General features: G+C 39.9%; 1 protein-coding gene across 2 annotated transcripts; it reads left to right on the plus strand.

Annotated features, from left to right (window-relative positions):
- Nucleotides 1–8,819: 8,819 nt before the first annotated feature.
- BRINP1 (BMP/retinoic acid inducible neural specific 1) lies at nt 8,820–207,635 on the plus strand. Of its 2 annotated transcripts, none has more exons than XM_065530148.2 (8): nt 8,820–9,225; nt 67,750–68,017; nt 132,580–132,793; nt 139,242–139,411; nt 142,701–142,806; nt 167,572–167,808; nt 172,780–173,002; nt 206,047–207,635. In XM_065530148.2, the coding sequence occupies exons 3-8, from the start codon at nt 132,676–132,678 to the stop codon at nt 207,185–207,187; spliced, it is 1,995 nt and encodes a 664-aa protein (XP_065386220.1). In that variant the 5' UTR covers nt 8,820–9,225; nt 67,750–68,017; nt 132,580–132,675; the 3' UTR covers nt 207,188–207,635. The 2 variants fall into 2 exon arrangements, with proteins under 2 accessions (XP_065386220.1, XP_005580994.1); XM_005580937.4 differs by having other exon boundaries at nt 132,603–132,793.
- The last annotated feature ends 80,723 nt before the right edge of the window (nt 207,636–288,358 follow it).

Consider the following 288,358-nt stretch of genomic DNA (forward strand, 5'->3'; position numbering starts at 1 on the left):
ACCTCTTGGGATGTTTTGTGGTGATTATATGAATTAATACACAGAAAAGAAGTTTGAGAAATGCCTGACCTGATGTAAGTACTCAATAAATACTGTTATTAATAATCATATAGCTCCTTTTGGGAGGTATAACCCCTCCAAGCATGGCTCCCACTGAATGAGGCTGTCAGGCTCCACGCTAAATGCTTATCTCATTTAATCATTACAACAACCTTTTTAGTGTAAGTATTACTTCCTAATGAGATTATACGCTCCAAAAGAGAGTAACCTATTCATTGCCATTAGACTAGATATTTGGTTCAGAGAAGATGCTCAAAACATAAGTTCTGGGTAAATTGTTGGTTCCTCATTTGCCAAATAAGGACACTGAGACTGGGACACTGAGAATGGTGCATGTGAGGTTCCTAGTAAGGCTTACTGTGTATCTTTCCAAAATGTGTGATGACAGGTTTGGGCTCAAACTTATTTGACTCCAAAGTCTATTTTTCACATTCACTAAGCTCACTGACTTGAAAATAATTAGTGTATATTCACACCTCAAAAAATGATGTCACTGGATCAGAAGACCATTTTACTGGGAGCAAGCTGTGGGGGCAAAGGAAACTCATTTTCACATGCCCACCCCCAATGATTATGTTTATCCAGATGGAATGTACTGCATCAACAGGATAAGGCTTTATATAGAAAATAAGTCACTGGATGGAAGAGCTTTGCAAGTCGGGTGGGAGGGTGTTTTTTCCCTCTCTAGTTTGGAAAGTGTTTATGAATAGACATGAGACGGATTATCAGGGATTGGGATGTATTATGGGAATCCCCAGATAGTTTAGCACCAGCAGTTATTGCCACCGGAGAAAGTGATATTGGAATTGAAAGGGAAGACTATAGAGACATTTTGATAAAACTACTTTATTTATAGAGTATATTAGTTTTCTATTGCTATGCAACAAATTCCCACACATTTAATAGCTTAAAATATACATATTTATTGTCTCACTGCTTCTGTAGATGTCCAGAAGTGGAGTGACTGGATACTTCACTCAGGATCTCATCAGACTGAAATTAAGGGGTCCTCTAGGGCTGTGGTTGTCATTTGGGGCTTGGTGTTCTCTTCTAAGTTCATTGGCTGTTGGCAGAATTTCTTTTCTTGTGGTCATTCCTGCTAGTTGTCAGCAGGGACACCTGTCACCATCTAGAAGCCACTCATGGATCCTTGCTACATGCCTTCCACAGGCAGTTTATGAGCTGAGTGTTTGCTTCCTTTCCTGGAGCACATCTCTCAGACTTCCTTCTTTATAGCCAGTGAAAACATGCTTTTCAAAGCTAACATGGTTTAGTTGCCCATCCAAGATAATAATTCCCCTTTTTTCATATAATATAATGTAATCATAAGAGTGATACCTCATTATATACACAGATTCTACCCACGCTCAAAGTAGAAGGAATTCTACATGGCGAGGGGGCATTAGGTATCATCTTAGAATTCTGCCTATCACATAGGTTAAGAATACATGGTCCGGAGGGACAAATGTCCGGAGGGACAAAGAGACTTGACTTGTGTAGGGCACAGGGCTTACCAGGGGTAGAATTGAATTAATAGCAATTCACTTGGCTCCAATTTCATTTCTCTACTTTTGGTCTCTCTAAATCAAATGTTTCAAAGTTCTGTATCTAAAACTCCATCACTCTGATTTATAATGCTCTAAGATACATTTGGTGGCAAGTGACAGAAACCCAAACCAAATTGGTTAAAGTAGAAAGGAAAGCAATCAGTTTATAGGGTTAAGTATGTGTTTAAAGACTTCAGAAACCTCTGGATCCATTCCACGTTTCCTTCCTTCCCAGTCGTACTTCTTCATTGTGGTGGCCAAGGTCATTTTCAGAACTCCAGGTTTGAATCCTACCAGCTAAATATGCCCATTATCGCTATTTTGTTTTCAGGAGTACTTTTTTACAATGGGTCCAGCAAACGTTCTGGAGCTGACTCTCCTGGACCAGTGTGGATCAATCTCCATGCCTATACCAATCATGGTGACCACTGGGATAGAACACTCTGACTAGCCAATCTTGGTCATGTGCCCTAGAGCCAGGGGACAGGATCAGCACCTCTAGAACAAAATGAAGTGAGAAACTTAGAAAAGTGGTTTCCAAAAGGAAAACAAAGGTGCTGATAGCAGAAGAGGGAAATGGACGTGAGATAGGCACATGCTAAAAATTACCTACGTAGGGCTCCCCCTCGTGGAGTGTGGCAGAGCTTGAGAGAAGGGGTAGGAGCTGCCTGTTAGAGGAAGGAGTTAGGAGGGAATGAGTTGAAGTGGAATAGATTGATCATTAAGCCACCTAAAGCAGTGTTTAACACAGAAATAAAGAGAGAAGCAGTACACAAGCCTTGATGAGTTTGAATACCTGGTTCAAGCTGTGGATCCATCATTACAAAGGGTTATCCTTCTATGAGTCATTCTATGTCCCCAAGTCTCTATTTCATTTCTATAAAGTTGGGCTACCTGGTGTGCCTACCTCAGCTTTCCATCATCACAAAAAGTGAGATTGTTAAAACAAAATAAAACAAAACAAAAACAACACACACACACAAAACAGAGCAAAACAAGGAAGACACTATCTGAAATTTCAAGAGAACTTGCATATACTGAATTATTAATTCAAGTAGAATATTGAAGGAATTTGCAATAGGGATGTTCCTTGAGCTTCAGCAAACAGGATAATATTTTTTCAACACCTTTCCTAAAACCTTTTTTTGGAAGTTGTATGTCACCAGGGCAAAGGCCTGGGAAAGTGCAGGTTTAATGAAGCTAGAACTTTAGCAACATGGAAAGGAGAGGGAGGAGAGAGAGAGAAAGCTGGGTATGTCTAATAAAATCATTTTGCGTGCTCTCGTGTCCAAACACACCCATTTTCACAGCTGGGAGAGCCTGATGGGAGACTATGAAGGGTCCAAATCCTGGTCAAGGAGTGAGTAGGTAGAAGCATGCCTCCAGATATTTGATATGTTTGCTGAAGAACCATAGCTGATAGCTGGGAATACCAAGAGCAAGGTTCCAATATGCAAATAGTCATCATGAAAGAAAGTGAAGAATGCCACAGAGTCAGAGGAGAATGGATAAGTTAAAGACTGAAGGCTTGAGAAAGAACTTCTGTTTATTGAATACATTTGTATTGGGCTTTTCCCATGTAAAGGGCTAGGTAGCTTAGCGGCCACATTTGGCTTCTATAGCAGGGTGGCCTCAGTTTGAATTTTGGTTCTGATATATGATAGTGGGCAAATTGTTCAGCCTCTCTGTGCCTCAGCTTTCTTCATCTGAATATGGAGGTAATAATCATAATGACAATATGGACATCACAGGGGTATTAAAAGGATTCGATGAATTAACATTTGTGAAGCACATAGAGCAGTTCCTGGGACATAGGGTATAGTTAACACAAATACACTGTGTCTTCATGTACTAAGCTCTCACCAGGAAAATATCTTTTATGTCTTTGAGTTTTAGTTCTAGCTGGGGTAACATATATAAAACAAATAATGTCACTGATAATTGTTGAATTACAATGATGATACATGTTGTGACAGAGAAATTCAGGATTGTAAGAGAAATGAGAGCCTTGTTCTGGGGGTCAGGGGAGTGACATTTACACAGATACTCAAAGGGTAAGTAGGACTTGGCTAGGAGTGGAAAGCAAGCACAAAAGCCTAGAGGCAGAAAGGAACTTGGTAAACTCTAGTGATTGGAAGAGAGCCAGTGTGACTGGAGTGGAGAGAAGGGACATGATATTAGAAGGAAAGTTAAGGTCAGATCATGAACAGCTTTGTACACTTCATGTAAAAATGTGTTTTATCCTAACTGAAGTGGTCAAGGATAAAGCATATGAACTAAATGTTTAAGGAAGGGTAAGATTTGGTCATGCAGAAATGATGGGCTGCTAGGGAGAAAAAGACCTGGGAATAAAGGGACCAGCATGCACAGAGAAAAGGAAGCTGGGAGTGAAGAACAAGTGAGCAGTCCATTTTTGCTAGCATAGAAGGTACAGGGTGATAACTAGGTATAAATAAGTTTGGGGGAAAAAAAAAACCAGGACCAGATGATGGAGGGCATTAAATTCTGGGTAAAATGGTTCTGACTTCAGCATACAGTTAAAAGTCTACCAGATTTTAGATAAGTAGAATGACGGATGACAACTGTGTTCTAAGCACATTGCCCAAACAGAGTTGGTATGGGTTGGGAAGGAGAAAAGAAAGATAGAGAGAGAAGGAGAAAAGGATGGAGAGAGATAGGGAGAGAGAGAGACAGAGTGAGAGAGAGAGAGAGAGACATTGAGAGAGAGAGAGAGAGAGAGAGAGAGAGACTAAGAGGCATAGCATTTTTTAGTTTGAAACATGATCTGGCTCTGTAGCCCAGCCTGGAGTGCAGTGGTGTGATCTCAGCTCACTGCAACCTCTGCCTCCCAAGCTCAAGCCATCTTCCCACCTCAGCCTCCCAAGGACACATCACCATGCCCGGGTAATTTTTATAGTTTTTTGTTTGTTTTGTTTTGTTTTGTTTTGGTTGTTGTTGTTGTAGAAAGTGTTTCTTCATGGTGCACAGGCTGGTCTTGAATTCCTGAGCTTAAGCAATCCACCTGCTTTGTCCTTCCAAAGTGCTGGGATTACAGGCATAAGCCGCCATGCCAGGCCAGCATAACACTTTTATTCAATGAAAAGAGACTCATAACAGCCTAGATGAGAGACACGGAAGGCTTAAATGTTGCTCACACATATTAATCACTCAATAAATATCAGTTATTATGAATTCATCTGTTTTTAAAATTAAAGAAAAATAGCTGATTATAGGTGTAAAATGTTATACCTAACATGGAGGCAAAATTTTCCTCCTTTTAGCTTTTCAATATTTCCTATAGACCCTGAGCATGCCTGCTACTTTCTATGGTGTATTCTGATTATTTAGGCATGGGTATGGCTCTGCAATGGATTTCAGACTCCTAGAAGACAGAGACCAGGCAAGATATTTATCTCAGAATCTTTCATACTACCTCACAGTCAGTAGGCACTTAAGAAATACAGGCTTCTTTCAGCAGTTGTTCAGTATATTCTGAACCTAAAGCACCCTAGATTAAGGGATTTTAACTCCTTTGAGATTTGACAGGAGTAGTGAACTTAAGCTTTTGAGACAGCAGCAGGTGGCTGAGAGTCCTGCACAAACAGGACAAAAATCTTATCTTTATTTAAGGAAGGGTAAGTGAAACCTCCATTTCATCACTGGACATTTATCTATATTTCTTGTCGATTTCTAGGAAAAAAATGATGCTTACCTGTTTATTAATTTATTCACTGGATATCCCTTTGCAATTTCTTAAGCTTAAATCTAAATACAACAACCTATAAAATCTAAGGTCAGATTACAGACCAGAAAAGCCACCTACTCTAGAGTCCTAAAGCTGGGGTCCAGGGATAGATATTAACAAATGAGACTGGCAAAGACAAATACAGTGAAACTCCATGTGAAATTGTGTGGGATATTTTATAAGTACAGTTTCTACAACAGAGAGGGTCTATAGCAAAAAGGAGGTTCTTTAAACAGTCTGTGATATTAAAAATATTGTCCATTGATTTTCAAATCTATCATACTATGAATGAAATGCTGTGAAACATTCCATTTACTTATTAAATGCCATTGTACAAAAGGTGCTATTTTATTGTCACCCCAAAATCTACAGACAGGAAGTTCTTTCTTAAGTCTACCCTAATCTGTTGGCAACTCCTCCCTATGGAAGCCCTTAGTAAATTCGGTGGAAATAGCAAACAGCTGCTCACCAACACCCACCCCAAAGAAAGAACAAGACATTTCTCACATATCTCAAGCTGCCTTAAATGTTCTTTCTTTGGCAAAGAAGAAAAAAAGAAATATATTTTTGGCCTCTAAACCTTTTCCCACCCGTGTGTATTTCTGCAAAAATGTTATCCATATGGTTTTGACTGCATTCTCCGTAAGTCATTAGACATGCTTTGCACTGAGAACTTTTCTGATGACCAAGGAGTCTTTGGAGACATTTTAAAATGGCCCTCTTAGCCTTTCTTCATAGAAACAGGGAAGCTAAACTGAGCCAAATGCAAATGAACTAAGACCTGGAAAGCTTGGAGTTTTATTCAAAACTCAGAAACCATAAGGCTCGAGTGAGCCTTAAATCTGTCCATGCAAAGTCTTCACCTCCTTCTCCAGGGACAAGATACATTAAATCATCCATTGGGATGGGGCACAGATAATGCAATGCCTCCAGACATCTAAGTTGATATTTAGGGTTGGGTGCAGTGACTCCATAAAATTCTAAGAACTTCTAATCACCCCAGGGCTTCCCCATTATTCCCAGAGGATAAAGATTTTGGACTTGGACTTGGGTGTTGAATTCCTAACTCCGTCACCTACTAGCTATATTTTGGCATGCTACTTAAGTTTTTCAAGACTCAATTTCCTATTCCGTAAAGATGGGATAGTATTTTCTATCTCATACTGCAAAGTATTTTCAGAATTGTAAGCAATAATATTCAAAACATTGCAAATAAAATGCTTGGTGCACGGTAAAAGTTCAAAATTATCTCTCCTCTTTCTCTCTGTGTAACAGTAGTTGGAACCAGGAAGAGCTCTTTGTTTCTTTAGGGAAATATTGACTGTGTGGGGTGAGGAAGAGGAAGACTGGACAGTGTTCCAAAGCATTAAGTCCCATCTTTCTAAGGTATGTAGACCACAACCCATCTTGGGAGACTGATTATAAGGAAAGGGTTAAGAAGAATCAGTCAGAACTTTGGTCTTCATCTGAAGTTGCCTGACTACGTTGTCTCAGATTGATTTCAGAACTGCATTATCAGCAGGGTTGCTGTTGCCTACTAACCGTCATGGAAGTAGATCTCAGCTGGGGGATGATGGGGAGACAAAGAAAAATATAGCGACGAAAAAAAGAAGGAATGGGGTACAGACAGAAAGAGAAGGAGAGAAAATAAAGAAAGGAGGAGAGGCAAGAGATAGCGACCTGGGGTTTCATACTGCGTTGGGTGGAAGAAGCAGTGTGTGTGGTGGGAGTATTTTTTCATGGTCAGAATCAAAGTCAGAACTGCCATGGGGAACCTGTGTTCAAGACCTGGACGTGGGCCAGAAGCCAAGGGAAAGAGAAAGTTGCCCAAGAAAAAAGGGAGAATTTTCCACCAGGCGGAAAGAGAAATCGCTGGGTGAGTTAGTGGTTGGAGAGCTGTCCGTGGTGCTGACTCCTCCTCATTGGGATTCCAGTGGAGGCTGAAAAGCATGCACTGGCTGCTGCTCCTCTCCCTTTCCTCTCCCCTCAGTCCTGACCTCCTGAGAGCCAGGATCATTCTGGCTAGCTCTATGTCTTCTCCTCTCTTTTCCCCTTTCTCTTTATTGATTAAATAATTTTTTCCCAAGTTCCCAGTTCATCACTCAAACATTTCTCTTCCATTTTGTTTCAAGACTCCTCTTCCTCCAATTAGTTCACTGGCTCTTAGATTGTTCTAGGCCTCCCTGGTGGTCACATCTCTCTCTTATCATCCTTTGAATTAAAAAACAAACAAACCAAAAACATACAATGGAAATCATAAAAGCAGACAGCGTGCACTGAGCACTCACTAGGTGTCAGGGAGCAGTCTAAGTGCCTTTGCATACGTTAACTCATGAGCAGTCTAAGTGCCTTTGCATATATTAACTCATTACAATTCCACATCAGTCCTATTAGATGGGTAGATATATTATTATTCTATTAAATAGACAAGGAATTGAGGCTTAATGGGTAAGTAATTTGACCAAGACTACACAGCTACAGGACTCCAACCTCTCTCGAGCCTGCACTTCTATTGAATCTGGCTCTTTTATATTTTCCATCACCTTTTCCTGTGACTTCCTGCCCCTCCGTCTGGTAGCCTTAATGCTTTCTATTCTTGCCTAATCTTCAAGGGACTAGGAATCTGCATTGCTGATTTAGTTTAAATCAGAAGGGAAGCAAAGTAAACAAATATACAAAATGTGCGCTGTGTGGGAATTGAGATCATAGGAGGGCTTTATTTTCTGCTTCAGGGAGAGGCCCCATGTTAGCAGCCCCAGCCTGCATCTCAGGCTGATTGTGGAGTCTTTTGCTTTTCATTTTCATGTCTTACTCCCTGTACCCTCGCCCCTTCCCCGCCTTTGGTGGTCTCCAGAGAACTTCGTGTCCCCTCAGCTTCTCACTCCTACATCCTGCCTACGTAAAGAAGCTCTTGCTTCATTCTGGGAGGTTACGTGGGCTCTCGCCTACACACCGAGAGAAACAGTGTCAAACACTCACAGAGAGACGGGCAGACACAAACGGACCCACACGGGCACCTCCCGAGACAAAACCCATACTCGATGGGTCCACGCAGCCATGGAAACACCTGCGGCCCCAGAAACACTCAGGTACTCGCGACACACACAGTACAGTCACGCTTAAGGGCACCAGGATTCCGGGTTTGCGCATACGCACGGTCCCCTTGGATGCTCGTGCTCATAGACACAACACCGTACACCCCCCAGACCCACGAAACTCCCCACAGCTCAGCCCCAGCCCACCCGGGCCGCCCTTCCCTCGAGGCGGCCTCCCGTCTCTCATCCTCTGGCTTCTCCTCCTCCTTCGCCTAAAGATGTACAAAACACTCCTCGGAAGCAACCCCGGCGCTCGGCTCCTCCCTCCCCGCCCCCAGGCCGCCGCTCCCCCATTCATTTTCGGCCGTCGATGGCTAAGTCCCTCCCCCCGCGTAGCCCGGCCTCCGCCGCTCCCCGCCCGGAGACCGCGGCGCACTTGGACTTCCCTCTCCATTCGCCAGCCGCCTTGCTCCCGGTCCCCACGGCTGCAAACTGATCTGGCGCGGGGGGAGGAGGAGAGCGCAGGCGAGCGAACCCGCGAGAGAGGGAGAGAGCGAGAGAGCGAGCGAGCGAGCAAGAGCGAGAGCGAGACAGCCGGGAGGCAGAGGGAGTAGTGACCGCCTTCCGGAGCCGGGATTCATGCCTGTCCTCGGGACCAGCGAAGGGGACTTTACGGCTGAGTATGAGCCAGGCTGCTAGGAGCCAGGTACCCCCACGCCTGCAGTCCCCGCGCCGTGCCCGGAATGCGAGCTGGACGCAGGGCTTTCCCAAGTTCCCACCGAGCCGAATAAAAAGCGTCCGCCCGCAGCTCTCCGCCAAAGACGGACATTGACTCCAGGTAAGGCGGCGCCGGGTGCAGCGCCCAGCAGCCCCGCTGTCCTTGGACCCGGCCCCGGACCGCATTAGGGGCGCCCCCGCGCTGCCCTGCCCCTCCCCCTCCGGGCACCCTTGTCCGCTCTTCACCTGGCCGCCCCGCCGCCTCCAAGTCTTCTCCGGTTCTAGGGAGGGGGTTCCTGTGCCTGGGCTCAAAGGGTTAATTGCGGGTTTGAGTGAGTGGCGTGTGTGTCCCCGCGCGCTCCCGACGTGTGCACCATGGTGGGAACTTGATGTGGTGCTAGTGTGTGTTTGCGTGTGCGGCGTCGTTTGCGTTTGATGCGTGTGTGTGGTGTGTGTGTGTGTCCGTGTGTGTAAGGGAGGGGTGAAGAGAGAGAGGTCCTATAACCTACTTACGGCGCGATGTGTGTGTGCATGTTTGTACGTATGTGTTTGTGTGTGTGCGCTCGTGTGTCTTTTTAATTAGGTCTCTCCAGCTTACACGGAATGGGACCCTTACTATAGGATCACGTAGTCATCGGGAAACCCGCTGTGGACTTCCTCTTGGGGCTCTGGGCTTGGGGTTTGGGGAGGATTATGGGGCTGTAGATGGCACCTTCTTTAGCCCAATGTTGGTACGTTTGAAGGAAAATTCCTCCAAACGGTGGAATCCTGCTACCCTGGGACCCACCGCTTAATATGAAAGAGACATGGCCAACCCCCGAGGCAAATGAGACGCTGTCACTTTAAATTCCACACTGGACAGACTCCAGGATTCTGATGGGAATTTGGAGACACTGGATAGTGGGTGACAGAGAAAGGGGGAAGTCAGCCGTGGCCTCCTTATCTGGGGCTTGGCAAGTCTGGGATAGGGATTTACCCTGCATCCGCGTTTGCAATCAACACAGCCCGTCTGGCTTCTGGTGCTTTTGGGGAGGATCTGGGCAAGTTTGCATGGATCCCCCCTCAAGGGAAAGGAGAAAGCGTCCTCGGGGACTTGCTCATCCATCACAGTTGCAAAGGGTCTCAGAGGAAATTTCATTTAGGGGCAGCTCTGGATGATATGGAAGGAGATGGATGGGGCACTTTCTAAGACAGATTCGTCTTTCTTTCCCCCTTTCAGGCGGGGAAGCCCCCAGAGAGTCTCTTCCTAAATATGCCTCTCCATGGCTCCACTGGAGTTAGGAGGATATTGGGAGAAGGCAGAGAAGTGGGAGAGAGAGAGAGAGAGAGAGAGAGAGAGAGAGAGAGAGAGAGAGTGTTTCATTACTGAGGGAGATCTACAATTTGAAAAGGGGCTCTGAGTGGGGAACCTATAACAGAATGTGGCAGTAATTGACTTAAACTGCTGTCGGTTTGCACCTCGCATCTCTCACTTGGCTCTGAAATACTGCCAAGGGCAGGGGGGCCATGGAAGAATCTCAGCCAGGAAGGCAGTTTGGGTCAAGGCCCTCTTTCTTCTTTCCTCCACCTCCTGGAAGGCTCTTTAGGTAGGTCTCTTGGCCACCCTGGCTTGGTACTGTTGGGCTTGGGCTCTGGGGCCAGCCATTGATTTGATTCCCAGCTGCCTCTTAAAGGCTTGCCCTACTCAGCAAAAATGCTGAGTTTTACTGCTGTTAGCATGGCTTCCAGACTCGGCAGCTGTTACTTTCTCAAGGTAAGCGGCAGCCGTTCTACTCTCAGCCAGGGAGGCTAGGAGAAGACAAGGGCTGTGACGCTGGGACACAGCCTCTTGTCTAGCTCAGCTCGGAGGGGCCGCTGACAAGGCCTCTTAGGGAAAAAAAGTAGAAATATACTTGGCCTAAAAAATGTACACATGTATATTCTAGGAAGAAATATATATGTATATATAATACACACGCGCGTGCGTGCGTGCACACACACACATATATGTATATATTCATATTCTGGGGAGAGATAAAAGCAAACATGTATTTGTAGGAACCTGCCCTGACGGGTGGGTTCTACCTGCAGGCACTTGCAGACATACCATTCTCTGTCCAGAGACTGATACCTCAGGCTGAAGCCTTCACACAGCCACAGAGAATCTCCTTCAGGATGTCAGAGCAGACCTCCCTGGATTGTCTTGGGTAGGGGGTACTAGAGCCAAGGAGGAGACTCCTTTTTGGGAACTGCCTCATTTTCTCTCTTTCCTAATTCATAGATGATTGAAGTTGGAAGGAATATTAAAGAGCAGAAAGGCAGTGTGGCCTAAAGAGGGGATGAGAATTCTCCAATATTCAGTAGTGAGTGAGTGGCATGCCTAGGACTAGAATCTAGGCTTATCAGCTAGAGCAATACCTTTCCACTCCTCCCACACTGCCTGGGACTGTATATTGCTCCCACCCCCATCTTGCCACCCTGCCACCACGACCCCTACCAAGACAATCGCTTGTCTTCCCTCATGAAACTTCACATTTTCAGAGATGCATTTCAAGGTTTTTCTATCTGGAAACATGACCCTGAAAAGAAAAGGTCCAATGCCTCAATCACTGTTCCCAAAACACACAAACACACACACACACACACACACACACACACACACACACACACGGGGTGGGGTGGGGAGGATTGAGAGAGACAGAGAGACAGAGAGAAAACATAGATTCCTTCTCCAGTGTCTTTAGAGAATTACCCACAAGCAAGGACCCAGTACTGAGTATGACTGGTAGGCAGAACCCAGCAAAGTGTCTGGTCTGTATCTGAGATTTTTATTAAGGAATGCACTGGTTTCCAGAGAGCAAAATGTACACCCATCCACCAGTGCAAATACTTCAGGCAAATTAATTTCTTTATATTAATTAGAATCTAACCCCTAGACATTTATACATGTTACAGGCACAGGAACATCTGCAAGCATACATGAATAGGTGTGCTTATACACACATGTGCACACAAAGATCCAGAAACCTTTCCTACTTGCTACATTTCCAAAAAAGAGAACCTCCACACGAAATTGTGTTCTCCCATATAAAGCATCTCCCATGTGACAACTAGGACTCATAAACTCCAGGAGGAGAAATGTAAAGCCCTGTGAAAGAGAGACCTGGAGAAGTCAGAATCGAGTTCACTCAAAAGTGTGCTCTTAGACTTCTAGATGCCTGTTTCCGGGTGCAGGCAAGTACTGAAAAACATGGGGGTTTTAGGCCCATCTGCAATAGAGCCTTTTCCATGCAGGATTTTCCGGGGCTAGATGGCACTTTAGCTCCCAGAAGGGGGAGCTGTGACTCCATTTCAACCAAGGAGAAACAGCTCAGAGATTCCAAATCAGCTCTTGGGCCCCCGTTGAGTTTAGACGACCCAGCTCAGGCTGCAATGAGTATCTTTGCCGCTGGTACAGGCAAGGACTGTAAAAACACCCTCCCCTGATCAGGTCAAATTCAACATCTCTTTCTTAGTGCTGGCAAGAGTTTATGTTCTGGATCATAAAGTCCTCCATTTTTCTGAAAAGGTCTTTGCCCAGAGGCCCTTCAGTTGTGCAAGGAGACATTTTTTGATTAGCAGCCTCTCTGTTTTTCCTTCCCAATTCCTTGCAGGAAATCACCAGTACATTATCACTTGAACAGGCCATTAAGGTTAGACATACCCTACCCTTCTTTTCCTGCTTTTCCCTTGCTGAAATACAAAGCTTAACAAATTGGCTGCTGAACTACTGGTAACCATGTTAAAGACAAGATGGAGGTCATGTGAAGAAGACAGGTCCTTAAATGTCATTCTTAAATAATTTTTCCAGTTGTGCTCCCTTCTGCAAAGATTATCTTTATTATTCTTTCCACTAGCTCCCACATTCAGCCACGACTTTTATCAAAATTCCACCCATATTTCAACATGTAGCTCAAATGACCCTTCCAAGAAGTCTTCTCAAGATCTTATTTTGGAATTAATCTCTTTATCACCTGATTTTTCTGTGCCATTTTATCTGAAACTCTATTTTAGTTTGTGTCGCTGTTTGCCCTGCTCTATAGTGCCCTGGGTATAGGTCTGTCTTACCCTCTTCAGTATGGTCTCAGGAGCAGGGACTGACACAGAGTAGTTGCTTTATAAATGTTTGCCCTTGCATTTCATGTTGCATCTCAATGGCAACTGTCATCTCTCTGTCTGTCTGTCACACTTTCTAGCTAACAATTGCTTCATATTCATTTAAAGCAATGACGTTATGGCATTTTTGCCTATACCAAGAATATAGGGATTCCAATGATAATACAGACAGATGAAAATTAGACCCTACTTGGAAGTGAACATTGACTTCCTGTGTTCCAGGGTCTTTAGTTTTGCTCTCTCATGTAGTCTTTCTTTCCACCCAGTGGGACAGATACAGCCCCTTTTACAGAAGAGGAAAGTGAAGCCCAGGCTGGTTAGACTCCTTGACCAAGATCACATAACCATCACAGCCAGAATTTGAATCTGTCTTCCTTCTTACGTCATCTCTGCTCTTTTCACGGTACCACTGAGTTAATGGTAACTGTTATGAATGGCTGGCAACATCGGGTTGTTCAATAGATGCTAGAAATAGCTGGGACTTATTATGAACTCTTTGAAATTGATGGTATGAAGGTGTCTTGAGTCACTGGATCAAAGAAAACCTCTGAAGGTTTCTCAGTAACCAAACTTTTCTCCATTTTCAGGAATGATGAGTTCTTTTTGTAATGCCAATAATACATGACCAAAACGTCAGTTTTATTACTTTTAGTGACAGCAAGTTCATTACCACACAAACCAGCCTATGCCATATTTGAAGAGCTTTGTTGGAATATTTTCTTACTTTGCCCCTAAATCATCCTTCTATCCATATGTCTCTGAAATCGCACAAGTGTAATTCTCTTCCAGTTATCAGTTCTTTGAATATTATGAAAGCAAAATTATTTCACATCAATTTTCTTTCTGAATGGAGGGGGTTGTCTTCACAGCCCTGTCTTCTGTAGCATCTGCTTGAAGGCCTTTTGGCACCCTGAATACTGTCCTAGGGAAATTGTCTAGTTTACCTCACTTTTAGGGCTTAGATACCACCAAAAAACGGGGAAGGATGAGCTGAAATTGAGTGAGGATTTATTCAACAAATATTTGTTGGGTGCCTACTGTTTGCCAAACATTGCTGTAGACGAGAACTGTCAAATGGAACTATCTGTGATGATGGACATGTTTTTTGTGCTGTCCAATATGGTAGCCACTAACCATGTATGATTGCTGAACACTTGAAATGTGGCCAGTGTTGCTGATGAACTGAATATTTAATTTTATTTAACTTACATTAATTTTTATTTTAATTTATATAGCTGTATGTGGCTCGTGGCTACTGTATTTGAATAGCATAGGTCTGGGCTTTAGAAATGTAGCATGAACATGGCCATGGCCTTGTTTTCATTAAGCTCACAATCTAGAGGAGAGAGATGAATAATCAATGAGTAAACAAATAGATAAGCAAAATAATTTTATATAATATTAAATGTCACACCACTAGTTGTGGTAATGTGCTAGAAAGGAATGTGGATGGTATAATTTTAGATTGAGTAGCTAGGAGAAGCCTTCTCTGAGAAAGTGATATTGGAACTGAGGCATAAATGAGAAGGAATCAGCCATGTAATTTTGTGGGGAAAGAGCATTAGAGGCAGAGAGAAGAATAAAATGGAGTTGGCCGGGCTTGGTGGCTCATGCCTGTAATCCCAGCACTTTAGTAGGCTGAGGTGGGAGGATCGCTTGAACCCAGGTGTTTTAGACCAGCCTGGGAAACAGCAAGACCCCATTTCTACAATCATCATCATCATCATAATCATTGTGGTGCCTGTAGTCCCAGCTGTTCAGTAGGCTGAGGTTGAAGAATCACTTGAGCCTGAGAGGTTGAGGCTGCAGTGATCTGTGATTGCACTACTATACTACAGCTGGGCAGCAGAGTAAGACCCTGTTTCAAAAAACCAAACCAAACCAAACAAACCATGGAGTCACTTCACTGGGACAAGCTTAGGAAGTCTAAGAGATGGACTACCTGCCAGTGTGGCTGAAGCTTTCAAATTGGGAAAATGACATAAAAGGGAATTAGGAAGGTAGGCAGGGGCCGATCACAATGGCCTGTACAGGAGAGTGAGAAGTTTTGACATCTTTTCCTTGACATCTCTCGTTGGAAGTTTGAGGACTAAGGAGAGTTTGAGAATTGACAGGTCATTGTCAAGTACTCTTGATGGGTTTTTATTAAGTCCATGTTTAATCAGTAATTTCAACAAGTTTTCTTATTTTAATTTCTAGTCCTACTCTGAATGCCATACACTGGAGATACAATAGTCTAAAGGGAGGAGAAACAAGAGTAGGGGAAATGGATAGAAAAGGAAGAAGAGAATGAATACGTGGGGATAAAGTAATTTAAATGAAGTCTTGTGAAAAAGAATGAAAACTGGAAGTTTTCAGTTTGGATCAGCAAATATTTATTGCATATCTTGTCTTGGAAAGGCTTTGGATAAAGTGACTTGGGTATGGTGATGAATCTTGCTAGGTGCTGGCAATCTAATAGTACCGATCTGCAAATCTATAAATAATTGTCATTCATGATAGATTGATAATTGTCACTTCAGAAGTTCTGTGGGAATTTTGGGTAAGGGGAAGTCTAAAGGAAGACACATCAGTAGTGATACTGGTGAGGAGGACGTCGACAGTGAACTGTAAGGTCTCAGAGATCACAGGCTGTATCTTTTTCTTTTATGTCTCCATTAATTCAGAATGTTATACAAAAAGAGCACAGGGACTCAGGGTACCTAATTCCAGCCCTGGCTTCTATCACTATATATGTAGACCTCCTTAAGAACCTATCTTTATCTCTCCAGGCTTGCCTTCTCTAAATTGAGAAGGGCCCAGCTGTGGCTTGCTTCACTGAAGGTATATTGCCTGGCTCTAGGAAAATGTTGCAGTCAGGCGCGGTGGCTCATGCATGTAATCCCAGCACTTTGTGAGGGCGAGGCAGGCGGATCATGAGGTCAGGAGTTCCATACCAGCCTGACCAACATAGTGAAACCCTGTCTGTACTAAAAATACAAAAATAGCTGGGCATGGTGGCGTGCGCTTGTAATCCCAGCTACTCAGGAAGCTGAGGCAGGAGAATCGCTTGAACCTGGGAGGTAGAGGTTGCAGTGAGCTGAGATCGCACCACTGCATTCCAGCCTGGGCGACAAAGAGAGACTCCATTTCAAAAAAAAAAAAAAAAAAAAAAAAAAAAGCAAACAAAAACTGTAACTGGGCATAATAGTGCACACCTGTAGTTCCAGCTACCTGGGAGGCTGAGGTGGGAGGGTCACTTGAGCCTGGGAGATAGAAGCTGCCATAAGCCAAGATCGCACCACTGCACTCCAGCCTGGGTGACAGAGTGAGTCTCTGTCTGAAAAAACAAAGAAGAAGAATATGTTGCATGACAAAGTTCTTGTAAAAGAGAGGGACACTCACGGTAGCTGTGCTTCCTCATAAGATTTAGATGTCTTCTAAAAAATAAGCAGATTTAAAAGAGGTCGTACCTTACAGCACAGACGTGTTTTGAGACAGTGTGGCTGAGTGGTGGTGAGATAGTGATTCTGTGCTGTGGCAACTCCTGATACCAAAGTGATTAAGTGTTAACATGAAACCCACTGTCCTCATGGAACACAGCAGCCCAGAAAGACTGCCTAGAGATCCATAGACAGTCTTTGCTACTGAGGGGGCAAAGAAGACAATTAAGGAGATAATGAGGCTGAGAAAAAGTGAAATTAATTTTTTTTTCATATGAGGGTGAAGGGGATCTTTGTCTCCTGAGGGAACTATCTTTTGGAGAATGCAAGTGGCCTTAAGGAGAATAGACTGAATAAGACTGGGTATGAGAAAGTTAAGAGTCATAAATTACCCGGGCTTCCTGCTATCCCCACAAAGGAATGGAGAGCCTGGCAAGGACACAAAATATATCATTCTGAACAAATTTTGTTCTCCGTTTGCAGGGGTTTTCTCACAGGGTGCAGAGCTGTATACAAGGAAGTTGGGGCCATCTTGGGATAGCTAGAAGACTGTATTCCCCCAAGGGTGGGAGGTAGATTGATAAGGCAATTAACAAAAGCAACATGCAACCATTTTTGTGTAAACTGCAAAGGTCAGAGCAGCAGGGCTCTGAGTAAATGGCCTATGTGAACAGCTAGAACCCTATGTAAGGGTTAACCCAGTACTGGCCCTGGGAGATTTCTAAGATATAATTTATCTAGCCTTGCAAAGGTCCTGCAAATGAGTCAGTGGGAACCTCTGTGAGAAATAATGGATCTTGGGGATAATGGAGAACAGCCGCGTTACAGATTACAAGCTGATTCAGATGGAGGAAAGGCAGACATCCAGGATATGATTGCTTTTTGGGGAAAAAGTGGTGAATTCTCAAGTCTCCATTCTAAGATTTAGCAATCCTCAAAAGTAGATGAAACTCTAGTAGGCTGTGGAATTCCTAGAGTCCCCAGGAACTCCAAGATAAACCTAGAAGAGCAAACAGAGAACTGTGAAAGAGACAACTGCCTTCCGTGAGTACGTTTCCCTTCACATGGTAGTAGATAAGCCAGATTTCTTATGGAATTTGTTGGGTTCTCAGTTTACAGGCACATGATAAAGGAAGGACCTACAGGAAGTGTTGGCTGGGATGATAAAAACATCTGCACAAGCATAGGGGCCATTAAAAAAGAAAATCAGCACTTTGGTATGTTTAGGAAAGATTGAAAATTAGATTACCTGGCAAGGGTTGGTAATATGGTTTTGCTGCTGGGACACATTTTGGAGATATAGTTCTTTTAGGTGAAGTGGTCCACATCAAATGCCATTGCCAGAGTTAGCGAAGGCTGGGGAGGACTGAGAGGGGTTATAAAGAATTTTATTCTGAATGTATATTGATAGGACAACAACATTGAAAGCCCAGTGAAGGCTTGCAAATGATTCCTGAAAATATTACCAAGTCAGCTCCAGTTTTTGCTTACCTCTCTCTCTTCCCTGACAGTGGGAATGATACATGTAGGCAGAGCATGGACTGGAATTTGAGGGGGCTCTGGAAGGATCTTCATCCCTAACATTTAGAGATGGCTGAAGTGTCACTGCCCTAAAGCCGTTCTTGGAGTGAAAAAGTGGATGTGCCAAGCACATGACATATTCTTTGTGCTGCAATGGATACTTGATATAGATAGCCGACTAAATATTCTCAACAAGCTCATGCATGGGGAGTATTGTGCCCCATTCTAGAGATGATGAAACTGAGCTCAGAGCAGTAATGCCACTTGCCCAAGGCCATATGCTGAGTCAATTGTGTTTTCTCGTGGATTTGAATCTACTTCTTTCTGACTTGAAAGTACAGAGGTTGAAAGCCTGGGTCTGCTGGAGTTTGAATACCTGCTCTGCCACTTTCTAGCTATTTGATGTGGGGCAGATGACCTGATGTTTCTGTGCCAGTTTTCTCATCTGTAAAATGAGTACTATAATGATAGTAACTCCAGGTTGGGCATGCTGGCTCACACCTGTAATCCCAGCACTTTGGGAGGCTGAGGCAGGAAGATCACTTGAGGCCAGCTGTTTGAGACCAGCCTGAGCAATATTTAGCAAGACCCTGTCTCTACAAAAAAATTTAAAAAATAATTAGCCAGATGTGGTGGCATGTGCCTGTAGTCCTAGCTACTTCGGGGGTGCTGAGGCAGGAGGATTACTTGGACCAAGGAGTTCAAAGTTTCAGTGAGCTGTGATCATGCCACTGCAATTCAGGGTGGGTGACAAAGTGAGATTCTATCTCAAAAACAGCAGCAATAATAATAGTAACTTCGTAGAGGTGTGTGTGGATTTAGTTAGTTTATATGATAGGTGCCTTAGACAGTGCCTGGAAGATCATCAACACTATATAAACATTAACTGTTACTGCTTTTTATGATTTCCACACCATCTTATATTAGATTAGCCATTGCTCATACTCTCAGGTATGTGCTCAAACTGGAAATAACATATAGGAATAAAAGCATTATTAGGTTCAAGGCACTGCCTTGCAAATGAGCGCATTCAATTATTTCTACTAACCTCCCCACCATGTGGCAGTGGGATAACAGTGATTAGGCGAGAGAGAGAGAAAGTAGGATAAGGCATGGGAGAACGCAAAATGACAGAGGCAGATTTCCAATTTCTCTGTGTTATAACAGGCCAGAAATGAGATATAGATGTAAAGACCAGATATAGACATAGGATCATCTACCATAAAGGCAGAAAGTCATCTTCAACACAGTCCAGCTCAAATTCCAACCTCTCTCTCTCCTTTTTTTTTTCTTCTTGGAGATGGAGTCTCACTGTGTCACCCACGCTGGAGTGCAGTGACGCGATCTCAGCTCAGTGCAATCTCTGCCTCCCAGGTTCAAGTGATTCTTCTGCCTCAGCCTCCTGAGTAGCTGGGATTACAAGTGTATGCCACCACGCCTGACTAATTTTTTATATTTTAGTAGAGACAGGGTTGCACTGTGTTGCCCACGCTGGTCTAGAACTCCTGACCTCGTGATCTGTCTGCCTCAGCCTCCCAAAGTGCTAGGATTACAGGCGTGAGCCAACATGCCCAACCTCTCCTTTTTTTTTTTAATACATATAAACTCTTTTTAAGATCAATCCATACCTGAGTTGGTTTTAGAACCCTCGCCTTGTACAGCCCATCTTACTTTTGATTTGGTTTTCTAATATGTGAGACAGGGTATTCATCAGGTGCATAAGGGAAAGTAGATGATTGACAGCGTGATGGATGCTCTTGTGTGAACTGTATTTATCATCCTTCTTATGATTCCCCTCTTCGTCCTTATTCTCATTTATTTTATCAAGTGTTTGCATGTGGTCACATGTTATATCTCATTTAACCTTTACAGTAACACTCTGAAATTGTAATATACTCACCACTTTCCAGATGAGAACATTGTGGTCCGAGGTAAAAGGATTTGCCCCAAGATATACAATAGGTGAGAGCATCAGGTTCCAAGCCCAGTGTATGTTATCAGCGAGTGTATGTAATATTCTGTCTTTGAACTGCCATTCCTTTATCCACCAGCGGAAGGCATTGTCCAGCTTTTAGCAGCTTGGTGGTGTCCCAAAGACAAGGTTGAATATTGCTGCCTAATCTCTATTGTCTTGGACTAGGTTAGTCATTGCAAATCTTCTTCCACTCTGTCATGCAGACTCTGTCTTCAATCCTGATCCTGTACATGCCTAAATCAGAAAGGCATCCATCTTTCATGTTCCAGGAGATGTTATAAATGGTGCCACTGGAAGGAGCTTTCTTAAATCTCCTTAACAATCTACATTTTACTTTCTCTCCTTTATCTGTCAGCATCAAGAATATCTTCCACTCTTCCAGTGCTTTCTGGCTGCCAACTTCATAGCCTCTTAAAATAGTAATTTAACTTCACAATGTCTCGGCAGGAAACCTTAGCTTAGCATGTTTATCTGCACCCTTAGTTCAAATGTTGCTGACACCAGGACCAGTAGTTATAGAATGAGCTACTTTCTAACTCTGGCCAAGAGCCAGGATCTTACTTTTCCTGGGAGTAGAACCACCAAAACCACCAGTGATAACAGTAACACTTTTTCAAGTCAGAAAATAGCAGGGTAGAGTTAGCCCAAATTGTGACAGCCAGATGTTGCAATCTCTCTGTCTCTCTCTGTTTCTTTCTCTCTGCTTCACTTACACACACACACACACACACACACACACACACACGTGCACGTGCATGCATGTATAAAGAAAGGAATATTGAACATGGTTGAGAACAGGTAGAAAGAAGAGCAGTTGATATACCAGAAAATGTCCAAAGCAGATTTCTCCTTCTCTAGTAGTAGAACATGAGCCCAGATATGCTATTAAGATTACCTACTATCAGAAGATAATCTTGGGGTCGGACTTCTGTCTAAAAATGGAATGAGGAACACATGTGACCAATAAATGTATAAAATACAGGATATTTTGTTCTCTGGTAATCAAATAAATGAAAATAGCAATGCGATGCTATCATCAAAATGGCTTTTTAATTTAGTGGCAGCATCCAGTTTTGGCAACAATGTAAGGAAAAGAACACTGTCACACAGTATTGGTGGAAATCTATTATTAAGTATACCCTTTTATGAAATATGATTTTCCATTCTTTCATAAACAAATAAACTTTTTTTATTGTTGTTTGTTTTTTTGAGACAGAGCCTTGCTCTGTTGCCCAGGCTGGAGTTCAATGGTGTGATCTCAGTTTACTGCAGTCTCCGCCTCCTGGGTTCAAGTGATTCTCCTGCCTCAGCCTCCCGAGTAGCTGGGATTACAGGCATGCACCACCATGCCCAGCTAATTTTTGTATTTTTAGTAGAGATGAGGTTTCACCATGCTGCCCAGGCTGGGTCTTGAACTCGTGACCTCAGGCAATCCACCCATCCCGGCCTCCCAAAGTGCTAGGATTACAGGCATGAGCCACCGTGTCCAGCTAAACAAACATTGTTTATTGAGCACTTATCCTTTGCCAGATGCTTTTTTATGAGCTATGAATACAGCAGGGAATCAAACTGACCAAGTTCTTACCATCATACAGCTGACATTTAATTGAGAAAGGAGATAATTTATAAATAAAGAAGTAAACATATAGTGTATCAGAGAGCGAAGTGTGATAGCGAAAAAGGAGGTAATGCATGTGGACCAGATGGCCTGGTGAGAGAGGACTTTCTGTTTTGTGATACCTATTTTTTAAAAAGGAAAGAAGGTACAAATGCTTCTGAGGGGAAAAAAAGTGTCCCCTTCTAAGAAGTCAGTTAATTAGATGTGTACAAGTCTGTGAGGAAGAAATGTTATCAGGATGTTTGGAGGAAAAAGGAAAACAAAACAAACAAAGCATAGAATGGAATCCTCTGTGGTCCTTAAGAATGATATTAGGAAAGCGCATTTGTACCTTAGAAGGTGGGATGAAGATAGGGTGTATCATTTTTAAACAGGGCTGATAACAACAGTACCTTCCTTCTAGTTATGCTGTTGAGAATGAATGTCGCATGTGCAAAGCACTTAGCAACATGCCTCACATTCAGTAAGTACTCAATAAATGGCACTTATGACATTTATCAACATCAAGTTTTTTTTGTGAGTTACCAATTTAGAAAAGCATAAGATTCAAAATATCATATAGAGCATGATTATTTTATATGATGTATCCTAGTATTTGAATAGTCATCTTTGGGTGATGGGTTACAGTGAATTTCATTCTTTGATTCTTACCTGTATTTTCTAGTATTTCTTTAATGAATGTGTATTGCTTGTGTAATCAGCATTTTAATTAGTGGGATGTGGGGGATCAGTGAGCAATTTGTGGTAGGAACAGGAGCCAAAGCAGAGGAGAAAGCTTTAATTCTGTTTTCTCAATTTCTAAGTCATTCATCCACCCTAAATCAAATTTAAATAGACTAAGTTTTTTTCTCTGTTTTGCTCAACCTTGGCCTGAGCAATAATGCCAATAAAAACTAGAGATTTGTCAAGTGATTTATACTTACTTTTTTTCTCTGAGACAGGGTCTCACTCTGTTGCCCATGCTGGAGTGCAGTGACATGATCATAGTTCACTGTAGCCTTGGATTCCTGGGCTCAAGCAATCCTCCTGCTTCAGCCTCTTATGTAGCTGTGACTACAGGCACATGCCACCACACCTGGCAAGTTTTTATTTTTATATTTTTTAGAGATGGGGGTCTTGCTATGTTGCCCAGGCTGATCTTGAACAGCTGGCCTCAAGCGATCCTCCTGCCTTGATCTCCCAAAGTGCTGGGATTGCAGGTGTGAGCCACCATGCTTGGCCTGATGTATACATTCTCTAGACCCTCACATCTCCTAAGTTTTCTCACTTGCAAAATAAAGCCTGAGATTTGACAGCAGTTCTAAGAAAACCACTGAAGCCCACCACAAAAGCAGAGAGAGGTTGAGCAGGTGAGCCTGGATCTGAGATCATCCCCACTTTGCCGCCCACATCAGAGCAGCTCCACGTTTTCCACTTAGCTTCATTCCATTTTTGTGTAAGCTTTGAATAAGGGGTTCCCAGGCTTTAAAACATGACTTGAAATCATTGGTTTACACTTTAAACCATCTCTAAAAGTGGATTTATGAGTGACAGATTTTGTCTTATATTTTTCATTTAATTTTTACTAATATTCTGTATAGCATACTTTAGGAAACTCTACACTAGACAAAATGGTTTTTTCCATAAAAGCAGAATATTAGGCACGTCAAAAAATGTATACAAGCAATTCCGATGATTCATATTGTTTCAGAAATGATGATGATATTTTTTAAAAATTACCAAAGAATAATAAGAAAGAAACTTTCCCAATGGTAAGAAGGGGTGTTTAATGTAAGTTTCACCTCATTCTCTCCCTAGTGGGTCAAGGGAGAGGGAGGTTAAAGATGACTTCATCCAAAATTGTTCCAGATCTGTTGAGGCCTGCTCTCTCTAAATAGTGCTTCCAGAAACAGCAGGGTCTCAATTATCTCACCGTGGGCTGTGAAATTCTAAAAAAAATAAAAAAGTTCTCAAAACAAAATTAAGTTTAATTTGCTTTAATTGAAAAATAAACACATGCCATGTACAGCACTCTCAATAGGAGGAGAAAGGGCTAGAAAATGAAATGAACAGTTGGGTGTAGAAGACCCTCAATTATTGGATACTCTGAAATGGGAACTGGTGTTGATTGAGAAAATAAATTCAGAGTTAAATTCAGGGACAGAAAGTGTGGGCCTCCTTTCTAAGCAACAGTTTTCTTAATTTCTCATGATGATATTTTTATTATTATTAAGAAAACTATAGAGCAGATGTGGGATAAAGGAAGGAGCTCTAACATGAAACCACAGAGTTGGAGTTTTACTCTTTTTCTAACACTGGCGTTATGTGATCTTTGTTAAGTGTCATTTCTTTTTTTTTTTTTTTTTTTGAGACGGAGTCTAGCTCTGTCGCCCAGGCTGGAGTACAGTGACCGGATCTCGGCTCACTGCAAGCTCCGCCTCCCGGGTTTATGCCATTCTCCTGCCTCAGCCTCCCGAGTAGCTAGGACTACAGGCGCCCGCCACCTCGCCCGGCTAGGTTTTTTTTGTATTTTTTAGTAGAGACGGGGTTTCACCGTGTTAACCAGGATGGTCTCGATCTCCTGACCTTGTGATCCGCCCGTCTCGGCCTCCCAAAGTGCTGGGATTACAGGCTTGAGCCACCGCGCCCGGCCTAAGTGTCATTTCTTAGCCTCAGGCTCCACATCTGTAAAATGGGGATAATAATGCATATATCACTGGATTCCTATGACAATTGGATAGTTAATATACATGAAAGCTCTAAAGTACTGTTAAGAGATGATGGAAAAGGATAAAGAGGAAAAGGAGGGAAAGGTGGAGGAAGGTTAGAGGGAGGCAATGAAAAATAAGAGGAAGAGGAAGAGCACCACAATGACTCAACCAACTCATTCAAGCTCAATATTTATTGAGAGTCGTCTATGTTCCAGGCCTTGTGCTAGATGCTGGGAATAAAAGGACAAGAAATAGCTGAGGCTTGCCTCAGTGGCGCCGAAATTCTACCAATAGATATTCTGAATCTTTAGGCCATAAAATGAAGTCATGGAGGAGATTGGAGCTACTGGAAGTTTTGAAATGCTTTGAGGCATGCTTTAAGACTCTTCTTTTCAGTGGCCATTCTTTCTTTGCATGCTGACTCTACCTTCCACATTCAAATACAGACACTTTGGCCCTTGACTTAGGCTCCTACTTTCTCGAAGAAAAGGGTCTGAAAACCTCATTTGTATGAAGTTGATAGTGATTTAGAATTGTAAGTTACAGTGTCAGAGTCTTATACTATTAGCATCTTTGAATCATAAGTTGTAGGATTTCATAATTTATCAAATGTTGGAATCAGAGAATGTTAGAACAATAAAAATTCAGAGTCAGAATAGACTCATGGAGTATAATATTTATGGAATATAAAAATTGAATCTGACCAGGCATGGTGGCTCACACCTGTGATCCCAGCACTTGGGGAAGCCAAGGCGGATGGATCACCTGAGGTCAGGAGTTCGAGACCAGCCTGGCCAACACAGTAAAACCCCATCTTTACTAAAAATACAAAAATTAGCTGGGTGTGGTGGTGCACATCTGTAATCCCAGCTACTCAGGAGGCTGAGGCAGGAAGTTGCAGTGAGCTGAGATCGCGCCACTGCACTCCAGCTTAGAAATCATAGAATCATGAAATGAAATGAGAGCTTTTTAAAAGATAACAGCATTTTGTGGTTATCTGGCCCACCATCTTTCCCAATTCAAAAAAAAAATACATATATAGCACTAAAATATAAATATTCTTGATTATAATTATGTAGGAAAAATGTCTATGAAGGAAACATCATGCTTAATAAAAACTGTGTTAATCATACTGACCGAATGTACTGATAGAAAAGACGGATGGAGCTTCTGCACGTTATAAATGTTCTTGTTGGGATTTTTGTTGACTTTACTGTTACCTAAGATAAGCATTTATCTTGAGTAATAGAAAACTTGAAGCAGGCCGGGCATGGTGGCTCACACCTGTAATCCCAGAACTTTGGGACACTGAGGCAGAAGGATCACCTGAGGTCGGGAGTTCGACACCAGCCTGGCCAACATGGTGAAACCCCATCTTTACTAAAAATTAGCCAGGCATGGTGGTGGATGCCTGTAATCCCAGCTACTCAGGAGACTGAGGTTTGAACCCAGGAGGCGGAGGTTTCAGTGAGCCGAGATTGCGCCACTGCACTCCAGCCTAATTGATGAAGTGAGACTCCATCTCAAAAAAAAAAACAAAAAAAAAACAAAAAAAAACAACAACAGAGAGAGAGAGAAAAAAGCAAAGAAAATTTGAAGCAAAAGCAAAATAAGAATAATGACTTTTCTCATTGACCCTTATACTATAATTATTCATGTTGGCCCAACGTATTCATGCTGTCATGTCAGAAAATAAGCCCCTAAACATTGGTCTTTCCTAGGACTGTAAGCTTCAAGAGGGTACAAGTGATACGTGACTATCTGGTTTCTATGGGCTCTGTAGAAAAGTGCTTTGCATCATTAGGTGCCTCAGGAGTTCAGTCCTATCTTTCCCTCAGTGCTTCCTCTTGTATGCAGATAACGAACTATTGTTGATCTCCATCCTTGTGCTTCCTTTGAAGCATTGGCTTGTATTGTCAAGACTTTTGTTTTTTTTAAACCCGGCATCCATTTCATGTGTGGTAGTTGTTTGCTTCGCCTTCCGTGTTCTTCTACAGGACCTCAGATCCAATGGCATAACTTGATAGATACGGGAAGAACCTGGCTTAAAGAAGTGTTTAGAGTGAGTAGAGCTCTTTGTTTCGTGTCAGGCAACTCTGTGTGTGAATGTGTATGCAAGTGTGTGTGCTGCTCACATAAAATGTGAGCTTGGAAGTTTTTCACTTGCAAATGAGTTTGAATGTGTTACATGGATTTCTAAGTGCATTAATAAGTGGATAAACTTGTGTGGAAATAATATGTTTATGAATAGATGAGAACACATGGACACAGGGAGGGGAACATCACATACCTGGGCCTGTCGGGGGTTGCGGGCAAGAGAAGGGAGACAAATACATTAGGACAAATACCTAATACATGCGGAGCTTAAAACATAGATGACGGGTTGATAGGTACACCAAACCACCATGGCATACGTATACCTATGTAATAAACCTGCACGTTCTGCACATGTATCCCAGAGCTTAAAGTAAAAAAAAAAAAAAAGACATATAAATACATTTGTGGTTTTTGACATACATTTGTTGAACATCTCCTGTGTTTCTGATAATGAAGCAGGTGCATTTTTATATATATTTGATTTCACAACCATGAAGTGGGTATTACAGTTTTTATTTTGCAGATATGTCAACTAACACTGTTAGAATTGAGCTGGCCAGGGCTGGTACTTGAAATGGAGTTTCTGTGTTTTGAATGTGCTGGTATGTGAGAGTAGGGATGTGTGTGTGCACATGTTCACGGACGTGCGAGTGTATGCGCAATCTTTTTTATGTGTATTTCTTAATACATGTGGAGAGATAGATATATTTTTATATTATATGAATGTGCATGTCATAAATATGTATGCACCAGCTGATCCCTGAGTCATCCAGCAAAGCAAACCCATGTGGCTGATCTTAGGGACCAGGGGAATGTGAGCTGTATGAGCTGTAGGAGAAAGCATCCAGGAGATAGAGGGCGGCAGCTTAGTATAAATTCATCCGTGTTACTGACGTGACTCTGTGTTTTCCAGGAATTATATACCATAAGTTATTAATCCTCCAGAGCTTGTTTTCCAAGTAAGTGCATCTAGACCCTTTCCAGACCCAATGAGTCAGATTTTCTTGGGTAGGGCTCTGACTTGAGTGTTTTGTTAAAGTTTCCCTGTTCTAAAAAGCATCTCAGACTAAGATCATCTGCTCTGGCTGCCTTCATCCAGAGCAGTTGTTCCCAAATGCTGTTGCGTGTCCCCACCACACGTTGGATGTTGATTGACAGGCAGGATTCCAGCCTTCAAAGTCCTGGAACCTTACTCACTAAGTCCATGGTCAGGATCCAAAATCATCTAAAAAGCACCCAACCATGTCCGTTTTGAGCGATCCTGAAACTGCAGTTTGTGAACTATGCATCTAGATCTTAAAGCAGACTTCAAAGATGGAAGAAGAGGGAGAAAAAGGAAGCAAATGCCGGAGGGTGTTCATGATACAGAAGCTTAAGGAAGAGAAAGAAGTGAGGAACTGGGAGTAGAGTAATGCAAAGGAAGAGGAAAATAATTTTCTCAGTGTCACACAGGAACCGAGCTGGGATCTGAATCCAGGTTTTCCTGCCTACGTGTTTTCCCCTCTGCATTTCCCCTCCACAGATCCCTCTGCTGGGGGCTTTTCACTGACTACAACCCAAACTCACATAAATCTCAAGCAGTCTGACACCCAGCCAAGCACAAAAACATTCCACATTCACTGCACTGATGCTTGGAGGGGCTGAAATAGAACTTTGAAATTCTCCTTCACTTTTAATTAAAAAAAGATTTAGGCCAACCCTGGGTTCCCAGTTCTATTTAACTGAGACTGCTTTTAACCATTGCTGTATTTTTATTGTTACAAGTGTGCCGCACCGATCCATCTTCCTTGTAATGCTTCTCGGTTTCTGCTCCATCTGCTGAAGAGAAAACATTTGCAGAAATCTCTCGGCTTCTCTCCAAGAGCTGAAACTTAAGTTGTAGCAAGGAATGCAGTGCAGGGAATGGGGCTGGCCATCGGTGAAGTCAGGAGACTGGTAAAATCTGTTTCCAGTATGTTTTTGATAATTGTTTCTTCACACTAACAGTTGTCTCATATAAGCAGCCAGTGCAATTGTGTTCCTCTGTGTGATCTAGGAGGACTCCAGGCACCACACATTTTGGTTTTTACACTCTCCCTTACAATGGAGCCAAGAATTTTGTTCTTATCATTGCCTGTCACCTATCCTTAGCAAGTTCTTACGTGGGGGTTTTTCTAATAAACTGTCCTTAGTTTCAATTCATAAGGACTATATTTTTGTGTGGGAGGGCCCTTGGAAGACTTGAGTTCAAGTCTTTTCTTTGCCATGTTTCAACCTGGCAAATAGCTCAAACTCTCTGAGCCTGGATTTCCTGCAAAAGCCCCAGGAGGTTGTGAGGATCAAATGGTTTAATTGAAGCACAAATGCTTTGCAAATTGTGAAATGCTACACTTACACCACACTTACCCTGCCAGAGCATTCACTTGTCAGTGATTTGATTTGTTTGCTTATCTATTTATTAATGGGTCATTTGCTAGATGAATGCTATGCACCAGGCCCGGCTTCACTGTGCGTGGTATCGAGATGAATGAGGCAAACTCCAAATCCTCCAAAAGTCCACACATATGACAGCATAGTAAGTGTTGAATTAGAGTCATAAATAGGCTGTTGTTTCCTCTTCCTGTGGGATCAGGAGATTCTTCAAAGAATGACCTTGAACTGAATATTAAAGAATAAAAGGTTCCCAAATCCAGAACAGAGACAAAGTCAAATGCTGACAAAAATAAGAAGCAACAGTAATTCTCACTGATTGCTAGTGGGGATGCAAAATGGTACAGCCACAGCTACAAAACTAAACATACTCTTACCATAGAATCCAGCAATCAGGGTCCTTGACATTTACCAAAGATGTTGAAAACTGATGTCCACGCAAATACCTGCACAGAGATGTTTATAGCAGCTTTATTCATAATTGCCAAAACTGGGAAGCAGCCAAAATGTCCTTCAGTAGGTGAACTGAAAATCTGTGATATCTAGACAAGGGGATATTATTCAGAGCTAAGAAGAAATGAGCTATCAAGCTGTGAGAAGACATGGAGGAAACTTAAATGCATATTACTAAGTGAAAGAAGTAAATATGTAAAGGATATGTACTGTACAATTCTAACATGCTAGAAAAGGCAAAACTATGGAGATACTGATAAGATCAGTGGTTATCAAGGGAGTATGGGGCAGGGGAGAAAAATAAATGGAATACAGAGGATTTTTAGGGTGGTGTATCTATTCTGTATAATACTATAATGGTGAATACATGTCATTATCCATTTGTCCAAACCCATAAAATGGACAACACCAGGGGTGACCCCTAATGTAAACTGTGGACTTTGGGTGATAATGATACATCAGTGTAGGTTCATGGATTGTAGTAAATGTACAGTTCTAATAGGGCATGTTGATAATGGGGGATGCTATGCATATGACTGGATAAATGTATATAGGATAGCTCTGTGTCTTATTTTGCTGTAAACCTAAAATTGTCCTTAAAAAATGTCTTAAAGAAAAAAATAAAAGGTTTATTAGGTCTGGGAATAGTGATAGGGTCGGGAGAGCATTATAGGCAGAAGGAACAGCTTGGGAAAAAGTGTCCATGGGGTTAAACAGATTGGGGCTTGCAGAATGTATCTGCAGGGAATCTAGGAAGCAGAGGCAGAAATGTTGGGAAGGGGCTGGCCAGTGAGATGTGGGGAATAATGGGGTGAAGTAACAACAGATAATTGTTTACATTTAGAGGTGGGAGGAAGCCATTGATCAAGGTGAAATCAAAGAAGTAGCCCAACAACAATAATGATAGCTGCCTTTTACCAAACAGTACGTGCAGGACACGGTGTTCATGGTTTATATTCATCATTTCATTGAAAGCACAAAGAATGTAAGATCCTTTGAAAGAGGTATGATTTAACTGGTGTGGGAACTGAGGTTAAAAGGGTTTCTGTGACTTCCCCACGTAGATAGTGGGCCCTATAGCTTGAGCCAAAGACAAGCCTGTCTGCCTAAAGTCTCTGCTCTCAATCTCCTCATTGCCCACCAATTGGCATTTCAGGAATAACTGGATAGCTTGGGGAAGGAGCTAATAAAGGGAGAGGCTGTGCAAGTAGCAGATTGCTGTTATTCTTGAGGGTAAGAAAATCCCTTGGAACTGTAAAAACGAAGTCACTCTGCTGGTAGGTTTGCAGGCATAATTCCAAGCCTTTTCTTGAAAAGGCTTGATTGATATTTTGGGGCAAGAGGGAGAGCTTCCAAGAAGTAAGTCTATGTGGGCAACTTTCTGCTGTACCTGAGGAAGAGGTGGGAATCTGTGAAGGAGCTGGGCCTTCTGGCTTTTGCTAGTTAACAACCTCCACGTTGGGTCTAGTGAGCTCTGTAGAGATACCTAACATGTCCGGTTAATGTCATGGAAGCTGCCTTTCTTGACAATCCGCCAGAGGCAGAACCCCAACATGAAAAGGCCATAAAACAACCCAAAACCTTTATTTTATTCCTTTTAGAAGTATATTTTGGTAGCATTTTAAGTTCCTTGAAGGAGGAGCCATAGAATCACAAGCTCTGTGGTCTGAAATGTCTTTGAGATTTTCATTCTCTTTCTTAATTTGTGAATATCCCTGTCAGAACCCCTCAATTCTATCTTGTGATTTTATCATTGCAATCTCTGCCTGTTGGGATTTTTTTTTTTTTTCATGTCTGTACCTTTCTGTGTCATCCATCTTTGGCCAATTCTGGCAGGCTGATGGCTCTTAAGTGCTGGTCTAAAATTTGGTGTCAAAATTTGAAGAGTAACATTTTATTTTGATATTATGACCTGCATGTTTCATGTTGGTGGTTAAAATGTCCTTTCCCTTGCAAAATTCTGGTAACAGTGATTGCAATGTCTGTTTTGTTAAATAACCTTCCCTAGAACCAGAAAATGTTGATAATTTCACATTGGTCCAAAAAATTGGTTTTACAAATTTGATTTGGCCATGGGGTCAAAAAGGCTGATGTTGATATTCTAGATCAAAGAGAGTAAGTCTATTTCAAGTACAGACTACTATTATATCTTTGTAATTTATTATCTTCTATAATATGTTGGTAATGTCTTGCCCGTAGTAGGTCATCATTAAATATGTATGTAAATGAGTCTCCAGGTAATCAAAAACATAGAGTACCTTTTTAAAAATATTCTGGCCTGTTTGATGCACGGTTTGATGCATGTACTTAATAAGTACATTTCAATCTGATATAAAGCCTACCATCAAGGCATCAGAGTTGAGTATGCTTTGTGGTTAAGAGCTCAGGTTCTAGAACTAGACTGCCTGGGCGTGAGCTCAGGCTTCCCCTCTAAATAGCTGTGCAATCTCAAACAGGTCACTTAGCAATATAGTGTCTCACTTACCCTGTCTGTAAAGTAGGTGTGATTAAAAAAAAAAACAAACAAAACCCTCGTAGAGTTGCTATGAATTTAAAGATCTTAGAGCAGTGCTTGACACATGGTATGTGCTCAGTAGTTGTTAACTCTCATCATCAAAGCTTACACATCAGAAATGGTGCAGAAGGGAGTCCACGCTGATTTGGGTCAGAAGACTTGGGTGCAAGTTTCTGCTGTGCTACTTACTAGTTAAGTAAACTTGGAAGAGTCACTTAACCTCCTAGTATAAACCTGAATTTAGAACTAATAGTACAACTTTAGAGATGGCTAATGTGCATGGGATGGAGAAGTTGAAAAGGCTGCCATGAATTGGAACCTTAAAGGAGGAGTAGGCATTGCTATGAAACAGATAGTAAAATGGGGGAGCAAAGAGGTGAAATCACCTGTGGAAAATATTTGGAGCCACTTACTTTCCTCTTTCTGAAATGTTCTTTGAGGAATTAGTGAGATCAGTCCTTTCTTTTGGGATGGAAGAGCTTGAAACTATTACAGCTAATAGAGCATTCTTTTCCATAGAGACATCCAGAAATAGATTTTTTTTCTCCAAGAAATTTGCTACCATGATGAAGACCTTCTTATCATAAGAGAGTTGATGAAAAGATGAAACTAAAGTTTAACATGGAGTTAAGAGAACAAAAATTGTTAGAATGATGTTGTTCAGGGTTTGGAATTGTTATCAAATATACTTAAGACAGGATCATTCTGGAAAGGGTTTCTACACGACGTGGGTGGAATCAGATGTGTGTGTGAATATTCAATGAGACGGGTTTTGGGTGCTTCCGGCTCTCTGGATTTCACTTGTTCCCAGAGATTAGGCTGCCATCTGGATGCTACCTGCATTCAAGATGTTACATGCATTCTTTCTGATTTTCAGAAGTTTGTCAACAATGTCTTTTATTTGTCTTCGTGCAGAGAAGAAATAAGTACCGGAGCATTAAAGCTATGGGAGAGAACTGATCATATTGGGAAGAGGGCAAGAAGTCTGGGGCTCTGTTTTTTAATGTGCTTATGGGGTTTTTGTAAGCTACTGCAGGGTTATGTTAAAAAAGATATCAGGCATGAGCAGAGGAGGTCAGTGGATAGTCTGAGTACTTCTTTCAGTGGAACAAAGCTATTTGCATATTTAGCTGGTGGCTGTGGCATCTGAGATTGAATGTGTGGTGTCAGAAACTGGGAAGTGGAGGTAGGTTCATAACCTCAGCACTGGGTATCAGGTAAGCATTTTAACTAGAGCATCTTGGAAATCCATCTATCCACCCACACATTCATCTGTTTATGCAATGAGCTTGTGTGGAAGGGCTCTTCCTTGTACTAGAGGCTGTGGTTAAAACGAGCAAGTGGATCTGTTCCTGCTCTAGAGGAGTTTAATCAGTTGATAAATGTGTTGTCCACCTATTGTGTTGTAAATGCTGGTAACATAAAAGTGAGCAAGACAGTATGACCTTTACTTTTAAGGAGCTAACAGTTCAGGAGAAAGAGTAATATTAGCCAAATTGAATATAGCATGAGAATGCTGCACTATGTGTGTGTGTTTATACATATATATATTTATGTGTATTTTCCCAAATAATAATCATGTGTGTTTATTGAGCATTTACCACTGCAATAAAACATTTTATGTGCACTGTCCCAAATAATTCTCCCTGCTGGCTTCTGAAGTAGGTAGCATGCAGTTATTATCCAGATTTTACCAATCAAGAAACAGATTAAGAGATGTTAAACCAATTACTTAGGGAAACAAAAAGAATCACAGCAGAGTGGGAAACAAACTGAGCTCCTCTGACTCCAACATCCTCCCCTGAGCTTCTCTCCATCTGTACCATCTCCCCAACATGCAATAGGGGCTCTGGAGGAATGAGCAACTAAAAGCATTGCGATTGAGGATGGGGAAGCAATTGAGACAGAGGAGGGAAAGGTGTAAATTGGGTACATTAGGTCTAGTAAGAGATCACTAGGAAGACATGTTGGGGAAGAGCATTTCAGGCCTTGAGAACAACATATGTAAACACATGGAGGTCTGAACAATCATATATTGTTGAGTGGCTCAATGAACTCAGAGTAGGTGGGTTGGGGTCAGCCAGGGAGTCGAGGTGGGAGAGGGACATTATACTTCCTCTGTATAGCACAGCCTCAGACAGACAGTGCATCTCAAATTTCAGTATCTGTCAAGGATCACTTACTTCTTGGGGATTGAGTGAGGGAGGAATGATTCACTGACCTGATTAGGAAACACCCTACAGAGATGGAGATAAAGAATGAGGAAGCAGGTATTAAATGTAGAAAGATGGGCTTCTAGGTATAAGAACTCCTTTGGGAGGCAGGAATGGCTTTCAAACAGGGTACTGGTGCCGTGCAGGAGGAGCAAACATGTTGAAGAAGCCAGATTCATAAAGTGAAATGTAAATGTAGTGTAAGTAGTAAATTCGAGAGGTGAGTGGGGGAGAAATGTTGCATGGTGCCAGGCAGGGAATGGAGCAGTTGTTAAGTTCAAGGTTTATGACTTGAAGAATGTGACCCATATAGCCCGCTTTCTCTTACTGATGTGTTTTTAATCGGTTGTTCTTCTAAAATTCACCCTTCGCTGACTCCATATCTCATTCCCCGTAGGCAGTGTGGAGCAATCTGTTTGCATCTGCACTTTATACAGCTGTGGGTCCTTCTCCCGTCACACCTGGTGGGTTACATCTTGGACACAGCACAGCAGCCAAAGTACCATTCTGCTGAATGACCTGGAGGAAGCTCAGCTTAACACTATGTTATAATAATGGAAGCATTTAGTGCATGCTTCCTACGTTGCAGGCACTCTGCTAACGGCTTTACATGTGTGACTTGATTTGACCCAGGCATCCAACTAATGTATTATACTCATCTCTATTTTATAAATCTATAAACTGAGGCAAAGAGAAATAAAGCAACTTGCCAAGGTTGAACTGTTCTTTAGTATTATAATAGAACACCTAGGATTTGAACTGGAGGATGCCTCAGTTCCAGAGCCTGTGCTTAACTTTTGTAGCATATTGCTTGCTTGATGCCATGCATGGATTTTCCAGCACAAGTGTAAGGACAGTTTGGGGCAGTGTTAAAATAGTAATTATGTCTTAAGAACAGGGATGAAAGTAATATCTGGCCATCACAAATGACACTGAGTTGATTTGGCTCACAAATCGCCTCTCATTCACAGAGGTGGTTCTTACAGGTCTTATATATCCAAGACCAGGCATACCGTGTGTAGAGGTCTGCCAGGTGATGGATATATAAACCTTGGGTCCAGCTCCAGGCCATGATGCAAATGCACATAGGCTCCCATTTTGTGGAGACATAAATGGAGGCTTAGGCAGATGAGGTAATAGTCAGAAGGTAATTGTTGTGATTGGCAGGTTTGGGATTAAAACTGAGGCTAATCTGGCTCAAAATTTCTTGTTCTTATATGACACTTTGTGCAGGCCATTTCCCTTCTTTGTGTCTCTGTTTCTTTGTCCGTGAAACAAAGGAATTGGATTAGATCAATGTTTCGGAAATGCTAGTCTTTCGGGCACCACTTTCACAGTTTCTATTGTCTTTTCAATCCATCTGCACTACTTAATATTTCTCTTTAAATCAATCCACTTCTTACTTAAATTCAAATATTTCCATAGGAAGTTTCATATCATTACAACTGAAAAAGGTATTATTTACACTACATAGATGGTAACTGTATGAATAAATACAGTGAAAACCAAAAATCAATACAATCATATTTTTGTTTATATTCTAGCATGCATATTTGGCTATATTCTTGCCTATCCAAGTGTCTGATCTTTATAACTGACTTCTTTGTGTTAAAAGATAATACAGGCCGGGTGTGGTGGCTCATGCCTGTAATCCCACACTTTGGGAGACTGAGCGGGGCAGATCACCTGAGGTGAGGAGTTTGAGAGTAGCCTGGCCAACATGGGAAAACCCCGTCTCTACTAAAAATACAAAAAAAATTAGCTGGTTGTGGTGGCATGTGCCTGTAGTCCCAGCTACTCGGGAGGCTGAGGCAGGAGAATTGCTTGAACACGGGAGGCAGAGGTTGCAGTGAGCTGAGGTCACGCCACTGCACTCCAACATGTGTGATAGAGTAAGACTCCATCTCAGTAAAATAATAATAATAGTAGTAATAATGCAGATGCTCTTGGACGTATAATGGTGTTACCTGCCATTAAACCTATCATAAGCCAAAAATGCATTCAATACACCTAATCTACCAGACATCATAGTTTAGCCTAGCCTACCATCAACATGCTTAGAACACTTACCTTTGCCTACAATTGGGCAAAATCATCTGGCATCACCACACACTGTAGAGTGTCAGTTGTTTATTCTCATAAAATTGTGGCTGATTGGGAGCTGTGGCTCACTGCTGCTGTTACTGGGCATTGCAGGAGAGTGTCCTGTTTTCTACTGAATGCGTATCCTTTACACACCATCCTAAAGTCTCGAAGTCAAACCACTGTAAGTTGGGTATCGTCTGTATTTGTAAATGTTAGAGGAAAGCTCAAGACATCATGACACCCAAATGAACATTTTTCCTGGATATAATCAGGATTAAGAGAGAACTGGAAAGGGATTTTTCTTTCTCATTATGTGGGTTAAAGTTAAGAAAAATCGAGTCTCCATTTAAAGCTATGCCTACTCTGGCCAGTATAGGCCGCTGTCATTTTTCTGAAATGCTGGATGTGGGAATCTGTGGTGTCTTCCCAACTTTTGCATTCCTTAACTTTAATAATCCTTTAGGGGCCTCCACGTACTTAGAGATCCAGTTTGACAGTAGTAGACTTGTTGAGAGATGAAGTGACAGGCATGAGTCTAGACTGCAATATGGAAGAAGAAAGTCCAAAGAGAGCCATTGCTGTGCTCAGCTATCTTAACACTTAGAAGAGAGGCAGGGATTGGAGCTGATAAAATACCCAGTGCTGGACATTTGTGTCCAGAGCCACATCTCCCTGTTTGAGCCTTTTCATTCTTATCCTTTTGCTGTTAATGCTCACTAGCTCCCTAGTCTGCGGACCTTCATATGATTCTTACCTACGTGCCCCTCCTTTGTTCTCCAAGGACTGATAAATTTAAAAAGCTGTGTCTAAGGAGGATATGCCTTGTCACAGTTCTTTAGGAGGAATGAATATGGATCACAAGTTTACTCTCCTCATCATAGGTTGGGCATTTGGCATTTTTTATTTCTCTTCTCCCAACACCTCAATGACGAAAAAATGGGTTAGGGTCTTTACTTTACCCATCAGAAAATGAGGTTTGGTGAGTATCAGTGACTCAGTTGAGACCTATGACTTCTGAGCCCTCTATAGAATGGGATTGTCTCCTCTTTCAGTAGTTATGATACACTGAAGATTAGCTGGACTGGGGAAGAGGAGGTTCTTGGATGGGGCAGCCTCTGGATCTGTGCCTGCCTCCTGGGGTTGGGGCTCACTGTCACACCTCTTGGCTCAGCCTTTTTTTTTTTCCTCAGAGGTTGGAATATGATGCTAATAAGACTCTACTCATGGATTTTAGCCCTTTGGGGGCCAATTAACTTTACTTTACTTCAGCTGCTGGGAACCTTAGAACTAAATCCAGATCAATTAGCTCATCCCAGGTGCCTGGTAATATCTGTTCCTTCACTCGTTTTAACTATTCTTTGTTCCATTTTTATTTTTAATTGTCCTGATTTATACCTTATTTAACTTTGTAATATCACTTTAACTGTTCTTGGGGGTAGGTGGGGTGTGAATTCTAAATAAATAAGTAAAATCATTTTAGGTGTCATCTCTGGAGAGGAAGAACAGCTTGTGGATCCTTCTCTGGATGGAAGCTGAGGTTATTCCTGAGATAGTGGCTTGGGAAGGTGAATTCTTACTGAAACACAGGGGGAACTTGGGGAGGGGCAGGGAGAGGGAATGAGTGTGGAAGCAGCTGGGCAAACAAACCCTGTTCATGTGGCTGAGTGAGTATAGCCTAATAGTGGAACAAGACTGTTCATAAGAACTCACTGGGGAGCCAGACCCATCCAGGATTCCGGGGCCGTGTAGAATGGCCTACATTCTAAAGGAAGAGGTTGCAAAGAAAGTTACATTTGCTGTAGTGGGAAAGCCTTGGATTTGAATCCTTTCTTTCAAAATAATGAGTGAGTTGTGTGACTGTGGGTGAATCACTTAACCTCTCTGAGCTTGTTTCCTCATCTGTAAAATAGAAGAAATAATTCCTGTAGAAAATTAAAAAGACAGCAAAGTGCAGTGCCTGGCACTTACTAGGGGATAAGTGATGGAATCCATTTATTCCAAAGATATGTATTCATTCATATCCAAAGATATGCATTCATATGCATGCATTCATTCCAAAGATATGTATTGAGCTTACACTTTGTGTTAGGCATTGTTCTAGGAATTGATGAATACACAGTTGACCCAAACAGATAAAAGTTTCTACCTGACCTCTTGATGCTGATATTCCAGTTGAGAAGACTAATAATAAATAATCAAATGAAACATAAAACATAACACAAAGTAGTTGTAAGTTCTGTAGGGAGGAAAGAAAGCATATTAATGTCTAGCTCAGAAGTTGGCAAACTACGATCTGTGGGCCAAATCTGGCCCGCTCCCAGTTTTTGCAAATGAAGTTTCATTGGAACACAGCCATGTTCATTTGTTTATTGATTATCCATGGCTACTTTCTGGCTACAGTGATAGAGCTGAGTAATTGAGATAGAGACACTGTGGCCCATAAAGCCTAAAATATTTACTACCTGGATTTTTATAGAAAACATATTCTACTCTTGGTCTAGAGGAAAAGAGGATTAGTAGAAGCCGCATAGAAACTCAGTTTCTCTTTATCTTCCCCTATCATTTAGTGCCTCATTTTTCCCCTCTCTTATTTCATCTTCTATTCACTCTCCTCCTCTCTTTCTCCCTCTCTTCTTTTCTTCCTTCCTTCTTTCTCCCCATCCCCCTGTTTTTTTTTGAGACAGTGTCTTGCTCTGTCGCCCAGGCTGGAGTGCAGTGGTGCGAACTTGGCTCACTGCAAGCTCCACCTCCTGGGTTCACACCATTCTCCTGTCTCAGCCTCCCAAGTAGCTGGGACTACAGGTGCCTGCCACCACTCCCAGCTAATTTGTGTGTGTGTGTGTGTGTGTGTTTAGTAGAGACGGGGTTTCACTGTGTTAGCCAGGATGGTCTCGATCTCCTGACTTCGTGATCTGCCCGCCTTGGCCTCCCAAAGTGCTGGAATTACAGTCATGAGCCACTGTGCCCACCCCCCGCCCCCGCCTGTTTTTTAATCTGAAATATTCCTTCTATTTCAATCTTCTCCACTTATGGAGAGAGTACTGAATTCCAGAAACTGGAAGTGACTGCCAAAGTAAGGTGGCCCAGGAGTGGCTGTGAGGGGAAAAACACCTTATCGTTGGTGTTCTTCTCCCTGCATTGTTCACCAAGTACCCAGCACATTGTTAGGGGATGAGAGTAGACAAGAGATATAAAAAACAGGAACAGCACCTAGTACAGTGCCTGGCACGTAATAAATGGTCAATGAAGTTTAGTTGGTTTAAAGAAAAAAAAAAGCCCCAATCTAATTGCGGAGGCAAGCAAACAAACAAACAAACAAAAAACTCATAATCTGAATACCAGAAACTAATCAGAGCCTTAGAGATTGGAGATTGGTGTTTTTCAAGGAAGCAGCAGCATTGGCCTAGGTATCCTCTCCTGCAACTCAACACTCCTCCCTGCATCATATCTACCTCTGAGCCCACTTTAAAAACTGCTGACTTAAGCCAGTATCTTATTTCAAACGGGGTGGAAATTGAGTCTCAGAGAAGAGGGTAACTTGCCCAAGGCTGCCTGCCCAGCAAGGTCGGGGGAAGATGTGGGGGAGCCAGGATTAGAACCCAGGCATCCTAGGTTCCCAGTGAAACACTCTTCTCACTGTAGTACTCTGCTAAGTAACCATGGAAATGTGGTATATCTTTTGAAGGACAAAAAACACTTATATTCCCTCCAAGCTATAGGATTTAAGAAAGGGCTCATGTCATCAGGAAAAGCTTCCTAGAAGAGGCAGGGCTTAGGTGGGACTTGAACTAAGTCCAAGAGGCAGAAACAGGCAGAGGAACAGCTGAATCCCAGTTGAGAAGACTAATAATAAATAATCAGATGAAACAAAGCTGTAAAGACAGCAGTAAGTTTCCCAACTTGTCGAAATTGGACTGACTGTGGTCACAGGTTCAATTCTGGATATAAAGCAAAAGCAAGACTAGGGAATTAGGTTAGATCTAGTTAAGGGAGAATCTTGGGCTTTTAATTAAGATGTTTGGACTTGATCCTGTAAGTCTATAGTCATAAACAGGTGCACTTGTCAACACATGGATATGTTCTTATATTTGACCCTCACAGGGCTAGAGTGGAAGAGAGAACATTGGTCAATACTTTAAATAGGAGATATTTCATATATCTGTATTTCCTCCTGGCTTATCCTGAGAAAACAAGTGACCCAGCATCCCAAAGATCTCATTCCTACATGGAAGCTCTCTGCTGTCCTTCCAGACTGGGACCTGTGCCTACGATTTGTCATCGTATTCCCTTTTTAGACTCTACCCCTGGCCACGTCATTCCTTTGTGGTTACTGCCTGGACTGTGGGTTTTTAAGTTTGCATTCTCCGCAGAAGTGGTGATGTGCTAAACATTCGTCATCATTGACAAGATGAAATCAATGTTAGGGGCTGTTTATTTGCTCATCAAACATATATTGAGCATCTCTTTCCTGCAAAGGTTTAGAAAGGGGAGGATTGAGTTCAGAAGCTGAATTAGGAGGCTGGTCCAGTCAAATGAGGCAGGATGAAATCTGCTTAGAAATGGAACCATCAAGATGGAGAAGAGGTTGGTCCCTTCTCTCTCTCTCCCATTAATCCTTTTCTTACAGAAAAGGCTTCCCCATCCCATTTCTGTAGAATCAGATGTTTATCCCTTTAGACCCATTCACCTGGTTGCTTTTATATTGTATTCATCTAAAAGGGATCTGTCTTCTTTCATTCGCATGTTTTTCTTTTTTTTTTCTCTTCTCTCTCCCATTCTGTCAAGCAAACACATCCCATCTGGTCCCCATTCCCCACAATTCACCCCCTGCATACAGAGTAGATGGTTCTGAACCTCGGAGGGTGGGTGTGTGCCTTCACAGACCTGCTGAGAGCAGACCAGGAAGAGCCAGGCTGGCAGCGTCAGCTCAGTGAACTGCCTTTTCAAATCAATACGACTGCTTTGTTTCCATCTCTGCGTTTGACTGCAGCATTCTTGCTCCTTCTGCTCCCCAGCACATACTCTCTCTCCTGCATTTCACTCCCACCCTCACAGCCCACCCTCTCTATCACCTCTCCAGTGTGTTCCCCAAAGGCCCAAATGTCTCTCCATCCTTCACACACATTACAGCGTGATTGCTCTCAGAGTAATGAGAAGCCGAATTTGGGAAGTTGACTTCCTGGGAAACGGTTCCTATGTTAAAAACAAAGGAAAACAAAACCCATCAAAAAGAAATCAATGTATGTAGGAACAGGAGAGGGTGTTTGCAGTAGTAAAAACCGTATGCAGGAGGAGGCATGAAGATGTGGTCTATATTTTTGGTTTCCTGCCATTAACTAGCTGTGGGACCTTGGGCAAGCCTTGATTTCCTTTTTCATAACATAAAGCAACTGCATTTCATTCTCTTTAAGGACCATTTAATTTAAGATATTCCACAGCACTTGAAGAAACATCACCCTGACATTTCCAATGGGTTTTCTTTTCAATCTATACCTGACATGTAAATGGTGATGCCAATGACACATAATAAATGTGCACACCAAGAGACTTTTACCCATACATATCAGCCTTAGCAAGAACAACCTCCCTGGAGATCAAGCAAGCCTCAGGTGAGATTCAAAAGAAGAACATCCTGACTGCATGAAATCTTAGTAGTTCTTAAGGAAAACCCTTTCTCTTCTCTATGGGTCATCAGGAATAAGATGCACATCAAACCATGTTGTGAGGCTGCACCTCCTGAAGATAGAAGGCTGGATTGTATGATACCTTTAGGCCAGTGTCCACCTGAGGAAAGTATTGATAATCTCACAGAAAGCAGATTTTAGGTTTAGAGAAGTCCGAGCACCCTGCATGGCACTTGAAAGGTGTTCATTAAGTACCTGTTGAACGAATCACTGATATTAGATAGGTGTCCTTTAGGTACCTGTTGATCCAATCACTGATATTGGATAGGTGTCCATTAAGTACCTGTTGAATGAATCACTAATATTGGGTAGGTGTCCATTAAGTACCTGTTGAATGAATCACTAATATTGGATAGGTGTCCATTAGGTACCTGTTGATCAAATCACTGATGTTGGATAGGTGTCCAATAAGTACCTGTTGAACAAATCACTGATATTGGAAAGGTATCCAGTAAGTACCTGTTGAGTGAAAGTCACCGATAGAGTGTGTCATACAATGCCTGAGTTAGAAGGGCCCTTAGAAATCATTTAAAACTTCCAACTTTGTGCGCAGACTTACTGAGGTCTGTGGATGGGACGAACCTTGACTCAGATCACATAATGAATTAGAAACCTAGCTGGGCCCTGAGCTCAGGCCTCCTGACTCCCAAATCAGTGCTTGCTGCACTCACCAGCTCTCTTGGCATCTAACCACATAACTTGGCTCCAGCAGCCTTACGTTAACAGTTTCCAAAGGCCAAAGGCCCTTCTGGGTTTTCTATAAATTATCTTAGCCTTTGAGGGGACATTCAGCTGGTGCCTTCTCTCCCCCTCCTGAGCTGGCTGTTTCTGTTGGTCTCAGTCAGGAGAATATTATAATCTTTCTCCCTGCTCTCCAGCAGTGCACGGCCACCCCATCACTCACTCTAACAGACCCTGCTGAGCTCCCACAGTATATCTGGAAGCCATTTTCTGTTTGGAAGTCAGTGGCAGTCAGCCAACATTTCAGTAATACTTGCTTTCCTAAGGCTTAGACAAATCAAATCCATTCACTTCCTCAGACTCGCTCTCTCTTGTCTGGCACAATGTCCCCTCATCCAAGGCGAGCCAAGATTGAGCACGATTCTTTCTCTCTATTCCCCTACCCCAACCCCTCCATAAAGTGCAAGTTTCTTCCTTATTTCACTAGTAGAGAATTATAGTCCAAGACAAATACTGTGATTCTTGGAAGAAACGTAAGAAAACACTTAAGTCTACCTTCCTGGTTGCACAGGTGCAGAGACCAAGTTCTGGAGATTTAGGGATATCAGTTGCCCCAAGTCTTGCCTCTATAGTGGTAGTGGAGGCAAGAATTGGGGTATTTTCACTTAGCCTAGTTCAGTGTCAGCTAAACCTCATGGCATGCTCTAGTTTATCCTCCACAAATAACCTTGCTTACGACTTTATCTTGCCCTTGTTGAATTCCTAGGGCTGGGGTCTGATTAGGAAGGAGCATGAGAGTGTGTCTGGGTAATCTTAGGCACACTACTTCAATTCTCAGTTTCCTTGCCTGTGGAGTGATGACTTAGTTTCCCCATTGTGCTGACAACATGGTGTTGTGAAAACCGAATGAGGTAATATCCCCCTCAATTCGAAGGTGCTAGAAATATGCCTGCTCCTGCTGGTTGGCACGATTGGCCTTCTTCCTTGAACAGGAATTTTCATTAGTTCAAAGTTGTGTTTATTCTATAATGAGCATTCGGGGCATCCTGGCAAGGAAGCAGGTATGATATTTTGAGGCAAAGGATCTCTTTCAGGAAACCTTCCATTCATCTAACTACCTACTGTGTGCTGGGCCCCTCCCAGCAGGGAAGCAGCCTTCTTCTCAGGCTGCATTTAGAGCTGCCTCTGTCAGGGAGTGTATGGGCTAGAAATAGACCAGGCATTTCCTTTGGAGTTTCACAAAAATGGATCCTTTGGGTCAAAGGCGTCTTAATCTGCAAAACACAAGCTGTTTGCCTGACTTGAGGCCTCAGCAGACTTCCTAGACTTGAAGGGGCTTTGGTATGGAAAATGGTTTGTGTTTTGAAGATTAAGCGTCCTTTCATCCAAAAGATGCAATATATATTTTTTTTCTTAGGCTCCCAATGAAACACCTTGTTCCTTTCTGACTTAAAACCTGCAAGCTTCCTTTCTTATGCATAGATGGATTAAGTTAGATTGCACATTCACAGCCTATGAGATGGAAAGAAGTTCGGTGAATACTCAGTGCCCCCTCGTTTAGGACAAGCCCTTCTCTCCTACTCCAAATATAGGCCATTCATCCCCACAAATGCATTAAAATAATACATATGGGAGTGTTTTAAGACTACAGACTTTCGGACCTCACCTCCAGAAAATTTATTTTATTTTCTTTTAAGATTAAAAATATTACAAGAACTTTTTTTTTTTTTTTTTTTTTAAACAGGGTCTCACTCTGTTTTAAACAGGGTCTCACTCAGGTTGGAGTGCAGTGGTGTGATCTCGGCTCACTGCAACCTCTGCCTCCCAGGTTCAAGCGATCCTCTCACCCCAGCCTCCCGAGTAGCTGGGACCACAGGCGTGTGCCACCATGCCTGGCTAATTTTTTTGCACTTTTGGTAGAGACAGGGTTTTGCCATGTTGCCCAGGCTGGTCTCAAATTCCTGAGCTCAGACAGTCCACCTTCCTCAACCTTCTAAAGTCCTGGGATTACAGGCATGAGCTACCACACCCTGCCAGAAATTCACCTTAAAGTCACAGACTGCTTGAGACTCACAAGCCATGCTAGATTAAAGGCACATAGCTTGGGGACCAGAGTCCTCAACCCAGTAGCTGACAGTTTAATGTGAATTAAGAGCCTATGCTTTGAATAGATCTAGCATCAATCCCAGCTTTACCTCTTACTATTAATGATGTGACTTTCAACAAGTTACTTTGCTTCACTGACCCTCAGTTTTCTTATCTATAAAATGGGAATATTAATATTACCTAGTGTATCTGTTAGCTATTACCATAAACTTGTTATATAACAACCTCTCTCTTCCCACCATCCCACCCAATTCACTGGCTTTAAACAGCTGACACTTGAAGCTCATGCATCAGTAGGGCAGCTAGGGCCAGCTGATCTAACCCAGGCTCACTGATCTAGGCTGGGCTGCTCTTGCCTGCAGTTCAGTGGTGGGGCTCTACTCTAAACTTGGCTTGACTAAGGCGTGTTAGCTGGAGAGCCTGCTCTGCATGTCTTTCATCCTCCCTCTGAAACATCAGGCATGTCCTTGTGACAGTAGCAGGAGCACAGAGGTTAAGTACAGACTCACAAGGTCTCTTGTGTACAGGCTCAGAACTGACATGCCATCACTTCTGCTTCATCTTACTGAACGAAGGGAGTTATGAAGATGAGCCCAAATTCAAGGAAAGGGGAATAGACTCTACCTCATTAGTAGAAGGGCTAAAAAGTACATGACAGAGTGCCTAATGATAGGGAGGGGTGACGTGTTGGCGCCATTAAAGTAATCCACCACAACTATCCCAGGTAATGTCTACAAAGTTCTTGACACAGCTCCTGTCATACAGTGAGTGTTTGCAATTTATTTTTGTCATTAGTAAATTATTATTAATATCGTAAGGACTAAAAATAGTGGCTAGAATGGTTATATCTAGAGTGCCTGAATCTAGCAACACAGATAGGAAAATAGATCCTCGGAGTGGTGATGTAGCCTTCTGAAAATCACACAGATGGGGCTGATTGGGCCCTTAGAAATCAGACAGTGCATGGCTTTTTATTCAGAGTTTGAAGATAACAGGAAGGACCCTGGTTCTAGCTCATCAGGAGCTTGTCCCTGCAACAATAGTAAGGCATTTCTTAGAGTTCAGCGATGGCCTCAGCTGACCCTGCCCATCTTCCTCCCCAGCTTGGATAGTGGCTCTTATCCATTAGTATATAACATTCACCTGGAGAATTTACTAAAAATGCATATCCCTGTACACTTCTTACTAGAGAGATTATGATTCAGTAGGTCTGGTGAAGGGTCCAAGAGGTTGAATATTTGTTAAGCATCCCTGGTGATTTTGACCAAAGTGGTCTGTAGAATACTTTTCGTGAAACCTCAGATAGTGTCAAGGGGATGGAAATAGTGAATTTCTTGTATCTTTGTATCTTTGGTTGATTCTCACATTAGGAAAGCTGGAGATCCTGGGCAGAATGGCAGCTATGCAATCAATGGAGGCCTAGAAAAAGCTAGGAAGAGAGACTGGTAAAGGATTAAGACAGACTTCATCATCTACCATATTTACAAACAAACACTCATGACTGCAGGAACACCCCCAAACCAGTACCATAGAAGAAGCCGATTAGATTATACTGGAACCCCCATGTTATATATGGATGCAGATGTTGTTGACAAATTGCTATTATTTCTTTGGGCTCTGTGTGTTGCTAGCAACAGCGAATCAAGCTGAAATTTTCTTAAGGCAAGAAAAATCCAAAACCCAAAACAACAAAATCATGTGATTATCTTATGTAACTAAAGCTTGTAAACAGAACTGGGCAGCAGGTTGCTCCAGAGTTTCTCTAGTCTCATCTTAGAACAAGTCTTGGTCCTGCCTTTCCAAGCCTCCTCCTCATAGTGATAAAATGGCTGCCAACACTCCAGCTTCTCATCCCTTTAGGTTCACGTCTGGTAGCAAAGCCTTGCTTTCTTGGTCCTTGGGGTCTTTTACATTTTACTTCTTTAAGTCAAATCGTGGACTGATCCTGAAGCTATCCATCACAGTATAAGAACTGAATGTGGGAAAACAATAGAACTCCAAGTAAAAATTGATGACTGGTTTTTTGTTTGTTTGTTTGCTTGTTTGTTTTGAGATGGAGTCTCACTCTGTCACCCAGACTAGAGTGCAATGGCACCATCTTGGCTCGCTGCAACCTCCGCCTGCTGGGTTCAAGCAATTCTCCTGCCTCAGCCTCCTGAGTACCTGGGACTACAGGTACATACCACCATGCCTGGCTGATTTTTTGTATTTTTAGTGGAGACAGGATTTCACCATGCTGGTCAGGCTGGTCTCGAACTCCTGACCTCGTGATCCCCCCACCTCAACCTCCCAAAGTGTTGAGATTACAGGTGTGGGCCACCACATCCAGCCTTGATGACTGTTAAGAAGGGAAAACAGGCCCCTGAGAGGGAAATAGGAAAGGTCAATCCCCTTTATTGCATGCCAGTTTTTATGTTAAACGTAAGGATATAGTACTGTGTTAGAACCTGGGCCTTACCTCTAGGATGCTCATCATTCAGTCTCAGAAACATAAGTGTCAACCATGGAATGAGATGGAAACACAAAGAAGAATGGACAATGTCAGCAAAGTCCCAAATATGGGAGGGTTCACTCCTACCAATGTTCAAATAAAGGCTTCCAGAGAAGATACTGGAGATGAATTGTCAAGGAACAGTAAATATTTGCTCTTTAGTACCTAGAGACATAGAGGCATTTCAGAGAATTTGCAAAACCTTAAGGCAACTGTAAGATTTTGGTATGCTGGAGGGAAGAGCATAGGGGAGTGGATGGTGGTGAGGTGAGTTTGGAAAGTAGGCAGGGTAGAAATAAAATGCTTTGTTAAAGAATTTGGATTGTATCCTGAAGGTGATGAGGAGGTAAAGATCAGTCTTAACAGGGAAATTAAAGAGCTCTGGTTTAGCAAAAGGCAGAGAAAGAAAATGGTGAGCACTCCTAGTGTCTTTTCCAATTCTGAGACATGTGGAAAAGGTTAAAAAATATTGTCACCCTCTGTAATATGTTCACATCCCTCACTGGTGGACCAAGGATGTGCTTCTGTGTGGGAAATAAATTGTTCTCTATCAAAGTGAAGAATTATAAGAAAGTATAAGACTGGAAGCCCAGCTTGGGGCCTGTGGCAGGAGTTTAGAGGCAAGTCTACTTCTCATCCAAGTAGAACAGTAAATAGGTATAACTGGCTGGTGGATTCAGAAACCAGATTACATAGATTTGGATCCTGCTGCTGCTTCACACTAGCTTTGAGACCGTGGGTAAATTTCTAAAATGTTCTGTTTTTTTTTCTTACCTATGAAATAGGAATGATAATCACATCTTCTTCAGATGCTTGTTTTGAGGGCTCAGTGAATTATGCATGTTTTATTAAAATAATTTACTGGTGTTACCTTCCTGACTGTTCATTTTCTCATCACTGGAGTGAAGAATATAAATCTTTGTCCTGTGTATGTTAAAAGTGGCCGAGAGATCAAATGGGAGCTTAGTTCCTTGGCAGCATGAAGTTTTACTGGAATGCAAGGATGGTGTGAGGAGAGCCTTGAGAGAGTGGGAAGAGGCAGAATGCTCGATCTCCAAACTGAATCTGTGATTGCCAGCCCAGGCACATCCAGGACCTGCTTAAACACTCGTGTGTCCCCTGCCTTCTTTCTTGGATTCTATGATTGTCACAGACAAGTGACAGCTGTTGCTGTACTTTTAGTTCATCATTTAAAAGGTACTCTGTGAAAGGATGACAACATTGCAGGAGAATTAGCTGGACCCGGGTAGTTTCTATACAAATGAATCCACCAAGAACTTTTCAGCTGATTTCAGTAGGGACCTGCTGGAAACATCAGGCCAAGGGTCAGAACTTTTGATGAGTAAATATTATAATTTGGATTCAAACACAAAACTTAAGTGTGTTATCTATTTGCTCCACTGAATATTAAGAAAAATTAACCCCAAGGAAGAACTCAGAGCCACTAACTCACCAGAACAATCTGTTTCATTATTGAACCACTATATCTTGAGCACTTGTGTAGTGCCAGGTTCTATCTTTGACATCTATTTCTGCCTCCAAGTCTGCCTCCAAGCTCTTCAATATGCCTCCATGGGGAGAGCAAACTTTTCTTACTCTACATTTCTTACTCTTTTTTTCTTATTCATTTTAGTGGTGGGTTTTTATGATTCCATGCTTTTGCTCACACTGGTCTCATGACCTGGAAAACTTTCTCTTCTGGTTTTTTTGTTTGTTTGTTTTTGTTTTGTCCTTTCATCTGGCACATCTTTATTTGAACCGTTAGAGCCCAAGTCAAATCTCAGCTCCCCTGAGGAGCTGAGATTCTAGGATAGACCTATCCTAGAATTAAATATACTAAAGTTTTTCCGTCAAGAAAAATAAAATCTTCCATTGACTGTTGGCTTCCCTCTCTGGTAGGGAGAAAGGAGAGCCATTGGCTCTTCTGCTCTTCTGCTCTTTCCATCTTAGCCAAGTACTTTATACTCTATATCTCCATTGACTCACATCCCGTTCATGCCTTAATCTCTTTCAATGAATCTTCTGTTTCCATCATGCTGTTGACAACTGTTGGCTACGTCTGTATTCTTTATTATTATTATAATTATACTTTAAGTTCTAGGGTACATGTGCACAACGTGCAGGTTTGTTACATATGTATACATATGCCATGTTGGTGTGCTGCACCCATTAACTGGTCATTTACATTAGGTATATCTCCTAATGCTATCCCTCCTCCCTCCCCCTACCCCACAACAGGCCCTGGTGTGTGATGTTCCCCATCCTGTGTCCGAGTGATCTCATTGTTCAATTCCCACCTATGGGTGAGAACATGTGGTGTTTGGTTTTCTGTCCTTGTGATAGTTTGCTCAGAGTGATGGTTTCCAGCTTCATCCTTTTTTTTATGTCTGCATAGTATTCAATAGTGTATATGTGCTACATTTTCTTAATCCAGTCTGTCACTGATGGACATTGGGTTGGTTCCAATTCTTTCCTATTGTGAATAGTGCCACAATAAACATACGTGTGTATGTGTCTGTATAGCAGCATGATTTATAATCCGTTGGGTGTATACCCAGTAATGGGATGGTTGGGTCAAATGGTATTTCTAGTTCTAGATCCTTGAGGAAGTGCCACACTGTCTTCCACAATGGTTGAACTAGTTTACAGTCCCACCAACAGTGTAAAAGTGTTCCTATTTCTCCACATCCTCTCCAGCACCTGTTGTTTCCTGACTTTTTAATGATCGCCATTCTAACTGGTGTGAGATGGTATCTCATTGTGGTTTTGATTTGCATTTCTCTAATGGCTAGTGATGATGAGCATTTTTTCATGTGTCTGTTGCTGCATAAATATCTTCTTTTGAGAAGTGTTTGTTCATATCCTTTGTCCACTTTTTGATGGGGTTGTTTGATTTTTTCTTGTAAATTTGTTTAAATTCTTTGTAGATTCTGTATATTAGCCCTTTGTCAGATGGGCAAAAATTATCTCCCATTGTCAGATTGCAAAAATTATCTCCCATTCTGTAGGTTGCCTGTTCACTCTGATGGTAGTTTCTTTTGCTGTGCAGAAGCTCTTCAGCTTAATTAGATCCCATTTGTCAATTTTGGCTTTTGTTGCCATTGCTTTTGGTGTTTTAGTCATGAAGTCCTTGCCCATGCTTATGTCCTGAATGATATTGCCTAGGTTTTCTCCTAGGGTTTTTATGGTTTTAGGTCTAACATTTAAGTCTTTAATCCACCTTGAATTAATTTTTGTATAGGGTGTAAGGAAGGGATCCAGTTTCAGCTTTCTATATATGGCTAGCCAGTTTTCCCAGCACCATTTATTAAATAGGGAATCTTTTTCCCATTTCTTATTTTTGTCATATTTGTCAAAGATCAGATGGTTGTAGATGTGGTATTATTTCTGAGGGCTCTGTTCTGTTCCATTGGTCTTTATCTCTGTGTTGGTACCAGTACAATGCTGTTTTAGTTACTGTAGATTTGTAGTATAGTTTGAAGTCAGGTAGTGTGTGATGCCTCCCACTTTCTTCTTTTGGCTTAGGATTGTCTTGGCAGTGCAGGCTCATTTTGGTTCCATATAAACATTAAAGTAGTTTTTTCCAATTCTGTGAAGAAAGTCATTGGTAGCTTGATGGGGATGGCATTGAATCTATAAATTACCTTGGGAAGTATGGCCATTTTCACGATATTGATTCTTTCTATCCATGAGCATGGAATGTTCTTCCATTTGTTTGTGTCCTCTTTTATTTCCCTGAGCAGTGGTTTGTAGTTCTCCTTGAAGAGGTCCTTCACATCCTTTGTAAGTTGGATTTCTAGGGATTTTATTTCCTTTGAAGCAATTGTGAATGGAAGTTCATTCATGATTTGGCTCTCTGTTTGTCTGTTATTGGTGTATAGGAATGCTTCTGGTTTTTGCACATTGATTTTGTATCCTGAGACTTTGCTGAAGTTGCTTATCAGCTTAAGGAGATTTTGGGCTGAGATGATGGGGTTTTCTAAATATACAATCATGTCATCTGCAAACAGGGACAATTTGATTTCCTCTTTTCCTAATTACCTCTTTTCCTGAATACCCTTTATTTCTCCTGCCTGATTGCCCTGGCCAGAACTTCCAACACTATGTTGAATAGGAGTGGTGAGAGGGCATCCCTGTCTTTTGCCAGTTTTCAAAGTGAATGCTTCCAGTTTTTGCCCATTCAGTATGATATTGGCTGTGGGTGTGTCATAAATAGCTCTTATTATTTTGAGATACGTCCCATTAATACCTAATTTATCGAGAGTTTTTAGCATGAAGGGCTGTTGAATTTTGTTGAAGGCCTTTTCTGCATCTATTGAGATAATCATGTGGTTTTTGTGTTTGCTTCTGTTTATATGATGAATTACATTTATTGATTTGTATATGTTGAACCAGCCTTGCTTCCCAGGAATGAAGCCCACTTGATGCTGGTGGATAAGCTTTTTGATGTGCTGCTGGATTTGGTTTGTTAGTATTTTATGGAGGATTTTTGTATCGATGTTCATCAGGTATATTGGTCTAAAATTCTCTTTTTTTGTTGTGTCTCTGCCAGGCTTTGGTATCAGGATGATGCTGGCCTCATAAAAATGAGTTAGGCAGGATTTCCTCTTTTTCTATTGATTGGAATAGTTTCAGAAGGAATGGTACCAGCTCCTCTTTGTACCTCTGGTAGAATTTGGCTGTGAATCCATCTGGTCCTGGACTTTTTTTGGTTGGTAGGCTATTAATTATTGCCTCAATTTCAGAGCCTGTTATTGGTCTATTCAGGGATTCAACTTCTTCCTGGTTTAGTCTCGGTAGGGTGTATGTGTCCAGGAATTCATCCATTTCTTCTAGATTTTCTAGTTTATTTGCATACAGGTGTTTATAGTATTCTCTGATGGTAGTTTGTATTTCTGTGGGATTGGTGGTGATATACCTTTATCATTTTTTATTGCATCTATTTGATTCTTCTCTCTTTTCTTCTTTATTAGCCTTGCTAGCGGTCTATCAATTTTGTTGATCCTTTCGAAAAAACAGCTCCTGGATTCATTGATTTTTTTTGAAGGGTTTTTTGTGTCTCTATCTCCTTCAGTTCTGCTCTGATCTTAGTTATTTCTTGCCTTCTGCTAGCTTTCGAATGTGTTTGCTCTTGCTTCTTCAGTTCTTTTAACTGTGATGTTAGGGTGTCAATTTTAGATCTTTCCTGCTTTATCTTGTGGACATTTGGTGCTATAAATTTCCCACTACACACTGCTTTATATGTGTCCCAGAGATTCTGATATGTTGTGTCTTTGTTCTTATTGGTTTCAAAGAACATCTTGCAGGGCGCGGTGGCTCATGCCTGTAGTCCCAGAACTTTGGGAGGCCGAGACAGGCGGATCACGAGGTCGGGAGATCAAGACCATCCTGGCTAACATGGTGAAACCCCGTCTCTACTAAAAATACAAAAAACTAGCCGGGTGAAGTGGCGGGCGCCTGTAGTCCCAGCTACTCAGGAGGCTGAGGCAGGAGAATGGCATAAACCCAGGAGGCAGAGCTTGCAGTGAGCTGAGATCCGGCCACTGCACTCCAGCCTGGGCGACAGAGTGAGACTCTATCTCAAAAAACAAACAAACAAACAAACAAACAAACAAAACAAGGAACATCTTTATTTCTGTCTTCATTTCATTATGTACCCGGTAGTTATTCAGAAGCAGGTTTGTTCAGTTTCCATGTAGTTGAGCGGTTTTGAGTGAGTTTCTCAGTTTTGAGTTCTAGTTTGATTGCGCTGTAGATATTTTACATCTTTATCTTGTTCTAGCACTCTGTAGCCTTTGAAACTTGAGACCCTTTTCCTCTTACACACCCCTGCTCCCCTGGCTTTGTTGCCATTATTCTCTCATAATTCCCCTTTACCCATCGTACTATCTCTTTTCAGTCTACTTTATGGCATCTCTTCCTCTTCATGCTGACTAAAAATGAGCGTTGCTTACCATTTATTTGCATTACTCTTGACTCATGTGTTTACTGAGTGGTCTCATACACTTCTGTAGTTCTAACCACCACTGGTTCATAGTAATTTACAAATATTTACCTCTAGCCCTGGCCCTTCTCCCTTCTCCCTTCTCCCTTCTCCCTTCTCCCTTCTCCCTTCTCCCTTCTCCCTTCTCCCTTCTCCCTTCTCCCTTCTCCCTTCTCCCTTCTCCCTTCTCCCTTCTCCCTTCTCCCTTCTCCCTTCTCCCTTCTCCCTTCTCCCTTCTCCTTCTCCTTCTCCTTCTCCTTCTCCTTCTCCTTCTTCTTCTTCTTCTTCTTCTTCTTCTTCTTCTTCTTCTTCTTCTTCTTTCTATAGTCTACTAGAAATCCTAACTTGAATGTCAATAGACACCTCAAACGCAACAGATCCAAGAGGGAACTTGTCATCATTTACTTAAAACCCATTCCTTTTCCGTTATTGTTTATTGTCATGAATAACACCACCATTAACCTGGTTACCAAAACAGACTAGGAGTCATTGTACACATCTTCTTTTTCTCACTTCACCCACCCAGTCACCAAATCTTGCTAATTTTGCTTCTCATTTTTTTCTTTCCATCTAATATAAGATGTCTCGTTCAGACCATATATAATCTATAGTGTCCTCAATTGCTTCCTTATCCTACTTTAAATCTATTCACTAACCACTGCAGTTGGAGTAATTCATCTGAAATGAAACTCTGACATAAAGCTACTGTGTTTAGAAGCCTCCCATGGTTCCTTGTGATCCCATGGAGTAAATCCTAGCTCTCAATTTGTACAGTTCATCCATTCAATAAATACTAATTTAGTACCTACCCAATAATTAGTTCCAGATGCTGGACATACATGGAAGGGGAAACAGGAATCTTGGTCCTCCACAGGGAGGGGAACAACACACACTGGGGCCTGCCTGGGGAAGGCAGGGTGGGAGAGAGCACCAGGAAAAATAGCTAATGCATGTCGGGCTTAATACCTAGGTGATGAGTTGATAGGTACGGCCAACCACCATGGCATATGTTTACCTATGTAACAAACCTGAACATCCTGCACATGTACCCCAGCACTAAAATAAAATAAAAAAGAATCTTGGTCCTCAGGAAACTACCAGTTGTTGGTAATGATAGGGTTATGTAATAAGTGATCCCACTGAGGTTTTGCTTCATCTTCCGCCACTCTCTGCCTCAAAATTCCCACTGCAGCAACTGGGAAATGTTTGTAGATTCCATACTCACAACACACTCCTTCATGCCATTTCATATGCTTCTCTTGGCCTGAAATGCAGGCCAAATTTTTCATTACCTCACAAATGTCTCTCTGTCTTCTAAGGCCTCATCTAGATGTCGTCTCCAGGAAGCATTTCCAGAGACCCTAGTTTAGGGGCCCATGTTCCACAGAACCCTGGATATATCCTGTCTTTGCTCTGTTATTACTTTATACTGAAATTGCCTATTTCTATGTCCATCTTGCATTCTGGACTGTGAGAGCCCATTAAAATAGAGGCTTAATAAATATCTATTGAATTTTAGCAAACTGGCCTAGAATAAACACTCCAAAATGTTTATTTCACTTCCCCTTTTGAAAGATCTCTTGCATAGACTGTTGATAATTTGGGGAGAAAACTCCAAAGGCAGTTTCCCTGAATTTAGACCCTCACATTTCTAAATGTGGGTCCAAATGAAATATTTAAAAAGTAAACGATACTATACATAACTTAGGTTTATATTGTTAATAAAATATAATGCTCGGGATCACAGAAAAAAGTTACAAAAATAATTATTCTACATATTTTATTTTTTATTGCGCTTTCCATGAACTTTTCTAGATTCACTATTTCCAGGAGTTTCATGCTTTAAGATGATTTATCAGAAATTCTCTTTATTAACATTTTTACAGTTGATTTGTGGTAGTTCACACTGGTCAAAATGAGAAAACTACAATTAGGGATGATGTGGTTTCTCAGCTTACTGTTTTAAAACCCTGAGTCATAGCACTTGGAATTGGTTTAGGTTTAATTTCAATTCTGCCATTTTTAGGTACTATGACACTGGAAAAATAATCAGTTACTTTAAAAGGGCCTCAGCTTTATCATCTGTAAAAATTGAAAATGCAATTTAATATCTTATGGGATTGTTTTGTGGATTTAATGCTATTGGGCATGAGAGTCTGACATAGTATCTAGCAAGGAATACATGCTCAGTAATCTTTCATTCACTCTTACTAATAAATTTAGCCATGAATTGCCTATTACAAAGTTGGGAAACAGGGATGGGCATTGCAAGAAGAGGGAACAGTCTAAACAAAGGCACTGAGGCATGGAGATTTACAGTATGTTCAGTTGGTGCAACTGGGGAGAGAATCTGGAGAACAAGATGAGTTGAGGATGGGGTGTGGAAGCATGGAAGTAGGAAAAGGACTCAGCTTATTGTTGAATGCAAGACTAAGGTGTAAAACAATCAATAGGGAATGGCTGGATCTGTTAAATTAGGTGAGTGTCATGATTGCATCCGTATTTTGATAGATCACTCTGGCAACAAGTGCTTAGGATGGAGGTGGTAGAGAGACATGAAGCAAGATGACCAGTAGGAAGATGGTTGTGATAATCCAAGTGAGAGTTAGTCATGTTCCAAAGGTGTCAAGCAAGGATAGGCTTAGAAAAAGAAGTGTGTAAGGGAAAGGGAAGAGTGTAAGATTGCTCTGAGGTTTACAGAGATGGGAGACAGATACGACTGGCAAAGGAAGTAGATGGATGTGAAAGCAAAGTAAATTGACAGGATGTGGAGATGGTGGTGGCTGCAGTGGCAATGGCCAAATAGGGTGAAGGAAAAAGGAAAAGTCCCAAGCTTCTCACAGGCATGATTTGGGAGATTGTGTGGTTTACTTGGATGGGGAGTACTGGGAGACAGGAAAGTTTGAGAGGGTGATAATGAGTTTAGTTGGGGATATTTTAAGTTTGAGAAGCCTGTGGGATTTTCTAGAGATGTTGATTATGTAGTTAAAAATAATAATGTAAAATATACAAATTATAACGAACACTCATTCCAGAGATTTCTTTTTTCCTTCCTTCCTTCCTTCCTTCCTTCCTTCCTTCCTTCCTTCCTTCCTTCCTTCCTTCTTTCCTTCCTTCCTTCCTTCCTTCCTTCCTTCCTTCCTTCCTCTCTTCCTCTCTTTCTCTCTTTCTTTCCTTCTTCTGTCTTCTTTGAGACAGAGTTTGTTGCCCGGGCTGGAGTGCAGTGGCTCACTACAACTTTCGCCTTCCTGGTTCAAGCAATTTTCTTGCCTCAGGCTCCCCAGTAGCTGGGATTACAGACATGCGCCACCACACCCAGCTAATTTTTATATTTTTAGTAGAGACGGGGTTTCTCCATGTTGGTCAGGCTGGTCTCGAACTCCCAGCCTCAAGTGATCTGCCCACCTTGGCCTCCCAAAGTGTTGGGATTACAGACATGAGCCACTGCACCCAGCCATTCCAGGATTTTCTAGAATGTTTTTGTAAGATATGCATGTAGCGATCAGTAGAAATTTTTGGCAATATTCATTCCTATGAATGTGTTTATGTAAATTATTTACACATATTAATTTTACTAGCTAATATCTCAATTCCCCAGTGTTCAAGATCCACTTAGAGCAAGGGTCAGCATTAATGATAGCAGATGTAAATCCATACTTTAGTCTTCATGATTATCTTGAATCTTCTAATTTTTGATAAACCTGATTAAATCTCACTTTTGATTGAGCGTTGTAGGGTGGCTGGCCCTTCACCATTTTCTTGTTTGTGCTGCCTTGAATTATTTTCATTTTTGCCAATTAAAAGTTTCTTCCCAGTAGTATTTTGAAGTCACTTGCTCATTTTGGTTAAAGTCAGATGATATAATCCTAAACTCTATATCACTAGGCGCCGATAAAAACACCAAGTTATCACAATACCCGGGAAGTAAAGGGAAGACAGAACCCACAGTGCAGTGGGGCTTCTGCTCTTCACTTCACGACCACTGGTGACTTGTGACTGGTATTTGGGATGAGTCTTGAAGATAAGTAATAAATAAGTACACTAGAAATTCTAAGATTTTTTTTTTTTTTTTTTTTTTTTTTGCCTTATGTACCCTGATTAGTAAATTCTCATTGGAATTAATTGGACTTTTGTACTGAGTTGGGCACGAAGGTGTTTTAATCCATGAAATCTTACCTTTGGCTAAACAGGATTCATAGGACAAGATCAGAAAGAAACAAAAGCAAAAACCACTTGCTTCTTTTCACCCACTTTTAAACTTAACTCTTGGATCAGGTTTCCTCTGACATTTGGATGAAATGTTAAGGCCAGACCACAATTTTTTCAGGTGACTTTTAAAATTTGGGGGGTTCACCTCTATTCTCCATACACAGTCTCTGCTCAGTAATCAATGTGTCCAGTTCAGTATATTACAACGAATATTTTATTTAAAGTGGAAACTTCACTCTTCCTCCAGATTTTCCTCTTTCCCCAAGTTACAATTTTACCATGCCTCCTCCGTCTTGCTAACCTTGACCTCTGACTTCTTCAAGGCATAAGGTTTGGCCACAATGGAGAAGTGAGGAGGTAGAAGGATTCTTCCTTGACGAGTATTTTCTGATGATCTAGCATCAGTACTTTGCAGCCTTGGCAGATGTTTAATGCTAACCTTTTCTTACTGGCAACATTTATTTGGGGTATTTTTGGAGTTTTCCTTTTTCTCTGGGATTTCTTACTTGTGATTCCTTTGATGGAGGATAATGCCTCTTCAGCTGCTTGCCTGTCACTCATCCTTTGGACCCTTGGTACATGGCAGGGAGATTATTCCAGTTTCTTGTCTCTGGCATTGCCTCTCCTTCTGGGTCAGGATTGAAGGCAACCTCACCCAGTTTTCCCTTGCAGGTGGCCCACCTCTGATCTATGTGGAGGGGGCACATTCCTTTTACCCATGAACTAGGCAGTTACTTCCCAAATTGTAGCCCCTGCTCTGCTTCTGGGTTTTAGCCTGCCTCTCTTTAGATTTCTCTCTTTGGAATTTTTCTTTGAGATTTCTCTGATGTGATTAGACACCAATTCTCCATGTTCCCCCAAGCTCCAGGAAACATTTGCCATGCTCTTTGAGTTGTCCTGTGGAAGCTTGAGGTGAGGGGCCTCTATACCCCATTCTGCCCATGGGAAGTTTAGAGGGTAGGAAGGAGGGCTCAGCACTGTCAGAGGCCACTCAAACTCCACTCCTAGTCCTGGCATCTTACTTTTCATGCTGTGATGTGCGTAAGAAGTTAAGAATCCCCAAAAAGTGCATTTTGGCTGCCTGTTTTTATAAGTACTATATGATGGTCATGCACCTGTGTTTGGAATATGGTAGCTATAGTTTTGGGGTTCAGTTGAAACTAAAATAGTTATATTTTAAAATTATGTTTAATTTGGATCTGATCCCCAAGAGATGTGCATCCCCCTGTTACTGCCCACATTTTACAGATGAGGAAACTGAGGCACAGAGGGGGTTAATAACATACCCAAGGTCACTCAGCTTTGAAGGTCTGCATTATTGGTGAGAAGTCTTATCTGGAGAAGCAGATTTGAGAGTTAAGCCTAGATGAGATTATCCAGTTGACTCAGGTTTAAGAGGCAAATATTGTGGGTTAACTTCCCAGATCCGATCATCAGCCCAGTTTCTCAGGGACCTGGGTGGAGGGAGGGAGGAGGCATTCCCTTCTACCTCTGGCCCAGAATATGGGTCATGGCCCAGCAATCCATGCAGAAAGCTCCAGAGGATGAGCTTGGTAGCAGCGCTGCTGGAAGGTCATTCTCTCTCATCTCCTCCTCCTGAGTGTGTGCCTCGGATGTAAATAATTTACAATAGCAACAATTAGAGAATGCACTCTGTGTGGGATGAACCCAATTCCCTTAATAACACTGCAGGCTTATATATAGCACAGTTCAGCCAAGGGCCCCACGTGCTCACCACGCCACAGCCAGTGTCGGCGGTTCTGGGTAGACCAGAGCCCTATGCAGCAAGGGGCCTGTGACTCATCGAAGGTCGCAGGAGGTCAAGGGCAGTGCTCAGAATAGAACCAGCCTCCCTTTCACAAGCTCTAAACTCCAGTGGCAGGAAATTCCCTTTGTGAATCTTTTGGAAAAACAACAGTTCTGAAATGCATAGTGATAGATATTTAACACTGTTGCTAGGGCATGGGGATTGGGAGATGTGGCCCTTGAGCATGGAAATTTGTATTTCCAGTGTATTTATTGTTAATTTGTTGATTTTAGAGGCAAGAGGCAAGAGGAGACTGGCTCAACCCAATGACTCTAAGGGAGAATAAGTTGGGTTCTACACTGTTGGTAAAAATGTGGAGATGGATGAATGACCTTCTGGAGCAGTGTCATAGAGTATGAGGGTTCATCCTGGCCCCCGCTGCCCAATAGAAGTAGAATACCAGCCACATATGTAATTTTAAAGTTTCTAGCAGCCACCTTAATTTTTTAATTTAATCCAGTATTTCCCAGATCATAATATTTCAACATGTAATCAGTATAAAACATTAGTGAGCTATTTAAAATTCTATTGGCCAGGCATGGTTGCTCACACCTTTAATCCCAGAACTTTGGGAGGCCAAGGTGGGAGGATGGCTTGAGCTTCCCCAAAATAATAAAATTAGTCTCTACAAAAAATAATAAAATTAGCCAGGCATGGTGGCTTGTGCTTGTAGTCCCAGCTGCAGGAGGATTGCTTGAGCTGGGGAGGTCAATGCTGCAGTGAGCTGTATTTGTGCCACTGCACTCTGGGAAATAGAGTGACACCTTGTCTCAAAACACTAAAAATAAATTAATTGATTAAAAATAAATAAGTAAATTCCATTATTCTTGCTAAGTCTTTGAAATGCTGGTGTGTATTTTTATGAATAGCACACTTCCATTTGGACTAGCCATATTGAAAGCTCTTGATAGACACATGTGGTCAGGGGCTCCAAAATTAGGCAGCACAGCCTCCAGTTCTAAATCTGCTGTTTGCCAACTTTGTGGTATGAGGCCAGTCACTTTGCCTTTCTGAACCTTAGTTTCCCCTCCTCACCATGTGTAAAATGGGTACCATAACCCCTCCTTCTCACATGTGTAAAGCAATAAGTGCAGTTTCTGACACATAGTAAATGTCCACTTAATGTGTGATTTCTTCCTCAAAATGACTTTCACAGCAACTAAAGTATAAGCTCCCTGCGGGAGATGGAAATGCAACTTGACTTCTGATTATAGTCAAGCGTTGAACCCACCCTGTCCCTGTCTCTTTTCCTTTCTTCCACTAAAATTGCTTTTCCCTGCGGCATCTGCACCAGTCATCTCTTTACTTTCTTTAGGTCTCTGCCTGGAAGCCCCTTTATCAGAGATGCTTTTCCTGAGCAGCCTTGCATAGAAAGCAGCACCTCCAGTCTCAGACCTCTGACCTGCTTTGGTTTTGTTCAGAGCACTCTGCACCCACCACATGTAGAGTCAGTGCCCATTTGTTTCCTCCCCTCTCCCCACTAACCAAAAATAAGCTCTTTGAGGGCCCTGGCTGTTCTGTCCACTGTTGAATTTCTATCTTCTAGAAGAGTATCTGACACATAATAGTTGTTCAGTATGGTAATGAATGAATAGATAAATTTATTGAACATCCACAATGCCTTTTGACCTTAGCAGATAGTACAGAAATGAAATCCACAGTTCATTTGATGAGAGGGAGACAGAGTGAGAGATGGGTGATCAGCTGCCTCAGGGCTCTGGTTCTCCCTAAGCTCTCTGCCACCTGGTGTGCTATCCCCAGCACACACCTCATTACTCTCCTGCCTTCTCCCACCCACCCAAGGCTTTTGTAGGCCGTCTGTTCTGCTGAAATTTCCTTTTCCCCATGTGTGCTTAATAAAACTGTACATGCTATTTGAAACCCTTCTCAAGTACTATGTCCCTCTTCTATGGGGTTCTCTCAGTGCCCTTGCTGAAAACAGTTTCTCTGGCCTCCATTCCTCCACTGGACTTCTTTTCTTTATTATAGTATTTATGGCAGCATATTTCATATTAGAATTGTTCACACTTGGGTGTGACTCCCCCATTATATTTTGAATCTCCGGAGAGCAGGATCTAATTTCAGCTGGAATGAGATGGGGCTGGGGAATGCTGGAGATTGTACAGAGTGTGTAATGAGATATTCACAAGTTAGAATCCCAAGTCTGACACTTGGGAGTTGTGAGCTTGAGAAAGTTATTCAATGTCTCCGAGTCCTAAGGTGCTCATTTGTTAAATTGGATAACTGTACCCATTTTGTGGAATACATCTTTATTTGTAACTGCTCTGGACTGTATGCTTTGGCAACTACCAAGAAAACAAACCATTTTAAAGCCAGTATATAGTAGATGCTCAATAAATACCGATAATGTGACTCTCATATTATCTCGAGTCTCCAGCACAGTTGGTGCTAATATGGTCTTATTTACACAATGGGAGTCACTCCCTGCCATCATAACAAATATATATATATGGGTAACATATGTACTCCTCCTTGTTCCAGCCCAACAAAATATCCATTTCCATTAATAGAGTCAAGGACTCTATAGAAACTTTCATTTTCATTTCTGGTGCTCTGTGGATTACTATGATGTTCTAAATCAACAGAGATATATTTTGACTTCTTCCAGGAAACATTCATCTCTACTTGAGGAAATGTAGATTATATTACAGACCCTAAGAACAAAGCAAGTTGAAACACAGCATACATGCCCAGTGCCTGGCCAAGGTAATGTGGCAGAATGAGAAGAACTCTTAACTGAGAACTAGAAGATAGGAGTCTAGCCCAATTTGCCACTCAGGTTATGATCTGTAAAAAGGAGTTGGATTAGAGCAGGGTTTCTCAACATTTGCATCATTGACATGTGGGGTCCCGTATTCTTTGTTGTGGGGGCTGTCTTGTGCAGTGTAAGATGTTTAGCAGCATCCCTGGCCTCCACCCACCAGATGCCAGCAGCATCCCCTCAGTTGTGACGATCAAAGATGTTCCCTGGGGAGCAAAAGGTCCACCCATGGGAAGTACTGAGTTAAATCTTTCAAATTTCAGCAAATTCTGGGACTATAGGCTGAGATTTCACTCTCCTACACACACACACACACACACACACACACACACACACACACACACACACATATTTCTCTTCCATGTATGACCTTGTTCCACTTTTGAGAGCTGCAGTGTTCTGAGTCTTGTTTCTTTGCGAACAGTCTAACAGCTAAGCATTCTCTCACAGGCTCCCACCTTGCACCAGTTTACAATAGAAGGCATGTAGAAGGGCTGTGTGGGTGACACGCTGTGACTTCAGTGTGTTGTATCACTACCAGGATCTCCCAACAATCGCCTTCATCCCCTGCTTGCCACTTGGGGGCTCTGGCAGACAGTTTGGCAGTTGTAGTTGTTACTGTTCTGCACTCAACATGTACGGCTTTGTTTTAGGCTCTGAACAAGACCTCAGGCCACAGCTTTTGCCAGCTCACTCTGCTCACATACCTTTCTCCTTTGCCCCTGACAGCTGAGACTTGCAGTGACAAGCAAATTTTTATAGCAACTCATGATAAAACAGTGCAATGGGCAACAGAGAGAAATAACCAACTGGGCAAGAAATCACATCTCTCTTTAAAAATTTTTTTTTCTCTTTCTTAGCTTTGCTTTATCTTTCATATTCAACTGGAAAAGTAGACAAATGAGGTGTCATATTTAATCATGTGTATAGATGGGTTTACAGTTGACAAATTGTTTGTGTCCTTACCACATTTTCACATGGAAGACATAAAAATCTGAGGTCTAGAGAGGAGACATGACTGTCTAGAGTCATGCAGCTGAGCGAGAGTAGCCATAGTTTTCTAAAGATTATTTCCAGTTAAAGGCTTACAGCCCAAGGAACAAGACAGACATAGAAACAATTACAGGCATATCTCAGAGATATTGTAGGTTGTGTTCCAGATGACCACAATAAAGTAAATATTGCAATAAATGGAATCACCCCAATTTTTTGGCCTCCCAGTGCATATTAAACTTATGTTTGCAGTATCCTGTAGCCTATTAAGTGTAGGATAGCAGTGTGTCTCAGAAAACAATGTATATGCCTTTATTAAAAACACTTTATTACTGAAATAAAAGGCTAATGATCATCTGAAATTTCAGTGAATTAAAATCTTTTTGCTGGCATAAGGTCTTGCCTCAATGTTGTTGGCTTCTGAGTGATCAGGGTGGTCAGATTGCTGAAGGTTGGGAGGCTGTGGCAATTTCTTAAAATAAGACAACAATGAGATTTTCCACATCAATTGACTCTTTCTTTCATGAAATAATTTTGTAGAATGTGATGCTGTTTGATAGTATTTTACATAAGGTAGAACTGCTTTCACAACCAGAGTCAGTACTCTCAAATCCTGCCACTGTTTTATCAACGAAGTTTATGTAGTATTCTAAATCCTTTGTTGTCATTTCAACAGTGTTCATAGCATCTTCATCAAGAGTAGACTCCATCTCGAGATACTGCTTTCTTTGCTCATCCGTAAAGAGCAACTTGTCATCCGTTCAAGTTTCATCGTGAAATTGCAGCAATTCAGTCATATCCTCAGGCTCTACTTCTAATTCTAGTTCTCTTGCTATTTCTGTCACATCTACAGTGATTTACTCCACTGAAGTCTTGAACCCCTCATGATCATTCATGAGGTTTGAAATCAACTTCTTCCAAATTCCTGTTACTGTTGATATTTTGACTTCTTCCCATGAATCACAAATGTTCTTAATGGCATCTAGAATGGTGACTCTTTTCCAGAAGGTTTCCAATTTACAATGCCCAGATCCATCAGAGGAATCCCTCTTTATGGCAGCTATAGCAATATAAAATGTATTTCTTTTTCCTTTTTTTTTTTTTTTTTTTGAGACGGAGTGTCACTCTGTTGCCAGACTGGAGTGTAGTGGCATGATCTTGGTTCACTGCAACCTCTGCCTCCTGGGTTCAAGCGATTCTCCTGGCTCAGCCTCCCAAGTAGCTGTAACTGCAGGTGTGTGCCACCATGACCAGCTAATTTTTGTATTTTTAGTAGAGACGGGGTTTCACCATGTTGGCCAGGATAGTCTCGATCTCTTGACCTCATGAAATGTATTTCTCAATAAAACTTGAAAGTCAAAATCATGCCTTGATCTATGGGCTGCAGAATGGATGTTGTTTCAGCAGGCATGAAAACACCATTGATCTCCTTGTATATCTCTATCAGAGCCCTTATGTGACTAGATGCATTGTCAATGGGCAATAATATTGAAAGGAATCTTTTTTTTGCACAGTAGTTCTGGATAATGGCCTTAAAATACTCAGTAAACTATGTTGTAAACAAATGTGCTGTCATCCAGGCTTTAGATCACAAGCAGAGTAGATTTAGCCTACTCTTAAGGATCCTAGGATTTTTGGAATGGTAGGTGAGCACTGGCGTCAACTTAAAGTCACCTGCTGCATTAGCCCCTAATGAGAGACAGTCTATCCTTTGAAGTTTTGAAGTCAGGCACTGACTTCTCTCTAACTATGAAAATCATCGACATCTTCCAATGTAGAGCTATTTTGTATACACTGAAAATAGGTTGTTGGCCGGGTGCAGTGGCTTACGCCTGTAATCCCAGCACTTTGGGAGGCTGAGGCGGGCAGATCACTTGAGGCCAGGAGTTCAAGACCAGCCTGGCCAACATGGCGAAACCCTATTTCTACTAAATGTACAAAAAATTAGCTGGGCATGATGGCGTGCCCCTGTAATCTCAGCTACTGGGGAAGCTGAGGCGTGAGAATCGCTTGAACCCGGGAGGTGGAGGTTGCAGTGAGCCAAGATCGCACCACTGAGCTCCAGCCTAGGCGACAGAGCAAGACCCTGTCTCCAAAATAAGAAAGAAAATAGGTTGCTTACAGTAGCCATCTTCATCAATAATCGAAGCTAAATCTTCTGGATAACTTGCTGCACCTTCTCCATCAGCATTAGCTTCTTCACCTTGTACTTTCATGTTACAGAGATGGCTTCTTTCTTTAAACCTCGGGAAGCAACCTCTGCTAGCTTCAGACTTTTCTTCTGCAGCATTTCACGTCTCTCATCCTTCATGGAATTGAAGAGAGTTAGAACCTTACTCTGGATTAGACTTTGGCTTAAGGGAATGTTGTGGCTGATTTGACCTGCTACCCAGACCACTAAAATTCTCTTCATTCAACACGAGGCTGTTTTGCTTTCTTATCATTCATGTGTTCACTGGAACAGCACATTTAATTTCCTTGAAGGACTTTTCCTTTGCATTCACAACGTGGCTAACTGGTGCAAGAGCCCTAGCTTCCACCCTGTCTTGCCTTTTGCCATGCCTTCTAGCTTTTGATTTAAAGTGAGAGACATAGGACTCTTCCTTTCACTTAAACAATTAGAAGTCATTGTAGGTTTACTCATTGGCCTAATTTTGGTATTATTGTTTCTCAGGGAGTAGGGAGGCCTGAGGAAAGGGAGAGAAAAGGAATACCTAGTCAGTGGAGCAGTCAGAACACACACATTTATCGATAAAGTTTGCCATCTTATATGGGTCCAGTTCATGGTGCCCCCAAATAACTACAATAATAACATCAAAGTTTGCTGACCACAGACCACCACAACAGATACAACAATAATAAAAAAGTGTGAAATATTTTGATAATTATCAAAATGTGACACCAAGACATGATGTGAGCACATATTGTTGGAAAATTGGTGCTAACAGACTAGGTAGGCTGAGGGCTGCCACAAACCTTCGATTTGTAAAAACTTTAATATTTGCAAATCTCAATAAAGTGAAGTACAGTAAAATGAAGTATGCCTGTAAGCATTATACAAGGTGATAAGGGCTAAAATGCAGTTACAGAAAATGAGCAACTATAGCTCAGAGGAGTAAACAAATAACACTTTTTTAAATGAATAAAAAAGGAAATTGACCTTTGAGGACATGACCTCGGCTGGCTACTGAAGGATATAAACAGGGTTTGGCCAGGCGGTGGGGATCAGGTAAACAAAAACACTGTCTCACAGGGAATAAGTTGACATCAGTATTGACATTCATCATCATTATCCTCATCATCATACATGCTATTTATTGAGCACTTACTGTATGCCAGGCACAAGAGGGAGCAATTGTGTCATTTAATTGTCACCTTGGTTCTGAGTGTAGGTGCTATTGTTAACCACATTTTGCAGATGAGGAAACTGAAAGTCAGAAAAGTTAAATACATGACCTGAAATACTACTGTTTCTAACATATACAAACTAGATTTAAAACTGCCTTTCAATATGGAGTAAAAGAAGCTCTGTTAGAATAAGTAGGATGGGGTCACATACATTTAAGCGAGTAAGTAGTCTGACAAGGAGGGCAGATCATGAGGTCAGGAGTTCGAGACCAGCCTGCCGACATAGTGAAACCCCATCTCTATGAAAAATACAAAAATTAGCTGGGTGTGGTGGCACATGACTGTAGTCCCAGCTACTCAAGGCAAGATAATCACTTGAACCCTGGAGGTGGAGGTTGCAGTGAGCTGAGATTGTGCCATTGCCCTCTAGCCTAGGTGACAGAGTGAGACTCCGTCTCAAACAAAACAAAAAGTGTATATTTTTTTTACAAAATTGGCATGACCCTGTGATTTCTGGTCTATTCTCTCCACAAGGAACCTCTCTACCAAAGCTAGCCCTTAGTCTTAAGCATTTCACCCTCGCAGCACCACTAGGCCATAATACCCCCTAATAAAAGAGCATGTAAGACCTATGACAAAATGACCGCCTTCAATTTTCCTTTGAACCCTGGGCAACCTTTGCGGCTGAGTCACCAAAAGACAAATTCTCTGGCCATATTTCTTTGGGTTTGGGAGACATTCCACTGAACGTTGCAGAAGTGAACTGTAAGCAAGCTCCATGAACTCTTCATCTCTAAAGTATTCAACCTAGATAGTCATGATAATAAGCCATCACAAGACTTTGTGCATTCATCTGTTCATGCAAAAGCAAAATGTGTACTCAGTGGATACATGCCTGGTGAGAGAAGGAAAAGGAACTCTTGTTTATTGATACCTCTTTATGAGAGGCAGGTTGTTAGTGAAGACATTAACTGGTACAGTCACTTGAATTACGTCTCCATGTCTCATACTGGGTGTATGAGACTCTGTTTCTGCGTTAATTCATTTTATTCATTTTTTCAACACATCTTCCTTGAGCATCTATGATGTGCCAAGTGCCAAGCTATGGGCTCGTAAGCTCACCCTGTTTTACTTACGAGAAAACTGCATCCATAATAGACCAAACAGTTTGTATATGTTTAGACAATATGTGAACAGCAAAACGGGAACATGGGCCCAGATTTCCATAGATTCTATGTTTTTAACCAGAACTATACTGGGTTTTGTAAACTTTAAAGCACTCTACTGACATAAGGTATTATTATGAAGATGTGTTAATCACATTTTTTCTTTTCCTGTGTCTTTCTATTTCTTTTACTCCTCTCCCCCCCTCCTCTCTCTCTTTTGGTTTCTCTTTTTTTTCCTCTCTTTTTTATTCTTTCTTCTATAGGACTCCACAGAATGGAGCAAGAATGAGAGGAAAAAGGCCGGCAGAAAAGCATGAACTGGAGGTTTGTTGAGCTCCTCTACTTCCTGTTTATATGGGGCCGTATCTCAGTGCAGCCCTCCCACCAGGAACCAGCTGGGACAGACCAACATGTCTCCAAGGAATTTGATTGGCTCATTTCAGACAGGGGGCCTTTCCACCACTCCAGGAGCTACCTATCCTTTGTGGAAAGACACCGTCAAGGATTTACAACCAGATATAAAATATACAGGTAAGACCTGGGCTAAATAGCCCTTATCTTACATTCATATTGTGCTTTGTGAAGTCAGGCATTGATTGGTGCAACCCTTGCTGTGTGCAGAAGTGTCTGGGTCAAGGGTCTGTGCGCCTTCCACAAGCTGTTTTTGATTAAAAATTTTTTTTTCTTTGCAGAATATGTTAGCAATGACAAGGAGACGATCAAGTAATTAATATTTATTGAGTACTTATTTATATGCTGGGCAGGGATCTTAATACTTATTATACCTTATCTCATTTAAACCTTCTAATAACCATCAGATATAGGTTTTGATTGTTTTTCCCACTTTACAAATCAGGTCATCAAGCCTCAACTAGGTTGAGTTACATGTCTAATGTCATACAGTTAGAAGTGGTTGGACTGGGATTTAGAATCTGGTTTATATGCATCCATATCATAATTTTAGTCAGCCACATCAAGTATAAGTAACGTTGTTTTGAAAATGCTGCTGATGTACCTAAGATCCTACCCAAATACATTCAAACATTTGGAAAAAAAAGAAACCTTTTCTTGAGCAGGTCTGTACTAGTTCTTGGACCATTGACATTCTACTCATCCAAAAAAAGACTTAGCCCGAATTTTTCCTCTTTGAAACTATTTTAGAGTTTTCACATTCCACTTAACCGCCACATCTTTGATATATCCACAGCTCTCTACACTGACACCTCTTTAATATAAAATCATTTGGAATTAGAGTGCATTCTTGTGTATTTTTCTCACCTAACTGGAAACTCTTTGAGGGAATGACTTGTACAGAATTCATTTCTAGATCCCCAGAGTGATTTTTGCTCTGCCTTGTTACCATAAACACACAGTGAATGTTGTGGACTTAAATGAGTAAGAGAGTGCAAAGAACTCTCTCAGGTGTAGTTAGGTGTGGTCTTTGGAGGTTAACTAGTTATAATATCACATGGCGGTAGCTACAATGCAGTTTTATAAAGGGAACTCTGGTCCATGTTAGATAATCCATATGTGTTGGTTATTGCTGTTGAAATAAGAGGTACCCTGAATGGAACCACAGATTCAGAATATTCAACAGTAGCATCCTTTTAGTGAGCACTTATCATGTGCCATGAAGGGAGGTTGTTCAACCCTCATAACCTCCTCTATGAGATGGGCAATGGCTTCTACAGATGGGAAAATCAGGACTTTGGAGGTTGAGTGTGTTGCTATAAGTCATCCATCCAGTAAGGAGTGGAACTAGGGTCTACACACTGATTTACCTGACGCCAGTGCTTTCTTCCAACCACTCTGTTGGCTGCCTCCCTGGTATAGCTTCCAAATGCGGAGTGTTGCAGAGCTCTAAGAAACTTTTTCTAAAAATTTTTCTTTGCAATCATTTGTATACATGTGGGGGGTTGTTTTAGACATCTTGAGAAGTAAAAGGTTGCTATGAGAATGGGGGATTAAGACCTCTGGATACTGATTTCAGTTCTTCATGCACTTGTCTTATGACACTAGGTAAGCTCCCTCATCTTTTGCATTCTACTGTCCTCATTTATCAAATGATAGGGCTGATGTAGATCAGCAGTTTTCAACCTATGTTATTCAAAAATCTGAGGATTGATTAAAGTAGCCATAGAAACCATTGCAATGTGGGGAGCAAAGAGATGATCAGGCAGGATTCTGAGCCCTACACCTCCCTTATGCTAGAGAAGGTTTATATCTGCTTTTGTGTTAAGATTTCATGTATGGTTTACTTTGGATTCTACTCCTAAAACAGAGTTTGCAACCATCCAATAAGTTGTTTTCTAAGGTCCTATCTAGCTCCAAAATTACATTTAATATTTAACCAAAGTCAAATGGCTAGTTAAATGACGGAGTTCAACCCAAAAGTTAGGCCCCTGGTCGTCTAGTTATTCATTCCTTCTTTTATTTAACCCTCAAATAATTATTAAGCACCAGCTACAGATTCAACACTATGTTTAGGGCAGATGATACAATGATGAGTAAAATAAATATAATAGTTGCTGTCATAGGAGAGGCTGACATTAATTAAACACATGCATATTTCTATGTATAATAAGTGCTATAAAGAAAAATGTGCAGGATAGGTATAACTGGGAAATCATAAATACCACAAACATTGATTTGGTACCTACAATGTCCAAGGATTAGGCAGAACTCTTGTCATAATGTGCATGTGAACCCATATGCAAATATGCACCCAGAGACATGTGCTCATCCAGATGCTGATCAGAGCAAAAGCCAACTAGGACATGATCATTGGGGCAATTGTGAATTGATACTTTTTCCTTCCTGTATGCCACTTTGTTGAAATACTGATGTTTCCACAAAGCATGTCCATAGGCAATTTCCATTGTGCCTGTCTTCCTGTATGCTAGCATGGACACAGCACATTACAAACTTGACATTTTCATCATAAAAAAAAAAGAAAGGCCTGACTACCATAGTGCTACATTTTTTGATGCTAGAGAGCCAGCCTTACTGATCTGCCCAGACTTCAAACTTCCACCAGTTCCCTCCTCCCCAGAATCCTGGCTGGAACGCAGGGTGATTGGGACGCTTCAGAAAGAAACTGGGAAGAAGCTTTCTCTATTTATTTAACTAGGTTAAGGCCATCTTCTTTCTCCTGCCTTTGCACACAGAGGCTGGCTTCTGCTCATAGAATCATGGTCAAGTCACTGCTAGTGACAACAATGAGAACCTGTTTAATTAAAACCCAGCAGAAACATCTTCTTGTGTTGCTTTACAAGCCAAGCAACAGTATGCACACGTGCATTCGTTTGAGTGCATGATGTAAATGCTCTGTCACTCACAAACTTGAGTTGCCACCTGAAGGCTTGGGGGAGTTTTCTGCTCTTGAATCTGCCAGGGTGCAGTGGGAGCACTTTTGACCTCAGAGTCAGGGAAGTCGGGTGCTGATCCAGCTCTCCGATCTCCTGGTTGTGTAGTTTTGGTCAACTAATGGAACTCCTTTGAACCTTTGGTTCTTCTTCTGTAAAATGGGAGTGCTAGCCGAAGTGGTCTCCAAGGTCCTTCTTACCTCTGAAATTTCATGATTCTGTGAAATACTGTCATTTGAAAACACAGCATGTGGTAGTGGAAAGGATTTTGGGTCTGGAGTCTAGAGATTCAGGTTTTGTTCATTCTGGAAACTCTTTCCAGCTTTCTCATCCTGGGCAAATTCATGTATGCAGCATTCACTCACACATACATTTATTGTTTTGGAGTTTAACACCCATCATTATCCATAAATTGTACTATTATTTGCTAATATAGAGATGACCAAAAAAAACCCCAATAGATTACACACATATATCCTCCTACCCCCACATAACCCACACCCCCTCCTCCATCCAGCTCAGAGTTAGGAGTGAAGGATAGAGGGCATAAAAAGTGAATAATCAAAGAGTGATCTTTCCATGGATAGAAATGACCACTCAGATATTCAATTTCCTCCTCTGTAGAAAGGGATAATGATGTCTGCCGTACCTACTAGGTCAACGAGATACAGTTTGTGTGAGAGTGCCTTGTAAAATTTAAGTTATCTTATGCTTGAATTTTTTTCATTAGAGTTCTAAATCATCATTCGAACAAAGTAATTTATTTTCACTTTCTGTTAAGCCTATACATATATTAGTCGTTAACTCCTCATAGCCACATTCTGAAGGGAAATACTATTATTGTTGCATGTCACAAATGAGAAAGGCAATAAAGAGTACATTGTTCACATTACACAACTGGAAAGTGGCACAGCTGGGATTCAAAAGCTGGTTTCTGGGACTTCCCAACATGGGTCCTTAACTCTATGCTGTCACGACTCTCCCTGGTTCTTAGTTACCTGATTTATGACCAAATGCCAACAGGCTTCTTTTGACCATGGGCAAGTTTAAACCTCTCTGAGACTCAGTTTTCCCATCTATGAAACTGAGATGATGTTAAATGCCTCATGCAATTGGGGTGAGAAATAACTTATATTTCAAATATATAGAGCTTAGAAGTTTCCAAGAGCTTCACAAAGACATGTCAGAATGGTGGTTCCCTCTTCCACTTCAGATGTTGGTTGTTTACTAGGAATTATTTTTTTATTCTCATGGTAATTTCAAAGTCAGTTAGTCCAAAGATTTTTCCTGTGTTTCCAATGCCTTTTTGTGTTTTATTTTCTGTTTTGTTTTTTTTTTCCTAACTGTGAGATCATCAGTAGGTGCTGTAAATTTAGCAATTATTTCTAAGATGGTTTTAGTAGGATAGTTATGGTACTCTTTGGATCTGAAGAGTCAGGGAAAAGGGGATGTTCTGGTAATGGTGGTCACTATGTCACAAGTGGTGGTTCCATATTGAGTGGCTGTCCCTGCTGGTTGCAGAACAAGTGGTTTGTGGCTTACGTTGCATCTCCCTTTGAGCTCTAAATATATACCTGAAAGTTGAGTATAAATCAAATCTTGGTAAGCCAAGTCTAATTGCCTGGCTGTGTTGCATATTTATTTCAGAGTTGTATAGATCTCAGCCCTCCTCCGCTGTCCTGATAATTCCTTCTTGTGTTTCACAAAAATAACAGGTTTTGTGGTAAAGCTACTTGGCTAAATGGATGCTGCTAGGGATGGATGAATGGTTCTACTAAGATGAATGAGATGTGGTCTTTATACAGCAGTCATTCAAGAGTATAGATTAGGCATCTAGATGTGCCAGATACTGTATATGGGGAGTTTATCTTGTGAGGAACAGGATTCCTGCCCTCAAGGAGCTTCCAGACAAGTGGAGTTTAGAGAGAAGCCCACCCTTGCCCCACTCCAGGGGCTTGTGTTTCAACTTGAAAGAAGCCTTCAGCCTTTTGATTCCAGGTATAATCTTGAAATCATGCAGTACAAGAACTAGATTTCTATTAGTATGGCATAAAGTAGTGGAAACCAGCATTTCTTAATGTATGTTACAGAGAACTATAGTTCAATGTAATATTAAAAGATGTTTTCTGGAAAAAAAGAACACCCATTTGTTTTTCCATGATGACTCCCATAGTCAAAGAAGCAATAATCATCACAACAGTGACAAGTTAATTGTTAACACTGAAATCTTAAGAGGTTAGCATTGCACTTTATCTGGCATAAAAATTATTCCAACTGATCCTTACAATCATCCTGTGCAGTAGGTATTGCTATTATCTCTCTATTTATACAGCTTGTACGTGGTAAAAGAGTTAATTTGTGATAGAGTAGGACCTGTCACAGGCAAGTGTGATTCTAGAGGCTGCATCCTTGACCCTGCCCAGCTGCCTCCCAAATGATATAGACCTGTATATGGAAAACCCAAAGTTACACAGGCCCCCTTATCACAGACCTTTATTAAAATTAGACTATTTAACAGTATTTAGCCATAACTTTTTAACCATACAACCTCTTTTTCTCAACGGAATTGATGAGCAGGCTCAGGGAACTGTGGGCTCTGCCTAAATTTGACAGCTTGGGTGTTGTGTCTTTGGATTCCAACCTACGTCAGAGCACACTAAAAGGGATACCTCTTTGTTTTGAATAACTGGTTAACTGGATGAGGAAGCCAATCTTCCTGTTAAGCTTTTGCTTTGAGTTATTTGGTCTAAATCTACCTCCTGGTTTATGATGGAAAAAAATGAGCAATTTCAGTTTTCTCATGACAAACCTTTTGTTCTTCCTTCCCCTTTTCATTTCAAATTCCCAAGTTTGGCATTCCCCCTGTGGTATAGATATACAAACCTCAACAGAGGGCAGAACCACAGTTGAGTTAGGTACAATTTTGATTCAATATACAAATAAGTGGCTAGATATTAGAGTTACCTGCACAGTTAAAAATAACCAATGCTTGGATCTTTCTCCAGGTGTTTAGATTTAACTGGTCTAGGAGAGACAGGAGCTAAAAAAAAATTATCGTCAGTCAGGGATAATTTTGCTTCCTATGGGGACACTTAGCAATTGTATTTGGGGAGATTTTTGGTGCCCAACTGGTGGTGGTGTTTGTTGGGGGTGCTTCTGGCATCTAGCGGGTAGTAAGCAGGGATCTGGAATGCTGCTAAATACCTTACAATGCATAGGATAGCCTTCTCCAGCAAACAATTATCCAACATACTTTCAGTTGTATAGAGGTTGAGAAATCCTGCGCTAGTATTTCTGGGGAAGAAGAAAAAATAGAGTGGTGGTAAGAATACTTGAATAAATGGTCTGAGATTTTGGTCTTCATGAGGTTGAATTAGGATGGCTTAAATATAGGTGCCACTGTAATGACTGGATTCCCAGAGTGTATGTCCATAGGATAAAGTGGGGAAACAGTCATCCTTTTTTTAAGACATGGCCATAGACCAGGATGGCAGTTCAATGCGTGAAGAGAGGTGGATCCATTTTTGCTTTCTCCTGCATAGAGGGAGTGGTTAAGAGCAAACTAGTTCTCCAGTCAAAAAATATTCTTCCTTCTTCTGGAGATTCTAGTGCCTTTTGACTCTGACTACAGTATTCCCTAGGAAGTAAGATATTCAGTCTTCATTGTTAGGTCCAGATATACATGGATTGTGTCACTAAAAACCAGCTTAGACCAAGTGTGTTAAAAGACACTTTTTCTTCCCTTCAGAGCATTCCTGGTTGACTCAAAAGATGAGAATGGGATGATGCCCCATATTCATGTTTGTCAATTTCAGCCATTTAAAGGCTGACAGCATTGGAGGGAAGCATGAACCTGCATCTCTCCTTACCCTCCAGCCCACATACATCCCTCGCCTAATCCAAATTTTTTATCAGGGTCTCCCTGAATAGATAGAAGTGGAGAAGGATATCCAGCAAACATTTTTCTGGGCCATTTGGTGCCAATTCAAAGATAATCTTTAGTGTTGATTATTTAAAATTGATCTTCCAATTCTAAAAATGATAGCTTTATTGCTACCAAATTGGTATGTTTACAGTATTTTACCTCTTTGCTCCCATGCCATTACTGAACTGACTTCTGTGAGTTACAAACCATAGTTAGCTACAATTTCTACAGAGTAATTGTCCAGCTTTTGTCACAAGCAGTGTCTGAAAATGGGCCTACTTGCCCACCCACTCCTATGGACAGACTGACACAGAGTCTTTAAACTGATCTAAAGATAGCGATTGTTATGATTCGGTAGATTAGGAGGAGAAATGGAGAAAAGCCCTAGGGCTTCAAATACTGTGCTCCAAATCTTGGCCAAAGAAAAAAGGGAGACTGGATCTGTGATCTGGGGCACCTGCAGCTTACTCATTCATTTGAAAAAAAATGTTTACTGATCTCTAAACTCCTACTAGTCAGGCCCTGCACTGTTTCCTGGGGATAGAGGGAGGAAAGCATTGATCCTATCCCTCAAGGAATTCATGGTCTCTTTGGGGGAAACTGACTGAAAAACAAATAACCACAGTGCCGTGTGCCTTGAGAGATGCCACTGATGCTCCATGGCTGTAGGGAAAGGGAAATTATGAAAGGACACAAAGATAGATGTGTACCCGCCCCCCGCGCTACACCCTTTGTTCTGCTCAGTGGAGGAGCTCTCCTGCCCGTCTCGTTTCGCGAGCGAGTGAGAGTTCCAGGTTCGAACCTGTAATAAAGATCCTTGCTGCTTAGCTTTGACTCTGGACTCTGGTGGTCTTCTTCGGGGAATAAACGGTCTGGGCATAACAATTACATTCCACTGAGGTGGCAAAGTTGGGGAAGGAGAGGAGGAAGAGGCATGTTTGGAAAGGCATGCTGCAGGAAGACCTCTTGAACATAGGCTTCAAGGAGGATTAGGATTCATGAGAAGGCAGTGAGGAGAGAAGCACCTTAGGCAAATGGAATAGCACCCGTGAAGTCAGAAGACAGGAGAAAGCCTGGAACTATACGTCTTCATGTGTTTTGGGTGTATTTTGAGTAGTACTGATAGTAGAGCATAAGGTTGGAGAGCAGCTTCAAGCCAACAACAAAAGAAATTTGAGATAGCACATGGATTTCAACCAATCTTTAAAGTCTAGTGAATTGGCAGAATATTACTAGATAGCCGTTTATAACAGTGTTTTTTCTTTGTTGATGTTTTCGTACATTTTTGACCTTAATACATGTGAACAAATACATTTGAGTTTGACACTCACTCAATAAAACCTAGCCAGAAATATAGATAAAAATATATGATTGAAATAAAAAAACTGAAAAAAAAAAACTTAACCTACATGTGATGCTTCTTAAATATCAAGATATCTTCTATTCTATTCCATTCAAATATAATGTGTTCCTTTACGATTCATTTAGTTTTTAAAATACTGATGCACTAATGTGGTCGTGTTTTGGCTCAGAGGAAAGTTGTACCATGTGTGATTAGCAGAGTTTGCAATGGGTTTGTGTTAAGCAGGTTAGAACCTGTGTCTTGCCTGATGGGGGCAAAAAGAAAACAGTGAAGGCTTTGAAACTTGAGGCTGACATGCACGGATATACAGTTAGAATTGCTCTGGCAGCAGCCTGAGGAATGGGAGAAAGGGAGAAAGAGAGCTGGGTTAGAAAACTGTGGCAGTAATTTAAGGGAGAGAAAGGGAGTGCTGGAACTAAGACAAAGGCAGTGAAGAAGGGTTACATTAACCCTCAAATACCAGTCAGTGCCACCAACAGCTGCTGTGGACCTACTGGTCAGGCAGCCTTTTCTTGTGCAGCATCCAGGCTTACGGACTCCAGTTCCATTCTCAGCACCCTGCGGCAGGATGCATTCTTTTATGCAGAGTTCTACAGCTACTGGATACCTTTGTATCTCTAATAAAAGGAACCAGAATGCTCAGGCTTCTGCCTCTGGGCAATTTCTTTATCTCTCAAGGCCTTCCTCCTGGGCACAAGAATTACTGGGTCTCATTAGCTATGGATTCCCAGACTGGCTTGGAGGAAGACTTTGCATTCCACCCTTTATCTGTACCTGACTCTTCCCTGCTCACCTTGATGGAAACTTCCGGCCTCAAGTTAGTGTCTAAGCTTATGTGAACCCTACAATGGTCGCTATAGCTTAGCAAGTCTTTAGACTCAGGCAGACCTTAATTTGAATCCTGGCTCTGCCACTTCCCACATTACTTAAATCATGTGAGCCTCAATTTCTCCGTCTGCAAAATGAAGATAAATTCCAAGATTGTTGTGAAGATTTAAGAAGAGAATATATGATAGACTTTAGCGGCCGGGCACAGTGGCTCACGCCTGTAATCCCAGCACTTTGGGAGGCTGAGGCGGGCGGATAACGAGGTCAGGAGTTTGAGACCAGACTGGCCAACATGGTGAAACCTCATCTCTACTAAAATTACGAAAATCAGCCGGGCGCGGTAGTGGGCACCTGTAATCCCAGCTACTTGGGAGGCTGAGACAGGAGAATCCCTTGAACCCAGGAGGCAGATGTTGCAGTGAGCCGAGATCATGCCACTGCACTCCAGCCTGGGTGATAGAGTGAGACTGTCTCAAAATTTAAAAAAAAAGATAGTCTTTAGCACAGAGCAAATGCTCGAGGACTAGTAGTTAAAAGAAATACCTGAAGTATCCACCCCTGCAAATCCAGCAACAGGGACTCTGAGATGTCTTGCTGGAACTTCCAACATCTGCAGTGGGGATGATTGGCTAGTGGGCTTTGTAGCATAGGTGCCCTATAAAGGTAGCATTTGCTCCATTCTTAGACTCGGAAGACACTTTTTAGGAGGAAGCTAAAGAAAGAGGACCAGAGACAGAAAGATTTTTGATGCCCTGAGGAACACGTGACACCATACCGGCAAGGTCTTTTTAAGCTATCAGCATACATTGATTCATGTACACAGTGCACGTCCCACGATTCGCAAGAGTCTAATTTATTAATCAGCCCAGGTGATGGGAGCAGTCTGTAACATCTCGTCTTCTAGTTCCTGCTGCACCGTGCTCGCCAGGTTGTCTTTGATGTGTAATGCTCAGGGGACATTTGTCCCTCAGGGATTGCTTCTCACCCAAGCACATCCATGGCAATCGGCAGCCTTTCAAGGCAGGCTCTGTGTGTGGGGGTGTGTGTGTGTGTGTGTGTGTGTCTGTGTGTCTGTGTGTGTGTCTGTGTATGTGTGGTGGGGGTGGGGAGTTCAGGTAACTTTGCTTTTCCTCAAATTGCAGGTTTATTGTTCAGAGAAAGTCAGCAAGGTGCAGCCTCCATCCTCACTTGTGACAGTCTCTCTGCGACTCTAGCATGACACCCAGCTCACCTAGTTCTACATCATATTCATGGGGGAGTGTGGTTTGTATGAGAAAGAAGGAGGTAAATGCAAATGATATGAAAGAAACAAGTCTCCATGCTGGTAAACAGTTTGAGATAAAAGTGCTCACCTGTGCATTAATCCAACAAATATTTATTGAGTCCCTACTAATGTGCATGCACTGTGTTAGCCTCTGATGACACCGACGGATTATTCATCTTTGCCCTTCAGGAGCACTTGTAGGGTAGTTGGGGAGAGAGAGACTAAAAGCAGCCAAATTGACAGCTAGTATGAGGAGTGTTGAAAAAAAAGTATAAAATGGAGTAATAGTGCAAAGAAAGGGCATTGAGCTGGTCTGGCAAGATTAAGGAAAGATTCCAAGAAAATATTTTAAGTAGGTTTGTGTGTGTGTTTTGAAGTAGGGTTTAGAGGAGGGCATACTTGTTCTTGAGCTTGCAATGGGCAGAGAAGATGTTAGTATGCAGGCCAGAAAATTCAACAGAGAGGTCAAGTCATGAAGCTCTGTACATGTTATATAAAAGACTTCAGACTTTATTCTAAGGCGATGGATCCTATACTTTCTCATTTTAAGGTGTTCTTAAGGTTTCAATGATTGTTTTTTATGATTCCCACAGGCCAAAAAAAAAAAAAAAAAAAAACCAATAACACTGTTTATTAAATAGTTAGATCCAAACAACTTAATAATGAAGTATTTTTGTTGTGACAAATTTAGTGACCATTTGAAAAAAACAATACATGAAAATCTAAACAAAAGGCAATATTTTCATTTTATTCTTGAATAATCAGTTACTACTTCTTAAACTTTGCAATTAGATAAAATCAACACTCATTTTCTGTTCCTCATTAATTTTTCACAGTACTTTGAAATTGTACCAACTGCCAGAAACCCAGCTTCACAAAGATATACTAACATTGAAAGGAATGCATTGTGTTCTAATGTTGAAACTGTGAACGACCTTGAGTTAGAAGTTCTTGTGATGCCCAATAAATGTCAAGTATCCTTCATTTCCCTTGAACACTTAAAATATCCTGCTGTGCTCCTATGACTTTGCTGTGGCACTCCGTGGCTTCTCAGCCTACAATTTGTGAACTATATCCTAACAACAATAGGGAGCTCTAGGAGTTTTGCCCAGAGATGGAGCATGATCAGGTTGTCATCTTAGAAAGATCACTTCTGTTATAATTGAAAGAATAGATTAATGGGGGAAAGATGGGAGAGGGTGCAAAGTATGTCATCCAGGTGAGAGAGGAAACTGTCTTGGAATAAAATAGCATCAGTTGACGTTTGAGATGTGTATTTATTTGTTATAATTTTGAAAAAGTAACTTCCCAAGAAGTTGCTACGATAGTACAGAAAGGTCTTATGTACCCTTTACCTAGTTCTCGTCAATGGTTACATCTTATGTGACTGTAGTACAATATCAAATCCAAGAGATTGACATGGGTATAATGTGTGTTTATAGTCCTATGCCATTTTACCATATGTGTGGATTCATGTAACCACCACTGCGATCAAGAGACAGAACAACTCCCTCACCACAAAGATGTTTCTTGTGCTAGCCCTTTACAGTCAAACCTCTCTCTCATCCTCTACCATCCATAATCCCTAACCCTTGGCAACCACTAATTTGTTTGTTCTTCATCTCTGTGATTTTATTCTTTCAAAATATTATATAAATGGTCATAACCTGAGATCCTTTAAGGAAACATAAAAGACTCAGTATTTGGTGAGTGTTTGAATATGAAAGTTGACAGGGAAGAAATAGTCAAGAAGCAAGTAGACTGGCAAAACCATACCTTAAGTAATAAATTGACTGGGTCTAGGTTAAGTAAGGAAAAGACAGGGGGAACATTTTTAACTTGGTCAACTGGGTGAGTGATGGTGCTTTTCATTAATGTAGGGAGCCCTGCGAGACAAGGAGACTTTTTGAGGTTATCCATGTTTGAAGATGATAAGCCAGCTTTGAAAATGTTGAATTTAAACTCCCTGGAACATTCAAATAGAGACTTAGTAGGAGGTTGTATAAATGGTTCTGACCCTTAAAAGAGAAAGCTGGGGAAAAAAGTTACAGTATTTATAGTTACCAGGTTACCAGTGATAACCCTTAGAGCTATGCTCACTCACAAAGAAACCTGTTTAGTAGGTGCCGAGTAAAGCATTGAGAAATTGAGGAATGGTTGGTGGTACAGGAGGAAAATCAGGGATGGCTGGTACCTTGGAAGCAAAAATAAATGAATCTTTTAAGAAGGAAGGTTTAGGTAATCAATAGCTGTAGTTTCTAATATAGCACATAAGGCAAGAACTGAAAACAGTCTTTTATAAAATCTTGACCTTGGCAAGAGCTGCTTAAGCAAAGGGTTAGGGATATAAGCCAGAGTGTAGTGAGTTAAGAAGTGAGAAAAGGGGAGTAGAGATTTTATTATTTTTCTTTTTTAAAAAAGAAACATCACTATGAAAAGAAGCAAAGGTGTGAAATGAAGTTTTATTTATGTTCATTGGTTTTAAGAGGGAGCGGACCATTAAGAGAGGGAAGAGACTGACACTGTGGGACACAGTGGGGTTATTATCTTTTATTTTTTAATTTTTTGTTCTTAATTTTTCTGTGTACATAGTAGTGTATATAACTATGGGTTACGTGAGATATTTTGATACTGGCATGCAATGCATAGTAATCACATCAGGGTAAATGGGGTATCCATCACCTCTAGCATTTATCCTTTGTGTTTCAAAGAGTTTAGTTATACTGTTTTTATTATTTTTACATATAAAATTAAATTATTTTTTCCTGTAGTCACTTTGTGTTAGCAAATACTAAATCTTTTTCAACTTTTTTCTATGTTTTGTACCCATTAGCCATCAGAACGGGGTTATTTTTGATGAAGCGATTTCTGAAGTAGCAGGAAGGGAAAAAGAAAGAGCACAGGTAGGGGTAAAAGGAGAGATACCTTTTGTTGAAATAGGAGGAAAGAAGGGAAGGAGAGGTGTGGGTGCAGATAAATCTATTGATTTCACTTGTGACGATTTGAAGGGACTTCTGATGGCTTCTGTTCTCTTTGTGAAGTGGGGTGTGAAACCAATCACTGAGGAAGGAGGTACTGTGGAGTGTCAAAAGTTTTTATAGTGTTTGGGGAAACTTGGAAATCGTTAATCTGAAGAATTTTAGAAGGATATGATTAAGGAAATACAGAAGGGTCATTAAGAAACAGTGCTTGGATAAGGTTGGTGATCACCGATTTATAATGACTGTAATGCAGTTGGGATATCTGCATTTCCATATTCATGGAAATATTTTTCACAGTAGCCAAGATATGGAATCAACTTGAGTCCATCAGTGGATACATGGATAAATAAAATATGGTATACATACATGATGGAATACTATTCAGTCTTCAAAAAGAAGGAAATCTTGTCATTTGCAACAACATAGATGAACCCGGAGGCCATTATGTTAAATGATATAAGCCAGGCACAGAAATACATATAACCACATGTACTCACTTATATGTGGAATCTAAATAAGTCAAATCATAGAAGCAAAGAGTAGAATTGTGGTTACCAGGATCTGGGGTGAGGAGTGGTGGAACTGGAAAGATGTTTGTCAAAGGATACAAAATTCAATTAGATAGGAGGAACATCAATTTGAGATCTACTGTTCAACATGGTGACTATACTTAATAACTGTAATTAATAATAATAATGGATTGTACATTTGAACATCACTGTGATAGTATATTTTAAGTGTTCTTACCACCAAAAATATGTGAGGTAATACGTATATTAATTAATTTTATTGAGCCATTCCTCAATGTATACATACATCAAAACATCAGATTGTATTCCAAAAATATATGCAATTTTTACTTCTCAGCTAAAACAAATACTTTAAAAAAGAGTATTGGCTCAAAGTAAATGCATAGGTGGATCACTGGATCTAAGTTGGATACAAAAGAAAGCAGGTAGTAGATAGTACATAAAGGGAAAGGAGAGGGTTATGGTCCTAGAGGTCCTGAAAAGGTGAAAAAGCTAGTGTTGTGATAGACTAGTTAAAAACTGGAATGTTTTAATACAATATGTCAAAGTTAGAAGGGTGTTGGGAGATGGCAAGTTCTGGAGTAATCATGGCAGGAAACAGGGGCCTGGAAGAATAGGGTGAAGGTCATTGAGATGGAATAGGTCAAGGGACTGAGAGCCTGCGAGTATTTGATGGTAGGTACATGGAATAAAGATAGGACTTGGAGTTAACGCACAGTCTGAGTCATGTGCTGACATATTCAAATAACCTGAGAGAATACTCTGAAAGTTGGTCATTAAACACAAGGAAGAAGGGGAGGGGTGGGAGAAATCTCAATCTGTAAAAGAATTTAAGCATTCAAATCCTGTTTCATTCTATGTTAGATCTTTGAGTAGTGATCTGAGCCTCAAATTCCTTCTCCTTAAAGAGGAATTTATCTTTACCTGCCCCCCGGCCCCCAACAGAGCTGTAGAATGTAATACTCAAAAGAGGAACTGAAAGTAAATGTGCTTGGTAAACCATGCACTGTCATGTAAATATAGGCCCTATTGTTCCTGTTTACAGGCATGAGGGACGGACTTTGGATTCCTTTCACTTCTTTGATGGAAGATAGTGCTTTGGTACCTAATAATTGCATTCAAATGGCCTGATTTCAGATTATCATTTTAGGATAACAAAATGAACAGCAGTTGTAACATTGGAGACGGACTGTTAGATGTCCTATCTTTTAGATGTCCAGAACAAATGTGCGAGAATAGTTGACCCAGACAAATTGACCGATGAAAGGATAACTTGTGCTTCAATATAATGAGTTCAATATTCTTTTGATTTACGAAAAGGCACTGGGGCACCCAAGCCCGGATGCTTGTCAGCAAAGAAAAATGGAGATTGCATTGCAGTTCCTGCAGCCAGAACAAAGTTCTTTCTCTGTTTCAGCTCAACCTGCATTTATTATTATTATTATTATTATTATTATTATTAATTATTAGAAAGGCAAGGGAAAAGAATACTAAAGACCAGGGGTTTCAGGAGGCAGAAGTGTCTTACCATATAATTAACCCACCCCTGATGCTGACAGTTGAACCTAAATGAGCAGGATAATGGGAGAAAGTCCAAAATAGAATCCAGTTAGGGTTCATTTCAGAACCAAAAAGGAAGTTGAAATATAAAACAAAAAGAATGGAACGAATAAACTTATCTGATATGATACAGAATATGGTATTAATAGCTAAAGCTTATATAGCTCTATTAAGTCATTTATACTTGAGTGCAACCCTTGTGACAGCTATAGCCTTTAACCCATTTTACAGATGGGGAAATTGAGGCTCAGAAAAGTAATATGGCCAGGGTCACACAGCTGGGAAGTCATGACTCTGATTTGAACCCAGGCAATCTGGTTCCACAGTCTGTGCTTGTTACCACTGGCTATACAAGGCGCTGAGAAGGTGAAGGGAGAGCTGCCCTGGGAACCAAGGAGCCTGTGTCCTCCTCTGTCCTCAACACTGTATCATCCACCATGTGACCTGAGCACATTATAAACCTGAGCCTCAATTCCCTCTATAGTATTCATGTTTTGTACAGAATAATTGCTAAAATACTATCCATTTCTCTCTTTTTTAAAAAAGTTTTATTGAAGTGTAATTGATGAATAGGAATTGTATACCCTTAAGCTATGCAACTAGATGTTTTGACATGTGTAAACATTGTGAAATTACCACCACAATCAAGCTAATTAAGGTATCCATCACCCACACAGTAACTATTTTCTGTCTCTTTTTTTGTGATGAGAACACTTAAGATTATTCTCTTAGCAAATTTCGAGAATACAATATAGCATTTTTAACTATAGTCACCATGCTGTATATTAACTCTCCAGAACTTACTTATTTACTTAACAGAAACTTTGTACCCTTTGACCAAATTCTCCCCATTTCTCCCCTCCCCGCATTTCTGGCAACCATCCTTCTACTCTCTGCTTCTGTAAGTTTGATCCTTTTAGATTCCACATACAAGTGAGATCATGCACTATCTGTCTTTCTGTGTCTGGCATATTTCATTTAGCATAATGTCCTCCAGCCGCATACATGTTACAAATGGCAGGATTTCTTTCTTTTTAAAGGCTGAATAATATTTCCCTTTGCGTGTGGGTGAGTGTGTGTGTCCATGCATCTGTTGTTGGACATTTATGTGGATTCCATATTTTGGTTATTGTGAATAGCTCTGCAATGGACATGAGAATGCAGATAGCTCTTCAACATACTGATCTCATTTCCTTTGGATAAATACCTATAAGTGGGATTACTGGATCATATATTAGTTCTGGTTGTAATTTTTTGAAGAACTTCCATACTGTTTTCCAAAATGGCTGTATAAATTTGCATTCCCACCTACAGTGTACAAAGGTTTTCTTTTTTCCACATTCTTGCTAACACTTGTTATTTTTCATATTTTTGTAATACCTATCCTAACAGGTGCAAGGTAATAGCTCATTGTGGTTTTGATTTATGTTTTCCTGTTGGTTAGTGATATTGAGTATGTTTTTGTGTACCCGTTGGCCATTTGTATGTCTTCCTGAGAAAAATGGCTATTCAGGCCGGGCGCGGTGGCTCAAGCCTGTAATCCCAGCACTTTGGGAGGCCGAGACGGGCGGATCACGAGGTCAGGAGATCGAGACCATCCTGGCTGACACAGTGAAACCCCGTCTCTACTAAAAAATACAAAAAACTAGCCGGGCGAGGTGGCGGGCGCCTGTAGTCCCAGCTACTCAGGAGGCTGAGGCAGGAGAATGGCGTAAATCCGGGAGGCGGAGCTTGCAGTGAGCTGAGATCCGGCCACTGCACTCCGGCCTGGGCGACAGAGCGAGACTCCGCCTCAAAAAAAAAAAAAAAAAAAAAAAAAAAAAGAAAAGAAAAATGGCTATTCAGGTCCTTAGCCCATTTTTAAATTGAGTTATTTCTTTCTTTTGCTGTTCATTTATTTGAATGCTTTATATATTTTGAAAATTAACCACTCATTAGATACATGGTTTTCAGATACTTTCTCCCATTCCATAGGTTGCTTTTTCTCCCTGTTGATTTTTCTTTTGATATACAGATACTGTTTAGTTAGACGGAATCCCACTTGTCTGTTTTTGCTTTGGTTTCCTGTGCTTTTAGGGTCATGTCCAAAAGAATCATTGCCCAGACCAATGTTAAGAAGGTTTATCCCTGTTTTCTTCCGGTGTTTTTATGGTTCCTGGTTTTACCTTTAAGTTCTTAATTCATTTTGAGTTGATTTTTGTATATGGTGTGAGATAAAGGTGCAGTTTCCTCCTTTTGCATGTGGGTCTCTTGTTTTTCTAACATTTATTGAAGAGAGAACCTTTTCCTCATTGTGTGTGGTTGGAACCCTTGTTGAAGATTAGTTGACAATATATGCCTAGGTTTATTTCTGGTCTCTCTATTCTGTTCAATTTTGTCTGTATGTTCATTTTTATGCCAGTACCATACTGTTTTGAATACTGTAGCTTTGTAATGCAGTGACACACTGCGTGATGATGTTTCAGTCAACAACACACTGTGTATATGACAGTAGTCCTCTATGATTATAATACCATAGTCTTGCTGTGCCTTTTCTATGTTCAGCTATATTTGATACACGAATATTTACCATTGTATTGTAATTGCTTACAGTAGTCGGTAAAGTAACATCTTGTACAGATGTGTAGTCTAAGAGTAATAGGCTATGCTATAGAGCCCAGGTGTGTAGTGGGATATATCATCTAGGTTGATGCAAGCACACTCTATGATGTTTGCACAATGACAAAATCATCTACTGATGTATTTCTCAGAATATATTCCTGTCCACTTTCAGAGTCCGAGGTGGGTGGATTGCTTAAGGCCAGCAGTTTGAGACCAGCCTAGGCAACATAAATGAAACCCCGTCTCTACCAAAAATGCAAAAATTAGCTAGTCTCATAACCCAGTCTCAAAAAGTAAATACTTAAAAAATAAAAAATAAAATTAAAAATACTAAAAAAGAATGCATTCCTATCATTAAGTGATACATGCCAGTGTATTTTAAAATCAGGAAGTGGGATGCATTCATCTTTGTTCCTGTACAAGATTTCTTTGGCTATTTAGGGTCTTTTGTAGTTCCATACATATTTTAAGTTTTATTTCTGTTTCTATAAATAATGTAAAATTTTGATAGAGATTGCATTGGATATGTAGATTAGTTGGGTATTATGGACATTTTAACATTATTAATCCAATTCATGAACATGTGCTACCTTTCCATTTATGTATGTCCTTTTTTTTTTTTTTTTTGACGTAGTCTTGCTCTGTTGCTCAGGCTAGAGTGCAGTGGTGTGATCTCGGCTCACTGCAACCTCCACCTCCTGGGTTGAAGTGATTCTCCTACCTCAGACTCCTGAGTAGCCGAGATTACAGACACACCTGGCTAATTTTTATATTTTTAGTAGAGGTGGGGTTTCACTATGTTGGCCAGGCTGGTCTCAAACTGCTGACCCCAGGTGATCTGCCCATCTCGCCTTCCAAAGTGCTGGGATTACAGGTGTAAGGCACCGCACCCAGCCTTTCTGTGTCTTTTTAAATTTCCTTCATCAATGTGTGTGTGTGTGTGTGTGTGTGTGTGTGTGTGTGTGTGTGTGTGTGTGTTTTAAAAACGAAGTTTCATCTCTGTTGCCAAGACTGGAGTGCGGTGGTGTGATCTCGGCTCACTGCAACCTCCACCTCCCAGCTTCAAGTGATTCTCCTGCCTCAGCCTCCTAGGGAGCCAGGATTACAGGCATATGCCACCATGCCCGGCTAATTTTTGTATTTTTAGTAGAGACAGGGTTTCACTATGTTGGCCAGGCTGGTCTCGAACTCCTGACCTCAGATGATTCATCCGCCTTGGCCTCCGAAAGTGCTGGGATTACAGGCGTGAGCCACTGTGCCCGGCTTCATTAATGTTTTATAATTTTCAGCATATATGTCTTTTACTTCTTAACTTTATTCCTAAGTGTTTTATACTTTTTCTTCCTATTGTAAATGGGCTTGTTTTTTATAATTTTTAAGATATTTCATTGTTAGCATTATTTTTGGATAGTTCACATATTTCTGTATGTTTATTTGGTATCTTCAACTTCAACTTCATTAAATTTATAAGTTTTACCATTTTTGTTGCTGCTGAATCTTTAGGATTTTCTATATGTATCATCATGTCATCTGCAGAGATAATTTTACTTCTTTCTTTATTTGAATTACTTTGTTTAATTTTTCTCATCTAATTGCTCGGCTAAGACTTCCAATACTATGCTGAATAGAAGTGGTGAGTGGGCATCGTAGCCTTGTACTGAATTTTAGAGGAAAAGCTTTTAGTTTCATTTACAGTACTCTACAGTTCTTATTTTTTCATCTTCTTCATTTTCTTTTTTTTTTCTTTTCTCTTTTCACTCTCTACCTCCTATTCAAACATACTATCTATATGCCTTAAAATTCACAACACGATGTGTCATATGAGGTAGCTAATAGTATCTAATTTTACAGATGATGTAGCAAAGGCTCTGAGAGAATAAATTATTTGTCCAGTGTGATATACCTGGTAAGTGATGAAGCATTGGCATCTATCTAAGTCTTCTGATGTGACTTTCATTACTCATTTTAACTTTCTACAACTGCCTTTTTGTTTCTTGGGTCCCTTCTTATCACTGATTCTCAGTTTAGGTACATCGCTGGTGCTTTTTGTAACACTTTTCAAGGGAGAATGGAGAAGAGTCTTGCTAATATGCAAATATGTCTCACCTTATTCATGCATAAGGATAATCCTTATCCAACATAAGGATTCTAGAGGTGACATTTACAAGAAGAACGAATGAGGAATATTTAGCTTGCAGAAAAAAAAAAAAAAAAGGAAAAAGAAGCCTAGATTTTTCCATTTACTAATTCTTGGAGCAGAACATAATCTTAATACATATATTTTATCACCTTTTCCCCCCGAGCATTCTTATAACATGTCATATTCCTGGGAAGAATTTACTTTCTCAATTTACTGATCATTTATACCACACAGTGTGGGCTTTCATAAGAAACCATATCACCTTTTAGGAAACTTTAGTCCAGAATATACATTCCATTGAGGCACGGATTTTTGTTCATTTTGATCACTGTTATGTACTCAGACAGAAAAAGTGCCTGATATATAGTAGCCATTCAACAGGTCTTTGTGGAATCTATGACTAAATCAATAAATACACTGTAATCTTCTCAGGGAAAACTCTTGCTTGTAACCTTGGTTCTAAACTCCCATTCCTGTGGTTCTTGACCTCATCTAAACATCTGATCTTTCATCTAGTCACCACTGTAAAATACAAACATACAAGCAGCAACAATAACAGCAACAAAAAACCCTCATCATTCAGCGTACGTCTTGCAGACCTTTGAGGGTAAGACTTTCGCCCATCACCTCTGGTATCGGTTCATATGATAAGTGCTGTTTGCCTGGGACTTCACTTATTGTATGAAAGACACTAATTCACATACTTTTCATACCGGAAGTTGGACTTTTCTGCATTGGCAGACTCTATGAAAGGCTGAACCTAATTAAGCAATAGATGAAGGACACTGTCTTATCCCTATTTATTTTCATTCATTCATTTATTCCTTTATTATGTAGATATTCAACCTCTATTTTGTACCAACCACTCTACTACTTAATATGAGTATGAATAGTAACATAATGTCCTGGCTGAAGGTGCTAACTGTATGGTGTTAATGACAGACAGACAAGTGAACAGCGATAAGATAAGGCTCTAAAGCTATAATAAAAGTACATATAGCTTATGTCATTATTTCTGTTTTGTGTCTATCCTATGTCCGTTATATTTTTCTACTCCGTTTAAGCAGTCAACTTGAGCAGAGGTTAGTGTAAGAACACTGGGTAGAAAAACATGGAAGGGATCTTATGATACCTCAGCTCTAGTTCTAGCTTTATATCTAATTTGTTAAGTGGTCTTGGTCAAGTGCAGTGACCCATCTCTAAAAATAGATATTAGGGCTGAATATTTTCTGAGCTTCTTTCCAGCTCTTACATGCTATGGTTCTGTGAATCCTTTGCCTTCTCAAAGATTTCAGAAAATTAACTCTCATTGAGTGTCATTTTCTGACTCTGAGAATAAAGTATTTTTTTCTAAGATTGTTTTCTTAAAATTAGAAGACTGATGTTGTATTATTAAAAACAACCAACTCACCATGCTTCAGGGTAGAGATTCTTTTGTCTGTTGCTAATGGAGGATGTTAGAGAGAAGGTCATGGCTGTACCTATTATGCTGTTCTATTTCAGCCTACTCTATAATTCTCTGCTTTTTTTGAATCCTATTCTTTTGCTGAGTACCACCCACCTACTTCTGGGAGACAAGGCTGTGTGAAAGACATCCTCAGACGCCTCATCTGCTTCCTCATCCATCTGCCACTGGATGCTGGATTTTCAGCAGTAACTTGGGAGCCTATTTCTCAAAGGGAACTAGAAAAAGTAGCCACTGACACTGGACCAGTATCTATTATGTGCAGGAAGCTTGTAAACATATATTCATAGCCTGTACTGGGGAACAAAGTTTCTATTTTTTTTTATTTTTTGAGACGGAGTCTTGCTCTGTCACCCAGGCTGGAGTGCAGTGGCCGGATCTCGGCTCACTGCAAGCTCCGCCTCCTGGGTTTACGCCATTCTCCTGCCTCAGCCTCCTGAGTAGCTGGGACTACAGGCACCGCCACCTCGCCCGGCTAGTTTTTTGTATTTTTAGTAGAGACGGGGTTTCACCGTGTTAGCCAGGATGGTCTCGATCTTCTGACCTTGTGATCCGCCCGCCTCGGCCTCCCAAAGCGCTAGGATTACAGGCTTGAGCCACCGCGCCCGGCCCGAACAAAGTTTCTAATGAGCTAGCTCCAGAGAGAAAGTTTTTGGTGGTTACTGTAAGACAATCTTCAAAGTGAGAAAAGGTATTTAATAGTCAGATTTGTCAGAAGATAGAGGGAACACCTGAATAGAACTGAGTGGGCAGTCACTGTCCTGTCACCAAAGGGATTCTAATTAGCATAGTCTGACCAAGAAAGAATGTAAGCACAAGTGTGAAATTGGCTTCAGTGACCTTGTCAGATACACTTCACAACCTAAAGTTAGTTTTCTGAGTAGCCAAATATAGTTGCACAGTTTGTCTACTGCATGAGGGAACTTTGATAGAGAAGAACAATGGAGGCTCCATCCTGGCATGAGGATACATAATTATACCTGAAAGGAGCACTGTTTCTGCAATTTGTCTGCCTAGAGGGAGCAACTTTTTCTAAATTTTGTTTGTTTGTTTGTTTTGTTTTGTTTTTGAGACGGAGTTCATTCTTGTCACCCTGGCTGGAGTGCAGTGGCATGATCTCGGCTCACTGCAACCTCTGCCTCCCAGGTTCAAGCGCTTCTCCTGCCTCAGCCTCCTGAGTAGCTGGGATTACAGGTGCCCGTCACCATGCCCAGCTAATTTTTATATTTTTGGTAGAGACAGGGTTTCACCATGTTGGCCAGGATGGTCTCAAACTCCTGACCTCAGGTGATTTGCCTTCCTCAGCCTCCCAAAGTGCTGGTATTACAGGTGTAAGCCACTGCACCTGGTGCTTTTTCTAATTTTTATATGGCATCTGTTCTATCAATGGAGGCCCTATAGTCTGATTAATAATGCAGGGTATACTGTGACTGTTTCTAGATGTTTTATTGAAGTCTTTCATATGGGATTCTCTTCCAGATGTCAATCAAATGCTGCTGCCCTTCTCTCCATTTTCCCTGGGTTATCACACTTGCTTTCTCCTCTTCCATTATCACCTACATTCCAACAACTCCCAAATATCCGTATTCAGTTTTCATCTCTCCTTCAAACTCTAGAATTTTTGTACCTAACTGTCAAATGCATTTCCATTAGACTTCTTAATGAAACCTCAGAATCCTCATTCTCCTTCCCTACCAGTTTGTTTCTCTTTCTGAGTTCTCTGTCCACAATAATGGCACAATCATTGGTCAGATATTTTTATCTGAACCAGAAGATTAGCCACTATTCTTCGTGATTTTTCTTGCACACTCAAGAATAATAATAATAATTTTATAGTAACCACTAATATTTGTTGAGTGTTTACCATGTTTTGGACTCTGTGTCTGTCTGTTCCTGACCCCTGTTCTCCACTGCTCTGAGCCTGTGAAAGGTTGCATAATTCACCAATATTTATTGCCTTAGGGTTGGGGAGCACGCTTAGGCCAGGAAGCCATACACATGCAATTATAAACCTTTTTCAATTGCAGTTTTTCAAGAATAAACTCTTCTATGGCTTCTGTCTGCTTTACGTTCTTTCCATAGTTTTTAAATTATTGTTGTTGTTCTTTTAAATGTATTCAGTATTTATCATTACTTACCATGGAAAGTTTTGCTTGACCATTTCATCCTGCAGACTTGACCAGTTCCTGATTTAATTATTGAAGGATCACTGCAGGTGAATTAGCCAGTACTGGGAGCATGAGTGTAAGCTCGGACCAATCAGTAAGTTTTCAGAATTGCCCAGTCAAGAGATAATAATGCCTTGGACTAGGGGCTGTCATGGATCTTCTGAGAAATTATCATGTTCAAGAGGTTTAAGATGACAGGATTGTATCAATCCATGTGATCAGTTCAAAATCAAAACACTATAGCCTTTTGACTTAAGTCAATGAGTTATTAACCAATGCATGAGTTCTTCCAGATTTCTGAGTTGAGGAGAACTTAGAATGAGTAACTGGTAGGACAGGCAGCATGCTTAAAATGCTATCTGTGGTAGCTGGGGTTCTGGGTAAGGTTATATCCTTTGGGATATTTCTCAGACAGATTAATAGAAGAATCTTAGACATGCGTTTTCTCACTTTCTGCATATCAAATGAGTCATCAACTCTATTGCTTCCAATTTACCTTTCCTACCTTCTTTTCATTTTCTACCTCTAACTCATGCCATCAGCTTCTTTCAGTCCCATAATTACAATCTTTTCCTAATCAGGCCTCCTCTTTTCACAGAACAGCCAGAGTTAACTGATCTCCTAAAATAAAAATGAGACCATGCTTTGCCTCTTCTCCGTCATCTTCACTGATAGAGAATACCAATTCTTCATCATCTTATAGGTAGAGAATACCAGTCCTCTAGCTTAGTATTCCAGTCATTTTCTAACTATTGCATTTCTTTATGTTGGCAAGGCCACACCCAATTACTTCTCAATTCCAAAATTTCATTCACATTGCCTTGCCTCTGTGATTTTTCTCATTCTGTTCTTTTGCTTTAGAATGCTCTTTCTCCTTGATCTCCGTGCTCTGCCTTTTAAAACGATATTCTCAGGCTTCAAGAATTGGTTTAAATGGGCCGGGCATGGTGGCTCACTCCTGTGACCCCAGCACTTTGGGAGGCTGAGGCGGGTGGATCACCTGAGGTCAGGAGTCTGAGACCAGCCTGACCAACATGGTGAAACCCCATCTCTACTAAATACAATAAATTAGCCAGGTGTGGTGGCACATGCCTGTAATCCCAGCTACTTGGGAGGCGAATAGCTTGAACCCAGGAGGTAGAGGTTGCAGTAAGCCAAGATTGTGCCATTGCACTCCAGCCTGGGCAACAAGAGTGAAACTCCATCTAAAACAAAACAAAACAAAACAAAACAAAAACCTCTTCTTTGGTGTATTCACCTATTTTCATTTAATTCAGATATTTTTATTGAGCACCTACTATGTGCCATTCACTCTGCTATATCCTAAGGCTATGAGGTTGAGTAAGAAGCCTTTTCCCACCTCTTGCTAAAAATGTCACCCCTAAATTGTGTGGCCCTTTTTTAAGATTTAGCAAAGCCCATTGCTTCCAGCTTTTGTTTTAAACATAGTAGACACTCAGTGGTTGTTTATTAATTCATTGACTGATGAAAGACCTCATTTGCTTTCTGTATTGTATTTTTGCTACTCTTTCTCATTACCACAATGAATCTGTTGGCTACTGAGGTCAAGGCCCAGGTCTCGTCATCCATTGTCTCCCCAAATCACCTAGCATTGTATTTTGCATACATTACATCATAAATCTATGTTTAGGATACCGTAAAAAAAATTTTTTTTAAAGAAAAAGTAAGTACCGAGTTGTGACTATTGCCATTTACATATTTGGCTTTCAAGAGTCACATACTGACAACATCATTCACAGTGAATTATTTACAGAAAGCTACTGGAGGTTGAAGTTATATGTCCTCCTTAAATGAATATTTTCAGGTGAAGGGAGAAAAAAGGACAATGGGAAGGAATCCTTTTGCGTGCAAATAAACCAGACATTTAACACCCTTGCACCTATCTGTTTCCATCCTATAATATCTCACCCTTCCTCCAAAGGCATATTTTTGCTTGACCCACAAAAAATTTTTAGAAGTAACTGTGGGTCTCTGAGTTTTTTTTTTTTTAAACTTCTAACTTCAGTGGACATGTGCAGGTTTGTTACATAGATAAACGTGTTACATGGGGGTTTGTTGTATAGATTATTTCATCATCCAGGTATTAAGTCTAGTACCTGTTAGACATTTTTCCTGATCCTCTACCTCTTCCCACCCAGGTATTTAATTTTTCAGAAAAGGATATTTCAAGAAAAAAATCCAGATATCTCATGTTTTTTATTGGAAAAATTATGTCTGATAAACCTTTGCCATCGTTTGTGCAGATCAACAATGGGGTGGCTCTGTGTCAGGGCTGCTACTTCCAGATGTGAATACTGTCAGGCTTCACCACTCAGATGGCGTTGTAGCTACATTTGCACTTGACTGTCACTTCCAGGAACCTGAAAGCCTTTGAAATCTTTATTCCATAGGTCCTTTATATTCTCTTATTCCTGTGTTTGTTTCCTTGTTCATCGGGGAACAAGTCCAGTGTAGTAGGCTGTGTATTCTGATATATCTCACTAATTGAGTTATCATAAGTACTCTAGTGTAGAGATGTGACTATACTGTTCCTACTCATGAGGTGTTTGTGGTTCAGAGAAGTTATAAACTTGTCCCAGATAACACAGGCAATATGAGAAGAGCTGAGATTCAAACTTAAAACTGTCTACTCCCAGGAGAGTATGTGGAATAAACGTTAAAAACGTGAACCATCTCAGAGCAGAGATATGAGAAAATTTCATCTTGCAATGATATATTTAAGAAGTTATTCAGGAACTGTTCCTTGGAACCAGGCCTCTCTTGTGATAAGAAAATAGGGCTTAAAGCACCATGTGAATTATTTAAAATGAAAGTGCTGCATATCCTGTAAACTAAGTGTTTGGGATAATCCAAGATGGGATACCCTTAGAGAAGAAATAAATCAGATGAGTTCTCTAAGGTCTGTTTTTTTTTTTTTTGTTTGTTTTTTTGTCTTTCCTCCTATCTCAAATTTCTCTCCACCTTTGATTCCTCGAGGTGAAATTAACCAGACTATTTGGTGATGTGGAAAATACAAATGCAGCCAACCACATGTTGTGTAATTCAAGTGTTCCAAGGATCTTTAGGTCTGGAAAAGCATTTAAAGTCCATCTAGCAGTTGCTTATCTTTTTTTATTGAATAACTGAAATCAGAGTGGATTGGCAACTTGACCAAAATCCTGGATGAATTAATGACAGGCACAAGGGTAGAACACTCTGTCTGGTGAGTTTCCCCATCCTCTTGTGCATGGCCTTGTATAGCAGGCATGACTGTCTCTGAACTTTCAAAATACCAAGTGGCATTCTTTTGACATTTAAAATTAGAGACTTACATTGTCTATTATCTCGTCTACACAGCCACATCAAAATTTCATATATGACAATGCTGAGTCTTTTTTCTACATTTTTCTAGTACATAGTAGACACATATTAAATTTGTTACTCTATTAAAAATGATGATGGTGATAACACTCTTAATGCCCTCAGCTATGCAGAGCATATATTGTTCATGGTGGAAAAAGTTGCTGGTAATATTCATGTTGGCAATGACAAAGATTGGTGGGGATGATTTTTGTGGTGATAATAATAATATCTACAGCTGGTATTAATGCTGATGTTCATATTAATGATGATAAAGTTGACGGCAAGGATGATTTTGAAGATGCTGATAATTGGGGGAGAATGATGAGTATGAATTGATTTCCAAGTTGCACAGCTGTTTGTTCAGGGATGTTTGTGGTTTTGTTTGAGCCTGTTTAGTTTTCCTTCCTGGTATAAGTTGGATCTCAGTTTCCTAAGAAAAGAATGAGTTAGTAGGATATGACAACTGAATACCAGGAAAAGAGCCCACTGGAGTCACTGGTAAAGTTGTGTTTCTTCCTGAATGATACCAGATACACACCACTACCAATGCACCAGAAATCCTCTGGGGATACAAGAAAACCTAAGGAATAGTTAGATGAGGATGAAAAAGAAGAAAATGGGTAAATAGAAAGAATAAGGAGGTACAAAGTATCTTGGAGCCAAAGGGGCTGAACTTGAAGTTCCCTCTATGCTGTTAATCCCCAAGTACAAGACTTTGACAATTAGATAAGTAATTAGATTAAGGGTTATGATGATGGGCTTTGGAGTCAGAAATGCTTAAACTGAAACCACACCTCTAACTCTTATTAGCTATATGGACCTTGAGTAAGTCAGTTAACTGCTCTCAGCTTCAGTGCTCGCTCATCTATAAAATGGGAACACCTGTATGTAATTGTTTTGATGGTAAGAGTTAAATGGCTATAAATGCTTGAATCAGATTACTCAATGCTGACACATGTATGTGATTCCCTCATTTTCTTGGTTCCCCTCTGCCATCCCTTTTGAATCTGCAGATCCATTCTGCACCAGCCCTCTGAGACCACGATGGTCTTTCTCACTGGCTTGTTCCATGTCCCGATTTCAGTGATTCTCTACAACCTATTTTTTTTTTTTTTGATGCCTGCAAGAACTTGATTAGTATGCGAAGGAGTGGCCAGTCCACTCCACACTGCAGCAGGAGCCCAGAGCTGAGCAGAAGGCCTTGGGAACCGTGCGATGCATTTCTCAGTGGCAGGCAAAATGAACCCAGGACAAGCTAAGCTTTGCTTGTTTCAAAAGCTCCATCATAAATTAACGTAAAGATGCTCTTTTTCCTCACCAGCCAGAGGACTGGCGTGTTTCAGTAGGCAATTAATCTTGGCTGATCTATATTAAATATTTATCTGCTGAAATGAGCCCAGTATTGTAGTGGTATTTTTCATTATAGGACTTTATCATTTCCAAAGAGATTTCCAAGAGCCGGCTCCCTTGTATATATTAAACCCAAATTTCCTGTGGAATGACACATCTTTCTTGGCAGCGACCTTTCCTCTCTGTAACAAGTTACTGATATGTTGGAATTTACAGGGCGATAAACACATTTATTGAGAAAGAGGGAGTGGAGCAATATTTTATTCACTTCCCTAATAAAAACCCTGGGGACAGGCTTGAAAAAATGGAAATTGGTCCCCATTTTCAGCAGCACAGGGTGAGGGGACAAGTGGTTGAGATCAGATCTTGGAAAAGCCCTGAGAAAAGAGAGGGAAAGAGTTACTTTGTAAGAGTCATTATAATTCCTTGTATTTGAATTGGGGCTTTTACAGCCATTTCCATTATCTCATTTGAGCCTTACAACCACCCCCCAAAATGTGAGACTATCTCCATTTTTAAAATGAGGCTCCTAAAGCTTCCACATCTTTGCCAAACACAGAGCTAGGGCACAGCTGGTGTTAGAACTCAGAGGATGGCTGAGTTAGGGCCTCTTGCCTGTACCACATTGCCTCCCACAGGGGGAAGAGAAAACTGCAGCTTCATCGGATTCTGGCTCTAAGGTTGAAATTGGATATTCAAGTCTCTGGATAGTATGGAATTTGTAAAATCTGAGCATCAACCTTGGTCTGAGCCATGCTCCTAGAAAGCATGGGCTTTCCCAGAGAGAACTAAAGTAAAAAGAAAGCGATGCAGAAAGGAGCAAAAAGGGAAACCCAGATGGGAGGGGAGTGGAGAAAAATAAGAGGACTGGCAGCAGGCCCCTTCAAAGTTAATGTGTATTTGAATCAGCTGAGGATCTTATTAAAACGATAGATTCGGATTCATTCGGTCTCAGATGGGACCTGGGAATTCTGCAATTCCCCAGAGGATTCTGAAACTCACCAGAGGCGGCTGGTGGTGGTCCAAGGGCTGCAATTTAAAAACCAAGGTGATGTGAAATAGGCCTAAGGAGAAAAAGGAGGAATGATAGCATCAGGCTACAGTGTGGTACTTGTGTTGAAAAATCTGAGATGAGGCCAGGCGCGGTGGCTCACGCCTGTAATCCCAACATGTTAGTTAGGAGGCCGAGGTGGGTGGATCGCCTGAGGTCAGGAGTTCGACATCAGCCTGGCCAACATGGTGAAACCCCATCTCTACTAAAAATACAAAAAGTAGCTGGGTGTGGTGGCCCATGCCTGTAATCCCAGCTACTCAGGAGGCTGAGGCAAGATAATCAATTGCTTGAACCCGGGAGACGGAGGTTGCCATGAGCCGAGATCGTGCCATTGCACTCCAGCCTGGGCAACAGAGCGAGACTCCGTGTCAAAAATATCTGAGAGTAGGAAAGGTTGTTTAATGTTGTTTAATTTCACCCTCCCCCTCCCACCACTTAAAAAAATTCCTTAGGGCAAAACTGTGTCCTGTGAAAGTGGCAAGTATTTTAGTGATCTTTTGAGTCAGTGATTCTCAAACTTTAACCTGCATCATAATCATCTAGAGGGCTTGCTAAAGCAGACTGTGGGGCTCCACCCACATTTTCTGAGTCACTGGGTCTGTCTGGGGCAGGGCTGGAGATTTTGCATTTCTAACAAGCTTCCAGGTGATGCTGAGGCAGCTGAGGCTGCAATTCCAGGGAGGACGAGGACCACTGTTTGTTTCCACCCCTTTATTCTAAAGAAACACCCAAGGAGGCCCAGAAATAACAAATGATCTCATTTACAACCACAGAGCTGGTGAGAATGCAGATTCAGGCTCCAAGCTCTGGGAACTGCTACTCTGGTCCTCTTTCTACCTCTCCGTAGCTCTGTATCCTTGGTCAAGTCCTGTCATCAATTTCTGCTCTGAAAAGGTTTAAAAGGAATCTAAGAAGTGGTGGTCAGAGAGGGCGGTAACTTTGGCAGCTGTGATTAATATAACGTTAAAGAGAGAAAGAACCTACCTTCCTCCCAGGGACAGAGAGCTTTTGTGTTTGCGGTACACACGGAAAAGCGCAACCGTGAGAGGTAATCTATCACCGCTCTCTCTCCACTGTGACCAGCTATTACTCTCCCCTTGGTTTCACTCAACATGAAAAACATTATTTCTGGGCAAAATTAAATTTGGGGTTTTTGAAAATAAAAGAACAACATTCTTCTTCCCCAGTCCCCTTCCAGAATCCCTTTCTCTTTCTTTCAAAGGTTACAGCTCCTGGCATTGTTGCATATTGAATTTTTTAAGAGCTCTTCTGTAACAATAACAGCGGAGATGGGCTTATTTTTCATTGCTACTCTTCTTTAATTTCTTTCCTTTTCTTTTATCATTCATATTTGCTTTTCCTCTTTATTACTCTTCTCTTTTACATTCTTCTCCTCCTGCCTCTATCCTTCTTCTCCTTCAGTTCTCCTTTCATCATTGGATGTCAGAGCCAAAAGACACCTTCAATGATCAGACACAACTTCCTTGTTTTCCAGATGGGAATCCAAGTTTCAGAAAGCCTTACCCATTTTGCTGGATCTTATGGAAGGGACTTTGTGCTACTCGGTTGCAGGGCCATGGCTACAACCCAAGTATCCCAGCTCTTTCCTCCTGCGGATTTCATCTACTTTCTGTCTAAGCACCATTCTCAAGTTCAGCACTCTCACCAACACTGACATCTCATCTACACATAGTAATTCACAGGGAAGGGATGGAGGTGGGTGTGAGACAAGAACCACGTAGGTAGGGTGAAGGGCCTTTTCAAAACTATTCAAACCCTCAGAGGGTATGGAGAAGTCAACATTTTCAGACTTTGTTGATGGAAGTATGAGTTTGTATTTTTGAAAATTCAAGATACCTATGAGCTATGACTCCGTAATTCCACTTTGGGAATCATTTCCAAGAAATACTCACAATATGTACAGATGTGCACTTAACAATATTTACTGCAACACTGTTTGTAACTAGCCAAGAGGAACAAAACATGGAAACAACCTGAATACCTATCAATAAGGGATTGCTCAAAGAAATCATGGTGCATTCTTGTAATACCGCAAAGCCACTAAAAAGAATGAAAACAATCTATGTGTACTGATCTGGAAAAAAAAAAACACAACATGATATATTGTTGAAATGAAAAATAAAGCAAGTTGCATACACATACACACACATCATGACCTTATTTTTGCTTAAAAATACTTATATGTCTATATGCATAAATGATAGATTTATATAAGCACAAATATATATATAAGGATGTGTTATGAACTAGCAGAATAATGAGTAATTTTGAATATTTGTCCAAAGAAAACACACCCTTCATATTCCCTGACAATGCTGACTTGTTCTCACTCACCCATAGAGAATCCCATACTACCCTATGATTCCTGTTTCTCCATTCTCTGCTTCTCACTCCTCCCTGCTCCCTGCTTTACTTTTACTCTCTCTGCCTCTCCCTCCCTTCTTTCTCATACACACTGCCTAAGTGATTTTTGAATGCTTACATCAATGCTAAAAGACCCACAGAGGAAGAGAACTGGTTTCCTGGTAGTTCTTCCGCAAAAGCAGGCTGATTGATTGCAGATTGCAACCAGGTCCAACTTTCTGTCCCAAATGACAAATGAAGAGCTCTTAAAAACAGAATAGAATATCCCATATTCAGAGAAGTATCTCTGCCAGACCAGGCATGAAAGGCGGTGAGCAATGAGAACTGTGTGTAATTCCTGACCCACCCATAGCCTGTCACATTTCTACACTCTCAGAACCAGTGTCAGTAGGGTTGGCTGGACTCCCTGGCTTTGTCCTCCAGGTTCTTCCACCATCCAGCCTAAAACCCTGATTATCTCCAGCACCTGCCTTTCCTGCACCTCTGGGTGGTGCTAAGAATGTTTCCATTTCCTGGGTACATTGGGCACAGTCAAACCTCTGTGGCTTTACCCACATTTCCTCCATCTGTCAAAGTCCTAAGCAGTCTTCAAGGCATGGCTGAATGATTCCTCCTCGCAGAAGTCTTCTTTCATACACCCCTGCTCTTTCAGAATTAAATAAATCTCACTTGCTGTATTACTAGAGCAATTATTTAATGTTGCTTTGTACTGAACTGACTTGGGGCCAGTTCTTCACGCCAGATTGTTATTGAAGACAGGGAACATGTCTTTTCCTTTGTATACTGAGTGTCTCATACACAGTGATGTTCAACGAACAAAATAAAGGATGAATGAGAGGGGGACATTATTAGGTGACAAACTGAGTAGTGAGATTCCTGGTTCAGTTAGACCTACTAAGTAATTATTGTTGCATCTCAATTGGGTTTGATTCAACAGCATTTAAAAATACTAGATATTTTGACTGAGCACAGTAGCTCACACCTGTAATCCCAGCACTTTGGGAGGCCAAGGTGGGCAGATCACAAGGAGATCGAGACCATCCTGGCTAACATGGTGAAACCCTGTCTCTACTAAAAATACAAAAAAAAAAAAAAAAAAAAAAAAAAAAGCTGGGCGTGGTTGTGGGTGCCTGTAGTCCCAGCTATTCAGGAGGCTGAGGAGGCAGAAGAATGGTGTGAACCCGGGAGGCGGAGCTTGCAGTGAGCGGAGATCATGCCACTGCACTCCATCCTGGGTGACAGAGCGAGACTCCGTCTCAAAAAACAACCAAAACAACAACAACAACAACAACAACAACAACAACAAAGTGTTCTCACTGTCTGAAACCAACTGCATCTTTTCTTTATATATTATCATATATCCATATATCTAACATGAATTTCCTACATTTCTTGTGAAGGCTAAGTCTGTAAACATGTATCTCTGTCCCAGAAAGTTTCTCCCAAGATCATCTACTGCTTTCTTTATGCTGGACATTTTATTTTATTGCCATTTTTTCCAAATTATAAAAAACGATGTTATGATCCTTTTGTGCATATAGCATTTTTCTTCTTTTGAGGTATATCCTTAGGATAGATTCCCAGGAGAAGGTTATAAGGTCAAAGCATATGATCATTATTATAAGCCTCATTAATTTTGACCCCAGTAATTCAGAATGTACACTAATTTGGGCAGGTAGTGAGCTTTCTTTTGCTCTCTCTTTGAAAGGAAAATTGTTAAATAATAAATGGGCATGAACGCAGTTTCCAGCATTCCTTTGACAATATTTCATGCAAACATTTTAAGCATGTTTTGTAGGCATCTTTTTCTTGCATACAGAATTGATATGCTAATTATGATTTATTTTCATCAGTTCATTAGTGCAGGCCTTCAGTGATCAACACTTGTTCAACCAATTTCCACCTTTTTCTACACAATTAATGTGAATGAGGCTTTGGCTACCTCTGAAGGGTTTTTCACGGGTTTCATTTGAGACACGTGTTTGAAGCACCTATTATTTGCTGGGTATTACTTTAAGTGCTGAGAATACAGAGGTAAATAAGATAGAACCCTTTCTCTCAAGGAGCTCAACTCTCTTAAGGGAGACTGGGCTGTGAACAGGTGCATCAGGGAGATGGTGGATGAATGGACAGGATGATCTGGAGGCCCCTCACAGGGGAGCCCTGTGTAGGCAGGTGCCCTGGCAAAATCCCCATGGTTAATAACATAGCTGAGTTGAGTTCTAAAGGAGTGGAAGTTTACCAAACTAAGAGTTTAGATAGGCACACTGTTTTCAGTTAATACATCCATTAGGTGATGTTTGTTTTCAAATATTAAATTACTCCTCCTTTTAATTTATTCAGACGGAACTTTCCCCAAATAGCCTGAGTTCATGTTATTTTATTTCTCTCTTGTGCACTGAGCATTGGGAAGTACCTGAGGAGATCAGAGTTCTGAACTTGGCTCTGTACTTGTGTTACTCTGAGCCCTGGTAAATCAATGTATATGTCATCTCTGTACCTCAGTTTTCTTACCAATAAAATGTAAGTGAAGTATTATATCTTTCTTTTTGGGGATATTTTGGGTATAAAAATCAATTGACAGAAAAATGCTTTAAGTTGTTTTTTGTTTGTTTGTTTGTTTTGTTTTGTTTTTGAGATGGAGTCTCGCTCTGTCACCATGCTGGAGTACAGTGGTGCAATCTTGGCTCATTGCAACCTCCGCCTCTCAGATTCAAGCAATTCTCCTGCCTCAGCCTCCTGAGTAGCTGGGACTACAGGCACGCGCCACCACGCCCAGCTAATTTTTGTATTTTTAGTAGAGATGGGTTTTCACCATGTTGGCCAGAATGGTCTTGATCTCTTGACCTCGTGATCCACTTGCCTCGGCCTCCCGAAGTGCTGGGATCACAAGCCTGAGCCACCATGCCCAGCCACTTTAAGTTGTTTTTAAAAAAGATGCAAGGTAAATGAATTTGTCTTATTTACTCACTTCTTACAGGGCATCCCTTAGTTCCTAAGGCCCCTTTATCCATCTCTTTGTTTGAAGACCCCATTGGAGCAGAGTCACAAATAGAATCTATGGAACATGAAAATGGTTCTCTAATAAGCTCTATGTGAGGCCAGAAAAACAGTGCCAAATAAAATCAGCCAACAATCAGTCAGCGAGGCAGCCCTGCCTCTGACTGTGTAGGGAATGGTTCACTGCTCAGAAAGATTAAGGCTCCAAGTGCAGCCAGTGCCCTCAGGGCAGTAGGCCTGTGGGAGAGAGGCAGGGAGGTGAAGAGGGGATCCATGGGAGGGCTGGAGTGAGGACTCCAGGAAGTCAGAGGTTCTGAAAGGGACCTGAGAGATCATCCAGTGAAAATGTTGAGTTGTAAACACAGAAGAGTCCCAGAGAAGGGGAAAAACAGGAAACAAGATTTGTCTACCTCCTCCAAGTGCTGGGAAGAAAAACAGTAGGGAAAAGACATAGGGTGGAGCCTGATTCAGTGTAGATAAGGAATACCTATATAATATTCGATATATGGGATAATCCATATAAAGAATATGATTCAGTATAGATAAAGAAAAATTCCAATGCCATAGAGAGTTGCCAGCTACTGGAAAGTTTTATAAGCAGAGGTGGGGGGGAACCTCTTTTTTAATATATCAAACAAGCGGTTTGAGGAATAAGAAAAGAGTGGAAGATAGGATGGACTTCCCAATATTCTTCAATTCCTTCTTCATAGATGCCATACTTACTGCCTGGAGTGATTACTCGATATGCTTACATCTCAAGGAGTCCTTTCTTTTTCTAAAATGTTATGACATATTTTGTGCTAGTTCAAGAAATTAGGCACTAACTCTGATCACCAGGCACCTTTTCCCTCAGCGTTCACCTGTATTAATCTGCACTACTTAATCGGGCCTTATAAATGGCTTTGGCGTTTATTTCTAGTTCTGACAAAGTGGGCTCCTCTCTTGTAATCAGTAATGTGCTGGTATATGCTTAGCAACTGTTTCCAATATTTAATAATCATTAATGATGTTCACCCTCCCTCCCCCAAATAAAGCTCTGATCGTTAGTGTTTGCCGATTTCCACGGTGTAAACATCCCCACCATCAAGCTACCAACTTGGTGTTCCTAAATGTGGAATAGGAAGGAAGCGAGGAATACATTCAACTTCTATGAGCCCCTAAAAGCCGACTTTGACCACCCAATGCCTGGAGTTGTGTTCTCTGCTTCCTTCATGGAGATTTCAAAGCTATTGCATTGGACAAAAGAGGGAAGGAGAAGTGGATAAAACGATGTGGGCAGAAGGGAAAAATAAAGACAGAAAACTTCAAATATCCTTCAACAGGTCAATGGGTAAAACAGCTGTGATGCATCTACACATAGGCTACTATAAAATGAATGAACTATTGATAAATTCAACAGCTTGAGCGAATCTCAAAGGCATTATGGTAGGTGAAAGAAGCCAGACTCAAAAGGCTACAAACTCTTTGATTTCATTTACATGACTTTCTGAAGAAGGCAAAACTGTAAGGATGGAGAGCAGACAGAACAGTGGTTTCCAAGGCTGAGGAGGAGGGCTTGATTACAAAAGTAGATTTGGGGATGATGGAACTGTGCTTTACTCTGATGGTGGTTAATAACACTATGCATTTGTCAAAACTCATGGAACTGTACACTAAAAATTTAAGTCAGTTTTATTGTATGTGAATAATAATAATAATCATCTACTACTACTACTACTAGAAGTAAAGGAGAGTAGAAAGGGAAAAGAAAGGAAATTAAGACAAATCATTTAAATCTGCTTTGGAAGGAAATCATGCAGTATCTACATCATTAAAAATGGACGAATCTTTTGACTGAGCTATGCCATCTCTCAGTATCTACCCTGGAGAAAACATGCACCAGTATAGTGGGAAGCATGGATGAGGGTACTCATTGACAGATGATTTGTAAAACAGGAGTGAAAATATTAGAAGCAGGTTACATATCCACTGATGCGTTAATGCATAAGTAAGTTGTGGTTTACTGATAGTGTAGAACCTTCTGCAGTAATCACAAATAATAAAACAACTAATTGTATTGATGTTAAAGATTCTATAAGGGGATTTTGTTAAAAGATACAAAATGATCCATAGAGTAGCATTTCACATATATATTAAATATACCCACAAAATAGTTTATATTTTCTAAGAGTATATTTATGCACATATACATGTGAAAAGACAAATCAGGAAGGTGTTCTCATGATAATGGCAATTATCTATGATTTAAACTTAAAAAAAAAACAGGGGACCGTATTCAAGTATTGCTTCTATAGTTAAACATAAATTAACTGTCGTTAGGAAATATGATATACACTTACAGACTTTGTTTTGGATGTATTAAATACTTAAGAAGGTATCCAATTCAGATAACTGTTATAGATATTTCAGGAAAATGAGTCCTCGAGTAAGGATGTTTTGTCTGGCTGCCATGAGGGACAAAAGCATGAAAGAGAAGAAAAGGGGAAGAGAATGAAGAAGAAAAGATAACAGATAAGGAAATGAAGGAGACAAGGAAAAAAGGGAATATGAAAAGAACAGAGAAACTGGAGGAGAGAGGAAAGGATGGGAGAGGAGAGAAACAAAGAGCAGAAGTGAGTGGGTGATCAGATGGTGAGGACGGAGGGAGGATTTCGCTCTTTACTGCTATTTGGGGGTTCTCTTTTAAGGAATCCAGGGTTACCTGACACCCTTTCCCAGTTAATAGGTGTGATTTTGACATGCCTGTATCATATAACATATGAACCATTAGTAGAGCATGCTTTGTGAAGATAATAGCTACCAGAGACACACAGCTTATGCTTTGGAATTAATGTATCCAACAGAAACCAGTGAAAACAGCACTATAGGTATTACTGGAGACTTTCTCCTTTTGAGGTTGTAGGAGAGCTTATAGTATGGATGGACTTGGTCCCAAGCATCCTATATGTGGAACTGGAGTTATCCAACAGTGTATCCATTTCAGGATTAATCTTGAGAGTCCATTACGTTAAGACTGTACATGAAACCTCCCCAGCTGTCTTCTTAGAACCTTGAAATCACTGAAGGTAATCAGTTGGGACAGAGTACCTATATAGTCCTGTTGGACTCAGCACACATTTTATGAGCATCTACTGTGTGCTGGTCACTGTGATGGACAGTGTCAAAAGGGACAGAGATAAACAGAATAAAGTTATACCCTTAAAGGTGCAAGCTCATAGTCTTATGGGAACTGGGAATATATATGGACAAGGCAGGGCAAAATAGCAAGGACTTTAGAGATGATTTCGTGTTAACAGACTACAGTATTTCCTGGTTGATTATAAGGATTCCTATTCATTTGAAGATGGACTTTTATAAGCCTACATATATATTAAAAGAAAAATAGATACATTTTTTCTTTTAGATATGCATTATGAACTCCAGACATCGGGAATCAAGTAACTCAATGGTTCATGTACCCAAAATCTAGAGTCAGACAGAATTGGGTTCAAATCCAAGCTCTGGTTTTGCTTATGGTTGACCTGTGGCAAGCCACATTCCTATCTATGCCTCAGTTTCTTAATTTATAAATGGAGATGTGATTTAGTCTACAGGTTTATTGTAAGCATTAAATAATGTTAACACTATACATTAAATAATGTATACACTACATATATAGTATATATATTGGCTATATCTATGGTATATATCATCTATGTGTATATTTGTATATACACATATATCTATAGCTATATCTATAACTTAATTACAAGATCCTCCAAGCTAAGTGCTGCATTTACTCTCTGTGACTTGAAGCCATCCCTCGATGCTTTAGGATTCTGATAATGTCACTGACCTCTCTGAGCTTCAGTTTTCTAATTTTTAGAATGGGTATGAAACTGATTCTGTGCATATTTTCTTATTTTGTCTCTGAGGCTGACCTGTGAAGTAGACAGAGCTGTTAGAATCATTTCCATTCTACAAATAAGGACACTGGTGCACAGCAAGTTAGAGAGACTTTCCCAGGGTTGCCCAGCAAAAGAATGTGTGTTCCTCCAGCTCTTCTAATGGCCTCTTCCAAATCAGGGCCAGCTGGGGCTTAGTCCAATGAAATGAATTCAGATTCATTGGCAAAGCATACAGGCTCTCAAAGGTTCTCTGTAATCTCAACCAAATCCATTTGTTAGTTACCCTGGAGGAATCATTTAACTCTGTTCACTCTTCATTTTTTTTTTTCTACTACAGTTTGCTTCTCCCTCATAGGTCCTCACACACCAGGGTCCTGTTTTCCAGGGCTGGATCACTTAAGGCCAGCAAAGGGACGCTGAGTTCTCCTTCTACTCTCCTTTCCTGTGATGAATTCTGTATTTCTCTGAGCTAGGAAACAACTGCCATTTAGAGAGCATAGCCAGTGGGTGGGAGGAGAGGAGGACAACAAAGGTTTCCTTGGCTGGACAACCTGGAGAATGATTCAGGATAAACAAAATAGGATTGACTCAGTGGAGTAAGGCTGCCAATTGCATTCACTCTCCACGTGTAGATTCCTAGCCTGCTACAATCTGTATCTTTGTCTAGACATCCAGTATCATCTCATTTGAGTTTGCATGTTTATAATCAGCTTCAATTCTATGCCAGGTTCTGAAAATACAGAGGTAGAGGTGACCTGTCCTTGAGAAGCTCAACATCTAGTAGGAAAATCAGCCAAGGATAAACAGAATGAAGTGGTTGTTAAGAGATTTGATCTAGCTGGGTGAACGTGGACAAGGAACATAACCTCTCTGAACCTGATACTTTTGCGTCTTGGCTTTACTAATACCTATCCCAACCCTTGTGGTTGAAATGGTTGAGTGAGATAATAATGAAAACCCATGGCTCAGGGTAGGTACTCAACAGTTGGTATCTACCAATGAGTACGAATGAGATCATCATAAAGGATAATTCAGGCTAAAGAGGCAGTGTGAATACTGGAAATCTGGAGGGCTTCTGGAGGGAAGTAGCATTGTGCTGGGCTTTGCAGTTTGAATTAGACTAAGTGAGCTGATCCTTGCATGCTTTCTTCATCCGTCCCTACCCCCACTCCATGCAGTTTTGAGCCAGCCTCCCTGACTTGCTCACGTTGCTCCCACCCAAAGAATTTTTTTAATCCTTTTTCTTAACTGACTCAAATCCTCACAACCCCTAAAACCCAGGGGAGATTCTGCCCATCTGAGTGCCTCTGGCCTCATTTTGGATTCAGACTGAGAATCACCCAGGGTTCACAGTTACTTGCTCTCCAGTTCTTCCAAAAATTATAGTATGTTTTGTAAAGGACCTCAGGGATGTTATTCAAACTTTTGATTGTATAGATGGAGAATCCAGGGCCCAGGGAGGTGAAACTGCTTGCCCAAATTTAAAAAACATTTTGGTGACAGAGCCAGGAATAGGATTCTGGGTTCATTCTGTTTCCCGCTGTTTTTGAGTTTTGTCTCCTGATGCAGATAATACCTTTCTAGAATTCAATGCTATTGGTTTCTTATTCCTGTGCTGTGGATTATGACAGCACCCAGAACTGTGTGCAGGAAACATCAGGGCCCCGAAGCCCTGGCTGCTGGCCTGATTTCAGCACTTGCTTGTTGGAGGGGCCCAGGAGAGGGGCTTTTAGCTCTGCAGGAATTCTGTGTGTACTTTCTCCCAGCCCCACATTCTCTGGTCTAAGAACTACCTCTAAGCACAAGGAACCTACACAAGACTTAGCTCAAATTACTTTCAATCAATATAGCACACAAATTCAGGCTACTCGGAGTTATCAAATGGATAACAGAGAGAGCTAGTACAGGAAAAACTTCCGTGGAAAAGTATCAGTCTCTGCGATGTGGCTGCTGGGGCCAGTTTGGCCAGCAGAGAAGTGAGTCTTTCATGGTTGCTGCTGCAGCAGGAAATGGTGTGGAAATAAAATGCCTGGAAGTAGCAAGCTCGCCACACACAGAGTCCATGTTCCCCTTCTCCTGCCCTCACTGTCCAGGCTATACCTGGGTAGCTGGCTTTCCTTCTCTTTGGAGCTAGCTTGTCAGGACCTTCAGTTGGTGCCCCTGAGGCATTCTTCCCAGCGTAGTAGGGGATAGCAATTTTGTTGTCGGCTTTCATGAATTCAGCTTTGGTCTCTCTTACTTTCATTTCAATATAGATGTGCAGGTCACCCACCTCAACCAGACATTTTGAAGTTCATCATCTTTAAAAAATAATTTCCTGCCGGGCGCAGTGGCTCACGCCTGCAATCCCAGCACTTTGGGAGGCCAAGGCGGGCGGATCATCTGAGGTCAGTAGTTTGAGACCAGCCTGACAAAAATGGTGAAACCCCGTCTCTACTAAAAATACAAAAATTAGCCGGGTCTTGGTGACGGGCACCTGCTACTACATCCTAGCTATTCAGGAGGCTGAGGCACGAGAATTGCTTGAACCCAGGAGGTGGAGGTTGCAGTGAGCCAAGATCACGCCACTGCACTCCAGCCTGAGTGACAGAGTGAAACCTTGCCTCAAAAAAAAAAAAAAAAAAAGTAAGTAAATAATAATGTTTCCCACTTTTTTGTGAAAAGCGTTTCAAAATATTTTTTTTAAAAATTTAAAAAGGGAAGCAAGATTATGCCTATAGTCCTACCACTTTGGGAGGCTTGGCAGGAAGATTACTTGAGGCTAGGAGCTTGGGACCAGCCTGGGCAACATGGCAAGACCCCTGTCTCTATGTATTAAAAAGAAAAAAAAAATGGTAGTTTCAGACACCTCTCAAACTCTCTCCAGAAATAAATTTGCACGTGTTGGTGTGTTTAAAAAAAAATGTAAAAAGACAAAGAAGTGAAGTGGCAGATCAACAGTTATGTACTCTTTACCCAGATTTGCCAATCATGAATGTTTTACTACATCTACTTTCTCCCTTTCTCTCTTTTTCTCTAGCTCTCCTTATTTTTTCTCTCTTTTTTTCTGAAAAAAATGAAAAACATGTTGTAGACATATGTCACTTCCCCTGTAATATTTTGACATGTTTCTTCTAAGAATGAGGACATGTATAAACAATAAATAAATGAATTTATTATATAAATAATACATTCTCCTATACATAATAAATACATTTCACAATAAATACATAATCAGGCCATATAAAATCTCTAAGAAAATTAATAAATAATAGTTGCATAATATAATCTAATACCCAGTATCCTCAATATTCTCTAAAACTCTTTCAACATTGTTTTTCCTTTCCAGGGTCAAATCAAAGGTCACATATTGATTTTTTTTTTTTTTTTTGGTCCTTCTGGTCTCTTCTGCCCAGTGTCCCTCTTTCCCTCATTTTCACTGTTTACACTCATCCTTTCACCCTGTACTAATCTTGATTGTTTCTAAATTGTTCTTATTCCTCATGTTTCCACTCACCTATGAGCTATTCCCTTTGTCTAAAATACTTCCTTTTCTTCTGTGCTCCTGGCTTAACCATTTCATCAGTTATCAGCTTAAATCTTACTTCTTCCAGGAAGCTTTTAGCGAAACACCTAGATTAGGTCAGACGCTACAGCTATGTACTCCCATTTCCCTCTTTATTTTGCAACCAAAAACCTTATATTGTAACATAATTTATTTCTTATAATTATTTATTTCTTATACCTACTCTATTTTCCTGCTAGACTGCAAATACTCTGAGGCAGAAACTGTATCCATTTTCCCCCATCCATATCAACACCAGTCTCTAGTTCAGATTCTGGTGAATAGTAGGCATATCATATTCACTGGATGAATAAATCTTTTTGGAAAGTGAATGGGAATGTCAATAATATTTCTTCTTTACATTTTTCTCCCCAAATCTAGATTTGTAAACTCAACTGCACACTGGACATGTCCACTTCGATGTCTGACTTCTCAAGTATATTGTGTGGAACCCTGTACTTCTGACTACCTCTTTCATTGTCAACCAAATCTATCTTATCTGCTGCCCTCCTCATCTCAGCTAATGGAAGATTCTTATTTCCAGTTGCTCAAGTCAAAACGTTTTACTGTTCCTTGGTTCCCCTTGTTTTCTCACACTTCGTGTCTAATCCGTTAGGAAACCCTAATTTTACTCCCTTGAAAATACAAACCCAGAGTCTGGCCACCTCTTCTCTCCTCTGTTGCTAGTGCCCTAATTCAAGCTACTGTCCTTAATCTCCTGGATTATCAGAATAGCCTCCTGTATAATCTTACTGTTTTTAAGCGTGCCTGTCCACATTCTACTCTCAACACGGGGTGATCTTTGTAAGCATAAATCTGATTGACTCATTCAACTAAATGCCCTGCAAATGACTTCCATTTATTTCGTAGCAAAACCCAACATCCTTACAGTAGTCAGTGAGGTTCAACATGGTCAGTCCCTTGTTTTCTCCCTGATATTACCCCTATTACTCCTTGCCCCTCCCTTACCACTCTCTAGGTATCAGGTCTCCTGGTGTCTCCTCTGCTTGGAAAGCTCTTTCACCAAGTGTCAATGTAGCTCACTCCCCTACCTCCTGCAGGTGTTTACTCAAATGTCACCTTCTCCATGAGACCAACCCTGACTATCCCACTTAACATTGCATCCCCTTCTGGCAGTGCTTCCAATCTCCCCTTCTCTGTTCTACCTTTTCTTTTTTTTCCCATAATACATAACGCTTTCTAATTTACTTGTTTAAAATATTTATTGTTTATCTCTTTCTGCTAGAAAAGAAGTCTCATAAAGAAGGATCTGTGAATGTTTTTTTATTAATGTATCTCAAGGGTTTAGAATAGTGTCTAGTTCTTAATAAATATTTGCTGAAGAATATGTGCCTGAATGAATGAATGAATGAATGAATCATGTGAAAGCAAGTTCAAAATTTATATAAACCTCCTGGCTCCTCTGCTTTTTGACTCTGTGACCTTGTTCAAGTCATGTCACCTGCGGAACTTTAGTTTCTATGTTTGAAAAACAGATAAATAAAAATCTCTACCACGTAAGGCAGTCTTGAGGATTGAACTAGGATATTTGACATGTGCTTTGTAAACTAGAAGGCACTGAATAAATGTTAGTTTTAAACGGGGGTGGGGGTAGGAAGACAAAAAGAAAAGAAACCATAGAGTAAGAGTGACCAGCGGGGGATTAGATGGGCAAACTCTCACAATCCCAGTGTAAGCACTGGAGGGAATAAGACACTAGTAAAAATGAAGTGGAAGAAATTCAGGCTAAAACACTTCGTGTCCCTGAGGAAGGGGAGGGTGAATCATTCCACGAGCATTTACAAGGAATCTAGAAATTGCAAGTTCCTGTACTCAAAGGGAGTTGAACTGGTATTGATAATTTCACAGTGTTTGAAAAGGACAAAGCCCATGTGTAAAAATAATAGTAATTTAGGGTCACGAGATGTTCAGATGTCTGCTTTGGGAGTGCCAAGGAGGGAGGAATAATGATTATAAGGTAGTACTCACCATTTATGAGCACCTCTATGTGGCTAGCACTTTACACATTATATCTGATAGGAAGCCTGAGGAGGAAGGATCTTTAGAGCCCACACTGTGCGGGAAACAAACTCAGAGAATTTATGTGACCACTGCAAAGTCACACAGCTGTGAGAAGCAGATGTAGGACTTGAGCCTTATTCTGACTTGATTTCCAGGTGTATCCTTTTTCAGCTACATTTTAGTGCCTTTCATGTTTTGTGTTGAGATAGAAGTCTTAGGGAAGTTTCCATACACAAAGTATTTTGGTCTTGTTGGATGGGAGTTGGACAGGTGGTTTCTTTTTTTATGTGTTCAACAAATGTTTATTGAGCACCTACTAAGTGCTGGGCATAGTTAATAGGTTTTTGTGATGAGCCATGCAATAAATAAGACAACATCCTTGTCCTACTGGAGTTTGTATTGTAGTAGAATAAAGGGCTGAAGACTGGAGAATAGGTGGAGAAAAGACATAAAGTGTAAACAAATGAATAAGATAATTCTAGGCAGTGACACAATTGCCATAGATAAATAAAAATCAGGTAATAGAATGATGTCTACTTTAGCTTTGGTGGCCAAAGACTGCTTCTCTAAGCTGGTTGCCTTGAGCTTTCATGGTGCAAGGCAGCATGATAGAGATCTTAGTGCTGTGTGTTCCCCGCAAACTACCAAGGTATGAGAGTCAACCCATCCCTGCCTCTTTGAGGACCAAAAAAGACCACTTTGGGTAGAGATCTATTAATGGAGGATGGTAGAGGATGAAGTTGGGGAAATAAACAGAGGCCAGTCCATATCAGCTATGGTAGAGAGTTTCGATTTTATGCTAAAAAACTTTTATCTATCTATCTATCTATCTATCTATCTATCTCTTTATTTATTTTTGAGACAGAGTCTCACTCTGTTACCCAGGCTGGAGTGCAGATCTTGGTTCACTGCAACCTCTACCTCCTGAGTACAAGCGATTCTCCGGCCTCAGTCTCTTGAGTAGCTGGGATTACAGGCATGCGCCCCCACACCCAGTTAATTTTTGTATTTTTAGTAGAGAGTGGGTTTTGCCATGTTGGCCAGGCTGGTCTCGAACTCCTGACCTCAGATGATCACCTGCCTCGGCCTCCCGAAGTGCTGGGATTACAGGTATGAGCCACTGCACCTGACCTACCTGAAACACTTTCTTTGCTCAGCTTCTCTCTCATTCGTCTTTGTTCACTAGGATAGCCTTCTCAGTGTCATTGCTGGATTCGTCTCTTTTCAGTCTCTAGATATTGGTGCACCCAGAGCCTCAGTCCTTGGGCCTCTTCTTTATCTATGCCTATGGTTTCATGCTGTCATCTGTTCTACTGGTGTTATAGAATTTACCTGACAATTCACATTTATGTTGTCAATCTAGACAAATCCTCTAAACTCCAGACCTATATCCCCAGCTGTTTAATAGCTTTTTATTTATTTATTTATTTAAGATGGAGTTTCATTCTTGTTGCCCAGGGTAGGGTGCAATGTTGTGGTCTTGGTTCACTGTAACCTCCGCCTCCCGGGTTCAAGCGATTCTCCTGCCTCAGTCTTCCAAGTAGCTGGGATTACAGGCACCCGCCACCATGCACAGCTAATTTTTGTATTTTTCAGTAGAGATGCGGTTTTGCCATGTTGGCCACGCTGGTCTTGAACTCCTGACCTCAGGTGATCCGCCAACCTCGGCCTCCCAAAGTGCTGGGATTTCAGACGTGAGCCACCGTACCTGGGCTTTAATGGCCTTCTCAAATGTATCATGTCAAAGTCTGGATTCTGGGTTGCTTTTTCAAATGTGCTGCTCTGCCTCTGTTTTCATTGAATGGCATCACTGTTGATCCAGATATTTGAACCCCAAGCAAGTAAGTATCCATGATTCTTCTTTTTCTTTCGTATTCCATATCAGCAAATCCTATAAGCTCTCCTTAGAAACATTATACTGTATGCAATAAATATGTACAAGTATTATGTGTCAATTAAAATCAAAAGAAAAGAAAATACATTCCTGCTGTATCTGCTTACTGCCCTCATCCAGGCCACTCCCTGCTTTTATGTGGATCACTGCAGTGACCGCCTAGTGGCATCCCTGCTTCTGATTTTGTCCTCCCTGCTTCAGGTCTTCTCTACACAGCAGCTGGATTGATCTTTCTGAAACCCAACTCAGATTCTGGCACTTGTCTCGAACCTTTATAGTGGCTTTTCATCTCACTTAATACAAAATCTAAAGTCCTCCTATTCGGCCTTAAAAAAGAAAGAAATTATTTCATTTGCAACAACATGGATGTAACTGGAGAACGTTATACTAAGTGAAATAAACCAGGCACAGAAAGACAAGTGTTGCATATTTTCGCTTATATGTGGAAGCTAGAACAATTGAATTCATAGAAGCAGAGAGTAGAATGGTAGCTACCAGAGGCTGAGGATCGGAGAAATGAGATGATGGTCAAAGGATGCAAAGCTTCAGTTAGATCTGAGACTTAAATTTTGAGATCTGTTTCACACTGTGTTGAATATAATTAGTGATTGAGTGCTGTACATTTTAATACTGCTAAGGGAGTAAATTAAAAATGTCCTCATCACAAAAAAAATGTTAAATACTCGAGGTTTTGGGTATGTTCATTAGCTTGATTTGAGCATTCCACATTGTATTAAATAATCGTAACTTCACTTTCTGTCCTACAATTTATACCCTGTAATTGCCAATATATAATGATAACAATAAAGTCTCCATCGTGGCCTGCCAGGACCTCCTTCATGTGGCCTCTGCTCCCTCTCTCTACCTCTCCAAACTGGCCTTCTTATCATTTTTCCAACATTCTGTGTTCACTTACAGCATGGGACATTTTACAATTGCTCCTCCCTCTGCCTGGAACAGGTTGCTGCCTCTAAGTCTCCCTCTGGTTGTCTTTCTCCTCCTTGAGGAACATGGGACCTCCCTCCCCTGTCACTGTCTCCTGAACTTGCTCTATTTTTTCCATGAGACTTACCAGGTCTGGCATATCATTATATGTGCATTGGCATGTTTATCATCTGGTTCTCTCACTAGAAGGTAAATTCAAAAAGAATAACAATTTGCCTGCCCTATTCACTGTCTTATCACCTGCATTTAGAAGAGTACCGTAAACATAGCTTAAAAAGTCCTGGTTGAAAAGAAGAGAACAACAGACACTGGGATGTACTTGAAGGAGGAGGGAGGGAGGGAAGACGGGTAGGATTGAAAAACTACCTATGGGGTACTATACTTATTACCTGTGTGGCAAAGTAATCTGTACACCAAACCCTCGTGACACACAATTTGCCCATATAAACAAACCTGCACATGTACACTTGAACCTAAAATAAAAGTTAAAAAAAAAAAGGTACTGATTGAAAGAATGAATAGGAAGTCAGGAAGTCATGGGGTCAACTGAGTTTGAAGAGACATGGTTATTCTTTCCTCGATGATTTGAGGACTGATTTTTTTTTTTTTTTTTTTTTTTTGGAATTGAGAAGGAGTCTTGCCCTGTCACCCAGGCTGGAGTGCAATGGTGTGATCTTGGCTCACTGCAACCTCTGCCTCCTGAGTTCAAGCGATTCTCCCACCTCAGCCTCCTAAGTAGCTAGGATTACAGGTGCCTGCCGTCACACCCAGCTACTTTTCTTTTTTTTTTTTTTTTTTTTGTATTTTTAATAGAGACAGGGTTTTGCCATGTTGACCAGTCTGGTCTCGAACTTGTAGACCTCAAGTGATTCCCCAGCCTTGGCCTCCCAAAGTGCTAGGATTACATGTATGAGCCACCATACCTGACCTTGAGGGCTGATTATATGCAAACCCTGAGCTAGGTGTTAAGAATATCCCAAACAAGCTACCACTTTTCCATTCTCATGTAGGACACATCCTGTAGCAGTGACAGAGAAGTAAATGGACAATTTTAGTTCAGGGTGATACATACTTTGAGGAAGTGCAAGGTGATATTGGTGAGTAATCATGAACCTGAGAGAGTAGGGAGTGAGTTTTTCCAGTAGAGGAAACTGCATGTGGGTAAGACAACTTGGAAGTTAGAATGTGTACATTTGGATGGAGCATAAAAACAAAACAGAAAAAGGAGACAGGACAGACAGTGTCCTATTCAGTGTTAAGATGTCAGGGCTGGCCGAGGGTGGTGGCTCAAGCCTGTAATCTCAGCACTTTGGGAGGCTGAGGTGGGCAGATCACAAGGTCAGGAGTTCAAGACCAGCCTGGCCAAGATGGTGAAACCCCGTCTCTACTAAAAATACAAAAAAAATTAGCCTGGCATGGTGGCAGGTGCCTGTAATTCCATCTACTCGGGAGGCTGAGGCAGAGAATTGCTTGAACCCAGGAGGCAGAGGTTGCAGTGAGCTGAGGTGGCACCACTGCACTCCAGCCTGGGTAACAGAGTGACACTCTGTCTCAAAAAAAAAAAAAAAAAAAAATCAGGGCTACATTTTCGATAGTGGCTAGTTTCTGAAAGTTCATGTAAATGTAAGAAAAAGGTGAATGTGGATGATGCTAATTATGAATAGTTTCATACAGCAATATAAAGTGACTGGGATGAGGACAGGGCAATGAGGAAGGAGCTGGGAATTTGAACATAAGGCATCTTGAATATAAATCGAGAGTGTTTCCTATTTGTCTCACAGACAGTGGGGTTCATTGACTGCTTCCCAAAAAGGTGGAGGAGGTGGCATGAGCCAACTCAGACTTTGAGAAGATAATTCTGGCTGTCATATTTAAGAAGAATTGTAAGGTTGTCAAGGTAGAAGCAGGGGGACCAGGTGGGTGGCATTTGTACTTCTGTATGTCTTGGCAAAGAACCTTGTTTTATTTAATCCCATTAAGACTTCTTTCCTGCAGATCTCTGGCCTTACCCGACATGCTACTGATTGGAAAGGGGAAAAAATGAACGCACTAAGGTGTTAAGGATTCATTCCAAAATTCCTCACTTCTGAGGATTTCATTGCCACCTCTGCCTACGTGTGAAACAGGGTGAAGTAATAAATAGAAACAGGAAGTCACTGAAGACTTAGGCAATTTGGAAACAGAGTCCTAAGGTAACTTGCCAGATTCCAGGGGCTCCGTATTGGCAGTGAAACAATCTGATTGCGGGAAGTGCCTAAGAACATGAGTTCCTTAGTGCTGGAAAGGAGAGAAGATCCATTCATAAGCCCATTTGTGTTGCCTTCATTTATTTAAGAATGGTTTACTGGGTATTTTATAAGTTCCAGGCAATGTACTGAGAGATGAGAAAAGTAGATACAGTCCCTGTCCAATGGAGATAACTGTCTAGTGGAGAGTGAGGACAATAAAATCATTGCCAGCTGGTCCTGGGGAGCCTGAGGCTGAACTAGTTGGGAGAGTCAACTAACGGACCCTGTAGAAGTGACCTTCAAGTCCAGGCCCAGTACTTTGAGAAGGAATTTATCAGGTGAGAATGGGGGAAAAGATTGTCCAAAGCAGAAGAGACATCAAGGCACTTCAGTCCTGAAGTTCTTGGTTTCATCCTGTAGAAGAGTCACTTGGGAGCTTGTTACAAAGGCAAAGGCAAAGACTCTGGCCTGCTAAGTTTTGACTAAGCTCTCATTTCTGTATTTTAACATGGATTCTCACCAAATTCTGTTGCGGGTGGCTGATCTCATGTCAAAATAACACAGATGACATCTGTGTCTAACAGTTTTCAGATTGTGCCCCTGACCTGAAGGGCAGGATGGTAAGGGGAGAGGTAGGGGTCTGCATTCATCGCTATCCCCTGAAAAGTTCTACTTATATGTAGTTTACTTATTTTGTAAAATATTTATTGGAATGTTATTATTTGTACTTCCTCCAGCAAAATGTACATTCTTTGGCTATAGTGTTTACTCCTGTAGTCCTAGCATGTAACATAGAGACAAAATCTTCCCCCCAAAATTATTTGAAAGAGTATATATTAACAAATCAAATGTTTCAAGTCTAAGTAAAAGCATGAAGGCCACTAATCCACTCCAACTGTTTATTTTACAGATGAGTAAAGTGAAACTCAGAGAGGAAACATTGTTTGTCTAAGGTTGTCCAGGTTATTATGTTAGAGTAGAGGGCTGAGTTATATGCCTGTGCCCACAGTTCAGTTTTGATTCCTCCAAGTCCAATTTCAGCTTTTTTGTTGTTGTTGTTGGCGTTGGAGTCTCGCTCTGTTGCCCAGGCTGGAGTGCAATGGCGTGATCTTGGCTCATTGCAACCTCTGCTCCCGAGTTCAAGCAATTCTCCTGCCTTAGCCTCCCGAGTAGCTGGGATTACAGGCATCCACCACCATACCTGGAAATTTTTTTTTTTTTTTTGTTATTTTGTATTTTTAGTAGAGACAGGGCTTCACCATATTGGCCAGGCTGGACTTGAACTCCTGACCTCATGATCCACCCATCTTGACCTCCCAAAGTGCTGGCATTACAGGCATGCACCACTGAGCCCGGACTCAGCTGTTAAGGAGGGCAAAATATTGGTAGAATCTTGCTTAAAATACAGGAAGCAAGTAAGAAATATGACGCAGTTTAAGAAAAGTTTATATAAATTCATAGACTTGGGTCTCATAATGGGCAATTAGCTTGCTAGAGAGAATTTTGTGTTGAAAGCAATCCTAAACCACACGTGGCGTGCCCATGATGCCATAGAGATAGTTAAACCTGAATCTTTGAGCTTAAGTTTCTTCATCTGTAAAATGAAATAATCACAACCAGCTCCCAGGGTGCTTGTAAGTATTCATGCAAAATGCCTGGCCCATATATAGGTGACTAACATTTATTTATGCTTAAGCATATGGACCTGGAAAATCAAACGTGTCCAATATTTGAAAAGAGATAGTATTTATCTCTACATCTGCTAGGCGTTTAGGCAGTAAATACATGCAGGGGAGGGAGAGAGAGAGAGAGAGAGAGAGAGAAAGAGAGAGAGAGAAAGAGAGAGAGAGGAAGAGAAGAAGGAGGAGGGGAAAAGAGGAGAGGAAAAGAGGAGAGAAGAAAGAAAGAAGAAAGAATAAATGAAGGAGGAAAGGAAGGGAGGGAGGAAGGAAGGAAGGAAAGAAGGAAGAGAGAAAAAGAAAGAAAGAAAGAGAGAGAGAAAGAAAGAAAGAAAAGAAAGAAAGAGAAAGAAAAAGAAAGAAGAAAGAAAGAAAAGAAAGAAAGTAAAGAAAGTAGAAAAGAGTATTATTCTTCCTTCTGGAAAATACCATGTGAGCTTGCAGAAATACCATGTTGGTTGTTGGCAGTGGCTTTTGTAGGATATTGCCATAAATACCTTTATGCTCAAGAAGAATGGTAGTCATGTGTGGAGACAGGAAGAAAGAGGAACCGAGCACAATTTGATGGAGATAAACCATTTTTATGTGCTTCAGAAGAAAGAACAGGATTAAAATTCAGACTTTGGGGGTAACTCTGGGATAAAACAGGAAACTGGCATTTCTCAGTGTGTTTTGGAGTACTGTCCAATGAACTCAGAGCTGAAAAAACGTAAATAGGCAATCCCTACCATAACTTATCCATCATCTTGGTGCCTGTGTGAGACTAGCACGTGTCTGTGGCCATAGCGATGACTAATTTTTGATTGAAAGATGTTCAATTAACCTGGGTATCCAGAAGATAGTTCCTAATGTTCCATAAACATTTTTACTTGTCTGAAACTCATAGCATTTCCTAGTGAGTACGGACAACAATAACAGTTTCTAACCACCTGTTGGATTCTGAATCCCTCCTATAAGCATCTCTGTCAATTAGTTATGCAAACTCTGCTTCAGTATCTTCAAAAACAGGGACCTCTCTACTTCCCAGAACAGCTTATTCTATTCTGATCAGTTCTGACAGTCAGCAAGAACTTGCTTTATTGAGTGTAATTTTGAGAGTATTGAGAACATTTTAAATTAAATTATTATTTAATAATTGCTGTCAATTATTCCTAGTCATTGCAGTTTTAACCCTCAGAGCCATATTTTCATGGCATTTACAACTCATCAGATCCTACCAACTAGGAAAATTGATGACGCCTTCCTTCTTCTTATGGTGCTTTGGTAATCAAATCAAATATCTCTAAGAATACTTTAGACGTCCCCCGTCCCATCGTTTTTCTATTATCATCGAGTATACTAAATCAATTACCTTGTTTCATCATCAAATCATAAATTCCACTTAAAACATTTATCTTCTTAACTCAGATGTGATCTGGGCAGTTTTTATCAGTTTCTTCCAATGTGTATTTAAATAATGAGTGTGTTATTCAGATTTAAAAGTTCTCCAAGAAGGTTATGTGGGAAAACATCCCTATTTTCTAATTTGCTTCAGCCCAGTAGTTTTCAAACATTTCAGGAGCAAGAGAATACTTTTGTCAAAACAAAACAAACGAACAAATCACTGATCTATCTCTGTCAGTGGTAGTACAATATATCACTTTCGGATCGTCCTTGATTATTTCCTTAAAATATATTATTTGGTGTCCGGGTCAATTAGATAAAACAGGATTAGCAAACTGTCTGTAAAGGGTCAGACAATAAATATTTTAGACTTTGTGGGCCGTCTGGTCTCTGTTGCAGCTGCTCAACTCTACCATTGTAGTGCAAGAGCACGCACAGAGTATACAGCACATAAATAGATGATTGTGATAGTTTTCCAATACAAATTTATTTGCAAAACGGACAGTGGGACACATTTGGTCTTTGGCCCATAGTTTGGTGCCTTGTGAGTTAATCTAAAGATTTTGGTGCATTTTGGTTAAGTAAAGTATAGTTTTAGATCCCTGGTTCTTGATATAGTGAATGTAACTGAATGAATTAGTAGAAGAAAAAGGTATTTCTTAACTAGTTTAAAACAGGGACAGGGAATATTTCTTTATAGGAAAACGACAAAGGGTCTAGCTGAGAATGTGGATTTGGGGGAGGCTCTGAGATGGCAGCATGTTCACTAATCCTAAAATATCTTAACAAGAAAGAAATTGGCAATTAAATGCAGTATTACTTGCTGGGAAAAAAAAGTTGTTCATTTTTCTTCTTAAACAAAGCATTGTGGCAGAGGGAATTAAGCAGTGACCTGGTGTGCGAGACCTGGATTTTAAAACCATCCCTTGTACTGACAGCTGTGTGTCTTTGAGAGCATTATCTCCTCTCTCAGAGTCCCTGTGTTTCCATCTAAAATTTAAGGCAGTGACAAAGACACTTTTGTGGTCCCTTGGAGTTTTCAAATTTTGTGATCTGAAAGAAAAATTTCATATAATTGCAATGTTTAATAGGATTTATGATAATTGGAAAATAATTGCCATTCCAAACTTTTATTAATCTATATTTAGTTATGAGTCACACTTTCACAATAGATGCTTTGGAAATAAGCAAAGAGACAAATTGAGTCAACAGAATTTTAAATATTTTATTTATATGCAGTTTGTGTAATCCCTGGAGCCCATAGGCATATTAAGATCATTTAAAATATCCATTAAAAGTTATGTGTTATACAACAAACTCTCCTTTTAGAACGCCTTGCCAAAGGATACGTAGCTAACATTTATTGAGTAGCTACTACTGCCAGATTAATTGCATTCATTATGTTTAATCCTTCCAGCAGTGCTGCAAGGTAAATACTAATATTCCTATTGCACTGATAAAGAAGCTCAGAGATGCTGAGGGATTTGCAAATGCTCACTCAGCTAATGAGTGGCTTTATTGTAGGATTCAGAGCCAGACCAGTCCGACAATAGTCTGTGCTCATCCCACAGTACCAGAATGTCTTTGCGAAAGGACCTGTTTTGCATCCTCTTTCCAGGTGCTCAATGGAATAAGCATTTGCTTTCCTTGATATCCTCTATTTTGTTTTTCTGTAGAGCATTGTAGGGACTCCTGGTAAGGTGGGTTACAAGAGTCAATGACTCCCTCATTCACATGGGGACACCAGAATGGGCAGAGGAGTAGAGAACAGGAAGAAACAAGGAAGAGCCCAGTCTGAGAATCACAGAATGTGAATTTCTGTCCCAGCTCTGGTGCAGATTTTCCAAGCGGCCTTCACTGCTCTGGGCCTCGGTTTCCTCCACTTGTGATGGGGATGGTCATACTCCCTATCTTCCAGGTTGCTGGGAGAATAATGTATGGGGTGACAGAGATTTGTAAAGGACCAAGTGCACTACAGACCCCACAAAGTCAAGAAAATGGAGTAAGACAGTGGATCCGAGTGGAGAACATGGAATCTAAGATGAGGAACTTATTTCCTAGTCCCTCTTGCCACCGATGGTGCTGTGGCCTTAGCAAGTCCCTTGCTCTCTATGGGCCTCAGTTTGTCATCTGCGAAATGACAGTGATGGCCGTGAGTGCCTAAAGGCCCTCTATCCTGATGTTTTGGATTCTGTATGGCAAGGCAGCGAGCAGTTCCGGTGCATGGAGTATGTCTTGGGAAACACTGGGCCCTTTGGAGTCAAATAAAACAAGTGCATTCTAAGCTTCCTTTCCCACGATTAACTCTCATAACCACCATTGTGGCCCCCTGCCCTCAATAACGGTGCTTCAGGAAGAATCCCACTTGCTTTTCTGGAAATGGCCCATTTATATAAAAGTTGGGCCATTCCAAGTGTGCTTGTTGTGTTTCTATTTTTCCCTCTCAAGTTTCTGTGCAATGAGAAACACGTAGTCCCCTTCCAGTGTGCTCCCCTTAGATTATTTACCCCCATTGCTCTGAATTCAGCCCCATAAAAGCCTTCAGAACTGCTATGAGGCTGGCATAAGAGTAACACTGTCATTACTTAAGTGAACACCTTTGGAAAATAGACCTCTGTACACATTATAAGCAAGGGTTACTTTATTCTCTAAAGTTAAGTTGATATCTTTACTTGTAATTAAAATAATACTATTCATAATTACATTTTCAGAGATAGTTCTTTTTTTTCTTCTTCTTCTTTTCTGCCTTTCCTCACTTCACCTCTCTGGGGCCAAAATGCTCTGAGAGATCTGCCTGGATGCGGCTGTTTCTCGACTGCCTTGCCAGTTGTGTTCTGGGACATGAAGGCAGACAGAGGATTTGGAGCTGACACCCTCTTGTTAAGATGCATCATTTCTGCTTCACATATGCCCTTGGGTTCACCTTTCTCTGAGCTGGCTGAGGATCGTATGGGGAGTGAGTGGGAACAGCAGGCAAGAGAAATGCCCTCTTTCCTCTCTCAGCTCAATGATTTCATCTCACTCTTCTCCTCTGTGATTCCCCTTGTTGATCTCTGGGGATAATTTGCTGCTAACAATAACAGAAGCTGTCCCAGAGTTCTCCTCTATCACCCCGATACTCAGAAGCTCCTCTTTATCCATTTCCAAATGATTAGTTAATGCGACCAATGGGATAAGCCACCCAGGAATAAATAATTGCAAACATCCCATCACTGTAATCAATCATGCTTTCAATAAACATTTATTTGGGGTACAATGTCATTACAGTATTCCAAAATGTATTTTTGGATTAAGCCAGACGATCAGAAAGCTATATATTTAGACTATAATATGTTTGCCCCTCATGGAGTTGCTTTATTGTTGCTTTATTGTATGAATAGTGTATGAATAGTGCTTTATTATATGTATTAGGCTACCTTGAGCCCATCAAACTCACAGGAATATTGTTGAGAATATCTCCCACCAGCATCAACTATATTGATCTCTTTATGAGAAACCATGGGAAATGTTCGTGTCTTATTGTAGCATCCAGCGAATCTACTTCTCAAATAACTTTGAACAACTGCTCTGCTGTCTTTCCGACTGCATGGCTTTTGGCTATAATTCCCCTTTTTCCTCCAGTTGCAAGGAAGCTCAGACACTTGCAGTACACTTGAATCAAGTGTTCAGGACTTTACAGAATTAACTTTCCAAGCTTCATTTTCTATTTTAACCCAAACTTAATTTTCTATTTTCCCTTTTATTTTTCCTATTGTATGTATATTTTAAAGCCTATAAGATGTGTATGTTTTTTAATGTAACCTTCAACTACATCTGAGATCAGATTCATGTAAATGAACAAGTCATAAAACATGCATGAGAAGAGTAAAAGAACCCTTCGCTTATTCAGAGGTCATTAGGAGCTCAATTATCTAAAAACAATGGAGGAAACACATTGATCCCGTGCTCCCTATAGACCCAAAACTGCTGGAGGCATTCCCTTTACAACTCTAAGATGCAGAAATTGTCACTCCTCCACCCCATTTTACAGATGAGGAAACTAAAATAGAACCTTTTAAGCAATAGAAACATCATAAGTGTGTCCTATACAAATAATTGTAAAAAAAAATGCTAATACCAACAGCAGGTAACAATTGTTCATACCCTGTTCAAACCCTGCAATGTATAAAGAAGTCGTCTATTATTTCATTAACTCTCCCAGCACAATTTGAGGAGATGCATGCTTTTAGTCTCTACATATATGAAAAAATAGACTTGGATGGAATTTATAAACTATTGCTTTATTTCTTAAATTCAGCCTTGCTGCTTTCAGTTTACTTCATAAGAATCAGATCCCACCTTTCCCTAAAGTTTTATCTACTGGTAATTTTAAAAGAATATGATTGTGTCCCCTCCCTTCTCACCCTACCATCTATCCACTATCACCCAACTTTCCAATGTAGCTGCCCGTGTAATCAGAACAACGATGATACTGATAATAACTTTAATATCTTATTGATGTTTTCATGGTTTAATATAATCCTAAGCCTATCCTTGTAAGGTAGCTACCATTTACATTTTACAAAGTATAAACCAATAGGTGGTAGAATCATAACTCACATTTTTACCCCTAGAGCCTAGGTTGGAGGATACAGGGTTAAAGATGATCCGATTCAATCAGTTTATTTCACAGGTGGAGACACGGATATCCAGGAATGAATACACTGTCCCCAGAGCGCAGAGCCAGTTCTCCTTCCTGTCTTGTTTTGTTTTGTTTTGTTTTGTTTTTGAGCTGGAGTCTCGCTCTGTTGCCCAGGCTGGAATGCAGTGGCTCGATCCCAGCTCACTGCAGCCTCCGCCTCCCAGGGTCAAGTGATTCTCCTGCCTCAGCCTCCCGAGTAGCTGGGACTACAGGCACATGCTGCTGCCACACCCGGCTAATTTTTTGTATGTGTAGTAGAGACGGGGTTTCACCGTGTTTCCCAGGCTGATCTTGAACTCCTGAGCTCAGGCCATCTGCCCGCCTTGACCTCCCAAAGTGCTGGGATTACAAGCATGAGCCACTGCAGCCAGCCTCTCCTTTCTGTCTCATAATCATGTCTCCTTCTTCTGTGCAATGTGTCATTGAGCCTACACACATGTATTTTTTTTTTTTTTGCATGTATGTAGGAAAGTAGAGGACTAATAAAGAGGATGAAGGAGGATTCCTATACAGGCAATGCTTTACTCTAAAAAGAAAGATTTAGACTTACAATTTTCTCTCCAGCCTCATCTTAAATCCAGCACCCCTGGCTGCAGTCTTCATCCATCCCCAGGCCCTGTCATTATCTGCCCTCCCACCTCCGGCTCCCCCAGTGGGATGGGCCTTGCTGCAGACACCCCATGACTTCCATCCAGGATCTTTTTTAAATCTCAATCTAATTGGTTTGCTCACCCTGCTGGGATGTTTAATTGGGCATAAGCATATTCCACAGATCCTATGCCATTGTGAGTTCTGCCTTCTCCTCCAAGGGTAATTTGCTTGTTCTGTGCACTCAGAAGGAAAGATATATTTTATGTTGTTCTCAGTTCCCTGAGAACTGACATGAAATTGTTCCTGGGCCAGCAGAGCAGTCAGACAACATGGCAAGCAAGGCTTGCTTTCTTTTATGTATTTTCTTTTACTTTATTTTTTTTAAGATGGCATGTTGCAATGGAAAGGGTATTACACTTGAAGTCATGAGCCTTGGGCTCTGATTTAATCCTTCCCAGTCATTTGCTGTGTGATCTTGATCAAATAACTTAATCTTTTTGACATACAATTTTTCCATCAGTGGATGGTATTAGTTGGATTTGATGACTTCTATAAATGGAGTAAGAGTGAAGCTTTTAGGACATATTACCCATGGGCCAAATATATCTGAGCACTTGCTTTTGTAAATAAAGTTTTATTGGAGCACGTCGACGCTTAGTTGTATCGTCTATGACTGTTTCACTCTACAAGGATACAGTTGAGTGGTTGCAGCAGATACCTTGTGGCTGAAAAATCTAAAATATTTACTACCTGGACCTTTATAGAAAGTGTTTGTTTACCCTTCCTTTAGAACATAAATCAGATTAGGTAGACTCAAAACCTTCTTTTAACTTTTCATGTTACTTCGAATTTTTAAAAATTTTTACTAAGACTGACAAAGCTTTTTGAGGTCTGTGTTCCTCTTCTTCATCTTTTGGTATTATTTTTCTTCTCATATCACCCCTATACTCATTTAGGCTGCTGCCCTTTGATGTTCCCCAAATGTGGCAAACACATTTCCACCCCAGGACCTTTGCATTTGCTGTTATTTTTTTCCTGGAACATTATTTCACCAGGTGGCCCTATAGTTCCTCCCTCATTTCCTTCCGATGTCTCCTCAAATGTCGTGAAATCATGAAGGCCTTTTCTGGTTACCTATATGAAATGACAGCCTCACCCTCTTCTGGACATCCCAGCCTCCTTCCCCTGATTTATTTGTTTTTATAATGCGTATCTCCCGTGACACATTACAAATTTGTTTCTTCCTTATCTGTCCACTGTCACCAGCATGTATGCCCCTTGAGAGCAAGACTTTCATTAATTTTGTTTACTGTGGTATCTTTAGAGCTGGAAAAATAGGTGCTCAGATTTCAAATATGTAATCAACCTTTTCATCTCTAATGTTGTTTAAATCTAGCTCTGAATAGATCTGGGTGCTATTGAGCCCTTTTACTTAAGTGTATTTTGGAAAAGAGTGTAAAAATCACAGAATCCTGTGATTATTACAGTCTTTGCTCCAACGTCCCTGTAACGGTTACAGAGCCATGTAAACCCGTCCTCAAAATGCTTTTAGCCTGGGTTCTTGGCCAATGAGAACAGAGTTTATAGACTGAAATCTACTAACATAGTTTGACACAGTCATTCATCCTGTGGTCCCTGACAACCTCTCTGCCTTTAGCTCTTATCATTTATATATTACACGTACACATAGACACACACATTCCTTTCTTTCTAACTGTCCTATCCCCTCTCATTCACTTCCGTTTTTGCACATGGAGCTCCTTGTTCTTTTTTTCTTTACCATTTTTAAGTGTTCAGTTCCATGGTAATAAATCCTTTTATATTGTTTTGTTTTTCCCTTTGTTCCTCCCCAACTATCCTTCCCAGCCTCTGGTAACCATCGTTTCACTCTCTATCTTCATGAGGTCCATTTTTCATCTCCCACAAATGAGTGGGATATGTGATATTTGTCTTTCTGTGCTTGGACTATTTCACTTAACATAATGGTCTCCAATTCCATCCATGCTGCTGCAAATGACAGGATTTCGTTCCCTTTTATGGCTGAATAATATTCCATTGAATATGTATACCACATTTTCTTTATCCATTCATCCATTGATGGGCACCTAGTTTGATTCCACATTTTGCCTATTGTAAATAGTGCTGTGATAAAACATGGGCATGCAGCTATCTCTTTAATACATATTTCCATTCTTTTAGGTATTTGCCCAGTAGTGGAATTGCTGAATCATATGGTAGTCCTATTTTTAGTGTTCTGAGGAACCTCCATATTGTACATTATAGTTTAATACCTTCCCTGAACAATCATTTGTCCTCCTTCCCGCAGTGGACCAACTCCTCCGGATGAGAAACTGTCCGTGGTGCTGAGCAGCTAGTTAGTGCTTTAGGGTAACATCCCCAGTTACTGAGCGCTCCCCAAGTGCCTGACTCTGTGCTTAGCAGGTCACATACATTTCCTCACTTAGGCCTTACGTCCACCTTGTGAGGGATAAACTGGGTACCTGGCATAGGCATCTTTCTGAGTTTCTTTTCAAGGACGCAACACAGATGGCAGGCCCTGGTCTATCACTGGTGAACGTCACAGACTGTGATGGCTGTTTCAAAAAAAGGAATTGAGTCATGCCTTGTAATTTGGTCGTGGGGGTGGCATCATTCTTCTGTATTGGTACTGGTTCTACTATGCTTTTATAGCCTATCTCTCAATATTTACATTAAAAGAGTGATTTAAGAGTCAGGATGCCAGTTTTCTACACTCAGTTCTACCACTCATTAGCTACATGACCTTTAACAGTTACTTAACCTCTCTGTGTGTAGATAAATATTAATTTTAAGGAATATGGGTATGTTCATATGAAAACAGCAACCCAAGACAGTAAGTTATGAATAAAAGTGATATATGCACACACATATATGTATAACTACATATATTTTTCTATATACTGATATATGAGTATGTTTATATGCATATATATATAACCTCATAATTATAGGTATATATAATTTTATAAATTTCTTGGATTAGCTGATAATATCTCTTTTCTTCAGAGATATTTGGCATTTCTCATTGCTGTGTATTGATCAATTGCTGGTTAGCAAATTACCTCACAATTCAGTGTCTTAAAACAATATCATCTCACAGTTTCTGTGAATCAGAAATCTGGACGCCCTGTCTCTGGGTTTGTTACCAGGCGGCAATCATCTCAAGGCTAGCTTGGGAAGGGTCTGTTTCCTAGCTTAAGCCCATGGTTACTGCGAGGATTCAGTTCCTTGCGAGGCCTCATTTCCTCGGAAGCTGTTGGCCGAAGGATTCCCTCGGCTCCTTGCCATGTAGATGTCTCCATAGAGCATCTCACAGCATGGCAGCGAGTGAGAGCGAGGGAGGAAGAAAGACGGATACAGAGATGGAGACAGCAGGAGAGCCAATGCAAGAAAGAGACAGGGAACAGAGAGCCGGGGGTGAGGCAGAAGAAGAGACAGAGACAGAGAAAGACATGGAGGGACTTAGAGAACCAGAGATACACAGAGAGAGAATACACACAAAATAGACATCGAAGAATTTTGTAACTGAATCATGAAAGTGACACTCCATCACTTTCATATTCTGTTAATTAGAAACAAGTCCCTGGGCCCGAGGTCATTGGGACTCAAGCTGCAAGCTGCCTGTCACACCTGTATCATTTGTCTCAGCTGGCTGTCAAGATCTTTCCCCCATCCCCACATCTGTCAACTACTTGTTCCATCTTGTTACCTCCCACACCCTCTTTTTCATGCTCCCCTTATTTTATTCTGTCCTTCTCATAATGTTTTCTATATCCCTGTTCACCATTCTTGACTTTTCCTTCCCATGGTTAGTTTTTTGTGGTTGTTTTTATATTTATTTATTTCTCTTTTACTTTTAGAGACAAGGCCTCACTATGTTGCCCAGGCTGGTTTCAAACTCCTGTGTTCAAGTGATCCTTCTGCCTTGGCCACCTGAGTGGCTGGGACTACAGGCATACACCACCATTCTGGCTGTTTTTGTTTTTAACCACACTTCATTGATCTAAATTCCATGCAAACTTAAAAACTGTAGTTCAAACATGACCTCCTCTCTGAAGCTTTCCCTAAAGGCCCAGACACGAAAACTTCAGGTTCCTCCTCCTGTGTCCTGTAGTCCTTGATTTATAATAAACTGAAAAGTCTTCTAGACTGTGAGCTTTTTTTTTTTCGGAGTGCAGTTGATTGCACTGGGCTCACTGCAAACTCCGCCTCCCGGGTTCACACCTTTCTCCTGCCTCAGCCTACCAACTAGCTGGGACAGGCGGCGCCTGCCACAACGCCCGGCTAATTTTTTTGTATTTTTAGTAGAGACGGGGTTTCACCATGTTAGCCAGGATGTTCTCGATCTCCTGACCTCGTGATCCGCCTGCCTCGGCCTCCCAAAATGCTAGGATTACAGGTGTGAGCCACTGCACCTGGCCTACTGTGAGCTTCTTAAGGACTGGGACTGTGACATGTGTGTTCCCCTTCTGTGGACATCATATGTTGCCCTTAGTAGGTATCTTGAAGCGTTCACTGAGTGCAGTTGATTGACTTAAGTACCTGCAACAACATGCAAGGTACTCAGTGGACTTCAAATTTAAACTATGTCTTGAATTATGGACAGAGATTTCTTATGCAGACACAGACCATGAGCTCTGAGTCTTGGAAAGATATGCTAATGTGAAAGCTTTTTTCAGACTCAGTTTTCTGTGAATCAGGGGTCAGGCACCACCGCTAAATTACCAGGGCACATTCTGGCCAGATACCCCCACTGTTCTGCTTCTTCTTTGCCCTGTGTCCCTTTCCTCATTCGTCTCTCCCATCCTGTGGCAGGAGAGAGAGACCTTTTCCTTAAACTCTGGTTCCCATCATTTATCTCAGCTGACCTTACAGCCCTCTTGTCTAGTCTGTTTTCCTCAAGGGACCGAGAGCATGTAACTCAGGCAGGTCGGAGAGCTGGTCATTCTGGGGGAGCTGCATCTTTGGTAGGAACTGTGATCATTACTGATCGAAAGCAACCTTCACTTAGTCCCTCTAAGTTTTCACTTGTACTCAGTTTGTATGCTCCGAGTTCACTGTATGTGAACTTTTAATGATTTACATTTACATGTCTGGGAACTTGTGGGAAAATAAAGTTATAAAACAATATTTCACTTTAAATTAGCACCTTGCAGTTTCCAAAGGTATTTTGCACTCTATGTTTCATGTAATTCCTGCATCAACAGTAGCAAATAGATAATATTAATTGAATTTTGTAGCTGAAGTAATATAGGTCTAGAGGGGGGACAAGATCACAACACATAATTTGCAAGAGGCAGAGTGAGACTTGGACTTCCAAATTTGGTGTTGTTTGATCTTGAGATCCTCTGTTATTAGTGAAGGCAAACATGGAAATTCTCCCACATGGTCTTTGGAACATAGCTTAATTGCTTTAAAATACTAGGTGCTCGATGAATACATGTTAACATTTTGGATTAAAGTGAGCTCTGGGCTCAATATTTGATTTCTGGATTATCCTAGAACAGACCTCAGGTTGCTTTGTGCCTTAGGTCCTATATACTCTCATATATCCTCCTTCTCTCCCTCCCTCCCTCCCTCCCTTCTTCCCTCCTTCCTTCCTTCCTTCCTTCCTTCCTTCCTTCCTTCCTTCCTTCCTTCCTTCCTTCCTTCTTCCCTCCCTCCCTCCCTCCTTGCCTCCCTTCTTTCTTTTTCTTTTTCTCTCTTTCTTTCTTTCTCTTTCTTTCTTTCTTTCTTTCTTTCTTTCTTTCTTTCTTTCTTTCTTTCTTTCTCTTTCTTTCTTTCCTTCTTTCTTTCTTTCTTTTTCTTTCTTTCTTTCTTTCTTCCTTTCTCCTTCCTTCCTTCCTTCTTTCCTTCCTTCTTTCCTTCCTTCTTCCCTCCTTCCCTCCCTCCTTCCTTCCCTCCCTTCTTTCTTTTCTTTTTCTCTCTCTTTCTTTCTTTCTCTTTCTTTCTATCCTTCTTTGCTTCTTTCTTCCTTCCTTCCTTCCTTCCTTCCTTCCTTCCTTCCTTTCTTTCTTTCTTTCTTTCTTTCTTTCTTTTTTTCTTTCTTTCTTTCTCTCTCCTTCCTTCCTTCCTTCCTTCCTTCCTTCCTTCCTTCCCTCCCTCCCTCCCTCCCTCCCTCCCTCCCTCCCTCCCTCCCTCCCTTCCTTCCTTCCTTCCTTCCTTCCTTCCTTCCTTCCTTCCTTCCTTCCTTCCTTCCTTCCTTCCTTCCTTCCTTTCTTCCTTCCCTCTTTCCATTTGTTTATTTCTCCATCCGGCATTATCATGAATCCTGCCATGTAACAGGCACTGAGCTATATACAGGGCTGTGTTAGGGAGTGCCTAAGAAGATTCTATTCTTGTGGTGTCATATACAGTCTAGCGAGAAAGATGGAAAAACAACTAGAAGATGATGGAGGACTCGGTCCTGTGAAAGGTATCGGAAATGGATAATAATCCCCTGGCACAGGGCTAGTGTGATCATTATATAAGAACTTAGACATGATATTCTTGGGGACTATAAAATGCCATGAAAATTTTCATCAGTACATTACCATCCATATTATCATCAGATTATTATTTTTATTACTTTTTCTTTTTCCTCAGTCCCTCTACCCATCCCCTAATAAAAGTAACTCCTGGTATTTGTCTCCTTGGTGCTCTGTAAACAACTTGAGGGCAAGGATGTTGTCTATCTAGTTCAATATTCCTGTGACGAGAATAGTACTCAATAAATATTTGTTAGTTGGAGATGATTAGAAGCTGCCAATCAAAGCATCACTTGACACATATTAAAATTATAGGCACTTTCCCATCCAGATGCCTGGATGGATGGTTGGGTGGAATTTGGCTTGAGGGCAGTGGTGGTAAGTTGAGGAGTGTTGCTCATTTCTCCTGCCCAGGGAGTTTGCCCGTTGGAAGGTGAGGAACACAGCCATCGAGAGGAGAGATCTGGTCCGCCATCCAGTGCCCCTCATGCCGGAGTTTCAAAGGAGCATCCGCCTGCTCGGCAGGAGACCCACCACTCAGCAGTTCATCGATACCATCATCAAAAAGTACGGCACCCACCTGCTCATCTCAGCCACATTGGGAGGTAGGTCAGCAGCCACTGGGCCAGAGCCTTCTCAGGACTTTGGGTCTGGGATGGAAGGGAGAATGGGATGTCTTAACAGCAAAGTCTTCTTAGCCTCTCTGCCATTCTGCGTCACACAAAAGCATTTATAGCCAGGTAAGCCAAATTGTCTTGGCTGTTGTGATCATATCCAAGGATATGATTCGGTTCTATGGGACAGTCTAATTTGAGAGTTTACTAAATTTTCTGAAAATATTGCTTAACCTTGGAATTGGCTCCATTTGTTAAAAATGCCTAATCTGATCATTTTCTCAGTTCTTTTGGTCTAATCTGGGAAAATAATTAAATTTCAGATATTGTTTAGGGAATATGCTTTGTTTATTTAAGTCTACTTTAGAGACTGATAACTTGAGGTTATCATTTAACAAACAGGCTATCATTTGTATCTCCTGTGGGCTTAGAGTAGGTTAATGGGAAAGCAGATTAATTTTTCCACCCTGCTCAGCCTTACCCATCCCTCCCCATCAGGGCCAGTCAGTTTTTGAATGATCAAGGGTAGGAGGGCTGGATAAAGGACAGGAAATAAATGCAAAGAGAATGAATGGAAAATAGTACAGACTAGTGCCTTTAGATGCTTGTGGATCTTGCCTGAATGCATCATTTAATATTATGAGCAATCCCTTAGGACCAGTTTTGCCACAGTGACTGGGTTCACTGAACTTTGAGGAAGCCCCTTTAGGGATAGAGCACTGTGCCACATACTCACAAAGCCGCCGACTGCATTTAGTTATGTCCCATGCCCACTAGGAGAGATTGGCATATTGATACAGGCAGGGTGGACTGAGATATAATTATAACAGAGGATCTTCTCCTTCCGAGACGTGTTGAGTACTACCAACTGGAGTGGTCAGTACAGACTTCTTGGAGGAAGTGACAGTTTTGGTCACCAGGAGCTGGTTAAGTAAAGGGAGGTGGCAGAGCTTTCTAGGCTCAGCATACAATGTAGGAAGACCCAATTCATAATGTGGGGAATGTGGTGGAGAGATTGGTTAGGCAAATTTATTCATCCCTACAATAATATTACCCACTACTTAATAGTTATTTGCCATATAGCAGACATTGTACATTGTCTTTAGCCCTCAAAACTGCACATGATGTCATATTACCTCCATTTTATAAATAAGGAAGCTGGGACCCAGAAGAAGTACAGCTAGTAAGTGATAAAGCTAAGTTTTTAACTGAGTGTTTTCCATTCATAAAGCGTGCATTCTGTTTTTGATCCAATGTCAGTCATCTCTTTAACCAACTCACTTCCCCACCAACCCAATACCCGCTCCAACAACCAACCAACAAACGTGTTAGTTGTCTGTTGCCAGTTAGATATTAAGTAGGACTTTGAATATTAAATCATTAGTGTAAATTCTATTCTGTTGTAAAGTGAAAATGAATTCATTTCTACATTAAGTGTAGCATTAACCTGAGCTCGGACATCCCCTGCCTCCATTTCACTTGGGGGAGAAAAAGGCATTGAGACCAATTCAACTCTTCCATTAAAAGCTGTGCTCTTGTCTGAGTTCCTGGAAACCCCAAGTAACCAAGACCTTTCTTCCTCAATGAAATATATTTTTAATTTCTCTAAGGCAAGGTGGTGAATTATTCACAGAGCCTTGTTCCTCTCCTATTTTTACAACACAACATTTTAAAATATGCAAAGCTTTGGATTGAGATCTGGTGTTGTACAGCAGGCCCTAAATGTTCTCTAGCCCTCAGTGTGGAGGAGTAGAGAGAGGGAAGGCAAAGAGATTTACTGTTGATTGAACAGTATGTGCCAGAAATGATGCGAAGGTTTTCTTACATCATCACTTCATTCATTCACTTACGGAAAGCATGTTTTTTAGGAGCCTCCTCTGCAGTATGAGAGAAGGGAGGTGGAGGTGGGAAGTTGTAGGGAATGAAAGAGCAGGCTCTAAAGTTTGATAGCCTGGCTTCTAGTCCTGCCTCCTGCTGTTCACTAGCTTAGTGTCACTGTATTAGTCAGGGTTCTCTAGAGGGACAGAACTAATAGGATAGATGTATATATAAATGGGATTTTATTCAGGAATATTGATTTACATGATCACAAGGTCCCACAATAGGTCATCTGCAAGCTGAGGAGCAAGGAAGCAAGTCTGAGTCCCAAAGCTGAAGAACTTGGAGTCCGATGTTCAGGAAGAGGAGACATCTAGCATGGGAAAAAGATGTAGGCTGGGAGGCTAAGCTAGTCTAGTCTTTTCACATCCTGCCTGCTTTCATTCTAGCTACGGTGGCAGCTGATAGATTGTGCCCACACAGATTATGGGCGGGTGTGCCTTTCCCAGTCCACTGACTCAAATGTTAATCTCCTTTGGCAACACCCTCACAGACACACCCAGGAACAATACTTTGCATCCTTCAATCCAATGAAGTTGACACTCAGTATTAACCATCACAGTCACCTTGGCTAATAACTCAATCCTCTAAGCCTCAGTTTCCTCTTTTGTAAATAGTCACAATAATAGTCCTTCATGCATATTGCAAAAATTAAATAAAATCATCTATTGAAAGTGCTTAGCACACTGTCTGACACTTAACAAATTGTTGCTATGTTACTATTCTTGTTCTTACTATTATTGTTATTACTTAACGGGGCTAAGAAACTTGGGAATCCAGATTAAGACCCAATTCTGCTACTCACTAGATGAGTGGGAGACACTGAGAAATTCACTTGTCTGTCTGAATATAAATTCCTTTATCTATAAACAAGGAGGTGCAAAGAATTTTATTCACTATAATTTTTTTCTAAGACCACTGTGTTCATTGAGAAGAAATGCTTTCATAAGCTCTTTGACGTGTCAGGTAAGCTCACAAGGGGGTAATCAAATACTAAAAGATGCTTCTTAACCTTTCACCTATGAGACAAATAAATATGTTTGTTTGGCTCTTTAGGAAGAGGAAAGAGGAAGGGAAGACTATGGGAATGGAGAAGCAGAGGTGATGGGAGGGCCAACAAATAAGAGATTTCCATGGGATCTTCAGATTTTTGATGAAATCTATTAAACTAATAAAATATATCATGTGAATACTCTTCTGAAGGGTGGTGAAGGGAAAAACTGTGTATCTGGAAGGTCACACAAGAAAACGGGAGTAGAAATTTTCCTTAGTCCCCCTGATGACCATATCTTGGGGCCGAAGGAATCACCTTAGAGACTGGGTGCCTGTGTGACATGTGTGATTAAGCTTGCATGCATGACTATGCATGCATGGAAGTACATCTGTGTAAACAGATGTGCACAAATGCCTACCTGTATAGACAGATGTTCACAAAGCCTATTCCTGCTTAGATATGAGTTAATGTATACATGAGCATGTATTCATGCATATTGCACACATGTGTACACATCACTCACATATATATGGTTGCAACGTATATATATATGTGTGTGTGTATGTGAGCATGCACATGCATATGAGTGTGTGTATTGCACGAATGTCTTTTTATACATGAGGGCTCATCATTTTTGTTTATTTGTGTATTCATTATTTCCCTCCCTGCATTTTGGGAGAGGTCCCTTTGACTAAGAGGAAGGCTGAGAATAAAATCCCAGGGGCTCAGAAGGAAAGGAAGAGTTATGTCCCAGAGGTCGAAAGTCCAGACACCTCATCTCCTCTCTAGGAGCAAAATCAGCTCCCACTCTTCCTCATTCCCTTTGAGAGTCCCATTTTCTTCACTTCTAAGACAAGGTGCTGCAGAGTGAGGCAAAGTCTCCTGGAGAACAGAAAGACTCAGAAAAGGCCTATGTGAAGGAAGAGGCAATTTGCAGGAATGCCCAAGGGGGAAAGCAATTCTAAACAGAACATTCTCTTAATAAACAAGAAATTAAGCCTTAGTAATGCAACAAGAAGCCCATTAACCCCTCTTGATCTAAAGGTTTGCTTCTGCCAGTTCTCAGTCCAGAGGGAACCGGGCTTGTTTCACCTTCTCCTTCACAGGCCCCTAAGAGAGCCTGAGCTGACATGTGGAACATTTATTTCCTCTGCCTCATGGCTCAAACTCTTAGCATATTCACTTGTTTAACTTCTACCTTTCCACTCATCTGTCTGTTCATCTATACACCCATCCATTAATCCATCTATCATCTATCTATCTATCTATCTATCTATCTATCTATCTATCTACTTATCCATCAACTGATAACTGAGCATCTATTCTTCATCAGACCCTAGGATAAGCATTGGAACATTAGAAAGATGAATTAGGTGGCGTCCTTGTTCCCCTGCTCCATTTCCCATGGTCCCTGGAACTCAAAGTCTAATTGGATATAGCATCGGTTTTAAGCCAAATCTATTCAGGTTGCTGTGGGGGCCAAAGGATAGACAATCATGAATTACTACATGACAGTAAAGCTTCTAGGGAAACTGCAAACACAAGTGCTTTACTATGAACTTAACTCAAGCCTTGGCCGATGAAACCTGAGAGTTATTTATCTAGTTCAGGTAGGGAGGGAAGGACTGAGGGAAGGCATCCCAGAAGTGATGTCTTTGGTGATACCTAAGGGATGAGTATAAGTTAGCCAGGAGAAAAACAGAAAAGTAGAAGTCCTAACAATGAGGAAAAATGGGAGCACATTTGTGCAGGATAGAGCAAACCCAGAGAGCAGCAAAAGTTACAGCTGGAGTGCCCAGATCATCCAGGCCTTGTGGGTCCACATTATCTACAAGATGCAGGTGCCTACCCTTTCTCTGGTCTGCATTGCATTCTGTGCACCCCTCTGCCTTGGCCATTCACCTGGTATATTGAAATTATCTCCTATGACTCTGTATCCCTAGACCAGCACTAGCCAATAGATATATGATGTCACCCCAAGTGTGAGTCACATATGCTCCTTTTAAATTTTCTTGCAGCTACACTGAAAAAGATGAAAAGGAGAAATCAATTGAGAAAAAAAGGACAAATCAATTGAACAAACATTTTTACACTGTTGGTGGGAATGTAAATTAGTTCAACCATTGTAGAAGAGAGTGTGGTGATTCCTCAAAGATCTAGAACCAGAAATACCATTTGTCCCAACAATCCCATTACTGAGTGTATATCAAAAGGAATATAAATCATTCTGTTACAAAGACAGATGCACATGCATGTTCATTGCAACACTATTCCCAATAGCAAAGACATAGAATCAACTCAAATGCCCATCAATTACAGACTGCATAAAGAAAATGTGGTACATATACACCATGGAATACTATGCAGCCCTAAAAAAGAATGAGATCATATCCTTTGCAGGGACATGTATGGAGCTGGAAGCCATTATCCTCAGCAAACTAAGGCAGGAACAGAAAACCAGACACCACATGTTCTCACTTAGAGCTGAACAATGAGCACACGTGGACACAGGGAGGGCAACAACACACACTGGGTCCTGTTAGAGGGATAGGGTCGGGGAGCATTAGGAAAAATAGCTAATGCATGCTGGGCTTAATACTTAGATGATGGTTTATAGGTGCAGCAAACCACCATGGCACATGCATGTTTACCTATGTAACAAAACTGCACATCCTGCACATGTACCCCAGAACTTTTTTTAAAAAAAAGTTTGCACTAGTTTGTGATAATGTAGCTTCAGGTTTTCAACTGTTTACGAAATCAAGCATCTTAGAATGAAAAAAAAAAGAAAAATGAAAAAAGAAACATGCCCTTGTTCACAAAGTTGATAGAGAGTAGAGGCAGCTCCCTGGAGCTTCCTTTCAGGAGTTCTGGAGAAACAGTTCTTTATCCAAATTAAAACTCATCTTAGTTTAGCAGTGTTACTGATCTATGTGTGCGTGTATAAGAAAAACTTCATAGAAGAAAATGTATAGATTTTTGTATTTGCATCTACATTAATTTAAACATGTCTATCATTCATCCATTTGCTTCCATCCAAATATCTATCTTTCTAGCTATCCGCCATTCGTTTATCTATTAAGAAAAGATCAGGGGGAGGGGAAAGAGAAAAAGGAAAGGAGAAAGAAATGAAGGAAGGGGAGATGGGAGAGTAGAGGAAAAGGAGGAACTGCATGATAATGAGGAGACAAAAGAGGAGGAGAAAATAATAAGAGAATATCTATGCCACATTTGCCATTGTATAGAAGAGACTGAACTTTCTTGGAAGAGGGGAAGGGGATTTTGTTATAAGATGATGCTGATGAGAAGCATGAAGTCGGTTATTAGGGGCAGGGGCTGGACTTTGTTGATGGGAGTTTTTTAATGATCCTTGTCCTAATGAAGCCTGGTGTTTACAGCCACCTCTAGACAATTTATTTTCATTGTGCCCTTGATTTTTAGAGGCCGAAGGAAATATGGGCCAAATTGGTTGGAGATTTAAGGCTGTTTTCAGCATCCAGGTCCCATACCTGTCCTCACACATGAAAGCTCGACAAACTTTCTTATCTACTTTTCTTTCCCATCCAGGGGAGGAGGCTTTGACCATGTACATGGACAAAAGTCGCCTCGACAGGAAGTCAGGGAATGCCACTCAAAGTGTTGAAGCTCTGCACCAGCTCGCATCATCCTACTTTGTTGACCGTGATGGCACCATGAGGAGGCTTCATGAGATCCAGATATCAACTGGAGCAATCAAGGTACAGCTTGGGGGTGGATTTGGGCGGCAGGTTCTCAATACAACAGCACTACAATGCAGGCATTCTAAGAGTGGATGGACAGATATAATTTCTGGGTTCATAACCATGTAGCTCGTGATGCCCTCTGCCAGCTGCTCTGATTGATATTGTCACATACCCTGTAATTAATATCAATGTGCATTGTCATTCCAGTGGCCATATGTACTGATTTACTAGAGTATCCTGGCTATAGTCATGGCATAATTATCAATAGTTCTCTCATTCAGTCTTCTGTGTGGAGATTATCAGATCTCCTTTATAGAGAAGAAACAGAGACTATGAAGAGGTAAATGATTTTCCTGAGGTCTCAGAGAGAGCAATGATTAGATTACTGACACCTAGCTCAGCAATATTTCAAACATCTATGTTTTTTATTATTTCCTTCCCACTCACCATTTTACAGATGGGAAAACTAAGGCTAAAGGTTTAAAGCCTTTTTCTGAGGGTTACACAGTTAGATAATAACTTAACAGGAACTAGAACTCTGCTTTCAAGACCGGGGTCAACAAAAGTTTTCTGTACAAGACCAAACAATTATTTTAAGCATGACGGGCTGTATGACCTGTGGTGCTGTTACTCAACTCTGCTGTTGTAGTGTAAAAGCAGCCATAGATGACATGTAAACAAATGGGCATGGCTGTGTTCCAGTATGACTTCATTTACCAAAACAGGCACTCTGTGGTTTGCTGATCTATGCTCGTCTACACCAGCACTGTCCACTAGTACCTTCTAAGACGGTGGAAAGGCCCTGTATCTGTGCTAGCCGAGAGAGTAGCCACTAGTCACATGGGGTTATTGAACACCTAAAATGTGGCTACCGAGGAGCTCATTGTTTAAGTTTTTTCCATTTTAGCTCATTAAAAATTAAATGGTCACATTGAGAAAAGCAGCCCTGGACTTTCAACTCAGTGCCTTAGAGCACAGGAACTTAAACAAGATTCCATTTTAAACACAACAAATTCAGACAGCCTCTATGAAGAGAATGTGGGAGGACATCCTCCACGTAAAGTGTTTGTTCTTCTGAGGGTTTTAGTGCAGATGTTTCCATCTCAAATGTTCTTTAACCAGATTATGCCTGCATTTTACATCTCAGTCTTTAATTTCTTCTAAAGAAAATGCAGACCTAGCCTTATATTAAGACTTTCCAAGATATCTGTAGGGAAAAAGGGTGACGGTAAGGCCAAGGGGTCTTACCCTGCCAAGGCTGGCAAGTGAGTCAGAAATTGACGAAGGAGAGAGAAAAGTGTGGGAGGGAGAGAGTCACTGAGGAGGGAGGTAGTAAGGAGAGAAATAAATCAGACCAACAAACAAAGGGCCAGTTTATCCGAAAAGAATCGCCTATATTTGGGGGATTATGTTGTTAGGCAACTCGGCGCAGAGAGATGGATCTTTATGAAGTCATCAGAGTTAGAGTGCCACAGAGGTCTGGTTTTCATTATCACCAAATGGTTCTCTCCCCTCTGGATGGGATGCAGAATTGAGATATTGAAGCTCTGTCAGAAGATAATCCTCTTTTGTGTGTCCTGGAAGTGCAGTCTGCCTCTGTAGGAGGAATTTCTCAGAGAAATTGCACAGAGGCCACTCAAGAAACCATTTCTTATGGTAGGCACTATCTTCTGCACTTAACTTGGCCCTTGGATTTTTCATACCATTTCTTACCACTAACTCAAGACCAAGCTGTCTAAAACTTGTCTCACTATTGGGTCTGGTTTTTTTTTTTTTTTGGTTGTTATTGTCTTTTGGAGATGGAGACTTGCTCTGTCACCCAGGCTGGAGTGCAATGGTGCGATGTTGGCTCATGGCAACCTCCACCTCCCAGATTCAAGCGATTCTCCTGCCTCAGCCTCCCGAGTAGCTGGGACTACAGGTGCGCGCCACCACGCCCAGCTAATTTTTGTATTTTTAGTAGAGACTGGGTTTCATCATGTGGCCAGGATGGTCTCGATCTCTTGACCTTGTGATCCGCCCACCTTGGCTTCCTAAAGAGCTGGGATTACAGTCGTGAGCTACCACAGCTGGCCTGGGTCTATTTAAGACCAGCCACTAACCCAGATGGAGAAGTTTTGCCCATTCACTGTTCTCCCCACCATAGGTATCTTTAGGAAAATAAAATGGTAAGTTTAACTCTCTCTCAATAATAAATATGTTATTATTTTGTATATAAAAATAAATTATTTGTAAAACAAAACAAAAAATACAAAACCTAATTATTCCCCATTTACTAAATATTACTGTACCCTAAGTTTGAAACACTTCAAAAATATAATCTCTTTACCCTATTTTGATGACTAATAGCATTACTAACATTTTATAGAAGGGGAAGTTGAGGCTTAGAAAGAGAAAGTTACTGATCCAAGGTTTCACAGCTGGAAAAGGGCAGAGAAGGTGCGTGTGGCTGCCTCCCAAGTCATTATTCCCTACAACGGATGCTGTGTTTTTATAGCTGGATGCAAACTTCAAAACAACCCTAAATAATGGGAAGCAAAGACTAAATAAATGAAGAGGCTTCTTTTCATACTAAGCCATTCTTATTTCAAGGTTATCTTTTTGAATAGCTGTTGCTCTCTTATCCACCACCTCAAGTCTTTCTAAGACAGTGTTTTGGAAATGCACATCCACAGGATTGGGTCATTTTCTCCTGTGGCAGCACAATGCTTCTGCTAAATCTTCTTTAGGAAAATGGGCATCATTTTCTTATTCTTGCCTAATAATAATATATATGTACTCATTACAACTTACGGAGCCATTTGGTAATAAGGTACCCATTATGGAACACATGCCATGTGCCAGGCATTTAGACCCATCGTACCTGGTCTCACAACCTCTCTGGAAGAGATTTACTAGCTTTGGTTTGCAGATACTTAGAGAGGTTAATTGGTTCCCCTAGGTCCCAGGGTAAGTAAATGGCCTAGCCAGGATTTAACACTAATTTTTCTGATTCCAAAGTCAATGCTTTTGAAATATAGTGCGTCAACTTTTAAGTTCATGTCATACTTGCAGCCACCGTGTGAAGTGAGAACCAGTGGTAGGAACAGGCATGCACTCTGTATGCTTGACCACCCTGCTAGCCTGTCTACTCAGTGACAGCCGTGGTTGGTCCCAGACACAAGCACGGAGCTCAGAAAGTGACTATGGACTCAAACCAGGAGGCCTTTTCTGCTGACTCTGCTCTGCTGGGGCATGACTCTTCGGGGCATGTCCTAGACAAGGACTCCTGTCTCACACCTGTCTCATTTGATGTCTACTGCAGGTCACAGAGACACGCACTGGGCCTCTGGGCTGTAACAGCTATGACAATCTGGACTCTGTGAGTTCCGTCCTTCTGCAAAGCACGGAGAGCAAACTGCACCTTCAAGGTAGGAAGCCAGTGGAAAAAGTGGGTTCAGTGTTGGGGGAAGCAGCATGGATGTGGTATGTGGGAGAGGGGATCAGGAGGGATGGTGTGAAGGGAGAACAAAGAAGAGGAAGCATGGAAAATCTAATGAAAACTGCAGATATGGAAATTAGACAGTTATGATAGGTGTGTACATATATATTTAGAATTTTATCATATGCAGGACATTCAATTCATGATTATTAATTAGTTTTCAGATAGAAAGTAAGGAAATGTGAGCTTTAATTAACTTGTTTGTATTTATAAATATCTGTATTTCTTTGGTGTCTGTATATGTCAAGTTTATGTTTGGGGCTCCATATACATTATTTTAAAGAAAATATATCCTTTAAAATAGTAATTTCATCCTTATTAATTCACATCATAAAAAGGAGAGGAGATTGCTGGGAAGAGTTGGACAAGGCTTTAAGTACACATAGCACTGTTTTTAAAAAGCATAATGTATTATATCAAAAAAAGTAAGGATTTCAATTTTTCACATGAGAAGTCTAGGTGAATTATATTGCATTAATACAACATAATATTAAACTGGTACTGATGTTTATAAAGAATTTCCAATAATATGTAAAAATAACTTGATATAATGTTAATAAATAAAAGGTTTCTGATGGAATGGATGGCATGATCTTAATAATTTAAAGAGGTAAATAAAAATAGGCTGGGTGCAATGGCTTACGCCTGTAATCCCAGCACTTTGGGAGGCCGAGGTGGGTGGATCACGAGGTCAGGAGTTTAAGACCAGCCTGGCCAATATGGTGAACCTCAGTCTCTACAAAATTTATTAAATATTTAGTAATACAAAATTACAAAATACAAAAATTAGCTGGGTGTGGTGGTGTGCGCCTGTAGTCCCAACTACTCAGGAGGCTGAGGCAGGAAAATCGTTTGAACCTGGGAGGCAGAGACTGCAGTGAACCGAGATCCCGCCGTTGCCAGTCCAGCCTAGGTGACAGAGCAAGACTCTGTCTCAATAATAATAATAATAATAATAATAATAATGGCTGGGCGCGGTGGCTCACACCTGTAATCCCAGCACTTTGGGAGGCCCAGGTGGGCAGATCATGAGGTCAGGAGATTGAGACCATCCTGGCTAACACGGTGAAACCTCGTCTCTACTAAAAATACAAAAAATTAGCCGGGCGTGGTGGCGGGCGCCTGTAGTCCCAGCTACTTGGGAGACTGAGACAGGAGAATGGCGTGAATCCGGGAGGTGGAGCTTGCAGTGAGCCAAGATCGTGCCACTGCACTCCAGCCTGGGCAGCAGAACAAGACTCCACCTCATAATAATAATAATAATAATAATAAAGCAAGGAAATATGCCCAGGTATTAGAATAGCTTATCTCTGGATCTCTAGGTTGCTGATGATGTATTTTAGGCATCTAGTTTCTTTTCTAACTTCTCTACAATGATCACATATTAACTTTATAATCCGAAAAAAAAATGACATGCTTTAACTTTGAGCAGACTAAAAATGTGACCTTTTAGAAAGGTATATGATAAAGGTGATTCTGAATGTCAGTGGGAGGAAGTTGGGTTGAGATTGGCAGGTAAAGCTAAGAAGAGCCTAATGTGACTTTTATATTCTGGTTCCTTGGCAACTCTTTGATTCATGCTCCTGTTACAGAAGGTGGTTAGAAAGCATCTCCTGTTTTCTAACATGCATGGAGGGCTTGGTAGTGTCACTTGAGGGCAGTGAATGAAAATTCCTCAGGGAAATTCAGGCCAAGAAAGTGGTTTACTATTAAATAACAAAACACAACACACTAGAAACTTAAATACATGGAGCATAACCCTACCCTGTTTAGTAGAAAAAAGAGTAGACAGAAAGATTTGCTAATGCCTGTTAAGAAAGTAGATAAGGAAAAACAGATCTTCCTTATGTGTGCCAGGGTTTTCAGTGTGTTAGTTCATTCAATACCTATAGAGACCATGTGAAGTGCGAGCCAGGATTTGAATCCAGGTAGTGAAGCTCCGGTCTGTTTGATCACCCTGCTGTGCATACTGAGGTTGGAAAGATTATGAGTTATAATTGAAAACAAAAAAGAAGGAATTAATAATATATTCCTACCAAGGAAATCACTGAGATCTTAGGGACATTTAGAGGTTGATTTACCTGAAGCCAGTAAAGCTTAAGGTTCAAGGATTCTGCACCTTCCAACTGCCCACCTTGTCTCATTCTAAATACATACTTAGTTTCATACCTAATTTTGAATTTTTTAAAATAAAACAACTATTCTATAAGACTTATGTTCTCCAAAATCTAGGTCTGCCATGATAACATTATTAGAAGGATACTATGAATCAAAAGGGTGGTGGCAGGCCTGCTGTCCTACCCTAGATGGGTTAGAGTACACGTGGAGGATTGGATCCATGTTTGAGCATCACACTCCAGGAGGGATGTTGAGAAACTGCAGTTTTTCCTGAGAAAGTGTTTCACTATAATAAATAGTAAAAGAAGGTTAAATTGAAGCAAAAATGACTTGCTGCAGATATCTAAAAGGCTGTCTTGCAGAAAAGATAATCAATCCTATTAATATTAATAAAATGGACCAATCCCAACCTAGTAGGAAGGGGGAAATTATAAGGATCCCAGCTTTTAACCCAGTGTAAAATGGATCTTTCTAGTACACATTCATGACCAAACCTGGAATGATCTGCTGAGGGATGCAGTGACTCCCTGTTATCAGATAATTATAAATAGATTATATTTGGTACAAATGTTATAGAGATTATTTAAGCATCAGTTATGTTGGGTGATTGAAGCAGGTGGTTTTAAGTTCTTCCCAACACTGATTCTAGGATTTTATGAAAATGATGAATTATAAAACCTTTATTGAGACTAACTACATGCCAAAACCATTACTAGACCCTGGGCATATAATCATAAATCAGTTCAAGTCAACAAATGTATTTTTTAAAGAACTCATGTTGGTAATGAGACAGACAGAAAAATAAAGTCGTGAACAAGACCGACGTTGTTTCTGCCCCAAGGAAATATACATTCTATTAGAGAAGATGAGCTTCAAACAAACAAGAGTAGGTGTAATAAATTTTAATGGAGAAAAAGTATAAGGTTTATATAGCACTAGATAGCATGGGGACTTAACGTACCAGGGAGCCAGGAAAGTTTCTACTGAAAAGATAAGTAGGATAAGACCTGAAGGATGAATAGGAGGACAGAGGCATGGATAGAGAGGCAGACAGAGGATCTTCATGAAGGGATATTCAAAGAAATAAGAAACTCTTGTGAGATTAAAGCAGAAACATCAATGGTGAGAAAGACAAGATAATCTTTCAAGTCCTAGAAGGCTTCTGCAGCACATTAATGAGTTAAAAGTTAATTTGAGAGCCATGGATACCATGGAATGCTTTTTAAAAAAAGAAGTAGCATGAAGAGATTGATATTTTAGAAGATCATTCTGACTTTTGTGTGGACAGTTAATTAGAGGGGGTGGATTAGAGGGTGGTGACAGTTAGGGGGCTACTACAGAACTCAAGAGGAAATGCCACAGGTTTAGACCATGGGGGTACCAGTTGAGATGGAAGGAAATGGAGCAATCCCAGAGTTACTTAGGAGGCATTATGACGAGGATTTAGTGAAAGGACCATAAAGAATTTAGATAATTGGGTGAATGGCTTGTGGGGATGAGATAGAAAGGATAGATGGGCAAGTATCTATGATTCAAGATAATACATAATCTAATAGTCATAATAAAATAAGACATGGCGTTATGGGGATTCAGAAAAGGGAGTGATTCATTCTGTCTGTTCAGGTAGAGGAGTCACAGGAAAAAAAATGTCTGAGAAAGTATCATATTCTCCTAGTGAAAGGCAAAACAAAAGTGCTCTAAAATATAAAACAGATTGTCTCATGATTTCTGAGTGAGCTCATGTTTATTCAGTAGGATGCAAAAAAAAAAAAAAGGCTGATAAATTGGATACATTAAAACTACAATTTATGTTCATCAAAATACTATTAATATTATAAGAATACAAGCCATAGAGTGGAAGAAAATATTTGTAATACATGTGCCTGACAAAGAACACTTATAGAATACAGAATATACATATTTTTAAAACTCCTGAAGTCAAAAAGAAAAAGGGAAATAGTCTTGTAAGAAAAGAAAATGAATGAAAGACATGAACAAGCACTTCACAAACAAGAGTGTCAAAATGCCAAATAAACACTTAGGTGTTCAACTCTCCTAGTCAGGAAAAAAAGTGTAAATTAAAGTCACAATTTAATGTCATAACACAGCAATGAGCATGACTCAAATCAAAAAGACTGACAATATCAAGGAGGGACAATGTGAAGCTATGGGAACTTAAGCACATCGCTTATAGGAACACAAATTTGTACAACCACTTGAGAAAACTCTTGGCAGTATCTACAAAAGACTGCATGTGTCCTTGGCCTATGACCCATCGATTCCAACTCCTATGAAAACATGCTCACCAGAAGACATAAATGTCCACAGCAGCTCTATTTCAAATAACTCCAGCTGGAAACAACCCAAATGTCCATCAACAAGAAAATGGATAAATAAATTGTCATACATTCATACAATGAGCTACCATACAGAAATAAGAAAGAATAAACCGCTGTTTCATACAACAATATGGAAGAATCTTACAAACACAGCATTGAGTAAAACAAGTCAGACGTAAGTGAGTACAGGCTGTGGGATTCTATTCCTAGATGAGTGAAAAAAAAGGGAAAAACAAATATACAGTTTTAGAAGTCCAGGGAGTGTTAATCTTTAGGGAGAGGAATGGGGTAGTGGCTGAAGGAGTGAGAGACATTTCTGGGGATATTGGTAATGTTCTGTTTTTTTAATCTGGTTGGCAGTACATGGATGTGTTTGCTTTGTGAAAATTCAAAAAGCTGCACATGCTTTATTTTTATGTATACATTTCTGTGTATACAATACGTATCTATTTAGGTTTTATTTAATAACATGTCCCATGTTGACATCCTCTGCAAAGAGAGAACATGAATAAAGCAGGGAGGCATGGGAAAGTGGGAGGTGGTTCAGCCCAGCTGGAGGACAGGCTGCATGAACTGAGGTTAGAGGAACCAGGAATGACAATACATATTTTTTTTTTAGTGCTTCCTCATATGCCAGAGATTATGCTAATTTATTTTTATTAGATTTATTTTTACTTATTTATGTATATTTTTATTTTAACTTGTTTTTATTTTATAATTGTACTTATTATATTTTTAATCTTCAACATGATTCCCATGAAGAAGGTGTAATATGTTATATTCCCATTTTTGCAGGTGAAGAAACAGGGGCCTAGAGAGGTTATCTAATAAGTGGCTGAGCTGGAGTTTTAACTCAGCCTAACTTCGACCTTCTTCAAATGTGTTTCCTCTGTGTTTCTCTATTCCTCATCTCATTCCTTTGAATGAGGCTGGGAGGGCAGATTCTGCAGAAGCCTACTTTGGTGGATTGAGAACAATATCAATGGCACTCTAATGACTTTCACTTTGTGATGTTTCATGAAATGTTTATTAAACAAGGCAAAGGTAAAGCAAAATAGAAAAAAAAAAAAGAAAGAACAGGATTGGAGGAGATTAGAAATGAGAAAGAAAGCATCATGAGAATGATCAGAGGCTATTAGTAGTCATAGCAGTAACAGCTCAAATAGTGGCAATAACACTAATGGAATAATGATAACTTCTTATTTTCATACTTCTCTTTCCAAGAAGCCCATTGAATGTTTTACCAACATTGTCATGTAATTTAATGTAGTATCCATATGGTGAAGTATACAGGGAGCAAAGCTGTGCCTCGGTAGCTCACTGATGTGGAAAGGGATGCAGAGAGAATATTTTGCTGAAATCTATGGATGATACAGAAATTTATTCTTTCATACATTTACTCATTTATTTATTTAGTAATATTTACGGAGCACCAACTGTATGGTCAGGTATGGTTTTAAAGCCAGATATGCAGCAGTGAATAAGATAAATGAATCATTTTTGAGCTTATAATTGATGTGTGGGTATGGGGAAAGCAGACAGTAAACAAATTTTTAAACTTCTTTATAATCAGAGAAATAATGAAGGAGCAGGTCATAGGGAAACTTGTAGACCATGGCAAAAACTTTAGATCAGATTTTACTCTGGATGCAATGAGAAGCAATTGAAAATTTAGGCAGAGAAGTGACTTGACCTGACTTACATTTTAAATAGATAACTGCGGCTATTGAATAAGACAGTAGAGGGCAAGAACAAGTATAGGATATCAGTTGTTAGGAGGCTGTCATGTTTATCTAGGTGAGAGAACATAGTAGCTTAGATCATGATAGTTGCAATGAAGGTGGTGAGAGGTGATTGGATTTATGGATGAATATTTAAGGTTGTCCTGACATGATTTGGTAATGAACTCAAAAGTATTTGTGAGAGAGAGGAGTCAAGGATGACCCCAAAGTTTTGCCTGGGCGACTGCAATGGTAGAATGGTCACATTGCTATGATGAGGCTGGTAAGGACCAGTTTTGATGGGACATGTGAAATTGGGTTCAAACCTAGTTGAGTTTGAACCTAAGTTTGACAAGTCTATTCGATATCCAAATGTAGATGTTGAAGACATTTGAAAGGTAAGAGGAGAAAACTGAACATACAAATTAGGATATAAATACTATTTAATTATCTGAGATTGAACAAGATTACTTGGGGAAAGAGTGTAGATAGAGAAAAAAATTCAGCTATTGAGTCATGAAGAAATTAATGTTAAAAGGTTGCGATGATGGAATGATGGAATGATGATGAGAAACAAGAAAAGGAAGCTGGGGAGTGGCCAGAAAAGTAGGAAGAGAGACAAGAGAGTATAGAATCTTGGGTGTTATATAAAGAATGTTTTTCAAAACAGAGATAGCAGCAACTGCATCAAATACTGTTGATAGTATAATTAAAGTGAGGACTGAGAACTGAGTATGATATTTAGCAACACATGGGTCACTGATGACAAAGGATGTTTTCAGTGGGATTCTGGGGGTGCAATTCTGGAGCAAATTCAAACGAAATTCGACAGCAAACTCTACAGAGTAGTGTTACAGTAAATGACACAACAGCTTGCGGTGATCAGAAGTAAAGGGTTATTTTTTCTTTTCTTTTTAACATAGAAGCAACAAAACTTTTGTCCAATGTTGAGAATTATTCTGTAGAGAGGGAAAAATTGATACTGCAAGCAAGGGAGGAATGGTTTTACAATCAAAGTGGAGCAGGCAAGAGTAAATAGGGTCTTGTGCATAACTGGAATTATTTGCCTTAGATAGGAGCACATATTCTTAGCAGAGAGGAAAAGGAGAACCTGAAATCAGAGGCCAGTGCAATTTGTAGATGTGGTAATGGGGGCATTTTCTTGATCTTTATTTCTTGATTACCTGTCATAGATTTTAAATTGTATAATTTTTCAGATATCAATACCTCTGGAATTAGAATGCTTTTTATTATTGATGATGTGTCTTAGTTTAATTTGGCAGGGTATTATTTTCTTAGTATACATAAAACAGTGGTGTGTTTTACTGTAAATATCACCTTAGATTTGTAGAATCAATATCATAAGGTATTTCCCCTGAAAAATTGAGTGAGGTCGTTAGCTTATTCCCAGTTTCCAAAAGGTAAAGATGAATGCAAGGAGGATAGATATCATTAGGAGATGGAAGACTAGGCCAGGGAAGGGAGATTGGGTCAAAGACCACTAACTTGAGGTATCGTCTACCCTCTGCCTGAACCTCCAACAGGGCCACCTGAGACTTGTGTTTTGAGAGCCTTCTCCAAATCTTCACATTCAAATGGTCTATCTGGTTTCTTGGTCTTAAAGCATTTATCTTTCTTCTCTTCATCCTCCTCTTTTTTCCTTCTTCTTCCCATCTTCTTCCTCCTCTTTGACCTTTTCTTTTTCTGTGTCTCTGCTTGAAACCTCAGTTCCTTCTAGACTAGGCTCTCTTTCCTGTCGCTCATGCACCCGGATTCTCCTCATGCCTAAAATGACATCCTCACTCTCTTTTGTTGAATGTGGCCCATCTCTCAATGCCAAGCACTAATGTCCCCTCATCAGAATCATTCCTTCTCTGCCCTCTGCCTTGATTCAGTACCTCATTTCATCATTTCTCCCTTCCCCAGATCAGTACAATGAGGGTCAAAGCAACCTTGTTCAGATCTCACTCCTGTTGATCCATTGCCTCACAGCAGCCAGTGTGATCTTCTTAAAGCCAAATCAGATTCTCGCTTCCCTCCTCACAGGCCTTCACAGCCTCCATGAAAGTTTCGGTATACAGTTTAGATTTCTTAAGTTAACACTAGGCTGTTCAAATGCAAGCCTTGCCAATCTTCTTGGCTTTGCCTTACGCTATCACTCAACATATACCATATCCATGCTCCAAGCCCATGCCATTTCTTACATTTCACTACAAGCATCTTTTGAAAACTATTATTTTTATTTTTTTATTGCCCTGCACTTTTACACAGCCTTTCTCTAATTCCTGAACTTTTCATCTCTCTCAGGTAAGCTTCTCTAAACTCCCCTCTCCAGACCATTAGATGGTCTGCACAACTTCTTCTCTAGGAGTTGCCACACAATAGTATCATCATCCTGTTATTAACCTGACTCTCCAGTTGGCCTAGATTCTTGCTTGGTAAGAACCATCTCTCTCTCTGGCGCAATACATAGAGACTGATATATAGACACTGCTCGAAAGATCTTTGCTGTATGAATGTATGAATGAATACATGAATGAATCCCCTAGCCCATAGTGAACTCTGTTTTTCTCTTTGAACCCTTAGAGACTTCTTATCCCACATGATACTGGATTCAGTTCAACCTAATGACCATTTCCTGAGGGCCTACTGTATGCCATTCTCTGTGCTGCATTGCACGCACAGCATTCTTCAAAAGGGCATGTGCTTTTGCTGTTGCTTTGGATGTTATATCTTCCAAGCAGGGTCCTACCATTGAATTCTCCAATAGCCACCTCTTCTGAGAAGCCTCCTGGCTTCTTTTGCTTCTCTGACCTGCTACATGATGACCATTGTCACTCTCTTTCTTATATAAGGAGATACAATGTAGAATAGTGGCTTCAAGAAAAGGCCCTGGAGTCAAACAGACCTTAGTTCCAGTACTAGTTCTACCATTTGCTGGCTGAGAGGTTTCAGATAAGTTACTGCAGCCTCTGAGCCTCTATTACTCACTTACTTCCTATGGTTGTTGTATTATGCATGTAAGAATATACATTATATCTGGCTTAGATTAAGCATTAAACAATGTTAGGTATTATTTTTACCACCTCTATCAATGTGTTACTTGCACAATGTTTGCTTTATTTATATTTGCATCCTCCATGGCATATGTGCTTGGCCAGTATCAAGTGCTCATTAAATATATGCTGAATGAATAAATGCAGTGTTCCTTACATAGTTAGGAACTCAGCAAATCCATCCACAAAAAACACAGTAAGTATTTATGGTGTGCCAAATATTAAGAACAACCTCTGTGTTAATCATAGTGTAGAATCACAGTCTAGGGGATTAAACCAAATACATATACATAAAAAGCATACTTGGCAACTTTAAAGATAATCTCAATTTGATCAGTTTATTTATGAATCAATCAAGTAATTAATATTTTTCTCAATGGATTTTATTCAATATACATCAGTTCACCCCTTTGTATTAATCTTCCTAAGTCATAGCCTATTAGGACAGACGCTTGCCTGAAATAACTCCATGGTTTCCCCATGTTCGTGAGGTCCCAAATTCCCTTTCTAGCTTCATTTCTAAAGCCCATTGGAACAATGGAGGTGGGAGTTTCCTATAAGAGACAATGATAATAACCAACATGCCCAATCTTGCAGATTATCTTTCCTCCAGCTCACCCTCTTCTTTCCCATTTGTCTTTGCTCAGCCATATCCTCTACCAGAGATGCCTTGCATTCCCATCTCAACTCACTGGCATTCTACTTAGTCTTCAGGAACCATTTGAAATGGTATCTTGCATGCACACATGCACATACACATGACTGGATAAAAATTTCCCTCCTCTCACCCCTTTATAGCTCTTTGATTACCCCTCATTTACAGTATGATTGTTTTTTTTTTTTTTTTTTTTTTTTTTTTTTTTTACTCACCTTGCAACATATTCATTTATGTTTAGGTTTTAATCTTTTCTATTAGATTAGAGTATAGGCCTCTTTAAAGGCAAGGATTTTTCCTGCCAATTTTACATTTCATGGTATTTAATGTAGTGCCATGGGCATAGGAATTACTTTATGTATATATATATGTGTGAGAGTGTGTGTGTGTGCGCGCGCGCGTGTGTATACATGTACATACATGCATTTGCTGAATTGAGTTTTTGAATATAATTGGTGCTAGAGTGACAGTGGAAGATAACGAGAGAAGGAAGATTAGGAGGAAGGGGAAAGGAAAGAAAGGAAGAGAAAGAAGAGTGGAAAGAGAGAAAGGGGAGGGGAAGTGAAGAAGGGGGTAGAGGGAAAGGACAGGGCAGAGCAAGAGGAGCCGTCTGATGAAGAGTAGTGTCGATAATCCCATTTCTCAGTAGCTAGACATCACAGATGGAGTGAAGATGAGTATTTTCAAAATCATCTTGCAACAAGTAGTAGAAAAAGGAAGTGTAGGAGAAATGTTTAAAAGTAACGTTTTTTTGAGATGCTATCCTTCTTAGACATTGAGCTTATAACCATTAGCCCATTTATCCATCCCACCAACTAACAGTTAGGAATCATGCTCCCCACTATACAGATGAGGAAATTGAGGCTCAAAGAGGATGAGAAGACAGAGAGTGAATAGGTCTCCTTTTCTAAAACCCTCTCCTCTCCCACACGCCCATCACTTTATGTGGACTTGTAACCTCAGGGTGATACACTGAATGATTGTTGCCAGTACCTGGTCTCAGCAGCAGCTTTGGTGTGAATCATCTTCGTTAGGAATTAGTCTAGAGTCACAAGCAATGGCTCATGCCTACAGCCCCTCTTGTCCAGTTAGCAGGGACCTGGAAGCACTAATGGGAATTTATGTTTCTGGCTTCCTGTGGCTCTGCTGATGAGGTCCTTTCAATGAAAGAGCAGTGCCTTTAGTGTCTTCATGAAAAATGAGATTACTGATTTCCACCCAGCTAGCTGCATCCAAATGTTGCTTTTACTCTATGAACATAGGAGCACCTTGTTCTATGCTCATCAGAGGAGAAGGATTCTTCTCAAGAAGAAAGGGATTGAAGATATCAATCAAAGACTCAATCAGAAATCAAATAGAATGAAGAGGATGGGCAGAGAAGATTTGCTGGTGATAAAGATCTTCGACTAGTTTATTAGGCCTCTGAGCTTCCTTAGGTCTTTAAATCTGTAAAATGGGAATAAGAACACATGTATCTCAGAGCTATTATTCTTCATTTATTTGGAAAACATATAGAAAGCACCTGACCTAAAAACCAAGAGGGTTCATAAAATAAGAATACTAATAATCAGGGCTATTACTTGTGAATAATTATCATGTGCCAGGTATAGAGCTCATCTCTTTATATCAATATTTCATGTAAACCTCAACACCGTCCCATTTTTCAGATTTTAAAATTGAAGCTCACAAAAGTTAAGTAACTACCTTGTAGAGCAGGAATTTGAACCCAGATCCACTCAGTGCTGGTACTCTTAAACACTACATCATTTTGCTTCCCAACCTGGGGCATATATGTAATAGTCATGGTTTTTACTAGATCAAGAATTTATGTAGCCCTTTCCATGTGCCAGCACCATAACCTTTCTAGGTTCTGCTATTTACTTTAGACAGTCTGTGATTTTCCTGAAATTGCTTGCCAACTTGTGTAGGTGTGACCGATTTCCATAATTATTCTCATATTCTGAAATGGATCTATAACCGGAAAAGACAAAAAACCCCTAGAATAGATGATACTAGGCTTTGCAGCAATCCAGGAGTATGTGACTATAAAAAGAGCTGCTTTTGACCTACAGAAACCTGGAATCTGGAGTGAACTTAAAGACCCATACTTGGGCAGGAAGGAGTAAAGAATTATAAGCAGGTACAAACTGATGGGGTATAAACTGATGCTGAGAGAAGGAGTATCAGGGAGTTACTTCTTGGTATGTAGCCATGTGGGGCTATACCTTTCAAATAAACTTGTGGCCCAGTACATAGCATGGAAATCATGAGAGATGAATGATCCATGTGGCAATTTGGTCTATTTAACAACCATGTCCCATTAGATTCCTTGTCGATCTCATTGATTGTGCAGAAATGAGGCATCAGGATGGCCAAAACCTAAATAAGTTACCCATGATAATTAGTTTATTGACTCCATGGAGATATGGCACCTGTTTTTTGTTTTGTTTTGTTTTTTTGTTTTTTTGTTTTTTTGTTTTTAAGATGATTGGGTCAATTCTTATCTTCTTCCTAACAACTTACCTTAGAATTAAGCTCTCCTTTTGCACGGTCAACAAAGCATTTTTAATGTGCCTCTATTATATTCCAGAGACATTCTGTCTTGTCTTATGTGTACCATTGTACACATCTGCCACTAAATTGTAACTGAGATCACTGAGAGGAGAAACCACATGCTTTTTCATTTGTTCATTATTTTCTTCTCTTATAGAGTTTAGCTCATAGTAGGTGCTCAATAAATGTTTACTGATTTAAAGTTATTTGAACTGTCAAATCTATTTGTTTTGAATCTTGTTTATTGTTGCAGAATATACACAACATAAAATTTAACACTTTAAAACGATTAAAATTTAGTGACAGTACATTCACAATGTTGTGCAAATATTCTTACTATTTCTACAACTTTTTCACAATCCCCAAAACAAATTCTTTACCCCCTAATTAGTTATTCCCTATTTCCCCTTCCCTTCAGACCCTGATAACTACTAATCTGCTTTCTGCAGATTAGTATAGATTTGCCTATTCTGGGTGCACTCTGCCCTCTATACCCTTGAGTTCCGTGTCTGTTGGGTTCTGGATCTGTGGCTTCAACCAACCAGATAGAGAAAATTTAAAAATTAAGAAGAAGAAGAATAATACAATAAAAAGTACAAAAAGTCAGTACAGTGTAACAACAGTTACATAGCATTTACATTGTATTAAATATCACAAGTAATCTAGGAATTATTTAAAGTATAAAAAAGGATATGTGGAGGGTATCTGCAAATACTATGCTATTTTATATAAGGGACTTGATCATTCGTGGATTTTGGTGTCAGAGGGTAGTAGGAGGGTGGAATTCTAGGACCAATCCCCTGCAGATACCAAGGGATAACTGTATTTCAAATCAATGGAATCATACAATATGTGGCATTTTGTGTCTGGCTTCCTCCATTTTACATTTTCAAGGTTCGTGGATGTTGTAGCATGTATCAGTACTTCTATCCGTTTTATGGCAAAATTAATACTTCATTGTATAAATATACTACATTTTGGTTTTTCATTCATCAGTCAATGGACATTTAGGTTGTTTCCACCTTTGACTACTATGAATAGTGCTGCTATGAACACTCATTTACAAGTTTTTGTTTGAATGCTTGTTTACAGTTCTTTTGAATATACACTTAAGGTAAAATTGCTGAATCATATGGTAATTAAATTTAAAAAGATTTGGTGTAAAAAATACATGTATTTTGTGGCAGATTTCATTATTACATTATTGTTCATTTCCTCTAAAAGGATTATATACATACAGTGCATTTCCATGTGACTGGCAACACTGCACTGTGGGAGGCTCTGTGACTTTCCATTTTAGTGGCATTGGCCTTGGCCGTGTGATTTGCTTTGGACAATGGAATGTGAAAGGACACGGTACATGCCACATTTGGGCAAGACACTTTAGGAGGCATTGTCTGGCATGGCTTTTGCTCTTTTCCCTTTATCATGAGAATGGCATATTCCTGAAAAAGCCTGCACCTTTAGCCTACATCTGAAATGAAGAAGACATCTGGAGCAGAGCCAAAGCACAGCTGACACAAAATATGAGCAACAAATCAACCTTTGTGGTTATGAGTCACTGGGATTTTGAGGTTATATGTTACCACACAGTAATGTAGCAAAAACGCCATAACATTAAAACACTGGATTAAATAGCATAAATCACATTTATTTACTGCAGGACTTCTCAGTGCCTTGACTGTGCTAATGTGTATTATGAATCTAAAGAGGTGAATTAAGTACAGAGTTTTCTGAATGTATTTGGGTTTGGACATATTTGCAGATTTGTGATTCTGTGGTATACAACTTGGCAAATGCTGGACCATATATGCTATTCACGTTCAATCCTGTACAAAATCACTTTCCCAAACTCCTCTACTCTTATAAAAGTTAGAGACGTCTTCTTTTTTGTTCCTATGCAAACTCGTACATATGTATGCATATATTTTATTGTCATTGTACATTTATAAAGTTTTTTCTAGATTTATAGAAAAAGAGCCCCATGAAGGGCTAGTTTTTTATAGAAACTAGAGCCCCGTGAGGCCATAAACCATGTCATATTCACTTTTTGTATCTCTATCATCCAGTATAAAACTGGTTCAATAAAGTGGTAAATGAAAGGACCTTCTTAACCGATTCTCAATTTTGCATACCTACTATGATCTAGCACTGTGCTTGTTACCTTGGAAAGACTGCAAAAAAAAAAAAAAAAAAAAAAAAGATAAAGTTATTGTCCTCAAGAATCATAACTTATAACAATGGATCAATAACAAATTATGTGCTGAAGTTAGTGGTCAAGTCTTTTAGCACCATTGTTCTCTTAAGAATATTTTTGTGTCTATGTATTTTTTTTACTCAGATCTTTCTGAGCACTTGTCTGTAACTACTGAGATGAAATTTAAAAAGCCTCAAGTCTCAAGCTGTAATATTGTGAAAGAAGATACAGGTTTTGTTAATGAGGGATGGCTGTAGAGATGGGGCATGCTAAACATAGAAGACAGAACTACAGTCCTCTCTGAAAGACATTCTGTCTAAATTTGTCTTCATTCAAACATGTACTCTGGGTATTCAATCATGTGCTAGATGATAGGGAAATGGTAGATGAATGAGCTGTGTTTTGCATTCAAGAAGCTTATAGAGTAGGAGAGACATGAGCATGAGCACACATATGATACTGTAAGTGTCCCATTGAGATTTGAAATATGTGCAAGGTGCTTTTGGTTGCCAGCAGAGAGGCTACCTGAGACCACATAAGACTTCCGGAGAAAGCAATAGAAAACGGCAAGGTCAGAAGATGATGTCACTTAAACAACTACCCTGTACTAAGAGCTCCACATGTGCTGTTTATGTGATTTTATTTTCAGGTTCATTGACATATAATTTACATACAACCAAATATACCCTTTTGAGGTGTACTCTTCTATGAATTTGACGAGCATATTCAGTTATGTAACTCCCACCACAATCAAGATATAAAATAGCTCATTTAATTTTTACGCTAGCTTTATGAAAGAAGCTCTGATAAGAAAACTGGGGATCAGAGAAGGTAAGCTTCTTAGCTTCTTCAAGGTCAAACCAGTTAGTGAGAGCCGAAGACAAAATATGAATAGGAGAGAACTTAGCATGCTTGGAGAACAGAGACAATGGCATGGCAGGATATAGCAAGAAAAAGAAGGGAGGTGGGTAAGAGAAGAATTTGAAGACATCAGCTGATCCAGGGATCAGGTAGCACAGACTCTTACAGGTATCAAATTTGGTTTGTATCATGACTTCTATGAAGAAGCTTATATTTAAATTGAACCAACCTCTTCTTAAAGTTTCAAGAACATGTTCATGTTGAAATTTTATGAAATTGAAAAAAAAAAGTTTGCTGGCCTCCTTATCCTTGGTTATTTCATAAATTAAACTATACTATCTTTTTTTGAAGTTAAAAATTCTCATTTAGAAGTCCCCCTGGCCCAACCCCTCTAATCAGTGTAAATCCTTTTCTATTTTCATTTATTTATTTGTTGTCTTCTCTCCCTCGCTACAAGGTAGGTTACATGACAGCAAGGATTGTGTTCTTGCCTTTCCTAGTTCCTTGTCTTTTCTCTAGAACCTAGAATAGTGTCTGCACATGACAGATGCCTTATTGATCTTTGCTTGACAAATGAATGAACAACAGCACAGAGCAGAATCATAGAAAAGTCAGATTGGAAAAAATCTTTATGGTCATCTAGTAGAAGCATTGGCAAACTTTTTCTGTTAGGAGCCAGTTAATAAATATTTTAGGCTTTGTGGGCCACATGTTCTCTGTAGCAACTACTCAACTCTTTTATCTGCATGACTGTGTTCCAGTAAAATTTGTTTATAAAAATAGACTGCAGGTCAATTTGACCATAGTTTGTCAACTCCTATATCTGTTAATATAAGCTAGGTTATGTTGTGCTAGCAAACAATTCCTGAGTCTCAGTGGTTTGCCAAAGTGAATGCTTATTTCTTCCTTATGTTACATGGTGGTCACAGTTCTACTGTGATTCTGCTCCTCCGATGGCCCCTATCTGGAATATCATTGGACTTGTGAAAAGAGAGATTGATGAGATCATATGTTGTTTTCTATAGCTTTGTTTGGAAAAGACACACATCACTCACATCCATATTTCATTGGCCAAAACATGTCATGTGAACCCATTTAAGTTTGGAGAGTGGGGATGTGTAGTTATCTTGAAGAGGGGACATTATAAGAAGGAGCATTGAATGTGGGTCAGTGATAACTCACCCTACCACCTGCCATCTGAATCTTTGGTGGAACCAAGATTTGTTTGTGCTATGTCACCTTTCAAACTCTGCTTCCACACTTCCAGTGTTGGGGAGTTCTCTGCTACCAAAGCAACCTGCTTCATTCTTTAAAACATCTGATTGCTGAAAAGGTGATTTTATCGTGCTGAATTCCATATACCTGCGTCTTTCACCTAAGGATTCCAAATCTTCTTAAGATCCTGCAGAGCAGAGGATTTTATTTATAAACACAAAAGATTACTCTAGCCAGGAGGGGGCATTTCCTAATTCTTATATCAAGGAAGCAGGAACCCACTCACCAACCCCCAGGTAGCTGCCTTTCTTCATTTTCCAGAGTGTAAATGACCCATCACGGAGACAGGGCTGAACTTCTGAATGAGATCATAGCCTTTTCGCCCTTTCTGCACAGTTTCACCCGGTGAATTATTGTCTTATTTTCATTCCACTCCAATGAGCTGTCAGCGATGGATACTGTAATTCATAGCAATAGAAACACAAACAGATGGGTAATTGACCTGCATGCCTTCATTACACTGGAGTTCAGCATGGCTGTTGGAGCCATAAAGTCCTTTATCTGCCAGTCTGAAATCCCTGGGCTTTCACAAGGAAGGGAATCAGGCTGACTTTTTACAAAAGGTACAGTCCTTGTTGTTGTTCTCCTCACCTTGTGCATTTCAGAAATGGACAGAATTTGACAAGCAGAACTTAGCGGTACAAGACAACAGCTGGGGCTCCTATAAAGCTCAGAGTTATCTACAGGGGGCACATTCTGATACAAGAACAGGTTAGAAAAATATTTATATTCAACTAAAATAGAACCTGTGTTTTTTTCCTTCTTCCCTCAGCACTGTAAGAAATCGTGTATTTAATATCTAATGAAATAGGTCAGAAAAGAGCAAATCCATAAAAAATACCACTGTATTAGGTAATTAGGATATACAATTAAAAAAAAAATAAAGCTTACCAAAAACAACCTATGACAATGCATGGTCTTTGCCTTGAATAAGAAAGACTTAGATTGACCCAAATTATGCCCTCTGCTATGGCATACTGAGTTGACTTTCTTTATCTATTCAGACCATGCTCATGTTTCAAGATTCAACCCACATCCCACAGCCATTACAAAGTCTTCCATATTCATTATTTCCAGGCCTGTTTTCTTTCATCTTCATAATAGATCACTGACTTATTCAATATTTGACATACATTTATAAAAACCTACTATGTGCCAGACACAATACTACTTTTAATGTTTTAATCATCAATCAAGGACTGTCTTTCCCATTCTTGAATTTTTTTTTGCTTTAGTTTTGAATATCTGAGTAACCTCTCTGTTTCCTTAGGAGGCAGGAAGCATGCATTAAACCTCTTCTTTATTTCCTCCAACAATTCCTAATGTACTACTTGTTAAAAGAAGGAGAAAGAGACTGAGTTCCTGTCAGCAAAAGAGCAGAATCAAAGTCAGCAATGAAGATTGGGCTGTAATCTTCAGGTCCAGGTTCACCTTCAGCTTCTGTTGATTGGATCTTCTTTTCCAGATGTCTTTTCCAGATATTCTTCTTTCCCCAGCCTCACAGAGCACAGAGCATGGTCAGTTGAACCAAGTGCCTGTGCTAGCAATATCATCAATGTTGTTGAAGCTCTCCAGAAATCCAACTTGAGGGTCCCCTGAAAGTTCTTCTGTTACTTGAGTACTCCCAGTGGTTGAAACTCATCAACACAGTGAGCCCCATTTTTTCCTGAGTCTCAGAATCCCTTCTTGTAATGAGTAAAGATCTCTCTTGTACTATAAGAAATGCTATTTCCTCTAAGGAGCTCACAGATTTCTGCTCTGTGTCATCCTTCCCTTCAGAATTTTGATCCCTCATGTGCAAGAACTCTCTCTTCTTTTCTAGGGAACTTGTAAGCAAACAAACAAAAGAAGACGAACCTTAGTCAGAAAGAAATGTGAGGGCCAAGTTGACTGTCAGCTGGAAGGAGTTCTATGCCCGTGGCCTTTTCCGTGTTCTTCCCGCTGTCTAGACTGCTCTTTCTGTGGATCCTTCATCCCCTAGCACCTGTGTATCCATTAGGTCTCAGCTTAAATGCTACTCCCTAGGAGAGTAGTGGAGAGTGCTTTTAACACCCCTAATCCATTCCATGCTGAGTTAGTTGTTCTTTCCCTGTGTTCCCTGAAAAACTTGTACTTCTTGTAGAATACTGGTTTCATTGCACCCAAGCAGCTGGTTTACATCTCTCTCTCTTTCTTTCTTTCTCTCTCTCTCTCTGTCTCTCTTTCTCTCTCTATCATTTTCTCTTACTAAACAGTAAGACCTACAACAAGAGGGAGTTGTCTGCCTCATTCACCCTAGTATCCACAGCACAGCTGCCTGGCACATAGTAGGGCTTCAGGAATATGTGTGAAAGAAGGGAAGCAGAAAGATGGGAAGAAAGAAAGGAAAGATAAATGGGAAGAAGGAAGGATGGAAGAAAATGGAAGGAAGGAAGGAAGGAAGGAAGGAAGGAAGGAAGGAAGGAAGGAAGGAAAATTCATAGAAGAAAAATGATGGAGTAATTAAAAACAAAGACCAGTAATAATTATTTTAATGCTGATATGAGAAAATGCATTCTTGGCATGTTTTATACTGTCTCAAATGGTGCTATTCAAGGAGGATTTTTCAAGAAGGGTTCAAGTTTGGTCTAGGTAATGAATGCGATCTGATATCTGGTTAAATGGGGGGAACCTAACATTTGTTGAGCACTTAATTATGACAGTGTCTTGGTCTGCTCAGACTGCTGTAACAAAATTTCACAGACTGGGTGGCTTACACAAAAGGAAATTATTTCTCACAGTTCTGGATGCTGGGACGTCTAAGCTCAAGTACCAGCAGATATGGTGCCTGGTGAGGGAGGTACTGCTTCCTGGCTTGTAGACAGCTACAAGCTGTCTCTTCTCCCATCTCTTCCTCTTCTTATAAGGGCACTAGTCCCATCACAAGGGCACCACCCACATGACTTCATCTCAACCTAATGACTTTCCAAAGTTTCCGGCTCCTTATACCATGGCATTGCAAGTGAGGGTTTTGGCATATGAATGTGTGCATGCAGGGGATGGGGAGCACAAACATTCAGTCCATGGCAGCCGGGTTGTGGCTTAAGTTTATGCCTTTTTTCTCTTTGTTAGTATACAAGGAAATTGGGATTTCAACCTCACAGGCAAAAAAAAAATAAAAAATAAAAAATAAAAAAATAAATCCTTGAGTTCCAGGGGGTATAAAACATTGCCAGAAGTCACACTGCTGGAGCCACCACAGGGGTTGTAAGCCAGGTCATCCTCAAGTGTGTCAGAACTCAAGTTGAATTCCTAGATTGGAGTCCTGTTTCTGTTACCTTAGTTGTGAGACTTTGGCCAGGTCACCTGATTTTTAAATTCTAACACCCCAGAAGCCTCATGAGGCACCTTTCTTTGCATCTTGGAGAAGGAAGTGTTTAAAGTTCAAAGTTCCTTTGACTGGCAGGGTGCAGTGACTCATGCCTGTAATCCCAGCACTTTGGGAGTCCGAGGTGGGTGGATCACAAGGTCAAGAGCTCAAAACCATCCTGGCCAACATGTTGAAACCCTGCTGGGGAGGCTAAGGCAGGAGAATTGCTTGAACCCGGGAGGTGGAGGTTGCAGTGAGCCGAGACTGCGTCACTGCACTCCAGCCTGGTAACAGAGTGAGACTCCATCTCAAAAAAAAAAAAAAAAAAAATTTCTTTGATCAACAAATGAGTGCCTGGAGCCTACGCTGGGCTTGAGCTTAGTTTACACTTGGGGCCCTTAAAGGGCAGACAGGTCCCTTCTTCCCTAGAGCCTACTCTCTAATGGGGATGATAGAAAAAATATTAAAAATAAAACAAATTCGGGCCGGGCGCGGTGGCTCGAGCCTGTAATCCCAGCACTTTGGGAGGCTGAGGCGGGCGGATCACAAGGTCAGGAGATCGAGACCACAGTGAAACCCCGTCTCTACTAAAAATACAAAAAATTAGCCGGGCGCAGGGGCGGGCGCCTGTAGTCCCAGCTACTCAGGAGGCTGAGGCAGGAGAATGGCGGGAACCCGGGAGGCGGAGCTTGCAGTGAGCCGAGATCGCGCCACTGCACTCCAGCCTGGGCAACAGTGTGAGACTCCGTCTCAAAAAAAAAATAAATAAATAAATAAAAAAAATAAAACAAATTCAAAAGATAATTTCAGCCAGGAATTAATCCTATGAAAAAAATTGAAGATGCCTTTTAACGTGAGTCTGGGAGGGTCTGGATTACAGGACAAGGGATCAAGCAGAAACCTGAGGAGAGAATATTCGGTGCACAGGGAACGGCAAGTGCAAAGATTATGGGAGTAACAATATTGATGTATGTATTGCAGGTGCTGAAAAAAGGGCAGGGTTTTTCTGATGTGTTCTGAGTACAGAAGAGAATATTAGGAGATAAGAGGAAGGAGGGAGGCAAGGAAATAGAGATATCCCATCACGTGACACAGAGAAAGAGAAATAATATCTCAGCACACAAAGACTGTATACAAACTACAAAAAATATTTTGAGATGCACCTGTCGAAGGTGAATTGAAAGGAAAAAGAATGGGGCACAAATCAGGAAAAGAAAAGGGAGACATCTTGGGTGTTCCCACATATACATTGCCCACACACTCTGCAGAACAGTGAAACATTCCATTTTAAATTATAACAAGTTTTTTTAATATATAAAAAGATTGGGAGAAAAATATTCCATATGTTCAGTGTGGGTGAGTTGATGTTCAAATAAAACTCTCAACTATTGCCTGCCTGGGTTTTCTGAGGCAAAATTTATATGCTTGGCAATAACAGTAGCCCTTTTCTCTCTCATTTTCTCAGTTTTCTTTTCTGTGTGTGTGTGTGTATGTGTGTGTGTGAGTGTGTGTGTGTGTGTCTGTGTGTGTGTGTGCATGTGTGTTGTGTCTTTGGAAACTGTGGGGACAGAATATTTTACCCCAGCCGGCAGCTGTATATCTTTCAAACAGTGGTTTCACAAGCCAAATCCCCCTCCAAATTATTTATGGCTCCCATTGAAGCAGGCAGGATTCAGGCGCCCACGTAGGAGGTCAGCACTGGGCCTCTTTGTTGGACACAGGCCATCAGGAGACGACTCTGGCTGTGACTGCTGTGTGAACCTCCGCTGCCGTAGAAATGGTTATGTAACTTTAAACAGTAATGACATTTTGCAGAAAAGTGCTTTTTAATTGCTATGTCTTCATTATTCTCTTTCGAAATTGCCCAGGAGATTCTGCCTCCAAGACAGCTCGGCATGTTCTGAGTTTCCATTTTTAAAGAGCAGCAAGTTTTGTATTTTAGCTGCTCCCAGAAAACCCCCAACCCCAAACTTCATCTGTTTTCAGTTGCATTAAATGGGGTAGGTAATACTGCCTTTTGTATCCTTGCCAAATGGAAAAATGATTTGACGCAATTTTCTATAAATGCTCTCCCCAAATTCCTTTTGGGCTGGGACCAAGAATAGAATATTTTATCCCCTACAGAAGGGAGAAAGAAAATGATGAGCAAGCTAGAAAAATAGAACTGAGAATAGAGTCTGTAGAGTTCCTTTAAGCAACAGAAACTTAACCCCGATCCATACACCCAGTTGCCTATGGGGGATTGGGATCAGCTAAAAATAAATTTGGCTCTAGAAGAGAAAATGGTGATATAGATAAAATGACTCAATAATGCACACTCTGAAAGAATCGTAGACTCAGTTCAGAAGGGACTTTATCGCTTGATTTGTTTTACCTCATGTGTGTTTTGGTATGTATGTTATGCCCTTGTACAGTAGCCCTCCCAAAGAGTCACTCAAACCCGTATGGACTCATTGCTCATCAATGTGGAGCTCACTCAGTCTCACAGCAGCCCATTGTTAACTGTATAGCTTAATCTGCTAGAATCCCTTCCATGCATATTGACATATACACCTTTCTCAACAGCCCTGTCACCAATGCTGGTTCAACAGGCACAGAATTGTAAACGCTGCTGCTTATCAAAGCTCTGCAAATATGTGAAGACTGCCTTTTGATTATACACCCACACCTGTTTTTCCTTTATTAATCCTGAAGGTTCTGTTAAACCTTTAACCACTTTAATCAGAGGAGTGGCATCATCATCAATATTGTCATCGTCATCACATCAAAAATAAGAATAGACAACATTTATTGTTTGCTTGCTATGTGCCAGGAGCTTTTCCAGATAATTTGCAGGCATCCTTTCATGTAGTCCTCTCAGTAATCCTTGTACGTAGATACTAAGAACCTTACAGACAGGCTGAATATTTGCTTTAAATGACTTAGGTAGTAAGTAGAGGAGCCAGTGCAGCCATGCCCGGGTTTTTGACTACAGCATATGGTTTCCTGCCATAAGGCATGCTGGAGGGATCATCTTCTTCTTTTCCACAATGTTCCTCTGAAAATATTCTCCTGTAGCTGCCATGTGAAGACAGGTTGAAAGGATGGGGCTTATTTAAGTATGTATAAAACCTGAAGAAAATGGAAAAAAGATAAAAATCTAGAAACAACTGTGAGTAGAAAATGGAAGAAGTGCTGACCTTGTTCAGCAAATCCCTGGTGGGTAGGATTAAGGAGAGTCCCTGAAGCATAAATGAGAAAAAAATAATCCAAATAAGAATACAGTTCTCTTTTATACAGTGAGTAGTAGAACTACTACCTCATATTGGAAGCTAAAACTGCAGCTCCAAATGAGGTGGAGAGAAATGTCCTAAGCGAAAGTGCCCTAATGAATTAAGTTAGCCCAGATCTGTCCTTCTCTCTGGGCACCACAGACAATAGTGATTTTTCATAGGTACCAGAGTAGTGCTCATGCCCAGATAAATCCTTCTCTGTCGTTGGCTCTCTGTATTAAGACTTTGAATATTCAAGTATAAAGAGAAGATCATGAGATGTAATCCAGAGTGCTCATCCTATAGCCATGGGCTGGTCACTTCCTATTGGTGGACTATGGCTTCCTCACTGTTAGAGCAAAGAAAAGAAAATTAATTATCTAATGATGCTTGTATCTAGTGATGTGTTAGTTTTTATGCTACAGTGGTCCTAGTAAATTATATCACTCTAATTATGTTACTCATACCCTTCAAAACTACCAGTGTGCACCTATGATCCACAGAATAATGTCCAAATTCCCTGGTGTATAATAAAGCCCTTTGCACACTGGCCTCTGTCCCTCTCTATAGCTATTTTCTACAGCATGAGCACATCCATTCATCCAAGTTCATTTCTTCACTAGGAATTTTCAGACACATGATGCCTTTCCTCTTTTAAGAATGTCATTCTTGTTCTTCTTTTAACCTAGTGATCTCTTACTTGCTTTTCAACCAGCCCAAATTCTGTCTCCTCTATGAAGATTTCCCTGCTATCTAAACAATGTTATTTGCAGTCTTCTGCTGTTCGGTTGCCTCATATGGCTGTCTCTGCTATAGGTCTATAAAGCCATGTTATGATGATGTGTGTCCATGTCTATGCCTGCTGATTATATTGTAAACTCCCCAAGGGCAAGGATTGTGTCTTTTTTTTAATCTCTATAGGCCTAGTGCCTAGCTCAAGACTTGTGTTTCATAAATAGGGTTTGCAAATACTTAAGGAAAGCAATTGAGGAAATAAAGAACAATAAACAATAATGTTATATTTTCAATAGAGTTTTCTCCACAAATGGAAAAGGTATATGCCATATGTGGCTCTAGCCTCAGTCCTACCATAACAGAATAGAGTACGCCTTTCAGAGATAGCCAAAGCCATGACCTGAGAAGTTTAAGTAAAAGTGATGCAACTGGAAGCCTCACCGATAATGCCCTGTCTGGATCTAGGTTAGCCCAGAAATACATTGGTTCCAATACACAGGGAGAAATGTAGCAGCTTCAGATTCCTATGTATCACCTTTGGAAACTGTTAATGAAACACCTTTTTTTTAACCTTTCTGTTTTCCCTTCTTGCTATTCTCACACAGGTCTTCAGATAATCTTTCCTCAGTATCTGCAAGAGAAGTTTGTCCAGTCGGCCTTGAGCTATATCATGTGCAATGGGGAGGGGGAGTACCTGTGCCAGAACAGCCAGTGTCGATGCCAATGTGCCGAGGAGTTTCCGCAGTGCAACTGCCCCATCACGGACATCCAGATCATGGAGTACACGCTGGCCAACATGGCCAAGTCTTGGGCTGAAGCTTATAAGGACCTGGAGAATTCAGGTAGAGAGTCTCACTCAGTGCCACTGCATGAGTGGCCTTGAGCCAAGTCTGAAAGGGAGCTAATCTAACTGGAATTAGGACTGCTGTAAGGGAAAGTTCAGTGACCCTGACTCTTTCACTTTGGAGGGTCCAGATGCAAGTATAATAGCTGTCACAGAGCAGGCACTCAATAAATCTCCACTGAATAAAATTAATGAATAGCATAATCCAGTTTGTGGTCATATGATGTATTGTTTCTGTTGTACCCAGAAGACAGAAAGAATAAATCTGCATAGGAAGCCTCTGGAGAGGGAAGAGTCAGAGGTAGTTGTATTGATTCCTTGGGCTGCGTATGTGTGTGTGGATATTTGTGTGTGTGTGTGTATATGTGTGTGTGTGCACCCACACGCTTCTGTCCATCTCTATAAATAGATAAACATATCTCTATGTGTGTATATATATATATGTACATATACATAGATATAGATTTCCAAAGAATCTGCAGACTATCAAAGCTCAAAGTCACTTTTTTGCTAACTTGTTATTTTCTGCCTTTCATAGTTCAGAAAAATGAGTTTCAGGGGAGGAGAGACAGTCACCCAAGCTCCTAAAGTGGATGAAATCCAAAGTAGGATCTCTGCCTTCATGGATGTTTGAGTTTTGTTGGAAAGCCAGGCATTAATTATGTAACCATGCCAGTGATTAGGAAACGTCAAGGATACATCTGTAAAGAGGGAGGAACTGCTGTGAACAAATGATGTAGAGTTGGGGGTCAATGTGGTTAAGGAAGGCTACCTTAAAAAAGAGCAGAAATGGAAGTTTCTGACTATGGTGCAGATATGAGAAGGTGATTGCAGGTAGACCAATGGGAGGCACAAAGGACCTAGGAGAGAGATGACCATGACGTGGGTTAAGGAGATGTTACAAGTTGTAAAAATAGGAAGTGTGCAGATATGCCAAGATATTTAGAAGAAAAAAATGGCAGAGCTTGATGTTAGATTGTCTACAAGGTTGAAGAGAAAAGGGATATTGAGGTGATATTCATAAACCTCCTTTACATAGTCATGTTAGACAACTTGATAGATGTTGATATCCTTCATTGAACTCGAATACCCTGAAAGATTTGGAAAGAAGACCATGTGCTCACTTTTCTATAGGATAAGCTTGAGAATCCTTGAGACTTCCAAGAAGAGATGCCAAGCAGGTAACTTAACATATAATATGTGCTCAAGTACCTGTTAAATAAATGGACTCATGCATAGAGCATTACTGTCTTTACAACAACATTATATTTCTTAAATCTATTATAATAACCACCTTAAATGAAATAGTAATATTTCTGTATAACAGAGAAGGGAACACCTCTTCTATAATCCTCCTTCAAGACCCAGTGTTTTCCCTAGGGTTGCGCAGTTAGTAAATGGCAGAATTGGAAATGGAATTCCTGATTCCAAATCTAGTGCTCACAGCAGCTTTGGTAACTTAATTTTACTTTGTCCCCCAGGCCTGAGGTTCCCTCATCTGATAAATGAGAAGACATGTTTGTGTTTTTAATATTTGAATTTATTCAAGTCTTTAGACAAGAAATTATTTGATCAAGCAAAATCTTACCTAGGAGCCACTGTGTACCACAGATAAAAGCAGAGTTCTATGGAATAGCATTTGAAAATAACTGGTTTCCGTGAACTCTAAGTCCTAACCCAGCTCTGGGAGCCCGGAACGCATCAGGAATCCTGCTCTTACAGTGCTGTACAACTCAGATGGAGCTGTGGATGCCTTATAATGACACCCATTAGTGCACTGAAAATCCTGGGAGCCCGTAAAAGAGAAAAGTTCCTGATGGCAATGTACTATGATGATTATTTGGCCCCAAACAAAGGAAGCATTTGATACAATGCTTTTTCAAAAAGGTTTCACTGATTACTAAAACAAACAAACAAACAAACAAAAAAACAGAAGGAATTTAGGCTATATGCACAAGGAATAAGACTCTTTAGCATACAATCCTTATTCCCAAGGAAAAGAAACCACTTTAAGTGGGTGTGTGAGGAAACACAGAAAACTGAGATGCTGCTGAATAAGCTGAACAGGCCAAGAAAATGATTTATGTCACACTTTATCCCCAAAAGGCATACACTCCCTCTAGATTTCCCGCGCTTCTCTATTTGAAATGGTTTTACCCTTTAAGACAAATCCATTCATCCATATGTGCATCAGAGGCTTGTGCTTATGAGTTTTCCTTTGGTCCATTTTTAGCCCTTAACCTTCACTACTCAGCCCAGGTGATTTGGAGAGATTAACGACCAGCCCAAAGTAAAAGGCATTGGTTCCTTGATGGCTCTGGAGTGTGGGTGGCCAAATAGGACCTAGTTTCCTACACAAATGGCAGTCTACATCTCCTTGCTGGGGGATTGGTTGGAGTACCTCTACTTTTATTCAAGAAAGTTGGCCGGGCGCAGTGGCTCACTCCTGTAATCCCAGCACTTTGGGAGACCAAGGTGGGCAGATTACGGAGGTCAAGAGTTCGAGACCAGCCTGACCAATATGGTGAAACCTTGTCTCTACTAAAAATACAAAATTAACCGGGCATGGCGGCACATGCCTGTAATCCCAGCTACTCGGGAGGCTGAGGCAGGAGAATCGCTTGAACCTGGGAGACAGAGGTAGGAAGGAAGGAAGGAAGGAAGGAAGGCAGGCAGGCAGGCAGGCGGGCGGGAGGGAGGGAGGGGAAAGGAAAAGAAAAAGAAAAGAAAAAAAAAAGAAAGTTAATGTATTTAACTCTTAAATCTATTTTCTTATCAGAACCAAATTTGGGTTCATTGGAAGGCCTGTGTTCCCCTTTGGCATCCACAGAACCCTCTGCAAGATAAGCTTTATGTTTTCCATGGGAGGAGAGTCCAGCTGTCCCAAACAGAACAGAGTCATCAGGGCCTATCTCCTGCCTTCAGCCAGCTCACTGAGTCAATCATCAGTGCAGAGTCTTGTGTCATTCTGTCAATCTCATGCTACCATCAGTCGAGTATTTTCTGTGTCTTAGGAACTAGTTAGGTAGATGCCGTCCTATGCCACTATGTCATTCTCAGCATTTGATTAGATACTATTATTCCTGTTAGCATATGGGGAAGCTGAGAGAATAAGGGTCCCACAGCTGTTCAGCACTCAAGATGTGACTCCAACTCTTGCCTGGCTGTCTATAATGAAGTGCCTGAGGTTTTTGTAGGAGTCAGAGACTTCTATTTTTTTTTATCACCTTTTATTTACTATTTTCTCCCAATGTACTGAGCCTCAGGATTGCCTTTTTTTATATGTCAAGAGGAAATATAATATACTAAGTAAGAACACAGGATTTGGAGTGAGACTCAAGTCTTAATTCTCCTATCTACTGGCCATTTGACCTTGGGCAGGTTTGCTAACTTCTCTGTGCCCTAGTTTCTTTAAAATGGGGGCGCTAAAATACCTGCCTCATATGTTTGCTATAAAATGTGGTTATATATGTTAGGTGATTAGCACTGTGCCTGGTGCCTGTCAAGAGCTATGTAAGCATTTTTAAAAATAAAATGAAAGCATAAATGCATAGTATACCTAAAATGTCCTTGGAGGTTTTATAACATGAAGTGAAAGTGTTAGGCTGAAGACTTATAATATTTATATAAATCCAACCATTAGCCTTTTTTCCTACAAAATGATCAAGCCCTTGATATTTTTAATTTTCCAGGGATGGGGTGATAGGGATTAGAATTACAACGGATTGGATTATTAGATTGGAAAACAAAAACTCAGGACACAGGCCTGGATCCTGTCATGTATCAGCCACGTTACCTTTAAAAAATCATCTTCTCATTTTGGGCTTCGGTTTTCCTATTCGTAGAACAAGAAAGCTGAGCTAGATAATTTCTATGGATGTGCTAAGTTGACACTCTGAAACTCAGCATCACAAACTGAGGCAGAAACCTTTACCTGGGAGACCCAAGAGTTTGTCACCATCTCTTCAGCTGGAGTTTTTCTGAAATGTGAGATGATGCTAGATGGGGCACATATACAACTTCCAACAACACTGGATCGCCGGGTGTGGAAGTTGGTCCATTTCAGTTCTCTGTCAAACCTGCAGATTACATCAAAGAGAAAGTTTCAGTTTGGTGCTAGCATGCCTTTAACACCTCTCTAACACTTGCTGATTTCCTGTGTTTCAACGTGAGAGCAGGCATGGAAGTTTGATCATTTAGCAGGCAACACTGTCTGACTAGAATTTATTAACATTGTCTTCATCATATTTATTTTTACAGCTACCATCTTCTGAAGGCATGCAATAGTAATTTTCTTTGAAGAATTCAATAAACATTTTGTTTTCATTTTTTTTTTTTTTTTTTTGAGACAGAGTCTCGCTCTGTTGCCCAGACTGGAGTGCAGTGGTGCAATCTCAGCTCACTGCACATCTGCCTCCCGCTTTCAAGCGATTCTCCTGCCTTAGCCTCCCGAGTAGCTGGGATTACAGGCACCAGCCACCACGCCCAGCTAATTTTTATATTTTTAGTAGAGACGGTTTTGCCATGTTGGCCAGGCTGGTCTAGAACTCCTGACCTGTTATCCACCTGCCTCGGCCTCCCAAAGTCCTTGGATTACAGGTGTGAGCCAATGCACCCAGCCTTGTTTTTGAGTTTTAAGTAAAAAACAATGACTTGATTCAAATAACATGTTAAGTAAATGTAATAATATGGGAACAGTACTATAAGGTTGATATTCCGATGCCAGAAGTTTGGGAAGCCCTGTCTTAAACAAGAATGCAGTATGCAGATTCCCTTCATAAGATAGCATAGTAGCTTTTGCCCTTTCTAGTAGGGGCAGGACAGACTAATGCAATGTTCTGTGGCCCTCAGGAAAAAAAATTATGTTTGCAGGACTGGTTTATTGGAAAGTGAGACTAAGCATTCGAGGCAACTTTAGATGGGTGCTATCATGCTTAGCCCTTGTCTCTCGGCCTTTGTCTCTCATTAGATGAGTTTAAATCATTTATGAAGCGCCTCCCCAGCAACCACTTCCTGACCATCGGGAGCATCCATCAGCACTGGGGCAATGACTGGGACCTGCAGAACCGCTACAAGCTCCTGCAGAGTGCCACAGAGGCACAGAGACAAAAGATCCAACGCACTGCCCGCAAGCTTTTCGGCCTCAGTGTACGCTGTCGCCACAATCCCAACCACCAGCTGCCTAGAGAGAGGTAAGTGCTGCCACCACCTCCATCTCTGCAGGCACCTACCTGGCATAAGCTACATTATCCTGCTGCAGAGTGAAATGCAATGCAGATGGTGCATTTGCAGGGTGGCAAGCAGGACCCTGCATGGTCCAAACTAACAATTTTCTGAGTCACCTCTGGGTCCTCACCTACTGGCTCCACATTGTTTCAGATTCCACATTGTTTCCAGAATGTACCGTGAATTTTCAGCGTCTGTGTTCTGTCTGATTCACCTGACTGAAGAGGGGAATTACCACTAGCCCTGATAGCTATATGGCATTATCCTGTTTAAAATATATTTTCTATTTAATTTTAAAATTACTGAGCAAAGCCGATTTTAGCATCCCCGTCTTAATGGTGAAGAAACTGGATTAACTAATTAATCATTCACCACCTTATTTATGAGGTCCTTTGAGCAGAGCCTGGAGTGAGTGACACAAATAAGGTACCTGTAGAACAAAATGTCAGGAGACACTCACTTGCAGGGTCACTGAGTGCAGGGTCCTTACCTGAGAGAATGTCACCTTCAGTGCCTGGCTACCTTGCTTTCCCCCCTAGCCCCAGCCCTGTCCTGGATATACCGGGTATTTTGCTAGATGGTGGCGAATACGAAGATTGGCAAGACAAGGCCCATGCCTCCACAGAATTAGGGTTTATTACTCTCTTAGGGGCACACAAGGAAGGAGCCAGGATTTGAATCCAGGTTTTGCAGACTCTATTCTTCCAGAGCATTTCTGATCTACAGCTGTAGTTCCTACTGTAGAGGTGCCTCCAGGGTTTCTAAAAGGGCATCACAGGACAGCAAAAAGGGTAGGTTGGGGCTCTCCCTCCACCCTGCTTCAGACAGAGCAGCTCTGCTCTTGTTTGTTGCATATTTGGGGGTTCTACCTTCAATTTAGTTCTAAGAAAAAAGATCCACTCTTAAAAGAGTAAGTCCATTCACATTCACCTAGCACACTGTGTCAATCACATATTTATATATATGATTGTTACCCTGTTGTACAAATCCGGAAATGGAAACTGAGAGAGGTCAAGTAATTTGTCCAAAGCTACAATATAAATCAGTGGTTCTCACTTGGGGGTGATGTTTTCCCCAGGGGACATTTGAAACTATCTCAAGACAATTTTGATTATCATAATAGGGGTTAGGGGTATTCGTGCACAGGCAGTTCTCACAACAAAGAAATATCTGACTTTAAAACTTACTGGTGCTCACGCTTAGCAATTCTGATGTAAGAGAGACAAGATGCCACTTATTTTAGGTTGATGCAAAAGTCATCGTGGTTTTTGCCATTATTTTTTAAGTTTTACCATTAATTTTAAGTAACGGCAAAAGCCGCGATGATTTTTGAACTAACCTAAATAAATCTATAAATCAAAATCTTATCCTCCTAGCCAGGCTGTTCTACTAGCACTCAACATTTAACAACAATGGCTGTCTTCTACAGCAGTTCATCCACCTAATTACCCCATGGGGCGCACCCTTTCTTCTCTTGTTTTTCTTGAGTCAGAGCTAATGCTGTTGTTCCCTCCATGAAGTCTTTCTGGACTGTACTAACCAATATAGAAGGCTTCTTATTCTAGATTCCTACTAATCTAAAATCCTTTCCTTGGTCAGCATGTTTCTGTCTCTTTCCCGCCTTATGAAACCTCCTCCTTGTACAGACATTCATGCTCATCTCTGTTTTCCCCATTCCCTCCAAATTTGAGCCCACTGCTTTGCATCTAGTTTGTGATAATTATATTATTTTGCGGATCAAATAGAATTTCTTTTGCTAGTTTCTTGTTGCAATGCTGCTGAAGCAGGGATTAGAAAAGGTCACAAACTTGCTTTCTTCTCAAGCACAACAGATGCTCAGGCTGCTACCACGAACAAGTCTCTGAAGAAGCTTCCTTTTAGATCCATCGCACATCTGCCATGAGACCCGCATTGAGCACGGTGGGAAATTCAGAAATGCACACAGGGAACAGTGCTGTGGAAGATGTCTTGTAGAGCAGGAGTGGGGAGGGGTTCTTTTGTCAATCAGACCACATTTGTATTCGTTTATGACAGTTGCCATAACTAAGTACCATGGACTCAGCTGCTTAAACAATAGAAATTTATTTTCTCATGGTTCTGGAGGCCAGAAGTCCAAGATCAAGGTGTCAGCAGGCTTGGTTTCTTCTGAGGCCCCTTTTTATGGCTTGTGGATGGTTGTCTTTTTCTCCCTGTGTTTCCATGTGTGCATCTGTGTCCTAATATCCTCTCTCTCTCTCTTTTTTTTTTTTTTTTTTTTGAGATGGAGTCTCGCTTTTTCACCCAGGCTGGAGTGCAGTATAGCGATCTTGGCTCACTGCAACCTCCACCTCCCAGGTTCAAGCGATTCTCCTGCTCAGCCTCCCCTTCTGAGTAACTGGGATTACAGCCATGCACCCCCACACCCAGCTAATTTTTGTATTTTTAGTAGAGACGGAGTTTTGCCATATGGGCCAGGGTGGTCTCAAACTCTTGGCCTCAGGTGATCCACCCACCTCAGCCTCCCAAAGTGCTGGGAATGTAGGTATGAGCCACCATGCCACCTCTCTTAAGAGGATACTGTCATATTGGATTAGAACTGACCTAAATGGCCTCATGTTAACTTAATAACCACTTTAAAGACCCTGTCTCCAAACACAGTCACAGTTTGAGGTCCTGGGGGCTAGGACTTTAACTGTAAGTTTGGAGGGGTATGTAATTCAGCCCAGAATATTATAGGAGGTAGCTTTTGATCAGATCTTAAGTGAAGAAGCTATGCATCCCAAGGAGCAATGAAGCTCGATGCAAATCTGGTTGAGGAGGGCAACGTTTCACCATTATGAGAATAAGATCCAAAGGTCCAAAGACGTTGGGCAGGCATATTTATTAAAGGTGAGTGAAATCTCCAGAGCACCAAGCATCATCATATATGCTAAGTTCAGGGAAGACTCGAGAGGATTTTAGAAGGAGCGTAGCTGGATAGGCATTACAAGGGAAGAAGGAGGGACAAAGCTGGTAATAGGAGTAACACTGGGAAAAGTCAAGGAGTCTGGATTTATGTTCCACCATTAGTAAGCTGTGTGTCCTTGGACAAGTCACTTCATCATGCTCACTGCAGGTGTCTGCATCTTTGAATAAGTCTCTGCTCTCCTTTTGCAAGTTGTCAGGTATAGATAGCTAAAAATGTTCTATCATCACTGGGTTCTTCAAAGAAAGAGCTCACAGTGTTGCCCTCTCTCTTCCTAAGGAGGAGAAAACCTGCCCTAATCATAATATTCTTCTCACCTGGAGAGGACGTCTGGCGTTCCACCATTGGCGGGTAACTCAATTATATTAATTTGAGGAGTTTTGAATGCTTGGTACCGAGGGGTGGGAGCACACAGACTCTAGGCTCTGTGGCCTGTTCCTCTGAAGCCTTCCCAGGAGAGATGAACTTCCTTGGCCTGGCTGTGGGCTGCTTCCTGACATCTGAATCTGAGGCTTTAATGAGCATTTCTCACACTGCAGGGCACCTCTCTGGCACAGAGCAGTGTCAGGTAGAGGTGCTAACACTGGGAACCTTGGGCCACCTCTAGCTGAGCAAGCTAGTATTTGCAAATGAACTGATTGCACGGTTTCAATGTGTCTGCTTGCTGAAGTCTGTGGAAGATGAGTGTGCTGAGCAGGTGCCATTACTGCAGCAGGTGCCACAGAGATGTTTACTTATCTCACAAACAGGTGGCATTGTTAAGGTGAGGTGGGAGAGGGAAAGAAGGAACAAGCACAGGGCCTTAGCTACACATGGACTGGTCCGAATCCTGGCATCATCGCTTACCAGACACAGAATTTTATGTAAGGCCCTGCACCTAATTTGTGAAAGGGGATAATAACACTTGCCTTCAGGTTAAGTATGATGATTAAGATTTTAAAATTTAAATAGCCTTGGTAAAGTGCCTGAATCAGTTAAAAGGAAGGGAGGAAGGGAGAGAGTAAGAGACAGAAGGGAAGGAGCTGTCACTTAGTATATGTATTCTAAAGGTCAGGCACTGTTCTTTAGCATCTTATATGAGATTAACTAATTTCCTCCTCACTATAGTCTTATGAAGTGATCCTGTTACCATTCCTATTTTACAGATAAAGGAACTGAGGCACAGAAAGGTTAATAATGTACACAAGGTCAATAAATGTTAATTTATTGTTACTTCAAAGAAATGTTAAGATTTAGATTTAGTGAGAGGTCAATTACAGCTAATTAAAACTTGGCTTCAGTACTTGCTAGAAACTTAATATTGGCTGGAAGACAAAAGGGATATTTTGGCTATCTATTAGTGTAAAACAATTCACCCCAAAATTTAGTGGCTCAAAACAACACTATGTTATTATCTATTATGCATCTGTATGTTGACTTGGTACAGCTGAGGGTATCTCTAGTTGGCTGGGGCTCTTGTCATCTGGGGGCTTGACTGGGTGGCATCTCCGCAATGACACACTCTCAGAGCCAGTTGATGCTGACTGTCAGCTGGGCGCTCAGCTGGGGCTGTCGCTGGAGTACCCACACAGGACCTCTCCATGGGGACTGGACTTCTTGCAGCATGGCAGCTGGGCTCAGAGAGGGAGTGTTCTGAGACCAAATGGAAGCTGTAAGACTTATTCAAAACTTAGCCTTGGAAGTCAGAGAGCATTATTTCCACCACATTCTGTTGGCCAAAAGCCTAACCTAACTTCAAGGGTGTGAGTATTGGGAGGTGCTGTTCATTATGGGGGCGGGGGACATATATTTTGGAGATGAGGTACAATAGAAATTGAGTAGAATTGGAGCTAGAGGTGAGTATCAGATATAGGGAACATAAGATTAATAATAATAACAGCAATAATGAAGCAATAGCAGCTACTTACTGAGCAGCTATTATAACAAGCAATAGAGTTGGCTATGTGTAAAGATTCTGGAGTTAGACTGCCTTGGTTGAAATTCCAACTTTGTCACCTGGTTACATTGTAAGTCTGGAGGAAGTTACTGAAACCTTGGAGCCTCAATTTTCTTGTCTGTGAAATGGAGCTAATTATAGTGCCTACATCATAAGGTTGTTTTCAGGATTAAATGCTTTAACCTACATAAATTGCTTAGGACCCTGAGTAACACATGGATAGCACTCAATACATGTTAGGTATTGTTCTTATTTTTTTTTCCCCAAGCACTGGTATTTGGCATATACATTTCTTAGCACTCAGTAATTAGTTACCCGATGAAATTGAGCTTTGGTGACATATATTTTTTATCTAATACTCATGCCATCTCTGTGAAGTAGATGCTCTTGGATCATTTATGGGTTGGGGAACTGATAAGGCAGATGTGATTAATTTATCCAAGGTCACATGGGCAGGTAAGGAGCAGATGAGATTTATTTTCCTGACTTTACTGTTGGACTTGATGGTCAAGATCACTGTGCAGAGCAGCAAGAGCCCATGTTGTCTAAGCAGTGTGCAGTGGCAGATAGGTGACTGTATTCGGTTTGGGGTGCCCTGATTTAGCGTGTGGTAAAGCCAAAGGCAGGGTTTGCTCATCAAGGTTGAGGGTAGTAGACCAGCATTGAAATATATAGACTCTAGTGTGCTGAGATGCAGGAAATGGCTCTGAACATGGAGCCCTGAATTAACTCTCAAGCCCAAGCAGAAACCCAGAAAGACATATTCCCTGTAGGTAACCAGAAGAGGCCGGGTTCAGTGCAGTCCAACTCAGCATACATTTCCTGAAAGCTTACTGTATGCCAGGCTTTGGAAGCATGAACATAAGTAAGTTCATCCCACCCCAAGTCCCAGTGCTTGTTGAGAGGACAGCAGCAAGAGAATTCCAGACCACACCTGTTGATGGGGACCAGAGTAGGTCGACCAGATATTTATTGGGTAATCATTATGTATTAGGTTCTGTTTGAGGATCTGGGAATACTGTGATAGATTTCTGTTAGCCTGCAGGAGAGTTGGCCCTAGAGTCAGACTGCAGCTGGACATATCAAGGAAAGGCAGGGATCCATAGTAAGATTCCTGTGGCTTGTCTTGCCACCAGGAGATCCTTATACTGTGCAGTTAAAAAGGGAAAGGTGGGCTTTAGGTTTGGTCTCAGCTATTACTGGACACTGAGACGTTTTAAGCGTTGGCTTTATCACCTAAAAAATGGGTATAATTTTTTCTGATTGCCTACCTCAGAGGGTCACTATGGAGCTCACCAGGGGTAGTGTATAAATTTGTGAACTCTGAATGCTGTAGCTATGCAATTGGGGTGAAGTTGAAGCCAAACACGTCAGGAAGGGAATGGGAATGGGACTGAGTTCAGGTTCATGGCAACATTTAATAGTTAACACTTCTAAAGCATTTACCATGCACCAGCCACTGTCTTACAGCTTTCATCTTATTTAATCACTGTAACAACCCTATGAGGTAGCACTAATTTATCCCACTTTATGAATAGAGAAATTAAGGCATAGAAATGTTAAATGACTTGCTGATTATTAAATAGCAGGTAGAAGACAGGATTCAAGCCCACCAGAATCCCTTCTTGTTACTCCTCTGCTATTCTACCAATCCCCGAGGCAAGATGATCCAAGGTGTTTAAATGACCTGCCAAGACTAAAAACTGCTTTGCATAGTGGTGGAAATTGCCTGTCATGGCAAAAGGGAGATGAAGGAAGGAAGGAAGGGAGGGATGCAGGAGAGAAAAGGAAGAAAAAAAAAAAAAAAGAAGAGAGAGGGGAAATAGGTAGAAAGGAAGGGAGGGAGGAAGAAAAGAAGCACAAAGTCATCTTGGGTAATACTGAATTTAGCCGGTTCCTGTGCAATTACATGTTTACTAACCACCTTATCTTCCAATCTTGTGTCAGCCACTGGAAGGCATTTAAAGATACAAGCAACTGTGCCTTGGTCCTCCAACCATCATTATCTAGCCTCTAGGTGTGTGAAAATGCATTGTTTTGTGAAGCCAGAGACCTGAGTTCAAGTCCTGTTCTGCCCTGTGTGGGCTGGACTAAACCTATGACCTGAGTTCAAGTCCTGTTCTGCCCTGTGTGGGCTGGACTAAACCTATAACTGATACTCTGGAGAGCACTGGGTAGAGAAATCGTGACTTGCAGAGGTGGAATGAAGGTTGAGTAGTGAACAATTGTACCTCACCTTAAACTAGAGCAGTTCTTTAGCGGTTTTCTTTATGGAAATTCTGAATTAAAATTCATTCGCGAACATAAGGTGATTTTTCTTTCTTTCTTTTTGCTAAAACAAAAACAAGACTCAATTATCTCTGAGGTCCTTCCCAACTCTAAGAGACAGAACATTTATAGAGAATGAGAGTAATAGTTCAATTCAAGAATATTGGGAGAAGGTCATTAATTGAATCTTTGAGCAGCATTGCTTTCAGATGATGCTAATTAGTCAATTTTAATGAGTAGCTTATAGTTCAAACTAAAATCTTCTTTTGCCTGAAATTACAATGGCCTTTTAACTAAGTCTCCCAGAGTCTACTCTAGTCACTTTCCAATCTATGTTCCATGGCAGTCAGAATTATTACTTAAGAAGCAAATTCAATCTTGTCACATCCCTGTTTAAAACTTTTTGGTTACTACTTACTGCTTTTAGGAGAAAGAACGAAATCCTGAGGTGGCCGATAGATTGGCCATGAACTGGTTCCCACCTACCCCTTGGCTGGGTTCCACACCATTTCTTGACTCTCTCAGTGACAGGACAGTTCTGCTAATTTTATTTGAGTTAACTAAATGCCTAATTCGACCCCCTCCCCATAGCCCTTCATTTCAAACGCTTCACGTGGGCTGTTCCTTCTGCTTGAATGTGCTTCCTTTTTTTTCTTTTGTTCTTCACTATGGTAGCTTCTATCTGCCCTTTAGATCTCAGGCTCAAAGATTCCTTCCTCAAGAACATGGTCCCTGCATTGAAAGGCTGTTTCAGGACTTATTTTATGTGCTTCCTTATCATTCTAATTTTCTAATTGAACCCAAGTTCCAGTTTACCGTCCAATTTACCAGTATATCTTTTTTCTTTTTTCTTTTTTTTTTTTTTGGTTTTGTTTTTGAGACAGAGTCTTGCCTTGTCACCCAGGCTGAAGTGCAGTGGTATGATCATAGCTCACTGTAGTTTCAAACTCCTGAGCTTAAGTGATCCTTCAGCCTCAGCCTCCCAAGAATCTGGAACTACAGGTGTGCACCACCATACCTGGCTAGCTTGTCTAATTTTTCATATAGCTGGAGCCTCAGTTTATGTTGCCCCATGCTGGTCTCAAACTTCTGGACTCAAGCGATAATCCCTCCTTGGCCTCTCAAAGTGCTAGGATTACAGACCTGAGCCACTGCACCTGACTCCCATTTTCCCTTTTTAAATCTATTTATTAATGCCTATCTCTCCCGTGAGACTATCAGCTCACTCATACATCTTTTTCTATATGCTTCGTAACTTTGTTCTTATAGCTTCCTACCACAGGACCTGTCACACAGTAGCCATTCAAAAACCTTTGTTCAATGAATGGACACATAGATTATTTGCTTCTCTGAATGTGCCACAAAGGCATGTTGACATAATTTTCTGCAAATTGAGTTCCATGTTCATATATAAAGTGTATGTACTTTCTACATATGTTGAATATATTTAGATTATCTTCCTCATTCACAAATGAAGAAACTAAGATCAAAGGGAGGTAAGTGAGTTTTCCAGGGTCACTCAGGGAATCTGTGAACAGATCATAACTAAAATTCAGGCCAGTAGACTGACAGTCCATTGTGGTAAAATCGAAACTGCAAATGGTGATCGTCTTCAACTGACCTGAATCCAAATCCTAAAGTTATTTCTTGTTATGTCTATTACTTTGGAAAAACAGATACTATTCAATTCAATGAAATGAAGTAAAATTAAGTAAAAATCTAAGCATCAAGTAGGTGCTTAAGGTCAGTGTGATTTGATATTTCTTCCTTACATCTGGCTATCACCTGGTTATTTTTAAAGACTAGAGTATTGTGAGGCAAATAAGATCCATGGAAGCTTAACTTGAGGGCAGACAGTAGAACTATTAGCATTTTCTGATGATGCTTGGTCTTTGATTTATTTTTGCTTCTCAAATTCACGTGGCCTTGACCCAGCAGTCCGAGCCTTAGCCAAGCACAATGTAATTATCCATTGTTGAGATGAAAATCTCATGGGGGCATCAACTTCAGGCTCAGATGCTGGGGCCGTAGCTTCTGAACCCATGTCAGCTTTTAACGTATTTCCTTCTCCATACAGTGTTTAATTGGTGTCTATAGAAAGACTCTGGCTACCAAGATAATCGTTATCTCTATTCTGACGACCCTCAATATTCACACTGATTTTGATTCTTCTCTGTGAACCCTGTACTTACTTGCCTCTGGATTTCATCTCCATAGACTCCTGCAGTGGGGCAGAGGGATATGGCTTCTTATTTTTTATTGAACTCAAGTCAGTTTCAGTTTATTAGACTGACAGTCCCGGCTCTGTCATTTATTAGATGTGTGACCTCCAAAAGTCTCCAAACCTGAGCCCTCTGTTTCCCCATCTGTATGGTTAGGATAATAAGAATAGCTACCCCACGGAGTTGATGTCCTAGTCAATTTATATGATATATGTAAAAATTCTTCATAACTTGTAAAGAAATATACAGATATAATATTAATATATTCAAGGCTGGGCATGGTGGCTCATGCCTATAATCCCAGCAGTTTTGGAGGCTGATGCTAGTAGATCACTTGAGGCCAGGAGTTCAAGACCAGTCTAGCCAACATGGAGAAGCCCTGTCTCTACTAAACAATACAAAAATTAGCCTGGCATAGTGGTGCACACCTGTAATCCCAACTACTCGGGAGGCTGAGGCATGAGATTTGCTTGAGCCTGGGAGGCGGAGGTTGCAGTGAGCCAAGATCACACTACTGCACTCAATTCTGGGCAATAGAGCAAGACTCTGTCTCAAAATAATAACAATAATAATATTTTCAAGAGCACAGCAGTAGTAGACCCTAGATATCTGATGACAACACTTTCTATTTCCAAGAAGCGGATGTTTCTGTTGCGTAAAATAAAGCATGAGCCTAACAAACAAAATGTAATCAAGAGAAACAAAAGAACTTAAGAACCTCAGGACTTCAGACTCTCTAGTCTGACAAACCGAAGTGTGTGACTATCATTTACTATTGATAGTACTTGGCATAGCATTAAGGCATTCAAACTTCAATTTTCTACATAGCATGATGGAGAGAAAAATAGTAGCCAGCCTTGGAAAGCCAATAATAGAACACAGATGCCAGGGTTAGCACATAGTAAAATGGCAAAGCATGAGGCTCTTCATTGGACAGAATTGGAGACCAATAGTTTGTTGGTTAATTGAAAAAGTGAAGTTAAACTAGGAAATCCTAAAATGTATACATGCTATACATATATGAACCATTTTATTTTAACTTAAAAACATATAAATGCAAATTTCTTGGTCAGCCTTGTGAAGTAAAGCCAAAATCTTGTTTGAGGGTGGTGGCATATTTTATTTAACATTCTACCAGTGTTCCTGCATAAACCATACCATAATTGCATAACATTTCAAACTTCGGTCTATTCAAAGTGGAGCAACAGTTTAGACTCTTAAAAAAACAGCTTAAATGTTTGTGGATTTTTTGTTATTTCACCTTTATTTAAATCGATGGTCATTTTTGTCAATAACTCATCTTTATAGAATTTCCCACTGAATTCAAATTAGTTTCCACAGAAAAAAGCAATTCACATTTCATTGATTTATTTTAGTTTTAATTTACTTATTTTATAAGTTTTTAGCTATATTATAAATTATAATAATAGCAACTACAACAGGCATAAACAGGTTTGGGAATAAGTGAAACTGACTTTCAGGTTGTGTGCTTGTTACTTGGTGGAAATAGAAGCATGTGGAAGTGTAACCGACCAGACAAAAGTGTTCAGTGCACCATCAGCTTCACACACCACATCTATCTGATGGGAGGAAGAGCCATTTTCCCAAAGTTACTTCATGGAAGTCAATTAGGAGAGCTTGTCCCACTTGACAGAGAAGCTCTGATTCCTAGTAACTTGCCACTCTTAGTGGAACAACTTGCTCAAGATCACCTATTACAGTAAGAAAAAAATGATGGTAATAATAGCTGACACACATGGAACATTTATTATTATTGGCCATAGAATCTTTCTTTTTGAGGTTTTTCAAGCGATTGGGCTCCTCAAAACACAGCTTTGGAAAAAAAGTGGTTTACACCAGATTAAGAAGCAATGACCCAGATTATTTGGTGTGATACCACAGGCTGTCATATTCCCTTGTTGTCAGCAGAGATCGTCATCTTTCAGTAAGTCTTCTTTGAGTTGAGTTTCTAACACCTTCTGCTTAAGCAGATGCTAATGGCTTTGTCTCCCTGTAGGTACCACCTCTGCTGAGAGGTGGCAAGGCTGCTAACCAGCAGCTGCAGAAGTAACAGCAGGAAGGTGCTCCATTTCTGGTATAATTAGGAAATAAATTTACCCCATGTGGCTTAGGGACATTCCTAACCTTAAAAAGTAAACTATCACCAAGACAAATACCTTATGTATAGGTTACTTTAAAGTCTGCAAAGGGCTTTCACACTGATGATGTTATGTGATCGGAATAACCAGTGGGTGAGCTAGAGTGAGGATCAGTGGATCTCCCCGTTTACAGAGGAGAAAACTAAGACTCACAGAAATGAATGACTTGCCCAAGATTATAAAGTAGTACTCGTTATTCTGTTGCCATCCTATATAGGCATAGGCCTCTTTTCTTGTCAAATAATATTTACATTAATATTTATACTGAATCTTCCTTTATTCATTCATTCATTTATTCATTTAACAAATATTTAGTGAATACTCACTAAGTGCCAGGCAGGATACAAGGGGAAGAGGGGTGAGCAAGACAATGAGTGCCCCTGCTCACAAAGAGCTTGAGATCTAGAAGATAGACTACCTAGAAGATAAAACTGGCCCAGAATTGGTTTTGCAACCATGTTTTACTTTAGAAACCTGAGGCTCAGGAAGGCTAAATGACCTAATATTATGAAATCATAAAATTTTGTACCTGAAAGAAACTTAAAAGATTGTCCAATCTATTCTTATCATTTTATTAAGGAGTAAAATGAAACAGAGTGTTTTGTCCTGAATTACTATGTTAATTTTTATTTTGTAGCAAATTACCATAAATTAAGAGACTTCATGTACATTTATTATGTCATAGTTTCCAGGGGTCAGGAGTTTAGGTATGGTGTAGCTGGGTCTTCACTTTATGCTTCACAGGCTGAAATCAAGGTGTCACACAGACTTACCAGTGGGCTCTGGGGAAGAATCCAAGTCCAAGCTCCCTCAAGGTGTTGGCAGAATTTAGTTCCTTGTGGTTGTAGGACTGAGGTTATTTTGCCTAGAGGCCCTTCTCCAGGCCTTGCACAAGGTCCTCTTCATCTTCAAAAGAATAAAGGTGCATGGAGTCCTTCTCACACTTCAGACTTTTCTGAGTTCTGCCAAAGCGAGAGAAAACTCTCTGCTTCTAAAGGGACACATCTGATTGGATTAGGTCCACTAAGATAATCTTCCTCTGTAGGTCAACTCTGTTATGTAAAAGAACACAGTCACCAGAGTGCTATCTTATCACAGTCACAGGTCCTGGGGACTAGAGCCTAGAACCTTGGGGAGGAGGAAGGCATTTTTAGAACATTCCCTAGTACAGTAGCATAGTTTGGGAATAATAGAATGAAAAAGAGATAACCTGAGTTCTCTTTGGAGCTCATAAAATACAGTGTTATGAATATATATTTCTGTATAACAAATTGACCCAAATTTAGGGGCTTAAAATACCAATTATTATATTATGCTCCCGATCTGTGGGTCAGGAATTCATGCTGGAAGTTGCTGGGCAATTATGTTCTATGTGGAGTTGATTGCAATCACTTGTTGGTGTTTAGCTGGCAGTGAAGCTGGCCTGGAAGTCCCCAGAGGGCTTCCCTCACATGTCTGAAGCAGAGATGGCCAGAAGGCCGGCCTCAGCTGGGCAGTTCTTCCTTTCCAAGATCTCTCTGTGTAGTCCTACAGCAGAGTGGCCAGATTGCTTAAAATGGATCTCAGAGGTACAAAAGGGAGTTTTCCAAGAGATAGGAGGTGAAAGCTGCCAGTCTCTTCAGGCCTATACCTATAAACTGTGTGAATCACTTATTACATTGGTCAAAGCCATGGTAGGATCTTCCCAGATTCAAGGGGAGAGTACATAAACCTGCTGTCTTTATGGGAGGAATAGCAAAGGATTTATGGCTACCTGATACATAGAGTAGGTTTTTCATTTGTTCATTTTTTTCCAGTGTAAAACATTAATTTTTTTGCAAGCACTTTATTTTTTGAAAACAAATTTTATTGTGTTTATTTGAGGTTTACAATATGCTGTTATGAGATACATATGGACAGCAAAATCGTTACTATAGTGAAGCAGGATAGCCTAGCTATCATCTCACCTAGTTTTTGTTAGAAGAGCAGCTAAAATCTATTTAACAACAATCCCCAATGCTGTATTAATTCTGTAAATGTGTTCATCCTACTTATTTGCTATTTTGTATCCTTTGACCTATATTTCTCCATTTCCTCTCCCCCTACAAGCACAGTAACCACTATTTCCATTATCTATTTCTCTACCTTTGTGTATTTGAGCTCTTTTTTTCTTTTCCTTCTGCATTTAAGTGAAATCATGCAATATTTTTATTTCTGTGTCTGGATTATTTCACTTAGAATAACGTTGTGTAGATCTATCTATGTTGTAACAAACAGTAGGATATTATTCTTTTGAAGCTGAATAATATTATATCGTATACATATAGTCAGCCTTCCATACCTGTGGATTCCACATCCATGAACGCAACCAACTATGGATAAAAAATTTTTGATAAAATAACAATGCAATAATAAAAATAATACAAATTTTAAAAATATAGCATTATAACCATGTCATGGTATTTACATTGCATTAGGTAATATAGGTAATCTATAAATGTTTTAAAGTATACAGGAAGACATGGGTAGGTTATGTGTTTAGGTTATGCAAATACTATCCCATAAAAGAGTCTTGGACATCATCAGATTTTGGTATTTTGGGGGGGTTGAGGAGCCAGTTCCCAGTAGATACGGAGAAACAACTGCATATCACATTTTCTTTAAACATTTATTTGTTGATAGTTATTTAGGTTCTTCCCTTATCTTGGCTATTGTGAATAATATTGCAGTTAATATGGGAGTGCAGATATCTTTATCTGTGCTGATTTCATCTCCTTTGGGAATATACCCAGAAGAGGGATTTCTGTGTTGTATGGTAGTTCTATTTTTAATTTCTTTAGGAACCTCTATATTATTTTCATAATGGCTGTACCAATCTACATTCCCACCAACAGTATACAAAGGTTTCCTTTTCTTCACACCCTCACCAACATTTGCTATCTCTTGTCTTTTTTATAATAGCCATCCTTATGGGAGCAAGGCGATATCATATAGTGGTTTTAATTTACACTTCTCTGATTATTAGTGCTGTTGAGTACCTTTTCATATTCCTGTTAGCCATTTTTATGTCTTCATTGGAGAAATGTCTGTTCAGGTCCTTTCTTCATTTTTTAAATTGGGTTATTTGTTTTTCTGCTATTGAGTTGTAAGAGTTCTTTATAAATTTTGATTATTAATCTCTTATCAAGTATGTGGTTTGCAAATACATTTTCCCAGTCTGTAGGTTGCCTTTTAAGTTTGTTAAATATTTCCTTTGCTGTGAAGAAGCTTTTTAGTTTACTATAGACTCATTTATATTTGTTTTTGTAGCCTGAGCTTTTGGTATGATATCAAAAGAGGAACTTTCTACCTATGTTCTCTTCTAGGAGTTTTTTGGGTTTCAGGTCTTCCAATGAGACCTTTTATCCATTCTGAATTGATTTTTGTGTATGGTGTAAGATAAGGGTTCAATTTCATTATTCTGCATGTGGAAATCTGGTTTTCCCAGCACCATTTATTGAAGAGACTATCCTTTTCCCATAGTATCCTCTTGGTGCCCTTGTTGAAAATTAGTTCACCAGTTATGATTGGATTTATTTCTGGGCTCTCTATTCTGTTCCATTGGTCTATGCTTCTGTTTTTTTATGCCAGTTCTATATTGTTTTGATTACTATAATTTTGTAGTATAATTTTAAATCAGGAAGCATGATGCCTCCTACTTTGTTCTTCTTTCTCAGTATTGCTTTGGCTATGTGAGTTTTGATTTTTTGGGGATTGCTTTTTCTATTTCTGTGAAGATTGACATCGACATTTTTATAGGGATTATGTTAAATCATTATATTGCTTTGAATAGTGTAAATATGTTGATAATATTAATGTTCCCCATCCATGAACACAGTATCTTTTCATTTATTTGCATCTTGTTTAATTTCTTTAATGTTTTACAGTTTTCAGTGCACAAATCTTTAACTTCCTTGGTCAAATTTATTCCTTTTTTTTTTTTGTAAATGAGATACTTTTTACATTTCTTTTTCAACTAAGTTATTTGTGTGTAGAAGTGCTACTCATTTTTGTATGTTGATTTTGTGTAATTCAACTTTACTTAATTGATTGATTAGTTCTAATAGATTTTTGTGGGGGAATCTTTGGGGTTTTCTGCATATAGAATTATGACACTTGCAAATAGAGTTTATTCTACTTCTTCCTTTCTGATTTGGATGCTTTTTTATTTCTTTTTCTTGTCTGGTTGCTCTTGCTAGTACTTCCAGTACTGTATTGACTAGAAGTGGTAAGAGTGGACATTCTTGCCTTGAATCGAATGTTAGTGGAAAAGCTTTCAGCTGTTTCCTGTTGATTATGATGTTAGTTGTGGGTTTTTCATAAATGCCCTTTATTATATTGAGAAGCTTTTACTCTATAGCTAAGTTTATGAGTTTTAATAAGAAAAGATTTTTAACTTTGTCAAATACTTTTTTCTGCATCAATTGTGGTAATCTTATGATTTTAATCTTATGATTTTAATCTTTTATTCTGTTAATGTGATATATGACACTTACTGATTTGTATATATTATACCAGCCTTGCGCTCCTGGGATAAATTCCACTTGGTTTAGATGTGTTGTTAAATTCAGCTTGCTAATATTTTATTGAGAATTTTTGCATCAATGTTCATTAAAGACATTGGTCTGCAGTTTTCTTTTTTTTTGCAGTGTCTTTGTCTGACTTAGGTATCAAGGTGATGCTGGCCTCATAACATGTGTTTGGAAGTATTCCCTCTAGCTCTAGTTTTTGGAAGAGTTTAAGAAGTATTGGTAACAAATATTTTTTGAATATTTGGTAGAATTGAGCCATGAAGTCACCTGGTCCTGGGCTTTTCCTTGGTGGAAGGTTTTTAAATACTACTTCACTTCAATCTCTTTTTTAACGGTCTGTTCAGGTTTTCTTTTTCTTCCTGATTCAACCTTCGTAGGTTGCATTTTCCAGGAATTTATCCATTTCCTCCAGGTTATCCAATTTGTTGGCATATAATGTTCATAATAGTCCCTTATGTTCCTTTTTATTTCTGAGACATCTGTTGTAGTGTCTCCACTTTCATTTCTGATTTTATTTATTTGAGTTTCCTCTTTTTTTTTAAGTCTAGCTAGAGGTTTGCTGATTTTGCTTAGTTTTTCAATGAACCAACTCTTGGGTTTATTGATTTTTTTCCATGACTTTTGTGTTCTCTATTTGATTTATTTCTGTTCTGATCGTCATTATTTCCTTCCTTCTGCTAAATTACAGTTTAGTTTCCTCTTCTTTTACTAACTCCTTACTTTATTTGGGATCTTTCTTCTTGCTTATTATTTATTGCTGTAAACTTCCCTCTGATAACTTCTTTTGATGCATCCTATATGTTTTCATATGTCATGTTTCTACTGTTATTTGTCTCAAGATATTTTTCAGTTTCCCTTTTGATTTCTTCATTGACCCATTGATTGTTGAGGAGCATGTTCTTTTATTTCCACATACTAGGGAATATGTCAAGATTTCTCTTGTTACTGATTCTAGTTTCATACCATTGTGGTTGGAAATAATACTAGATATAATTTTAATATTATTGAATTTGCTAAAACTTGTTTTGAGGCCTAACATATGATCTATCCTGGAGAACGTACCATGTGCTCTAGAAATGAATGTATAGTCTGCTGATGTTGAATGAAATGTTTTGTATATGTCTGTTAGGTCCATTTGGTCTAAAGTGCAGTTTGTTTTCAGTATATTTTGGTTATTTTTCTGTCTACTTGATCTATTCATTGTTGAAAGCAGGGTATTGATGTCCTCTACTATTATTACATAGATATTTATTTATTCCTTCAGGTTCATTAATATTTATATATTTAAGTGCTCCAATGTTGGATCCATATATATATTTATATTTGCTATGTCCTTTTGATGAACTGATGCTTTTATTGTTATACAATGATCATCTTTTTTTCTTGAAACACTTTTTTACTTGAAGTCTGTTTTATCTAATGTAAGAATAGAAGCCTCTGTTATCTTTTGACTACTCTTTGCAAGAAATGTCTTCTTACATCCCTTCACTTTCAGCTGTGTGTCCTTTAAGCTAAAATGGGTCTCTTATATGTAGCCCATAGTTGAATCTTTTCTTTTGTCAATCTACTCAGCCACTTTGTCTTTTGATTGGATATTTACAGTCCATGTCATTATTGATAGGGAAGAATTTACTCCTGATATTTGTTCATTATTTCCTGGTGGTTTAATAGATCCTTTTTTTTTCCTTTCTTCCTTGTTTACCTTTGTGGTGTGGTGATTTTCTGTAGCGCTAATCTTTGGTTTCTTTCTCTTTCTCATTTATGTATCTCTGTAGTATTTTCTTTTTTCTTTGTAGTTACTATGAGGCTTACATCAAATAGTTTATAGTTATAATAGACCATTTTAAGCTGATAACTTAAATTTGGTGGCATATACCTTTTACCTTTACCCTCCCCCCAATTATTTATATTTGATTTATTTCTTGATTTATATTTTATTTATTTGTTGCCACAATTTATATGTTTTATACTGTGCATTCCTTAAGAAATTACTGTAGCTACAGTCATTTTTGGTCATTTTAACTTTTAACTTTCATACTAGAGATTAGATAGATTTATATATCACTATTACAGTCATGGGATAGTCTGAATTTAATTATGAATTTACTTCTACCAGTGTGTTTTATGCTTTCATATATTTTCTTGGTAGTAATTATCATCCTTTCACTTTTAGTTGAAGTACTCCCCATTTTTTTTTAAAGATGGGAATGTTACTCTGTTGCCCTGGCTGAAGTGCAGTGGCATGATCATAACTCACTGTAGCCTCAAACTCCTGGGTTCCAGTGATCCTCCTACCTCAGCCTCCCAAGTAGGTAGGATGACAGGCACATACCACCATGCTTGGCTAATTGTAATTTTTTTATGATTATTTTAAAAACTTTTGTAGAGATGGGGTCTCACTATGTTGGCAAGGCTGCTCTTAAACTTGGTCTCAAGTGATCCTCCCCTCTCAGCCTCCACAGTCTTTGAGATTACAGATGTGAGGCACCATACCTGGCTCTAAACATTTTTTCTAAGGCTGATCTAGTGGCGATGAATTTTCTCAGCTTTTCTTTGTCTGGGAAATCCTTTATTTCCTTTTCATTTCTTTGCTAGGTGTAATATTCTTTATTGAAAGATTTTTTATTTTTTTCTTTCAGTGTTTGAACTGTATCATCCTATTATTTCCTGGCCTTTTAAAATCATTTCTATGATGTCATTGATATTTTTATTATAATGTGCCTTGTGGAGGACTTCTTTGGGTTGAACCTTTTGGGAACCTGTGAGCTTCATGAATCTGGATGTTCATATCTCTTCCGAGACTTGGGAAATGTTTAACAATTATATCGTTAAATAAGCTCTCTATGCCTTTCTTCATCTCTTATTCCTCTTACACTCTCATCATGTAAGTATGTGCTTGCTTACTGGTGTCCCATAGTCCCACACACTTTATTCACTCTTTTTAATTTATTCAATTTTTAAATTCCCCCTTTACTGGGTTATTTTAAAAGACTTCTCTTCAAGTCCAGTATTTCTTTCTTTTACTTGATGTAGTCAGCTATTGAATATCTTAATTGTGTTTTTTAATTCATTCATCGAATTATTCAGCTTTAAGATTTCTCTTTGGTTCTTTTTAACGATATCTTTTTAATGATATCTTTTTGTTGAATTTCTCTCAGATCATGAAGTTTTATTAATTTTATTGAATTATCTGTTGACATTCCCTTGTATCTCAATGAGTTTTGCTTTTAAAGATCGTTGTCTTGAATTCCTTTTTAGGCAATTCACAATTTCCATTTTGGAGGACTTGTTATTGGATAATTGTTTTGTTCTTTTGGTTGTGTCATGCTTCCTTGTTTTTTCATGTTCCTTGTGTCCTCATGTTTATATCTGTGCATTTAGTGGACAATCACCATTTATAATTTTATAGAGTAGCTCTCATAGAAAAAGACATTCCCCTGCAGGTGAATCCTATAGTGTCAGTTGGGTAAGGTGCATTAATTCTGGTTCTGGGTGGGTGCACTGGTTGTAGCCATGATGCAACTTCTTCAGTTGTAATCAATGTCAGAAATTTCTGTGGATACCTTAATAGCCTAATCTATAAGACTTTGTGGCAGTGGTGGTGATAAGGTAGATTGTTAAGGTTATTGGCAACAAGGGCTTCAGGGATTCTGTTGTTCTCATTTTTTCCCACAGTGCAAAGACTTAGCTGAATTGAATTCGTTTTGGAGTTGGGTATAATATAGGTAACAGGCAGCCACGGTGGCGCTGTTTTCAAGGACACAGGTGCTTAGAGTGGCAATGGAACTGGGGTCCTATGATCAGTGTCTTGTTGAATACTGTGGCCCATGTGACATGGGTGCAGGTTTACTTTCTTAGCTTTCGCACCAAGCAGAGGATTGCAATTCCAAGGCACTTCAGTAGCTCAGGCCCAGATGGCAGGGATGTAACAGTGACTCTGATCCTGCATATTGGGACACAGCACTGGTATGCTGTAGAGAGGAAGGGGTGTTCCAGAGGCTCAGGCTCTGGGGAGCAGAATACAACTGCAATTTGGGTTGGAGAGCCAACAGGGCACAAAGACAACTTGGGCATCGGGAGAGAGGGTACTGCTTAGTGGTGACTCTGGACCCTGGAATGGTGGGACATAGCAGCTACCCAAATCAGTGAGGCTGGGTGCTGTAAAAGCAAGAAGCAAGAATGGCAGGGCATGGCTATGGCTTGGGCTCTAGGGTTCAAATAGCAGTACAATATTGGCTTTACTACGCATTGGACGTACGGCCCCTCAGTCGTGCATACTCCAGAGGGCTGGTCCAGATCCAGAGAAGTGGGGCGCTGCAGCAGTTTGACATAGTGGACAAGGTGATACAGATCAGCCATGGCTGTGCTTCTCTGGGGGTCAGGTACCATGTGGACTCAAGCACCAGGGTTGTGGCTGTTCCCTGGGCCAAAGCTCCATTTACCTGAGACTAGTTGGTTCAGGGTCTAAGTGTGCAAGGCTGCTTTGCCAGCTTGGGCATGGCTTTTCTGCTGGGCTGGAGCACCTGGTCTCCAAGGGATAGAACACCACCAGGGCTTAGACACTGGGGTCATGGCTGCTTCCATGTGTCAAAGCTTCAGTTTCCTGGGGTCAAGGTACAGGTTGATTCAGGCATCCAGAAAGTGAGGCCTGTCTCCTGACTTGGGTGTGGCTTCTCTCCTGGGCCAGAGTACCTGGTCGTGGAGGGGCAGGGTGCCAAACTGCAGCTGTTCCCTGGCCAAAGCTTCATTTCCCTGGGGCTGGGGCAACAGACTGGTTTAGGCACTGAGGGGACACAGCTGCCTTACCTTCCCAGACATAGTTTCTCCACTGGGGCAGACTGCCTATTCCTCATGGGGCAGGGCACTGCCTGGGCTTGGGTGCCAGGGTCACAGCTGCTCCACTGAGCCTAGGCTGTGACCCTGGCATCTGAGCCCATGCAGTGCCTTGGGCTCGGGTGCCAGGGTCACAGCTGCTCCACTGAGCCTAGGCTGTGACCCTGGCATCTGAGCCCATGCAGTGCCCTGGGCTCGGGTGCCAGGAGCAGGGCACAGCAACAAATGAAATGGGGGAGATGGAGTGCCTCCCAGGCTGCTTGTTCCCCATGGGTAAGGAACTGCAGCAGCTTGGCTGGGGAATGGAGCACTGCTGTGTATGATCATAGTGCAATGATGTCAGTGCCTCAGGGATGGAGAAGTGCAGTGGCTACTGGCCACTAGAGAAAAACACACTCTAGCAGGGGCTCTGGTTTCAAAATGTCACAGTGCAGTAGCATGTCGAATAAAAGGGTTGGGGGTGGGATACAACATGGGCTTCTTTTCTGGAGTAGTACAGCCGTGCAAACTCCAGGCAGTTCCCTAAACTGGGCTCAGGGCCCATGAAAACTTTTCCCTGCAGGGAGAGGGCTCACCTGGTTCTGAGCTAATCCAGACTGGGGAGAGGAGGTAGCAGAGACAAGATGTTTTGTTTCCTTCTCTATAGAGTCATCCTGCTTTTCTCTGCCTCACAGGGTTTTCACCACCCCCTTACTGTACTTCAGTGCTGTCCATTAGTCACTATGGTCAAAATTTAGTTGTTCGTTCATTGTTTTGGTCCTTTTATGTGTTGGGGAACAAGTGTTAGCCACCTGTAGTCAGTCATCTTGCTGACCACAAGCCTGTGATACATTTTATTGCAAAGGGGAATGTACTCTTCAGAGATGTTGTGAGGAAATATTTTGTAATGCAAGATTGTCCTTTAAAATCTAGTCAATCAAGATTGTTGTTTAGTGGATTTATCTTAAGGTTTCAGCCCCTGTCTAGGTGCATATTTTGTTGTTGTGTGTTGTCATTGTTCTTGTGATTGTTTTTTTTGATCTTCTTGAAAGCTGGTTTAAGTGGGGGCAAATGTCCCATAAAATACTATTATTCTATTATTTGGAGAGGTATATAGATAGTGTGGGTACTGAACGAGGGAAGGGAAGGGATCCTACCAGTTGGTGGGTATTCCAGTTATGATATAATCCCCAATGTGCATTCTAGGACTGGGGAAGTATCACAGGAAGTATCCACTGGACCCACTGTGAGATGGACCTGAGCTAAAACTGCATTCATCACCTGACTTCTGTAAACTCTTATTCTGACTGATAGACCACAGTGATATTTTGCATCTCCTGGAATTAATGTCAGTTTAGAGCCAGTGTGCAAAAGTCTTTGGAAAGCATTATTATTTCCTTTTCTCACTCAGTGCAGTCACCCAGGTAAGATGTTATAGGCCTCGTTGGAGAAGGCTGGGAGGAAGATAAACGGTATAAATTTTGGGAAGTGTGCAGCTCCTTCCTCAAGGGGAAGATTCTGGTTCTGGGCTTCCAGGTACTACTTGTGTGACCTCAAGCAGGTTACTTAATGTCCCTGGACTCTATTTCTCATCTGCCACAGGGACCAGGCCTTGCCTAAGTGTTATTTAGCTTTAAGGTTCTGGAATTGTCACTGTAAACTCACAGGCAGCTCCCCCCAGGAGAGGTTGCTACTTTGATAGCCCCTGACTACTGATTTTGGTGTGCATGCCTATGTGGAGTGGAGGGCAGGGGGTACAATTTGAGCAACCAAGACTTAATCTGAGTATATATTAAATTGTCCTATAAATAAGAGGCACAAGCCCACATGTGAAGTCAGGCTAGCTCAGGGCATCTGGCTGTCAATCACAAGTGCTTAAAAGTGTCCTTCTAACTATTTAGCAATGAAGCTTTTAGCTGAGAGTATCTTTGGAACATTTTTTCTGTTTATGGGCAGAAAAAAAAAAGGTAGTGAGGTCCAAAATGATGGCAACCGAGGGTGTACAGTCTAGGTGAGGAGCAGGGAGATGTGTGGCAGTGGCTGAGCTTTGCTGCGAGCGCTGTCCTGGGTTTATTTAAGACAACACTAGTAGGAATCTCTCCATTTTCATCCATGCTTGTCATTCTGCATTTGTAGCAAGTAGGGCAATTGACTCACTTGGCTGACGCAAGGCAAGAAAATAAGCATCTCCAGTTCCTTTCTGTTGTTTTTGGTTTTTTCTTTTTCTTTTTTTCCCCCTGTGGCTTGGAAGTAGCTTCCTGTTTGGAATAGAATCTGTAAGCTCAGGGGATTTAGTCAAAAATAGACATAAGTCTTATAATTTCTATGGAAAGCTCTTTTTAATCCTCTGTCAGAGCCATCACCCAATTCTCCTGCCTACCTCCACCCTCCACGTCCTGCCAACAAACTCACGCATGGGTGAGTTTTAGTCCCAGTGATGTGACAAGTCACTAGTGACCATCAGGAAGTTACTTCTCTTCTCTGAGCCTCAGTTTTTTTGTATCTTTAAAATGAAATTTTAATGATATGAATGAAATGATACTCTCTCAAGCCAGCCTGGGACACAGATAAATTGTGAGGATCAAAATTAGAGAACAAACAGAAGAGCTTTAGAACGTTTGAAAGTTATGTGAAAATGTCATGTTTTTCTGCCTTATTAATATCATTCTGATTGTTTTAAAGGACAGTCTTTTCAGTAAATGTTTTACTAAAGTATTACGTACATACAGAAAGTGGAAACAACATAAATGTACAGGAAGATGAATCTTTACAAAGTGAATTCACACATATGACCAGCACCAGATCAAAAACTAAGGCATTCTCTGCACTGTACAGCCCCCCTGTGTCTTCTTCTAAGCCTTATCAACCTTCTCCCCAAGGGAATTATTTTTTCCACTGCTTCATCCAGTGTAGGTCAGTTTTGCTTTATATATGAAATGAACTCTTTGTGTCTGGTTTCTTTCACCTTTTCCTCTTTCTATGAGATATTCCTCCATTTTGTTTTATGTAGTTGTGGCTCATTCATTCTCAAAAATATGTTATTGTGTGTGTAGAATTCTTTTCTACTGCTCAGGGTCATTTGACTAGTTTGGCATTATTCCAAATAGTACTGTAATCTTACACATGTCTTTATATATGCTTTTTGGTTGAGTGCATATTAGGCATGGAATTGCTGGGATGTACTGTATTCCTATGTTCAACTTAGTGGATACTTTAATGCATACTTCCAGTTTTCTGCATTTGTTGAAGCAAGTTTTGTTCCTAGCAGTAGCCTAGAGAGTTTCAATTGTTCCACAACCTTGATGACTTAGTGCTTACCTTCTTTTTAATTTTATATTCTAATTTTATTTTGCCATCCTGCTGAGTAATATATCATTGCTAGTTTAAATTGCATTTTTCTGATAGTGAATGAAGTGGAGATTCATTGCATATTGACCTTTTGAATATTCTTTTTGATGAAGTGCCTGTCCATATCATTTGCCTATTTTCCCTTTTGGTTATCTGAATTTTCCTCACTGATTTGTAGTTGTTTATGTATTATCTTAGTCTGTTCAGGCTGCTATAATGAAATACCAAAGACTGGGTAGCATATAAGTAGCATAAATTTATTTCTCACAGCTCTGAAGGTTGGGAAGTCCGAGATCAAGGCACTGGTAGATTTGCTGTCTGGTAAGGGCTTTTGGGTTCACCTTCTACCTGTGTCTTCACTTGTTGGAAGAGACAAGGAGTCTCTCTTCTGTCTCATTTATGAGAACACTAATTCCACTCATCAGAGCTCCACTTTCATGACCTAATTAGCTCCCAAAGGCACCACCTTCTGGTATCATTACCTTGGAAATTGAAATTTCAACATACAAATTTGGGGGAGGGGGTACACAAACTTTCAAACCTTAGCATGTCTTATACATACAATCTCTTGTTGGCTAGAGGTATTGCAAATATATTCTGTCATTGAAAGTTGTCTTTTCATTCTATGGTATCTTTTGATGAATCTGTTTTAATTTTTGTATGGTCCTGTTACTCAATTATCTTCTTTTGTGGTGAGCACTTTTAAGAAATCTTTGCCTACTGTCATAAAGATGCTCCCTTATATTTTCTCCTAAAAGTTGTTTTGTTGCTGTTGTTGTTTTTCTTTTTTCATTTAGATCTGCAAACCATCTGTTTTGATTTAGGAGTACAGAGGAAGTTAAGTGTCAAGATTTATGTTGTTTAATATGGATATTCAACGGATCCAGCAGCATTTGTTGAATTCTTTCCCATTCTGAGTTTTTAAATCTATAATTACTGATTTCAAAGGGATCATTTACTATGTGAGCTCAAGAGAAACATAGTTTGTTTGCATGAGAGACAGTGTGTACCTACTATATGTTAGAAACTTAATGCACATCATCTTATCTGAGCCTCGGAACAACCTTGCAAGCATTGTATTATTATTCCATTCTGTAGTTGAGAAAACTGAAGCTTAGAAAGGACAAGTAATTAACTCAAGGTTAAATAATGAGTAGCAGAGCTATGACTCAATATTCTTTTTTTTAATATTATTTTTGGATTCCAAAGCTCATGTTAGCTCTTTCTTCTTCAAGTATCTTGGTGACAGCATTCATTAGAACTGTGGAGACTGAATAACCAATGAGTTGAAGATATTAGGCTATAATCAACTCAGCTGTTTTAGTAACCAAGAGGAATAATTTTACTGAAAACATTTATAAAGCATAGTTATTCCTTGCCCTCAGTAACAATCATGGTTAGTAATGGTCAGTCATTACTTCTTTTCACTGGAAGTCTCTCTAGATCTTTGCATATTCCATCCTAGCTCTTAAGACAAAGTGAAAAGTAGATATTACCTTCCCCATTCGACAGATAAGAATACTGAAAGTCAAAGAGGCCAGGTGATTTATTTAATAAGCAAGGCCAAATATCCAAATATACAAATAGCAAGGTCAAATAGGGGTAGAGAAGGGCCCAGCACTTATTTAATTACTTCCTCACCTATGATCACCCCTTCCCACTGCCAAGATCATAGATCTAGATGACCATTATTGTACTTCAGGGTTAAGGCCCATTAGACCCTGGGTAGCCCCCTCTTATTTCATAGCTTTTTGGTTGGAGTCTGTTATTATCCAGTCTAACTACTGCTCAAGAAGAATAAACCACTCTTGTAGCCCTCCACCAGGGAGTCTCCTGCTGTTTTTAGCCTTTCTGTCACCGTTGAGAGGCTCCGGGCGCCTTCCTTCACTTGTCTTCCACACATTCATGCCCCAAAGCAAAATGCTGAATTTGAATATGCAGCTGATGTTGCCTGTCACCTCCTTCCCAGACACAGAACTGTGTAATTGCAAAAATTGTTTCATAATCCTCCTCAATTAAACTCCTGACAACCTAATTTTAAAGACCCTATTGGATTTTTTACATTGATGCTCTTCCCCTTCTTCCTTCTGCCCTCTTCCTCTGCCCTCTCTAGTAAGACCTATATTACCTTCACTCCACAATTGAAAATTAGAAAATAGCTTCAGCATGACAAGGGAACATAACATTTTCTTTTGGTATTTCTTCCTTATTATTATGAGCTACTCAAGGAGGCTGTGACACCATGTGAAGAACTGAGAGAAGGAAAAACACGTTATTAAAGCAATGTTAGAAACTCAAAGAGGGTAATGATTAAAAGCTAAATATTTATCGGGGAAAAATAGTGAACAGAGTGAGTCTGATGGCCAGTTATAATTCATACTAGCATATCCATAGCATTTCTGAGGCTCCTTTCAGTGGAATCTCAAGCATTCTGACACCATTGACTTGATGTATTCATCTCTTATAAATACCATTTCTTTAACACACACACACACACAGTCACACACAGCACAACTAAAGAACAGTGCATCATCAGAAACGTAAAAAAAAAGCTGTTTGTCTTCTCACTTTAGTCTGTGGTCTGTGGAATATATGTTTTGTGGAGTCACAGAATTACTCAGACACCCATTACAATGTCAAAGAAATGCCAAGGAGAAAGCAAAAGGCATAAATAAAAGAATAATGCAGAACTCCAATTTCATTTTTTTCATTTCCTCTGTACTTTTAAATACACACTCCTGGTAGGCAAATGGGAGTTATGGATTATAGCTTTCTATTTTAACCTAGATCTGTTTTTCTTCCTCTCTCCTTGGCACTCAATTTGTATGATCTCCCCTAAAATGCCACTGGCCCCACACTGTATTCCCATCTTAGGCAAAACCTCCAATTAAAATCAGCAGGGAGTTTGCTTGAATTAGGAACCCCAGCCTGGGCTCCCCAGCCAGGGGGTTCTGAAAGGGAGATGTGTACCTTTGAAAGCACTGATGGGAAGCCCTGGGTGGTGGAGGCTGTCCTCGAAATGACGAGCGACTCCATGCTGTGTCACCAGGAGACCTGTCAGGTTGCCAGAAATTCCTGGCTGAGGCAAAGACAGAGCCTGCAGGGGGGCAGCTGAGGTGTTTCCATGGTCCAGAGCCTCTTTCTCCTCCAGTCGGGGATTTAGAGGGCAGGGAATAGAGAGCATGGGCATTGAGGAAGTATTGGGTTTGGATCCAGGAATCCTGAACTTTGCTCTGCTACTCCCATGCTGTGTGACCAAGGTGAGTCACAGTCTCTCTGTGGCCTTCAATGCCCTGATCAGTGGGATAAAAATCACAAGCGAATCCTATCTCATGGGGCTGATGTGAGAATAAAGGGGTAACTGCCACAATGTAGAAAACACTTAAGAAACACTGATTTTTTTCAACCTCAGCAACCAAGTCTCTGAGTTCAGGCCTGAACATGAGAAAGACGAACATTTCCAAGGTTTCTTCTTGAAGGTTCCCTGCTTCTAATGGTCAAAACTGCTTTATTCAGAGCCAGTGTGGGTACTTATCAATCAGGCTCCAAGGTTTTCTTGTTTAGAAATGAAAATTCAGCTTCCTTCTTTCTCCCACTTCCTCCTTCCTTCTCTCCTCTCCTCCTTCCTTCTCTCCTCTCCTTCCTACTTCCTCCTTCCTTCAGCCCCCTATCAGAATGAATTGAAATCCCATCCAACAGAAAGATGCTGATTTGTATGTATTGCATCTCAGCTTTGGCTACAGATGGAAGATGCTTTGGATCCTTAGGGACAGAGAAAAGCACTTTAAAACCTGCTTCTCCCTGCTTCACACTGACTGGCTTTCAGTGGGGCTGTGTCAGCCTTTGTGAGACCCTCCCCTCTGGAGCAGCCTATTAAACTGCTTCTCTGTTGCCAGGGTTGAGGCAGGCTGTCATCAACTAGCCTGGGAAATGTTATTTGTAGATCTCAGTCCCTCCTATTCCTGATCCCCAGCATCTCCCTATGCATTTGTCGGGAGCCCCAATTATCTGTGAGTGGAGGAGAGGGACCCTGGCAGATCCAGAGGAAGCAAGAAATGTGATAATAGGCCCTTCACAGGTGCAAACTTTCAGTATTTTTCCATTATTTCAATATATTTCTCTTTTTGTGTCTTGCTTTTCTCTTATTGCTCACCTTATCATTATAATTTTACATTATGATACCTAGAAGAAAGTGCACTGATGCCAGAGGTAGAGAGTTTGGTATTTGAATGTGGGGAATACCTTTGTGATCTCAGACAAGTTATCTCACTTCTCAAGGACTCATTTTTCTTTGTCTGTAATATGGAGGTGGTTTCGTGTGCTATTGAGGGAGACAGTATGAAAAGCCTCCAGCACTATGCCTCGTATACAGTGAGAACTCAATAGTTGTAAGTCACAGATGCTCTCAGCTGGTTTAGGGCACTGCCTGCAATTGAACCTTGCAGAGTTTATGACTATCCATGATAACTACGCAGAGAACTGGCTGGAGATGGAGAAGGTATAGGGGATTGATTTGATTGAGGCTTTTTCCTCATTATTGCAATTTGCTTGTATTCAAAAGAAACACACACACATACAGACACACACACACACACAATGAAATGAGCTTGTTTTGGTTCTAATCTCAAAATGAAATATTGAAAAGCAAAGAAAGTTTGTTGACCTTGGGGATCAGGACTCACTGGTAACATTGCTTTACCTCTCTGCCCCCACTGTCTCTGCAATTGGCCTCTCTAGAAAAGGAAGAGAATGGACAACTAGCCCACCCTCAAGTGGCCCATACAATAGCTGAATTGGGACCCCCAGCCTGGGCTCTTCCCCAAATCTGTGAGTTAACACAGATGATGCCTTGGCTGCATCTCTTTGTTTCTATCCGACCCACTCTAATTTCATTCCATCTCATCCTCCCTGTCCGGTGTCTCCTCCATAGCCTCTGTCTGCTCATTTGCTCCACATTTCCCCACCATCTCCAACACCAAGTCCTTTTCTCCACTTATCACCCTTCCCCACTCTCCACCTTTCCCCTCTGTTTTCTTTCCTCTTTCCCTCAGCCTCGTGCTCCCTGCTCTCCGTGAACACCACCTGCTTTCTAAGTCCTCTTGCTGTATCATTAATGCCTTCTTTGATACAGCCCACAACTTCATGATTATTCTGAGGTCAGGAGATGCAGGTGCCACGCAGCTCGCAAATGTATCTCAGAGGCCCTCTGTCCCCAATTCCTCCTGCCTGACAGGGCTGGAATCCTAATTTGCCATTAGCCCCGTTGCTTATTGCAGCATCACCAGGAACTTTCATCTTTTTATTTCCCTCACCGAGGATTCTGAGAGTTCAGCCACAATGAAGCATTGATTCAAGGAGTGGGGGCTGCGGTCCTTACAAAGGGTCCCAATGATGAGACACGAGAAAGGGGGCGCTCTACGGGGTTATAGAATGCCTTGCAGATGGGAACAGAGGAACTCTAAATGGGGTACTGTCCTGTCACTTGGAGAGGGAGTGACAGGGGCAAGTGTGGGCCATGTGAAAGAGGCATTTTGAAATGACACTCTCGTCAGATGGAACCACGCAATCAGGGCCGTGTAGAGGGCCCCTGCAGCTCACAAAAATATCAGATGACTCATACCCAATATTCAGTCAATGTTCTGGTTTGGGAGGTGGGAGCCACAGAGCTCATTATTATTCCAGCTCCGTTTCCTGAAGGCTGGGCCTGCTGCTGTTCTCCAGGCTGTAATAGGATTGGTCTCACGAAGCAGAAACTGGGGAGGCCTGGAGCTGTGTGGGTGGATGGTACGGAAAACGAATACTGCAGTCCTGAGGGGAGACGGAGAAGTTTGTTTTTCCTTTTATAAATGAAAACTAACAAGAAAAATATGAATATTCTTTATGCATTCATTCATCAAACATTGATTCACTCAGCAAGTATTTGTAGAGCCAGGCTCTGGGCTAGGTGCTCGGAGAAGGAGGGACCTCTGCTCTCCAGCCTAAGAGCCTGGAGAGGAAACTGACAAAGAAACGAGGGGTTTCAATACAGTGTTTTGGATACTGTCAGGGAGGTTTTATCGCCAGGACCGGGTGGTTCTGTGGATTTGAAAAGGAGAGGATTTCAAGGAGCCCACTAATTATTCCGCCATTTTCTCCCAACTGATAAGCAACTCATTGAAAGCAAAGCATGCTGGGAAGTCATTTCAACAGTATCCATTTTCAAATGGATATAACAAAATGGTTTTCCTCAAACTCCAGAGCGATAGTGAAATCCCTGAGAGTGTCTCAATACCTTCAAAGGAAGAGCTTATTCTCTGGGATAAGAGTACTTTTTATTATTACCTTTTCCATAATTGCTCTGTGCCAGGCTCTTTTAAGCACTTTAAATATATTATCTCACTGAATCCTCTCACCAGCTGACTAAGATGGGCTTTATTATCCTCATTTTAGATATTGATACTGAGGCTTAAAGAGATGAAGTGACTTGATCCTGGTTATAGAATGCAGCTTTGAACTCAGCTCTGCTTGGGCCAACAACCATGCTTTTCAACATTAGGCTCTACTGCCTAATTAGGCTCTTGGTGTTTGTGGTTTGGGGATTGTGGCTCATCAGTGGAAGTGATAGAATAGATGGATTGTTAACACTTCCTACCACAGAGAGTACAATGCAAATTAGCTTCTGTTTCTGCTTTTATAAAATGGAGATCAGGAATCACTGAGAGCATCATTATCATCATCATCATCATCACCATCACCATCTCCACAGCACACGACAGCCTTAAGAAGAGTGCTCTTGACTCTCACTTGACCGACAATGCAAACAGCCACAGTTGTGAGCCAGGAGACTACTCTCTGATTGGTTGACTCTGAGTCCATCCTTTCACCTCTGAGCTTCCATTGCCATGTCTATAAAATATCGCTGACAGTCCCTTTGCAGGAATAACAACTGCTAACTTTTATTGAGCTCTTAATAAATACCAAGTTTGGGGCTAAGCCTTCACATAAAAATTCATATAATCCTCACATAGCTCTGTGTGGTAGGAATGATTAGGAAGGGGAAGAAAACTGCCCAGCATTACCTCAGCTTGCAGGTGGAGAAGTCAGGATTTTGAGCTGTGTCTGACTGACCTCAAGTCCCAAGGTATTTTTAGGGTGTTGCTGTGAGGCTCAAGTGAGAAAATGGGACTGAATATATCCTGTGCAGGGTAAAAAGTGCTAGACACACAAGGGATTATTGGTAGCATGGAAGACAGCCAAAGGGTGACTTGCACTGAAAAAAGGAAAGATGAGAGGCCTTTAAGCTAACTGCCTTGCATATTTGTTCCTCCTCTGATGCTGCTTCTTATCTGATGGAATATCTGTCTTAATTAGAACGTTTCAGTGGCTGAAATCAGGTTATAGACTTTGGTGTCATTTATAGTGTTGAGGGCCTGTGGGGAGGGGCCCAGAGGCTGCAATAGAAATGCAACTGAATGGAGAGTTTGGAGCTCTGGAAAAATGCGGGGAAATAACCCCTTTCTTTTCTTTTCTTTCTTTCTTTTTTTTTTTTAATTTATTATACTTGAAGTTCTGAGATACATGAGCAGAACATGCAGGTTTGTTACATAGGTATACATGTGCCATGGTGGTTTACTGCACCCATCAGCCCGTCATCTACATTAGGTATTTCTCCTAATGCTATCCCTCCCCTATCTCCCCAACCCCCAACAGGCCCCAGTATGTGATGTTCCCCTCCCCGTGTCCATGTGTTCTCATTGTTCAACTCCCACTTATTAGTGAGAACATGTGGTGTTTCACTTTCTGTTCTTACATTAGTTTGCTGAGTATGATGGTTTCCAGCTTCATCGATGTCCATGCAAAGGACATGAACTCATCCATTTTTATGGGTGCATAGTATTCCACGGTGTATATGTGCCACATTTTCTTTATCCAGTCTATCATTGATGGGCATTTGGGTTGGTTCCAAGTCTTTGCTATTGTGAACAGTGCTGCAATAAACATACGTGTACATGTGTCTTTATAGTAGAATGATTTATAATCCTTTGGGTATATACCCAGTAATGGGATTCTGGTTCTAGATCCTTGAGGAATTGTCACACTGTTTTCCACAATGGTTGAACTAACTTATACTCCCACCAACAGTGTAAAAGTGTTCCTGTTTCTCCACACCCTCTCCAGCATCTGTTGGAAATAACCCCTTTCCAATGTGTTCTGAAAAACCACCATGAGAATCATGTAAGACCATCAGTAGGGAAGCACTACATGATTTCTAGAGTATGATAAAATATAATTTGTTTTTGTTGAAGTTGTTAGATGTTATACACCCTCATGGGATGAATCTGTAATGGGGGTTGAAACATGTGGTTTAAGTTAAACAAAATAATCCCTAAGGTCTTTTTCATTGCTGATTGTTTACAATATGCTGTCATCCAGAAGGGGTATTTGAGTCTAGACACTTTCATTTCCTGAATCACACTTCTTTGGGACTAGTGTATAATGGAATCACAGAGCTGGAAGGACCCCAAAGAACATTTACTCCACCCTGTTCACTTTGCAGATGAGGACATCGAACATTAGGAAGGTAAAGTACCAGGTCATGCAGCTGGTTTGTGGCCTTACGAGGAGCCACAATGTAGTTCTTACGTTTATATTGGATGCCCTTCCTATTGTCGCTGCTCTGTCCAATCCTTTCATCCTTTGGGCAGCTCCAGTTCGCATTATGAGTTGGATAACTGTAACTCACAAACCCACTCATGGTAGTTAACCTTCTCCATTTTTCCTCTATCTCCCAGGACAATTCAGCAGTGGCTTGCAAGGGTCCAGTCGCTCCTCTACTGTAATGAGAATGGGTTTTGGGGAACCTTCCTGGAGAGCCAGCGGAGCTGCGTGTGCCACGGCAGCACCACGCTGTGCCAGCGCCCCATCCCCTGCGTGATAGGCGGGAACAACAGCTGCGCCATGTGCAGCCTGGCCAACATCTCCCTCTGCGGCTCCTGCAACAAGGGCTACAAGCTGTACCGAGGCCGCTGCGAACCACAGAACGTGGACTCGGAGCGGAGCGAGCAGTTCATCAGCTTTGAGACCGACCTGGACTTCCAGGACCTGGAGCTGAAGTACCTGCTGCAGAAGATGGACTCGCGCCTCTACGTCCACACCACCTTCATCAGCAACGAGATCCGCCTCGACACCTTCTTTGACCCTCGGTGGCGCAAGCGCATGTCCCTCACTCTCAAGAGCAACAAGAACCGCATGGACTTCATCCACATGGTGATCGGCATGTCCATGCGCATCTGCCAGATGCGCAACAGCAGCCTGGACCCCATGTTCTTTGTCTATGTCAACCCTTTTAGCGGGAGCCATTCGGAGGGCTGGAACATGCCCTTCGGGGAATTTGGCTACCCACGCTGGGAGAAGATCCGTCTCCAAAACAGCCAGTGCTACAACTGGACTCTTTTGCTGGGCAATCGGTGGAAAACATTTTTCGAGACGGTCCACATCTACCTACGTAGTCGGACTCGGCTACCTACCCTACTGCGAAATGAGACTGGCCAGGGCCCCGTGGACCTGTCCGATCCCTCCAAGAGGCAGTTCTACATCAAGATCTCGGATGTGCAGGTGTTCGGTTATAGCCTGAGGTTCAACGCCGACCTCCTGCGCAGCGCAGTGCAGCAGGTCAACCAGTCCTACACACAGGGCGGCCAGTTCTATTCCTCTTCGTCAGTGATGCTCCTCTTGTTGGATATTCGGGACCGAATTAATCGCCTGGCCCCTCCTGTGGCCCCGGGGAAACCCCAGCTGGACTTGTTCTCCTGTATGCTGAAACACCGCCTGAAACTGACCAACAGCGAGATCATCAGGGTGAACCACGCCTTGGACCTGTACAACACGGAGATCCTCAAACAGTCGGACCAGATGACAGCCAAACTCTGCTAACCCGGGACTCCTTGCTATCGACTTTCCCTGTTGTTGTGCACACACAACAGAACAAAATGAAGCAAAACAAAACAAAAAAACCCACAAAAATTTGTAAAATGTAATTAATATTCAAAGAAAAGGAGGAAAATCTTCATTTGTTGGAAATGAAAACGTTCTAGCAACTGTATAAAACCGTTGGGCATGTTTGTTATTTCTATACTCTGTCATGAAGAAGGGTCTCAGCCTTTTGTGGAGCATTGAGGGAGTTGCTTCTTAGGCCTCAGGTGCTGTATTGAGGGGGGAGAAGGGAGAAAGCATATGCAATGAATTGTAAAGATCTCTGCTGTGCAGGTGCTAAGATTAAACACTAAAAAGAAAGAGAGATATATGTAATGTACAACTGACACTGCCATTTTTCCTTTTTGGAGGAAATGGACATAGATAAAGAAGATATTTCTTCGGTTAAGATTTCTTCCCTCTTTATGCTTAATTCCTTGTGTGTGTGTGTGTGTGTGTGTGTGTGTGTGTGTGTGTGTGTATGTATGTTTTCTCTTCTTTTTGACTCTTTCTCACACAGTGGTGGGGATACAGTGACAATGCTATCTTACCCATAGGGCATCTTTCATTCTGAATACACTAAAACTAATGGAAGCTGGCCAGTAGGTGGGATTAGGAGGGGGTACATTCACATAATCACAGGACAATAAGTAGTTTTGGGTATCAGCTCATCAAACTCCTTAGTTTGAGAAATAGGCTCAGAGAGGAATGACATGCCCATCATTACACCCAGAGTTACTGCCTGAATGAGGGCTTGAACCTCACTTTCTGACTCCCTTGGCAATGCACCTTCTTCCAAATTACACTGGCTGCTTTTGTATTTTCTCCTTCAACATAGTTGCCAAGGGATGAAGTGTTTTGTTTTTTTTTTTTCAGTCTGAGGTTGTTGAGAGAGAGAGAGAGAGAGAGTGTGTGTGTGTGTGTATGTGTTTGAAGAAATTTCTCCCCTCCTGCTTTCTAAAAAAAAAAAAAAAAAAAAAAAAAAAAAAAAAAATTGTTAGGTTTCCCAGAAATTCTTTCTATATTAAAGGTAAAGTTTTAGTTAAAATAAAATCAGTGACCAAAAAATAGGGTAAGTTTTAGTATTGCGTTGGTTTGCCAGACAGACTTCCCTAAGGAAAAAAAAAAAAATATATATATATATATATATATCTGTCTTCTTTGATAACACACATGCACATCTACCACCTACACCTACTCCCCTTCCCCACACACAGAAATATAAACACTGCCACTTCCTTGGCATCTGTGAAATGGTGAGAGGCCTTATGAGGGTTAAATCAGGATGATAGACTAAGAAAGACAGCTTTAACTTGGGGGTTAAATCAGTTTGAAAGACTAACAAAGACAGCTCATTTGAAAGCAGTTCTGTAAAGGATTTGATCAGACATCACTTCTTAGTCTCCAGAAACTCTGAGTTCATTTTTTTGTTAAGGTGGTACTTGCAAGAGGTTCTTCCTGAGCACCTGGATTCTCATTTCTGCATTGGCAGAGAAATGCAGAATCACAAAATTTCAAGGTTGGAAGAGAAAATAGAACTACTGTGATCTAAACTTCTTCCAGTGCAAATCTCTTCATCATTGGGAAATCACCACTATTCACTGACTAGATCATACCAGGGACAGGGAGCTAGCTAATTAGCTGTGTCTTCCATTTTCTTTGAATTATTAGCATTATTTCATGGAAGAAGAGTAATAGCTCCCATTCTAGCTTGTGTTATAAACCAGATCTAATTGGAATATCCTTCCATACTTTGACCAGCTTTGCATACTTTCACCTATTGGCTCTAGTTCTGCAATGTGCATTTCCTTCTTATGGTAATGTCCTCCTAGATAAAATACAAAGACCTATCTCAGAGGTTATTGAAGTCTGTGTTAGCAGGACACAAAGGGAAGACCATCCCTAGTGTAGCTTATTTTAAGATGAAATAATGGGAGGGTTTCAATGCATAGAGGCAAAGAATTATCTACTTTGTCTAAGTGTGTCTGGGAAGAAGATTTTTTTTTTTTTAAGAATAGTAAATTCCAACTTTAATATTTCAGTTTTTAGTATTAATTAGCATATGTTCTATACCAGCTTTCACAGTGTGGCATGCACCTTACACTGACATAGGTATTTAGACCTCAGATTTTGAGAAGGTTCAGTGCTCGTTTAGGTTGAAAATCCTTTATGCCAGAGGTCACATCACAGCTTATCCATCAAGCATGAAATTTGGAAGAAGGCCAGTCAATGAGGAAACATTCCCTAAACACCTAACAGGTGAATGGGACATGTCAGAAATACATAGATTTGAAAGGAAATCATTCATGTTTTTGTGCCAGTCATGCACTAATGAAAAAGACAGACACATAAACCAATTTAAAAAACAATGGTAATTATAGTTTACCATGATCAGCGCTTTCATGCAGGCAGGCACACAGAGGGGAACACTGAAGGAGGTATTAACTCTTTGTGGGATTGGAAAAGCCTTTCGATAGAGGACTTCCTCATTCTAAGTGTTGAAAAATGATCAGGAGTTGGGCAAGTAGAAAAGAATAGAGTGACCAAAGGAACAGTGGATGCAAAAACAATTATAAAGTATAAATATGCATTGCATATTATATATATATATAAAGTATAAATATGCATTGCATATTTAAGGGTCAGTTCCAATAGTGATTTTAACAGGTGTTACTTGAAATAGTAAACCTACCAAAGAGAGTGAGGATTTTGACTCTATATGACAAGTGGAAACAATTATCCATAATCTTTACCATTTAAAGAATGAATTTAAGACTGATTGTTCCTGAGTTCCCTCCCTTTCTTTTCTCTTTCATCTATACCTTCCAGGCACTTCCAAAGACTCCTAATGTAAAAATCCCTTGTATTTACACTGCACTTTGCAGATTGCTAAGCAATCTTCATATGCAGTGTGCTACTTAATCCTTATCACAGTTCAATTAGGACCTTCAATCTGAGTTCTTTTCCAGACTTCACCCACTGCAGGTGTGGGAAAAATTATTCCCTTCACCTTGAAAATATTAACTCAGTCACTTCATCTTACAGAAAGAATACAGCATTGTCTAATGACTAGAAAGGTCAGAGAAATAGAACAATTTTCAAGGAGCGAGAAGGATTCAGACATCAAGATATTTATTCTATGGTGACAAAAAAAAAATAATTTGCTATGAAAGGACAAAAAGTTGTGTGGATTTCCAAATGTTTCCTGCTTGGGTCTGGCTGGCCCTTTGAGCTAATAATGTTCCCCTCTAGCTGGAAGAGAAGCCTGAAGCCTCCAAGTGATATTTTAATTCAATTAGTGTCTTACCAATTTGATGCAGCAACCAAGGACCTATGGTGTCTGATTAATATGCTGATGCTAAGACACAAGAGTGAACAGAATGCCCATTTGGATAAGGCCTGGCAGCAAAGCATGGCATTGCTATGGAAACCACAGAAGGACATTAATTAGCTATCAAATAAAATCATTGGAAAATTCTGGACCCTGGCACATCTGCCCCCTTCAAAGAGAAGGGCAAGAAGAGGTCACACTAACAGCAAAGCTCCCTTAAGTGATTAAAATCAGAGTTACACAGACCACATGTTGCAAAGAGGAAGAAAGGTGGGGGAGCAAAACAGATGAACACAATAGGAATGAGTCTTAGGGATTATTCAAGTCCAAGAAAATAATTTGGAATGTGGAGTATCTTGTTGGGTTGTCTGTACTGATAAAATGATCCAAATGACAAATATGTTATCCTATACTCTGTTCTGTAGAAAGAAAATGATAATAATGATATGGATCCATCCACTAGATGGTGATAAATGATCCGGGGTAGAGACCATAGAGTCCAAGACTGAGAAGTGATTAACTCCTAATATACTAGATGCAGATCCTGTAACTTTTAAGTTAATAGAGAAAAAAAATTGAAAAGAAGGCAAAAAAAGACAACAAAAGAATCATTAAAATAGCTCGACACATACAAACAGGTACAATAACAAAATTTACTATACAGATAATCACAATAAATATAATTGGATAAAACTGGTCAGTAAAAAACCAGAGACTACGAGTTATAAATTTAAAAGTAGATAAAGGTTGAAAATAAAAGAATTGACAAAAACGTGTTAGACACATATTGACTAAAAGAAAGCTAATGTAGCACTATTCATGGTAGTCAAGATAGATTTTTAGGAAAACTACTTTATTAGAGTTACAGAGGATTAATTTACCAGGACAAATGGAGAGAAGGCTGGACAGGTGGAATTACAGACTTTTAGGGCTAAAGAAGACGTTACAGATCTTTAAAACTCCAACTTTTTAAATTATATAATTTATATAAAGAATTTATATAAAGAGATATTTATACCAAAAGTTATTCTTCAAGTTTGAACACTGACCATGAGTTTAGTCCTCTTTTTACTGTCTAGAAGTAAAAGGTTTTCTAGTCTAATCTTCCAGTTAGTATAAGAATTAAGGATCAACTCCATGATATTTATACTAATGGGTTACCAAACACTCTTTCTCTCTTCATATCTATATAAATATATACACACATATATATGCTGCCAGACCATATATATATATATGAACATATAATTTCTTGTTACCAAAATTTTATACATAGACATTTTTCCAACTGAGAATCAACTAAATCTTTGGATGTTCATAATAATCTTAGGCTGAGTGGAGGTCAGTCTCTTCTTTAGAACTGCATATCAGTGACTCCAGCCTTAGCAACTCTGAAAACATAAAAGGAGGAGGCTGCCTGAGTAAACTCTTGTCAATATTCCTTCTCTCTAAATTGTTATCAGGACCTGCAGTTACACGTGTGATGCCATTCCTTACTTTTCAGTATTGGATCTAATTGTCAGCGTTTGCAGTCAAGTCACATAGTATATTCTCTCACTACTTTCTCTTGGAACCCTCCCCTCTCAGCAAACTCACAAATTGACATGGATGCAAGGAATGCAATGGGATATATTTGAACCTATGAATGGGAAATAACATCATGTTTATTAAATAAACTTGTCACCTAGTCAATTTGGGGGAAATTACAAATCTCTTTAATTTTAATTAATTTGAGGAAAGTTACAGATTTCTTTGAGATATCTGAAAGCTCTAGGCTCCTTCCCAATAAAAATGTACCTTCACATACACTTTTGAATAATATTTCACAGATCCCTTAACAACTTTTCTTGCACATTCTGGAATGCTACCAGTCTTGGGTGAGTACCTCTGATCTAGTCTAAACCATGAGTTTAGTTCCCTTTTCAGTATTTCGTGCATAGTTTGAACTAGGATCACTTACCAAGTTAATATAGCTTGCGTAGCACCCTCCTGCTCATCAGAGAAGGCAGTCTTTATATAAAGATAAACATCTTCATAGGAATGGTAGTTATGGTCACTTTAACAAAACCCTGAAATATATCATAGAAGCACATTTATTAAGTATATATATTATTTCTAAGTATTAACTGAAAGGAAGAGGCTTCTAAATTGGCAAGTAAAGAGTTAGGCTAAAGGATGAAGAGGAACGCCTTGATATATATGGTATAATCAGTAGACAGAATCCAGATCACTGAACCTGGGATAATGGTGGGCATGAGGCTTGAAGGAGACATTGTGAAATCAGTAAAAGAAGAATATCTGCCAAGTAGCTTGGAATAAACAAATGAGTTTCATGAATCACAAGTCGAGTTGCTCTCTGATCGAATATTTGACCTCCACTCCCAACATCCCTTGCTTGGTAGGTGTCCCCTGAAACTGTATTGATTCTACTCAAGAGCCAATCTCTCCCTAAGAGTGGTCAATGAGCCTTTTCCACAGTTCAGGCTTCATAATCTTCATGAAACTTCTAAATGGAGATATTTGTCCCAGGTCAGGAAGAAAATGGCCTGGATAAAAATTTTAAACAAAAGCTGCAGAGCTGATGATGGGGAGAAAGAAGGGAAGCCCACACTGAAAGTCTGAATTTTGTGCTGATGTCACCAGAAATGACTGTGCCTTCCTTGTCTAGTGATTCCCACAAGCTTTAACCAGGGAGCAGAGATTGTACTGACTTTGCCACAGGCCTGAATACATAAGGAGATTGTAATGCTGTTATAAATTAGGCATGATTATAAGCACTGCCAAGGGTTTGTTAATTATATGGTGTTAACTGTGTAACACATAATTATAAATTAATAATAATGTCACCTTACATTTTGTGAGTGCACAAAAGTATTCTGAGCTTAGAAACTAGACCCAGGTTTTGGGTTTTTCCTGAATTCTCAGGCACCTACGGAACCAGAATTAGAACTCAAATTTTCTAATTCCAGGTTAGTGATTTCACCATTACGCTCAACCTTATTCCTGACATGAGAAAATAACAGGCAGCATATGGCTGTGGCTAAGAGCACACATTTCAAGACAGGAAACGGGACATAGAACTTGGCCATATACCAGCTGTGTGACTTGACTGAGATATTTAATCTCTTTTGCTTCAAATGTTTCTTCCGTAAAAAGGAGATTCTTTATAGGTCCTGCCTAAGATGGGTGTTATAAGAATTAGGTACTTTTTAAAAACCTAGAACAGTGTCTGTCATGTAAGGAGCCTATCTATTTGTTAAATAAATGGCACAAATAAAAATATAATTTTGATAAACAGACAAATTAATCTTAATAATAAACTAAAATCAGTTGAGCTCATGGCACTAGGGAGAGCCAAGCACTATAGTAAGAATTTGATGCAAGTTATTTTATGTCTTAGTCTGTTAGGAGTGCTATGACAAAATACTTAGACTGAGTAATTTATAGGCAATAAAAATGTATTTTTCACAATTCTAGGTGCTGGAAAATCTAAGATTAAGGCATCAGCATATTCAGTGTCTGATGAGGGCCCGGTTCCTCATAGATGGCCCCTTCTTGCTTTGTTCTCCTCACATGGTGGAAGGGGCAAGGGAGCTTGAGCTTGTTACAAGGTCACTAATCCAATTAACGCGAATGTAGGGTCATGACTTAATCACTTCCCAAAGGCCCCACCTCTTAAAACTATAATACCCTAAAACTTGCGTATTAGGTTCCAAGACATTACTTTTGGAGGAGAATAACCAACATTCAGATCATAACACCTTATTTAATTTCATGGCAACCCAGTGAGGTGGGTCTAATTAACACTTCAGTTTACACGCGAAGAAACTGAGACTTAGAAAAGTGATGTAATTTGACTATGGCCATGCAGCCAAGTAATCTGACAGGTGGCCATGATGGAATTATGATTTGTCAGTCTCCATAAAGAGGTCTTCTAACTATGCTACATGCGATTTCCTCAATAGATACAAATAAATCCTCTAGAAAGTTATCTACAAGGCTAGCTCAGTCTCTAAAGGCATCTGGCACCACACCTTTAACACAGAACCATAAAATCCCTCCATGAGCCAGAGTCAAGTGTATCTGGATAGTGTTAAATGTACTGACACCTGGAATCACAGAGCTTCTGCCTGTTCTGGAGGGCAGGTTTTCCATCTGGAAGAGTGTGGTCTGACTCAGAGCACTGATGCATTTCTTACTCCTTCTCAAACACCTCAGGGAAGTCTACTGGCTCCTGGTAGGGCTGCCAGCTCTCTCTGGCAAAGCAGTGTTGACTATGCATCACTCTTGTCTGGGAAAGAGTGGTACTAAGGCAGTGAAATGGGCAGACACTGAGCAGTGGCACGGGTAATTGAGATCAGGAGATGAAAACTGTAGTCTGTTCCCCAACACTAAGGCACATAATGAAGGCCTTTGATCTCCACCTGAACCAGTTCCCACATTTCATCATAGTGGGTATAGCGGGAAAACAGTCTGGTCCAAGCCCCCTGAAAACCTTTCTGAGGTACATTCAATGTAGACCGACACAGCTTGAGGAGATTTTTAGAATGAATGAGGAGGGAGAATGACTTCTGTAGACAGGAAGTGGGGCCCTGTGAATGCATCATTGTCCTTGTTTAGCATCCTCTGTCATTCTACTTTATCATATTATTTGTGTCTCTCTGATCCCAAAATTCCCAGAATTTTTATCCTTGACAATAACATGTGAACCAATTTCCCGTCTCTTGCAGTGGCACTGAAATTTTTGACGGGCGGAATGAAGACACTGTATCATAATGAGAAAGTTTAAGTGTTTATGAAAGCGTTACTTCTACAAGTGATGTCTCCCGAAAAGGGAAATATAAATACCATTTTCTGCCCTTCTAGGTTCAGTCAGGTCTTAGGATTCAGCACAAATTGATAGAAGAGGAAAAGAAGGCATATAATTTTTACCGAGCTTCTGTGATGTCCCAGGTATTTAAAATGTATATTATTTAATTCTTACAAATCTCTAAGACAGAGTTGTTATTATTTCAATCATACAGATGAGGAAACCAAGGCACCAGAAAGGGCTGGTAACTTCAGTTTTGCAATTACTGATTTAGCACAAGTGGTAAGACATGAGGATGATATGGAGTGGTTAGCAGCAGGGGGCCAAAGGCCTGAAGGGGTTTACTTCTTGGTTCTGGTCTTCACAAACTGTGGCCGTGGAAAGTTACTAAATCTCTGTAACCTCAGTCTCTTCATCTGTCGTGTAGGTAGAATAACTCCTACTTCATCTTGTTGGCATGAGGACACATCTTTTGCCAGGGAGTCATCGCTTACATGAGTTAGTGCAGTTAAGGCCCTGTCTATAACTTCCTGGCACCTAGTAAGCATTCAACTGAAGTTAGCTTTCATTATTCCCTTGAGCCAGGCATGGCTCAAGACCAAGACTTGGAATCAGTCTCTTGACGTTCCTTGGCTTTCCCTATTGTATATGTGTCTCCTCTGAAATCCTCTCCAGTATAGGAACTAAGTGGAAGAGTTAGAGATAAATCTCTGCCTTGCAGATGTTCACAAGTGACCAATGGCAAAAAATGTACTTTAAACTCAAAATGGCAGCAGGGTACCATCAGAGGAGACATCATTTTTAAATAATAAAAATTGAATCTGGGACGAGCGCAGTGGCTCACGCCTGTAATCCCAGTACCTTGGGAGGCAAAGGCAGGTAGATTACCTAACGCCAACCAGTGAAACTCCGTCTCTACTAAAAATACAAACATTAGCCTAGCGTGGTGGCACATGCCTGTAATCCCAGCTACTCAGAAGGCTGAGGCAGAAGAATTGCTTGAGTCCAGGAGACGGGGGTTATAGTGAGCTGAGATCATGCCACTGCTCTCCAGGCTGGCCGACAGAGTGAGATTCAAAAAAAAAAAAAAAAAAAAAAAGAAAGGGAATCTGGAAACAAGAGAATGAAAGACTAAATTTGTAAGGGAAGGAGCTCCCAGTGACTGTTCCCAGTGTCCTCTCCCCTGACAAAGCTTCCTATAGTTTCACTCCATTTCAAGGCAATCAGGGATGTTGCTTGGCAACCCCACCAGGAACAGTAGAGTGAGTTCTGTCCTAGTAGAAGTAAGTGTTGCTACTGCAGTCCTGAAAAGGCCCAAACTTTCCTTTAAAACCCCTCCTCCAACACAAGGGACACCAGCAAATTGGAGGCACCTGGGAAGAGAGGCCTCTGAGGGGTAAGGTTGAAAAGAAGGCAGGTAAAGGGGAAAATAATCCATCTAAATTAGTGGAAAAATGTAGAGAAAATATTATTTTTATTTTCTTCAAGCACTGCAAAAACTTGGTGGGTTAAGAGAGATTTGCCGAGCCACGAACTTGGCGAGTCAGCTTCATTGAATTTTGATGTGTCAATTGAGGCCAGCAGGACATGCCCAGTGTATTAGTCCATTTTCACACTGCTGATGAAGACATACCCGAGACTGGGAAGAAAAAGAGGTTTAATTGGACTTACAATTCCACAGGACTGGGGAGTCCTCAGAATCATGATGGGAGGTGAAAGGCACTTCTTACATGGCAGTGGCAAGAGAAAAATGAGGAGGGAGCAAAAGTGGAAACCCCTGATAAACCCATCAGATCTCGTGAGACTTATTCACTAATCACGAGAATACCACGGAAAAGACCAGCCCCCATGATTCAATTACCTCCCCCAGATCCCTCCCATACATGTGGGAATTTGGGGAGATACAATTCAAGTTGAGATTTGGGTGGGGACACAGCCAAACCATATCATCCAGTTGCCAGCTGAGGTAGGCAATCACTCCCAATAGCTGCAGCCTCTTGGTTACCACCTACAAGTTCAATCTCAAAGTAAGATATGGAGAAAATATTACCCCTAATTGGTAGAGACTGAAGGTGTTAAAGTTCAACTCTATGTCCATTCATTCAACACATTTTTTTTTGAGGTGTGCAGTTCAGATAGGCAGTTGGGCATTAGTTTTTAAACGTGATACATGTTAAGGAGAGAGAAGTTTAAGATGCTAATGGAGTGTATGACATGGACTCTTAACCTAGAGGGGAAGGTTTCAGAAAGCATGAGAGGATCTGATGTTTAATAGGAGTCTTGAATGATAAGTCAAATTGAATGAAAAGAGCAAAGGAAACATTTTTCCATGGGGAGTACAGAGCTTAGGCAGTGGTCCAGTCCAGCTGGAAATGAGAGAAGTGGATGAACTGGGGATGGGGACGCAGAGTATTAGTAGCAGAAGATAAGGGTATTATGCAGTCATATGATGAAGTCTTGCAAGTCATATGAGGATTCTGGACTTTATCCTAAGAGCTACTGGCAGCCATTGCAAAATTTCCAGCATGACAGAATATAATCAAATGTACCCAGCATCCAGTCAGCCTTTCTGCTATCCCATCCTACTCTATTCTTGTACCACAGTATTTGGATCCCTGCTCCAGTCTCTTGAACTCCTTGATTTCCTTCTTAGTTTCCCTGTCCCTGAAGTAAGGGAACTTTGCAAGTTTTTTGCCATATCCCCACTCCTTCTTTGATGTATAGAGTCCTGCTCTTGCACATGAGCTTATAGCATCCATTTACCTTTCATTTCTTCTGTCTTTGCCTGTTACAAAACTATCAGTTATAGGGTTTATCCCTGTCACCCATTTCCATGCACTATTATGGCTGTCCCTGATGCTGTTTGATTGGATTACCTCTCTGTTACTCACTATTATCTTCATCCTCCCTACACTAGGTAAAACCCACTGAAGTAGTTATCTTCCCACACACTGTAGCAGCTGTGTGTGAACCCACTACTTGCCTGGGAACTGATCCACTCCAAAAGACCTGTCTCATTTTGAGTTCTGTCCAGAACAGTGATGACCCAAAATATTCATCCTAACCATTCATCTTTTTAGAATAGTGGCTAAGCACACTGCTTCTGGAGTCAATTTTCCTTGTGAGTCAATCTTGGCTTGCACTATGACTTACTGGGTGAACTTCGGCAAGTCCGTTCATCTCTCTGAGACTAATTTTATTATTCTTACATGAAGATATTGTTGCCCACCTTTTGGGGTTGTTGTGAAGATTAAAAGAGACTATGAAGAGAAAATATCTGGAATAGTCTTGCACTAGTAGGAACAAAATAAATACTGGTTCCTCTTCACCCTTCCTCTGAAAGCACATTACCTGCACATATTTCTGGTTTTGATCCTTACAATGCCTTTCTAAAATTGGAAGATCAAAGGAGATTCTGCATATAAAGCACAGACATAGAGTAAAAACAAAATAAATACAGCTAATATCATTCACTATTATTATTAATGAAGCAGCATACCCCAATTGAGAGATTAACTGTGTCTTATTTTCTTGAATATAGGCTCGTGATTAATGAACAAGAGGTAACCCTCCATCATGACAATTCCTTTCTGTGTATTCACATGTACCATGCACATACTGCAGTGTTTGTCTTCTAAGATCTCTTTTCCATCTTTGAGAAGGACCAGCAGCCTCTAAAACCTTCCTCTTAGTTTCAGAGGCTGTCCTGAAAAAACAACAACAACAAACCTTCCTTTTAGTTTCAGAGGCTGTTCTGAAAACAACAACAACAACACAACAACAACAACAACAACTCCCTCTGAGAGATTAACAGAATAGCTGAATTGAAAATCTTCATTGCTGCCATTCTTATCCCAGTTTAGAAAAATGGCATCCCATGCAGCAGTAATGGTTACTATTATGGGCTGAATCGTATACTGCTAAAAGTCATGTGTTTTAAGTCTGAACCCTCAGTACTTCTAAATATGACTATGTTTTGAGATAGGACCTTTAGAGAGATGATTACAGTAAAATGAGGCTTTAGAGTGAGTTCTCATTCAATCTGACTAGTAGCCTTATAGAAAGAGACATTTTGGACCCATAAAGAAACACCAGGGTTGTGAGTCCACAGAGAAAAGGCTTTGTGAGTACATCGCAAGAAGACGGTCATCAACAGACCAAGGAAAGTGGCCTCAGAAGATTCTGAAACTGCTGACACTTTGATTTTAGAACTGCTGGCCTCCCAAACTTTGAGAAAATACATGTATGTTGTTTAAGTAACCCAATGGTATTTTGTTATGGAAGCCCTAGCAAATGAATACAGTGGCACATTAAAAATTAGGCAATCATTGTAGAGGTAGGGAGAGGCCAGGTGGAGAGAGACAAGTGTGTGAATCAGAAGAGAGATGGTTGTTTGGGCAATCCTGCCTCAGATGTCCTGAGAATGGGTGGATAGAGACCTGTACTTTGCTTTCCTACAGAGAACTGGATCAATGCAACTGCTGCCCTAGGTCAGCTTGGAAAATGGATGCCTGGTGTGTGCCCTTGAGGCCAGTATCTAGGTCCTCTTGTGAAGACTGTAAGACCATTAAGAGGACACTACAAGTGGCCTCAGTGTGACTCTGCATGGAAGCAGCACCCTCAAAGGATGCCTTCACAGCATTTCCAGAGACTGGTTGCAAGGCCGTGGTTTGACCATTAACCAGACCTCTGCCTCATTTTCCTGGGGCCGTATGTGCAGAATTGATGCAATCTCCAAAAGGAGGTTCCAGGGAGCTTCATTAATGAGTGCAATGGTCATCCTGCTAATCAGGTGGGTAGCCATTCAAAACCAGAAATAATATATCTTAAAAAGAAAGACATGTAACATTTCTAGCATCCATGTGTTGTGGAATAAACTAATATCCATCATATATGAACAGAGCAACTATAAAGTCACGTTGTGTATTAAGGTAAGAGGAATACTTATTTTGATCTCTGTTGCATTCCTACTGCAAGCACTGTGTCTGGCACCAGTATGTGCTCAGTAAGCATTTGTTGAATGAAAAAAAAGAAGCATTCATATGTTATTTCCTTCATTTCAGAGATGCACGAACAGAGGCCCAAGCAGTAAAGAGACCTCACCAAGGTCATGCTGTGAGTCAATTGCAGAGACAAGGCAAGATTGAAAACATTTGACTCCAATTCCAATGCTCTGCTGAAAGCCCATGTAGATATTTAACATCTTTTCTGCCTGGGCCAGAATGCGCAGAATTATCTAGTGTGACAAATCCTCTTTTCCTCTGTCCCCGTGCAAAGGGAATTGCCATCTTCTATGATCATCAAGCTGGCAACATCAATCTGGAAGTTTGTTAATGACACTGACCTAAATCTGTCACGTTGCAAGAAACTCTTCACAGCAGCTGGGATTTGCTCCCATATAACAGCTTTATGGTATGTGGAACTCTCTAATAAGCTGATTAAAAAATAAAATGTTTGAAACCTTAATATGTACTTTTCAGACATCTGATAATAAGGAAAGTGAGTGGAAACCTCACGCTGAGTGTAAAAAAAGCAGGGATCCTGTTGTATGAGAAGATGCACATCCTTGGGTTGAGGCACATTTCTCACAGTTATCAGAGAAAAGATCTGGCATGACCATATCCTTGTTTAAACCTTTCTTGGTGGTTTGTTTTATTGCCAGTTCAGCACATGCGGGATAAAGTCATAGGTAAGCAGTGGACCTTCTTAGGATGAATTGACTTCTGACTGTGGCTATGAAATAGGAACATTTTATCAATTATGTGCCTGACACTGAGGTGTACATCTATCTCTCTAATTCTCTAAAAGACTCTGAAGGCAAGATAGACATGGCCACCCTCATTTTACCGAATAGGAAACCGATTCTCAAAAAGTGTCTTTGGTCTTGAAACTTTGGAGTAGCAGGATTCACACAAGCTCTGTCTGACACCCACACTCATATTATTAAGCCATTTTTTCTTCCTTTCAAATCAAGCAAATATGAGCACCTACTATGTGCTTGGTACTGCAGTTAAATGGCTTGCTACCTCAAAGCAAAGGAAAATGTACTAGAAATCTTCCTCAATTCAGAAAGTTTTTACAGTGTGCTTGAGTGTAGCAAACTTCTGGTTGAAATGTAGACATCATTATTATCAGTACTTTTCTATTGTAGTAGGAAACCTAATCTCATAGATGAGTGTTTTATAATTAAACATTGGGCAGAAAACGAAAGTTAATTTAGCAGACGGGGTTACTTAAACCATGCACATTCCCAAGCAAGATTTGTCTTCAAGGCTGGTCTTTGGCCAACTCCTAGGAGATGAGTTCTGAGCCTTGGTTTATTCTGCTTGACAAGAGTATTTTTGTATTCTTAGGGCCATGGACCATGCTGTACCAGTTTGACCAGATAGCTTCTGCTAATAAGTGTTGTTTATGGTGAAGCCCTGTTTTTGCTCTAGAGACCTGGAATCAAAATAGTTGAGATCAGTTACACAGCTGTTGCATGTCTATGTAACCAGTCCCTGCTAAAAATTCTGGACATCAAGACTCAGGTGAGCTTCCCTGTGAGTCAACACTTCACATATATTATCACACATTGTTGCTCGGAGAATTAAAATGTCCATGTCACTCCACAAGGACTGGACACCTGGAAGCTTGCACAAGCAGTTTCGCTTGTACTTCACCCTATACAACTTTTCCCTTCGCTGATTTTAGTTTGTGTTTTTTTGCTGTAATACTCTTTAACAGTTAATATGAAAACTTCTGTGAGTTCTTCCAGTAAATTGTCAAGCCTCAGGGTAGTCGTGGGCACCCCTATATAACTATCTGCTTCCCCACTCATCATCTTTATTCCTCTTCACATTCCTGAGAGCAACTGAGCTGGCATATCCATTCTGTGAATAAGGATTCCTAGGCTCACTAAGGTAAAGTGCCTCTTTGATGGTGTTTTAGGGGGTCCAAAGTCACTTGCAGTCTAAATCAGCTAACCTTGAGAATAGTTAAACAGTTGCAGATCTATGTTGTGCCTGTCACACTGAAAAAGGAGAGGACTGTGGATGCGGCTTAGGTGCACACCATAAAGGCTCTCTATGACTACACCCCAGAATTATGAGTATACCCGCCCAGTCACAAACGGCCCTGGATGACTATAGTCCTCTGTGAGGAATGAGTTTCACTCCCAAGCTTATAGCATGTTAGGGAGAAGACTGATGCACTACTTTGCAAGGAGACACAGCCTAGAAAGTCACTTGATCTCTCAAACACAACCATCAGAACACTCACTGCATTCTTACGTGAGGAATAAGTGAGGAAGCAGAGATGCATGAAACATGCTTCTGATTAATAGTTGCCCTTCTATGCAGACTCAGTGATAGAAAGGAAAGAAAATTGCTTGGATATTTCAGGAAGTCAGCAGTGCTGCCAGAACTAGAACTCCCAGTGTTCCTGGAGGCCAGGACATGTCCTCCGACAACATTCTACATTGACCTCATGGCAAACACTGTGCGTTTTACTATTGACTTCCAACTCTGAGGGTCTCCATGACATAAGATACTGCCAATGCTTAAAATGCAAAAAAAAAAAAAAAAAAAAAAAAAGCAATAAATAACCTTCATTGAACTCAATTGGCACCATATAGTTGAGGAAAACAACCCCCCTCCCTACAGACCCAGGACTATTTCTAAAAGACTGCCTGAAATATAAGATAAGCATAAATCTTTAGTCTTCTCAAGCTGTTTTGCCTCTATCAGAATGTGGCCAGATATTCAGACTTAGCGCCATCGGCCACTTCTTAGTCCTGTCTCAACTGTCTCCCCTTTAATACACTTAAAAAAAAAAAAGCTGTTGTGAAACATTGGGGTTCTGTGTCTCAGCTTCATTCATTCATTTGTTCATTTATTGAGCACTCATTAAGCATAAGCTATGTATTAAATGTTGCTCTATGTTTTGGGGCCGCAAGAACAATTAAGTCCTTACCACAAAGGGTTTACCCTCAGTTTTAGGAAGTAGGGCATGCTGATGAAACATAGAAACATGCATCCCCAAACCAAAGACAGACTCATTTGCAGGATACAGTCAAGATATAGATGAGAGAGTGGTAAATCTCTTATTTGCACTCTAAAAACACCTACTTCAGATCTGTCATTCACATCAGCTCCCCATTTTCTCCCCAACCTCCAATTACCTCTTTTTGCCCGATTCTTCAGTTATTCCCAACACCCACTCATGATTTGACTAAGTGCCCTCAGTACCTATATCTCTCACCCATGTTGGTTTGGACCAGATGCTCTATTGAGCCTAGTGCTCAATCTGTACCAGTTCAATTGCCATTCAGATTTGGGCCTTGCAGCCTGCCTTGGCAACTACTTCTGCAAGACTTTTGCCGGCAGAGCTCAAATTGCACCTCCAGAGAGCTAGAGGTTGTGTTGTACTTTCTATGGTAAGCCTATGACCTGGAATTGCTTATCCAAGCTGAAACACAATCTACTCACCTCCTGGTTTGGGGGCATGATTTAAAGCCTTAATGGTGTCTCATCGATTTTTTAAGGTATGCTCAGAACTGGCACTCTGCTCTTGCATATTTTAATCGTTACTGTTTTATTCTTGCATCCTGAGGTGATTTTATTGGAAGAATACATGCTTGAAGAAGTTGAATTAAATACAGGTAAATCTCATTAATTCAGGCTCCACTAATTCAGGCTGTACTCAAACATAACTTTGTGCTATCCAGAATTAAAAAAAGATTTTCTAAATAAATTAATGGTGGAAATAAGACCTCAGGGGGAAGAGAATGTTTCACCTGTTTAAAAGGCAGTGCTTCCAGACACTGTAGGGATTTCACAAAAGCCATCAACATATAAACAATTTCCTTTGTGTTTGTTTATTAAGGCTAAAGACTTATTCATCAAATACAAATTTCCTGTTTGGCAAACCTTTCCTTTAGTTTGTTATTTTGTAGAGTTGGAAAAAAATAAGGCAACACATCTTTTAAAATAGTCACCAAACCTAATCCTCTCCATAATGCTAAATATATTATAGATGTATTGTATCTACACATAAATACATGTGTGTATGGATTAAAAATACAATGAAAACCTCTTAAAATGAAGGGGCATATTTATGGTGAGTAGGAGAAAAGGTGATTTTTATATTCTACTTTATATTTGTAAGTATTTTCTGTAAAGAATTCTTATTTTTATCATCAACATAAACATGTAAAAAAAATCACTAATGTTTTTGAATACCTAGCAGGTCTTTCTTCCCTCCAAATAGTAGATATTAAGTAAAGCTGAGTCATATTCAGCATTTATGAATGAAAAGACCTGGTAAGTAGTATGAGAAGCTGTTGCACCACAATTCCAAAATTTATCTCTAGGCCACCCTTGTTGGAAGCAATCAATCAGGCAGTCCATTCAGTTTAGAATATGAAAGGAGCCTTGACTACCTCTTACTTTGCATCAGCAACCACCTCTTATTATCTTCTCATGGCAGGATTGTGGGAGAAGTCGAGGAGGATGTTGATTCTACCTTTGTATGTGTTCCACAGAAGTTCAGAGGTGTCTTGGTCAAACTGAGGCAGCTCACACCCAGCACAGTAACTATGTGGTTACTGAATACCTTATAAGCCATTAGGAGTGCTAAACACCTCCCATAAAACTTCTCCAAATCCTATTGGTTACCATTACAATGATTACATTACAATGATTGCAGGTGAATTGAATATCTTATTTGTTCCAGGTAATTTTCCATGCACTTTAAAGATACAATTTACTTTTTCACCACAAATAATCACAGACTGATGCTCAGGGATAGGGAAGAAATTGCCCAGGTTTCCACAGCTGGTGCATTACAGAGGTGATACTCAAAGCCAAAGTCAGCCAAAAGAAAGTCCCTACCCTCAACACAACACAGCACTGAGTGCCACAGCCTAATAGCCACACTGCATTCCGGCTGTTGCAAATATCCATCCAGGCAGGGCACTGGGAACTTTAAAGGGCCTTGGTGTTTGCTGGTCACTCTTGAATTTGGATGTTTGATTCTTGAGATAAACATGAGGTTGGATTGACCAGATAACTCTCTTGAGACTGGAACATATTTATAGGCTCAGAAAAAGCACATTATCAAGAAAGAGCACTGGATTAAGGGTCAGACAGTTTGAGTTTTAACCTCTGCTTCTTCCCTTAATTAAATATATGATCTTAGCTTTGTATTTCACCTCTCTAAACCTCAACTTTTTAAATTGATCAGCATATACACCAATGAGGAGACAAAATGAGATAAAGTATTTTATCATGACTTGAAACTTTCTTTTATTAATATAATTTTAATTAATGACATCTTCATCTTCGCAATCAACTGTCCTCAATGATCTAAGCATGCAATTTAGAATTGTCTGAACTAGATAGTGCACATAAGCTTTTGTTTAACATAGACTTCAGTAGGTCTTTCTGGAAGTAAAGTGTCATTTTAAACAAGAACGTGAGTTCAGTCTGCAATCAGGCAGGTGTTAGTAATTTCTATTTTTCTTGCCTGCCCTAACCTTCTAAAACCCAAATCATGAACTCAGATATTTTATTATTGATAGGATAGATGTCAAATGGCTCGATAAATAACCAGTTAGGAGGGTTGTTCTTGCTGTAATAATCACAAAATCTCAGTGTCATAACATTATAAAATTCTCTCTCTCCATATCATAGTCCAGTGTCAATTGGGTGGCTCATATTGGTGTCTCCTCTGTAAGTAGAAACTTGATGATCCAGGTGTCTTTTTCCTTGCAATGTTTGCCTGTTAACTATGTGTCCTCCAGGGATTATTGCAGAAGAGAGGGAGGGTCTTACTGAAGATTTTGGAAATCAGACCTGAATATGTTGTGTATTTCTTTAGGCCACATTATATTGCCCAGAATGAGTCATATGATTTCAGCCTACTGCAAGCCTTACTGTGTGTCCAGGAAGTGGAGATGGAATCTGTGAATATGGTGGTTGCTTTTCTGGACACGGGGCTGAAACACAGCCACCGTGCATCAGTATGCTGAGAGTCTGTTCTTACTGGCTGGTGTCTTTGCTGTTCCAGTTGTTCAGTATTACGCTGGCTGAAATTGCTTGTTATAGTGATTAAGAGCAGTATTGAAATAGGTTTATGTTTTGTTTCATTTCATTTTATTCCATTCCCTTCCATTTTACTTTATTTTATGAAGAGAGTGTAATTTTATTGCCACAAATTACCATCCCATATGTCTTGTAATTGGAGTCATAGAATATGTAGCCTTTCAGATCGAGGTTTTCACTTAGCAGTATGCATTTAATGTTCATCCATGTTTTCGATAGCTTGATAACTTACTTTTTTTAATTGCTTTGTTGAACTGCTGTACCACAGTTTGTTTATCCATTCACGTACTGAAGGACTTGGTTGCTTCCAGCTCTTGGCATTTATAATACAGCTGCTATACATATTCATGTGCAGATTTTATGTATATATAAAGTTTCAAATCAGTTGGGTAGATACCTAGGGCACAAGTGTTGGATTGCATGGCAAGACAATGTTTGATTTTGTAAGAGACTGCCAAAGTGTGCAAAACGTACCATTTTGCATTCCCAGCAGCAATGAATGAGAGTTCCTGTTGCTCCATGTTCTCACCAGCAATTGGTACTGTCAGCTTTTTAAAAATTTGTCATTCTAGCAGAAGTGTAGTTGTTAGACATCCTTTCAAAGCTTCCAATATTCTGGGACCAATATAAACACAGCCAGACAGTGGCCTAGAAAATTCTCTTGACATTGACATTATTCACTCTGCGTGGGTGACTGGATAGGTTATGATGTAAGGGAAGATACAATTTTCTCCATGCAGACTGGATAAGCAATTGCACAGGGTTAAGCTATATAAAATACTCATTCATTAGAGGGCTGAATGATCAGCTGGTAAAAATCTCTGATTTGACACGTCTCTTGGGCACAGTGACGGTGCCCTTTCCAGTGTTTTTCTCTAAATCCATCTCCTTCACACCTTCTTGGAACATAGGTTTGTTGCTAGAGCATCTCTGTAATCTCTTTTCCGTGGCAGAATTAGCTGAGAGATAAACAGATTTAAATCATCACTTAAATTATATAGAAAATCCTGACTCTAGGGCTTAAGGGAAACACAGAGACTTGTTCCTAGAGAAACCGAGAAATTGATTTCTAAGGAAAAGAATGCCTCCAGGGAAGAGGACACAGTGATATGATAAGAAAGAATCTTGAGTCCATACCTCAGAAACTAAGCTTCCAGCTGTTCAACTTTCTCTTCTCTTTACACAAAGCAAATAGCTAGTGTGAAAGAATAGCCTCCAGTCAAAGATAATTGATAGCATCATAAGATTCAGTATTTTACCTATGTACGATAGATAAGTGCAAAAACATGTGGGAGTACCTATATGAACAAACCTTCACCCCATACTCAGAGGGAAATATATTACTGAAACCAGGCAAGAAAGAATATAAAATGTACAATCAGAAGAATAAGCAAAACCATAAATTATTTAAAAGTATTCAGAAAAAAATACCTCATTGTCTGGAAAGAAAAAATTTAACTTCAGTAAAGAAAGAAGTCCCTAAAGTATTATAAAAGAAGAAAACAAGATGATAGGGTATAGACATAAAAAGTGAACTAAATTAATTTTTAAAAATTTAGAGGAGAATAATAAAACCATTAGAGAAACTGAATCATCATTAGAAGAAAAAAAAAAAGTAGAGTTAAAACTTTACCGAATATCAAAATTTGTGAAGGACAAGTTTAGAAAAATAAGGTAAAGTAACAACAAATTGGAAAACAGTAAAAGTGATCCAAAAAATATAGCTAGGATTATAGAAGAAAACAACCATATAAGTGATTAATGTTTCTGAAAAAGAAAACAAATTGGGTAGAAAACAATATTTACAATGTAACCGAAAAACACTGAATTAAAAAAATACATACACAAAGTGAAAGTGTGTACAAAGTCTTCAAAAATTTGATTTAGCAGAAAACCATACCAAATGTGAGACATAGCTGCATAAGTTATTGTTTCTAAGATAAAAAACGACTCCTAAAGTCATTCAAACACACACACACACACACACACACACACACACACACACACACACTCCCCTACAGAGAGGGGAATGAGCAATAGACTAGTTCCTGCTGTTTTTTTGTTTTTTGTTTTTTGTTTTTCTAGGCAACAGTTAATGCTAGCAGACAGCGAAGCAATGTACACAGGCAAGGTGTACCCTGCTCTAAGGGAAGGGAAGTGTGACCCAAGGACTTCATGCCATGCCAAATTGATGTTCAAGAATAAAGGCAATCAAAAGCCATTTTTATACATGGTAGAGCTCAGAGCAAATGTCACCCATGAGCCTTTCTTGAAAAAAGATGTGGTCATAAAGTCCAGTCAACCAAGAAATGAAGCAAAATAAAATGCATAGAAATGGAGGAACTATGGTAACAAAGTTCTATGTACTGAATTTATTTTAATTTGAACTAACTTTAAAGAAAGTTTGGAATTTTGGTTAATATGCAAAATGTTGAGTATTATAAACCATGAAAATTATACGAAAATGAAGCTAACATAAATTAGAAGTGAGAAACAGGGTGGTGAATGGAAGTTTGTGTATGAGTGTGTATTTGTATGTGCACACATGCTAATTTTTAAAAGTTTTCATTGTGGTTGGATAATTTTATAAATATTACTTATATCTGAGACAGCAAAAATTTAAAGATATCATTAATAAAAATGAATATAGCAAATAGGGTTTTACTTTTATTGTTAAAGAAACTTCTAACTTATCAGAAGGAAATCAGAAATAGAAAAAGAAACAACAAAACACATGCCCAAAAGCAAAACATAGAAAATATAATGGCACAAAAATCAGAGATAAACATAAAATAAAATGATGGAAGGAAATCAAAACCAGACAGGTTCAATTATAATGAGATGAACTCATATATTACTTTTAAAACTCGTCATATTGATTCAGAAAACAATATGGAGTTAGAAGAATTTAAAACAAGTGTCTTCAAACAATTGTAAAATACTAAATAGAGGCATACTATTCTAACAAAAATAAATCAGAAATTAAGTAACAAGCATAAAATAAAATTAAAATCAGAGTTAAAATAATTAAAAGAAGAGCACTTTCGAATGATAAAACAATGGAGGTCTCATTGTCATGAATTTTTATGTTTCTAATATCACAGCATTGATATTTTTAAAAATGTAAGGTGGGCGCGGTGGCTGACGCCTGTAGTCCTAGCACTTTGGGAGGCCAAGGTGGGCAGATTACTTGAGGCCAGGAGTTCTTGACTAGCCTGGCCAACATGGTGAAACCCCATTTCTACTAAAAATACAAAAAAAAAAAAAAATTAGCTGGGCATGGTGGCAGGTGCCTGTAGTCCCAGTTACTCAGGAGGCTGAGGCAGGAGAATCACTGGAATCTGGGAGGCGGAGGTTACAGTGAGCCAAGATCACATCACTGACTCCAACCTGGGCAACAGAGTGAGACTCTGTCTCAAAAATAAAAATAAAAAATAAAAAATGTCAAAATTAGCACGTACAAACAACATTGTTGAGGCTTTCCAATAAAACTCTCAGTTGAAGAAAAATAAATCAAGTAGAAGAAAAAAATTAGATGTGAAGATATTATGTAAATAGCATAACTAATAAGGCACATATTATGAATTTTATACCACAGAACAGCATATTCTTTACAAATGCCCATGAAACATTTACATATCCCAATCTTGTGTTGATTTACTTCAAACTTGAAAACTTCAAAGTTAAAAACAAGAAATTGCATAATTATATTTCTGCTCACAATGAAATCAAAATGAGATTGCGAAGGCAAGATCAGAAACTCCATTTATCCCACACTCCAAATGATTCTTTGAACAAAAAGAAAATTACGACTAAAATTATTGAATATCTAGAAAATAATGATAAAGAAAATACCAAAGATCAGGCTATATGTCATAGAGTTATAATTATGCTTAGAGAATTCATAGTTATTAAAGTATTTGCATATAAAAAAGCATGAAAATAAATTACTCATTCATCTAAAAATTTTAGAAAATGAAAATCAAAGTAAACATAAGGAAGACAAAAGGTGGGAATTAATGAGCAAAAACCAAAATTAATTATTTTGAAAACAGAAACAGTAGAATTAAAAAATACAAAGACCATAGTCAAAGGTTGTAGCTTTGGAAAAAAAGATTCCTTAACTATCTAATTTTCTAAAAAGTGTATGCATGTTTATATGTGTTAAGGGTGGCGTATGTGACTAGGCAATGACAATATCAATGCTAAAACCAGATAAGTGGAACAAAATAGAAAAATACAATATATCACATCTCTCGATATTGTTATAAAACTCTAAAGTCTTAGCAAATAGACTCCATCTTTATATGAATAAATAGGAAAGCACATTATAATCCAGTCATTTTCTTTTTTCTAGGAAGGAAAGAACTATTCAAGATTAAGTATTACATTAATATTATTCAATATCTTAATAAAACAAAGGAAAAAAGACTCAGCATGTGGTTATCTTAATACTTAGTCAAACAAACCCACGATAAAATGTACCTAATTTAATTTGTATATGGTTAATAAAATAATGGAATAGAACCTCTTTTTTTCTTTTCTTTTTTCTTTTTTTTTTTTTTTTGAGACGAAGTATCACTGTCACCCGGCCCAGGCTGGAGTGCAGTGGCACGATCTCGGCTCACTGCAACCTCTGCCTCCCTGGTTCAAGCGATTCTCCTGCCTCAGCCTCCTAAGTAGCTGGGACTGCAGGTGCGTGCCACCATACCCAGTTAATTGTTGTATTTTTAGTAGAGACGGGGTTTCACCATGTTGGCCAGGATAGTCTCGATTTCTTGACCTCGTGATCCACCCGCCTCAGCCTCCCAAAGTGCTGGGATTACAGGCGTGAGCCACCGTGCCTGGCCAGAATAGAACTTCTTTTTTTTTTTTTTTTTTTTTTTTTTTTTTGAGACGGAGTCTCGCTCTGTAGCCCAGGCTGGAGTGCAGTGGCCGGATCTCAGCTCACTGCAAGCTCCGCCTCCCGGGTTCACGCCATTCTCCGGCCTCAGCCTCCCGAGTAGCTGGGACTACAGGCGCTGCCACCTCGCCCGGCTATTTTTTTGTATTTCTTAGTAGAGACGGGGTTTCACCGTGTTAGCCAGGATGGTCTCGATCTCCTGACCTCGTGATCCGCCCATCTCGGCCTCCCAAAGTGCTGGGATTACAGGCTTGAGCCACCGCGCCCGGCCCAGAATAGAACTTCTTTAACCCTGTGTAAAACAAAAAGTTGTTAATTTTGAGACGGTAGAGGCATTTATTTTTTTAAGTCAAGAACAATGCAAAGAAAATACTGTATAGGCTATTAGGAGAGTTCACAGTAGAGTTCTTTGGGTTGTGGACTTTTCAGAGAGACTGATTTTTGCATTATTTTACCATTTAAACCAAACGTTTACCATATGCATGCATTTCTTTATAGTAAAATACCTAAAGGAGGTATTTTGTCTAAAGGAGACAAAATGGCCATACTTTCCATTGAATAAGTAAGAGCTATATGATATTATTTGTAAAGGATATTTTATAGTTTATATCAATTAATTTACAAATAAATAAAATATATTCTATCTTGAATAAAAGGAACTAATAGATGATTGATAAATTGTAACACAGTGGTTAAAAGATTAGTTAGTCCATGGAGGCATGCAGGCTTAGCTGGAGTCATCATCCTGTCACTAAAACATGTGTAATCTCTAGTCTTCTATTCAACAAGCAACTATGCTCTATGCAGTTTGCTTATTTTCTATGAACCTCAATTTCACATTAAGGTGTGTATAATAATAGTAATAATAATAGTAATAATAATAGTGATAATTACATTAATACCTATTTCATAAAACTATTATAAGGATTAAATAAGCAAATGACTGTAAAGCTTTTAGCGCAATTTCTGACACAGTAATTACTTAAAATATATTAGCTATAATCAAAAAGAGTAGAAAAAATATGCCAGCCAGTCACCCTCTCACTTTAGTATTACCTATTATTATATAAGACGGAGAGAGAGAGAGAGAAAGAGGGAGAGAGAGAGAAGGAGGGAGAGAGAGAGATCTATGACAGACACCTATGTAAAATAGACATGCCATTTATCTTATTTATCTTCTAAACAAAGTGGCATTCATATAGCTTGAAAGCCTGATTTTACTCATTAGCAATGTATTGCCAATATCTTTCCATTGCAATAAGCACACTTTTGTCTCTGTTGCCATGCCTTGATTCAAGCTACCACATTTTCTTGCCTGAATCTTTGCAACAGCTCCTAACCTGTCTCCTTGCCTCTATTCTATTTCTTGTTCATGGTCATGTTTCTCAAATTCTTCAAACTTGTCAGCATTCCCCACTGCCTACAGGGCCCAAGCTCCATTATATGGCATAGGAGGCACTGGATAATATAATATTTGTTTATTTGCAGGGCTTTTTATTTCATCACATTCCTCCACGAACTTTAGGCTCTTGTCACACCTTATTCAGCAGAGCAAAAGACTCTAGCACTTGCCTTTCTAGGAGGCAGAACAGTAGAACTTGGACATGCAAAGCACATGGACTTTGGATCCAGACCAACTTGTGTTTCTAATCTTGGTTCCAACACCAAGTGTGATGTGTGATGTGTGGCCATAGGAAATTCATTTGATCTTATTTGCTAAGAAAATTTACTTTTGATGAGAAAACCTTTTCTTGTTTAAACATCTAAATAATTGTTGGGCTTACAAACCAGAATACAGCAGTAACTTGCAAAAAGTACAGTGTTTCCCGGATAGTAATAGTTGACTTTTTTCCCCCTTACAACAGAGGCAGTCTTTCTAATAGCTGGAATTTTCTTTAATTTCCACTATCAGTACCTTAGTTCCCTTAGTCATTCTTACCTGGATTATGACAACAGCTTTCTAAACTTGTCTCCAAATCTCAATTCGGTCCCTCTTCCTATCCTTTCTTTCAGATTCATCTTTGTAAACATTTCTCTGATCATGTCTTTCTGCTGTTTAAGAATCTTCAATGATTTCCCATGACCCCAGACTAAGCTCCTACCTCCTAACAATCAATATGCTTTTCCAGGCATGATATCCCATTCCCCTGCCTTTGTCTATGCTCCAGCATTCTCTAGATCTTTCCCATCTCTGTGTCTGTGCTCAAATTGTTCCTGTTTCCAGAATGTTCTACTCTAAACACTGCCTTTGGAGATATTACTCCTCCTTTGTGCCCACATTGCTAACACTTCCATGAAGCTTTCTTGGATGCAAGTGGGTTTCACTTCTTCATATTGGCACCACATTGTTGGGATGATTCTCACATGTATATATTTTTACGTTATAAAATCTTTTTTAAACCCCCAGTAGATTGGGAGTTCCCTATGAACAAGGGAGATAACATTCATCTTTATACTTCCATCATCTGGAACCATAGTTGGAACACTATGGTAATTTAAAAGAACACTCATTAAATTAAGTGAGTGAATAAATGGCTCGGGAGCATAACTTTACCTCCACCTCACTACCAACATTGTGTGGTTGAAGTTCAGTTGAATAATGATTTTAGTGCAGTGCCATTGTATGGAAGGCTTAACAGCAATAATGCCTACATTTTTTGACATGCTAATTTTTGAAAAATTAACATATACATATATAAAAATATATATACATATATACAAATAATATGTATGTGTGTATATGTATTTGCATATATGGATATACATATATATGTGTGTGTATATATATATATTTCATTTTATGCACATGAGGCCATCTGGAAAAAGACATCAATTTTATCTTGGGCACTGTAGTAGTTATTTTATATTTTGGTCACATTTCATTCTAACATCCTAACTAGACCCATTTCATTATCCCTACTTTACAGATGAGATAACTGAGATCCAGAGATGAAAACCTAACGAACTTGACTCTGGCATTATACGTTTTCCTGTTATACTACATAACCTATAGAAATACAGTTCCTTTTTCATGGCATAACAATGACATGCCAGCTTCTGTGTTTGGCCCCTTACATCTGTCTCTTCTTATCTTATGCCCTTTTGTAGGACATGAGATTCCAGTGGTTAAATGATTTTCTCAAGGCCATTCACCAATAAAAAAAAAAATTAAAACTGCTATCTGTCTGGCTTTTAAACTCCTATGCCCTAGATTAGACTCCATTGCTGCCTTAAAAGACATGCCACAAACTATTTTATTCTACTGAATGAGATATGATGTAATAACTAATTTGTTAGGCTGGTTCATGAGGTTCATCTAGGGGCAAGAGACAAAGTGTATAAGAATCAGATCACCAGGGACTTTGCATGCCATGCAGTTTGGACTCTCTCCTGCAGGCAAAGAGAAAACACTAACTTTAGCAGAGGATACACAGGCGGAAGAGATACCTGTTGGGAATCTTGATGGTGGCTAAAGCACAGGTGATGAAGAGGAGTGGACTGAATTGAAAAAATATATTTGGAAGGTTGTCTATTTAACACCTCTGACAATTGCCTCTTAAGCAAACTTTGCAACAGTATGAAGTTCATTTCAGTCTTTAATGTAACCGTTAACACTAAAGTGAAATTTGTGGTTACTATTGCTCATAGGCCTCTGTCACCATTAGTGGGGATAAGATACTCTCCAATAAGAAAAATGATCATTTTGCTTCACAACATCATTACATCATTTTAGGAGATGGCAAGATACTGCCCTCAGGTTGGTGTACAAGTCTGTCTTTCCTTTGTAAAAGAATCAATAGCTGTTCTACCAGCAATGGCTACAAAGCACCTTTTAAAACTAATAATTGTGGAAAGGCTGAATCCTTCATAATAAAAATCTTTAAAACCTTTATAAAATCTCTCGGTAAAGCCACTTTCCTGGGGAGACCTATAATTATTGAAAGGCAAGATGAGAGCATCAGCCCATTTCACATAAACATGGGCAGTGTGAGTCTCAGCCGGGAAGGCTGAGGGCAGGGAAATAAAACTCAGATCTGAGAAAATGAACCAGGATCAATTTTTCTTCCCAATATATTTTATTGTATACAAACGATAAAGCATAAACAGCTTCTGATTTCCCACCAGACTCTGCTGATTTTTCTTTTCTAAAAAAGCTGTGTACTAACATTAAATCTCAAATCCTATCATTCCAATATACACACCACATTCAAGCTCCATGCATTCTGCTGAAGTTAACCCTATTTTCATGTGACTGCTGCTTATTATACTTGAATTTTAAATTCAGGTATTTAGTTAACATTTAAAATCTTCTCTGGGAGCAGTGGCTCACGCCTATAATCCCAGCACTTTGGGAGGCCAAGGCAGGCGGATCACCTGAGGTTGGGAGTTCGAGACCAGCCTGACCAACAGGGAGCAACCCCGTCTCTCCTAGAAATACAAAATTAGCCAGGCGTGGTGGTGCATGCCTGTAATCCCAGCTACTTGGGAGGCTGAGGCAGGAGAATTGCTTGAACCCAGGAGGCGAAGGTTGCAGTGAGCCGAGATCGCATCATTGCACTTGAGCCTGAGCAACAAGAGCAAAATTCCATCTTTAAAAAAAAAAAAAATCAGAGTGGTGGGGTTAATCTACCCCTTCAATCTCTGCTCAATATACTGGATTAGCTGTTTTTCAAAAGGCAATGAGAAGAGAACCTGGTTAAAGTCAAGTTCACCCCAACTGCCCCTCCAAGCAATACTTCTGTTTTTAGCAACCTTTTTCAAGGTGTTGTTTCCAACAAAGTCTTGTAGGACTTAGGCAAGTCTTCTTATTTTATATTGCCTGGGCAGAGGAAAAAACAGAAGGCCAAGAAACCAAAACTCTATGTGGTGTTGGTGATCTATTTCATCACCTGGTCTCAGTTTATTTAGCTCTAAAATGAGGGTGTTGGGCCACTGCTTTGAGGATACATAGTTTTAATCTCTTGGATCAATTCTCATCAATCAATAGTGACTACCTCAAGTGTTGCCTGGATTCTGAAGTGGACTGCAGCCTCAGGAGGGGAGGATATCATGATTGATTAGAGGTGTCTACCAAAAGTGCAGGATGTGGTAGCAGCAGCATAAATGTCAATTTTTTTATATTCTTGGAATATGGTACTTTCAGTTCTTGTGTGATTCCTGTTACCATTAGAAAAGAGGAGAAAGGCTATATACCTTGGACTAAGCATGTGGATTCAAGAGTTGTTGGAAAGGAATTCAATATTCCAGAAAATGATGACAAAACAGGTATTAAAAACAGATTCCAGAGGCAAGTTATTGATCATGAAATAAGAAAATCAGGGAAATGAAAGTGGAGACAAATATGCACAGGCATATAAATGGGCTGGCAATTGAGATAAGACCTGTTGTGTGCAGTTGGTTCTCCCTGGTTTGATGCTTGAGGTTTAGCTGTGTATAATGGTACCCCTCCCTTACCTGAAGGACATATGGAAATGTCCCAAGACATTTTTGATTGATATGACCAGAGACGAGTGCTACTGGCATCTAGTGGATGGAGGCCAAGAATGCCACTGAATATTCTATAATGCACAGGACAGTCCTGTAGAAATAATTATCCAGCCCCAAATTCAATGGTGTCAAGATCGAGAATTTCTGTATTAAAAGAATAAATCAAAAATAAATAATTTAAATCCCTATTCTGCATGTAGTCTACTATGCCAGGGACTCCAGTGTTCATCCACATGCTTGAACTCCTCTTCTTCTTTAACCCACATCTGGACCATGTTTTCCATCCATTCTTTAAAGTCAGCTATGACCATATGATAGAGTTTGGTTCAATGGGATGGGAATGAAAGTTACATATGATGCTTCAGGGACTGACCCTTTAATAAGCCTTCCAATCTCTCTTTTTCTTCTTGCAACAGCTGAATGGAGAGGACTCTCTCATCTAGAGTAAGAAAAGTCACAAAATGAAGAGAGTGTGGGCCTTGAATTACTGTGCAGAGAACAGCAGCCCCTCAACCCTTAATTCCTCACATTGGATTGTGTCGTGCAGGAAATACAAACTTGAAACTTTTATTTCATCAAACCCTTGAAAGGTAATGGTGATATATGACAGGAATTTGGCTACTTGAGTAAACAATTTAATATCTGACCAATTGGACTGTCTTAGTCCATTCAGGCTGCTGAAACAAAATACCTTAGATGAGGTAATTTATAAAGAAGACAAATTTATTTCCTATAACTCTAGAGTCTGGAAAGTCCACTGGATTTGGTGGATTTGGTGGATTTGGTGTCTGGTGAGAGCTGTTCTCAGCTTCCAAGATGGCTCTTTGGTGCTATGTCTTCACATGGTGGAAGAGCAGAAGGGCAAACTCAGGCCCTTAAGTTTTTTTTATAAGGACATGGATCCCATCCATGAGGTTGGACCCTCATGGCCTAATTGCCCCTCAAAGGGTCCACCTCTTAATTCCATCACCTTAGAGTTTAAGTTCCAACATATAAATTTTGGAGCAACACATGCAATCAAACCATAGCATGGACTGAAAGTTATTCCCTAGCAGGATCAGAAGATCAGCATTTTTTCCAGCCTATGTCAATAGTCAGTTTGTTTCTATTTCTCTCTTTCAACTATCTTGTACATAGATGCAAGTTTTGTTAACTTCCCTTTTATGCTCTTTGTGGTTTTTTTTTTTTTTTTTTTTTTTTTTTTTGAGACGGAGTCTCGCTCTGTCGCCCAGGCTGGAGTGCGGTGGGGCAATCTCCACTCACTGCAAGCTCCACCTCCCGGGTTCACGCCATTCTCCTGCCTCAGCCTCCCGCGTGGCTGGGACTACAGGCGCCCGCCACCGCGCCCGGCTAATTTTTTGTATTTTTAGTAGAGACGGGGTTTCACCGTGTTAGCCAGGATGGTCTCGATCTCCTGACCTCATGATCCGCCCATCTCGGCCTCCCAAAGTGCTGGGATTACAGGCGTGAGCCACCGCGCCCGGCCCCTTTTATGTTCTTTATTATCAGTGTAAACTTCTCCATTCTTAGGAACTCATTGTGCATCTTTTTTTTTTCTTTCCAAGCATGTTGACAATCTGCCTTAGTAGCTACAATGTCTCACAAGCAGGAACGAGGGGGTAAGTGCCCCCCCTCTTTCTTATATCAGGATTTCCGAGATCCCCAAGGCATCTTGACTTCACAACAGATTACAGGCACCTTGGATGATTTTATTTTTTTTAAATATAAAGTATTATATTAGGCTCTATGGATGATATAAATGTGTTTTATATGATCCTTGTCTTCGGAGAATTTATTTTCTGGTAAAATAAATGTAAAAATACAAGGAAAGCTAAGATAAATACATTATAAGAATTTTAAAATGTCCCCGAGGACTTCACAGAGTATCACACGTGGTCAGAAATTTCATAAAAGGATGAAGTGAAGCACTGTTCTTTAAGGTTCGGGAATGGGTGGAATTTTGAAGGTAGTATTTGTTTGATGATCATGTTTTGATGGTAGTGTTTTGATGGTAGAATTTTGATGGTAGAAATTTGATGGTAATATTTTGATGGTAGTTTTTTATGGTAGTATTTTGACGGTAGAATTTTGATGGTAGTATTTTGATGATAGTATTTTGATAGTAGAATTTTGATGGTAGTATTTTGATGGTAGTATTTTTTTAATGGTAGTATTTTCTTGATGGTAGTGTTTTGTTGCTAATATTTTGATGGGGCAATAAGGTGCCAATTATACTAGGGGGCAGCAGAAAGCATTATTGTGTAGTTTAGAGCAGTAATATCCAATAAAAATGTGAGTCACAAATGAAAACCAGATGAGAATTTTAATTTTTCAAGTAGCCACATCACAAAAATAAAGTCAGGTAAAAATAATTTAAACAGTTAATTTTAACTCAATATATCAAAAATATCATTTTTCAACATATAACAAATGCAAAAATATTAATAAAATATTTTACTTTTTTCATTTGGAATATTTGAATTCTGTATTGTGTTTCACACTTCCATCACACCTCAATTTGGACTAGTCACCTTTTAAATGCTCATTCATCTCCCATGTGCCTTGTAGCTATCGTATTGGATGGTACAGGACTAGAGAACATGTAGGTTCAAGGACTTTATCCTTTTAAAAGTTATCTGCATTGTCCAGAGCACAAATATTTTTATAGTAGAACTCAATGCGATCTGTTAGGAACAGTTGTTTTAATACACGCTTCCACGGAAGACACAGGCTTATGAAGCTTCTAAGACAGACTTTTCTGTTGTGTTATAGAAAGAGCTATTTCACTATGGAAGAAAGTTTTAATTGGTTACCCCCCATCACCTTTCTGAATGCCAGTCTCTGATATTTGACTTTGACATTTTAATGCCTATCTTTCTGTCTCAGCTACAAGAGGCTTGTTGCAGTGAAGTCACCAACATCACCCTGGGACAGCAGGCTTTAATATTCTCAGACTTGTCAGCAACATCACCAACTTTAGTCCCTGAACCATGTCTGGGTCTTCCAGAGCTAATGCTGTGGTTCTGAGGGTTGCTCAAAATCACTTTGAAAACTTTTGGGCATTCTAGATTTAAAAATAATTAAACCTGATGTCTGCATTTTCTGTTTATCAAATTTTCTATTTTGTTTCTATGGCCATTTTTCCCCCCTTTGAACCCATGCTTGTCTAATCACCCTTATCTTCTTAAATTCTCTGCAAAAGTGTTTAATGTGCATAATGGAACTCTCCCCCCACCCAAAGGATATATGGAAATGTCTGAAGACATTTTTGATTGACATTTCTAGAGAAGAGTGCTACTGGCATCTAGTGGGTAGAGGCTAGGAATGGGTAGCATTTTGATGGAGGAGTGAAGGCCAAGGCATTTTTCTTGTTCATATATTCACAGCTTACTTGATTTCAATACCCTTCAAATTGACCTCTGACTTAAGTCTCATCCCCCTCCATCAATTCTCCACGCTGTTGCTTGAGTGGTACTTCCAAACAAAATTGGGGCATGTTCTTACTCAAAAGAGTACCACTACTTCTGCAGTGCTCTCAAATTATAGGTCTTAAATTAGAGGCTGCTTTTGGAGTTTTATTTAGCCATGAACTGTGTATAATAAGAGTCATAAAACATAACACCTTCAGGTGCACTGCTGAGTTCACCTCTTAACTGCAACTGCCTGGAATTTCCTTCTTAGGGCACTTAGCCTCCTTTTTGTGAATCGGAAACCCTAGGTTTATGGAACCAAGTCCAAACTTCCCACATTGATTGGCTAATCAGTGCAGTCTCAGATTACCTTTTACAAACTTACACAAATTTCTGGATGCTTCTTATATTTGTTGTTCCTGAATGCAAGGAGTAAGAGCTGAATAAAATTTCAGTGATTGTTATGTGCCAGGCACTGTGCTTGAAATGCAAGGGTTTCTTCAATTCTCAGTGCAATCCAATGAGACAGATGACATTTTCTAGAGTCAGAAATCAGGGCTATGACCTGAATGAGGGTCACAGAGCTACTACAGATGAGAGTGAGATTTCAACTATAAGTACTATCAGATACTAAAGTCCAGCAGTTAAGTACTCAGCTGTGTTTTGACGTCTGTGTAGTGTTACTCATGGCCTTCTATCACCCTAGTGAACCCCTCACTCCAAACTCCAGGTGACAATACCTTTCTTATTTCATTAGGCACAGACTAATTTCACCCTTTGTCATCTATGAAGCCTTCTCTGACATGTCCTGATAAATCATCTTATCCCTTCATTTGTACAGAAGGATTTGGTAAATACTTCACTAATACTGTCCTTTACATTGGTAGCTCGTTCAAAGTATTTCACCTACTGGCTCTTAATAAGTCACGATTTCTTGTACCTCAATTCCCTTTTCTTGACACGTATGTTCTAACAGTACATGTCTCATCGTGTGGTTGTGAGAAATAATTGCCAATGAGATAATTCTCATAGAATCTTTAAAATGGGGACAGGAACATAGGAAATTATCAATATTAGTTAACAGCTTTGCTATTATTAATTATCCTTACCATTATTACCATTAGACTGTGTATAAAGTAATTTGGTTTAGGTATTTCTATACCCCCTGTGCCTAGCATCACATCTTTGACACAGTGTTTCCTAAATGTCTGGTGAGCTGAATCATGGTGAACTGCTATTTCTTCCATGTTTCTTGGACTTCTACTCTGCAGAGCCTCTTATATCTATCAGCTTTTTGCTTTCAATAATTAATTCAGTCAGTATCTCTAATAGATCAGAACTCTCTCCTCTCCCTCCTGACTCCTCCCATTTTCCCCTCTTCCTCCTCATTCTTATTACCATATTACTGTTATTACACAACAGAATTATGCAATTTTTATCATGTAATATTCAATCTGTGTTCAATATTTCCACATTGTATAGCTTTTACTCCCAAATCAGAATCTGAACAAGATCTACAGATTTACTGTATTTGATGTGCTTATTAAGTCTACTTTAATCAGTAACAGTTCTCACTCCCTCTTTATATTAGTTAACTCAAATGTTTTTGGTTTAGAGTTTACTAATACAAATCCTAAGTCTACATATCAGTACTTTGTACATAGCCATGTCTGTAGAAGTATATGCATGCTGCTTAGACCACACAGATTATGAGCCAGATGATGTTTAGCCATATGCTCCTTTGAGCCTATATGCCCCCTGTAAAGAACCACCATTCTGTTCTTTATAGAATAACTTACTTGTGCCTGTTTTTGAACTAAGCATAAAAGGAATTTCTTTTCTCTCTTACAGAATTAACATTATTTTTCCTTTAGAGAAAAAAGCTGGGTTATCTGTCATGCAGAATTTCCCACGTTATGTATCTTATCTTATTGCATCTTTATAGTGTTATTATATATCCCCTTATCATGCGTATTTCATAAAATCTGAAAGTTATGTCTAGAGGATTGATTAGATTCAGGTTAGTAGATAGTAATGGGGGCTTCCTATTGCATTCCAGGGACACATGGCCTGATGGCCACTCTTTAAATCACATTAAGGCTGACTAGTGGGTTGTGAATTATTTTCCCCTCTATATTGAGATCTCCTTCGGGCTGGGTCAGTACCTAATATATTCCTGAAAGTTAAACACCTTGCTTTTTTCCTGACAGAGAGGAGGCACTGAATCAGTAATAATGGAGGGAAGAAAGGAAGAAATGACAAGTGGAAAACAAAAGTTTAAAAAGAAGGAAGGAAAAAGGAAGGAAGGAGGGAAGAAATGAAGGGAAAAAAGGAAGAAAATGATGAAAAAAGGAAGGAAGAAAGATAGGGAGGAGAAAAGGATGAAGGAATGGGTTAAGGAAGTGATATGGATGATCTTTTTTACTAGATGGAGTTTCTTAAGACGAGAGTAATTTTCCTGTTCATTTTTGTGTCTCTAGTCCTTACCAAAAAGTAGTAACTATAAAAATAATAATAATAAATCCAACAAAAACATATTATCATAAGGTCATTCTTATTTGCAAACATTTCATTGTATTCATAATTCACAGAAACGTTTAAAATTGAATACTTTTTCTAATCCTTTTTTTTTTTCAGATGAATAAAATGAGGATCAAAGAAATGAAGTCATGTGCTCCTGGGCATTTAAAATGCCAGAACCAGGATTTTTTTTTTTCCTGCCACTTTCCATAATATCTTCTTTGGCACAAAAGGCAGATAATGTTTGTTGAATGAGTGAATGAAGTTGTAACTCAAGTAACTGGAACATAGCAATGGCTTATATCATGTTAGCCAATCTCATCATTAATTTTCTACTCATTTTTAGGGTCTTTATAAAAGGCCTCCTTCTCAGTAAGACATCCCATGTTACCAACATATATGGATCCTGCAATTGTTCATACTCACAACTTATTCACTAAATAGTTCATACATTGCTGTTTTGTCTTTTAGACTCAGTGAAAAGAACCTTGTGTGCAGAAACAGCCTCTAAAAGGTTTTTATGTCTGTCACTGTTTTAACTCCAGTGCCAGCTAAACAGTAGGCACTCTATAAATGCCTCTAGATGGATTGGTTGAAGTTTAATCTGGAAGCAGCTCTGTGCAGAAGGAACATGAGATTGACTGGCGAAGGCTCCAATTCTGGCTCAATTACTAGCTGTACAGGATGAGGGGGCCACAGGAAAGCCAATTAAGTTCTCCGTGCTTTGACTTCCCAACTATAAAATTGAAACGATAGTCTCTATCCCCATAACTCTCAGGTGTATGGTGAGGTTCAAATAGGATAATGCAAACTGTAAATTTCAGTGGCGTACAAGGTTTTATTATCCCAGTTACATTATAACCCTCTCTGTCTACTTGCTGCATATTACCACCTTCTCACTTAGGTGAACACTCAATATTCACCAAACGATTTTACCTAAATCAATAATATAAACAAAGAAAACAAGATGATCTAGTAAAAGAGGCTCAGGAAATTGACTCTCAGAGTGTATGTACAGTATTCTCTTGGAAAGGGAGGCTGATATAATATGCCACTAACTCTCTAAGTCAGAGAAGAATTTACCAGAATGCTTGCAAGTAAATGCATTTTCCACAATTCACTCTAGCACAGCAATTCTAGGGAGATAACACCATTAATACTCCATTTCAAATTAAAAAACATATGCTTTTTCCTCTTTTTTTTAAAGAAGCGAGGGAACATGTCCCATTTTCTTCCCTTTACAAAAACAAAAGCTTTTAAAATGATAAAAATTGCCTCTGCTTGATAAAACAGCCATCTGTATCTGATTGAGTTAAGCATTATTCCTGTATCTTTTTATATTATTATTATTATTATTGCTGGTTGGGGAAAAATGCATACATACGAAGAGAGGTCTTTGGAAAGGTCACACTATTTCTAGTTCAGTCATCCATGAAACTTCACCTCACTTTCAGATTGACCTTAAAGTTGAATCCTAACCCTCAATAGAAAATTTTGAAATAAAGCTTGAGAAAATGTTGCTCATTTTTTATGTAGGATGTCTTACCTTCTCCCTCCCACACTTTTATGATGTTGGTGGAGAAGAGATTAAGAAACTTTAGAATAAAGAATCCCTATTGCATTTGGCATTTATATGACCCTCTATTATTGTAATCATTTTTATTAGTTATATCTCATGTCAGCTCTGGGAGAGAGACTGGATAAGCTTAGTATTCAGAGTGGGTGAGTTTCCCATATGCTGTTAACTCCAGTATGATGGTCATAAACACCAAATGGCATGCCATATGAAGCAAGCACAGGGCAGGTTTTCCAAATATGCAATTAAGATAAGGGGAGATGCCATCTCCTATACAAATGCTACAACGGCTTCAGAATTAATCTCACGGAAATAATTCCTTTGAGTTTAGAACAAAGAGAGCATGAGAGAAGGTTTGTTGATAATGCCCTTAAATGGACTGCATTGATATTACCAGCAGAACTCTGAAGATAAAGTAGCTGTGAGAAATGGGGCTGGGTGTGGTTTCGAATGTACATGTTTATGCTTCGATTAAGAGGTGGAAATGGTATTACATCAGATGAAGAATTAGAAAATCTGAAGACACGGATTCTGGTGGCCTGCTCTGCAACCTACACACTTCATGACTCAAATCCTGTTTCTCACATTTTTGTCTTCTGTAGAATGGGTATAATGACTCTAGCATGTCAGCATGTAAAAAGTGGGATTGTCAAAATAGGGCAACCTAGATAAGCAGAGTTACCAGAACATTCTAAGCAAAATGAGCAAAGACACAGAGGGGAACAGTCTCCATGGGTGATGCAAGAGGCTCAGTGTAATGGCATCTGATAGAGCAGTGGGATCTAAGATGAGACCAGATCATGGGAGAGTGGGGACATTATGCCAGAAATTGTGCATAATGAGCTGAGAAGCCGTGGCTTGGTTGCTTTTTATTAGAGTTCTTGGTTGGTTTGTATGTTTATTTTTTAGCAAAAAAGTAAAATGTTAAGTCTTTCAGGAAAAACAAAAATTAATTCAATTAAGTTAAATGGATTGGGAGAGGAAGAGAAAAGGCAGGGAGGCCAGTTAAGAGACTTCTGAAAAATTTGGTTCAAATCAGGGCAATTGGAAAAGGAATGGAAGGCAGTGGAGAGCTGCAAGGAACAGAGTTAGAATTCTGCACGCAGCCCTTTCTGCATGACAGATCTATTCAGGCAGGATGTGATATCCGTTATAACTTCCTCTGCTGGGCTGTCCTTCGCCATTAGGAGATGACCCCTCTGATGATGATGACTGTGTTGTGTGCAGCTGTGGCTGAAGACAGTGACTTGAGGGAGCAGGATTTATCACACAAGTCAGAAGGCAGCCTTGTAGAGATGAGTCTGTAAGGAAGAGCAGGCGTTTGCTCCCCTGACCTCCCTTTTCTTTCAGAGCTCTCCCAACCTCCTCTCACTCTGTGTGCCCAGGATCCCGGTCTTCATAATGATAGAATCCTAGATGGTTAGAGCTCTGAGGGATGGACTTATAAAAGAAGAGTGACATACATATTGGCAGGTGTTGGTCTATAGGATAGTGAATTTGGAAGGGCAGGATGTTAGGTTCAAATTGTGTTTCTATGGCATCCCCATAGTTTGCTGTTCTATAATGTATATGTACTATATATATGTTATATATGTGTATATATAACATATTGTGTATATTTACTATAATGCATAAATGCAGTGGTTTCTGAGCTTAGGCAAAGATAAAGCATCTCTTAGCCTCTGTTTCCTCACTTGTAAAGTGGATATACAAATGCTTAAATTACATGTATTATTGTAGATAAATGAGATAATGCATGTAAAGCATTCAACACAGTGTCCTATGAACACAGTGTTTATGGAACAAAAGCCAAGAAAAAATAAAGTAACTATTCTTTTTTTTTGAGACGGAGTCTCAGTCTGTCACCCAGGCTGGAGTGCAGTGGCATGATCTCAGCTCACTGAAATCTCCGCCTCTTGGGTTCAAGCAATTCTCCTGCCTCAGCCTCCTGAGTAGCTGGGACTACAAGCATGCACCAGCACGCCTGGCTAATTTTTGTATTTTTAGTAGAGATGGGGTTTCACCATGTTGGCCAGGATGCTCTTGATCTCCTGACTTCGTGATCCACCTGCCTCAGCCTCCCAAAGTGCTGGGATTACAAGCATGAGTCACCGTGCCCAGCCGAAAATAAGTTAACTATTCTAATGAGTAGGAATAACATTGCTTGCTACCCATGTCATATTTCTCCCCCTCATTTTCTTTTCTCTCTCCATTTTCCTCTCTTTCTCTCAATGATAGTGAATATCCCCAAACAGGTTTTGCTCTCCTCAGAGAGCACCTTTAGGGATACTGAAAAGGCACCATACTGGAGGCTAGCATGGTTAGTATGAAGCAAAACCAGGATGACGTTTAGATGACATGCAGCCAGTGCACACTCTACATTCTGAGATTTTTGAAGCAAACATCAACAAGACCTGTTACTGTGCAATAGTCTTGGTATACTTTGATAAAGACCTTGTAAGTAAAATGGACATTTTAAAATAAAACTTACAACTTAAAAAGTTTATTTTTTTAAAGGAGAAAATTAGTCAAGAGAGGGATTATTAATTATAGTGGACATGATGATTGATTCTCAAATGTTCAAGTTTATTGGTCCTATCCGGTGGTTCTCAACCCAGGGACAAGTTTGCCCCCCAAGAGAACATATGGCAACGTTTGGAGATGTTTTTTATTTGTCATAACTGGGGAGGAGTGCTATTGTCATCTAGCAAGCTAGGGATAATGCTTCTTCAATGTTCAGACTAGCATCCCCAAGACCAAGAATTGACTGGTTCCTAAATGTCAATAGTGCCATGGTTGAGAAATCTTGGTCTTAGTAAATCATGCTAACTCTTCTCTCTTTACCATTGGTGGGTTCAGGAACCCAACAAGCCAATGAGTGTATCCCATTGTGTTGGTGCCTCTCATTCATGAAAAAAAAAATTCATCACATTCTATTAGGTGAATTCATCATTCACCTAATAGAATGTGTGCTATTAGGCACACATTCCAAATAGGCTAAAGGAAGAAGCACATTTCAAGATGGCAAATTTTGTCCCCTGCTCAATGTACATAAAGAAAAACAGCATCCCATTTGCCCCATCTCCTGAACTTTAGGAAGTGAGTCTGAGATTAAAGCGTAAAATTCAAAAGTAATAAGAGAGGAGAGATGGAAAAGATTCAGCTTCTTGAAGACACTGAATCTATGTGCACTGAAGTCTACCCTACATTCAGAAATTTCATAATGTGCATAATAAATACTATCATTGCATAAGTTAGTTTACATTAGAGCTTTTCTTTTTTACTTGCAAACATAATTATACCAACTAACACTATGCACAGGTGATTTCATACTTTTCCAGGAGTTTTGTTTCCTTCTGTGATTTCCTGCTTGGAGTGCAATAATTTCCAAGCAACATACTCCTCCAGTACAATGCTTTGGCCCACCAGTTGGTACACAATTCTCCTTCTTTCTATTTCTCATTAATAGAGCTGAGACCAGATAGGATTCTTTTTTTTTTTTTTTTTTTTTGAGATGGAATCTCGCTCTGTCACCCAGGCTAGAGTGCAGTGGCATGATCTCGGCTCACTGCAAGCTCCGCCTCCCAGGTTCACACCATTCTCCTGCCTCAACCTCCCGAGTAGCTGAGATTACAGGCGCCTGTCACCACGCCTGGCTAATTTTTTGTATTTTTTGGTACAGATGGGGTTTCACCATGTTAGCCAGGATGGTCTCGATTTCCTGACCTCGTGATCTGCCTGCCTCGGCCTCCCAAAGTGCTGGGATTACAGGTATGAGCCACCGCTCCCGGCCAGGATTCTTAAAAAAAGAAAGAAAGAAGAGAAAAATACTTTAAAAGAAAGAAGTAAAATAAAAATAAACTCAGGAGAGGAAAAAGGGAAGCTTTAAAATGACAAGTTGAGTTACAAAATCTCTAGCCCCAATGACTATCACAATTCAACTCAATTCAAAAAGCATCAAGCATCTATTCAGAAACACTGAGAAAGTCTGTAGAGGCTGAGGATACATTGGTCAGAAAAGGCAGATTTTTTTTTTCCACAAGGAGTCCAGTATCTTGTGTGTATGAGAGTAGATCAATAAGGAGTTATGAGAGTATGGTGGGACAAACTCAGTAAGAGCACAGGGAGTAAGGAAGATAGCCACCCAGAGGAAGGAGTGATGTAGCTGATCACTTTTCTGATTTCTCTCTTTGCATCTCCTAATTTATTTCAAAGTGAACAATCAAATGTTACAATTAATTGCATAGAATTATCTCCCAGCCACCATGATCCCTTTATGATCAAGATCACTGATAAATTCTCCACCCATCTACCATTCATCCTTTTGGTTGCTTTCTGGTTTGAGAGACACTATACACAATGAAACCCTGAACGATTGTACCTTTCAGGAAAGAACACGCATCCAACACCACACAGGCGAGCAGGGATAATCAGTCCAAACATGCTTTACATTCACTGCAAAATGATTCAAAACAATAAGTGATTATGCAGTGCAACAAAAAGTTGTTGAAATAACAAAACTTACACAAATGCAGATGTAGGGGAATCATCCCTTCATAAACCCATACAGGGGACACAATGTAGAAATGGAAAGAGAGGTGAACAAAAAAATATGTTTCTAAGGAAGAATCAATAGGACTTAATGACATGAGGAATAAAGTAGAGAGTGGAGGTGAAATGTATCCTGCATTTGAATATCAGATTAACTGGAGAATGATTGTTTCACTCACTAAGGACAGACTTGGGGGAGAGGTTAGGAAGAGAAGATGGTTGGGGAGAGTACTAAATAATTTATCTTGGTCATATTGCTTCATATCTACTAGGAATGCAGCCTACTGTTGTCACATTCCAGGCCTAATTAAAGGAAGGACCTGGCAACAGACATAAGGAAGGAAACTTAAGAAAAAAAGAAAGAAAGAAACAGGTTTTTTCCAAACTCTGTCTACCAGTGGTCAAAGATATCATGAGTTGATATGTCTCTCCTGTTTCCCACCCCTCCCATTTCTGTCAAGCATAAAAAATAGACCAATTTGTCACAGTGTCTGCATAATGTTGAATACGTGCGTACTGTTCTCTTCCCTTGGCAGAGGTCACTGAAAGAGTGTCTCTAAGATTGTCTGAAGGAAAACAAATGAGCAAGCCCAGAAATTGGAGGCAAGGTGCTCTGCTGCAGCAGGGGAAATGCAGAGATGATGACTTTTGGAAAATTGCACTGGGTTTATCCAACACAGGACTGTTTTAATCACTACACCAGGGGACCTGCTTCAAGGACAGATGGATAATGCATGTTTCAGAAGGCTGATAGGGAGACAGTGCGCATCCTCAAACGTCTTGAGCAAACCATTAAGTGAGCAAACGTCCTTGGACATCTGCTTGGGGGCATGGGGCTCAGAGTTTCAGAGGAGACTTCAAGGTTTCCCAGTGGGCTCAAAGGAGTACTTGGGGAGGCAGACAGACTGTAGCAGTACTCTGGAGAGAGAGGAAGCACGTTCTGCTAAGTTCAATCAGGGCTTAACATCCCCCAGATCCAAAGACAGTAACTGGAAGACAAATGATTGATAGGCAGATGAACCGATACTCTGACAGATACATTGACCTTGTTATAGTCTCATCTCCTAACTTTCCAAACCTTTCTTATGGAACTGATACAGGTGTCAAGGATTTAGGGAGGCACAAGGGAATGTGAGTGGGGGCTTGTATCTACTCTCAACCTTGTAATTTTTAAGGAACAGGAGAGCTGTGGCATTGATTATCCAGGTTTATATCCTAGCTTTATTATGAATTACTTGGCAACCTTGAAGAGATCTCCTAACCTCTCTGGCTCTTCTTTTGTAAGTGGAATAAGTGTTCCTATCTGATGGCACTTGCAAACCTAAAAGGTTATACAAATTTTTGTTGCTGTTACAATTATTATTTTTTTAATTTTTAGGGTTATTTTCTGATGAAGGAATTGCTTTCTGACTGTGGAAACGTCATATCACTTCCCTGGATTTTAATTTTCTTATATGATAAATTAAGTAGCACCTTGATTAATAATGTAAACACGAGTAATAATAATGATATTTAAGGAGCTCTCAATATGTGCAAAAATTATTCTAAACGCTATACAGGCTCACTATACAGGCTACTTTGGGAATGTTGGAGATTTTGCACCAGACCATTGCAATAAACCAAATACCACAATAAAGCACGTCACACAAAGTCTTTTTTCTCAGTATATATAAATGCTGTGTTTACACTCTAGTTCCGTAAGTGTACAATAGCATTATGTCTAAAATAAACCAAAGTACAGACCTTAAATAAAGACACTTTATTGCTAAAAATGCTAACAATCATCTGAACCTTTAGCAAGTTATAATCTTTTTCCTAGCAGAAGTCTTGCCTTGATGTTGATGCTGGCTGACTGATCAAACGTTTTTTCTGCAGCTTCCTCACCTCTCTCATCCTTCACAGGCTTGAAGAGAGTTAGGGCCTTGCTCTGGATTAGGCTTTGGCTTACGGGAATGTTGTAGCTGTTTGATCTTCTATCGAGACCACTAAAACTTTCTCCATATCAACAATAATACTGTTTTGCTTTCTTATCATTCATACGTTCTCTGGAGTAGCACGTTTAGTGTACTTCAATAACTTTTTCTTTGCATTTGCAAGTTGGCCAACTGTTTTATGCAAAAGGCATAGCTGTTGGCCTCTCTTGGCTTTCAACACGCCTTCCTCACTAAGCTTAATCATTTCTGGTTTTGATTTAAAGTGAAGGACATGCAACTTTTCCTTTCCCTTGAACAATTAAGAGCCATTGTAAGATTATTGATTGGCCTAATTTCAATATCGCTGTGTCTCAGTGAATAAGGAGGCCCAAGGAGAGGGAGAGATGGGGAAGGGGTGATCAGGGGAGCAGTCGAAACATATACATTTATCAATTAAGTTTGCTGCCTTATATGGGCATGGTTTGTGGGGCCCCAAAACAATTACAATAGTAACATCAAAGATCATGGATCACCATAACAGATACAATAAAAATGAAAAGGTTCAAAATACCATGAGAATTACGAAAATGTGACACAGAGCCTCAAAGGGAGCACATGCTGTGGGGTAAGTGGTGACACTAGATAGACTTGCTTCACGTGAGGTTGCCATAAACTTTCAATTCGTCAAAACACAGTATCTTCTAAGTGCACTAAAGCAAAGCACAATAAAACAAGTAATGCCTGTAAATGATTTTACTAAAAAATAAACTTATGCTATAGGTAACATTATTATCCATCTTTTGAATTTGAGAAAAATGAGGCACTAAGAGGCTGAGTTTCTTACCTCAAGGCACACAGTTTGCAGAACTGGGATGTTATTTTAGACATCTTAACTTCAGGGCCACCTATCTAACCTCTTTAGTACCTTGTCTAGTGTGTTAATCCATTTTTTATGTTACTGTAAAAGAATGCCTGAGACTGGACAATTTATAAAGAAAAGAGTTTTAATTGGCCACAGTTCTGCAAAATGTGTAGGAAGCATGGCATTGGCATCTGCTCCTAGTGAAGCCTCAGGAAGTTTACAGTCATGGCAGAAGGTGAAGGTAGAACCAAGGTATCACACAGTGAGAGCAGGAGCAAGAGCAGGGGGGAGGTGAAGTTCCAGATTCTTTTCAACAACCGAATATTACATGAGCTAACCAAGTATAAACTCACTTATCACCAAGAGGATGGTGCTAAGCCATTCATGAAAAATCTTCTCCCATGACCCAATACCTCCCACTAAGCCCCAGCTCAACACTGGAAGTCACATTTCAACATGAGATTTGGAGGCAACAAACATCTAAGCCATATCTTTCTACCACTGGCCCCCCAGATTTTATGTTCCTCTCATATTTCAAAATACAATCACGCCTTTGCAATAGTCTCCCAAAGTCTTAATTCATTCCAGCATTAACTCAAAATTCCCAGGTCCCAAGTGTGATGCACAAAGTCTTATCCAGAGATGAGTGCCTTCAATCTATAAACCTGTGAAATTTAAAAAATGAGTTATTTACTCCTGATATACAATGGAGGTACAGGAATTAGGTATACATTCCCATTCCAAAAGGCAGAAATCAGACAATAGAAAAGAGTTACAGGTACCACGCAAGTCTGAAACCTAGCAGGACAGTCATTAAATCTTAAAGCTCCAAAATAATCTCCTTGGACTCTGTGACCCACATCCAGGGAACACTGCATGAGGGATAGGCTCCCAAGGCCTTGGGCAGTTCTGCCCCTGTGGCTTTGCTGCATGCAGCCCACATAGCTGCTCTGATGGGTTGGAGTCCAATGCCTGCAGCTTTTTCTAGGCTGAGGATCCAAGCTGCCACTGTCTCTACCATTCTTGGGTCTAGAGGGTGGCGGCCCCCTTCTCAGAGCTCCAGTAGGCAGTTCCCTGGTGAGAACTCTGTGTGGGGGCTCTAACCTCTAGTAGAGGCTCTCTGTGAAAACTCCACCCCTGGAGCTTCTGCCTGGCACCTAGGCTTTCCCATATATCCTCTGAAGTCTAGGTGGAGGCCACTAAGCTTCCTTCACTCTTACTTTCTGTGTACTAGCAGGCTTAATACCACATGGAAGCTGCCAAGGCTTATGGCTTGTGACCTCAAAGCAGTAGCCCAAGGTGTATCTAGGCCCCATTGAGCCAAGGCTGGACCTGGAGTGGCTGGGATACAGGGAGCAATGTCCTGAAGCTGAGGAGGGAAGCAAGACCCTGGGCCTGTCCCCTAAAACCATTCTCTTCTCCCAGCTTTCTGGGTGTGTGATGGGAGGGACTGTCTCAAAGACATTTTTTACTATTATTATTTGAGACAGTGTCTTGCTTTGTCACCCAGGCTGGAGTGCAGTGGAAAGATCATGACTCACTGCACTCTCGATGTTCTGGGCTCAAGTTATCCTCCCACCTTAGTCTCTCAAGTAGCTGGGACCATAGGTGCAGGCCACTGTGCCTGCTTAGTAATTTTTTTAAATTTTTTTTTGTGGAGATGGCTTCTCCCTATGTTGCCCAAGCTGGTCTCAAACTCCTGGGTTCAAGCAATCCTCCCATCTCAGCCTCTCAAAGGGGTAAGCAACCAAGCCCAGCCCCAAAGACTTCTGAAATGCCATCTAGGCCTTTTCCCCATTGTCTTGGATATTAGCACTTGGCTTTCTTTTAGTTATCGTAATTTCTTTAGCAAGTGGTTGTTCTGTAGCCTGCTTAGATTCTTTCTCTACTACTTGTCCAGGTTACAGGTCTTCTAAACTTTTATCCTCTGCTTTCCTTTTAAATATAAGTTCCAACTTCAAGTCATTTCTTGGCTCTCATATCTGATTAATAGGCTGTTAGAAGCAGCCATGCCATTTCTTGAATGTTTGCTGCTTAGAAATTTCTTCTGCCAGATACCCTAAGTTATCACTTTTAAGTTCAACCTTCCACAGATAACAAGGGCACAGTGAAGCCAAGTTCTTTGCTAGGGCTTAACCCAGGTGACTCCAGTTCCCAGTAACGTCCTCATTTTCTTCTAATATCTTGTCAGTCTGGCTTTCACTGCTCATATTTCTATCAACATTTTGGTTGCAACCATTTTACCAGTCTAAGAAGTATCAAACTTCTGTCTCTCTTCCAGTCTTCAAAGTTTGGAACTTCTTAGAGACTGGGAGGGATAGAGAGACAGAGAGAGAGAGAAAGAGAGAGACAGTAATAAGTGGAGATGCTAGGCTTTTAAGCAAACTACTAACTGAGCAAGAATTTACTTATCACCAAGGGGATGGTGCTAAGCCATTTGTGAGGGATCCACCAATCCACCCCCATGATCCAGTCACCTCCAACCAGGCTCCACTTTCAACATTTGGAATTACATTTCAACATGAGATTTGGAAAGGAAAAACATCCAAATCATATTATCTAATAATACATAACATGAGAATAACACTGGGTCAGAAATGGGTTCTTTACTGGTCTGTTTTAGTCTCATGGATATATCTTCCTCTCCAAAAATGTCTTATAATTAACCTTAGAATAGAAACCTCTGATAACACTAGCAGCTTCTCTTGGTGTGTAGATCTGAAAGACTAGAAGGGGAATTGCTTTAATGCAAGGTAATGAAAACAGCATTTTTAGAGAATCTTTTGAGGAGGGAGATATAGAGTCATGGAATGTATCAAAGATGGAAGAGACCAAATAATCCACTTTTCTCCATTTCCAGGTGGTGAAACTGATATACAGAGAGGGAGGGAATCTGGCCCCAACTTCTGCTAGTTAGAAAGTAGCAGAATAGGGACTGGAATTCTGCTGATTCCTAAGCCAATTCTCTTTCTCTTACATCGTATGCCAAGCATTGAACTCAGACCTCTGTACAGTATTGAGTCCTTGCTATGATCTTTTATGTGCATAAGATTAAAACATTAATGTCAAAATACTAGTTTTTTTTCATTTACAGACTGAAGAAATTGACTTTGAATAACGTGGAACATCTCTGTTGAAGCAAACACTTGGTTAATTGCTTAGTACATGACTGGGTACACAGCAGGTATTTAATCAATACTTCTCAAATTAGACTGAATGTCTTGTATGGCAGACACACAACTCTTCCATCTATCTTTAAATTGTTCTTTTTATCTCAAGTCCTTAACTGAGTTTTACTTCAAGGACATAATTTATCCTCATAATTTGTGAATCAGCAAATGGATCATACTTTATTTGATGAGCAACTTGAATTTAAAAAGACAATATTGAGGTCCTAATGCCATACCATTGAAAAAGGGCCTGAGCACAACTCCTGTCTCACAGTAACTCTCCATAAATATTGGCTATAGTATTGTTATTGTGAGAGCCCATAATACACTATAGAGATAAATGGTGACTAACAAAGTTTCGCCATTTTCTTCAGGAAGCCCCAAATAATGGGGATATTGCCACATTAACAAATGCTTATAATACAATTATTATTGGTGAGATGACAGAGAAATGTAAAAGACATGTGGATGTTAAAAGGGGGTAATTAATTATTCAGTGTTCTTAAAGGCAAACTCACAGTGGACCTCATGGAGAGGAGATGTTGAATGGGTTCTTGATGGGTGAGTAGGAGCAAGGAAAGCTACTCTAGTAAAATCAAATCAGAATGGGAAACCACGGGGCTCAGATCATGAAGAACCTTCATGGAACTGAAAATAGACCATCAGCCATTGAGCAGAAGTGTGTTCCTGTCTGTGTTGGAGCAGTGTTGCGCAGAGATGAGGCTCCAAGATAGGAAGGGGCTGATTCCTTTATGCAGATTCAGAAATTTGAGTTATAGACTGAATGCAACAGGGAACCTGTGTAAGGTTTTAAATGAGAGAGCAACATGATCAAATTTCCATCTTAGAAAGATGACAAATAGCAGCATAGATACTAGGAAGCAAGGAAACAGTTGCAGAGAAGAGGGAATTATTTGGGAGGCTTTTGAAATAACATAGAAAAGATTATGGAGGCCTGAATACTTGGATGGAGTTGAAGAGAGGCAGACAGAAATTTAAGAAACAAACTTGTCGGGCCTCGGTAAGAGATTGAATATAGAAGCTGAGGGGGTGTGAGTGGAGCTTACCTCCCATGGTGTGATGAAACATGGACCTTAACAGACTCTTCCTCTCTCTAGTGAGCTTACATTCTTTCCAGCACAGGTATTCCAATTCCCCTCCTTTGCAAGAACTAAAATGTAAAAGATGATTGTTCTCTTTCCAGAGCCAGCTATAAGTGAGGATGCTGGCAAAAATCTCCCTCCTGCACCTCTCAACCCTGTTGTGTTTATCATTTGAGCTATTTGTCTTTGCTGAGTGAACATGACCATCTGTTACTACAACCCAACTATGAAAAAGAGATGCTTTTATTTTTCGCATGTCACTTTGTACTGCTTGGGTGACACCTCAAGGAAGAAAAAAGGGCAGAAAGCAACAACAAACAGCATCCGTGATGAAAAGGAAGAGGCTAAGCTTCCATTCCTCACACATTTTTGCAACTAGCCACATAAAAGAACGTACAAGATGTGCAGTAATATCAGTGCAGATACTCATCCAGCTGTCTGTATACATTGTGGCTCTCACAGAGCCCATTTCTTATGGTGAAGTTATTTTTTTTCCCCTTTCTTTGTAATCTCTTCACCTGGTGACAAATGTAAGTTTGTAAAAGCATACTCTAAGGTCAATAACTTTTCAGAATCTCTCTTTAACACATGGTGTCTATGCTGGAATTACTTAACCTGTCAGCTAAACCTCTCTACAATACAAACTCAACTCACTTTTCTCTCACCAAATCCCAATTTGCTTCCTCAGATATTCAAAGCCCTTACCAAATGCAACTACCTGTATTTCTCAGGAAAGTCTAGGCCTTTCTCCCCTCATATCTATTCTGTAGCCCAGAATATCCCTTCCTAATGTCCCTTCTTGATTCTTGACTCTACTTAACTGACCTTCTTTCTATTCCACAGATACCATGCTCCCTCTCTCTTCAGGGCTTTTGCACATGACAGTCCTTCTACCAAACTCTCTGACCTCCGTTTAACCCAGTCACTGTAGACATCAATGCATGTGTCACTTCTTCATGTATTGGACACCATTCTCCACTCTCATTGGATCACATCAAGTCATACTGAACATTTCTCTTTTTTTTTTTTTTTTTTTTTGTCTTTTAGCTTTTATTTTAGGTTTGGGGGTACATGTGGAGGATTGTCATATAGGTAAACCACATGTCACAGGGGTTTGGTATACAGATTATTGTCACCCAAGTAAAAACCATAATACCCAAAAGGTATCTTTTTATCCTCTCCCTCCCCTCTCTCCACCCTCAAGCAGACCTGGTATCTGTTTTCTCCTCTTTGTATCCATGAATTATTTCTGTTTAGCTCCCATTTACAACTGAGAACATACAGTATTTAGTTTTTTGTTCCTTTGTTATTTTACTTAGGATAATGGTTTCCATTGCCTTCCATTTTGCTGCAAAGGTTATAATCTTGTTCTTTTTTATGGTTGCATAGCACTCTATTGTGTATAGGTACCAAATTTTCTTTATTCAGTCTACCAATAATGGGCATTTAGGGTGTTTCCATGTCTTTGCTGTTGTGAATGGTCCTGCAAAAAACATGCATGTGTATATATCTTTATGGTAGAACAAATTATATTCCTTTGGCTATATACCCAATAATGGGATTGCTGGGTTCAATGGTAATTATGTTTTAAGTTATTTGAGAAATTGCCACACTGCTTTCCACAAAGGTTAAACATTTCTTAATATGTAATAGTTATAGTCATTGGTAATGACACATATATGTGATCATTGGATTAATGTCTATGTCCTTACCTAGACTGCAAGTTCCATCATGCTCACCGTCCCATCCTCAATGGCTAGTGTAGTGTGGGTACACCATATAGTTTCAATTACATACTAAATAAACAAAGAACTAGAGAAGTGAATGAATTAATACATACATGTGAAAATCATATTCATTTCTCAAGGACTATCTCTAATGTCACTACTCTCATAAAACCTTTTCACATGTTTCCTCTCACTCATCACCTTAAAATGAAAATGCCAAAAGTGATTTCTTAGTCATTTGAATATGTAGAACATATTTTCTATTGTTTCTTGTGCAACTTTTGGAGGGTGGCTTCTTTTGGAATAGTAGCATTACTTTTTGGATCCCAAATTAATTGCAGAGTTTATAGGAAAACTTCTCTTAAAAACTGGTCTTCCTTCTTATTTATTTAGGGTCAGGCAAAGATATGACTTCTGAAAACTTTTCTGGGATTACCTATTAAATAGAGCCCCCTAAAATACCTCTAAGCCATATTCAAACTCTGTGTACCTAGTTTTAAGTGGTTCAAATTAAAGATGACAAATTTCTGATTTCTAGAAAGGAAATAAGTCGCCAGCAAGTTAGTGGCAACATTTGGTCTACTGCCCAGTTTCCCAACTTCCAGTTTAGTCCTATCTTTAATATTCTAAGTTTATTGTCATATAGACACAAATAGATATTAATATGGCCAAAAGAAAAGAAATAGCTTATTTATTTACCCCAATTGAAACACATTTTCTTAATGAGACACCCATAGACATTATTTACCTTCGACGGTGGGTTCCAATTTTAATACACCAAGCCTTCTTGCCAAAACTGGCAGGGCGATTCTCTACAAAGTTGCAAAGAATCGGTAAATTAGCCACATCCATCACACACTGACATGTTCCTGGGATGACACAATACTGAGAACCGGGAGCCCCGGTGTAGGTGTCATTAATAACAAAAAGTAATTTCACAAAGCAGAGTACTAATAGAAAGACTTTTGTAATTTTAGAGCTGGAAATTGTGTTGGAATCATTACTGATTTTACTTGAATATATATGTATGGAAGAGATAGTAATTGAGACTGTCTTAGATTTAACTCATTTTAGGAAGACAGCATGGTTTGCTGGGAAGAAGTCTGTTCTACCACAAACTTGCTGTGTAACTAACCTTGGGCAAACCAACTCTTCTCTCAGTTTCATAATTTGTAAAATGAAACTATGTTATCCCATGTAAGTGCTAACGTTTAATGAATCATTTTGGGTTGGCTTAATAGAGAGTTTCTCCATAAATAACTCCAGGCGTTCGCAGTTCAGTTGAACACACAGTAGGTAAAGACCTACAATGTGAAAGGCACTGTACTGGGTTTTAGTCATAGAAGTAATCAAAGCATAATGCCTGACTTCAGGGTGTTCACAGCCTAAAGAACAGGACTCGTATATAAACAACCAAATTAAATGAGTGTAATAGGAAATAGGAGAAAACTCAAATAAACCACGATAGGAAACAGAAAGAACTTGTAACAGTGGATACAAAGAAACCGTATACAGATGAAAAGATGAAAGAATGATGGATGAAAGAATGTGATGTACAATGCTTTACTAATGAACTTTAAAATATATAGAAAATTATTTCTGAAATAAACATAAATTATCAAGATTGAAGAAAGCATAAGTTGAAAGTACCCATGGATGTAATGTGAAAACTATTTAAGTAATACAGAGACAGCAATGCCCAGAGTGTTTAATAGAAAGGTCTTTAAATTTTTTTAAATGCAGTTTCTAGGTAACTTAGTTATTTAAAACAAAAGGAAGGAATTTTTAAAAATTTATTTCACTAATTTGGAATAAACACCATACTTATTCTAAAAGGTGATAAATATAGTACATAATTTTTGTTTTTGAGACAGAGTCTCACTCTGTCACCCAGGCTGGAGTGTAGTGATGCAATCTTGGCTCATTGCAACCACTGCCTCCCAGATTCAAGCAATTCTCAAGCCTCAGTCTCCTGAGTAGCTGAGATTACAGGCACCTACACCATGGCAACCCAATGTTTTTTTGTATTTTTTAGTAGAGACAGGGTTTCACCATGTTGGCCAGGCTGGTCTCAAACTCCTGACCTCAAGTGATCTGCCTTCCTTGGTCTCCCGAAGTGCTGGGATTACAGATGTGAAACACCATGCCCAGCCAATATATTATACAATTTTATCTATACAAATAAATGAAAAATAGCGCAATAAAAACTATTAAATCAGGGCATGACTTCTAATAATGACTGCATGATGAGGACAGGTGATTTCTTTCACAGAAAATAATGATAAAAACTGGAGAACATCAAGGTATAGTGTGATATTACAATGCATGCATATTATGTACAATTATTGTATCAATTATAAATTTAAAAATAGTTTAAAAACTGGACATTAGTTTAAAAAAAATTATAGATGAACAAAATAATAAAGAGCAGGATAAAACTGGAGAAAAGCTTATGCTTCAGAGACTGTCACTGCACCAAAGAAGAACCAGGAGGTTGTGGCTTTCTTATCCCAGTGTCTTGCCCAGTCCTCACAGATTGGATGATGGGAAAACACAGCCTTTTTGGTTTGAGGGGAAAGATGACAGAGCAAAGGAAATACTAGAAATTTAAAAGAGAGTTTTTGAAGTAAGAAAGCGATTGAAAGACTGATATCTAAAATTTGAGTAGTAAGTCTGCTCTAATCCTTAGCTGGTCAATAAACTGCCCACACGGAGGACCTCAGAGAGCTCATCAAAAGAATAAGTGAAAACTGAAAGGGTCTACAGTTGAAATAAAATAGCTACTCCTAATATGATTTGTGTGTTTGCTTCACCTTTGAGTTATTTTCCAACCCACACAGAATTTCAGTGAAACCTTCTTGGCTTACAGTGTTAAAGTAGAAACAGGAGCTGATAAAGGAATCAGAAAATTAAGTGAGAAACCTTGGGATCATGAAAATTACAGAGAGGTTAACCCCCCAAATCTGAAGGCAGAGTCTACCCTAAGTTTTGGCTGACCACTAAGGATATGCAGATATGGGAAATACCCAGAAGATATGCCTTAAAAAGCAATAGCTTTCTAGCCAAGATAAATGAGCAAATATATCAGCTGCTGCACACCACAGGGAGACAGATTTCATAGTTTCAGTAAAGGCACATTAACTGCCTGTTAGAACAAACAATTGACAGTATTCAGAGGAACCCAACAAATTCCAGAATCCCTGAAATGTGATTATCAGGGAAACACATTATCTGAAATGTTCAATTTTCAATCAAAAGATATCAAACATGCAAAGAAGCATCATCAATATATATTCAGAAAAGCAAACAAAGAGACAAACAAAACCCAGCCAATAGAAATTGACTCTGAGTGTGTCCATCTGTTGGATTCAGTAGTCATAAACATCAAATAAACTAATGTAAGTGTAGTCAAAGATTTAAAAGCAAATAAGGTTGAAGAATTAAGACTATATGATTTAATGAAATAACAGCTTTAAAAAACTGAGAGAAAAAGAAACTATAAAGAGTAACATAAAAAACTTGAGATCAGAAGAAAAGTATAACAACTGAAGTGAAAACAAATCATTAGGTGGATTCAACAACAGATTTGAGATGGCAGAAGAAAGAATATCTAAACTTAAATGTAGATCAATAGACATTTTCTAATCAAACTAAAAGAGAGGAGAAAGATTGAAAAAAAAAAGCAAGACGTCTGAGAGACCTATGGTCAATATTAAGCAGCCCAACAATTAGAATCCCAGAATAAAAAGATAGTGTAGGGCAGGAAAATACTTGAAGATGTAATGGTCAAATTTTCCCTAAATTTGTTGAAGTAAAATATTAATTTATTGATCCAAGGAGTTAAAAAACTGTCAAGGAGTATACAGATAAGTGCACACAAGCACACACACATACATGTGCACACACACACAAGCACATCATGGTAGAATTGCCAAAAGCCAAAAGTAATTTTAAAAAAGCAGCAAGGTAAAAAAACAACACATTACTTGCAGGGACACAATGATATGATTAATGCTAGATGATCATTGGGAACAATGAAAGGCAGAAGACGTTGGATTGAGATATTCAAAATGCTGAAAGAAAAAAATGTATGGTGTAATGAAGTCATTTTCAGTTAAACAAAACTGACAGAATTTATTGCTATGAAACATAATTTAGAAAATGATAAAAGAAACATTTCCAGAAAGAAAAAAATAGTATCAGATAATGACTTTTGTACTTGTATATATAAAAAATGATAAAGAATACTAAAAATGGTGAATATATGTATATAAATCAGTGTTTTGTAGTTTTTCTTGCAGAGAACTTTCATCTCCTTGGTAATTTTATTCCTAAGTATTTTAATTGTTTGTAGTGATTGTAAATTAGATTTGTTTTCCTGCTCTTTTATTGTTGGTATATAAAAATGCTACTGATTTTTCTATGTTGATTTTGTATCTTGCAAGCTTACTGAATTTATTTATCAGTTCTAAAAGTTTTGGTGGACTTTTTAGGGTTTCTATATATAACAGTATGTGGTCTGCAAACAAGGACAATCGGACTTTCTCCTTTCCAATTTGGATGACCTTTATTTCCTTTGCCTAATTACTCTGGCAAAGATTTTCAGTACTATGTTTAATAAGAGTGGTGAGGTGGGTATCCTTGTCTTCTTTCAGGTATCAGAGAATACATTTTCAGCTTTTCCTCATTCAGTATGATGTTAGCTGTGAGTTAGTCACATATGACCTTTATTGTGTTGAGGTACCTTTCTTCCATATCTTGTTGGTTGTGTGTCTTTTTATCATGAAGGGATATTGAATTTTATCAAATGCTTTTTCTGTATCTGTTGAAATGATCATATGACTTTCATCCTTAATTCTGTTGATGTGATGTATCACATTTATTGATTTGAGTATGTTGAACCATCCTTGCATCCTGGGGATAATTCTCACTTGATCACAGTGAATGCTTTCTAATGCGCCTCAGCGTTTGGTTTGTTAGCCTTTTGTTGAGGATTTTTGCATTTATGTTTGCAAGGAATAGTGACCTGTAGTTTTTTTTTTATGCTGAGTCCTTGTCTAATTTTGGTATCAGGGTAATGCTGACCTTGTAGAATGAGTTTGGAAGAATTTTTCCTCTTCAACTTTTAGCATGTTCTCTTGAAGGTGATCCAAGAAATTCCTCTCCATAGTGAAGGCTGTTTAAAGCAAAAATTATGACAATCATTTTTGGGTTTATAACATATATCTGTGAAATATAAATATAGATATGGACTCATATGCTACATATAGTGTGTGTATATATATAGACACACATATATATATACACGTGTGTGTAATATATGGCAACATAGTACCAAAAAAGGATGGAGGGTGGATAATTGGAAATTTACTGTAGCCAGAATTGTCTATCTTTATTTTAGTAGACAGAAGACATTCAGTATTATTTTAAGTACATTGTAACAAATTAAATATATATATTGTGTTTGCTGGATCAAAGAATAGTAACAATTCATGAAAATGTATTCAAAGATTCGTACACTAAAATTTTTGTTTAAAACAAAAGGATGAACATTAACAACAACCAAAACAAAAAAAAAAAACAAAATGGGACATTTGGAAAAGAATTCATAAAACTGGTGGACCAGGAGACATAGTAATTCTATGTTTGTATACACTTAATAACTGTTTCCCCAAATATATAAAGCAATGAAATAACTGAAAAAGAGAAATAAACAAATCCACAATTGTGGTGGGGGATTTTAAGGCACTTCTCTCCTGACTTATAATGAGAGTACATAAACCACCAGAGATACATAAATATATGAATAATATAATAACGTTGGCCTAATTTTTATGTTCTCACACTTCACTGCACAAAGACAACAATTGACATATATAAACACTGCATTCAATATTCTTAGCTGAGGCATATAAAGTAGCTACCTAAAGTGATGATATGATAGTACATAAAGCAAACCTTCACAAGTTATGAAGACTTGAGATCATGGAGAGTAAAATCCTGACCATAATGGGTTTAAAACTGAAAATCAATAACAAAATATAATTTGAAAAATCTACACCACCAAGAAATTAAATAATTTTGGGCCAAGAAAGAAATTGCAATAAAAATGTTAAAATATTTGAACTGAATGCTTTTGAAATGTGACCTGAGATTTTGTCACATGCATCTGAAGCTATGCTTACACTTAAAATCTTTAAATACAGTAGATAAGGAGTAAGACTGAAAATCAATGATCTAAACTTTTACCTCTTGATATTAGAAAAAGAAAAGCAAATCTTGTTGTGACTATAAAGAATAAAGAAATAAATAGCAAAAGCAGAGGTTAATTAAATAGAAAACAACAATTTAATAGAGGAAACCAACAAATTCAACTGTTAGACATTAATATATTAAGGAAATATATACATTTTTAACTCCTAGTTAAGATGTATGCCCTTCCTGCCCTAACAACATAAAAAAGCCAGATAAGCTAATCCTTTGGATAGCTGTAGACCCGAAGAAACCTATATAAATTAATTTTAAAAACAAGATATTCTTAGGAAAGCAGTAGCTTGCAACTGCTGTCATCTTGTTCAGAACAGAAAGAGGCAGAAGAATCTGCCATACATGTGGGTGAAGTGAAAGTAGCCAGACATTTTACCAAACTTTTAATACCTATGTATGGATTGCTCTGATGGATTAGAATCTCAAGACAGCCCAGCCACAGAGTAGGCCTGCACCCACTCACCAATTCTTTCCCATTGGCCTTTACCAAGTAAGTGCGCAAGACGGTAGGATTGCTGAGAGACATTCCTTTTTTGGTACGTTGTGTCTTACCAAAGTACAAGCCGGTGGTCCACTGAATGCTTAGAAGAGATTAGCAGAGTTAAAGGAAAGTTCTCAAAATCGCATTCCTGAAGGTATTTTACTGCACAACAAGTAAAAGAAATAAAAGGCATATTAATTAGGAAAATGTGTAAAATGTAAATCTTCTCCTTTCCTTTTCTTTTTTTTTTTTTTGAGACAGGGTCTTGCTCTGTCATGCAGGCTGGAGTGCAGTGGCCTAGTCACGGCTCACTGCAGCCTCCACTTCCCAGGTTCAGATGATTCTATTACATCAGCCTCCCAAGTATCTGGGACTACAGGTGTGCACCACCATGTCCGGCTAATTTTTGTATTCTTTTTGTAGAGACAGGGTCTCCCCCTGTTGCCCAGGCTGGTCTTGAACACCTGGGCTCCAGTGATCCGCCAACCTTGGCCTCCCAAAGTGCTGAGATAGCAGGTGTGAGCCACTGTGTCAAGCAATTGTTTCTCTTTGCAGATGATATATACGCATACAGTTGACTCTTGAACCACAAATGTCTGTACTGCTCTGGTCTGCTTATATAGAGATTTTCTTCTGCTTCTGCCACTCCTGAGACAGCAAGACCAATACCTCCTCTTCCTCCTCCTCTTCAGCCTACTCAATGTGAAGAAAACAAGGATGAAGATGTTGATGATGATTCACTTCCATGTAAGAAACAGAAATAGTATTTTCTCTTCCTTATGATTTTTTTGATGACATTTTCTTTCCTGTAGCTTACTTTATTGTAAGAATGCAATATATAATACACATAACATAAAATATGTGTTAATCACCTATTTATGTTGTCAGCAATGCTTCCAGTCAATAGTAGGCTTTAGTAATTAAATTTTTTGGGAGTCAAAACTTATATGCAGATTTTTGACTGTGCATATTGGGGGATTGGTGCCCTTAGCCCACACATTGTTCACGGTTCAACTGTATATTTTAAAAAGGTTGTAACATATAATTCTAATAAATCTAAAATTATTAGAAGTAAAAATGATTTCAGCAAAGTCACATCATATTTCTGAAAAGTTGCAAAAAATAGAAAATGAAAGTTAAATACAGACTATTACATTATCACTAACACTGTAAAGCATGACGTATATAAAAAAATTCGACAAAATGTGTGAATTACACACTAAAATTATAAAGCATTATTTAGAAAAGCTAAACAAGAATGAAAAGGACACATACCATTTTCATGGATTGTAACATCCAGTACTCTCCCTGTATTAAGTTTTAGGTTCATTGCAATCTCAATGAAAATCACAGCCAAAAGTTTTTGACAAATTGAGAAGCTAGTTCTATAATTTATGTAGAAATGCCAAAAACCTAGAATAGCTAAAACTATTTTTAAATTAACGGATAAAATTACAAACTTTTAAACTATCTGACTTTAAGACTTACTATATAGCTGCAAGTAATCAAGGCCATGTGCTATCGAAAAATAACAGACCTATAGATCAAGAAAGAGACCCACACTTATATGTTTAATTGATTTTAGAGTGTCCTAGGTAATTCAATAGAGAAATTAGAATATTTTCAATAAGTGATGCTTAAACAACTGTATCTCTATGGAAAAATAAACACCAACTCATAAACCAGAGCAGTCATACCATTATGTGATGAGAATAGATCATATATGCCTAAATAGAAAAGCTAGTAATATAAAAGTTTTAGGAGAATAAACATAAAAAATTATCTGCAAACTTAGGGTAGGCATTTATCATAATAGGGAATTAGACTTTACCACAATTAAAATATTTTTCTTTCAAAAAATAACATTGAAAAAAGCAAACACAAAGAAAATATTTTATGCAGACATACACAAGAGAGTGTGTATATATATGTATGTAGTTTATATAATTATATACGTGTATGTGTGTATAATCTGACAAAGGACTGGTATTCAGAATACATAAAGACATTTTCAACTCAATAAGAAAACAAATAACCAAATTTAAAGGTAATCAAAGGTTTGAACAGATGTTTTAAAATATAAGATAAACAAATATCTAAAAAGCACATGAAAAGACATTCAACAACCTAAATTTAAATCTGTAGATTTTTAGAAATTCAAAACCACATAAAATTAATTAATGATGTAGAAGTCAGGACAGGTTTGACGTGTGGGAAGTAGTAATGAGTAGAAGGGGGCACAATGGGGCCTCTGTGTGCCGGTAAGTTTCTTGGTCTAGGTATAAATTGCACACATGTTCATTTGTGGTTTATGCATGTATGAATGTTGCAACTCAATAAAAAGCTTCCTAAAAAATTCAAAAGCTGTTTTTTTATAAAGTTGATAATGTTAAAGTTTATCTCCAAGAATGAAACTTCTGAAAATGGTACAAAACATTTTGGAGCTGAGTAAAGTAAATGGATTTGGGAGTTGGTAGTTGTGGTGTCAGGCTGACCTGAGTATTAATCTCAGTTTTACCAGATAATAAATAATATTCATCTCAGTTCTTTAGGTGAAATATTTATATAATAATTGCACTGTCTTCTCAGGATTGTTTGGAAGAATAAATCTGACGTATTTTGTAAAAGTAGTAAGCATTGTATATTGAAACGTAGTATATATGTTGGCCATGATCAATAAATGGTAGCTATTAAAATAATAACAGTGTGTATGAGAATAAGAATAATATTGATATGAACCAAAATAATTTTAAAATAGAGTAGTGATAGAGGAACAGGCTGATGGATTATTCTTAAATGTTCATAAACTGATCTGAGTATAGATAGGAATCAATACATAATACTGGTAGCATTTTAAGCAATGGGGATTAGATGAATTGAATCATAAATCATTTTTAGACTCAAAAGCAGACAGCAAAAGGAGATAAAATTTTCATGTGGCTTACATGACAAAGGATGATATAAAAAACTCATGAATCAATGAGAAAAAAAGATAAACAACTCAGTGTAAAGTGAATCAAGGACCCAATTAGAAAAATCACAAAAGAAAAAAAATATTTAAATACTATATATATAAATTTAATATGCAAAATAAAGTATATTCATATATACTCCATTGCTATAACCCCATCACAGAGGAGTTATATCAAATCAACAAGCTATATACTTTTTGCTTATTCAATGGCTTATCAAAGATCATATATTCATATTACCTTTGTGAGGAAGCAGACATACTTTGCGTTTGAAAGTGAAAATTGGTAGAATCTTTTTGGAGGATAATTTGGAAATATGCATCAAAAAGCTTAAACTTGTGCATCTTCATTGATCCAGAAATCACGTTTGCTAAAATTTATCAAAGAGAAGTAATTGTGATCATACTTAAGGGTTTAGATATAAAGAGAATAACTGCCTTCTCATTTGTAATGTGAAACTTTTGTTATAACTGCAGTTCAGATAATAGAAAATTATTACTTTCATCCAAGGAAATACTTTTTAGCACTGACAATGAAATTAAGAAATAATTTTAAACACAGGAGATAATTTTTGCAATATATTTTTCCATTTCAAAAAAACCCATTACAAAACAATGTGGATAGTATTATTCTGTTTTTGCAAAATAAACACATATATTTGGAGAAAAGACTAGAGGCAGAGTCCCACGGAATATTAAAAGTAGTAGCATCTGAATGACAAAATTATGGATGATTTAATTTTTTTCATACTGCTTATCTATATTTTCTCAAGATTTTATAAGGTACATACATTACTTCACGATAAAAAGAAAGTTATAATATTTCAATGAAATTTACGTAAAGGTAGCACCATTTGATGCATTGGTAGTAAAAATAAGGGAGTAATGTATGCTCTCCGCAAGGACAAATGCTATCTTTTCACAACCAGAGTTTGGTAGTTAAAAAGAAGACAATAGGCATGCAGAAACTGTGGAGAGCCTTACAACAGGCAAGGGAACATTATCTAAAAAGGTCAAGGAGTTATAAGCCATTTGGCAGACAATGGACAGCAATTACATGCCTACAGTTGCAAATCTCTGCCTCTTAGTTAATCTGGGTTAGAGGTGAAGTGGGAGATAGAAACAGAAGTCAGATTCTGCCGGGTCAGTCCATTATGTCATGCTAAGAAACTCAAACTTAATCCTTTAAAAACTGGGAAATCATTGAGTTAGCAGAGATCATGACCACATCGGAGTTTTTAAAAGTCCTGGTAGCATTGTTGGGGATGAATGGTATTGCTGGTGAGCAGATGGAGATCGCTTACTTAAGATGTCTTTGCAATGGTCCATGCATCAGTGAAGACTTGCAATAAGGCAGTTATTATGGGAGCTAAGAAATGTGAGTTTGTGAGAAATTTAGGGTGTACAATGAAAGGAAATTGGTGATTATTAGAATGCAGAAAGTGGAAGTGAGAAAAACATCAAGGAATCTCCAATGGGCTATTTTGAAGTATGAGGTATAGATAATGTTAATATTGCCTATATGCTCTCTATTTACCAGATTTATATGGATAGATAGATGGATAAATAGGAACTAGGCCAAGCCAAGCTTATACAGGTACCTATCTATATATATGTATATACACACAATATATACATATAATTAATTAAATTATACACACAATATATACACACAATTAATTAAAGACATGGTGGTGATTCCTCAAAGACCTGAAGACAGTAATACCCTATGTGTCCCAGCAACCCCATTACTGGTTATATACCCAAAGGAATATAAATCATTCTACTATAGAGACACATGCATACACATGTTGTTTGCAGCACTATTCATAGTAGCAAAGACATGGAATAAATCTAAATGCCCATCAGTGATAAACTGGATAAAGAAAAAGTGATTCATATATACCATGGAATACTATGCAGCCATTAAAAAAAACAAGATCAGTCCTGTGCAGGGAAATAGATGGAGGTAGAGACCATTTTAACTTCACAAACTAACACAGTAACAGAAAACCAAAAATAGCACGTTCTCACTTATAAATGGGAGCTAAATAATGAGAACACGTGGACACATAGAGGGGAACAACACACACTGGGGCCTATCAGAGGGTGGAAGGTGGGAAGAGGGAAAAGATCAGAAAAAATAACTACTGGATACTAGCCTTAAAACCTGGGTAATGAAATAATTTGTACAGCAAACCCCCATGACACATTTACCCATGAAAGAAACTTGCACATCCTGCACATGTACCCCTGAATTAAAAATGAAAGTTAAAAAAGATTTTAAAATATGTCGTTAAACTTACCCAAACCAAAACAAAACAAATAAAAATAAAAATAATGAAGGTAAATAGGAGAGTGAGAAATGACAAGAAAGAAACAAAACTTACAATGAAAATAGGAACCAGGCCAAGCCAAGCTTATATAGGTACCAAATAAAACCTTTTGGCCACGGAAGCTCTTGTGAGTGAATCTATGAATCAGAGGATTAAGAAAGCACGGACAATGTTTGCTTGTGTGCTATAGATTCTGGTCTTAATGTAGAACCACTTTTTTTTCTGAAAAAAAAAAAAATACCTGAATGTATTTTTCATATTAGATAACGCAACTTGATTTCTTCAATTTTCTTGTTTCATTTTTATTTAAAGATTTTCACGATTGTTGCTGCTTGCTAAGAGTGTAACTATAGCATTATATAAGTGTTTGCTATAATCGTGACTTTTTGTGCTTTTGTGGAAGAATTAAGTGTGGGCAGGAAGGCACCTTGGGTGGAGCAGAATGTACAGATTTGCTAGTCATAAGAGCTTTTCCTGGTGTCTGTAGCACCCACTCCCATCATGACTTTTTACACAGCATACAATGAGCTGTTGCTTACATTTCTGCCTCCCCCATTTGAGGGTGCATAATGCAAGATGAGGAAAGCACTTTCCTAGGTAGACAGATGGACGGATGGACAGATGGATGGATAGATGATAGATAGACAGAGGAATAGATAGGTTGGTGAGTCGTTCATTAAGCAAATGTTTAGTGAGGGACCTTTCTGTGCCAGAGATAAACATGGTCAAGTTCCTGACATAATGGAGCACACACATTGCTCAGTTTCTGCCACTGTTGGCTAAAACAGGCTGCGTTTAGCACTGGCTAAAACACGGAGTTAGGAGAAACTCCATACTCAGCAGCCAACTATGTTGACCTGGATGTTGGTCCTGATTATTTGCCTTTAATCATGTGCTCCTGCACATGTTGCTTGACTGAGTCTTCTGTTTTCACTGCAAAAGTTGTATGTGCTGAGGGATGATAAAAGAAGTGGGGCCAGTATCAATGCAGACATTTTTATAAAATGAATGAAAAGTGGGAGGCAGCTCATCCTATCTGCAGTCTGAAGTTGTCTGGGCAGCAGAAGCTGTCAAGTGTGTGTTTCAGATAATGACAGTGGGGAAGGACTTGGAGGCGGAAGTGTTTCTTATTCATGTGGTTATCCAAATGCCTGGTGATTAAGAGCGCAGATTGTGGAATCACCTAACTAAATTTTTTCCCAGTCTCCAGCTTTACTGAGGTGCAATGACAATTAAAAATGTGATGTTTTGATATATGTATACATTATGAAGTAATCCCCACAATCAAGTTAATTAGCATGCCTATTACCTCACTAGTTACCTTGTGTTTAGTGTGAGAGCACTTAACATCTATTCTATTCACTATGCACCCCATGAATATGTACTATTATTATTTGACAATTAAAATAAAGAGGAAGAAAAGATCTACTTTCTTAGCTCATTTTAAGTATATAATGCAGCATTATTAACTGGAGTCACCATGCCGCACATTAGATCTCCAGAACGTACTCATCTTGTAACTGAAAGTTTTCAAACTTTAACCAAAATCACAATTTCTCCACTCCCAAGCTCTGGCAACCAATGTTCTACTCACTGTTTCCATAAGTTTCATTTGTTTAGAGTCCACATATAAAATAAGATCCTGCACTATTTATCTTTCTGTGTGTGGCTTATTTCATTTAGTATAATATCCTCTAGACTCATCTATGTTGTTACAAATGGCAAAATTTCCTTCTTTTTGAAGGCTTAATGATATTTCATACTATATGTATTACATACCACATTTTCCTGATCCGTGAATTCATCAAAGAACACTTACTTTGTTTCCATATTATGACTATAGTGAATAATGCTACATTGAACATGGGAGTACCAATATCTCTTTGAAATACTGATTTCAATTTATTTAGATATGTACCATTTTTTTCAAACAAAAATAGAAAAGGCAATCTTAAATGTGTATGGAATCACAAAAGACCCTGAAAAACCAAAACAATCTTGAGAAAAAATAAAGCTGGAGGCATCACACTACCCAATTTCAAAGTATAGTATAAAGCTATAGTAATCAAAACAGTATAATATTGGCATAAAACAGGCACATAGTCCAGCGGAACAGAATAGAGATAAATCCATGCCTATGTGGTCTATTTATATTCCATGAGGGCACCAAGGGTGTGCAATGGGGGAAGGAATAGTATCTTCACTAAATGATACTGGGAAAATTGAATATCCAAAAGCAAAAGAATAAAATTAGATCTTTATGTTACACCATACACAAAAGTCAACTCAAAATGGGCTAAAAACTTAAATGTAAGGTCTGAAACCACAAAAATCTTAGAAGAAAACATAAGGAAAAACTTGACATTGGTCTTGGCAAGAATTTTTTGGATATGACACCAAAAACATAGGCAACAAAGGCAAAAATAAACAAGTGAGACTATATAAACTAAAAAGTTTCATCTCAGCAAAGGAAATCATAAAATAAAAAGACAACTTATGGAATAGGAGAAAACATTTGCAAATTATGTATCTGATGGGAATTGGTGTTGAAAATTTGTAAGGAACCCACACAACTCAAAATTCTGATTCTAAAAGTTTTTGTCCCACCAGTCTTTCAACTATGGTCAAGTTACATGACTTCTTTCTTCCTGCAAAAAATGAATATAACAATACCTTCCATTTATTGAATATATGCTGTATTCCAGAAACTACTACATAAACTCATTTTCTCTTCAAAACTGTCTCTATGAAGCAGACAATTTCCTAATGTCATTTTATACATTAAAAAGCTGAGAAACAAGAGTGGCCAAATAACTTGCCTAACATCACAGGGTAATGAGTGGTAGAGTTAATCAATAGTAAGCTTACTGATACCAGGATTGTGCTCCTAACCACCACATTACATTGCCTCTACCTGTAAGTAATATGATACAGTAATATAAAGCTACATTATAAATATAAAAAAAGCGGTAAGGGACTTGTTTAGGCTAAGAAGCAGTGGAAGTGAGTTGCAGGCACAAAAAAAAGCATCATTATTATAATGATAACTACTATATCCTGAGTCTATATAATACAGTAGGCAATATGTTGGGTGCTTTAAAAAGTTCATTTCGGCTGGGCGCGGTGGCTCACGCCTGTAATCCCAACATTTTGGGAGGCCAAGGCGGGTAGATCACGAGGTCAGGAGATCGAGGCCATCCTGGCCAACATGGTGAAACACAGTCTCAACTTAAAAAAAAAAAAAATTAATCAGGCATGGTGGTGTGCACCTGTAGTCCCAGCTACTCAGGAGGCTGAGGCAGGGGAATCATTTGAACCCAGGAAGCGGAAGTTGCAGTGAGCCAAGATCACGCCACTGCACTCCAGCCTGGCGACAGAGCAAGACTCCATCTCAAAAAAAAAAAAAGGTTCATTTCATTAAATCTTCATATATCCCTTGACAGGTGCTTGTTACTATTTTTATTTTGTAGGGGAATAAACTGAAAGGTTAAATGACATGTGAAATGTCCCACTAGTTAGTAAGTGGCAGAGCCAAATTCAGACCTGCCGGATTCTGAGATCCCTGCTCTTTTCTCTATGCAGTTTCTGTTCACGGGTGAAGGGCCAAAGGTGAGAAATGATTGGCTCAGAGCTCAGGTTTGCACCTGGGGGAATGGTGGGTAATAAAGCAGAAGCAGAAGTTTGTTCAAATGCAAAATGCAAACTAAGAATCTTCGACTTTACCTGGCAGACAGTGGTGAGCCATTAATATCTAAGCAAGAATGTGACTGGAAATTATCCTATAAACATGTCTCTGTCTCTTGTTGCTGACATGCTAACTACTCCGGCTTCCAAATGCATCCCTCAAAACCTGCCAAGAAGCTTTTTTCTGAATAACCATTCTATAGTGGTTATAGCTTCCTCTGAAGCTATTTACTGATGGCACTTCCCATTGAACAACAACTGGTATTTATATTGTACTCTTCATTACTTGCCTTTTCATCCAGGTTGTGATTTCTTGGAAAGTTGGCATTGTTTCTAAGGTTTCTGCGCGTTAAGTGCCTATCTTCATGTTTGTACAGAGTTACATTGAATAAAGGCTAACTCTTGATGATATAACAGGTATGGCATCACTTTAAAAGGGCTGTCTCATCTCCAAAGGAGCAAGATAGGAGGAAAGGAAATTTTCTTCTTAGTAGAGTCAGAAGATTTGAACGCATCCCAAGGTGACTGTCAGTGATCACATTGGGAACACCAATTTCCTTAGCTATACAAGGGAGTCAACATTTCCTCTGAGAACTAGGTGTGAAAAAAGGAGTGATAAAACACCATAAACTATGCCTAGCACATAGGAGGCCTTCATTAATAGATCAAAGATAGAAGGATGATGTGGCCTACAATGAGAATATCCTATATTTAACCTCTGGTTTCATCAAGCTACTAGTTGACTCCCCCTACCCCAACACACACCCAAAGTTCAACACACAGTACCTCAGAATGTGACTATATTTGGAAATATAGCCTTTAAAGGGTGATTAGGTTAAAATGAGGTCATATGGGTGGGCTTTCATCCCGTAAGGCTGTTCTCCTTATGAGAAGAAGAGATTAAGACACATACAGAGAGAGACCATGTGAAGACATAGGGAGAAAGTGATCATCTGCAAACCAAGAAGAGAGCACTCAGAATGAAACCAACCCTGCCAACACCTTCATCTCGGAATTTTACCCTCCAGAACTGTAAGAAAATAAATTTTTTTAAGTCACCTGAGCTGTGGTACTTTGTATGGCAGCCCTGGCAAACTAATGCTTTTCTTCTGTGAACCTCAGATTGTAGTATAAAAAGGGAATTTTTGTGAGACTCAGATGTGATTTATGTAAAGTAGGTGCTCTATAAATGATAGCTGGAAGTTGCAGTGATGGCAGTAATAGTAGCAGGAGGGCTTGTGATTGGAAGAGTATTATTGGCTCCATCGTCAGGGCTGTTGAGGTGATCAATTGCAGGGATAATTTATATGCAAAATATAAATTTCAGCCTCTAAAATTAAAGGACCTAAATATGAATCCTGTCTCCACCATTGATCACACAGCTGATCTGGAATATACTCAATCTCTCCAGACATCCCTTTTCATACCATTAAATCAGGTAAAACCTATTTATTAATGAGGTAACCTATTATTAATGAGGTAGAACCCACCTCTTTGGGTTGTTTAGAAAAAGAAAAATGGTTAATATTCATGGAATACGTATTAGCATGTGTCAGGGACTATTCTAAGCCCTGTTTCTGCTTTTACTTATTTAATATGTATGAAAGTCCTAGAGATTAAGTAATATTGTTATCTCTGTGTTTTTTTTTAAATAAAGAATCTCTGGCATAGATGGGAAAGTCACTCACTCCATGTCAGAGAGTTAGTAAAAGATGGAGCCAGGATTCAAACTTGAGCAGAAACGCAGAGATAAAAAAAATAAGATATTTGTTCATTATACATTGTATTGTCTGACTTTATTATTCCTGCCTAGGCTGTTTTGTGGTTTCTTTCTTAAGCCCTGAGAAAGAGTGAACACATTTCTACCAGGACTAGAATCTTATCAGGGAGTACTTGGAGACCTGCCCAACTCTGAGAACAGTATACTGGCATAAGCACCTCTTAGGATTTTCCTTCTATGCCCAAATTCCTTGTGGTACACACTAGTGTTCTCTCACTCCTGAGCACATAGCTTTGGCTCCCTTGTGGGAAGTTGGGACATGTCACTACTTCTAGTCAATAAGGTATGGATATAAGTTACATGTGTTGCTCTTGGATTCAGGGCACTTAATTGTCAGTAGACTCTTCTGAGCTTAGCTTTCCTTCCTTTGACATGGTGACCAGCAATGGTTGTGAGGCTACCTGCATTGCCTGGGTTCCTGAGTGACTGCAATGACCAGAACAGTCCCTCTGACTCACAATAGACATGCAGCTCAAATGAGAAGTAGTGTTGATTTAAGCCATTGACATTTTGGGTTTGTCTGTTACTACAATGTAACTTGGTCATTTCCATCCCCTTTCACCCGCTGACTAATGCATTCATCTTGTTAACTTTAACCTTCTTCCTAAGACCCTTCCAAGTTTGATCACACTCAATCCCTGAAGTCTTCTTTCTCTTTCTTTTACTTTCCTACCTTCAATTTTGTCTTTCTGTCCTATAAAACTCCTTTCTGAAGTGCTGCTTACCTTGGGGTATCTCTATGAGGTAACCTAAGTATAAATGAATTTAGGGGCAGAGTCACTTCATCTACCCTCTGCTCTGTTTCAGATTATGATCAGAATGTGGAGTCAATCCTTGGTCCTGCTTATGAAATTCACCCACTAAAGCCTGGTTTCTGAAGACTTAGGTGCAGTCTGGGTCACTGCAAGCAAATCATGCACTTCAGACCTTATCTTTTCGATGATAAGATTGTGTCGATCCATGACTGAATGGAGAATGTCCATTTAACAAGGACAAAAGAAGCTGATTTGTTCCTAAAGGGCCTTGAAAATTTACTCCACTAGTGTGAAACGGGTCAATAAGAACAAGAAATGAAATTGAGGTCAGAGACTTTCTCTGGAAGAGACAGTAGATAGAATCTAAGGCATCCTCCATCCTTCTGTCCCCACAGTGCTGCTGCAGATTCACCAGTAAAGGTGCTGATTAATAGCCAGAGGAAATGTGTTCATTATTGAGTGGGGTCCCAGGGAACACCATCCCCCTTTCCCAGGAGGAAACAATGAGTTGTGGGGAAATATTGCAAGCCAGGCTGCACCCTTAACAGGAAAGATCATTTGCTTCAATTCCTAATTCTATACTTGTATCTAACATCCCGGGTCTATGTTTACTGATTTTGCAGGAAGATTTGGTTGGATTATAAGTATTTTAAGAGCAGGGAGTAGGTCTCATTCAAAATTATATCTCAGTGCCTAACACAGTCCATGACACATAGTAAATGCTTATGAGTTTTGATGAATGACTGGATGGATCTATTGATACACTGAACAAGTTTCTCTCTTCATTTCTCTTTCTCTCTCTCTCTCACACACACACACACACATACCCCCCACACACTCCAATTCATTAGCTGCATTCCTTATAACATTATATATATTCTTTCTTGTTTACAAATGTATTCATTGCATTTTCCACAGTGCCCTACTAAGAGTACCCTGGTAATTATTTGTGGGATTGATGATCTAGCCATCATTTACTATATATTAATATGTAAGGAGAAGAGAACATTGGAATGGGAGACAGGCCACACATATAGTTAATTAAACACTTATTGAATGTTAACTATGTGACTGTTTGTGTGCTAATTAACAAGCATGAGGATATGAACGAGGCGAGACTCTATTCTTACTTTCATATGGAACACAGGCCTTCTTACAAAGGATCTCAAACACGGTGTAAGTTTAAAAAAAAAGGGTGGGTGCAAATGATAAAGAGAGGAAATCTCACCCAGAAGAGAGAGGGAGAGGAAAAGATGAGCTCTTAAAGTGACAATCCTTGATCTGACCAATGAATGGATGCGTCAGAATTTGTCATCTGGCTGCATCAGAGAAACAGTATTCTGGGCAGAGGGAAAGAAATTGGAACAACATGTTATAGTTCCCCTCGTACTCCAATATTTATTTTCACATTTGACCTTTCCAATAACCCTGGGAATATAAATAGGACAGAGGTTGTGTTCCACCCTGAAAATCTTCAGTAGAGACAAAGTGAGAACTTCAGCTTCCTGCATCTTAACAGGCTTCACCCTTCAGCGCGATTTGTTTCATCCTTTGAAGCTCAGATCAAGTCTCACCACTTCCAGGAAGACTTCAGATTCATTTAGCAAAGGTTTCTACCACCCCGTGAGCTCACAGTCTGTGTCTCAAGCAAACTGCGTGATATCACAGAACTTATTTTTATTTTTCGTCTCTTGAAACTGTATTTTAATCAATAACATAGCACATAGCACAAAGTTCAGCATAGTTACTCAACAAATGTTCATTGAATCTGAACTTTAAATATTTAAATGAAGATAATAAAACCCATTTATTTGCTTCTGTGCAAGGATATGTGAGGTTCACATGACATATGCATGTGAAAGACATTGCTTGGAAAACTGTAAAAGGATGTAGCTTTATGCTTAACTGTAAAAGCATAAAGACTGGGGGCTCTGGAGCCAGAATGTGGGAGTTTGAATCCTATTTCCACTACTTGCCAGCTAGGGGAACTTCAACAAGTTCATTAACTTCTCAGCTCCATTTTGTTGTTGCTGCTGTTGAAATTATTTTTTTCTCATCTATGAAATGTTATGAAAATAAAATGAGTCAATGAAGGTAAAACACTTAGAATAGTGAGTGGCATGTAATAAGCACAGATGAGTGTTAAATATAATTTTTACTACACGTTGCTTCCATTCCTTAATACAGACTTCTTAGGATTAATAACAATAATAATATTACTTTAAGCCTCTTTCCCATGCTTATCTCAATTATTAAAGAAAATGGTAGCCTGAGATCAGGGACTCTGTCAGAAAATTCTAACTCATGATTCATGGTCCCTGGATCATAGCCACCAGCCTGCATGCTGTAAGAATCAAGGCTGGTGAATCATCTAAGCTGTAGGCACTCTGCTCCTCTGAGCCCTCTGCCCTCCTCCTTAACTGGAGGACGTTGTGGGGTTATCTGCCTTTTCTCCAGTAATGCTGGCAATACAGGCTTTTCTGCTGCTAAAAATATGCAGCTCAAGATTCAAGGTGAACCAGATGCATTGATTTTCAACCTGGACAAAGATGAGAGGGAGGGAAAATAGAATTCAGAAACTTCTGCTTGGATTGAGGTAAGGGGGTGGGGTAATGGACTTATGCTTTCATTTAAAATAATAAAAAAATCCACTGGCATTTCTAACTACTTTGATTAACCATTGTTAAAGTAGATTCACTAGCAATGTCTTTTTGATAGGTAGAGATAAAGAATTTCTCACTATGAGAGATAGAGCTTTGACATCATCAAAGAGTTTGCCATTCCTCAACTTGACCTTTATCTCTTTGGGTTTCTTTTCTGATGATTTCTGGTCCATGAAGTTTAGAGAGGCCTGCAATCCAAAAATATCCAGAATCCTCTCTTCAAGAGACTTCCATGAATCATGACTTCTGAACTAAAACTACACATGTAACATTTTTCCAACAATAATGACATGTCATGTGAGTAGCACCTTGTTCTAATCTGCGTGTTTTACCGATGCCATGCAGCATATCTGTATAAAGATGGCAGAGACTGAGGAAACAAAAATACTACAAAGGAAATGTTATAATGCTTGGCGTATTTAGTTAATAAAAAAGACAAAAAGTTATATATGTTGTACATATAACACATATATACACAACAATACCTTGTATAATCTTGATAACCTCCCAATGTTGAGAATAAACATCTATTGAGCATTTTGTCCAGGCAACAGCCTAGATACTTTCCATAAATCACTTCACATAATCCTTACCAACAAGATGATGACAAAGAAAGCAACAGCTCCATTTTACACATGATGACATGGAGACTCAGAAGGATAAATCAGCTTGCCTAAGATCACACAGGAAATGAAGAAGGAAAGATTAGGCCAAGTCTCCAAAGCTAATGCTCGGTCTACTTAAGGAAGCACTCTCTTTCAGGCCAGGGAGAACCAGGTTTTCAATTCAGAGGACAGTACAGTGCAGTCTGCCCAAATGGGGCCCCCAATTTGCAACACCATCATCACCTGGGAACTTGTTAGAAATATAAATCCTGGAGCCCACCCCAGACATACTGAATCAGAAACTCCGGAGGTGGAACCCAGCAATCTGGATCTTAACAAGCCCTGGGAGTGATTCTGATGACTACCATGGTTTCAGTAACATTGGTGAAGAAATCGAGCCTCACAGAGGCAGAGTAAATTGCCCACATTCCCAGAACAGAGCCAGGTTTGGAAGTGAGATTTCTCATCCCTTAAACATTTAATGTTGCATGAGGTTGTTTCTCAAATAGAAAAAATTCTGTAGTGCCTAAGCTTTAGTTTTCTCAGCTGTCAGAAACAGTATACTATTGTGGTCAAAGGTGAAGTTTCTAGATATCAACAGCCTCTCTCCTATTTACTTGCTATGTGCTTTAGGCTATTCATTAATATCTTTGTGCTTATAGTTTCTTATCTGCTAAATGCTTATGCAGGCTGCTATGACAATCAAAGAGAAACTGCATGTTAAGTGCTTTTGTACAATGCCTGCCACATAATAGACACTCAGTAAATAGATAATTTGTCATTGATATGAATACCTCATTCTTTCTCTGTCTAGATGGAAAATATCCTTAATCAGTTCCTGGAGCATAGCAGGTACACAATAAATGCTCACCCTTTTTGTTCTTTTCCTAGTAGAGACTTCTTTTAGTCCCCTTGAACAGACTATGTATCTACCAAACTGGTCTTTCACCTTCCGAATTTTCTTACTGCAGCCAACTCCTCTAATATCAAGCAGCAAAAATGAATCCTGGGGAAATCAACTTCAAAGTCATTACAATAAAAGAGTTGGTTTCAGTCAACTTTTGCATTGAACTCTTACTAAGACAGCCTGCTCCATAGAGGAGTCGACCTGCAGCCCTTTCTCTTAAAAACTCAGCTTATTAACTATTTCCCCCAAAGAGACACCCACTCTTCTCCCTCTCGCTCCTTACACACCCTCTTTCTAAATGGTTCCTGCTTTTCCTTCTGCTGTAGCTTTGGAGAGAGTCACTGCATCCCACTTGGTAAAACATCAACTTAATACTATGCTTATTTTTGAACCAACAACAATATTTTGCTGAACACTGTAATTGCATTTTCCATTTTGCTAGAAAATTGAAAGCTGAGGCCTTTTGAACTTGTCACGTCAGTATACCTACCAGAAAAGCAACAGACCCACAACTGAAGGCTGTGGCTTCTTTGGCAATCATCCGTAATATCTCAAACTCTGAGAAACAGGTTTTGAGGACTCTCTGAACCCAGCTCAAGAGAAAAAAATTGTATGTATAATTTGACTGGTAAAGTAGATAAGTAAGTAAGTAAAGTAGATAAGTAAGTAAAGCTAGACAGGCATGGATTCTACACAAGGATTTGACAGTTGCTAATACGTAATCTTGTAATGAAATTACAACACTTCTCCTAAATCTTAGCATACATGTCTCTGAAATGAGAAGAAGACTCGTGCATACACTATTGGTCATTGAGAGGTTTAACAGATACCACCAAAGGTAATGGCTAACATTTAGTAGGTGTTCAATAAAAACAAGCCTGCCTTGTGGTCCAAAAAAGAAAATGTCTGAGAGAAATCAATTTCAGCATTTAATAAACAAACACAAGTAAAGCAAAAATGGTAGAACAATTCCTCCAGGCTTTGTGTAGAGGAAGCCAAGCTCAAAATAATTAAAGTGAAGTCGTTCTGGTGCTTCTCCCATCTGTGCTTATCACTCAGTTCATTGTCACACTTCTCCTGCATTGTCTCTATACTTTTTGTCACCTACACATGGCAGATAGCGCCTATGACAAATTGCTATTTCCATAAATCACAGGACTGTTAATCCTCACCATGTCTCCTTAAAACACATCACTGCATTTCTCATGATGCTGTGCCTTCTTTACAAATCTTTTAGTTGCCTAGTTACTGGCGTAATATTGATAATACCTGCCCCACGCCTATTTACCTTGCTCTTCTCTGCAGCCTGGAGGGTCTCCAAAGCACCCTATGGGCGTGCTTCTGCCTTCAAACTGCTCTCTGTGGTTTCTCTTCTAGTTTCCTCTTTCCAGGCTTCTATTTCTCCACTCCCTCAAAAATGTCATGCAAAATTTTCAAAAGATAGGCTCCAGCTTTTTCTGTTCTTGATACTCAAAACACGTCAAAGCATGCCCCATTGTGAAGGCCAAAGCAGTTTGGGCTCTATGGATGTGTCACAAATTGGGAACAAAGAAATTTATAATCTTGGTAGTCTCATAGTCTTTTTTTTTTTTTTTTTTTTGAAGGGTTTAACTTTTCTACTCTAAAAACGAATCTAATCATTATTTAAAAATTGAAAAAAATCCTGACATCACAATGGCACCTAAAGGTAACCACTGTGAATGTCATCACATATTTGTTTCATGTAGAATAGATTCTTTCAATTTTGGCTTTATAATAATATGATAAACTTATTTGTAATTTGTAATTTTATATTCTGATTCTTTTAATTTATCTTTTCCATGTACCAGCTCTCCTGATTAAACTATCTTCATAAACGTAACTTAAATGGCTGCATATTAGTCCCCTGATGAGAGGTATCAACTTACTTAAGTATTCCCTTCATTTTACATTTCTAGGTTTGTTTTTCAATTTCATAGTATAACAAGTAATTCTGTGATTGGCCACTTTGCCAATAAAGCCTCCATTCCAGCAGGAGGCAACAGATTACAAACAGGAAACATAAAATAAATAAATAAATGGCATATTACATTAGGAATTAAGGAGATAGGAAGCAACAATGGGCCAATGGTCACTTTAAAATAGTGGTCAGGGTAGGCCTCGCTGAGAACAAGACCGAAAGGAGATATTCTTGCTGAGAACAAAAGACTAAAAGAATATAGCCATGCATATATGAAGGGAAGATCCATCCAGGAAGGAGGAATACAGAATGCAAAGGCTTTGCGGTAGAAGAATTAGAATGTGAAGACAAAGATAATTTAAGATAATTGTCCAAAGTCACACAGATAGAAGGTCTTGACAAAATAGTCTTAGGACCTAGATTGCTAGGATTCTATGTAGTGTGTCTAAGTTTTCAAACCTGAAAGCATCCGATGATAGAGCAAAACCAAGACGACCATAATATTCCCCTTAGGGCAACTCAACTTTACAGAAGTTTTTTTCTGGTTATAAGTTACTGACCTCCCTTTTCTTATAGCATTTACTTTAGGAAACTTTCAGTTGTTATTCTTTCTCTACTCCTTTGGGATGCAAATCTTCTCCCAGTCTCTTGCAAGATTTGCAATCTAGAAAGGTCTTTCTCAAGGACCTGGGAGTCATTCTTTAAAATATCATGAAAGGAGATAATGCCTCTATCTCCCAATGACTGTGGGGAGGTAGGAGCCTGACTTTATAAAGCATCAATTAGCAAGCACGGATGGCCAACCTCCCCACTAACATCATTCAGTACCTTTCCACTAGCTTACTTTGGCTCTTAACAATACTCTGCCTTTTGTTTCAGTGACGTTTCATCTCCCCTATCGCAAGTCTTAACCTCTATTGCAATAGGCTTGAATAAAGGCTTCCCTGCCTGTGTAACTCCATCTGGGGCAATCTTTCTTTGACAAGTATAGTCTAACATTTCTCAAAATGTCTTCCTTGGAACTCTGGTCCTCAGTATAAGTCTGCAAGTGTTCATCTTAACAGTCATAACACACACCAAATTATTTAAGGCTATATACCCATAGTTCCACAGCTGCATAGACCCAAAACCTAAGAAGCATTTTTTTTTTCACTTTTCCCTCACATTTCACCTTCCATCAGCAAATTCTATTGTCTCTACCTCCATAATATATCCCAGATCTAGACGTCTTTACTTTTACCTTAACCACTGGTCATGCCATCATTATCACCTCACACTTGGAATATTGTAGTGGCTTCCTAACTGATCCCTGCTTGTTTGTCCTTTATTGTTTATCTCCATAGAGTAAGAAGGAATCTTTTTTTTTAGACAGAGTCTCGGTCTCTCGCCCAGGCTGGAGTGCAATGGTGCGATCTCAGCTCACTGCAACCTCCACCTCCCCAGGTTCAAGCGATTCTCCCTGCCTCAGCCTCCTGAGTAGCTAGGATTACAGGTTCCCACCACCACACCCAGCTAATTTTTTGTTGCTGTTGTATTTTTTTTTTTAGTAGAGATGGGTTTTCACCATGTTGACCAGGCTGTTCTCGAACTCCTGACCTCAGGTGATCCATCTGCCTCGGCCTTCCAAGGTGAGGAAGGAATCTTTTAAAAGTAATAATGCACTCTCCTCCATGCCAGAAGCCTCCCATGGCTTTCTGTCACACTCTCAATAAACTCCAAAGTCTGTCATTGCTCCGAATACCCTACCTTGCTTCTCCAATCTCATCTTTCACCACTCATGTTCGTATTCATTCCATCCCAGCCATTTGACCAGCAGTGCTCTCACTCCGGGGAGCTGTGCACCTTGCTGTTGCTACTGCATCAACCTTCTGTACGGTTTCTGTTCTCACTGTGTAGCTACCTGCTGATATATCTCTTCCTGTTTCCATCTGAGTGTTCCATCTGAAAGAGTAAGTCTTGGCATTCTCTATCATTGCAGCTTGCTTTCTTAACACACAACAGGACCAGACACTATGGATTTATTTTATTATTGTCTAATTTCCCCACACATACAAACACTAGAATGTGCCATTTTGTTCACTGCTGCATTTTTGTAGCCTGACAGGTCCTGATATAAAGTAAACAATAAGTATTAAGAGAAGGAGGGAATAAGTGAAAGATATTAAGAAGTCTTGCAGCACACACACAATAATTGTTCAACTTTTTTAACCCACTATTTCCCAAACTTACTGACCACCAAATCCTTTTCCATGCAACATCTCTTAATTTGGAACCCAATCAGAAAGCACTGGTAGGGCACATTAAAGATGACTGCAAAACCTTGATTCTTCTCTGATCAAGAGATAGGATCTATGTTCCCTCTACCTGAATCCATGAAACCATGACTGTTTTATATAATAAATGTGGTGGAAATGGTGCTGTGCCAGTTTACTGACTCAGCCCTGGCAGGATTCGCCTTTCATATTGGAGCCCTGAGCTACTACAGAAGAAGTCTCATTACCCCGGCAATGTCATGCCAAAGAGACCATTCATAGACATTCCAGTGCACAGTCTCAGCAGAACCCAGCCTTCTCACCATCTTCCCAAGGCACTAGGTACATGAGAGAGGGAGGGTTCCCTAGATTCTCCACCACACAATCCCCCAGCTAAATAAAATTGAGTCATGCCTGTAATCCCTGCACTTTGGGAGGCTGAGGCAGACAGATCACCTGAGGTCAGGAGTTCCAGACCAGCCTGGCCAACATGGTGAAACCCCATCTCTACAAAAAAATACAAAAATCAGCCAGGTGTGGTGGCGGGCGCCTGTAAGCCCAGCTACTCAGGAGGCTGAGGCAGGAGAATCGCTTGAACCTGGGAGGTGGAAGTTGCTGTGAGTTGAGATCATGCCACTATACTCTAGCCTGGGCAACAGAACAAGACTCTGTCTCAAAAAAAAAAAAAAAGAAAAAAAAGAAAAGAAAAAAGAAAAGAAATAAAGAAAGAAAGTAATTAAATGACCTCTGTTGACATAAGATGGAACAGAGAATCTCCCACTGAACCCTGACCCTGCCCAACTTCCTGACCCACAAAGTCAAAAGATGAAATAAAATGATTGCAGTTTTTAAAACAACTTAAACCAGTCTGTGTCTTAGGAGTTTTGTTATGCAGCCAATAGATAACTGTAACACTGATGAAATTCACTCTTTTCAATTTTTTCAAATGGGGAAACAAAGGCCTAGAGAGGAGACCGATCCTGTCCCATGATCTCTTAGTGCATGGTAGAACTGGAATAAGAAAACACATCTCCTGTTTCTTGTCTAGTCTTCTCCTTATGGACAAAGAACTCTAGGTGTTGCTGTGAATCCCAATTGCCTCTTCTCTAATATGGGCTTTCCCCTTCAGATTAAACTGGCATTATTAAACACATTCTGAGTGTCAAACCACAGGATTAGGCATGTTTACGTACTCATTTCATTTAGTCTCTCCAACCAGGGGAGTTCTCTGGGAATGCAGACTGTGCCGACGAGCAAAGAGGGATGTCACCAAGGCTATAAAATGAAAGGCAAGTCCGGCTAGAGTGTAAATTTACCAGAATATATTTCATTCTCCTGGCTGTGAGGCCTCAAGCTTTTGAATGAATATGTGCTTAACTATTTATAATTGACCTTTGCACAAAGGAACATGAAATTTTTATAGCCCAAAGCTTCATTTATTAACTTTACTGGAGTGTAAAATATTGCTGTTTGCCATAAATTTATACCAGGACAAACAATATATATGCTAATTAGTAGTCTTGCCATCGTCTGCACGCTGTTGTGTTGGCTGGTCATTTCCAACAGGCAAAATAGCAGAATTCAATCGACAAATGACAATTGAATCGCTTGATACTTGCTGTTTACACAGTGAAGTCTGGAGTGGTGAATTAATGGTGTTCATTATAACAAGTCCATTTCCTTTTCATTTCCTTTATAAATTAGTCCAGGTAACACGCTGAGTTCCTTCGAGAATGGCTCCTTGGGAACCTGCTGGGGAACACCTGCAAAACCCACAACTCAGCAGAATCCCTCCAGCTCTCACCCTGCAGTTTTCATGTTGCTTCTGGAGTTTCTAAAATGTACTGATGTTTCAGGCTTGAAAGGGGCCTCAGAGATCATCTCTACTTGTTTCACAGAGGAGATTGAGGCTGAGGGAGGTTAAGCGAGTTGCTCAAATTCACACAGAAAGGTAGAGATGGAGTCAGGATTCAAGAGTGAATGTCAATGAAAAATAACCTGAGGAGGCCCTTAGCAATCACTTTGTCCTACTCATTTAAAATATGTAGGAAACTGAAGATCAGAGAGGACAAGTTTAAATGTCACATACGTTGTGAAGCCTGGCACCACTAAGCAGAACCTGTAGCTCCATTCCACCCATGTATGCATTAATCTATTTTATTGATGTTTAATGATGAGTGCCTACTATGTGCTAGGTATGGGAGATAAAATTGTTATTCAAGAACATATATCCCCTTCCCTTAGGGAGTTTGAAGTATAGAGGGAGAGGCATATATGAAACAAATGGCACATATTGATATAGTAGCAAGATGTGGTAGACACTAAGAGTGTTATGAGGATGACAGGAAGGAAGGTAATCTAGTCTAGGGGACTTGACATTACGTGTGAGCTGGGATCTAAATGATAAAGAAGGATTGACAGATGATGTAGGTTGAGGAGTTGGGTAACAGCATATTCTAGACAGAGGAAATGTCACGTGCAAGAATCCTGAAGTAGGAAGAAGCTTGGTCCGTCATAAGAAGGAGCAAGAAGAGCATAAGATGAGTCTGGTTAGGTGGTCCCAGTTTATATTATACTGGACTTTGAGGGTTGCAGTTCTTTATACTAAGCCACACAGAGAACAACAACGATAACAAAAAACACTTCAAGGGACGTGGAAATGACATGCAAAACTACAACACTTTGTCTCCATTGTAGAACATATTATATTGAATTGCAGTGTTGCTTTCATGGTGGGATTCGTAACTGTGAAATGAGGACTGAAACCATGTCTATTTCTACTTTATGTTTATGGCATCTCGTTCAGCTTTTGGTACATAAGGAACACTTGAACAATGCCTGCTGCATGAAAAGACAATTATTCCAAGTCATCCGCAAAATACTGGCAGAGAAATGCCTACTGTTTCATCCTTATATCACATGGATCATTCTTTCTTTTCTCCTTTGTAAGTGTGAAGATGCAAAACGTGCCAAAGCCACCCCCTCTTCATCTTTGCTGACACAATCTATTTCTGAGACCAAATTCTCAGCTCCTTATTCCCCCAGTGATATATAAGCTGAAGCCTTCTGAAATTTTCCGGAAAGGTTTTTGTTCCTCAATAAAAGGGGCAAATGAAGTTGGTATGTCTCCTCAGCCTTTTTACCTTGAATTCAAATGCAATGACTGGGGCTGCAACAACTGTCTTGTGATCATGAGTTGATAAACATTAAAAAATGGCAAGGGGGACCGGGCGTGGTGGCGCAGGCCTGTAATCCCAGCACTTTGGGAGGCTGAGGCCGGTGGATCACTAGGTCGGGAGACCATCCTGGCTAACATGGTGAAACCCCGTCTCTACTAAAAATACAAGAAATTAGCCGGGCATGGTGGTGGGCGCCTGTAGTCCCAGCTACTCGGGAGGCTGAGGCAGGAGAATGGCGTGAACCTGGGAGGCGGAGCTTGCAGTGAGCCGAGATGGCAGTGAGCCTAGATGGTGCCACTGCACTCCAGCCTGGGCGACAGAGCGAGACTCCATCTCGAAAAAAAAAAGGCAAGGAACTAGTAATCTATAGACAACAGTCCCAATATTCTCGAGCTGTTAAAACAATTCTTCACTCTGAACCCTTATTTTACAAGAAAAAATAAACTTCTACTGGTTTTAGCCATTCATGCTCTTCACAATTCATGCTCTTCCCAATTCAGTCACCTGCTTTTCACTAATAAATGTTTTTCTTCTATGTTTCTCTACTGTGTCTTCTCTTCATTTGGTTTATTATGTGTATTCTAATATGAGAGAGAGAGAGAGAGAGAGAGAGAGAGATTGCAATTATCTTGAGAAGCTTTAAAGTTCTGTTGGAAGATGAAACACAGATACAATAAAATAATAACTTCATATCTCATTGTGTTGAGATACAGGGACAAGATCTGTGTTCCAAATCCTATTATGCTATTAACAGTAGTGTAATTTTGGAATGTGACTTCACCATTTGGGACCTTCATTAACTCTTTTGCAAAGTGAGGTTTTGATCATCTTTAATTTAATGCTTCTCAAAAGGTATTTCACAAACC

The sequence above is a fragment of the Macaca fascicularis genome, chromosome 15 (genome assembly GCF_037993035.2).
Source record: "Macaca fascicularis isolate 582-1 chromosome 15, T2T-MFA8v1.1".
In the NCBI taxonomy this organism is placed as follows: domain Eukaryota; kingdom Metazoa; phylum Chordata; class Mammalia; order Primates; family Cercopithecidae; genus Macaca; species Macaca fascicularis.

Bases quoted from the DNA above. Each gene is read 5' to 3' on its own strand.
- BRINP1 (XM_005580937.4), top strand. From the start codon at position 67,800: ATGAACTGGAGGTTTGTTGAGCTCCTCTACTTCCTGTTTATATGGGGC. The intron at 132,794-139,241 runs GTAGGTCAGCAG...TTTCCCATCCAG, and splicing joins CATCTCAGCCACATTGGGAG to GGGAGGAGGCTTTGACCATG. The intron at 142,807-167,571 runs GTAGGAAGCCAG...ATTCTCACACAG, and splicing joins GAGCAAACTGCACCTTCAAG to GTCTTCAGATAATCTTTCCT.